Consider the following 274,247-nt stretch of genomic DNA (forward strand, 5'->3'; position numbering starts at 1 on the left):
TGGTTGGATCGTGTCCACGGTCAACAGCACTCCAAGGAAGGAAACAAAAAGGGTCTATTGTCTCCTGCTTGGGGCTCACAAGGAAAGCTTTTATTTAATTTATAAATGTAAAAATATAAAAATACACACAAATATATACATATACACCCAAACTGTGTATATATCCTCATGTATGTAATTCTGGCAACTTAAAAAATAAAGCACGATTATTATTATTATTTAAAAAGAAATTAAAACAAGAGAAATTTCCTCCTCCCGTTTTCCCCTGGGGAGGAAAAACTTGAGAATGCAAAGGGAAATTGCGACGAAGTGGGGTTTGGAGGAAGTTCATGGGGGGGAATCCAGTGGATCACAAGGCCCCCCCCCCCAAAAAAGAAGGAAAAGGGGTGCATGGATACAGAATGGGCTGCAAGTGGCAGATTCCTTTGGAAAACATTTGTTGCCAAACTTGCAACAAATTCTGATTGCTGATAATTAGCAGTAAGAAAAGCTCAAGATGCTTTTTTTTTTGGGGGGGGGGGGAGATAAATACGCTAAAGAGGAAACCCCCTCCAAAAAAAGAGAATTATCCACATGGGATGAGATTTGCAAGAAATTATATGAGGCAACATTCCTGGCTGCAAACAGCCCCCCCCCCCCAAAAAAAATGGGCCTTCGTTTTTAACACACACAACCCTCCCCCGATGCAAATAGGGTTCTGCGCTTCCTCCAAATTCTATATATGCAGCAGCCTTTTATTAACCCCCCCAAAATAAATGCTCACGTCCCGCCCCCCCAAAACCCTTTAAATGCTTTATTTTTAAACTACCCCCCCTGCAAAAAAAGCAAGAGAGTTGTGCAAAATGCAAGGGGCGGTTTGCAGCGATTGCAATTAAAATATATTTTTTAAAAGTCTCCCCCACCCCTAATTATTTTGCATGTTGGAAATCCCACCCCCCAACCCCCAGAAAAAAATTAAAAATAAAATTGCAATGCTGTTCTGGGTTGGGAGAGGGTGTGCAATTGGGCTGAGCTGTGGGGAGGGGTGCAATGCAATGCAATATGTCCCCCCCACCCCCCAAAAAATAAAGCACCCCTTGGGGGGTCCGGCCTGCACCCACCTCTCGCCCGCGGAGCGATCCGTTCCTGTCCAGCGCCGCTGCAGCCAGCGGAAAGCCCCGGGAGAGGCGGAAATGGCCGAGCGGCGGCGGAAAGGCCCGAGCAGCGCCGAGCGGAGCCGAAGGGGCTCGGAGACCAAAGAGGGCGGGCGGTTTTGTGGGCGAGGCGACACGGCAGGGTTCTTTTCGGCCTGGAGTAGAATAAGAATCTAAGAATAAGAATAAGAATATAAGAATAAGAATAAGAATAAGTATAAGAATAAGAATCTAAGAATAAGAATAAGAATCTAAGAATAAGAATCTAAGAATAAGAATCTAAGAATAAGAATAAGTATAAGAATAAGATCTTATTGGATCTTCTTATTCTTAGATTCTTATTCTCTTATTCTTATTCTTATTCTTATGTTGTTGTTGTTGTTGTTGAGTCGTTTAGTCGTGTCCGCCTCTTGGTGACCCCCTGGACCAGAGCACGCCAGGCCCTCCTGTCTTCCACTGCCTCCCGCAGTTTGGTCAAACTCTTGCTGGTAGCTGCGAGAACACTGTCCCACCATCTCGTCCTCTGTCGTCCCCTTCTCCTTGCGCCCTCCATCTTTCCCAACATCAGGGTCTTTTCCAGGGAGTCTTCTCTTCTCCTGAGGTGGCCAAAGTCTTGGAGCCTCAGCTTCAGGATCTGTCCTTCCAGTGAGCACTCAGGGCTGATTTCCTTCCGAATGGAGAGGTTGGATCTTCTTGCAGTCCATGGGACTCTCAAGAGTCTCCTCCAGCACCAGAATTCAAAAGCATCCGTTCTTTGGCGATCAGCCTTCTTGATGGTCCAGCTCTCACTTCCATACATCACTACTGGGAAAACCATGGCTTGAACTATACGGACCTTTGTTGGCAAGGTGATGTCTCTGCTTTTTAAGATGCTGCCTAGGTTTGTCATCGCTTTTCTCCCAAGAAGCAGGCGTCTTTTAATTTCGTGGCTGCTGTCACCATCTGCAGTGATCATGGAGCCCAAGAAAGTCAAATCTCTCACTGCCTCCATTTCTTCCCCTTCTATTTGCCAGGAAGTGATGGGCCCAGCGGCCATGATCTTCGTTTTTTTGATGTTGAGCTTCAGACCATATTTTGCGCTCTCCTCTTTCACAGTGTTGACATACAACCGGAATTCATGCTGCTTTGCTTTAGTTCTTTTCCTCTACGGGCTTCTCTCTGCACGAAGAAGCCCGAACGCCGGGCGGAAGTGACGCGCCCAGGGGTTCCGGAAAGAGCCGAGAGCGCCCGAGACGGGTACGAAGAAGCCGCCGCGAGCCCTCTGGGTACGGAAAGAGCCGAGCGCTGCCGACGAGCTACGGAACTTGCCGAGGCCTCAAAGCGAGCCCGTCCGGAAAAGGCCGAGCGCTTGCCGTGACGTCATCGAATGTTCACGCCTCCAGGAAAAGTTTTGGGGTTAATTTGAAGCCATTTGCTAATAAATATGAAACAATGAAACATCTTTGTGTCCTTATTTAATTTCTATCTAATATAAAATTAGATATAAAGTGAAAAATATTGATACTTTATATGTAGAAAACAAGGCATATACTGTATATGTGGATGAAATGTTATGTATATGTTTTATATGCACAATATTTCTATACAATTTGTTTTGATTTTTATATATATATGATAAATAAATAAAAAGGAATTCCTCTCTATAAGAAAAAATAGGTGTAAAAATAAATTAATTCCTATATGCAGATATGAATTAACAAATAAATAGGGGCGTGAATGTATTTGGAACTCGATCAATTATTATTATTATTAATATATAAATATATATTAGGTGAAAATTTTCACGTCTGATCATTTTCTTTTACTTCTTTCTTTTTTTCTTTGTTCTTTTTTTCTTTTTTCTGAAATCTGTCATTTCATTCCTTTATTGTGAATAGCATTATATAGAGGTATAAATAACTGTAAATATGAAAAGAGACATAATATTCTCTATTTTTCCCCCCTTGGTTATATGTATTTTCTTTTTCTTTTGTATTTTCTTTTGTTGTAAATATGTATGTTTTCTAATTTGTACTTAATAAAAATATTCTAAAAAACCAATTATTATTATTAATATTCTGTACTTCCTATTTTGAAATCGCCGATATTTTGGGTTGTGTTTTTTTTGTTAATTCTATTGCTTTGAACGCCTATTTTATATTTGCCATTTTCTGCAAGGTTGCTTTCGATGCCGTTATGAAGGCTTGCAAACTTTGGGAATATAACCCCCTTAGAATGTAAAGAATGTAAAGAAATAAAACGAAAATTAAGCAAATTGCCTCTTAATTGCATTTTTCCCAAACTCCAAAGCCAAAATATCATTTCGCATCATTTCTCCAAAATCTTATCCTTAGCGCTTTGGGTGCGAATCACCCTCCTCGTTCTCCCACCCTCAAAAATGCATTTTTTGGGGGGTTGTTTTTCAACCCAAACCCCCATTTCACATCCTTCCCCCCCAATCCACCTCGGAATAAAAAAGACAGCCATTTCTTCTTGCTCCATTCATAACTTACTTTATTTTCCTTCCCAAAAACGGGCTTCCAGAGACCGTTTTCCCTACAGCAAACCGAGGAGGGGGTTCCCCAACCCCACCCCCAAATTTCCAAATCCGAACTTATCCCGAGAAACCCTGTGCAAGAGCTGAGCAGCCCCAAACTTTCTGCTGCCACCACCATAAAAAAATTGGGTTAAATTCAGGGGAGCCCATTTCGCAGATGGGAAAGTTGAGGACACCATAAGTAATCAGGGCAAAGTTTAATGGGGAAGCAGTTTGGGGAACCCGGATATATATCTATACCATGGGGGGGCTTTTGGGGAAGGAGTCTGGGGTCCCTGCTCAGCGGAAAAGGGGGCAGCACCCCTCAAACGCAGATCGGGAAAGCGAGCCAAGCTGCATCTATTCTGTCCGGAATTGGCCTTGCTTCCAGAAATCTCCCTGCATGTCTGAATCCCTGCAAGATCCAGGGTTTTCCTGCTTTCAGGCCCCAAATTAAATTGCTTATTTGCAGGAAGCAAATACGGCCAAAGAGGACTAGGAACTTGACATTTTGGGATTAAACGTGGCAGAGAAGGTCGCCCAAAAGACCCCTGCCTGCCTGCCTGCCAGGGTAGAGCTCAATGGGTTCCCTCTCCTCCATGAGGTCTAGGAACTTTATTAGTAACAGAGGGGCTGCGGCGCGGGGGGGGGATATCAGTGCTTCCTGCAGAAGGTCCCAGGTTCAATTCTTAGCACTGGCATCTCCAGCTGGGAGATTGGCTGAGCGAATCCTGCACAGCTGCTGCCGGCCGGGGTTGGGAATATTAGGGTAATGCCAGCATGGCTTAACAATCAGGAAAATGGGTCCAACATCAGGAAATGACCCTGTTTCAGGCTGCTGTCCGTCGCGACGGGGACAGCGGACCCCTTCTTCCTTGGGCAATGCTCCCGGGGTCCCCCCTTCTATCTGAACCCCCAGGGCTGGGAACTGACCCACAGATCTCCTCCCCATAGGCTCCCGACCTGATTCGGGGGATTCCTTGCGGACTCTCCCCTTTCTCCCCCAAAGTCTGCCACCCGCTCCCATGCCCGGGGGGGCTGAAAAACTCGTCTTCTCCGTCGGCTCTAGGTGTGGGGACCGGGTGCGAATCCTAGACCCCAATGGGTCACAATGCAGGAATCGCAGCAGCGTTCTGGCGCCAGGGTCCACGCAACAAGGGTGGGGGTCCCCTGGCATCGGGGCAGGGTCTGGGGCCCGGACCGGAGGTGGCGGGGCAGGGGGACGCCACTCCTGCGTTGGCGCGGGTTGGGCTGGATGACCCCCAGGGGTCCCAAAGCTGGGATTCTGTAACTGAAGGGCTGGCAATCTCAAGGATATCTGGAAAGCCCCACATATTCCCCTACTCTGGGGAGAGAATGTCTCTTTTGAAATAGAGGAATGTGCCCATTTTTTGTGCCCCTTCTTCATTCGGGGCGGTGCCCCCCTGATGTTTCGGGCGCCAACCCCTCCCTCTGGCCCCAGATATTGGGCCTACCCTCTAGGAAGAGGTGTTTCCCCAATCCCAAAGAGAATTATCCCCCCAAAAAATATCGCCCCCAAACCCCCGTTAAAATAGGCATGCCCAGATGCCCACCACAACTGGCTCGCCGCTGCCCCCGTGCCCAACTGCCCCCCAAAACACCCCGGGGGAGATCCCAGAGTTTGAGGAGCCCCCCTTCGCAATCTGGTTTGAGGGACCCCCAAAAGACCCCCCCCAAGCAGGATTCCTGGGTGCCCTCCTGTGGGGCAAGCAGCGGGCACCCTTCAGGGCAGGGAAATGGGCACCTCCTTCCCTGCCCCCCGGAAGTTCACTGGTCTTCCGCGACGCCCCTCTGCCCAGGCGCAGAGTCCTCTTCCTGGTCCACGGCGGGCAGCCAGGCTCCGGTGGGCCTCTCGGGGGTGCCCAGTGCCCCCCACAACCGCCTCCTGGGGGGACTGGGCGCCCCGCCGCTTGTCCTGCGCCCGGGGGGCGAGACGCTGGCGAACTCCACCGCCGTGGTGCCGTCTTCCTGCTCGATGTAGACGCGGGCTTCCAGCCGGGCCGGGTAGGACCCCTGGCACTCCCACTCGGGGTCCGCCTGCACCGCGATGTGGGGCACCGGCGGGCGCCAGGGGGCACCCTCCACGTCGGGCTCATCAAAGCTGACCTCCTGCACCGCCTCCTGCTTCTTAAACGAGTCCCGGCGCTCTGACAGGTTCAGATGGCGCATAACCACCACTTCGGAGTCGGTGCCAGGGCGGGCAAGGGAGCGCCGGGCGCCGGGATCTCCAGCGCCCGCCTCGCCCGCCGTCGCTGCCGCCTTCTGCCTGCCCGCCGGCTTCTTCTCGGGGATTTTCTCGGCCGACTGGACCCTCTGGAGCAGGGGCGAGCGGGCGCCGTCGTGGGCACGGGTGCCAGCGGACGGCGAGAGTGCCTTGCCCGCCTTGGAGGGCGGCAGGGGCGAGGGGGACCTCTGCGGGGAGGGCGGGGCGGCGCAGGCCAAGGGCGAGGGGGGGATGCTGCTGGTGGACTTGCGGCGCCCGACTTTGTAGCGCCCGGCGGTGCCCAGTTTGGGCGCCAGGCCGTGGAGGGAGCTGGGGCGGATGTGGCCAGCCGGGGAGGGGGGCGTGCTGGGCGAGGGGGAGGTGGTCTGCGGGGAGGCGGGATCTGGCGAGAGAGAGAGAGAGAGAGAGAGAGAGAAAGGGTGAGCAGGATTTAATCCATGGGGCCATAATATAAAATATAATATAATATAATATATGGGTCATAATATAGATAGGAATAGGGATATGAAATTTACAGAGGAAATTCCGGCCGGAAGCTAGGAACGAGGGTAGACTGTCTGTGCAGCTGGAGGTTCCATTATTATTATTATTATTATTATTATTATTATTATTAGAATTTGTGCAATATTCAAAAGCACCATATCTATCTATCTATCTATCTATCTATCTATCTATCTATTCAAAATAAAAACCACTGGAGGTTCTATTATTATTATTATTATTATTATTAGAATTAGAATTTATGCAATATTCAAAAGCACTATATCTATCTATCTATCTATCTATCTATACATACACCTGTCTATCTATCTATCTATCTATCTATCTATCTAATCAAAATAAAAACCACTGGAGGTTCCATTATTATTATTATTATTAAGCGAATTTATACACTGCTCAAAACCACAATATATATATATAAAATCAAAATAAAAGCTACATATGAAAATGATATAGGAATGATATAATCCCTCATACATTGGGCCATCGATTTGGGTCATAATATAGACACGGAAGCATAGGAAATTTACAGAGAAAATTCCGGCCGAAAGCTAGGGACCCAGGTAGACTGCCTGTGCAGCTGGAGGCTCCATTATTATTATTATTATTATTATTATTATTATTATTATTAGAATTTGTGCAATATTCAAAAGCACTCTATCTATCTATCTATCTATCTAATCAAAATAAAAACCACTGAAGGTTCTATTATTATTATTATTATTATTATTATTATTAGAATTTGTGCAATATTCAAAAGCACTCTATCTATCTATCTATCTATCTAATCAAAATAAAAACCACTGAAGGTTCTATTATTATTATTATTATTATTATTATTATTAGAATTTGTGCAATATTCAAAAGCACTCTATCTATCTATCTATCTAATCAAAATAAAAACCACTGAAGGTTCTATTATCATTATTATTATTATTATTATTATTAGAATTTGTGCAATATTCAAAAGCACTATATCTATCTATCTATCTATCTATCTATACATACATACATACATACATACATACATACGTCTGTCTGTCTATCTATCTATCTATCTATCTATCTATCTAATCAAAATAAAAACCACTGGAGGTTCCATTATTATTATTAAGTGAATTTATGCACTGTTCAAAACCACAATATATATATATATATATAAAAATCAAAATAAAAACCACATATGAAAATGATATATGAAAATGATATCTCAATGGTATGAGCCCGTAAAAGAGGAAAAGAGCTCAAATTTCCTGCTTCCGACTGGGGAAACAGAACAGAGCCATGGTGCTTTCGGGAATCCTCTTGTTGCAGCTCCCCTGTGGCGGTGAGTTCCACCGGCTAACCAGCTGCCAGATTCCCTCCTCGGTCTGCCCCGAACCTCCCAGAGCGGAGCTGTGGGGCGGGTGGGAGGGAGAGGGACCCCTCACCTGGCGGGGCGTCCGGGGCGGGGCTGCGGCAGGGGGTGGGGGGTCCCGGGGAGAGGCTGTGGGTGGGCGACCCGGGCAGGCTGTCCCCGGACGAGAGGGAGTGGTGGAGCCCCGAGGAGAAGCTGCGGCTGGTGTGCAGGGCGGAGGTCTGCTTGGAGATCTTCTTGAAGAGCGATTTCCGCCTGCGGGGAAAGAAGGAGGGAGGTGAGAGGCAAGAAGACTGGAAGAAATTGAAAGACTATTTACGGAAATATTGCAAAATTAATGAATGTTAGAAGGATGTTGGATTGAAGTTAAGGGGTTTCTAGCTGTACAGGCTAAAAGAATATGGAAAAATTGGTTTTTAATATGTAAAAATTGAATGTTCTAAGATATCAAGATTAAGGATTAGGATTAAAAAGGTTAAAAGAATGGAAAAATTGGTTTTTAATATGTAAAAATTTAATGTTATAATATATCAAGATTAAGGATTAGGATTAAAAAGGAGGGAAAGGAATTGCTGGACTAACAAACTGAATTGGAATACAAAAGTGGGAGGTATGAGGAGGTCCGGGAAACAAGTAAACGTAAAAGAAGTGATGAAAAGATGGAATTGTTTTTAGCTGTTTTTTCTTTTTTCTACTTTGTTCTTTCCTTTTTTATTGTTAATCTTTTTATCAATGCAATTTTTCTTCTTTTGAAACTTTAATAAATATTATTTTAAAAAAAAGAGAGAGAGGCAGCGCGGCGCAATGGGCGCAGCAGGGGAGCCGGGTTCAAGTCTGGGCGCGGGAGGCGGGTTCGAATGTCGCCCACCTGTCCTGGCTCTCCCTCCGGCGGCTCTTCTTCCTCCTCCTGGCCATCCGGGTCCTGGAGCTGTTTTTCCGCGCCGGGCCCACCTTGATGCTCGTGTTTTCCAGCGCCGTGGTGCGCAGCGCCACCTTGTTCCCGCTCTGCAGGGATGGAGAGAGAGAGAGGGGTGGGTGCCAACGGGTGCCAACGGGTGCCAAGGTGACCCTCTGCCAGGATCCTGTCCCCCAATTCCGCAGCCTTCCCAGCCGCGTTCGAAGGTAGACTGCGCCTGTCCATGGAGGCTCCGCCAAGAAGCCGTAAGTACGCGTCCCGTCAGCCCAGAGAGGAACGGATAGCGAGAATATTATGAAAATGATATACAGGTGGTACATGACCCCAGTCAAGCTTGCAAAAATCTATCATTTGCCCGATAATAAATGTTGGAAATGTAAAGAAACTGAAGGTACATTCTTTCACCTTTGGTGGACATGCCCAAAAATTAAGGCTTTCTGGGAGATGATTTATAATGAATTAAAAAAGGTATTTAAATATACCTTCTTGAAGAAACCAGAGGCCTTTCTCCTGGGCATAGTCGGCCAATTGGTGCCAAAGAAGGACAGAATTTTCTTTACAACAGCAGCAAGAATACTTATTGCAAAGTTTTGGAAGACACAAGAACTTCCCACTCTGGAAGAATGGCAGATGAAGGTGATGGACTATATGGAATTGGCGGAAATGACTGGCAGAATCCGAGACCAGGAAGAAGAGTCGGTGGAAGAAGATTGGAAGAAATTTAAAGACTATTTACAGAAATATTGCAAAATTAATGAATGTTAGAGTGATGGCAGAATGAAGTTAAGTGGTTTTAGCAGCAATGTTATAAAGGTGTATGTAAAAATGGATTATTAACAGGTCAGAACTCAAAGTTATAATATATTAAGTTAAAGGATTAAGATAAAAACAAAGAGGGAAAGAAATTGCTGAATTAACCAATTGAACCAGAATACAAAAAAGGGAGATGAGAGGAGGTCAGGAAAGCAAGGAAATGAAATGTAAGATACGGAAGGATAAATTTGTTTCTAAGTGTTTTTTCTATATTTTTTTTCTATACTTTGCATTTTGTATGTTTTTTCTCTTTTTCCCCCCCTATATTTTTCATTGTCTTTTATGTAATTTTTTGTTTTCGAAATCTCAATAAATATCATTTAAAAAAAAAGAAAAAAGGAACTGATAGCGAAATTGACGGGGAAAACCAGAATTTTTAAATAAAGAACGGGGGAAACTTAACATTTAGCAGGATCTGAATAATAAGAACTAGGGAGATATTTAAAAATTGCTGCGACTTCAAAGATGCAGCGGAAAAGGACTCAGGAGTGAAAGGATGTCCAGAGATTTGGGTGATTTTTTGTCTATTCATTTTTTTACATTTTAAATTAAAATTTCAATTTCAATTTAAAAAAAACTTTTTAATTTTTTTAAAAAAAAATTACATTTTTAAAATTTGAATTTATTTTGATTTTTTCGATTTAAAATTTTTGATTCGGTACTGTAGAAACAAATAAAAATATTAAACAAGAGATGAGTCTCGCTGCAGCATCCGGATCAGGACCACCGAGTCCCACCTCCAGATGCCCCCTAAGCAGGATCTTTGGGACGCTTAATCCGAAATTCCTGCACTGCAGCGGGTTGAGCTGGATGACCTTTGGGGGTCCCACCCGATTCGTAAGATTCTGCCGATCCTCCTTTCTCTGTCTCCTTTCTCTGCCTGCGACTCTTCTGACGCCCTCAGGGCTCCGCCTGCGCTGTTTCCCCCCAGGACCCGCCTTCCTCGCGACCCACCGGAGAGATGCTGCCGGCCCGTGTAGGCAGTATGCGGCCCCCTACCTTCAACAGAAGTTCGACCACGTCCATGTGGACCAGACCCAGGACCGACTCTCCGTTGACGTGCGTGATGAGGTCTCCGGCCCGCAGGCCTGCCTCCTGCGCGGGGCTGCTGTCCTCAACACTCTGCAACCCAAAGCAGGCAATGTTTATAGCCGGGTGGGATCCCCCAGTGGTCATCCATCCCAACCCCGCTCTCGCTTCCTTCGTCCGGAACCCGCTTCCGTCTCCTAAGCTCCCAAACCTCTGTTTCTTTGAAATCTCATTTCTTAAATTCTTTTTGGGTGTTGGAAAGATGGGATAAAACCACATTTTCCTCCTGGGAAAGGAGCCTGCATCTCCTGATTCCTTTTTCTGAATCTCGGGTAGCCAATGCTGCCAGCCAGTGTTGGCAGTAGGGGGGTCAGGTGGAGCGAATCAAAGGCAAACCTTGAGGACTGGGAGCTTGGTTTGTTTTAAAGGCAATTAAAGGATTCTCTCCCCCCTCCATCAACCCCCCCAGGTAGGTCTGGGAAAGAAAGACCCGGAGGCTGAAATCTTGGCGAGTTGCTGCTGCCGGCCCGTGTAGGCAGTATGGGGCCAAACAGACCAGCCTGGCAACTTGTGTTGCTTTGCTCCTGTTTCAATCCGCTTGGAGGGAGGAGGACCCAAACTCAGGGGCTGGTGGAGGAAGCAGTTCTTGCATTGATGCTGCCAGCCAGTGCATGCAAAACCAGTTGGGCCAATGGCCTGACTCTGTACGAAGAAGGTTCCTATTTAAAACAAGCCTTTAAAAAAATCCTAAATCTGGGTGCCTTTATCTTTAATGGAAGGGCTGCCAGCCAGTGCATGCAAAACCAGTTGGGCCAATGGCCTGACTCTGTAGGAAGTAGCTGCCTATTACAAACAAGCCATAAAAAAGTCCTAAATCTGGGTGCCTTTATCTTTCACGGAAGAGCTGCCAGCCAGTGCAGGCAACACTAGCAGGTTCCTATTTCAAACAAGCCTTTAAAAAAATCCTAAATCTGGGTGCCTTTATCTTTAATGGAAGGGCTGCCAGCCAGTGCAGGCAACACTAGCAGGTTCCTATTTCAAACAAGCCTTTAAAAAGTCCTAAATCTGGGTGCCTTTATCTTTAATGGAAGGGCTGCCAGCCAGTGCAGGCAACACTAGCAGGTTCCTATTTCAAACAAGCCTTTAAAAAGTCCTAAATCTGGTGCCTTTATCTTTAATGGAAGGGCTGCCAGCCAGTGCAGGCAACACTAGCAGGTTCCTATTTCAAATAAGCCTTTAAAAAGTCCTAAATCTGGGTGCCTTTATCTTTAATAACGGAAGGGCTGCCAGCCAGTGCAGGCAACACTAGCAGGTTCCTATTTCAAACAAGCCTTTAAAAAAATCCTAAATCTGGGTGCCTTTATCTTTAATGGAAGGGCTGCCAGCCAGTGCAGGCAACACTAGCAGGTTCCTATTTAAAACTAGCCTTTAAAAAGTCCTAAATCCGGGTGCCTTTATCTTTAACGGAAGGGCTGCCAGCCAGTGCAGGCAACACTAGCAGGTTCCTATTTCAAACAAGCCTTTAAAAAGTCCTAAATCTGGGTGCCTTTATCTTTAATAACGGAAGGGTTGCCAGCCAGTGCAGGCAACACTAGCTGGGCCAATGGCCTGACTCGGTAGGAAGCAGCTGCCTTATTAGCCTTTAAAAAAATCCTAAATCTGAATGCCTTTCTTTTTAATGGAAAATTCTCTTGAGGACTAGCGCCTTGAATTTCTTTTCAAACCCCGTTTTCCTCACCCAGACCATGTGATGCACGGCGTAGACGTCGCTGTCGCCCATGTAGACCCGGATGGCGCGCAGGGTGAAGCCGTACTTCTTGCCCGAGCTGTGGATGACGATGGGGGGGCGCAGGCCCGAGCCCCCCAGCAGTGGGTCGCGGCTGGGGGACGAGTCCCGGGAGGAGGGGTTGGAGGAGAGGGAGCGGGGAGAGATGGGGCTGACCAGGGCGGCGCCCCCAAAGTCGTCTGGCAGGAAAAGAGGAGAGTTAGTTAGGGGGCGCCCCGCTTTTTTTGGGGGGGGTTAAGGGCTGGGAAATGGCTTGGGGGAATTAAGAGCCCCATAAGTAAGGAGCCCCCTAAGCAGGACCAGAGAGCAGTATAGAAATCCAGGAAAGAATCGTAATAATGAATAGCCGTCGCTCGAACTCGCTCCCAGGTAGACTGGGCCTGTCTGTGGAGGCTCAATCCAGGACTTCTAAGAAGCGCCTGGCCCCAAAGCAGGCTATGGGGTGCCCCATAGGCAAGGAAAACCCCAAGCGGGACCTGAGAGCAGCAGCTATTGCTTGATCTCGCTCCCAGGTAGACTGGGCCTGTCTGTGGAGGCTCAGTCTAGGACCCCTAAGAAGCTAAGACGGGCCTGATTATTGGGGTCCACCTAGGTCCCCAAAGCGGGCTATGGGGTGCCCCATAGGCAAGAAAAACCCCCAAGCAGGACCCGAGAGCAGTATAGAAATCCAGGAAATAATTGTAATAATAAATAGCCGTCGCTCGAACTCGCTCCCAGGTAGAATGGACCTGTCTGTGGAGGCTCAATCCAGGACTTCTAAGAAGCGTCTGGCCCCAAAGCAGGCTATGGGGTGCCCCATAGGCAAGGAAAACCCCAAGCAGGACCTGAGAGCAGTATAGAAATTCAGGAAATAATATAAATAGCTGTCACCCGAACTCACTCCCAGGTAGACTGGGCCTGTCTGTGGAGGCTCAGTCTAGGATCCCAAAGAATCTAAGAAGCGCCTGGCCCCAAAGCAGGCTATAGGGTGCCCCATAGGCAAGAAAAAAACCCCAAGCAGGACCCGAGAGCAGTATAGAAATCCAGGAAATAATCGTAATAATGAATAGCGGTTGCTCGAACTCGCTCCCCGGTAGACTGAGGCTGTCTGTGGAGGCTCAGTCTAGGACTCCTAAGAAACTAAGAAGCGCCTTGCCCCCAAAGCAGGCTATGGGGTGCCCCATAGGCAAGAAAAAAACCCCAAGCAGGACCCGAGAGCAGTATAGAAATCCAGGAAATAATCGTAATAATGAATAGCCGTCGCTCGAACTCGCTCCCAGGTAGACTGGGCCTCTCTGTGGAGGCTCAGTCTAGGACTTCTAAGAAGCGCCTGGCCCCAAAGCAGGCTATAGGGTGCCCCATAGGCAAGGGAAAACCCCAAGCGGGACCTGAGAGCCGCAGCCATTGCCTGATCTCGCTCCCCAGTAGACTGGGCCTGTCCCTGGAGGCTCAGTCTAGGACCCCTAAGAAGCTAAGAGGGGCCTGATTATTGGGGTCCATCTAGGTCCCCAAAGCGGGCTATGGGGTGCCCCATAGGCAAGAAAAAACCCCAAGCAGGACCTGAGAGCAGTATAGAAATCCAGGAAATAATCGTAATAATGAATAGCCGTCGCTCGAACTCGCTCCCAGGTAGAATGGACCTGTCTGTGGAGGCTCATTCTAGGACTTCTAAGAAGCACCTGGCCCCAAAGCAGGCTATGGGGTGCCCCATAGTCAAGAAACCCCCCCGTAAGCAGGACCTGAGAGCAGCAGCCGTCGCCCAATCTCGCTCCCAGGTAGACTGGGCCTGTCTGCGGAGGCTCAGTCTAGGACTCCTAAGAAACTAAGAAGCGCCTTGCCCCCAAAGCAGGCTATGGGGTGCCCCATAGGCAAGGGAAACCCCAAGCGGGACCTGAGAGCAGTATAGAAATTCAGGAAATAATATAAATAGCTGTCACCCGAACTCGCTCCCAGGTAGACTGGGCCTGTCTGTGGAGGCTCAATCCAGGACTTATAAGAAGCGCCTGGCCCCAAAGCAGGCTATGGGGTGCCCCATAGGCAAGGCAAACCCCAAGCGGGACCTGAGAGCAGCAGCCGTCGCCCAATCTCGCTCCCAGGTAGACTGGGCCTGTCTGTGGAGGCTCAGTCTAGGACCCCTAAGAAGCTAAGAGGGGCCTGATTATTGGGGTCCATCTAGGTCCCCAAAGCGGGCTATGGGGTGCCCCATAGGCAAGAAAAACCCCCCAAGCAGGACCCAAGAGCAGCAGCCGTCACCCGATCTCGCTCCCAGGTAGACTGGACCTGTCCCTGGAGGCTCCACCGAGGACCCCTAAGAAACGAAGGAGGGCCAAAGAGGGGCCCCCATCTATCTTCCTCCCCGCCTGCCCCATAGGCCAGAAGCCCCCCATGCAAAACCCAGCTCTCAGATAGACTGGCTCCGTCGAGGGAGGCTCTGCCTGGCCATTGCGAAATTAATAATAATAATAATAATAATAATAATAATAATAATAATGGGGTCAGGGTCCGGCCCCCCACCGACCTGCCCCGATGATGAGCGAGAGGGCGGAGACGGAGGCCGACTTGGGCACCCTGCTGCCCCCCGAGGGGGTCCTCTGCTTCCCAGGCGTTTCCTTGTGGCTGCCCCCCCGGCGCCCCCCGGCCTCGCCATCCAGTGGCAGGGAGTTCTTGGTGCCCGTGCTGTTGCTCCGCAGGCGGATCCGGCTCAGGCTGGACAGGTCAGCTGCAAGGAGAGAATTTATTTTGGGGGGTGGCGGAAGGAATCCCGTTTGACCCCCCAAGGAAGAGAAAAACACCCCATTGCAGAAACCCACGGCGGCCGCCTTCTTCCTCTACCCTCCCATTGACCTTTCCTCTGCTGTGGCGATGGAGAGACTGGAAGCTCCTTGGGGCAGAGACCCTTTTTTTAAATCCTATTTTCGGAAAATATGGAACGTATTTTCCGTACAACAGAGAAACGCGTCTTTTAAGGAACTGTGTGATTTCTTGGGTCGCTGTTTCGTGAATATTGATAATATCGCCTGATCGATAAATAATAAATTATTATTATTATTATTATTATTATTATTATTATTATTATTATTGATTACGGAGGCCGTAATCATTTTGCGCAACCCATAATATGACGTTCGTGGCAAATGCGTTTCCTGGTTGAATTGTTTTTCAACGGTTTGGTTTGGCTTCCCCAAAGTGGCTGTTTCCCCAAAGCCAGATGGACGAAGTAATAATTAACAATTAACAATTAATTAACAATTAACAATTAATTAACAATTAACAATTAATCACATTTTATAGGCTGCAGTTGCTTTGCTGGAGATTTGGCAATGACTGCAGAACGCCCCGGGTTACGTTTTGCAAACCACCTTGCATGTATTAATATAGAAAAGCAGAATACAAATTAAAAATGAAATTAAATTGAATGAATGGTGCCTGGAGACCGGCTGCTGCCGGTCCGTGTTGACAGCAAGGAGCTCGACTGGTCAAGGAAACAAGTCGCTTCCCTGTGTCCCTGTTGCATTTAGCTTTTCATTTTTCAAAAACCATGAGGACTACAACCTTAGCTGCTTTTTAACAGCCCAGCGCCAGAGCTGTTATTAAAAGACTCATGTCCTTTTGGTGCATATTCCGTCAACTGCGTGGCGAACAGCAATATAGAAAAGGCAGGATGCAAATTGAAAATGAAATTAAATTAAATTAAAATTAAATGTAAAATTAAATTAAATTAAAATTAAATGTAAAATTAAATTAAGTTATATTTAAATTCAATGTAAAATGAAATGAAATTAAATTTAAATTCAATGTAAAATGAAATGAAATTAAATTTAAATTAAATGTGAAATTAAATTAATTTAAATTCAATGTAAAATGAAATTAAATTTAATTTAAATTCAATGTAAAATGAAATTAAATTTAAATTCAATGTAAAATGAAATTAAATTTAAATTAAATGTGAAATTAAATTTAAATTAAATGTAAAATTAAATTAAATTAAATTAAATTAAATTAAATGTAAAATTAAATTAAATTAAATTAAATTAAATTAAATGTAAAATTAAATTAAATTAAATTTAAATTCAATGTGAAATTAAATTAAATTAAATGTGCCTGGAGAGCTGCGGCTGCCGGTCCGTGTTGGCAGCAAGGAGCTCGACCGATCAAGGATTAATTCAGCCCCCCCTTTTATTTCATTTCCAAGCCATGAGGACTACAACCTTGGCTGCTTTTTAGCCAGCCCAGCGCCAGGTTGTTTTCACCCACCTACCTGCCAGCCCAGAGGCTTTCGCGGGGGTCTTGGCGCCGGCCGGCCCCTCGGGGTCGCCCCCCACCACGAAGACGGGGCGCTCCCTCTTGGGGGGCGCCCGGCAGGGGCTCTCGTCCTCGGAGGAGAAGGCGAACCTGGGCATGGCCTCCAGGCTGCAGGTGGCGCTCAGGGCGGGGGGGCCCCCGCGGGCACCGCACTCCTGGCGGAAGGAGAGGGCCGTCGACCCGCAGGAGGTCCAGGCGCGGAGTCTGGGGGAGAGGAGGGAGAAGGGGGTCAATTCGGGGCGGACGAGGCGCCAACCCTGCAGGGGAGGGAGAAGCCCCCCCCAGATGCCAACCTCGGAGTCCGGGGCGTTGCCTTTAGGTGGCACCCGTCTGTCTTGAGGGACAATGGAGTATTCTCCCAAGGGTGACCATATTTCGAAAATTTGGGCATGGAAGTTGCAAATGACACAAAAACCCGGGCACCAAAGTTGCAAATAATACGAAAACCTGGGCACCAAAGTTGCAAATGACACAAAAACCCGGCCATGGAAGTTGCAAATAATATGAAAGCCTGGGCACCAAAGTTGCAAATGACACAAAAACCCGGGCATGGAAGTTGCAAATAATATGAAAGCCTGGGCACCAAAGTTGCAAATGACACAAAAACCCGGGCACCAAAGTTGCAAATGACACAAAAACCCGGGCACGGAAGTTGCAAATGACACAAAAACCTGGGCATGGAAGTTGCAAATGACACAAAAACCCGGGCATGGAAGTTGCAAATGACACAAAAACCCGGGCACGGAAGTTGCAAATGACACAAAAACCCGGGCATGGAAGTTGCAAATGACACAAAAACCTGGGCACCAAAGTTGCAAATAATACGAAAACCTGGGCACCAAAGTTGCAAATGACACAAAAACCCGGGCATGGAAGTTGCAAATGACACAAAAACCTGGGCACCAAAGTTGCAAATAATACGAAAACCTGGGCACCAAAGTTGCAAATGAAACAAAAACCCGGGCACCAAAGCTGCAAATAAGTTTCGGAGCTGCTTTTAAGGAACGAATGGCAACCCAATTTTAGCTGCGCCAAAGTGCCCTCTCTCTCCGGGGCGCCCCCAGCCCTGTGCCCGCCCGTGCCTCCCGGTGCCCACCTGGTCTCGGGGCCTGGCAGCCGGCCCTTCTCCTCGTCCCAGCGCTCCCCGCGGTCGTCCTTCTCGGTGCGGCTTTGCTCCGGAGACGGCGAGGCGCCCAGGGAGGCCGAGGCGTGGGCCAGCTGTTCGGAGCTGCTGTAGACCTGCGAGGGGCAGAGAAGGAAATGGGCATCTGCATGGGCACCTTGGGAAATAAAAAACCCCACAGCACCCTCTGGCACTCTCAGGGAGACTGCCTTGGTCCATGGGGGCTCGAGAGGGAAGCCCCCCAAGTGGGGTGCTGAGCCAAAGTCTCCTCCTGCTCTGGGTTTTTAAAAAATATATAATTTTTATTACATTTATTTTATTTTATTTTATTTTATTTTATTTTATTTTATTTTATTATTTTATTTTATTTTATTTTATTTTATTTTATTACATTTATTTTATTTTATTGCATTTATTTTATTTTATTTTATTACATTTATTTTATTTTATTACATTTATTTTATTTTATTACATTTATTTTATTACATTTTCCATACTTAAGCCAGTGTCAGAAAGAGAGAGAGACCCCCGACTTTTCGTCGAGACCCCGATTCGAATCGCGCACGGTTTCAAGAGACGGAACGGTGCTTTTCCTTTCTATATTTCTTATTAGATTTTGTGCTTTCCATTTTAGAATATGCATTTTAACCCCCTTAAACTATCAAGGACTTCCGTTCGTCTCTTTCCGTGCTTCGTTTCGCGGCTCAAAAATCCCGGCGTATTTTACAAAATCTATTCCCTTCCTACATCTGCCGAAGATCATTTGCACTGCTGAATTGATCTTAATGCTGCCAGCGCTCTCAAGGATACACAATTATTTCCCATATATTCAATATATTCCAATTTTCTCTAAATATTCTATATTTTAAGTCTGCAAGCTGCGCGTATTCTCCCCAGTTAAATTGCCATTTTTCGCTCCTTTTTGCATTTGGGGGCAAAGAAACCCGGGCTGCGTACGTAAATTCTCCCATTCTTGTTTGCAACCCTTTCCAAGGTAGACTTGCTCTGCCTCTGGAGGCTCGACCAAGAAACCATAAGCAAGATGATGGATTTTTTGGAACTAGCCGACCTAACCAGAAGGAGGAGGAGTATCAGGAAGAGTGGAATAAATTTAATGATTATCTAGTTAAATTTGTCAAGTTAAATTAACTGAAAACAGCTTGCAGATACTTAATGGGCTTAGGATTTTATTGATGTTAAGTGATGAATTAATAGGTTTAATTCCATTTAAGGATGTTCATGTTTAAGTTAAATTGCATAAAAATTGGGATTTGGAGAACCGTTCAAAGGGCATGCAATGAAATTCAACCAAGGGGAAGCGAGGAAGTCACTGAACAAAGTTAATAAGTGTAATTTTCAATATGGCTATGATCTATGTTGGTTTGTCTTGTGTGTTTGTTTATAACATTGTGAAAACCAATAATTTTTTTTGGGGGGGGGGGGGAAGAAACCTTAACCAAGGCGAAATTTCAGACCTTGCTGAACCGGTGGGAGCAGGAGGAGAACTGCCGGATCTCCAGGGACGACTCCTCATCGTTCGTCTCCTCGTCTTCGGACCCCAGGTGGCGATAGCGCTCCGAGCGGGCTGGGGGGGGGGAGCAGGAAATGACGTCAGGGGTGGGGGGGCGGAGAGAAGAGGCCGGGGGTCCCGTCCCCCCCGGGGGAAAACCCTGCAAAACCAACACCCAGCCAGAGGCATATGGAGAAGCGTCAAATTGTGGATCGGAAAGGGACCCCCGGGTCATCCAAACCAACCCGGAATCTCTCCCCCCCCCCGATAATTTTTATTAATTTTCCAAATTGAATGCCCTTTCTGAAAATCAGGTTTGCGACGCAGCTTGAGCCTCAAAGCACACACACGCCCGCTTTCCTGCCTTCTTGGGGGTGCCCTGCTCCGCCCGCTAGGCCTTACTGTCGAAGTAGCTGGTGTCGTCCTCGGCTTCCAGCTGGGGGATGAACTCGGCCTTCTGACGCAGGAGCCCGTTCCAGTCCAGGGTGCGGAAAAAGGGGTTCTGCTTCACCTCGTGCGCCCCTCCTGGCGGGGGGGACAGGGAAGAAGGGGGCCACCAATGAGAAGCACCCAAGGGAGAGGGAACTTTTTATCATATGTGGTGGCAATGTAAAAAGGTGAAATGCTTCTGGGAGATGATATATCATGAGATGGAAAAAATGTCCATGAAAAAAATGAGATGGAAAAAATATACATTTGTAGCATGGGAAGCCCCAACAAAACATTTATAATTTGGCAAAATATTTGGACTTTATGATCTGTATTGGTATAATTTGGAATAATGAATGTGATGGGATTGGATTGTTAAAATGGAAAACGTAATAAAAACTATTATTAAAAAGAAAGAAAGAAATATACATTTGTAAAGAAACCAGAAGCGTTTCTACTGGGCATTGTGGGGCGTGATATAAATAGAAAGGGATGAAAGCTCTTTTTATATGCAATAACAGCAGCAAGAATATTATTGGCCCAAAAATGGAAGCAAGAAGAATTGAAGAATGGAGGATGAAATTAATGGACTATGCAGAACTGGAGAACTAACAGGAAAGATTCGAAACCGGCAGGACCAGAAATTCACGGAAGACTGGCGTAAATTTACGGATTATTTGAAAAGTATTTGTGAAGATCAGACGACGTTTGTAGGTTTGCAAGAAGTTTTGTGAGGAGTAGTATTGGAATTATTGCAAAAATGGATAAAGGGGAGGAGGATTAGTTAAGAGATTTAAAAGTAATATAAATTTAAGAAATGCGTAAGAAGTGGTTAAAACGATGGATCATCCGAGTCTAAAAAGATTGTATAAGTGATAAAGTTGTGCAGTACATTTTATAATTTGTATGTTAAAATCAATAAAAATTATTTTAAAAGCCCCCTCTTCCATTGCTTTTCCTGCCACTGGGCTAAGGTAGATTGCGCCTGGCCATGGAGGTTCTCTTTTTGGGAAGTGGAAAAGCCCTGCAGTGATTGGATCGAGTAAATCTAGTCCCGCCTCCTCTCCTTCCGGTGCCCAACCAGGCGCCTGCAAGCCGGACAGCAGCGACGCTCAGCGGTTGGAATTATTCACAGGCATTTCCTGCCTCCAGTGGAAGTGAGTTCCACAGGTTAACCAGGAGCTAATCAAAGGAGGAGGCCTTTTTTCGCCTGCCCCAAATCTCCCACCCTCCGCCCCCTCCATTTCCCCAGCTCTGTAAGTAAATTTACGCCCCTCTCCCCATCTATGGAGAGACGGCGTGGCCTAATGGTTACAGCGCTGCCCCAGGACCCGGGTTCCAGTCCTCGCTGGGGGGCAGAAAGCTTGCTGGGCGACCTTGTGCTCTGGTAATCTCTATCCCCACTCGCAGGGTTGGCGTCAGGGTGAATTGCATGCTGCCTCAAGCTCCCGGGGTCTAAAAAGGCGATAAATTATATTTTTAAAGTAAAATAAAACCCTTTACCTGTGCCCAGTCGTTCCAAAGGGCAGTGCTTCAAGAGGTGGGTGATGAGGTCCTGGGCATCGGGAGGGAGAGCCTCGTCCCCCTCCGGCCAAATAATTTCGTCTGGAACGAAGAAAGCGGAAGAAAAACTGCGTATGAGCATTTATTGCACCACCCCAAAACAAAACAGGGTTGGGCTCAGAGAATCAGCGAGTCGGTCGGGACCCCCAGGGGTCATCCATCCCAACCCAATCGCAGCTGAAACCCTCTTCTCCTCTGAACCATACACTCCTGAAAGCCGTGGGGCTTCGAATCCTTTTTTACTGGGTTGCCCCAGTAAAACTAAGAATGGAGGATGTTTGTTGCACATTTGCAGAAGCGATGTGCCCAGGTTAATGACGTTAGCAGGGTTTTAATTGTAATTTTGTTGTGAACGGATAACTGGGATTTAAAGCGGTTAAAACTGAACAATAGACAGGCCTTTGCCTGACTTGATCTCTACATTCTATACCCTTTTCAAAAACGCTGGTTTTGGGAGGGTTTTTAATTTTTATTGGGTTTTTGTTTTTGTTTCGCTTTTACGGATACCTTCGGGTATAGGGTGGTATAGAAATTAATCAAACAAACAAATAGAATAAATTAATAAATATTAAAAATAGATAGATAGATAGATAGGAAGGGCTTAGAGCGCTTCGGTTTCCAAACTTTTTCCAAAGAGGGCCAGATCCGATGAAGAGAAGTTGTTGATCTTTTTTAGGATTGAAGTTGTCAAGGTTTTTTTGAGGATTTCACCCCTGAAAATAAACTGTCACTGTTTCTGTATTGTCTGGGAAATCAGTAAAATGTCAATTTTTTATAAAATTCCCTCGATGGCAGATCCTTGCTTACCAGGGATTTTCTCGGGTCGCGATTCGGGGGGGGGGGGGTTAGAGATGGATGACCCTTGCAAGAATATTATTGGCACAAAAATGGAAGCAAGAAGAATTACCGACGAAAGAAGAATTGCGGATGAAATTAATGGACTACGCAGAATTAGATAAATAAACAGGAAGGATTCGAAACCTGCGGGACCAGAGATTCTCAGAAGATTGGAGTAAATATATGAACTATTTGAAAAGCAATTGTAATGGACAGATGACGCCAGTAGAACTGCAAGAAGTTCTGTAAGGACTATTTGAAATATTGCAAGGAAGATGATGAAGAGAATGATTAGTTAATGATAATTAAGAGTCATAGAGAAATTAAGAAAGGCAGAATAAGGGATAAAGAACGGAAAATCATCAGGGGTGGTTGACGGGAGGCTAAAATATTGTATAAGATAAGAAGTTATGTTAAACGATTGTAAATGATGTACCCTATATGTTAAATGATTGTAAATGATGTATATGTTAAACGATTGTAAATGGTTCAAAATTGGGAAAGGAGTACGACAAGGCTGTATATTGTCTCCTTGCTTATTCAACTTATATGCAGAATTCATCATGCGAAAGGCTGGACTGGATGAATCCCAAGCCGGAATTAAGATTGCGGGAAGAAATATCAACAACCTCAGATATGCAGATGACACAACCTTGATGGCAGAAAGTGAGGAGGAATTAAAGAACCTTTTAATGAGGGTGAAAGAGGAGAGCGCAAAATATGGTCTGAAGCTCAACATCAAAAAAACGAAGATCATGGCCACTGGGCCCATCACTTCCTGGCAAATAGAAGGGGAAGAAATGGAGGCAGTGGGAGATTTTACTTTCTTGGGCTCCATGATCACTGCAGATGGTGACAGCAGCCACGAAATTAAAAGACGCCTGCTCCTTGGGAGAAAGGCGATGGCAAACCTAGACAGCATCTTCAAAAGCAGAGACATCACCTTGCCGGCAAAGGTCCGTATAGTTCAAGCTCTGGTTTTCCCAGTAGTGATGTATGGAAGTGAGAGCTGGACCATCAAGAAGGCTGATCGACAAAGAATGGATGCTTTTGAATTCTGGTGCTGGAGGAGACTCTGGAGAGTCCCATGGACTGCAAGAAGATCAAACCTCTCCATTCTTGAGGAAATCAGCCCTGAGTGCTCACTGGAAGGACAGATCCTGAAGCTGAGGCTCCAAGACTTTGGCCACCTCATGAGAAGACAAGACTCCCTGGAAAAGACCCTGATGCTGGGAAAGATGGAGGGCACAAGGAGAAGGGGAGGACAGAGGACGAGATGGTGGGACAGTGTTCTCGAAGTGACCAGCATGAGTTTGACCAAACTGCGGGAGGCAGTGGAAGACAGAAGTGCCTGGCCTGCTCTGGTCCAGGGGGTCACAAAGAGGCGGATGCGACTACACAACTAAACAACAACAACAACAAGAGTCATAGAGAAATTAAGAACTGCAGAATAAGGGATAAAGAATGGAAAATCATCAGAGGTGGTTGACGGAAGTCTAAAATATTGTATAAGAGAAGAAGTGATGTTAAACGATTGTTGGAAATGATATGTAAAAAAACCCAATAAATATATATATATATATAAAAGAGAGAGATGGATGAGCTTTGGGGGTCCCTCCCTTCTAGGATCCTGCGGAAATTCAGATGACGCAAAGCTTCCTCTCTCTCCCAGAGCTTCACACGGCAGTTTTCAGAAGCTTGGGGGGCGATGAAAAGGGGGCAGGGAACAGACCCCATAATTGAGCTTCTCCCCCCCTTGGCGGCGTCACACGCCGGGGGTCAGAAGGGGAGCTTTTGTCTCTCCCTGAAAGGACCTTTTGTTCGGGTGGCACAGAAGAGGCAGCGCTCTGGCCGGCAGCTGCGGCGGCGGTTGACCCCGATTCCACCAGAGATGGGGGGCTCCGCTCTGCGTTCGGTTGCAGAAAAGCTCAGAGCCCATCCTAAACTCCCTCCGAAAATTAAAAATATACCTCTAGGTGAATGCAGATAGACTGTCACTGGAGCTGGAGGAGAAAAACTTCACAGAAACTGATGCCGAAATGGCAAAGTTAATTGAAAGGCTTAAGAGACAAATAGAGGTTTTTAAAAAGAGTTTATGTTGCATTTACGGAACCAATGAAAAGAAACGGACTTCACTTTTATTGTGAAATTAATGTTGTCTTGTCTTTTCCTCTTTTGATTTTTTTCCCTTCGTATCTTTGTTATTTCTTTATTTTTTTCCTCTTTTTTGCTCCTTTATAAATGTTCTATTCTCTGCATCATTTTCTTTTTCTTCGTGTGTAAAGAGATAACATACAACAATAGATATGTACGTTTTTAATCGATAAAGAACAATATAAAAAGAAAGAAAAAAAGAAATGGACTCGCCAGTAGGTTTTGAGTAAACCCTCACAATTAACGAAATTAACTTAGAGAAGCTATAAAGATGAGGTTAAAATGACAAGAATAGAATTTAACGTCTGATTTAAGAACGTAGTTTTAAAGTCTAGTTTTACAAGCAGGGCACATTTATATGTAAAAAACCCCCGGAAAGGGAAGTTGAAGGAAGTCACCGGAATGGGGGAAATTCATTTCCTTATTATTTGTCATGATGTGATTGTAATAAAAATGGAACAGATAATATTTTTTTTTTTTTTAAACCCTTATGCTGTTCTCACAGTGGCCAACGAGATGCCCTTTAAGGAGGACTCAAACGCAAGACCCGTGCCTGGCAGGGGGGTTGGACTGGATGACCCTCGGGGTCCCAACGATATTTCAAACGGCTCACTTGGTAGAGGCTCTTGGGGGTTGGCGGAGGACCAGAGGGATATGCCCAGCTTCTGAATAGGCGGAGCGTGAGACTCGAACTCTGGGCCGCGGCTTCGAGTTCCCTTTGGGGCTGGATGACCTTTGGGGAACCCCTTCCCGAATTCTCCCCTTTGGGGCCGAAAAGATGGGGTTGGGCTGGATGACCTTTGGGGGCCCCTTCCTGAATTCTCCCCTTTGGGGCCAAAAAGACGTCTGCCTCGCCGGAGGGGGGTGGGCTGGATGGCCTTTGGGGGGCCCCTTCCCGAATTCTCCCCTTTTGGGCCAAAAAGATGGGGTTGGGCTGGATGACCTTTGGAGGGACCCTTCCCGAATTCTCCCCTTTTGGGCCAAAAAGACGCCTGCCTTGCAGGAGGGGGTGGGCTGGATGATCTTTGGAGGGACCCTTCCCGAATTCTCCGCCCTGGGGGGGGGGAGAAGCACCTACCGCTGATCACCTGCCCGAAGAGCTCTTCCGGGGTGTCTCCGAAAAAGGGGACGCAGCCCACCAGGAACTCGTAGAGGACGATGCCCATGGCCCACCAGTCGACCGGCTTCCCATAGCCCTGGTTCAGGATAACCTCTGGGGCGATGTACTCGGGGGTCCCGCACACCTGGAAGGGGGAGATTCGGGGGGGCGGTCAGGGTGCCCCCCATGGGGAGGGGACCCCTATCCTGCCGACAAGGGAAGGGGGCGCATCTCCCCTTGTGGGGCAGACGCGACTCTCCGTCTCCCCCCAGAGACCCAGCCCCCCAAATGTGGGTCCCGGCGCCCCCCACAAGCCCTCCCCGGAGACCCTACACCTCCTGGCAAATGCCCCCCAAATGTGAGTCCCGGTGCCCCGTCCAAGCCCTCCCCGGAGACCCTACTCCTCCTGGCAAATGCCCCCCAAATGTGAGTCCCGGTGCCCCGTCCAAGCCCTCCCCGGAGACCCTACTCCTCCTGGCAAATGCCCCCCAAATGTGGGTCCCGGTGCCCCCCCAAGCCCTCCCCGGAGACCCTACTCCTCCTGGCAAATGCCCCCCAAATGTGGGTCCCGGTGCCCCCCCAAGCCCTCCCCGGAGACCCTACTCCTCCCTGCAAACGACCCCCCAAATGTGGGTCCCGGTGCCCCCCCAAGCCCTCCCCGGAGACCCTACTCCTCCCGGCAAACGACCCCCCAAATGTGGGTCCCGGCGCCCCGCCAAGCCCTCACCTGCTTGTCGACAAATTCCCGGGTGTCCTTTTCGATGTGTCCCTCGTACAAGTTGGTGGCCATGTTCATCAACCCGATTTTGGAGAGTCCGAAATCCGTCAGCTTGATGTGCCCCATGGAGGTGATGAGGAGGCTATGGGGTGAGGTGGGGGGGCAGAGGGGGGAGACAGGTCTTGGTTAGGGGGGGGGAGAGGGACCCCGGGAAAAGGGGACCCTGGAAGGGCTGGGAAATAAAATCCCAAAACACCATTCCCATCATCCCTGACCCCTGGTCCTCTTAGCTAGGGCTGATGGGAGTTGTAGTCCCCAAATAGACAGACCCACACGCAGAGGGGCGACGGAAACCCTCCTGGCAGCCGGCCCTTACTTGTCCGGCTTGAGGTCGCGGTGGACGATGCCGTAGTTGTGCAGATACTCCAAGGCCAGGACCGTCTCGGCAAAATACATCCTGGCCATGTCCACCGGAAGGGGACCCATGTTCTTCAAGAGAGTGGCGCAGTCCCCACCTAAGGGAGACAGAGGGGCGGTGAGAGACCCCCGGTCCAGGAACGGGGGGCAGATCCCTCCCCAATCCTGCCAGTCCCGTCCCGGGTGCTTGAACACTCGCCGGCGATCCCAGGATCTCAAGAGTTGGAAGGGAACCCGCGAGGTCATCCAGCCCAACCCGCCGCAATGCAGGAATCTCAAACATTTTTGGGGAGGCCCTGCCCCTTGCTTCCTTTAAGCGCACCCCCCTGCGCTATAAAAAGTCGGAATAGTGGTTTGCACTAAGAAAATAAAACCCGAAGCACATCTGATTCAAAACCCAAGTCAAAGCCGTTCAATTAATTCAACCTAATTGATGAACTTAATGCAACGATACCCAGTTTTTAAGTCATCGACACACACACCCCTCCTGGTAATCTCGCCCCCAAATACAGCCCGCTCTGACCGGCAGAGCCTCTCTACGTCCCGGGCAAAAAAACACAATAATGAAATTTTTAAAAAATTAAATCGCCCTGTTCCCTGTCTTATTTTAAACCCGTTCGTGGCTGGATTGGAACCCGGGACCTTGGCACGTGCAAAGCAAGGGTCTTGCAACTGAGCGATGGTGGTTCCTTCTGGGAGAAGGAAAACTGTGAGCCTAAACCAGGTGTCCCCAGACTCGGCCCTCCAGATGTTTTGGGACTACAACTCCCATCATGCCTAGCTAATAGGACTGGTAGTCAGGGATGATGGGAATTGTAGTCCCAAAACATCTGGAGGGCCCAGTCTGGCTACCACTGCTCTAGATCAGGCATAGCTAAACTCGGCCCTCCAGCTGTTTCAGGACTACAACTCCCATCAGCCCTAGCTAACAGGACTGGCGGTCAGGGATGATGGGAGTTGTAGTCCCAAAACAGCTGGAGGGCCGAGTTTCACCACCACTGCTCTAGTTCAGGCACAGGTGAACTCAGCCCTCCAGATGTTTTGGGACTACAACTCCCATCATGCCTAGCTAATAGGACTGGCAGTCAGGGATGATAGGAATTGTAGTCCCAAAACATCTGGAGGGCCGAGTCTGGCCACCACTGCTCTAGATCAGGCAGAGCTAAACTCGGCCCCCCAGCTGTTTTGGGACTACAACTCCCATCAGCCCTAGCTAACAGGACTGGCGGTCAGGGATGATGGGAGTTGTAGTCCCAAAACAGCTGGAGGGCTGAGTTTCACCACCACTGCTCTAGTTCAGGCACAGGTGAACTCAGCCCTCCAGATGTTTTGGGACTACAACTCCCATCATGCCTAGCTAATAGGACCGGCAGTCAGGGATGATAGGAATTGTAGTCCCAAAACATCTGGAGGGCCGAGTCTGGCCACCACTGCTCTAGATCAGGCACAGCTAAACTCGGCCCTCCAGCTGTTTTGGGACTACAACTCCCATCAGCCCTAGCTAACAGGACTGGCGGTCAGGGATGATGGGAGTTGTAGTCCCAAAACAGCTGGAGGGCCGAGTTTCACCACCACTGCTCTAGTTCAGGCACAGGTGAACTCAGCCCTCCAGATGTTTTGGGACTACAACTCCCATCATGCCTAGCTAATAGGACCGGCAGTCAGGGATGATAGGAATTGTAGTCCCAAAACATCTGGAGGGCCGAGTCTGGCCACCACTGCTCTAGATCAGGCATAGCTAAACTCGGCCCTCCAGCTGTTTTGGGACTACAACTCCCATCAGCCCTAGCTAACAGGACTGGCGGTCAGGGATGATAGGAATTGTAGTCCCAAAGCATCTGGAGGGCCGAGTTTGGGGGTGCCTGGCCTAAACCTTGCAGAATAACCTAAGGCGGTTGGATTGCACCCGGTATTGGGCTCATCCCTGAAAGGGAGGGTGAAACGGATTATAGAGATGAGGTGGAGCGGCTGACAGAGTGGTGCAGAGCTAACAACTTGCTCCTAAATACAAGGAAGACAAAGGAGCTTGTGGTGGACTTCAGGAGACAGAAGAGCAACGTCCAGCCACTTTTGCTTGATGGGGTCTGTGTGGAGAGGGTAACAACGTTCAGATTTTTGGGCATTGAACTACAAGAGGATCTGTCCTGGAGTGTCAACACAAGGGGGCTTGTGAAGAAGGCGCAGCAGAGACTGTACTTTTTGAGAATACTAAGGAAAAACCATCTTCCGCAGAAACTGCTGCTTGCCTTCTATCACTGTGCCATTGAGAGCGTGCTCACTTATGGCTTATGTGTGTGGTACGGAAGCTGTACTACCCGGGACAGGATGGGGTTGTGCGGGGTTGTTAAGGCAGCAGAGAGCAGTGTTGGCTGCCCACTCTCCACCTTAGAGCAGATTTATGCCACAAGGTGCCATAGGAAGGCACTGGACATAGTAAAAGACCCATCGCATCCTGGTCACTGTCTCTTCGAGCTCTTGCCGTCGGGACGGAGATACAGGACGCTGAAGACAAGAACGAGCCGTCTTAAGAACAGCTTCTTCTCCAGAGCGATCTCGGCCCTGAATGGGAAGCCCGGACTTTGAAAGTCATCTAATCTGCAAAAAGCCCAGAATTAAGTTTAAGATATTAACCGATGCAAAACAAAGAGGGGGCTTTGCCCTGCCAGACTTAAAGTTGTATTATGAAGCCGCAGCGTTCTGCTGGCTAAAAGACTGGCTACTTCTTGAAGACACTGATGTGTTAGATTTGGAAGGGTTCAACAATACCTTTGGATGGCATGCATATTTATGGTATGACAAGGTTAAAGCAAATAAGGCCTTTAAGAACCATATTGTCAGAAAATCATTGTTTAATGTCTGGACAAAATATAAAGACTTGCTGGAAAATAAAACACCAAGGTGGCTTTCACCTTTGGAAGCCAAGGCCCGAAAAAGACCCAATATGGAGGCTAAATGGCCAAAATATTGGGAAATACTAGAAAAGGATGGAGACAATTGGAAATTGCAGAGTCTGGAGAAAATGAAAGACAAAGTGCGAGATTGGTTACATTACGCTCAGATTAAAGAAGTTTTTAAAAATGATAAGAAACTAGGGTTCCAGGTGGAGAAATCGAAATTAGAAACAGAATTGTTAGAACCAAAGATTAAGGTACTTTCAAGGATGTATAACTTGCTGTTGAAATGGAATACACAAGACGAAACGGTTAAATCGGCTATGATAAGGTGGGCACAGGACATTGGGCATAATATCATGTTTGAGGACTGGGAGAGGTTGTGGAGTAATGGATTGAAATTTACTGCATGTAACGCCCTGAAAGAAAATGTAATGAAAATGATTTATAGATGGTATATGACCCCAGTCAAACTTGCTAAAATTTACCACCTGTCTGATAATAAGTGTTGGAAATGCAAAGAGTGTGAGGGAACGTTCTTCCACCTCTGGTGGACTTGCCCTAAAGTGAAGGCGTTCTGGGAAATGATTTATAATGAACTGAAAAAGGTATTTAAATATACCTTCACTAAGAAACCAGAGGCTTTCCTTTTGGGTATTGTCGGCCAAGGGGTGGCAAAGAAGGACCAGACATTTTTTATGTATGCAACAACAGCAGCAAGGATACTTCTCGCAAAACATTGGAAAACTCAAGATCTACCCACACTGGAAGAATGGCAGATACAACTGATAGACTACATGGAACTGGCTGAAATGACCGGCAGAATCCGCGACCTGGGAGAAGAGAGGATTGAGGAGGACTGGAAGAAATTTAAGAACTATTCACAAAAGTATTGCAATTTGAGTGAATGTTAAATAAGATGCTAGATCAAAATAACTGAGCACCACTAAACTTAGAAGTTTTTAAGAAAATAAGTAAGACTGTGAAATTTAGCTTCTTCTGAGAATTATAAGATTAGGAAATATAGAAGGGATATAAGAATTTAAATAAGATGATAAATTGCTGACAAAATGTTTCAACGATGAAAATGGGAGCGGGAGATGTGAGGAAGTCCAAAGAAAATGTGAAAATATGTTAAGATCAATGTTACATTGTTTATCATGTTTATTTTTATTGTAAAATTTAATAAATTGCTTTAAAAAAAAAAAAAAAAATGAAAGTCATCTAATCTCCCTTGCTGTATTATACTGTATTGATTAATTAGTGTTTTTATGGAGCAGTCAAGTAATTTCGTTGTCCCCGAAGGGGACAATGACAATAAATATATTATTATTATTATTATTATTATTATTATTATTATTCTGGCGGCCAAGCGGGTGCCGGACGTACAATGCCACATTTTTCCGGGCCGGCGCCTGGCGCTACGACTCCCTCACCTTCGACATATTCCATGACCATGCAGAGGTGGCGCCGCGTCTCGAAGGAGCAGAACATGCTGACCACAAAGGGGTTTTCGGCGAAAGTCAAGATATCTCGCTCCACGAAGACCTGCTGGATCTGATTTCGGAGGACCAGGTTTTGCTTGTTGATCTTCTTGATGGCAAAGCGCTGGCGGGTCTCCTTGTGGCGCACGAGGTAGACGGCCCTAGTGGGCGGAGCAGAGGCAGAGAGAGAGAGAGATAGAAGGAGGAGGAACGGCCGACGAAATTGAGGGAAGGGGGTTTAAGGGCGTGGATTCACTGAAACGGTGCTTTTTTTCTTAAAAAAGGAAAAACATTTAGGGGTGCTCTCATTTTGACTCCAGGAAACCACCGTTTTATCGATCAAATCCGGGGAAATAAATACAGTAAGTGGACAAAAGGAAAAAGATTCACATCAGGCGAGCAAAAAACAAATTGTATAAATTTAATTTATATAAGATTATTAGTACACGATGGTTTTCATCTTGGTCTATTGTGTATCTTATTTCTGAATTTCAATAAGGTATTTAAACTGGACAGGGGGGTTGTTTAGGAGAGGCAAAACAGTGGTGGGAAGCGTTTGGCCTTCGGCAAAAACAACCCTGCAAAGTAGGCCAGGCGGGGAGAAAAAGGGACTAGATCCGAAGGTGAGTGGGGAATTTGAGCCGTTCCACGACAAGCATGCAAGGCAGAGCGAGTGGCCAGAGCCGAGATTCGAACCCGGACCACGGCTCTCGCTGCCGCTCCCCTACCCAGATGACCCAGAAAAATGCCTCCAGCAATATCCCATTAGAGACACCCGGTTGCGAAACGGAAAACATTAAAGGGAAATAAAAAAACCCCTCACCCGTAGGCTCCATTGCTGATCAGCTTGATGGTTTCGAAATCGCTCTCGCACGGGTTCCTGCGAGGAACGGAGGAAGGAGGGCGGCTCTGAGAGGAAGGAGAAGAGGAAGGCAAGGCATTAGGATTCATTTGACGGCCTTTATACATTTAAAAATATGTGTGTGTGCATATATACAGTGGGGGCTGTGTGACGACAGCCTTACCTTTCCATGTATATAGTAGGGAGATACGTATATCTCTCCTATATAAAGGGAAACGTAAGGCTGTCGTCACGCAGCCCCCATTGTAGTGACGCATCGCCATTGTCTGAGTTTTCCGACAAATACACAGCCCTTTTTCTTTTAAACAAATATTCTTGTGTGTACAATAAAAATATATTTATTTTGTTCTTTTTATTCTATTTATTTTATTCTTTCAGCCCTAAACCCACAAGTCTCAGTTCACAAAATAACATTCATATAGCTCTTATTTGCTACACCCAAGCCTGGAACCGGGTCAAGACCGCCCACCCACCTCCAAACCCGTTTGAGACAGGCTCTTCATCTCAAGGTCTTGGGTTCGAGTTCTACCTTGGGCAAAAGATTGTGGGGGGGTTGGAATGGATGACCCTCGGGGTCCCTCCCGATATTGTAGAATTCTACGGTTCTACGATATCAGTGGGGGGAGAGGGCTAGTCTCACCTCAGAGAAGTCGCCCGGGTGCTCTGATCCCGCCAGGGAGCCGCAGTCTACCTGATCCAGCTGAACAATTTCTGGAGGGGAAGAGAGAAAGAAACAGGAATCAACCCTCTGTCCCCTCCCTCAAATAAATTCCAGGGAAGCTGCGAAGCGGACAGTTTCTCGGGCAGGGCACGGGATCCTCGATCGCAGGGTGGCGGGTTCGAGTTCCACCTCGGGCCTTGCCAGGGAGTTGGACTGGATGACCCCAGGCACCCCTTACGAAGGAGGAGAGAAATGAGAAGAAAAAGAGGAGCGAAAAACTGCTCCAGCTAAGGAGAAGACACTAAGGCAAACAAGAGGGAAAGGAAGCAGCTGATCGGTAAGCGATCGGGAGGGAGATAAGGGAGGCTAGAGATAAAGGAGGCTGCCTGGGAGCGGGGAGGTAAAAGTCCCTGGATCCTCAGGATTTTTGCATCGGGTCACCCCAAATTCACCATCAGATCCCACAGCATGTCCATGGATACAGCCTGCACCAAAATAACCACGCACCCACTGTTGCCTGGGGCCGCAATGGTGCAAAAACGTAGTTACAAGGCACAGATCCACATGGATCCTCAGGATTTTTGCATTAAAGGTAAAGGTAAAGGGACCCCTGACCATTAGGTCCAGTCGTGGCCGACTCTGGGGTTGCGGCGCTCATCTCGCTTTATTGGCCGAGGGAGCCGGCATACAGCTTCCGGGTCATGTGGCCAGCAGGACTAAGCCGCTTCTGGCAAGCAGAGCAGCGCACGGAAATGCCGTTTACCTTCCCGCCAGAGCGGTACCTATTCATCTACTTGCACTGGTGTGCTTTTGAACTGCTAGGTGGGCAGGAGCAGGGACAGAGCAACGGGAGCTCACCCCGTCATTGCGGGGATTCGAACCGCCGACCTTCTGATCGGCAAGCCCTAGGCTCTGTGGTTTAACCCACAGCGCCAGCCGCGTCCCACCCCAAACTCACACATCTGTGGCCACAGCATGAACCACAAAAATCCTACATCCACTGTTTCGTTCAGAATATATTTTTTTTCTTGTTTCCCTCCTCTAAAAACTTGGTGAGTCTTATGGTCAAGTGCGGAAAATACAGCACATCTTTTGCCATGTGTCAATGGCTTGAGATATCTATTTGGTCCATCAATGACCATATAGCAGGCATGGCCAAACTCGGCCCTCCAGATGTTTTGGGACTACAACTCCCATCATCCCTAGCTAGTGGTCAGGGATGATGGGAGATGTAGTCCCAAAACATCTGGAGGGCCGAGTTTGCCCTGATATAGCATGTATTCAACACAAAAAACAGCGGCAATTTGTTGTGGACAAAGGACAGCTGGAGATAGAAAGGGCCCCGTTCCCTTCAGGAGCTGAGGGCCGCATCAAACCGAAATCCGGCCCTGGATAGTTCCCACCTCACCCCCCGCCTTCCACCTGAAAATCGGGGTCCCCGTCCGCCCCAAATCCTCACCCTCCAGAGGGTCTTTGGCCAAGCCCAGCTGGCTGATGATATATCGTGGAATATCGGTCTTGATCCCCTGGCCGACTTTGGCGTGTCCTTCGGCGGCTTCCAAGAGGTGGTAGAACTCTTCCGGGTCAAATTCCTGCCACAAAAGGAGGAGAGGGAAGAAGGGAAGGAGGAAGGGAGAGAAAGATCATCAGGGGGTTTGGGCTGGGGGTCCATCAGTATGCGGATGACACCCAGCTCTACCTCTCTTTTAAAACAACATAGAATAATATTAAATATCAGCATTTCAGAATTAAACAGAAATCCGCTCAACAGTTACAATAAGTAATTTCTAAACTCCAATCCATAAAACAACAGCAAACCACAGTGCACAAGATAATACAAGACAAAATCCGACGCGTTTTCCCCTTTGACCGCCCCCATCTGTGCAAAATGCGCGCCACACGCAAGGGAGAAGCGAGGAGGAGGGAGGAGGGGAAAAAGCGCGCGCCCTTCGATTAACGGCCGGCCGGCTGCGGGTTCGAGCGACTCTCCTTACCAGGCACTCCAGCAGCCGAGCCGGACGGGAGATGATGATCAGGAATTTCCGGACCAGCTGTTCCACAAAGCGCAGCTCTTCGCTCTCGGAGCGCTCCTGGGCCTGGAGGAGGAGGACCAGAGGGAGAACAGGGCCTCAGCAGCCGCCATTTTTAAAATCACGTTTACAAAAAATAAATACAAAACGGTTGCGTCTATTTTGGCCTCTCGCCGCTTTTAATTTTCCCGAGTCGTTTTCCCAATAAACCTTGCCAAACTCTCGCTTTGTCCTGCTTCCTGATGAGTTATTCGTTTCATTCATTTATGCTGTTTCTACCCAAACTTTCCCCTCCAATGACTGGATTATTATTATTATTATTATTAATAATAATAATAATAAATTTGCAGACCGCCCTCTGTCAGTAGATTTAGGGGCGGCTTGCAGCGTGGAAACCCAAGATATCGGAAGTCCCTTCCAACTCTTCTAGGTTTGTTTTAATAATAATAATAATAATAAATTTGTATTTATACCCCGCCCTTCCCGGTTCAAAAACCAGGCTCAGGGTGGCTAATGACAAATTTGAAACACTTAATTATAAAAGCAGTATAAAAACATGAATAACAATAAAATTCCAAAATCAAATTAGGGGAAATAAGCATTAGAATTTTGAATTAACTTTGTAATGAATGATCTTAGAATTCTGTACTATTTTATTGTTGTTAGCCGCCCTGAGACCAGCTTCGGCTGGGGAGGGCGGGATATAAATAATAATAATAATAATAATAATAATAATAATAATAATAATTAGAGAGGTTTGGGGAGGGGGTTCCCTCCGCTAGCGATTCCTGCCCTTCCAGCAGGTTGGGATGGATGACCGCTGAGGGTCCCACTCACGTCTCGGAGCATCTTCTCCAGCTTCTCCTGCAGCTCGGCGAAGTAGCGGGAGGTGACGAGGGCCCCCCGCGACTTGGAGAGGCAGTCGCGCGCCAACTCGATGATCTGGTGGTGGATGAAGCCCAAGACGCCGTCGGCCAGCGGCAAAGTGTTGCTGGGCGATAAGTTGGCAATCATCTCCGCCAGACGCTCCTCCATCTGCGCCGTGGCCTGGGGTGGGGCGGGGGGACAGGACAAGGTGGGTGGGACACCCTCCGAAACAGAGGGGGCCAGGAAGAGAGACCTACCCCACTTTTCCCGGCCGAGACCCGAGTTCGAATCGCGCCGGATTGCGGGACGGCGCTTTTACTGACCTTCGGAAACCTCTCCTTGTAGACGTGGTTCATCATCACAATCTCGTTGTCGAACGTCCCGCTCGCCCGGCCGGGGCTGCGGAGGACGGGGGGAGAAAGGGGGGGTGAAAAATTGACAAAAGAAACCCCCCAACCGCACCACAAATCTCGGCCGCAAACCCTCCAGCCTTCTCTTTCGCAAAATTCTTTTTTATTCCTTTTTCCAGATGAATTCAATACAATTTATCGCAGTCGGGTTTCCCGCCCCCTCGCGTAGAACGGAACATCATGAATAAAACCATCGTAATAAAATCATTAATGACACAAAACTAATAAGAAAACACGGATTATTTGAAAAGGATTTGCGATGACCAGACGACGTTTGTAGGTATGCAAGAAGCTCTGTGAGGAATAATATTAGAAATATTGCAAAAATGAAGAAGGAGACGGGATATGTTAAAAACATAAAGGCAATATTAAGTTAGGAAATGCGTAAGAAGTGAATGAGACGGAGGATTATCAGAGGTGCTGATGGAAGTCCAATGAGAATGTATTTGTGATAAATTGTGTGGTATGTTTTATAATTTTATATTTTTATATATATATATATATATATATATATATATATATACACACACACTAATAAGAAAACATGCAGATCAAATTGATTCCCATCGTTTTCACAGCTGGCGCTTTCGCTACGGAACGGCTTCGTGAGAAGCAGCTGGTAGACGGGAACAAAGGAAGGAAGAAGACACGGCACGAAAGGAAAAGGGACGCGGTTGGAGGAGGAAAAGCAGCCGCCGCTCGTTTTTAGCTACAGATCCGGGATAATTTCAGGAAGAGAACAGCAATGATGATGATCATGATAGTAATAAAAGATGATAAAAGATGATAAAGTTACAAAGGGCGCAGACTCTTGCATGGCCTCTGAACTTGCGTCTCCTCCCCTATAGCCCTTCGCCGCTCACTCCATTCCTATACACACACACACAATTTATTGATTTTATAATAACTTCCCCCCAAATCCAATAATCACATTCAAAAATTTAAAGCATAAGTCTTGATTGACTTCCCTCCCCTCCCCTCCCCTTCCTGGTTCCATTATTTTACACTTAATTAACGCATGTCCTTAATCTCTTATATTCTCAACCTCGGCCCTCCAGATCTTTTGAGACTACAATTCCCATCCTCTCTGACCGCTGGTCCTGCTAGCTAGGGATCATGGGAGTTGTAGGCCAAAAGAAGGTCGAGGAAGCCTGTTCTGAACAGCCAACGTTGCAAACCTTACACCGCTCACTCCATTCCAGCCGCCCCCTAAAAATCGGAGCCGGCGGTTCGGAAGCGTCTCCTACCTGAGGCTCCGGGATCGGGGCCGGAAGTAGGGCGAGCGTCGCCCGTCTTCGGCCGCCACGCTCTCGGTGCTGCGGAAATGTTTGGAGAGGAAATGGAGTTCGTCGGGCGTGGGCTGGTAAGGGAGTTGGTGGAGGCGCTCCTGAGAGGAGGAGGAGGAGGACTAGAGAGAGAGAGAGATAAAGAGAAGGCCAGGCGTCAGGAGGAGGAGGAGGAGGCGGGCGATGAGATCAGGAGCACCCTTGGGTGCTCAGCCACCCAGCACCCACACGGAAAATCTGAATCGCCGTCCTCGGGACGGAGGAGCGAGCGGAAAGACTGAGAACGGGGAGGGCAGAGGAAAAAACAGAAGCCGGGATGCGACAGGAGTTACACAAAACAAACGAAATACAGTGAAAATCCCTGAAACGAGAAGTAATGGACTAGAAATATGATCTTATCGAAATAAGATCATCAGCAGTAACATCTAGACCATGAGAGTTTCAGACCCGTTCTTGAGTTCGTTTAAAATCTATTTTCTGTTCCTTCCTTTGAATTTGTGCCATTTAGGTTTTTAAAACCTTTTTGTAAAGGCAATAGTACTAGAGTTTTCTCAATTCTTTATTCCTGCGTTTGGCTTTCTTTAAGTTGGGCTGTGTCTAAAACTTGCCATTTAGGTTTTCAAACCATTTTGGGTAAACTTAGTATCAGAAACTGTACCTTTGAGTTACGATTTTTCTATTTCCTTCTGAGGAAACTGAATAGTGAAACGAGGTTTGTAGCCGGCATCCCGTTAAGGCTTTGTACAATTCTAGACTTTTCTAATTTCCCCCCTTAAACCTTTTTTTTTATTATTATTCAGTTATTTCTATAAGATAATATTTCTAGTCAATTACTTCTCGTTTCAGGGATTTTCACGGTATTTCATTTGATTTGTGTAATTTCTCGGTTCCGCGGCTGTCTTTTTTCTACAGGATGCGATAGGGGAGTCGTCTTTCCTCCTGCTCTATGGAGGAGGGTCAGGACTCGAACTCGTGGCTTTGAGTCGCAGGAGAGGAGACTGTGGCTCAACGGCAGGGAAAGCTTTCTGGCGGATGGAGGTTTCCAAGCTGAGGTTGGGTGGCTGGCCGTGGTGGATGCACTAGCTGAGATTCCTGCATTGCAGGGGGTCAGAATGGATGGCCGCTGGGGGTCCCCGTCCAAGCCTACAATTCTATGCAGGACGTAGGGAGAGCCCTGTAGCGGGCGGATCGGGCCCTCACAGGGGCCACCCGGTGTGGCCCCCCCCAAACAGGACCCTCTCTTTCTACCTGGCCAACGGATCCTCTAACCAGGCCACGCCCCTTCCCTAGGCCACGCCCCCTCTGCCCAGGCCACTCCCCCTCACTGGCCCCGATCCACACCCTCCTCGCACTCTGCTCATGCCCCATTGCTCGCCTGGATGGAGGAGGGAGACAGCAGGCTGGCTGTGAAACGAGCCTGCCAATATTTGCACGCCCGTTTTTTGAGGTTTTTCGCCCCCGGCCCTCAAGAGCTTTGCTAAAGTGCTAAATGCGGCCCCCGAAGTGAAATAACATTCCTGGCAGTAGCGAGAAAAGACTCCCACTTTTTGACATTTCTTTTATTTCCTATTCTGTCCTCAGGGGTGTTTTATTGATTTAATACGCTGTAAACCGCTTTGAGGTTTTTTCTTAAAAATATAAAGCGGTATAGAAATTAGAAAAACAAATAAATAAACAGGGGTGCCTTCCAGTTCCGCCGTTTTAGGTCTCGGCTGCGTGTCTAACCCCACCCAAAAAGCAAATTGGCGCATAGATCCCGGCAGCGCTGTGGGCTGACACCTGCGGAACTCCCCGCTGCAGGAGGAAAAGACCCACTTACTGAGACGGTGGAGCTGGGGGTGTTGGTGCCATAGCCGGAGGAGGGCAAGGAGGCCAGAGACCACCTTCGGCCGTCAGCCCTGGAAAGGGGAAAAGGAGGGCAGTCGAGCGAGTGGTTTCAGTAAAGCTTTTTCATGCAACGAGAAGAGAAACCGATCCGAATAAAAGCAAAGAGGGGGGAAAACAAAACTGGAAAACGAAAAAAGCAGAAGAAGCAAACAGAGAAAAATAAAGGACTTTTCTGCCTTTCTGTTACATAAAAGAAAGGATTCCAAACATTCACTCAATAATAATGATAATTTTATTATTTGCACCCCACCCATCGGACTGGGTTTCCCCAGCCACTCCAACCTGATCCTAACTGATATACTTGGTTAGAAAATCCCGAAATAGATCACTTCGTTTTCCCTTCTACGCAAAAAGCGCAAGAGGGGTTCCCTCGTTTTCAGTTTTTCTCTAATCCAGAGTATCCTCTCCAATAACTCCAGCCGCCGTTCCTCCATGATTAAATGATAGGAACTCCTTCCACCTTGGAGGCGCGGGATCTATAAAGTTCATTTCCGGAGTGGCTGGTGACAAATAAAGGGTGAATAAAGTGGTTTTGGAAACGCCAATCACCTGTCGGTCCGAGGAGCATGGCTGGGCCAGGAATTGGTGGCACGTCATCCGGAAAAAGAGAAAATTGGGGAGAGGAAGACAGAGAGAGAGAGAGAGAGAGAGAGAGAGAGAGAGAGAGAGGGGCGGCCGAGAGGCAAAAGGTGAGACTTCAAAACGGAAGCAAGGTACCTTTCTTCCAAGACCCTCCCTTCCCAAATTCGGGATACGCCTTTGCATTTAGCAGAAGGGATTTGCCGAGTTGCAAGGGACCCCCAAAGGCCATCCATCCCAACCCGGTGAAAGAACCGATGAAGGCAGTGCCCGGAAAGTTTGGAATCTCCCCAAGTTTGGAATCTCCCAAGCCGTGAAAAGAGTGCCAGAAAGGGGAAAGGGGAAGAGAGAGAGCAAAGCTGCTGTTTGGGGAAGGATGGTTCAGTGGTTAGAGCAGCCGAAAGACCCCCAGGCTCAGGCTCCGGATGGGACTGGGGAAAGGCCCCCCCCCTCCAGTTTCGCCAGCCGGGTTTCTCCCTCCCCAAACCCAGTTGTTCTGCAGCCTGCCGCCCTGCAGACTCGCTTCGGCCAACGCCACCCCTGGCGGGCGGGACTCCTACCTGCGGGCAAAGGGGAAGCTGGCCGATGTGCCGGAGGAGAAGTTTCGGGGGCTGTCGAGGGGGCTGCTGCTGCTGGCTGCAGAGAGGGGGGAAAAAACAAACCGTCCTTAGCTGCGCTTGCTCGGGGTTGGGATAGTTGACCACAGGGGTGCCCTTCCAGCTCTAAAACTCCTCATAAGGTGGTAGAGGCTCCTGGGTGTTTTATACAGAGGCCTGCTCTCAGGAATCTATTTTTCTGCCATTTTTAAATTTATACTTTTCGGATTTATACACAAAACAGGGACGTCCTATTCCACACCCTTAAACATTTCTCCGGCGAAAACAGAGACATCCTTTTCTCTCTCTCCAGTTTTCTTTGGAAGAGATGCATTGTGCTTTTTTTGTTCTGTTTTTTCTTGTTTAAAACTTTTGCTGTGTGTTGATTTTCAATCAAGAAAGGTTAATTTTTAAAAAAATGCTGTGAGAAGCATAACGCAATGAAACTCGGTGCTCCTGCGACAGGGATAATGTTGCTGATGGATAGGATAAATAAACAGAATATTTTTTGGGGGGACAAGGAGGAGCCCTCGGGTGCCCCCGCTTTCTGCACCCAGCTTACCTGTCGTCACCGAAAGCGGGGAGAGGGGGCGGGAGAGGGTGGGCGATGGGGTCCCCACCACCAAACTTTTCCGGTTGCTCCGTCGGCAGCTGGAAGCAAAGACAGACACGCGAGGGTTAATTGCAAGGGTTATTTTAGGGGGGAGACCCCACCCCCAGAGAGGCAGCTGTCAGCACCCTTCACATATATAATAATAATAATAATAATAATAATAATAATAATGATGGAACCTCCAGCTGCACAGGCATTCTACCCAGGTTCCTAGCTTTCGGCCGGAATTTGTAAATTTCAAACCCCTATTCCACTGCCCGTAAGTCGCAGGGTGGTTCTCAGCAAAGTTCCAATATAAAATCACAAGATACATTTTAATAATTATTCAAAAGGGTGTTTTATTAGGAGCTGTCAAGGGATCCAAACACATCTGTGTCCAAGCCACATAAAATAATTAAAGCAAATGGCAGTTAATTAAATGTGCGAACTGCCCTATGCCTGTAAGTCCCGGGGTCTTTCACACCCGAGAACATCTGTGTCCGAGATAATGAAAATAATCAAAACAACTGGCAGTGATAATGTCTGCAAACTCGTGGAAAAATACACTCCCCCGACTAAAGACCCTGCCTGAAAATATAAAAATCAAAATTAACACCTAATGTTGAAAAGCAATTGGTGACGGCAGCTTTCAACAGTCCAACAGTGGCGCCTGGAGCTACGATTGAGATTGGAATCAAGGTCTCCCTGCTGAGAATTACATTGCCTGTAAATAATTCTGTGGGTTTTTTTTTTTAATATACAGTGGTACATTGGTTCTCAAATGCCTTGGTTCCCAAATGCCTTAGCTCCCAAACGCCTTGGTTCTCAAACGCCGAAAACTTGGAAGTGAGTGTTCCGGTTTTCAAACGTTTTTCTGGAAGCCTGACGCAGCTGTCGGCTATCGTTTCCGGGGCGCCTGCGCCAATCAGAAGCCGCGCCTTGGTTTCCAGACATTTCGGAAGTCAAATGGACTAAAAAGGTAAAGGACCCCTGACCATTAGGTCCAGTCGTGGATGACTCTGGGGTTGCAGCGCTCATCTCGCTTTATTGGCCGAGGGAGCCGGCGTTTGTCTGCGGACAGTTTGTCCGGGTCACTAAGCCGCTTCTGGCGAACCAGAGCAGCGCATGGAAGCGCCGTTTACCTTCCCGCCGGAGTGGTACCTATTTATCTACTTGCACTTTTGACATGCTTTTGAACTGCTAGGTTGGCAGGAGCAGGGACCGAGCAACGGGAGCTCACTCCGTCATTGCGGGGATTTGAACCGCCAACCTTCTGATCGGCAAGTCCTAGGCTCTGTGGTTTAGGCCACAGCTAGACTAAAGGTAAAGGGACCCCTGGCCATTAGGTCCAGTCGTGGCCGACTCTGGGGTTGCGGCGCTCATCTCGCTTTACTGGCCGAGGGAGCTGGCGTACAGCTTCCAGGTCATGTGGCCAGCAGGACTAAGCCGCTTCTGGCGAACCAGAGCAGCGCATGGAAGCGCCGTTTACCTTCCCGCCGGAGTGGTACCTATTTATCTACTTGCACTTTTGACATGCTTTCGAACTGCTAGGTTGGCAGGAGCAGGGACCGAGCAACGGGAGCTCACTCTGTCATCGCGGGGATTCGAACCGCCGACCTTCTGATCGGCTAGTCCTAGGCTCTGCGGTTTAACCCACAGCTAGACTAGAACAGAACAAACGGACTAGAACCCCAACACCTTAACTTTCTGCAAGATGCCCGTCTCTGGCACGATGCCCGGTTACATCACAGGGTGCTGAGGGCACCCCAGGGCAAGCAGAGCCGGCCGTTGTCCGGTTATGTAACTGCCGGTGGGGAGAAGGGAAGGGGGAAGTCGGGCGCACAGGAAACCGACGGGACGCAGAGGCTCCCTGCGGGTTCCAGCCCTTGGCAGAATTGACACCCAAGCCCCATTTTGCACCCAAAGCAGTCGCTCCCCTTCCCCTTTTAATTTTAACAGCAAAGAATTGGAAAGGCGATAACATCCCCACCAAAACGGAATGGCAGGCGAAAATGACAGGATATTTACAACTCGCAAGGATGACAGGGAGAAGATGAGTGACGTTCATTACGAAAAGTCAATAAAGAATGGGCAGTATTAAAGGAATATATTAAAAACGACTGCGATAGTATCCATCTCCTGGCAGACCTAGAATGAATCTTGAAAGACAGAGAAAGTATACAATAATATCTTCTTCGTAATAAACGGGAAAGGAAGACGACGACAATGAATTGTGTACAGATCAGCAAAATGTAAAACGACACAATGAGGAGAACGGGAAGTTGGTGTTTGTGGTGTAACTATGTTGAATAATAATAATAATAATAATAATAATTTATTATTTATACCCAGCCCATCTGGCTGGGTTTCCAGTTTGTTGAAGTGTGTGTAGTGTGTATCGTATGCTAAATGTTATATGTAAACTGAAGTTAATTGATGTACAATAAAGGTTATTTTAATTTATATAAACTCTAACCCGATATTTGCCATTAATTTGATTCTGAATTGATTCTAGAATGTGTTTTAATTACTTGACAGTGTGATTTTGTGTATGCTGTGCTATTTTTACCTATTGTTAGCCGCCCTGAGCCCGGCTTTGGCCGGGGAGGGCGGGATACAAATAAAAATGTATTCTTATTATAAAGAGAATCATGCGCTCTAACCACTGAGCCACGCAGCCCCTTCCCGACATTTGGAGGAAGGCGAAAAGAGGGAAGATCAAATCGGCTCCGTTGCACAGAGCACAGCAGCTGCCAGGGCCTTTTTTCGTCAGCCGCGCAAACAGGAAACGGAGGCTCTTCCTCTGCGGATCTTGGCCTCTCACACACACAAGCGGATCCCAGTTGCTTCGGGGGCAAAAGCAGCAGCAGCCGCTGCCAAATGCATAGGCCGGCCCCGGCGCTTCTGCTTCCGAGGGTTGCCAACGTACCGAGCCCATGTTTCCAAAGTGCGGTTTTGCTGCCTCCCACCCCACGCCCTGCTGCTCAATCGCGTTCATCGGCCGAGGAAATTAAGGGTGTTGGTTCTGCGCCTCCTCGTTCTTAATCTGCACAACGGCCCTGCCAGGTAGGCTAGGCTGAGAAGAGGCAGCGGCTGGTTTTCGAGGGCCGTGTGGGGATTCGAACTCGGTTCTTTCCCAGTTCAAAAAAGCATCACTGCCTCCGAGCTTGGAGAGCTAGCAGCCCCCGAGAGCAGCCCCCTCCTCGCTCCCAACCGCGGGATTTGCCGATTAATCGATCGCCAATTTATTCCCTTTCAGTTCCATTTACGGACCGCCTCAATTTCACAACAGAGGAATAAAAAAACAGGCTCCGCTTGTTCAAAAGGAGAATGGTGATTTCCAAAACAAAGACTTCCGTATAGAACGAAAACCAACCTCACATCTCAAAGCCAACGTTGAGCTGTGCCTTTAAAGAAAAAGAATACCGGGAATTGCAGTTTATCCCTCGCGCCGCTACAATTCCCAGCACCCTGAAACTAAAGTTCCCAGGGCTTTCTTTTTGGGGGAAGACTAGTGCTTTAAAAGTATGCTGTGTATGGAGACTTAGCCAAAAAAAGAGGAGGGGAGTTTGGCAGTTTAAATTTCTCACAGAGGGGAGTGTAAAAGAAAAGGAATTAAGGGGCAGAGGCCCGGCTGCAAAGAGAGAGGCACAGCCACCTCTTCCGCTTGTGGCGCGGAGACGCTTCGCTTGCGAAAGGATCCGCCGCCGATTCAAAACCAAAAAGGAAGTTCCCAGTCGCTGCAAAACAGAGCCAGACAAGGCTTCAGCGGCTCAGCCCCAAAAGCCTTTGGTTTAACTTATTTTAAAATAATACGACCCGGATCCTAGAACCTTTGACCCAGGTGTAAGTCCCAACAGAACGCCATTGGGCTTACTTTGGAGGGGAGATGTTTGGGCCGGAGGATGAACTCAGAGGTGGAAGCAGCAGCCCCAAAGCCCCAAGGGGGACAGCAGCAAATTTTTAGGACGCAGCGAGTTTTCTATATGGCAGAGATGGGAAGAGAACAGTTCAAAGGGTTGGTGCTGACCTTGAAAGCCCTAAACGGCCCAGTAGACCTGAAGGAGCGTCTCCACCCCGGACACCGGGGTCCCTCTCCCGAGGGTCTTCTGGCGATTCCCTCCCTGCGAGAAGTGTGGTTGCAGGGAACCAGGCAGAGGGCCTTCTCAGTGGTGGCACCCGCCCTGTGGAACGCCCTCCCTTCAGATGTAAAGGAGATAAAGAACTATATGACTTTTAGGAGACATCTGAAGGCAGCCCTCTTTAGGTAAGCTTTTTAATGACTGATGTTATACCGCGTTTTTAATATTCTGTTGGGAACCGCCCAGAGTGGCTGGGGATACCCAGCCAGATGGGCGGAGTGTAAATAATAAACTTATTACTACTATTACTATTATTATTATTTCACCTTGATGAAGGTGGGAGTATCTTGAAAGCATTAGAGACTCAGATAAATGGCTCCTTAAACCAGGGTTCCGGTTGCCAAAGTGGAACGCCTCCTTGCCATTTGTGGGCCGGATTTGTGGGTCGCTATTTTTCAATACGGTTCCTGAAATCCATTCCGACGGCGTGGATAAAATAGAAGGGATGGAATTCTACAGGACGGGGAGGTATTAGTGTGCGAAAATGGTCCAGATCCAAGGACCCCCAAAATGGCAGAGATGTCAGGTCACCCGGGAATCTTTACTCGGTCGCAAGGGGCCGACAGCCAGGTGCAAAATGCGCCTGGCGAAATTCGAACACTGATCCACGTCCAAAAGGGATGGTAGCTCCATGGGGCAAGTGTGCCCCCTTTATTTTCCCTCCCCACAAAGCAAAGGTAAGGAGAGTCCCGCAGTAGCTGGATCAGGGCATCTGGCCCCCACTCCTGTCCTCACAGTGTCCGCTAAGATGCCCCAAAACGGAAGCCTGAAACCCGGACCTTAGCGCATCATCGTTCAGAGGCATTTCCAGCAACAACACAGCCACTGGCCAGTAGCCACAGATCCTCCCTGGATTTGTATAATCTCCTTTTTAGAGTCATCCAAGTTGATGCCCATCGCTAAATCTCGCCCCATAGTGGAGCTGCGCACGGTGCGAATAGCCTCCTTTTTCCTCTTCTTTTCGAAATGGTTTTTACTGGTTTTACAAAACAAACCGCACACATTTAACACAATTAAATTTCATAACAGAACAAGGATTCTTCCGAATCTTCAGATTTCCCTCCTCCCCTCTGTGGGTCCTTTAAATATCGTAATCAACTGCATATTATAGCTCATTTGAATAGTCCTCTCCAATATATCCGAAGTCTTTGCAACATCGCAAGAGTTATTCAAAGCCTGGCCAGGGAGTTCAGGCGTTTACAGCGCTCTCTCGGATACAATCTATATTTGCCTCCTTTTTCTGTCGCAAAAGGAAAGCCCTGCAGCAGCTGGATCCGGCCAAAAGGGCCTCATCCAGACCTGTCCTCACAGCACAGCAGACTAGCTCCTAGGGGCCGAAGTCCCTTCGCCTCTCCTCTGATAAATTATTTGAGGGGGCCACACTCATACCCAAAGTTGATGGGCATTGCCATTTGCGTGGCGATCGTGCGCCACATCTTGCGGTCAGTTATGTGGGGCGGGTCTTACCTGCCCCCCCAAAAATATTCCTGTTCGTGCCCTTGCCTCACTGTGACCGATCAAACGCCCAAAAGTCAGAGCCAAGTGCAGTTCTGCATCTACTGCCTCGACAGTGAATGGAGAACACATTTATTTACAAGACCATTGTGGCCCGGGGAAAACATTAGCAGGGTTTTAACCACCCTTGCAAAGTAACAAAAGCTATGGACAATTCAGACCGATGGAAAAATCTGGATATGAACTGACATATGTAGTTTTAAACATTGTTATTAAGAGTTGTGGGGGGGAAGTCTTGAGATTCTGAGGATTTTATGGGTTTTTAATTGATTTTGTTATATGCTTATACGTTTTAAAATCAAATAAAAACATATACTGCATACACACACACACACACACAGTGGTACTTCAGGTTAAGTACTTAATTTGTTCCAGAGGTCCATTCTTAACCTGAAACTGTTCTTAACCTGAAGCACCACTTTAGCTAATGGGGCCTCCTGCTGCTGCCGCGCCCTGGAGCCCGATTTCTGTTCTCATTCTGAAGCAAAGCTCTTAACTTGAAGCACTATTTCTGGGTTAGCGGAGTCTGCAACCTGAAGCGTATGTAACCTGAAGTAACACTGTATATGAGAATGCAGTCAACGCGGCCACTGAAAACCACTGAACTGATCCAATAACTTTTTAAAGCTGCGGGTCAGAACCTAGGAGGAGCCCCCTGTGGCAGCAGGATCAGGCCCAAAGGCGCGCTTGCCTGGCCCAAAATCCTGTCCTCACCGTGGCCACCCAAAGGGAAACCACCAAGAGAGCAAAAAAAAGCCTCGCGTCTCCACCGTCCTAGGGTAGACTGCCCTTGCTCAGAGAGGCGCCACTGAGGGATCCTAAGCAACCGAGAAGAGCTTGGCTGCTGGATCAGGACCCAAGGGGGGGGTCCCATCCAGTCAGGTTCCATGTCCTCAGAGTGGCCAACCACTTCAACCAGCGAAAAGCAGCGACTGGACCTCATTCCTGCTTCCAGCAGCAAAGGGGCCATCCTTGAAAGTCGTCTCTTTTCCCACCACATTCCTGGAATTCTGCCCCCCCTCCACATCCTTGGAGCTTGAGTCAGGAACCAGCCTTGCATCTCACCCGAGAAAAATCGCCCCCCCCCCGCACCAATGATCCAGGGTTCATTTTAGGACACAAATTGGGAGTTTGGGGAAAGAATTTCCCCCTTAAACTTCACATTGCCTTTTTTTGGTGGGGTGAGAAGGAAGTTGGAGCACCAAAGGAGATCGGTGACCTCGGATGCTCCAGGTCCAAACCAGCCCCCCCCCCCGCAATCTGGCCCAGGGGATTATGTCCTAATCTGTACAAGCGCACACAGATTAACGGGGGAGGGGGGAGGCGGGAGAGGAAGGAGGGGAAACAGCCAACCTGTTTCTCAACGAGAGAGAGAAAACACAAAGGAGATGAAGACCTTCGGGTGGATAATATACTAATAAAAAAAAGTCACAGCCCAGAAATTAGAGTACAAGATGATATTTCGGGGGGGGGGGGGCTTCCTGCACAAAAGCCCCCGCCACACACACACACAGGCCAGAGAGGAGAGGCGCCTCTGGGTATGTGATTGTTAAACCTTTTTGCAAGCTTGGCGCGCCTGGGAACGTCCCCAAAAAAGCACCCGTGCGGGTGGGGGGGCTGCTTGTGCAATGCACACCACCCCCGGGGATGATGAGAACAAACTCTCCGCAAGCAACACCTCCCCCCCCCATCCCTCCGGCGAGGCGCTTCTCCCCCTCCCTCCCTCTCCAAAAAGCAGCTCCGCTCGGTGCGTAATTGCGCCCGGAAGCGTTCCGTTGGCTCCTCGGCTGCGCGCCTCCGCCTTGGTTACCTCTTGGAGCGCTGGCTGAGGGCGCCCAGCGGGGCCCCCCAAGTGCCGGGGTCCGACATCGCCGGCCACCGACGGGTCCTTCTCCTCCTCCTCCTCCTCCCGCGGGGCGCCGTCACCGCCTTCCGAGGGCCGCCGGCCTCCGAGCCCAGGGCGCTCCGCAGCGCCCCCTCCCGAGATTTGCGCAGCAGAGAGAGACACACACACCAACCCCCGCTCGCCCCCGAATTCCTTTCCCACGTGCGCCGGGGAATCGGTTGGAAACGGTTCAGAAATGGGCCGCCGAAACGATCCCGGGGGTGCGGCGAGTCCGGGAAAACGCGCAACGTTTGGGGTTGTTGTTTTTTCCAGTTTAGAGAGGCGGCGAGGAAGAGGCGACGTGAGAGAGGTTTGGAAAAGGATGGCACGACGTGGAGAGAAAAAGGTTTTCTTCCTCCCTCTCTGCTAGCGCATCCCTGAAGCGCAAGGTTGGAAGAATCAGGACAGAGATCAGAGAAAAGGCTCTTTCGTGTATGCGCATAGTGAAAGCATGCAACGCGCTTCGGCCAACCCGCATGGCTTTCAAAGATTTCACAAACTCGTGGAGAAGGCCTGGCTGTCAATGGCTGCCGGCTATGATGGCTCTTCCTTGTCCTCTATGTTTGCAGGCAGCAGTGCCTCTGTACCCCAGTGGCTGGAACCCTCCCTGAGAGAAGTGAGGTTACAGGGAAGCAGACAGAGGGCCTTCTCGGTGGTGGCGCCCTCCCACCAGATGTCAAGGAAATACACAACTACAGTGGTAAACCTCGGTGTACAAATTTAATCTGTTTGGAAAGTCCGTTCTTAAACTGAAATCATTCTTAAACCGAGGTGCTCTTTCCCTAACGAGGCCTCCCGCTGCCGGTGCCCTTCCACCGTTCGAATTCCGTTCATAGACTGAGGTAAAGTTTGCAAACCGGGACACTACTTGCGGAGTTCGTAAACCGAATAGTTCGTAAACAGGGCTGTTTTAAACCAAGGTACCGCTGTATCTGGCTTTTAGAAGACATTTGAAGGCAACCCTGTGGAGGGAAGGTTTTAATGTTTGATGTCTTGCTGTGTTTTAATTTGTTGGAAGCTGCCTAGAGTGGCTGGGGAAACCCAGTCAGATTGGAAGGTCGGCGGTTCGAATCCCTGTGACGGTGGGGTGAGCTCCCTTTGCTCGGTCCCAGCTCCTGTCAACCTAGTAATTCAAAAGCACGTCAAAGTGCAAGTAGATAAATAGGTACCGCTGCAGCCGTATCTCTTATAAGGGGGTTAGTTTAACCTCTGGGTTTGCCAAAGCAAAACTGAATTACTGTGTCGTGAAAGGATGCGTGTCTAAAGAAGCGAGTTGGCGACATGAAAAGTTTGGAACGCTCTGCAGGCCCAAGACTATAGAACCCAAGATGCCAGCATCGTTGCGATAGGAAAACCCAAAGCCAAGTAAAATCACTACAGAGCCCACGGTGCAGTTTTGCAGCGATGGGAGAGCTGTGGCCTTAAAAAGCAAAGCGGGTTACTACACAACCCATGAGCCAGTGCTACTGTGATGAGAAAAACATGGGAGAGAGAGAAAGAAAGAAAGGGAAGGAGGGAAGGAAGGAAGGAAGGAAGGGGAAGGAAGGAAGGAAGGAAGGAAGGAAGGAAGGAAGGAAGGGAAGGAAGGAAGGAAGGAAGGAAGGAAGGAAAGAAGGAAGGAAGGAAGGAAAGAAAGAAAGAAAGAAAGAAAGGGAAGGAAAGAAAGGAAGGAAGGAAAGAAAGAGAAGGAAGGAAGGAAGGAAGGAAGGAAGGGAAGAAAGGAAGGGGAAGGAAGGAAGGAAGGAAGGAAGGAAGGAGAAGGAAGGAAGGAAGAAAGGGAAGGTAGGAAGGAAGGAAGGAGAAGGAAGGAAAGAAAGAAAGAAAGAAAGAAAGGGAAGGAAGGAAGGAAGGAAGGAAGGAAGGAAGGAAGGAGAAGGAAGAAAGGGAAGGGAAGGGAAGGGAGGAAGGAAGGAAGGAAGGAAGGGAAGGAAGGAAGGAAAGGAGGGAAGGCAGGAGTCTTAAAGCCTTGGAGTTGCAGGGGAAAAGACTCCTGTGAGTTTGAACCCAGGTCTCTCTGACACACATCCATGCAACAATGCCTTCTCTCTCTCCCTGTCTTCTCTCTCTCTCTCTGTGTGCAACACATGACAACTGTGGGGGGAAGCAGCCGCCAGGCAAGCCGGGTGGCGGAGGGCCAAGGCGACTGCCGACTCCGCCGCCAAGCCAGCAGCGGTTGAAGGCTGTCTCTCCATGGCAACGGTTGTCCAGCTGACCTGCGGGGGGGGGGGATGGCAGAGAGCCGGGCTGCGCATGCAGGCGCATATATATCCCTCCCTCCCTCGTGCGCAGGAAGTCCTGCGGCGCATGCCAGCCCCCCTCCCTGCCCCTGCCGCGCGGCGCATAAAGGTTGCAGATGTGAAACTCTCTTTCCAAAACCGCCATCGCTGTTTGTTCAAAGAGCTGGTGCTCTTTGCAGCAGGAAGTTGGGACTTTGGAGACATTGGCAGGTTGGGGAGGGAACCCCAGTGGTCATCCATCCCAACCCCCTTTGCAATTCAGGAATCTCAGCTAAAGCATCCAGGAGAGATGGCTATCCAAGCTCTGCTTAAAAACCTCCGAGGAAGGAGAGGCCAACATTTTTCAGACAAACAGCTCTTGCAGAAAGTTCTTCCTAATGTCGAGTTGATGCAAAAACTAGGGGGATGTGTTGGTGTCTGTCTCACACTTCCTTTGCCCCAAGCTCAAGCTTCTGTCCCTCATGAGGCCCAGAGAAGAGGAAAAAACGAAGGCCAGAGAAGAGGAAAAAGGACTCCCGCAATTCGGCCGGCCGTGAGGGTTAGGCAGGGGAAAGGATTGATTCCTGAAATCGTTTCATTACCAAAGAGCAGCATTGACTGAGTTCTGGGAGGGGAAAGGACGCCTCTGGCCGGCTGGCCGCTTTGATTTTGCAAAGGCAGGGCCAGTTCTGGAGCTGGGTGCGAATCCAGACCACCCGCTGAGCAGAGGAGGAAGTCTCGAAGCTCTCCAGAGCTACCAGTACGTTTCCCAGCACAATTCAAAAGGTTGGTGCTGACCGTGAAAGCCCTAAACGGCCCAGTAGACCTGAAGGAGAGTCTCCACCCCGGACACCGGGGTCCATCTCCCGAGGGCCTTCTGGCGGTTCCCTCCCTGCGAGAAGTGAGGTTGCAGGGAACCAGGCAGAGGGCCTTCTCGGTGGTGGCACCCGCCTGTGGAACGCCCTCCCTTCAAATGTCAAGGAGATAAACAACTATCTGACTTTTAGAAGACATCTGAAGGCAGCCCTGTTTAGGGAAGCTTTTAATGTTTGGTGCATTGCTGTATTTTAATATTGTGTCTGAACTGAACAGAAGCTGAGCCAGACCACGGAGCGGAGTATTCTTCCTACACTGGCTGGCAGCGGCTGTCTAGGTTTCAGGTGGGGGCCAAGCAAGGACTGAACCTGAGGCCCTTCGACATGCCAAGCAACTGCCCTAGCCCACCGAGCCATGGACACGCAAATATTCAAATAAAACACGCAAATATTCAAATAAAAACAAGCAAATACGTTTCCTTTTGCCCGCCCAGGGCTGCCAGCTGTTACAGCGCCTCTTCCCTCTTCGCTGCGCCCATCAAAACACAAGCGCTTATGTTCCCTCTCTCTTTCTCAGACAGGGAGAAATTGCCAGGCGCTCGCGTTATTCATTAATCCGCCCTGCGAGGCCATCGGAGGAGGTAGCGGCCTTGGCCAAGGAGTCGGAGAGGGACGGGGAGATTGCCTGCCCCACGGCGACCGCTCCTCCCTCGGCCTGGGGAACCTTTGGACCGCCGGGTGCTGCTGAGCTACAACTCCCGCCAGCGCCGGATTTACGTATAAGCTCAACAAGCTCTAGCTTAGGGCCCCGCTCTCTTGGGGGCCCCCCAAAAAATTAAAGGGGGAAAAACCTGTATGTACATAAATATAAGATAATAAACAAATAAAATAAAACCTACATCCAGCAACCATGTTTTGCGTTGTGTAGGCTCCTCTGGTGTAAGTCATGGGCCCTGCCTGCTCCCTAAAATATCACAGGTTTGCTCCTTTCTATATATAGGGTGCCGACATTCTGCATGGACTGGTTGCAGGGCAACATGTGCAAATAGCTTAAGATACCTAAAAGGTAAAGGGACCCCTGACCGTTAGGTCCAGTCGTGGTCGACTCTGGGGTTGCGGCGCTCATCTCGCTTTATTGGCCGAGGGAGCCGGCGTACAGCTTCCGGGTCATGTGGCCAGCAGGACTAAGCCGCTTCTGGCGAACCAGAGCAGCGCACGGAAACGCCGGTTACCTTCCCACCGGAGCGGTACCTATTTATCTACTTGCACTTTGACGTGCTTTCGAACTGCTAGGTTGGCAGGAGCAGGGACCGAGCAACGGGAGCTCACCCCGTCATTGCGGGGATTCGAACCGCCGACCTTCTGATCGGCAAGCCCTAGGCTCTGGGGTTTAACCCACAGCGCCACCCGCGTCCCTCTTGAGATACCTATTAGGTCCATCAATGACCATATAGCACAGGCATCCCCAAACTCGGCTCTCCTGTTTTGGGACTAGAACTCCTATCATCCCTAGTTAACAGAACCAGTGGTCAGGGATGATGGGAACTGTAGTCCGAAAACATCTGGAGGGCCGAGTTTGGCCATGCCTGATATAGCATCTATTCAACACAAAAAACAGCAGCAATTTGTTGTGGACAAAGGACAGCTGGACATAGAAAGGGCCCCGTTCCCTTCAGGAGCTGAGGGCCACATCAAACCTCAATCCGGCCCTGACTCCCGCTGGCCACAGCAAGAAGGTCCAGCGGCGCTAGCTTACGAGAACACCGCAAGAGCCTGCTGGATCGGGTCCAAGGGGGGGGACATCTTAGCCCACCCTCCCAGTCCTTGCAGAGGCTAAGCAGCTAAGGCCGCTGCAAGCAAGGCCAGGGGAGGAACTGCCTATTTTTTTTGCCAGCAGGTAGACTGGTCCTGTCCATGGAGGCTCTGTTTTTAGGAATCAGAATCGCCGCAGAAGACGATACATTTTGCCTGCCCCCTTTCCGTTTCCTCCGCACAAACAACCCTGCGTTTGTGGTGTGAGAGAGGGTGCAGGGGATTGGACCGTGGTTCTAACCACTACACCACGCTGCCTTTTTTTGTTTTTTGTCAAGAGCGACGGAGCAATCGGGAAAGTGCTTCCTCGGCACCCGGCCTCGCAACACGGGCATGAGCTGCGCACCCCATAATAGCACATCATATTCCTTCCCCCCTCCCACTGCACGGATAAGACACGTCTCCCCATAGTTAGGGTCTCTTACCTCCAGGGGTGCAGCGCCAGGGGGCTGAGTGGACTCAGGGGGCTGCGAAGGGTCGGACTCTGGCTCCCGGGGGAGAGGCTGCAGAAGGAAGAGAGCCAAGGAGAACGAGGCCGCGGTGTGAATAGGGGGCAGAGGTGCAACCCCACCCCGCCAGGAGATGAGTTGGGGGGCAATGACAGGGACCCAGTCCGTTGCCACACCCCCCCCCATCTAGAGAAGACAGCTCCTTACACGTCCAGGGATATCCCATCTCAGAGCTACGATTCCCAAAGCAGGGAACTGTAGCGCTGCCTTGGCACCGTGCCGTTGAAGCCCTAAGCTACCACTGGTTGGGGGGCAATGGGGTATTAGGTGGAGAGGGCGGAGGGAGAAAGCTCCTCGCAGGTGACAAGATTTTGGAAAGCCCGCCTGGTTTGTAAGATCTGGGCAGACAGGGGCGGGGAGCACTCTGCCCATGCCCAGAGGGCCTCTTATATCTCAGGCTTGGGGGCTGAGGCACGGTTACATTTATACCCTGCTTTTTGGAGCTCAAAAGTGGAGAGGCTGGTTCTTCTCGCACACCAACCCTGAGAGGTAGGTCAGGCTCAGTGATTTTCAGGGGGGAGCGGACTCGAACCCCAGACTGCCAGGCCCCGGGCGCTCTCACCCCTACCCCAAACGCCTTTTCTTTCCCCGTGGCAGGCGGAGGTGCTGCTCTCCCAGCCCCGCCAGCCACGCATCTGCTGCGGGCGTGTTTTTTAATGGGAATAAAATTGCATCAGGGGAAAGCGGAGCCGCGAAGCTCCACCCAGGTAGCTTAGTGGCGCCGCCCGGGCAACCCTCTCGCGAGTCGGGGGTGGGGTGGGGGGGACGGACGGGGACCCGCCTGGCAGGTTTGCGGAGGGCGCCACAGCCCCGGGGTGGGCTCCATGAGCTCTGCGGGACCCTTCCCGGAGGCGGAGGCGCGCTTTGGTTTGGGAGAAGCCACGGAGAGCGCTTTTTTTGTTATCTCTCTTTGGGGAATCACCGCCGCCCCCTCCCTCCGCAGCCGGTTCCCTGGCAACCAAGCCGTGCGTCATTGGAGACCCCGGGATGGAAGGAGGGGAGAGGGGAGGGAGGAGAGGGATCCCCCGAAGGCAGAAAGAGGGGCCGCGAGAGAGAAAAAGACCCCCAACCCCAGCCCTGCCCAGCTTTCGGTGCCAAAGCGAGCGCTCCGCCGTGCGCCCCTCTCCAGGCGCCCCCAGGTCGCTGCCTGCCGGCGCTGGAACCTCTCCCCCCGTTTCCCCACCCTCTTCCCAAGCGGGGGCGCCCAGGAGCCCCCCCCAAACTCACTCCACCAAGGTCAGCGAAGGGATCTTCAGCTTGGCACGGCGCGCCTGCATGGCGACGGCGGTGGCAACGCGGTGCCCCGACGGCGCGTCCGCCGCGCTCTGCCTGGCGCGGCTTCCCCCGGCGCTCGCTCGCTCGCCCGCCCACCCGGCCCTCCTCCCCCCCCCCACCTCGGAGGGAGGGAGGGAGAAGAGGGACTGGGAGGGACGGAAAAGCCCTGGGGTGGGGGTGGTTGGAGCGCGCGCCGCCGTCCCCTAGGAATTAAAAAAGCGCAAGCAACGAGGCGCCAGGTCGCCAGGTTTCTGGAGAAAGGCGCGCGTCCCCGCGGGGGGACCTGACCTCTCCAATGGAAAAGGCTCGGGGCGCCGCCGCTCTCAAGAGGGGCGGGGACATAGGTGCCAAAGCCCGGGGGCTCTGGGTGCCCGAGCACCCACCAAATCCCCCACCAAGGGGCCGCGCACCCACAAAATTCAGTGCCAGCGCCATGCACGGTCGCGGCGGGGCCGTGGGCGGAGACAAGAGACGTGTACAGTACAGAGGTTCGTCTGGCTCTGGAGTGCGCACACGGGTTGGCAGCAGCGGAGGCTCTCCTGGGTTCCCCAGCGCGCCAACGCCGCGGGGAATGCACAAGCGAGGAAACCACCAGAACCAATCTCAAAAGCGATTCTGACACGGAAACAGGTTGGGAGAAACTACCGCCTAAAAAGGCGCCGCCGCAGGGAGCTGAACTCTGGAACTCCCTGCCACATGAGAGGGCAAAGGGGCACCGATTCGCAGGCTCTCGAAGGCGAGGCGCCGTCATGCCTCTCGAGTACCCATTGGCTGGGAAAGGCTCTTAGGACATTCTGGAGGGTCCCCGAACTTTTCTCTGTGGGCCACACTTTCGGAACAGGATTTTTTTTTTTTTATTTCATAGGAAAACAAAATGAAAACAGCTGCCGTCAGGGCTTGGTTTGGAACACAGAACACAGCTGCTTTATAATATGACCGTGGGGCATCGGGAAAATGTATAACAATCATAGAATTGCAGAGCCGAAAGGGCCCACCAGAGTCATCTAGTCCAGCCCCCTGCAGTGCTCTTGAAAAGAGGCCTAGATACTGTTTCTGGTTGTATATCCCATTGATTGATTGATTGATTGATCGTTTGTAGGGCTGCGCAGTGTCTGGTTTGTGATGTATCACCAGCCAAACTGCGATATATCGATATATCATTATGTCTGAATAAGGATGGAGTAGGTTTTCGACATCGCACTGTATCACCAGCTAAATATCACGATGTCTGGTATAAGGATGGAGCTATTGGGGCTTCACAGTCTCCCCCACATTGAGATTTTTCCCAGAAAACGCAGACACACATATCGTGATTTGCAAATATATCACCAGGTCAAAAAGTAATGAAACTGATATCATGATATGAACTTCAAACCATATCGTGGGGTATAATAAATTATTATTATTATTATTATTATTGGAATACTCTGGCACCAGGAAACCCCTAAAGCGAGCCAGGCTGGCCAGCTTGTGGGGCCTCCAGAGGCATCTATCTGGGTGCCCGCCGTCGGAGACAGAAGCCTGAGCGACGCGACACAGAACCCGAAACGCGGGGCAGAGGCCCCCACTCACGTTTTCCCACGGCGAGGCAGGCTCAGCTCCTTCTGCGGAAAAGGAAAGGGAAAAGACAGTCAGGATGAGGCCGCCAAGACTTTGCAGCCGCCCCTTCGGCCTCGCGCAGACCCCACGAACACCAGCGATGGGAGAGGCATGCCGTCTTATGCGGGGCTGTGGCTCAGTGGTTAGAGAATTCGCTCGGCAAGTTCAACTTCATCTTTGGAACTGCCAGCCAGTGCAGGCAACACTGGCTTGGAGGCAGCTCCTTGTTTGAATTAGCCTAAGCATGAGGACCAGCGCCTTGAGTTTCTTTCTTTCTCCAAATCGGTTTCCCAAATTTTACCGACTCAGCCAGATTCAGACAGATTTAATACAATTTTCTTTCCAAAAACCGGTTTCCCGCACTCTGCTCTCAATGCCTCTAAGGTTTTTTATTATTATTGGTTTTACAAATATGAAGCACAAATAAACACAAATTAGTATCTGAAGAAGTGTGCATGCACATGAAAGCTAATACCCAGAACAAACTTAGTTGGTCTCTAAGGTGCTACTGGGAGATGCGGGTAGCGCTGTGGGTTAAACCCCAGAGCCTAGGGCTTACCGATCAGAAGGTCGGTGGTTCGAATCCCCGCAATGACGGGGTGAGCTCCCGTTGTTCGGTCCCTGCTCCTGCCAACCTAGCAGTTCGAAAGCACGTCAAAGTGCAAGTAGATAAATAGGTACCGCTCTGGCGGGAAGGTAAACGGCGTTTCCGTGCGCTGCTCTGGTTCGCCAGAAGCGGCTTAGTCCTGCTGGCCACATGACCCGGAAGCTGTACGCCGGCTCCCTCGGCCAGTAAAGCAAGATGAGCGCAGCAACCCCAGAGTCAGCCATGACTGGACCTAATGGTCAGGGGTCCCTTTACCTTTAAGGTGCTACTGGACAATTTTTTCATGCAGAATGTGAATTTATGGGGAAGTCTCCCTGCTTGCAAACCGGCAAGGCGGTGGGAGAGAGCCTTGCTGCCAACCAGTGCAGACACTGCTGTGCTGAGCATCTCTCTCTCTTGCCCCACCCAGGACCAAAGGCCCTGCCTTCTGCCCCCCCAGCCGCCGCCTCCTGAGCACGTGCAGAGCGACTGCCCCAGGGCACAGAGGGCAGGGCGTACTTTCCCTGCAACGCTGCCAGCAGGTGTGGGGCGAAGGTCGTCGAATCGATGATAAGAGCAGGAGGAGTGTTTTCACTCCCAAAGCAGCGTGGATAAAAATCAATGATTTTAAATATATATATATATATATATATATATATATATATATATATCCAAAAATGCAGAGTATTATTGTTTACTTAAATCGGATTTTTAAAAAAATTAAACCGGATTCTTTTCTTGCTGGTATAATCTTCATATTTACAAGCAGACAAAGGTTTCGTTTTTGGAACAATACATTTTCAGAGCAGTTTTTACAGTTATATAAAAAAAGGACTGATTTGGTTATACCGTTAGAAATACATGGAAAGATAATTGTGAAATTATGGTGAGGTTTAATAAGTTAACTGTTTCTGTTGGGGCAACTTTTCTGCTGTACTTGATTGGAAGGAGAAAAATAATCATTTCCTTAATAACAATTTAAACAATTCAGTTAACTAAAACAATAACATTATAGCATATGTATCCATGTTTGCTAACTGATGTGGTTAAACGATTTTCTAAAAAAAATTTTTAGACTGAGTTTTAGCACACATGAAAAACTTAAAGCAAATTTCCTGATGAATAGCCTTTGGACTATAATGTAACTTAAACAGAAAATCTTTAGAAAGGTGTTTCCTCCAAAAGCGTTTTATTTTAAAAATCTGATTTAAATTTTAAAAAATCCATTAATATATTTTTTTTATCCACCCAATTCTATTACGTATTCTCTGTTTAAGAACTGCGACGCTCGGAGCTTCTCTTATGGCAAGATTACAGGATCGGGACCACTGAAAGGCTTGTGTTGCCTCTGTGATATTGACGGACTCTCTAATTTTGCTCCTACAAAACTGATTTATTTTATCATTTGCATCTCCCTCATAGATTCTCTGTTGAAGAACAGTGAAACGATGCAGGTTATATATATTTTGTTAGCCCTGCGTTATTGCTTGAAGTGCGACAGACGAAACCCCGTCCTCTTCCTCCCTCCCCAAAGGAAGGAGCAAAATTGTCTGAAATGTCAGGAGCAATTTCCTCGCTTTGCCAGGTTGGGGTTCGGACAGCTGAGCAGGCTCTGTTCGGCAGCCGGGGGGGGGGGCTGCCAGGGACGATCAGGGTCAAAGGATGTCCTCGGCTTCACCCCCAATTCCAGACCCACAAGGCACCTTTGGGTGCTGGCGGTGGGGGGGGGGCTCTCAAGGAATCGGGGACAAGGGGGCAACTTCGCCGCCGCCCCCTCCCCAAATACCCAGACAGCTCACCGAACCGTAGAAGCAGCGCCGGATTTACGTATAAGCCAAACAAGCTCTAGCTTAGGGCCCCACTCTCTTGGGGGTCCCCAAAAAATTGAAAGGGGGAAAATAGCTAGAAGAACATTTCCAAAATATTTTCTTTCTTCCTTCCTTCCTTTCTTTCTTTCTTTCTTTTTATGCCAGTGCCGGATTTACGTATAAGCTAAAAAAGCGATAGCTTAGGGCCCCACTCTCTTGGTGGCCTCCCAAAAAATTGAAAGGGGAAAAATAGCTAGAAGTACATTTCCAAAATATTTTCTTTCTTTCTTTTCTTTTCTTTCTTTCTTTCTTTTTATGCCAGTGCCAGATTTACGTATAAGCTAAAAAAGCGATAGCTTAGGGCCCCACTCTCTTGGGGGCCTAAAAAAAAATTAAAGGAAAAAACACACTGGATGTACCTTTCCAAAATATTATATGTCTATCTATCTATCTATTTATGCCAGTGCCAGATTTACGTATAAGCTAAACAGGCTATAGTTTAGGGCCCCACTCTCTTGCGGCCCCCCCAAAAAAAATTAAAGGGGAAAAATAACTGGAAGTAAATTTCCAAAATATTATCTATCTATCTATCTATCTATCTATCTATCTATCTACAGTATCTATCTACAGTATCTATCATCTATCTATCTATCTATCTATCTATCTATCTATGCCAGTGCCAGATTTACGGTACGTATAAGCTAAACAGGCTATAGCTTAGGCTCCAGGGGTCAGCAGACTTTTTCAGCAGGGGGCCGGTCCCCTGTCCCTCAGACCTTGTGGGGGGCCGGGCTATATTTTGAAATAAATAAATGAATGGATGGATGCCTATGTCCCACAAATAACCCAGAGATGCATTTTAAATAAAAGGACACATTCTACTCATGTCAAAACACGCTGATTCGCGGACTGTCCGTGGGCCGGATTGAGAAGGCGATTGGGCCAGATCCGCCCCCCGGGCCTTACGTTTGCCTGCCCATTGGCTAGATGACCCTTGGGTTCCCTTCCAAGCCTGACAATTCTAGGACTTCGTAGAGTTGGAAAGGGTCCTCTGAGGGTCATCCAGCCCAACCCTCCGCCGTGCAGGAATCTCAACGCCACCCAGTCGGAAACCATGCAGCGCCCTGCTTAGCTAGTCCTAGTCGGAATCTCCTTTATTGTCACTTAAGGCCACGGGTTCTGTGATTAGTATAATTTTATTTTTTAAATCAGGGCCAGGGACAATATGGAGAGGACTTTTGCCCAAGGCGGTTCAGTCGCTTGCAAGGTTGTCTGTGTAGCAGACACACACACACACACACACACACACAGCCAAGGGGGTCAACACACCAGATGGGGAGGGCAATTGGCACAGCCTGTTTCCTCCGCCGTAGCTCACCAGTGGCCTCTGGTGGCCGGTTTGAGGAAAAGGCCCAGCAGGCTTCTCCCTAACGCCAATTCTCCCACCTTTCCGGACTTGAGATGATATAAAATGGCTTGGGGAAAATGTTTCAAAAATCACATTTGTTACAAAGCCAGGTTTTTTTAAGGAATTGGAGGTGCAGAGATACCGAAGGAACCGAAAAGACTGTTTTCGCTACAGCAGCTGCAAAGATGCTGGAAAGATGATAAGATAACCTGCGAGGGGAGACGAAATTATTGGACTATGCAAGAGATGGCAAGGTTAACGGGGAAAATAAGAAATTGGGAGGATCAAAAGCTCAACAGAGGATGGGACAAATAAGGGTCAGATTGAGGTTCAAAGCGGCCCTCAGCTCCTGAAGGTAACGGGGCCCTTTCTATGTCCAGCTGTCCTTCGTCAACAACAAATTGTGGCTGTTTTTTTGTGTTGAATATATGCTAGATGGTCACTGATGGACCTAATAGGTATTTCAAGCCATTTACACATCACAAAATATGTAATGGTTGAACTGAAATACAATTAAGAAGAGGTATGTTAATAGTGAAATAATGGAGATGCTCTAACTTAAAATGATTTTTTTATTCGCAACAAACTGAATAATGCAAACACACTGGCGTTTGGCAAGAACAAAAGTTCCTTTAGAAGCACAATAGACAAAGACCCCTCATCTAGTCTGTAGAAGCTTGCTATAACAAGAAATAATCAGAGGTGTAAATATGTGATGCAAACTACTAATAATGATAAATAGCAGAATGTCGGCACCCTATATATAGAAAGGAGCAAAGCAGGGATATTTGAGGGAGCAGGCGGGGGGCATGACTTATATCCGAGGAGCCTACACAACACAAAACACGGTTGCTGTGTGTAGGTTTTATTTCATTTGATTCTTATCTTATATTTTGGAAATGTACATCCAGTTGTTTTTTCCCTTTAATTTTTTGGGAGCCCCCAAGAGAATGGGGCACTAAGCTAGAGATTGTTGAGCTTATACGTATATCCAGCACTGGCATAAATAGATAGAGAGATAGATAGATAGATGGCTGGATAGATGATAGATAGAGATAGATGAATAGATAGATAGATAGATAGATAGACAGAAAGATAGACAGATAGACAGACAGATAGACAGATAGACAGACAGACAGAAGGATGATAGATAATATTTTGGAAATGGGTACATTCAGTTGTTTTTTTCCTTTAATTTTTTTTGGGGGCCCTAAACTAGAGCTTGTTTAGCTTAAACGTAAATTCAGCATTGGGACAAATAGAGATTTTATTTGAAAGAACACTTGAACTCTTTGACAGGCTTCAAACAGCTCCTGCCACAATACATAAGACTTTGAATTTAACGGAGGACTGGAGACTAGATGCACTTATCATATGGAGTTGGAAAACTTTCTTAATGACTCCACAGAGGGGAGGAGGGAAGTCTCGAGATTCAGAAGAATCGAGTGCAAAATTTTAATATTTGCAGGAATATTATTCCTTGTGAAATCAAATAGAATTTTTTTTAAAAAGGAGCGCTGCCTCTGGATCAGGAAAAAGGGGTCCCCATCTAGTCCGGTGTGCCGTCCTCGCAATAGAACCTAGAGATCAAGGTAACTGCCATTGCTTCTGGAGGCGCCATATGGACATAAGGAAGTCCTGGGCGCTGGATCAGGTCCCTAGCCCAGCCTCCTGTCCTCACCAGACACCCCAAATGGAAAGAAGCCCCCCTTTCCAAGCAGGAGGCGAGAGCAGAGCCCCTTTCCACTTTCTAAGGTAGACTGGCTCCACCATGGAGGCTCCACTGAGGAATACTTAAAACCCCAAAAGCAGCTGGATCGGGTCAAAGGGCGGCCTATTTAAGTCTTGCCCGATAACGCCAAAGTTGTGGGTTCGATCCCCGTATGAGACAGCTGCATATTCCTGCCTTGCAGCGGGTTGGGCTGGATGACCCCTAGGGATCCCTTGTGACTCTATGGCTCTACAATTCCTGGCCAGCCAGACACCCCTTTTGGAAGGTCCGCAGGCAGGAACCGGGTGCGAAAGGCCTCTCTCTTTCTGGGGCTTCTCAGGACCGCATGTATGCGGTTGCAATTCAAATTCTCTGAGCCCAGCTGCAAATCCGGTTTACTATCAAAACGTATAGGAGTGTGCATGGAAAAATAAAAATATTTCTACGTCCACAGGGGTGAGCTGCAAGCCTCTGTCTGGAGAGGCTTATTCTGAGCCAGATATTTCCCCTGCCTAGTGATTTTGTCTCTCTCTTTCTGCAAAAATGCACCCTTCGTTCCTAAGCGCGAAATTATTATATATAAGCATGAACACACAGAGAGATGCTCCCTCAAGGCGGCTTTTTCCTCCGCAATGCACATCACCCAGTTGCACAAAAACACACACACACACCAATTGCACACACACACACACACAATCCCCTCTCCACCCTCCTGCCCAAGCGAGCATCCCCGACAATCCGCTCAAGCCCCACCACGCCAGCACTGCCGACCCAGGCCGGCAGCAGCAGCAGCAGCGGCAAGAACGGCCGCTCTCCAAGGTCTCAGGTCAGAAGCTGCCGCTTCTCAGCGCTGCCCTGGGCGGCTGGGTCGTTCTGCACGCCCAGCAGCTGCTCTGCCAGGGAGCAACGCCCCTTCCCCACGAAAAACACGCGCACACGCCCCAAGCAGGATCCTCAGCAGGGAAGCGCCTTTTGCATGCCACGCAGCAGGTAGGTGGGCTCAGACGCGCCCCCCCCCCAGGTGGCTGCGGAGCTGAGGAGGGTCTTGGATCTTTCCTTTCGCCCCAGAAAAAGAGGTGGGGGGCTCCAGACCCTCCCCAGTTTCTTCTGCGCGCCCCGCCTTAGCATCCCGACTCACCTGGAGCCCTCGGCGTCGGAGGATGTTCGGCTCGTCCATTGCGCTCCTCGCTGTTGCGCGTCAAGGAGGGTGCAAAGAGGTTCCCGGCACTTGGAGGGGAGGGGAGAGGTTGGGGGGGGGAGAAGGAGGCGGAGGGTCCTCTTGGCTGGCATTGGTTGCCCGGGAATCAGCTGATCCCTCCTTGCAGAAAGGGGGGGGGCAGAGAGAGAGAGAGAGAGAGAGAGATTTCCCCAGATTCTGCAATAGCTCCAAGGGAGGGAAATGACAAGCGCTCTATTTTCACGCAGACACGGGGTTTTTTTTTGCATGCACGCAAATGCCCGGACACGCCTTTTGCGCGCATTCACACGGGCACCTTGCAGAAAGGGCGGAGGGCAGAGAGAGAGATTCCCAGATTCTGCAATAGGGGGTGAAACGACATGCGCTCTTTTTCCACGCAGACACGGGTTTTTGTTTTTGTTTTTTGCATGCACGCAAATGCCCGGACACGCATTCACACGCATTCACAACCAGAACCGAAACAGGCACGTGCAAAAAGGAGAGGCTGAGGACTCGATCCTTCTCCCGCGATTTGGCCGGCCTCTTAGGATGCGCCGTGGGAACCAAACTCCTAGGGGCAGAGGTCCCTTCGCCACCCCATAATAATAATAATAATAATAAGGGAGCCCCCCCCCAAGTTGATGGACACTGACATTCAAATAGTGCTCTGTGTCATGTGATTATGTGAGGCGGGACTTTTCTGCCCATCCACGCACCCCACCCACCCAATATTTCACAGATTTGGAAGGGGGGGACCCTGAGGGCATCCAGTCGGAGCCCCTGCAAATGCAGGGATCTTTTGCCCAACGTGGGACTCGAACCCACCACTCTGTGAGTCCAATTAAAGAAGAATGACACGGCTACAGGAGGAGGAAGGAACGGGCGTATGTTTGTAACAAGAGCGGGGAAAATCGGATTTTTTTTTTTAAAAAAAAGAAATTGTATTTCATTTGGGCTGATCGAGTCTTTTGACGGACTGGCTGACATTTGGGCTGAATTTTAATACCAATAAAAAACAAAGACAGTATTGAGTCCCTGCAAAAGGCTCCTATTTAAATTTGTTTTTAATTATTATTATTTTAAAAATAAAAAGCTTAAAGGAAGCAGCTTCCCGGAGCCGCAGGTGAGGGCTGAGGGCAAGGTGGGGGAGGGACGACTAAAGGGGGACAGGTTGCCCCCCCAGAAGGAGAAGAATGTGGCCCCCACCCCATAAATAGTAAATTAAGGTCCCAAGCGAGACTCAAAGCAGGGGGCCTGGTCAAGGAAGGGCTCCTTCATTCAGGGAGGGGGGCAAAGGGCCCCCCCCCCAGGCTTGAGGGGTGACATCAGGCCTGGTGAGAGGAGAAAAAGGCCTCTTTGATCCTGCTGGGTGGGGGCCGGGGACAGGACAAACAGACCCCCTTCTTGCCCTGCAGAGAGGAACAAAGAGCCCCAGTGATGCTTGAGGCCCCCCCTTCGCCGGGTGGGTGGGTGAGTCACCCGGGAGAGACATTGCCAGGCAGCACCCGATGGCCGGGGGGGGGGGGACAGTCCCCGGAAAGAAGGAAGGAAGGAAGGGGACAGGGTGTCCCAGCAGAGAGCCCCCCCCGCCTTCCAGCACTGGACTCCAACAAGGGGGGAGGAAGGCGGTGGGGGTCCCGGGAAGGGATGGGTGCTGCCAAGTGGGCGAGGGGACCTACCGGACTGGCTTTTGCTTGTTTCTTCTTCTTCCTCTTCTTCTTCTTCCTCTTCTTCTTCTTCCTCTTCTTCCTCTTCTTCTTCTTCTTCTTCTTCTTCTTCTTCCTCTTCTTCCTCCTCCTCTTCTTCAATCCCTCGTACCCGAGTAAGATTGTCTTCCATAAACACCGTCTTAACAGTGAGTCCATAAGTGACTGTGGAGGCCAATTCTGGACCCACACATCCTTCCACAGTAGGGACATTGTTTTCCGGGTGGTTTATACTCCATTTTTAAAGATTTGCCTTGAGAGAGTCTTTGAACCTCTTTTGTTGACCACCAGCATTACGCTTTCCATTTTTAAGTTTGGAATAGAGTCGTTGCTTTGGAAGACGATCATTAGGCATCCTCACAACATGACCAGTCCAATGAAGTTGATGTTGAAGAATCATCGCTTCAACACTGGTGATCTTTGCTTCTTCCAGTACATTGATATTAGCTCACCTGCCTTCCCAAGTGATATGTAAAATTTTCAGAGACACCGTTGATGGAATCTTCCAAGGAGATGAAGATGGCGTTTGTAAGTGGTCCATGTTTCACAAACGTACAGTAAGGTTGGTTTAAAGCAGAGGTGCCCAAACCTTTTTCAAAGATTTGATGAAGTGAACATGCATGAGGGCCGACCAAAGTTGTTGAACTTTCTTTAGGATTTTACCCCAGGACGTATACATAGACTGCCACGGGGGCCGGATTAAATCAGCCAGTGGGCCGGATTAGGCCTCCAAAACAGACTTTGGACATGCCTGCTTTAAAGCATGGGTAGGCAAACTAAGGCCTGGGGGCCGGATCCGGCCCAATCGCCTTCTCAATCCGGCCCGCACACAGTCTGGGAATCAGCGTGTTTTTCCATGAGTAGAATGTGTCCTTTTATTTAAAATGCATCTCTGGGTTATTTGTGGGGCATAGGAATTCGTTCATTTTTTTTTTCTTTCAAAATACAGTCCTGCCCCCCACATGGTCTGAGGGACAGTGGACCGGCCCCCTGCTGAAAAAATTTGCTGACCCCTGGTTTAAAGACTCTCTCAAGGCAAATCTTTAAAAATGTAGTATAAACACCGACAACTGGGAAACAGTGGCCTGCGAGCGCTCCAGTTGGAGAACAGCCTTGACCAAAGGTGTCGTGGGCTTTGGAGACACTCGAACTCAGGACGCAAGGGAGAAGCGTGCTAAGAGGAAGGCGCGCTTGGCAAACCCTCACCAGGATCAACTCCCGCCCGGAAACCAATGTCTCCACTGTGGAAGGATGTGTGGATCCAGAATTGGCCTCCACAGTCATTTACGGACTCCTTGTTAAGACCGTGTTTATGGAAGACAATCTTACTCAGCTATGAAGGATTGCCAAAGAAGAAGAAATTCAATAAATAATGATGGTGGTGGTGGTGGGCGATTCGAACCCTGCTCTCCCAGATCATCGCCCGGTGCTCTAACCACTGCACGGCACTGTCTCAGGGAGACAAGAGGAGCCGCCCGGAAGAAGCTGAGGCCTGGATGCGATGCAGATAACATTTCGAAGAGGGATGTGGTTTTCGCTCGGCGAGAGCTGGGGCGTCCGGCTCGGAGGAAGTCTCTCTCTTGCTTCGTACGAGAAGGTAGGAGTTGAGTCGGTTCCTTTCCTGCGTTCTGTTTTCGACTTTCTCGAGAGGAGAGGCGCGCCGGGGGAGAACAGCCACCAGGTACCCTTCTTTCCCCCCTCCAAAGGGACACGATCTCTTTGCTTTTGTGGAAATACGCTGCCTTTTCCCTTTTTAAAAAATAAATGCTTGGTATAAGTGGCTGTAAGCCCTAGTGGCTCATTCAAGCCTCAAGCTTCAGGTGCAGTCTATCCACACCTGGGCTGGAGGATCTTCTGTTATTAGTATAATTTTATTTTTAAAATCAGGGTCAGGGGGAATACGGCCCAGGTATCTGACGCACAAACTTGTATCTCTCCACCCACTATAAAAAGGCTTCTGGTTTTTTCACGAAAGTATTTTTAAACATTTTCTTTAGCTCATTATATACCATTTCCCAGAATGCCTTGACCTCTTTGCAAGTTCACCGCAGGTGGTAGAATAAACCTTCCCTTTCTTTACGTTTCTAACACTCCCTGCTTCTTGTCTTGTACATTTTGGCCAATTTAGCTGGTGCTAAATACTGTAAAATTTTAATCTGGAAAACCAAACGAATAAATTGATATGTACCGTATTTTCCCGTGTATAGCACACACACACCTGGTGTATAAGACCACCAGGGGACTCAAAATTAAGGAAACGGGGAGGAAATCCCCCAAAGTTGTTGAGCTGTTCTTGAGTAGGATTGCCCCCTGAAATCGCTCACCCGCCACACCGACAACGCCACTCGCACGTGTCACAAAAGCCTGCTATCCTCACCCCCAATTTTTGACATGATAGTTGAATACAAACACCTTATACACAGAAAAACACGGTGTATAGATATTTTAAAGCCAGGTTCCCCCTCTCCCCTTGAGCTCTAAAATTATCTGTGCCGCCTCCTCGATTGAAAACCACACCGCAGAGCTTTCTTTCATTTTTGGTTTTTATTTTCCCTTGCCCCACTTGCGGGTTTCCCAGAAGCACCCTTGCGGGAAGAGCTAATTTCTGTGCCGCCTCAGGCGCCACTTTTGCGCAATCCGGGTGCCAGGGGGGAAAGAGAGAGAGGTGAGATCTGGAAAGGAAAGCGAAACAGAGGAGGGGGGCTCAAAAAAGCAGGGCAAAGCCTCTCCATCCCTAAAGTGACTTTGGATTTCCCTTGCAGGAGCGGCTGCCGATCAGAGCCCTGCATCCGTGTCGGGCACCCTGGAGAGATGTCACACCCAAGGGCCCTTTGGAGAGGAAGCGGCCCCCCTAGGCACCTGTGGCTGGTGGCCGTGGCCCTGTGGTTCGCCGTGGCGCGGGGGTCAGGCGGTAAGTTATCATCCCTGCCCAGGAAGAAATGATAAGCTGCTTCCTGCCGCAGTTTCTAAATCAGCAACATGCAGAGAGGAGATTGGGATCGACCGGTAAATCTCTGGCTGATTTGCCAGAGAGACGGAAATCAGGGTTGCATCGAAGGCGACCGCGAGATTTCATCTCTCTGGACCTCTGGAAACGTTGGAGGGGATGGAATAGGACGTCCCTATTTTCAGGGGAGAAATGTTGGAGAGGATGGAATAGGACGTCCCTTTTTTCAGGGGAGAAACGTTGGAGGGGATGGAATAGGACGTCCCTTTTTTCAGGGGAGAAACGTTGGAGAGGATGGAATAGGACGTCCCTATTTTCAGGGGAGAAACGTTGGAGGGGATGGAATAGGACGTCCCTATTTTCAGGGGAGAAACGTTGGAGGGGATGGAATAGGACGTCCCTATTTTCAGGGGAGAAACGTTGGAGGGGATGGAATAGGACGTCCCTATTTTCAGGGGAGAAACGTTGGAGGGGATGGAAAAGGACGTCCCTATTTTCACAGGAGAAACGTTGGAGGGGATGGAATAGGACGTCCCTATTTTCAGGGGAGAAACGTTGGAGGGGATGGAATAGGACGTCCCTCTTTTCAGGGGAGAAACGCTGGAAGGGATGGAATAGGACGTCCCTATTTTCAGGGGAGAAACGTTGGAGGGGATGGAATAGGACGTCCCTATTTTCAGGGGAGAAACGTTGGAGGGGATGGAATAGGACGTCCCTATTTTCAGGGGAGAAACGTTGGAGGGGATGGAAAAGGACGTCCCTATTTTCACAGGAGAAACGTTGGAGGGGATGGAATAGGACGTCCCTATTTTCAGGGGAGAAACGTTGGAGGGGATGGAATAGGACGTCCCTCTTTTCAGGGGAGAAACGCTGGAAGGGATGGAATAGGACGTCCCTATTTTCAGGGGAGAAACGTTGGAGGGGATGGAAAAGGACGTCCCTATTTTCACAGGAGAAACGTTGGAGGGGATGGAATAGGACGTCCCTATTTTCAGGGGAGAAACGTTGGAGGGGATGGAATAGGACGTCCCTCTTTTCAGGGGAGAAACGCTGGAAGGGATGGAATAGGACGTCCCTATTTTCAGGGGAGAAACGTTGGAGGGGATGGAATAGGACGTCCCTATTTTCAGGGGAGAAACGTTGGAGGGGATGGAATAGGACGTCCCTATTTTCAGGGGAGAAACGTTGGAGGGGATGGAATAGGACGTCCCTATTTTCAGGGGAGAAACGTTGGAGGGGATGGAATAGGACGTCCCTATTTTCAGGGGAGAAACGTTGGAGGGGATGGAATAGGACGTCCCTATTTTCAGGGGAGAAACGTTGGAGGGGATACTAAGGGAAGCTAGACCATGTTGGAAGACCGGGTCAGGTCCAGGGCAAAAGGCAAATTCCTGGGAATGCCCTCTGTCCGTTTCAGCACACTGTAAAACTGTGGAACTCCCTGCCACAGTAAGCAGCGATGAACACTAGGTTGGATGGCCTTGAAAGAAGATTAGGCAAATTCGCAGAGGGCTATCGATGGCTCCTAGCCAAGACAGCTCTGCCTCTTCCACCACGGTCAGAGGCAGCGATTCTTCTGAATTCTGCTTGCTGGAAACCACATGGGTTCGAATCCTGATTGCCGGCTTCCCATTGAGGCGTCTGGCTGGCCTGATTCATCTACAGGCCTCTTCCTGTGTTCTTACAGCTACAGTTTTGGAGAAATTTGTGGGTTTTTAGTTGTTGTTTTTTTAAAAAAACCTGAATAAAATGACTTTCTCCGTGCTGGTATTTCACAAGCACTGGTGAAACTTGAAAGCCTCGTTATCGCCTCATCTGCTTGCCTGGCATATGGAGGCTCTGCCAATTGCCCCAGTGCTCTGGCAGAGGGGATTCCTTACTAGGGTTATAACTTTTTTTCACTCCTGTTCCCGGAGCTTAGTTAGATGAACTTTTACCTAAAAACAAACAAATGATCTGCCGCGTTCAAGTTTTCGGAGAAAAGGTCAGCCCGAAATCAACAAATCGATTTCCCTCTAGGGAACTGTATAATGTATTCTTGTCATATGCCTGGCATGTACAGGAGAAATGACGCTTGCGAATTTTCTAATACTTGCGCCACGATTTGTACATTGTCCATCACTTCTTATCATCGCTTAGGATAAAATCAGAGTTGCAGTTTGACTTGCACCATAAAGTTCCCACATCCTCTGAACTGCGTCTTTTTCTGTATTTCGGTTCTTCTAATCTAGAACGTTCTCGGCCATTTTAGGAAGCTTTGGACAGCTGGAAAAGTTCCATAAAGTTTTTAAAAGTGTGAATACTTATGAGCAGTAAAGTGAATCCAACTTTTCCTTTTGGGGTGACCTTTTCTTGTTGTTGCTGCAGATAAGAAATAGTTAGGATACAGGAAATTGTGTTTCTTTTTTTGGGGGGGGGGAAGTCAAGAAGTTATAACCCTGTGTCTGAAACTTGGGTTAATTTGGTTATTCATTAGGAAGCTGGAAACTTGGGGGAAATGGCATTATTGAGATAAATGTGTGTGTGTGTGTGTGTATAGGGGTCATGCAAACTCAACAACTTACAAAGCAGGCTGCACGGTCGAGAATCGAAGGGAAATATGGCCTTTGAAGGAAAAGGCTACCCTTAGTCATTAATTTCGTTACCATAATTATATTTATGAATCACTTCCCATAAAAACATCTCAAATTACTCATTTTGCCCGTAGACACGCCCACGATTCCGCTCGTAAAAATCTGCTAACACCAATCCCATTCTTGCAACCCATTCTGCTTTTTATTTCCCGAGCAAGAATTTAAATGCAAGAATTTAACTGGGCAGATAAACCATAAAAAAACCCAAATATAAATTGCTTTCCATCTGCTTCTTCCGGTGGCCATTATCTGGACAGGGAGAGCCTAAGTTCTGGAATTTATGCTCTGGAAACCTCCAAGTTAGACTACTGCAACACATTATTTGTGGGGCTGCCCTGGGAGACGGTTTGGAAAATTCTTCTTTCTTTCCCCCTCACTTTTAATGCTTTATTGATTAGAATATGGCCAATCAACAGTATAATAATAATAATAATAATAATAATTTATTATTTGTACCCCACCCATCTGGCTGGGTTTCCCCAGCCACTCTGGGCGGCTTCCATAGAAACCAAAAATACACTAAAATATCACACATTAAAAACTTCCCTGAACAGGGCTGCCTTAAGATGTCTTCTGAATGTCAGATAGTTGTTTATTGCCTTGACATCTGATGGGAGGGCGTTCCACAGGGCAGGTGCCACTACCGAGAAGGCCCTCTGCCTGGTTCCCTGCAGCTTTGCTTCTCGCAATGAGGGAACCACCAGAAGGCCCTCGGAGCTGGACCTCAGCGTCCGGGCAGAACGATGGGGGTGGAGAAGCTCCTTCAGGTATACTGGGTCGAGGCCGTTTAGGGCTTTAAAGATCAACACCAGCACTTTGAATTGTGCTCGGAAACGTATAACAGTATAACAAAACAATAATGCATGTCACAAAAAGAAAAAATTTCCAACACAATAAATTCCATTTTGCACCTCGGCTGCGCACATTTTTGCAAGTAAATAGGTCAGGAGAACAACAGAGAGTCGAGGAAGTGGTGCTTTCCCCCCTGAACTCAGCACAAAGGAAATTGCGCACAGAAACAGGGAGGCGGCAGGTTCTGCGCCGCACAAACTCTCTCGTGAACCACACAGGATTATCTCAGAGGGGGAAGAGATTTATATCCTATGCCTTTTTAAAATGTGGTTTTTGTGGGGCGGGGGCAATTGGGTTGTTGTCTTTAGTTTCATTAGGTATTTTGTGGTTTCTATATCTTGATTTTATTCTGTGAACCGCCCTGAGACCCCCAGGTATAGGGGGCGGTATATAAATTCGAGGAAGAAGAGGAAGAATATTCGACTTGCTGAATCGCAAACCCTCCCAATATCCCGATTTCCCAGTTCTGGATTTACAGAAGCCGTCCCAGTTTCTGATGTGATCCTGCAATTTCCCACTTTTCCTTAGGACGTCCCTATTTTCACAAGAGAAACGTTGGAGGGGATGGAATAGGACGTCCCTATTTTCAGGGGAGAAACGTTGGAGGGGATGGAATAGGACGTCCCTATTTTCAGGGGAGAAATGTTGGATGGGATGGAATAGGATGTCCCTATTTTCAGGGGAGAAACGTTGGAGGGGATGGAATAGGACGTCCCTATTTTCAGGGGAGAAACGTCGGAGGGGACGGAATAGGACGTCCCTCTTTTCAGGGGAGAAACGTTGGAGGGGGTGGAATAGGACGTCCCTCTTTTCAGGGGAGAAATGTTGGAGGGGATGGAATAGGACGTCCCTATTTTCAAGGGAGAAACGTTGGAGGGGATGGAATAGGACGTCCCTCTTTTCAGGGGAGAAACGTTGGAGGGGATGGAATAGGACGTCCCTATTTTCAGGGGAGAAACGTGGATCTCTTTTGCGCTGCCCAGGTGACGAGGGAGCCCCCCGAAATCTGAACTGCTTCAAGGCCTGCTGCTGCAGGAAACAAACGTGTCGCCCCAACTGCAGCTGGGAGGCCGGGGGCCGGATGGGAGCCAGCCACACCCTCCATCTTTGGTGAGCAAAGGGGGCAAAAGGGGCAAGAAATCCAGGGGGAATTCAGACAGCGGAGCGTTGGAGCACCTTATTGGAAGGGGGGAAATAATCATTTCCTTAATAACAATTGCAACAATTTATTTAACTAATACAATAAGGTTATAACATATGTATCCATGTTTGTTAACTGATGTGGTTAAACAATATTTTTTTAAAAACTGAGTTTTAGCACACATGAAAAACTTAAAACAAATCCTTATTTTCTGATGAATAGCCTTTGGACTATAATGTAATTTAAATAGAAAATCTTTAGAAAGATTTTCCCTTCGAAAGCATTTTATTTTAAAAATCGATTTGAATTTTAAAAATCAGATTTAAAATGTAAAAATCCAATTTAAATTTAACAAACATTATTTTTAAAAAAATTATTGATTTTTATCCGCCCTGATTAGGAATTATAGCTTCACCGGTTGGATTTCTGCCTTTCTCAGGCTGCCGACACGCACTCTTTTCCCTTTCCTGTTTGCTGGCTGGTCAAAGATCCACCCTCTTTCCCCGCAGGTACCCTGACCACCCACCTGGCGAAAGGCACGACGCTTTCGAGACCGGGAACGCCACCTCCCTGTTTTTGGAGCGGGTCCGCGTCTACATGGAGGTGAAGGTCACCGTCTGGGTGGAGAGCCGGGTTGGCGAAGGCGTTCCTCCTCTGCGGTCGAACAACCTCACCCTGGTGATCAACCAAGCCGGTAGGCTGGAAACAGCAAGCAGGGTGGGATAGATGACTTTGGGGGTCCCTTCCCAATCGATATCCCTATGTTTCTATGAGCTGGGGATATACAGCATGCAAAAGAGGAGATGTGAGCATAGCTGTCAAGCATCCCTTATTTGGCGGGACAGTCCCTTATCCCAGCGCCGTGTCCCGCTGCTGTCCCTTATTGATGATGTCCCTTAAATTTCCCGGGTTTCAAAGGAAGCAGCTCCTCTCCCTCCCTCTCTGCCGGCCAGGGAGGAGGGAGGCTCCAACTGGGTTGCTTGGCTGCGTTGCTCACCCAATAAGGAGTCTAAGAACGACTGGGGGGTGGAGCTTGCATGCCTTGTGCCGATCAAATGGGCCGCGTTGCCTGGGGACTCGCCTTTGCTCAGCGCTTCCCAGCGGAGAGGTGACGGTGGTTTTCCTTGCTGCGTCCCCTTTGCCGGGTTGCTGTGCTGTGGGAACCACCGCTTGAGGCTTCGTTTGGCTGCTGGCTGGGCTTTCTGACTTTGGGTCGGAGGGGCTCAGAAGTTGAACGTACCTGTGCCCGGAAAATCCCTTATTTTGGCTGCTGGTCCCTTATTTTCGAGGCTGCTGGTCCCTTATTTTCAAATCTGTAAGTTGACAGCTCTGGATATGAGCGCCAAATATCTCACGGGAGAGGGAGAGGGCTTGTTTTCTGCAGCTACTCCGGAAGGCAGGACTCGAATCCGTGACTTCGACCGCCGGAATTTGGATGGGCGACCACGGGTTGAGATTTTGGCATGGCAGAGGGTTGGACTAGATGACTTTAGGGGTCTCTTCCAACAATTCTGTGATTCTAGGAGCTTTTCCTCCCAGCCTCCCCCCTCTCATTGCAGTCAGGCTCGAAGCACCCACAGAAATCAACTTTTCAAGGTCAAGAGGCCACATGACCCTAATGTGGTCTGAAGTTGACAACTGCTGCGCTTCCTCCCGGGAGAACCAGGTCAGGATGCGGACAGCAGCGCACGCCAACTGGACCGCGGTAAGTTGGCCGTCGAGACCAGAAGCCAAGGAGAGGGTGTCTTTAAATTTGGGTTCCGGGATAGAATAATAATAATATTATAATTATTTATACCCCGCCCATTTGGCTGGGTTTCCCCAGCCACTCTGGGTGGCTCACAACAGAACCTTAAAAACATCAGTCATTAAAAACTTCCCTAAACAGGGCTGTCTTCCGATGTCTTCTAAAAGTCGGATAGTTGTTTATTTCCTTGACATCTGGTGGGAGGGCGCCACCACCGAGAAGGCCCTCTGCCTGGTTCCCTGTAACTTGGCTTCTTGCAATGAGGGAACTGCCAGAAGGTCCTCGCGAGAGGGACCCCGGTGTCCGGGGTGGAGACGCTCCTTAAGGGATACTGGGCCGTTTAGGGCTTTCAAGGTCAGCACCAACATTTTGAATTGTGCCCAGAAATGTCCTGGGAGCCAATGTAGGTCTTTCAGGACTGGGTCCAGTTACAGATGGGTAGCCGTGTTGGTCTGCCATAGTCGAAATAAAAAAATTCCTTCCTGTAGCACCTTAAAGACCAACTAAGTTAGTTCTTGGTATAAGCTTTCGTGTGCATGCACACTTCTTCAGATACACTGAAACAGAAGCTTATACCAAGAACTAACTTAGTTGGTCTTTAAGGTGCTACAGGAAGGAATTTTTTTATTTCAGGACTGGGGTTATATAATCTCCACTCCCAGTCCCCAGTCTGGCTGCCACATTCTGGATAAGTTGCAGTTTCTGGGTCACCTTCAAAGGCAGCCCCATGGAGAGCGCACGGCAGTAGTCCAAGCGGGAGATAACCACAGCATGCACCACTCTGGCCAGACAGTCTGCAGGCAGGGAGGGTCTCATCCTGCGTACCAGATGGAGCTTCCCTGGACACAGAACTGACCTGCGCCTCCATGGACAGCTGGGAGTCCAAAATGACTCCCAGGCTGCACACCTGGTCCTTCAGGGGCACAGTTGCCCCATTCAGGACCAGGGAGTCCCCCACACCTGCCCACCTCCTGTCCCACAAAACAATATTGCCCAAGGTAAGGATGCAAGGGCCTCTCTCAGTCAGCAGAGCAGGAGGCTCCCAGTGCCAGATTTACGTATAAGCTAAACAAGCTCTAGTTTAGGGCCCCACTCTCTTGGGGGCCCCAAAAATTAAATGGAAAAAAACCTGGATGTACATATAAAATATAAGATAAAAAAACAAATGAAATAAAACCTACATCCAGCAACAGTGTTTCGTGTTGTGTCGGCTCCAAGGATGTAAGTCATGGGCCTCGCCTGCTCCCTAAAATATCCCTGGTTTGCTCCTTTCTATATACAGGGTGCCAACATTCTGCATGGACTGGTTGCAGGGCAACATGCGCAAATGGCTTGAGATACCTATTCGCTCCATCAATGACCATCTAGTACAGGCATCCCCAAATTCAGCCCTCCAGATGTTTTGGGACTACAACTCCCATCATCCCTAGCTAACAGGACCAGTGGTCAGGGATGATGGGAACTGTAGTCCCAAAACATCTGGAGGGCCGAGTTTGTGTAGGCCTGATATAACATATATTCAACACAAAAAACAGCGACAATTTGTTGTGGACAAAGGACAGCTGGACATAGAAAGGGCCCCGTTACCTTCAGGAGCTGAGGGCCTCACCAAACTTAAATCTGGCCCTGCTCTCTGGTCGTGGGTTTGTGCCCCTCGTTGGGTGAAAGATTCCTGCCCCGCAGCGGGTTGGGCTGGATGACCTGGGGGTGCCCCTCCTCGCCCAACAATTCTGCGATTCCACGACCGGCGGCGGAGCTCTGAGGAATCCGGAATTGGCAGCCTCGCTTATGCCGCCCCCAAACAGCTGCTTGAAATCTCCCTGTTATGTAAAGGGCACAGGACGCAAAGGGTGACGCAACCCCCCCGGCCAGCTGTTCTGCAGCTGTTGCAAAATAAACAGGGTGTGTGTGTGTGAGAGAGAGAGAAATAAATAACCCGGATTTGCAAGCGTCCGATGGCAGCCGGGGCTTCCGCAGAGCCAGGATTACGGCGTCAAATCTAACGGGATCAGGGGGTTCCTAGCGGGAATTTAAACGCAGACGCCCACATAAGTCTTACGTAAGCTTCCGGCATATGATGCAGATAATAGAATCGTAGAGTCGGGGACCCCGGGGGGTCATCCAGCCCAACCCGCTGCCATGCAGGAAACTCAGATCTGGGGGTGCCCCAGTCTTGGTGCGTATTTAGGGTGGCGCTCGTCCTGTCCTGCGACTCAGGAGTCACAGCTCAGGGGTAGAAGCTGCAGAGCCCTGAAACTAAGGAATTGGTGATGCTGGCATAATAATAATAATAATTTTTTATTTATACCCCACCCTTCCCAGTTTAAAAACTGGGCTCAGGGCAGCTAACAGCAAATATACAACACTGATTAAAATGCAGCATAAAACAGCATATAATACAGCCTAAATGCAGCATCAATGTCAATAAAATTCTAAAATTCAGGGGTCATTTGGGGGAGGGATCCCAGTCAGTAGACATCAAATAATCACTGGCCAAGTTGGTCCTGCTAGGGCCAGCAAGGAGACCAGGGAAGAGTTAAATGTGGGGTCCCAGAAGGGTTTCTTCATAGAAAAGGAAAGGGAAAAAGGAATAGAGGGTCAGGCTAATTCAAACTGGAGGCCAGGCGGAATAGCTCTGTCTTACAGGCCCACCAGGTCGGAGCCACCACTGAAAAAGCCCTGGCCCTGGGGGAGGATAATCTGGCTTCTTTAGGGACCTTTAAACTATTATTATTATTCATGGGCCTTAGCCCTTCCTATAATTTTGAAGGAAAAGGTCACCAATCCGGTTTAAATTCTTTCCTTGCCAGCCATTTCTTAGGAAACAGCAAGGAATGTCCATTCCTTGGTTGTGAGAGGAGCCTCACACTGTCTACTCAGAAGTCATCGTTTGGATGGGGGGCTTTTGTCTGTTTCCGCAGTCGCACAGTCAGTCCATCAGTAGCTGAACTGGGTTCCTCACAGTCCCAAAAACAAGTAAACCGAAAAAGCCTCCAAAACGCAAAATAAATAGCAATAACAAAAGCACCAAATTTATCCGATCTGGAAGTCCGTCTGACTTCTGAAATGTTCGGAAACCGAGGCACGGCTTCTGATTGGTGCAAGCGCCCCAGAAATAATAGCTGACAGCCACAGCGGACGTTTGGCTTCTAAAAAACGTTCGAAAACCGGAACACTCACTTCCGGGTTTGGGGCATTTGGGAACCAAACTGTACTCAATTTATTCTACTCCTGCAAATGTTTTAATTTGCAGCCATGATCGTATATCAAAGCAAACATCCACCGTCCTTTTCTAACTGTCTATCCCTAAGTCCCAAAGCAGAGGAAGAGTTCTGGTTTTGGTGGAAAATGCGTCAACTTGAAATTCAGGAGAAACTTCCTGATGGGGAGAATAGGATGTCCGTATTTTCTTCGGAGAAATATTGGAGGGGGTGGACTGGGGGGGCAGCGGAGACCCCACTTTTCCTGAGCCTCGTCTTGTCTCGATTTTAGGGGAACTGCAAAACTCAGGAACAGCAGAAAGCCAAGGAGACCATCGCAGGTAAGATGTCGCTGGCAGGCAATTTGGACTCGAGGATGTTTCTTCGTTTTATGTTTCTTTGTTTTTCTACGAAATTGTTTTTATTGCTTTTGCAAATGCAAAGTTACAAATAAACACCAACACAAAGTAGTAAAAACAAATTTTACCAAATCAGCCACAGATTCACACATATGCAACACGGTTTTTCCCAAAACTGGTTCCCCGCACTCTGCTCTCAACGCGTCCAAGGTTTTTTTTAATTGGTTTTACAATTACAAAGTACAAATAAACACAAACTAGTGAAAACATATCTGTCTAAAGAGATTCTGCGAATCTTGAGATTTCCCCCTTTCCCCTCTGTGTGGTCCCATTTTAAATATCTACAATAGCATCTTCATCCGTATCAAACCATATTGTCCATAATAATTTTTACACTACAAGTGAGTCAAAATCCTGCCAATGTTTCCATCTGCTTACATTGGTCTCCTAGATAAATTATAATTTTTCCCCTTCTTTTGTAAAGTTTTTATCCTCTCGGTTTCTGATTTTTCTGGTCAGTTTTGCCATTTCGGCATTTGATCTCTGGGATCGAATAAACAGCAAGGTGGTTTCCGTTTGCGGTTTGACTCCTATCTCCGCCGCTTCCTCCAGTCAGGTGCCCCGTGGAAGGGAACGCTCCGTACGAAGTGCAGGTCCGATATCGGATCTCCGGCCCCTACAGCGACTGGAGCGACTGGAGCCGGTCTGTCTTTGTTCCGTCTGGTGAGTTTGCTGCTTCACCCAGCTGTTATAAGGGGAAAAACTGCTCCTTTTCCCTTATGGGGTATCCAAGAGTCCCTATAGAGTCCATAAGTGAGTTGCCTATCAGTAGGAGGAAACCAAAGACAACACAAAAGGAAAGAGGGATGAGAAGGGAAGAGGAAACCAAGCGAGCTCAGACTCCAAAACTTTTCAACTTGTAGATTCTGCAGTCTCCAGATGTAATATGCAATGTGAGAAACGTGAGGCTGGACTAGGCGGATCTTTGCAATGAGCTATTTAGGAAATAGAGGACATATTTGCATGTTCTTGTTATAAGGGAAAAAAACTGCTCCTTTTCCCTTATGGGGTATCCAAGAGCCCCCAATGCAGGGGTCAGCAAACTTTTTGAGCAGGGTGCCAGTCTACTGTCCCTGAGACCTTGTGGGGGGGCAGACTATATTTTTTTGGGGGGGGAACGAATCCCTATGCCCCACAAATAACCCAGAGACGCATTTTCAATAAAAGCACACATTCTACTCATGTAAAAGCATGCTGATTCCCGGACCATCCGCAGGCTGCATTGAGAAGGGGATTGGGCTGGATCCGGCCCCTGGGCCTTAGTCTGCCTACCCATGCCCTATAGAGTCCTTGAATCAAAAATCATTTTAAGTTAGAGCTCCGTAATTATTTCGCTGTTAGTATACTTCTTAATTGTATTTCACTGTTAAGAGACTTCTCTTCTTCAACAATGACTTTGATAAAATGCATATTTCGTGATGTGCAAATGGCTTGAGATATCTGTTAGGTCCATCAATGACCATCTAACATCTATTCAACACACAAAAAAACCAGCGGCCATTTGTTGTGGACAAAGGACAGCTGGACATAGAAAGGGCCCTGTTACCTTCAGGAGCCGAGGGCCACATCAAACCGAAATCTGGCCCTGGGTAGCAGGGAGCCCAGAAGCACATGGCGATGCCAATGAAATGTGTTTTGCCCCTTCCAGAACTCCTCAAGAGCCCAGAACTCAGTTGCAGCGCAGAGCCTCTTGGGGAAAACGGTCGGAGGAAGGTGACCCTGAAATGGGAGGTAGGTAAAGGGGGCTGGCCACTTCTGATCGCTGGTTCCCTGACCTCTTCCTCTTTTCCGGGCTAAACATCCCCAGCTCCTTCAACCGTTCCTCATCAGGCTCGGTTTCTAGACCCTTGACCATCTCAGTCTCCCTCCTCTGCCCACCTTCCAGCTTCTCAGCATCCTTCTTAAATTGTGGTACCCAGAACTGAACACAGGATTCCAGGTGGGGTCTGGCGGTTGGAGGATGGATGGCGGCTAATAGATGGAGGTTGAATCCTGACAAGACAGAAGTCCTGTTTTTTGAGGGGGGGACAGGGGGGGACTCCCTGGTCCTGAATGGGGGCAACTGTGCTCTTTGAGTTCAGTCAGTCAACCGGCTACAAATCCGTCGTTCAACTCACATTTTGCCAGCTTCCCTGCAAGAATTTCGTGGGGGATTTTCAAGATATTCTATACCCACAGGGTTCCCCTGATCTGCCAAGCTTGTAACTCCATCAGAAAAGAGACTGCTGAGATTGTCTACACGGACTGGCAGCAAAAGCCAATCTCATGACAGCAGCAAGGATGAAAAAAATCAAATATCCTTTATTAGGCATAGCAAGCCACACATGATCAAACAGACATGGTGCAAAATACGAGCTCAGCATAGCGAGGTTTGTCCCAGTCAGATCTTTAACTCCAGAGGAAATCAATTTGCATAAACAATACAACACTACCACATCACCGATCAATTAATAACCACGAAATCTCTTTATAATGGCCCAGTCTTTCTACATGGACAGCACTCAAAAATCCAGCCACTGTTAAAATAATTTGATCATTCCTATCCGAAAGCAGCCACTGAACCGTTGGTAGCGTAGAATTCAGCCTATTGAGTTGTAAGGCCTCTAATAATTGTCTTCTGGCATAAATGCCAAAATCGCAAGAAAAGAAAATGCTCTCCAAAGTATCAGGTTCCTGTTTACTACGTTTGCAGAGACGCTCTGGTTCTGGGAGAGCGAAATATCTTCCTCTCACTATCAGCGAGGGAAACATATTAAATCCGGCTAACATAAACAGGTCCGTATAGTTAAAGCCATGGTTTTCCCAGTAGTGATGTATGGAAGCGAGAGCTGGACCATCAAGAAGGCTGATTGCCGAAGAATGGATGCTTTTGAATTCTGGTGCTGGAGGAGACTCTTGAGAGTCCCATGGACTGCAAGAAGATCAGACCTCTCCATTCTGAAGGAAATCAGCCCTGAGTGCTCACTGGAAGGACAGATCCTGAAGCTGAGGCTCCAAGACTTTGGCCACCTCATGAGAAGAGAAGACTCCTTGGAAAAGACCCTGATGTTGGGAAAGAAGGAGGGCACAAGGAGAAGGGGACGACAGAGATGGTTGGACAGTGTTCTCGAAGCTACCAGCATGAGTCTGACCAAACTGCGGGAGGCAGTGGAAGACAGGAGGGCCTGGCGTGCTCTGGTCCAGGGGGTCACAAAGAGGCGGAAACGACTAAACAACTCAACAACAACAACATAAACAGCCTCAGCAAGGATGGAAACCTGCCTGTTTTTCATCCTGCATTTCTGGCCCGCCCCGCAGGGATGTTGTGGCAAAGGGAATGCCTTGAGTTGCAAAAATATCTGGCCCATAACCCTGACTTTCCTTTGTTGCAGAAGCCCAGCCGCGAACAAGGGGAGGTGAAATACAACTTGATGTTTGCCCTGCTTCCCTGCCTCTGCCTGTACGAATCGGTGAACATATCTGAGGCGATAAACGTGACTTCCTTCCAAACCTTTCTGTCGGGGGCCGAGTACAACATCTCCCTGCAAGCCGACAATGGGGCCAGCCAGTCCCCGGCCTCCTTTTGCAGGCTCCCGGCGGAGCAAGACGCAGGTTTGTCCCTGAAAACCAGAGGGCTACTGTCTGCCGCACGCGAGGAGAAAGGAACAGGGAGGGATGAGGAAGAAAGCAAACCCAGCTGCCCGTTCTTAAACCCCAAGGCGGGGCATGGGGTATCCCTAGAGGTGCCAATCGCTCTTTGAAAAGCTGGTGCCATTAGTTCAAGTCCATCAGTTTAGAAAAAATGTGCAATTAATTAATCGCCCCTTATCAACACCATTGTCTTGCTTTTATTATTATCGATTTTTATTGGTAAGAATAATAATAATTTATTATTTATACCCCGCCCATTTGGCTGGGCTTCCCCAGCCACTCTGGGCGGCTTCCAACCAAAGATTAAAATACAGTGATACATCAAAGATTAAAAGCTTCCTTAAACAGGGCTGCCTTCAGATGTCTTCTAAAAGTTTCTAGTAGGTTTTTAACAAGTTTACTTTACATGCAATATATCGTTCACTTATATTTTTTCTTTTTGGATTTCCCACCTCTCTCGCGCTGATTTTTTTTTGTCCTTTTCCTTAATTGCTGTGTGTTCCTTGTTCCGTAACTCCATCCTAACATCATTTCTGTTTTTCCTGCGCTGCTCGTATCTCAGCTCGTCATTATCTTCATTGCAAACAACAGTTCTGAATAGTGTTTTTTTTAAAATAGGGTAGGGGGGCTGGAGGTGGGTTTATGGAGCGGGCAGCGACCCCGGAAAAATTGGGAAGTTCTGATCCAGTCTCCTGTTTTGTGCGGGTCGTTGTTGTCGCTTAACGATTCGTAATATAATTCTTATCCGGAATAAAACCATTTCCCCCAGGGAACCCTTGCGTTCCCCTTTAAGGCAACGCCTGCTAAAATGAAGGGATCCCTGCAAGAACTTGCGCGGCGATTGAATCAGACAGCTGTCAATCTTCGCTTCACGGCGGATGGAATTGCAGAGGCAAAAGCTTCGCTCGGCAAAACGGGGATTGCGGGTGATTGGCAGCCGACTCCGCCCGTGTTCCCAAATGCCAGGGTTGCGGGAGGTCAGGATCTGACCCGTGGCCACCCACCGCCGGCATCCCTGACCATTGGCACGACTTAGGGGCATTCTGGCCAGCCGCAGTGAGAGCCAGTTCTTACAGAGCCTCCAGCTGAGGAGCAGTCTACCGCGATTCCTAGGTTTCTATCGGTTATTTGGCCCCTGTGAGAGAGCAGGTTGCTGGTCTGACCCAGCTGCCGGCCTCTTCTTAATTTCTTACATCTTTACTGTTTTGCTTTCCTATTCCGGGAACCAGACCCAGAGGGGAGAATCGCCTCCCGTCGCCTGGTTCCTCTGCCCGTTTCTGACCCCGTCTCAAGGCTCCATCCTCTCCCCCATCCCTTTTAAATCAGAACCAGTGAAGGTCCGGTGTGAGTGTCTGGAGGCAATTGAAGAATGGGTGGCAATTAAATGGACTGAGGTTGAATCCTGACAAGACAGAAGTACTGCTTATGGGGAACAGGGGGTGGGGGACTCCCTGGTCCTGAATGGGGTCACTGTGCCCCTGAAGGAGCAGGTGCGCAGCCTGGGGGTCATTCTGGACTCACAGCTGTCCATGGAGGCGCAGGTCAGTTCTGTATCCAGGGCAGCTCCATCTGGTACGCAGGATGAGACCCTCCCTGCCTGCAGACTGTGTGGCCAGAGTGGTGCATGCTCTGATTATCTCCCGCTTGGACTACTGCCATGCGCTCTCCGTGGGGCTTCCTTTGAAGGTGACCCAGAAACTACAACTAATCCAGAATGTGGCAGCCAGACTGGGGACTGGGAGTGGAGACCATATAACACCAGTCCTGAAAGGACCTACATTGGCTCCCAGGACGTTTCTGAGCACAATTCAAAGTGTTGGTGCTGACCTTTAAAGCCCGAAACAGCCCAGTATCCCTGAAGGAGTGTCTCCACCCCAGACACCGGTGTCCCTCACCCGAGGGCCTTCTGGCGGTCCCCTGCCTGCGAGAAGCGAGGTTACAGGGAACCAGGCAGAGGGCCTTCTTGGTGGTGGCGCCCTCCCATTAGATGTCAAGGAAATAAACAACTATCTGACTTTTAGAAGACATCTGAAGGCAGCCCTGTTTAGAGAAGCTTTTAATGTTTGATGTTTTATCGTGTTTTTAAGGTTCTGTTGGGAGACGCCCAGAGTGGCTGGGGAAACCCATCCAGATATACGGGGTATTATTATTATTATTATTATTATTATTATTCTGACCCCAGTAGGTCCCACCTTCCAGGAGGTCATCCAGTCCGGCAAGAACTTCTCAGTGACGTGGGGGTCAAAGCACGAGGTCATCTGCTTCGAAAAGGACCCGGGAAGGTCCTGCGAGGACGACGACATCCAAGAGGTCAACGAGACCAGCTGGTCAGGCAGGTTCTTTTCCATGGGCCTCTGATTTATGTTTATTTTTTAAAAATAAGAATAGATAAACCACCACACAAACTCTCAAAACCACAAATGGGTTTCATCCGATGTAAAAATCGATCTGAATGATGCTACAGGGGGAGTTGGATGGATGAGCAAAGAAGGGGAGAGAGGCTAGGTACGCCTTCCTTTTTCTTTAATGGAGTTCCTGCTCCATGCTTAGCAGACTAGTTGTTTAGCTGAATCAATATCCTTTTTCAATATCCTTTTTCAAAACCCTCTCAGCTGTTTATATAAAATATAAAAGCAAATGTTGAAGTGGTCGCTGAAAAGGCAGGAGTTTAGAACAAGCAGAAATCTGAACTACTACTTCTTTTTATTTTTTAAAGAATATATACATGCAACAAAAAACAATTCAGAATGCAAATATTGAGATTACTCTGAACCTTCCGACTTCACCCCATCCTTTCCAAGTGTCCTAAATGATAATTTACAACTGCATATCAATACTTTATCCAAATTTTTATCCTTCTAAATTATCCGTTACTTTACAAGTATGGTTAAAACCCTGCTAACGTTTCAACCTGCGGTCTCGTAAATAAATTAATAAACTTTTCCCGTTCCCTCTTAAAATTCTCGTCTTCTTGATTTCTGAGCTTCCCGGTTAATTTTGACACGGAAAGCTGAGCTTTTGAGCAAAGAGCAGCCCTTCATAGCCACGCTCAGATTAAAACGCATGTCCGTTTTGCAGGTCTGGACAGGTGTGTCTAAATGAAAATAAAAAAGGGGTTCAAGCCTAAAATAGGACAGTATAAAAGTCCAGCCAGCCCCGGTTTTTCTTTTACAAAGCTGTTTTGCAAAGAGCCGGAATAAATGTGTTTCATAAGATGAGCCGACTCAGTCAGAAGATGTCAGCGTCAGGGAGAAATTGAGGGGAACTGACTCCCGGGAAACTCTGCAAAGGGAGTGCAGTGACCCTGCTGAGTCTGCTAAATGGAGTATTATGGGTTGCTGCTCATAGCTAGACCGGGCAGCTGTGGGGATTAACAGAGTGCCAGCCTTGGGCTCTGATTCTGCAGGACTGACTCCCCTAAAATGGGAGCATTTAGGGATATTATTATTATTATTACCGTGGTACCTTGGTTCTCAAACTTAATCCATTCCAAAACCAAAGCGTTCCAAAAGCAAGGCGCACTGCTTTCCCATCGCAAGTCATGCAAAACGGATTAATCCCTTCCAGACTTTTAAAAACAGCCATTGAACGTGAATTTTACTATCCAGCGAGACCATCGATCCACAAAATGAAAGCAACAACCAATGCACTGTAGTATAAAATATATAAGGCAGTATTGTAGACGATTAAATTAAAATGAATGTTTTTTTCTTAGCTTCACTGATTATCCATTTCCGCAGTCACACAAGGTTTTAGGCCCTTCAGATATTCTCCGAATCCCTGACTGTGCCCTCCTTTTTCAGGGGTTCTGGAGTCCGACGTCTGCACCCGCCTGGCGGTCCATGGATGGGACCCGGACAAAGATGCCTGGTCAACACTGGGCCTCGTGCGCCTCTTCCACAGAAGCGGTGCGTCTATCTGCTTTGCATCAAGCTGTCACGGTCCAGTCTACGGGCGATCAAAGTCTGCATTTATAGGCAATTTGTTCCTTCCCCTCACCCTCCAAAATGCTTTAAGGGACCCCTGACCCTTAGGTCCTGTCGTGGCCGACTCTGGGGTTGCGGCGCTCATCTCGCTTTACTGGCCGAGGGAGCCGGCGTCCAGCTTCCGGGTTGTGTGGCCAGCAGGACTAAGCTGCTTCTGGCGAACCAGAGCAGCGCACGGAAACACCATTTACCTTCCCGCCGGAGCGGGACCTATTTATCTACTTGCACTTTGACGTGCTTTCGAACTGCTAGGTGGGCAGGAGCAGGGACCGAGCAACGGGAGCTCACCCCGTCACGGGGATTCGAACCGCCGACCTTCTGATCGGCAAGTCCTAGGCTCTGTGGTTTAACCCACACCACCAACCGCATCCCTGACCAAAATGTTTTACTGATGTTAAAAAGATACGACAGACCAATGTATATACAATCAAAACAGAAATACAAAAAGAAAATCACGTTATCCGTTCCCAGTGACTTCCCGCCACGCCAGCCTGTATTTACTGCTTGTTTTATTTGGCGTATTCTCTTTGCAATCCCCATTAATATCCCCTCTTTTAATTACCCATTGTATCACAGCAGTCATGCGAGTCCTGCCCGCTGACTTTATTTCGGTACAATAACCTTTTCAACATTTTTTTATACATATCCCATTTTCTAAGAAACGTTCATTCGGTATTACCTCCCAACTTGCCTTTCCGCCAGCTCTGTGAACTCCAACAATTTGTTCCTGTGTCGGCGAGTTTGTAGAAGTCTTTGACGCAATCGTAGAAGGGGAGCCCCATAGATATTTCCCCAATTCATCAGAATCGGTCTTTTGGCCGTGGTCGGGGCGTGGAGAGCCCACGGGGAATTATTGTATTTTATTATTTTGTTAAAGCAATGACAAACCTAGACAACATCTTAAAAAGCAGAGACATCACCTTACCAACAAAGGTCTATATAGTAAAAGCTATGGTTTTCCCAGTAGTAATGTATGGAAGTGAGAGCTGGACCATAAAGAAGGCTGATCGCCGAAGAATGGATGCTTTTGAATTCTGGTGCCGGAGGAGACTCTTGAGAGTCCCATGGACTGCAAGAAGATCAAACCTCTCCATTCTGAAGGAAATCAGCCCTGAGTGCTCACTGGAAGGACAGATCCTGAAGCTGAGGCTCCAAGACTTTGGCCACCCCATGAGAAGAGAAGACTCCCTGGAAAAGACCCTGACGTTGGGAAAGATGGAGGGCACAAGGAGAAGGGGACGACAGAGGACGAGATGGTGGGACAATGTTCTCGAGGCTACCAGAATTAGTTTGACCCAAGTGTGGAAGACAAGAGTGCCTGGCATACTCTGGTCCAGGGGGTCAAGAAGAGGCGGACACGACTAAACGACTAAACAACAACAACAACAACAAATATTTTGTTGGAAGCTGCCTAGAGTGGCTGGGGAAACCCAGCCAGATGGGCGGGGTATAAATAATAAATTATTAGTATTAGTATTAGTATTAGTATTAGTATTGTCCTTTTGTAAGAGGTTCCATGTACTGGGATCCTGCCCTCTTTATCCCACCCTCCCCTGAGTCCCTCTTCCCTCTTTCCCTCTCTTTTAGAGCCTTCCGAAGATCCCTTGCGCCTGGATGTGGCCATGCCAACGCCCACCTCCGCCGACATCCGCTGGCACCCCCCTGCCCTCCTTGCTAGCTGCCCCGGCGCGTTCCAGAAATACGTCCTCTGCTGGCATGACGAGCGAGGCGAGGAGATAGCCAGTGAGTTTGGTCGCGGCGGGAGACCCGGGTGTGAAACGCGTCCGGTGCGCATGGAGTGCTGCCGAGCCGCGAGATGGGGGGTCCCCAAAGCGGGTGGCAAAGGGGGCAGGTTAAGAGGCAAAGGGGTGCCATCTGTCATGGGTACTTCGATTCCTGCATTGCAGCGGGTTGGGCTGGATGACCCCATGGGGTCCCTTCCGACTCTCCAGCGTGTAAACCGGACTTTGGATCAAGTTCACCTGTTTGGTCGCACCGATTACACCGTATCGTTTTAACTGGGGTTGTTTTTGTTGTTGTTGTTAAGTAATTTTTATTACTTCCCAATTACAAATATCCAATATGCGCCATATTATATTAGCCAATTCAAATACATAGCCAATTCTAAATTTTGTGCTCTGCTACCCTTTAATGCAGCCTCCAGACTGTTGCAAAAAACCAAATACATTCTCAATAGAATCACTTATATCGCAGCTACAATAATTAACTTCAATTCGCATTGAGACGTATAAACATTTGTAAATTCGCAAGTGAAGTTCTCCTATCTTCTTCCTGGGTGAGGCTTTGATTTCCGTCAATTGCTCCTTTAATTCTTTATCAAATACAGTGGTCCCTTGGTTCTCAAACGCCTTGGGACTCGAACAACTTGGAACCCAAACACTACAGAACCGGAAGTACGGTAAGTGTTCCAGTTTGAGACCTATTTTCGGAAGCCGAACGTGCTCCGTTTTGAGTGTTACGCTGAGGTCTGTTTTTGCTATTTATTTTGCATTTTTTGTTTTTGCGGCTCCTTTTTCCAACCGATATTAGCATTTTTTGTATATTATAACCTTCGGTTTTGGTTGAATCTTTTCGGTTTATTGTACTGTTGACTTCCTATTCCCACTTAAACCATTATTTTCATTTTCTCCCCGTAGCTTACGAGGTCAGCACCTCCGAGACTCGCTTCACCATCTCAGACCTGCAGCCCAACACCACTTACCGGGTCGGAGTCGAGGTTTTGACCGCCGGGAGCGACGGCCGCTGCCAAAACCTCGTCGCCTTTCGAACCCGCCCCGCAGGTACGGCGCGTCTCTGCAACCCCCCTGTGAAATGTCTCCTCTTTGGGTGCTGGCGGTAGAAGTTCCTCTTCTTCTTCCTCTTCTTCCTCCTTCTCCTTCCTGTTCTTCCTCCCCTAACTCTAATCTCAAGGCCAAGGGTTCAAGCAACAGAGGGTTGGGCTAGATGACCGCATGGGGTCCCTTCCTAGGATTTTGTGTTTTTAAATAATTCTTTCTCTGCCAGATTCCAAGAAGACCACTCTGACGCTCAGCCTCCTCCTTCTGGGTCTCGTCGGAGGGGTCCTAGTTGCCGCCAGCGCCGTCCACATTTGCAAAAAGAGGTGGGGGTGTAGGAATAGCTCGAAAAATACATGGGGGGGGGGCTTTGCTGGCAAGATAGACGCTGCATGCATTTTCCCCCAGTTTCCAAATCTCCCCAAATCAGGGGTGCTTAAAAGCTGCGCCGCGATTTCAAAAAATTGTATTTTAGTTCCGTTAATGAAATCTGGCTTTGCTTGGTAATCTGTAGTGCTTTTTTGCTTAAAAAAAATAATGTTAAGGGGTCCTCTCACTTTGAAAAATCACCGTTTTATAGTTCAAATCGGGGGGGGAAATACATACAGCAAATGGACAAAAAGGCAAAGATTCGCAAAATGTTTAGGGGTATGCGGACCCACCAGGAAAAAAGGCACTGGTAAGATCTGAGCGAAATCACTCCAAAATCAGGAAAAACAACGTTGCGGTAATGTTAATATTTGCCGTTCTTATTATTCAGCCTTTGCAGAAATCAAAATCCTGGGGTTTTCCCCTACAGCGGTTTTTGTGCTTCTTCGCCAGGCAAGAGACATACCAAACCCCCAAAATAAAAGCAGATTTGACACCTCACACCCCTAAAAGCATATTTCTAAGACGCCTCGCTGAAGGAATTTGCCAAAAAATAATAATCTCACCCCCTAAAACGACACCCCCTGGCGCTGCTGTTCCTAAGCCCTGGGGGTGGCACCACCTCTGCATATAGGCAAACCTGCCTGTTTCGACTTTGCTGTTAACCTGTGGAACGCCCTGCCACAAGGGGCCGCCAACCTTGGATGGCTTCGAAAGAGGACCGGGCCAATTCATGGAGGAGGGAAAGGCTAGGGTTGCTATTATAGCCAGGAGGGCTGTGTGTTCTCCTCCTCCTCCGTCGGAGGCAGTAAACGCTTCCGGATCCTAGTCGCCGGAAAAGGGAGAGCGTCGCTCCGGTGTTCGAATCCTGCATGCCGGTTTCCCGAAAACACTTTCCCCCAAAAACGGGTCCCCTTTGGTTATTCTTACGTCCTGATGGAGCCTCCAGCTCCAGGCAAAGTCTATCTGGACGCAGAGCTCCGCTTTCCTGCAATAGGCAAAATCTCTTTCCTCCTTCTTCCCTCTCCTGCCACAGGGTGAAGGAAGTTCTGTGCCCGCCCTTGCCAGACCCGGCTGACACGGAAGCCGTCAAGATCCTCGCCGGATCCTCGCCGGGGCAGGTGAGTCTCTGTGAAATGGGCGCAATCGGTCGTCGCTCCGGGTTCAAACTGCATCTCTGGAATGGGCAGGAGAGCTCTTGATGGCTGGGGCTCTCTCTCTCTGCCCTCTGGGGTGAGACACCCGCCTGGGTCAGGAGAGCTTTTTTGGCTCCAGAGAGGGGACACGGGTGCGAGAAACAGCTGTGGGCAGTGGCAGAGGGGTACAATCGCCCTGAGTATCATGCCTAGCAGGGGTGACAAAATCCCCCCAGGCGGATCGGCGTGGTGGCGCTTGCAACCCTCATTGGGTGAATTTTCACGATTGGCACGATCGTCGTCGTGAAAATCCGTCCGCTGGTTGGGCAAATCCGCCCGGCGATCAGCTTGGCACCCACCCACCGGCAGGTGGTTTTTGCACCCCCTTGGCGGGCGACGCTTGCATCCCTGGCGCACAGTTTTATGAGGCTGGCGCGATCGCCGTCGTGAAAATCTGCCCGCCGATTGCACAATTTGCACGAACGCCGGCTGGATTTGCACATATATTTTTCGCGGCCGAAAAAGAAAATCTCAGTAACTCTGGTCAACATTCCCGAAAATTGCAATGTGTGTGGGGGTGTGTGACAAAAAAGAATTCGCACCCGGTACCCCTGAGCTTGCTACGCCTCTGGGCACGGGTGCAATTTACGGCCGGCTCACCCCGAACCCCACACTTCTTCTTCTCCCCAGCTGCACCCACGGCGAAGCTTCGTTCAGCCCCTGGAGTCCAGCAGCCCCACGGAACCCCTCATTCTCGAACACAGGTCTCTGTCCAAAGAGGACCCGGCCGTTGGCACCGCGGCGGACTTTCCGGCCCTCGCCAACCCCGCCGAAGAGACCCTCTTGCCCAAGGAGGACCAGCCGGGCTCGGGGGACCTCCTGCCCTCCGAGTACAAGAGCCAGGGCTTCCTGAGCCCCATGGAGGATGAGCGGCAAGGCAGGGGGGCTGGACGTCTGCAATGAGGCGGGCGCCGCCGGCCGCTCGCTGGCACCCCCGAAATGGGGCGGTCAACGGCACCAGCGGCTCTCTGGGGCAAGATGGCATTAGGGGGCAGAGGGAAGGGGCTGTTCTTCCTCGGTTCTCATGCCCCCATGTCCAGGGGGGCAGGAAACGAGGGAAGCGCTTTGGGGAAGGTTTGCGCCCAGCAGGAAAGGAAGAGGCCGAGGCAAAGTGGTCGGAATCGAGGATTTTGAGTCAGTAATAAATGTTGGAAATGTAAAGAAAAAGAGGGAACATTTTATCACATGTGGTGGGAATGTAAAAAAGGTGAAATACTTCTGGGAGACGATATAGAATGAGATGAAAAAAATGTTGAAATATACATTTATAACGAAACCAGAAGCATTTTTACTGGGCATTTTTGGGAGCGATATAAATAGAAAGGAATGTAAGCTCTTTTTATATGCAATAACAGCAGCAAGAATATTACTGGCCCAAAAATGGAAGCAAGAAGAATTACTGACGATTGAAGAATGGAGGATGAAGTTAATGGACTATGCAGAACTGGATAAACTAACAGGAAAGATTCAAAACCAGCGGGACCAGAAATTCACGGAAGACTGGAGTAAATTTACGGACTATTTGAAAAGTATTTGTGAAGAGCAGACGACGTTTGTAGGTTTGCAAGAAGTTTTGTGAGGAGTATTATTGGAAGTATTGCAAAAATGGACAAGGGGGAGGATGATTTGTTAAGAGATGTAAAGGCAATATAAAGTTAAGAAGTGGTTAAAACGGTGGATCATCAGAGGTGCTGATGGAAGTCCAAAAAGATTGTATAAGTGATAAGTTTTGTGGTACATTTTATAAAATTTATATGTTAAAATCAATAAAAATTATTTTTTTAAAAAGAGAAGGAATCGAGGATTTTGACCCGGTTTTGCTGTCGCGAGAAAATGCCCTCCGGTCAGTTGCCAGAGGCAGCAGTGGCATAGCAGTTAGAGCGCCGCGTCCTGGGTTCGAATCCTCGCTCGGGCACGGATCTCGGCCCTTTATACAGAACCGTGAGGACTGGGACCTTGTGTTCTTTTTCAGGGCAGCAAGGGGTGCGTCGAATCAGTGCGGTGGAGCGGTTAGCGCGTCAGACTAGGGCCCGGGTTCAAATCTTGCAGTGTGAGCTCAGGGACCGGTCGCCGTCTCTCTCGCCTTAACTTCGCAGGGTTGTTTTTTGGGGGGTCGAAGGAGGAAGGCGGAGAGAACCCTGCCGGCCAACTTTTGGAGAAAAAGGCCGAATTGAGACGCGATAGTTTTTTACGGAATATATCTACCCTTTTCCTAGCTCTGTGGCCCCTCTGCCCCTATTCTACCTCTGAGACCCCTCTATATTTTCCTAGCTCTGTGGTCTCATAGGCCTCAGAGCTATGAAAAGTGTAGAGGGACCACAGAGGTAGAATAGGGGCAGAGGAGCCACAGAGCTATGAAAAGGTAGAGGGGTCTCAGAGGTAGGAAAGGGGTAGAGGGACCACAGAGATAGGTAGTTCTGTTCTTATAATTCTCAAAATAATTTCCCTAACTTGTATGCGACTACAGCAGCAAGAATGTTACTGGCCCCAAAATGGAAAGAGACAGAAGTCCCAGCAAAGGAAGAATGGATACAAAAACTTATGGAATACCCAGTAATGGCGAAACTTACCAGAGGAGTAAGAAATTAAGTTAACAAACTTTTTATAAAAGAATGGAAATGGTTTATTGAATATTTACAGATAAATTGTAAACAGATAAGAACATTGGCAGGATTCTTGTAATAACCTGCAGTTTCATAAGAGTATATATTTAAGGTAGATGAGTAAATGAGCAAATTACGTTAATTTGGAAATGCAGAAGATATTAAAAATAAATTTAAGGAACAGCAGAAAGAGGGGAAAGGAAGTCAACCCAGTGAGGGTTTGCCAAGCGCGCCTTCCTTTTAGCACGTTTCTCCCTTGAGTCCTGAATTCGAGTGTCTACGAAGCCCATGACACCTTTGGGAAAGGCTGTTCTCCAACTGGAGCGCTCGCAGGCCAGCGTTTCCCAGTTGTCGGTGTTTATACTCCATTTTTGAAGACTTGCTTTGAGAGGGTCTTTGAACCTCTTTTGTTGACCACCAGCATTACGCTTTCCATTTTTAAGTTCGGAATAGAGGAGTTGCTTTGGAAGACGATAATCAGGCATCCATACAACATGACCAGTTCAACGAAGTTGATGTTGAAGAATCATCGCTTCGACACTGGAGATCTTTGCTGCTTCCAGTACATTGATATTAGTTCACCTGTCTTCCCAAGTGATGTGTAAAATTTTTCGGAGACACCGTTGATGGAATCTTTTGAGGAGCTGGAGATGGCGTTTGTAAGTGGTCCATGTTTCACAAACGTACAGTAAGGTTGGAAGTACAATGGCTTTGAAAGCAAGTATTTGGGTTTACTGGGCCCAGAAATGAACCAGCGGCCAGCGCAATGGGGCCAGAGTTGGTCTCCTGTGATAATATAGCCCTGCCCCTTACCCAATCCTGCAAATCTGCGAAAGCTTGTTGTTGAGGTGGCTGTGCCCGGCATGGGTTGCGTGGTCCCCCTGGCGCCCCAGCTGCCCACTGGGGACGTCCTCATCCTCCTCTCCGCCGGTCCTCCGAGACGTCACTCTGCACGCAGCTCTGATGCCGCCCAGCGGGTCGTAGCGAGAGCTGGTGGACGGCGGGCGGAGGAACCTCTCCCGGATGAGGTAGCCGAGTCTTGTCGCCGCCACGAAGCCGTCCGGCGTTGGCACGATCCTGGTCACCCTCGCGTGCACAAGCTGGACGGCCAACAGGGCCCCTGGTGGCGCAAGAAACATACTGTGAAATGCCCCCCATGCATAGGAAGTCTGCCTCGTCCCAAGTTAGCTCAGTATTGCCTACTTAGGGTTTCTCGAACTCGGGTCCCTGGCCGTTTCCAGACCGCAATTCCCATCACCCCCCAATTCCCATTCATTTATTCTGTGAACCGCCTTGAGACCCCTGCGTATAGGGCAGTATATACCGTATTTTTCGCTCTATAAGACGCACCAGACCACAGGACGCACCTAGTTTTCGGAGGAGGAAAACAAGAAAAAAAATATTCTGAATCTCAGAAGCCAGAACAGCAAGAGGGATCGCTGCGCAGTGAAAGCAGCAATCCCTCTCGCTGTTCTGGCTTCTGGGATAGCTGCGCAGCCTGCATTCGCTCCATAGGACGCACACATATTTCTCCTTATTTTTTAGGAGGGAAAAAGTCAGTCTTATACAGCATAAAATACGGTAAATTCAATTAGTAATAATAATAATAATAATAATAATAATAATAATAATACAGTCATACCTCAGATTAGAGAGGTTGCGTGTTTTCGCACTGAAACCTGGAAGTACTGGAATGGGTTACTTCCAGGTTTCGGCGCTCATGCATGCGCAGAAACACTAAATAGCGCTTTGTGCATGTGCAGAAGCGCAAAATCGCACAGATGCGGCACTGCGAGTTGCGGACGCGCATCCCGCACGGATCACGTTCGCAACCTGAGCGTCCACTGTATCCCCAACCACTGGTCCTGCTGGCTATTGCAGTCCAAAGAGCTGGAGACTCAACGAGGGGAAGCCACCACTGCAAGCAGTTCAAAGATGGCCGGGGGGCTCGCTCACCACACGAGACGTCCCACACCGTCACACACTGATCGAGGGAGGCAGTGAAGAGCAGCCGGTCATCCGTCGAGAAGCAGGCACAGAGCATGCCTTGCACGAAGGAATCTTCCTGGGAACGAGGAACAGACATGGCAAAGGCGTTTTGAGAGAGAGTAGAATGTGTGCTTTTATTTCAAATGCATCTCCGGGTTATTTGTGGGGCATAGGAATTTTCTCTCTCCAAAATAAAAATGTAGTCCGGCCCCCCACAAGGTCTGAGGGACAGCGGACCGGCCCCCTGCTGAAAAAGGTTGCTGACCCCTGATTAGGCGATGGCCGTTCTTGGGAAGTGAGAGCTGGACCATCAAGAAGGCTGATCGCCAAAGAATGGATGCTTTTGAATTCTGGTGCTGGAGGAGACTCTTGAGAGTCACATGGACTGCAAGAAGATCAAACCTCTCCATTCTGAAGGAAATCAGCCCTGAGTGCTCACTGGAAGGACAGATCCTGAAGCTGAGGCTCCAAGACTTTGGCCACCTCAGGAGAAGAGAAGACTCCCTGGAAAAGACCCTGATGTTGGGAAAGATGGGGGGCAGAAGGAGAAGGGGACGACGGAGGACGAGATGGTGGGACAGTGTTCTTGAAGCTGCCAGCATGAGTTTGACCAAACTGCGGGAGGCAGTGGAAGACAGGAGGGCCTGGCGTGCTCTGGTCCAGGGGGTCACGAAGAGGCGGACACAACTAAACGACTAAACAACATTCTTGGGACTGCGCAGGGCAGGATCCGGAGGGGAGACACACCTTTTGGAAAGACATCCGATGCTCCCAGCGGCACCGATCCACATCCCAGAGGCACTGCAGAGAGTCGGCCGCCCCGCTGAGCGCCCAGACCTCCCCGTGGCTGGTCTGCAAGCAGGTGACGCCGCTGCTTCCATGGGCTTCCAGGGCGAACACCTGGCCCCGGGGGCAGTGGTAGAGGAACAGCTGCCCGGTGGTCATGCCGTAGAGCACCCGGTAGCCGCCCAGCAGGGCCACGCAGGAGATGTCGGCGCCTGGGATCTGGGTGTAGAAGGAGAAGGCCAGCCGGTCGATTAGGGGCCCCGGGTGTCCCCGGCCCACGTCCAAGACCTGCACCAGATCCTCGCAAGCCACGGCCACTTGCTCCTCGCTCCGGGCCAAGGCCAGGGCGCAGACGGGCTTCCGGTTCTCTGCCGGAGGGATGCACCCGACGTCCTGCGGCAAGTCCAAGGGGAAGACCAGCACCGTCCCGGACGCCAGCCCCACAAAGGCCAGGTTTCTCTGGGGGGCCACTTCCAGGCACCGCACGGCGGCTGAGGTGTCCAGCGTCTCGCGCTCCTCTCCTGCGGGGGCACAGGTGGGTTTTGTAATTTAAAAAATATTTTACAGTCATACCTCGGGTTACAGACGCTTCAGGTTGCGTTTCTTTGAGGTTAAAGGTAAAGGTAAAGGGACCCCTGACCATTAGGTCCAGTCGCGGACGACTCTGGGGTTGCGGCGCTCATCTCGTTTTACTGGCCAAGGGAGCCGGCGTACAGCTTCTGGGTCATGTGGCCAGCAGGACTAAGCCGCTTCTGGCGAACCAGAGCAGCGCACAGAAACACCGTTTACCTTCCTGCCGGAGCGGTACCTATTTATCTACTTGCACTTTGATGTGCTTTCGAACTGCTAGGTGGGCAGGAGCAGGGACCGAGCAACGGGAGCTCACCCCGTTGTGGGGATTTGAACCGCTGACCTTCTGATCGGCAAGTCCTAGGCTCTGTGGTTTAACCCACAGCACCACCCGCGTCCCTCTGTGTAACTTGCTTCTGTGTATATACAATAAAGTCCTTCCAGTCTTCTTTACATTCATCATCATCTCTTTCCCTTAATTTCAAAGTCAATTCTGCCATTTCAGCATACAGTATACCGGAATGCTGGAAATACCGTGTCAAAAAAGACATTGATGAAAATCATATATGAAATAAATAAATAAACTCACCTTCTTCCACGTCCCAAAGGACCAGCTCACAGCTCTCGAGGGACCAGGGGAAGCAGATGTATTTTCCGCCGCTGGAGAGCCCCACGCACTTCGTGCCGGCCATGCAAGGCGGCAAGGGTTTGCACCCGGGGTCGTCGCCAGGGTCCCAGACCCGGAGGTAAGGTGTGTGGGGAGAGGCGGACACCAGCAGGGAGCCGCAGAGGGTCAGGTGGGTGGCGGGTGGTCCTTGGTCCCCCCAGACATCCCTCAGCCAGCCCTCCTGGCCCAGACGCCACGCCTGGGGAGAAGAGCGCTACAGTCAAACCTCGGTTCTCAAACGGCTCCGTTTTGGAACGTTTCGGCTCCCGGAAACCCGGAAGCAAATTCTCCTGAGATTAAGAGTCTCTGGTTTGTTGCGTTCTGAGGCCAAAGGAAAGGATCGGACCCTGATTAAAATAAGACACGAGGCTTTGACCAGCAAGGCTCTCAAAGAAAGTGCGTCCACCACACCCTTCACCAGGCCATTTTATTAGCAAAAGAATCTTTTACACAGTGCTCATAAGAACCAATCAGATTTCCTCTGAGCATTCAAACAAACCTCAAGTGGGGACAAAGTTAAACTATAAACACTAGTTAGGCATACATACTCTGGAGTAAATGAATGAAAACTACAAAGGAGGAATACAGCAACCCCGGAGGTCATAAACAATCAGTACACATGATGGCCAGGAGGACAGTGACCATTATCGCCTTAATGTGAAACCTGTTTCCTGGCCCGAAGATTAACATCCTAAGATTAACAATTAGAAAAGCTACAGCAAAGAAACTGCCCATAGTCTTTAGATGACCCAGGGACGCCTGCCTGTCTGTCGAAGTGTGTACGTGACTTGTGAAGAGAGAGAGAAATGGGCAGTAGAGGCAAAAGGGCATGAATGTAGAATCTTATGGGATTTAATCAGAAATTATCGTCAATATATCAAACCCAGTCAACACAATGCGTTCATCGTGGACACAATGGCCTGATGTATATTATAATTCCTCATGGTAATCCCATCTGATCCCTACACTGGTTTACTAAAGATGAAGAAGTTAAATCAGTAATGATACACTGGGCAGGAGATTTTGGCTATAGTATACAATTTTCATCATGGGAAAAGTTATGGAGAGAGGACTTGAAGTTTACAACCTGCTGTTCGTTGAAAGAAAATTATATGACAATGATATGTTGCTAGTCTTTGACACCTAGTAAAATTGCGAAGTTGTACAGTGGTACCTCGGGTTAAGTACTTAATTCGTTCCAGAGGTCTGTTCTTAACCTGAAACTGTTCTTAACCTGAGGTACCACTTTAGCTAATGGGGCCTCTTGCTGCTGCCGCACCGCCGGAGCATGATTTCTGTTCTCATCCTGAAGCAAAGTTCTTAACCCGAGGTACTATTTCTGGGATAGCGGAGTCTGTAACCTGAAGCATCTGTAACCCGAGGTACCACTGTATAGAAGCCGTTCAAATGTGTGCTGGAAATGTAAAAGGAAAGAGGGTATGTTTTATCATATGATACAGTGCTACCTCGGTTTTCGACCATCTCCGTTGACGAACGTTTCAGTTTTCGAACGCCGTAAACCCGGAAGTAAACGCTTCCATTATTGAATGTGCCTCGGAAGTCAAACGCCTTCCGCTGAATGTATATGTTATTGTTCTCAATTTCTCTATTAAATTTGCAGACCGCCCTTTGCACCTCGGTTTCCAAATGTTTTGGAACTTGGATTTCGTAGGGCTTACTTTGTGGGTTCGCGATTGCCACATTGCCCCCGCCCCGGGCTAGAAGGCTGGTCCTTCTGCCTCTTAAAATCATAGAATCGTAGAGTTGGAAAGGGTCCCCCAGCGGTCATCTAGTCCAACCCCCTGCAATGCAGGAATCTTGGCTAAAGCATCCCTGACACATGGCCATTTAACCTCTGCTTAAAAACCTCCAGAGAAGGGGCGCCTTACCCAGATGCACTCGCTCCGAGAGCTCGTGAACACGGTGGTGTTGTCGGCAGCGATGGCAGCCGCACAGACTTCCTCATTGTGCAGCAAATCAGAGTTCAGGACTTGGTGGAAGCCTGTCGGGTCGGGCCGGAAGATTCGCACTCGGCGCCCAAATCCTGGAAGGCAAGGCAGAGCTTGGTTTGAACGAGGGTTTGGCCTTCGCTGCGAAGCAAAGCTCTGGTCAGGGGGGAAGCACCAGAAGGGACAAGAGTGCTTCTGAGCACGTGCAAAAAGCTCCTCGCAGGCAGGTGGTCCCTAACATTACCCAGTCCCTGCTCTTGCTCTGTGAGCGACCAACAGGAATAAGGTCCCAGCACTCAGTTATTTCCGCATTAATTTCCACTTTTTCTTTTCCCCTCCCTTTTTAAAATAAATCTTTATTGGTTTAAAATACAAACATACAACGAAGGTAAGTATAACAAAGTTAAATACAAAAGGAAAAGATCATCATGACGTAAAATCAAGAAACAAATTGAAAAGGCAAAAAAGAAAAGGGGGAAAAAAGAAAAAAACCCCAAAATTTTATACAACATCATGTCCATCAAATAAAATTTTATTTGATGGACAATTTGCACTTTTTCATGGAGAGTCGCCGTGAAAATTCGTCACTACTTTAACACGAATTTCCCCTCATTCGTCTTTCATTTTGCCTCATTTTTGCAAGGTCGTTCCCCCTCCCTGCAGAATGCCTTTTGGCGTGTTATCTGCATTTTTACGCACACTCCACCTCAGTCCGTGCCTTTGCACGTGAGGGGCGCACCGCAATGCAAGATTCGGAAAAAGGCGAATCTTGCAGTCCGTTTCTTCGGGAAAGCAAGGATTGGGAAGTGTCGCGTGAATTTGAAGGGGCACCAAACATTGGGGTCCTGCCCCTATATCCCTAAAAACGTTCCGTTGCCTGTGGAGGCAGGATCTCAAGGAAACAAACCTGCGGCGAGAAGAGACTCGTCTTCCGAAAGCGCCACGAAGCAGATCTTTTCTGGGAGCTTCTCCAGGAGGCTATTTCCCTCCGAGGAGACCTATAGGGAAGAAGGCGGCCTCAGAGCGGCAGGCTTGGAGTCCCCCCAGCCCCCTAACATGCATTCACTGGCCGCTGCTGCCAGCCAGTGCAGACGAAGACCCTTGATCAGGATGGGCCAGTTGCCCTGACTCCGCAGGAGACCTCTTTAAACCAGCTCTACTTTATTCTTGCTTTCGTTTTACGGATCAATGGCCTCGTTGGATAGCAAAATTCACGTTAAATGGCTGTCTTAGGCATAGCTGTCAACGTTTCCCTTTTTTTTTAAGGGAAGTTCCCTTATTCCAAATAGGATTCCTCGCAAGAAAAGGGCAAAGTTGACAGCTATGGACTCTTAGGGATTGTTTTTAAAAGTCTGGAACGGGTTAATCCCTTTTGCAACCTAGAACAATTTCAGACCACAATCCAGTTGTATTAATATGAAGGGGGAAAGGGGAAAGAGAGTCTAGGAGATGGAGGATGAATGTAGCGTTACTTAATGGTGAAGAAATACTGCAAGGAGCTAAAGAATTAGCGAAAGAATATTTTGATCTAAATTGCAGCCAAGATGTGGATATCAAAGTCGTTTGGGATGCTAGCAAGGCTGTGGCCAGAGGTTACTTGATACAACAGAACTCAATTAGAAGGAAAAAGAGAGAAAGAGGGAAAAAATTAGACTTATTAGAGGAAATTGAGAAGAAAAACAACAACAATTGTATCGGGGGGAAATTGGGATATTAAAACAAGAAATGAAGCTATTGCAATTGAAATATGCCCATATTATAGAAAAAGAGATAGAAGGGAATATTCATTCCTTTCTATGGGAAAGCGCTGTCTTGGTTTTGGAATGCTTCGGTTTTGGAACGGAATTTCCGGAACGGATTCAGTTTGAGAACCAAGGTACCACTGTAGTTTTCGACATTGATGAGGATCAGTACATACCAGATTAAAAGGAATACGGCTATTTTTATGGACACTCATCAATATTTACATGGATGTATCCCTATATACAGGGGACGCAGGGGGGGCGCTGTGGGTAAAACCTCAGTGCCTAGGGCTTGCCGATCGCATGGTCGGCGGTTCGAATCCCCGCGGCGGGGTGAGCTCCCGTTGTTCGGTCCCAGCTCCTGCCAACCTAGCAGTTCGAAAGCACCCCTAAGTGCAAGTAGATAAATAGGGACCGCTTTATAGCGGGAAGGTAAACGGCGTTTCCGTGTGCTGCGCTGGTGCCGGTTCGCCAGAGCAGCTTCGTCACGCTGGCCACGTGACCCGGAAGTGTCTCCGGACAGCGCTGGCCCCCAGCCTCTTAAGTGAGATGGGCGCACAACCCTAGAGTCGGACACGACTGGCCTGTACGGGCAGAGGTACCTTTACCTTTACCTATCCCTATATACCAGATTAAAACAAATCTGTCTGCTTTTATTGATTGTTATCAAAAGATAAATGTTCATACGCTTGAGGAACCAAGGTGCCACTATATATGAACTGGAATCCCTTTTTAAATCAATTGAGATTCCCTGCACATCCTCCTTTCTGAGCTCAGCGCCACTGGGAGGGCGGGAAATAGGGACATTCTGGGTTTGAGAACCAGGGTGCCACTGTAATCAGAATTTTATTCTTTGTAGTTTTATTCTTTGCCCCCAAATCTGGCTGCGTTGCCCTGGCCCCTCCGCGTACAACCCCTGCCCCAGAGCAGGCACCATCAGGAGGGAGCCCCCGCTGAACCCGGACACCATCCTGCCCATTTTCCGGAGCAAAGCGCCGCAGGTGGGGGCTGCATCCTCTCGCAGCCCCCCCAGCTGCTGCTTGGAGAGGAACTGCCCACTGAGACTGTCCCACAGGCGGACGCAGCCCCCCGACACCGTCGCCACCACCAGCCGAGGAACGAAGACGGCAGCGCACAGCCAGCCGCCCGGGGGCTCGGCCAGGATCCGGAAAGCGGGGGCCGCTGTGTCCAGGTGCCAGGCCTCCACCTGCGGGAAAGAGAGAGGGTCTGTTGAGACTCTCTTGGTGGGCAAAACACAGGGCATTTCCCATTGTGCAACATGGTGGAATTGCAGAATAAACTGTCGCAGGAAACCCCCCCCCCCATCATTCAGTTTGTACAAATTTCACACACACTCACAGACTACATACGCTACGCTTCTGTTATAAATTCATAGAAAATCAACCATACATCAGATCTGCACCGTTCCACTTTTATTTTACTCCATGAAGGAAGGACTACAAAATGGAGAAGGTTTGATACAGGGCAGCCACAATCCCTTCTGCATACCAACACATCCACAGGAGCCCTGCCCAGTTGCTAGGCCAACCCTGATGGTCCCAGACAGAAGACCATCAAGGTCACAAAGGACTTGCATATGGGAGTGGATTCAGCACGGACTGGAACAAAGGACAATGATCAGCTCTTCCCTCTGGGGGCAGGAAACTGCAAACTCCCCTCTGTCACCTGGAAAGTACTCATGGGGAGGAAGAAAGGGGGAACCAGCCAGGTGACAGGGCACTCAGGTTACCTCCACAACTCCTCCCTCAGCCCCTCCTTTCTGTGATGTATGCATGATGTTTCTGGGGGTGGGCTTGACCTACAGGGTGGCAATTTCAAAAGTCTTTATAAGACCTGGCACACCATTTTTTCTGGGTCCCTCCTCTCTCCTGCAAGTGAGGGGAGCACCCTGTTGCAACAGTTCAATAAAGACCAAGCCTACAGGCTGCTGTTTTGCTCCAAGTTATCCTGGTTGGTGTCTTTGTTTTTGTCCAAGGGAGCCCTCAGATTTTTCTGTTAACAATCCGGACTCTCCAAGTGCCCCTGTTTTCTAGGGACAGTTCAGGATTAACAGTAGCCGTCCCGTTATAATGCCAGTCTACACACCTCTGAGCCAGATACCCAGTACACAATTTGGTGTTTGTCGTCCACGCTGAGTTGGCACCACTCCTGATCCCCTGCAGGGACAGCGGGCACAACGGCTTCCTCCCTGCCAGACTCCAGGCTCCAGAGTCGCAGGGTTTGATCCTGGGCGACCGACACGGCGCGGGTACCCCTGGTGAAGACCCTCAGGCCCCTCACTTCGGCTGCAAGGAATCGGGGGGAGATTATTATTAATTTTATAAAAGTCAGAGAGTTGTTTATTTCCTTGACATCCGATGGGAGAGGGTGCCACCACCGAGAAGGCCCTCTGCCTGGTTTGCTGTAATTTCGCTTCTCGCAGGGAGGGAACCGCCAGAAGGCAATCGGAGCTGGACCTCAGTGCACCCTGATTAAAATTCGCCGTTAATCGCAGCTGCCTGGCACTGCCTGCCCTTTGTCCCCCTTGCAAGCAAGAGGTGGCCTGGCAAAAACACCCTTCCCTTCTGATTCTCACCCGAGTGGCCAAGTAGGACGTGGTGCACCGAGAAATCTTCTGTGTCCCACACGATGATGGAGCCGTCCGAGGAGCCAGCCAACAGCATCCTGTGGTCGGGGCTGGCTTCCAGAACGGAGGTGCCTGCAAATTGTGGGGGCAGGTCAGAGGGGCAGCTCTGGCGTGGGTCACCTAGCCCACCAGGCTGTGGGTCCAGCGGTCTGGGCTGGCGGAGAAAAGGAAGGACTTGGGGGGGTTAACCTGTGGAACTCTCTGCCACAGGAGGTAGGGGTGGGCAGTGAAATTCATGGAGGAGAGCAGGAAGCTGGGCTTAGACCATGTCTTCCCAAACTCAGGTCTCCGGCTATTTTCAAACTACAGTTCCCATTATCCCTGACCTCTGATCCTGCTAGCTAGGGAGGGTGGGAGTTGTAGTCCCAAAACAGACCCAATTTTGGGGAGCTTTGGTTTCGGATGACTCAGCCGCCGCTGCCCGCCAGGGCTCTCCTGATATCGTGGGGGTCACCCGTGCGAATGCCGACACCCACCTTTGGGGAATCCTGGCAGCGTCTTCCGCAGAGGCCCGTCCGGTGGGTCAAGGAAGCCGGTGAGAGGGACGAGGGACGGATGGGGCCGCGATTCAAGCCAGCTCTTGCACTGCTGGCAAAGACCCGCGATCAGGCCGCCTGGGTACGAGGGCACCAGCGACTCCAACCGCGCCAGCATCTCTGTGTAGACCACGTTTGGTTCTGGAGGGGCGAGGAGACAGGGGAGGGTCTCACACACAGTGTTTATTTCGTTATTGCATTTGCACCCTGTTAACGGAGAAATCTGAGGGCTCCCTTGGACGAAAAAACAAGGACACCAGCCAGGAATCCCAGAGCAAAAGAGCAGCCAGTCGGCTTGGTCTTGATTGAAGACAGTCACGACAGGACTCCCACCTGCCACCAGGTGGAACAAGATGGAAGCCCAGAACAAAAGAGAACCCAAACTTTTATTAGCTGCTAATCCCCATGTTACAGCCCCCAAACTATATCACGGTTACATCATGAAAGGGGAGGTCTGGTGGCCAGAATCTGAGCATCCTGGACCCTGCCCCATGGTTCCCCTTGCCCTCCACCAAACACCCATCAAGTGTAACAAAAAATATATTTACATTTCCCTGTTTCCCAGCCAAGTTCATCACACCCTTTTGTCCTCATCTGGGTTTGTTATTTCTGGAATGGCTACCTGTCTGGCACTCAGGTATCAGGAGGCCAGGAATTATCACTCAGGCAGAGGGGCTGCTGAGTAGCTGAGCTCACAGGTCTATAGGAATTTCTGAAGTTTTCCCAGTGAGCCAGTACAGAGGTACATTTACCAGTGAATTCTGACATTTGGTATCGTGCAGCAAAGGCCCTTTGAATAGATAGGAAGAAAGTGTGATGAAGTGTTTTGTGGGGACAAATCACAAAAAGTGATGGTGCTGGTTTTGGTAGTGGGCTGCATGTGCGTGATATCTGCTGGAGGGGCAACCACCCCAAGCTATACCATAAATTCCTGCAACAACACACACAGCATTTATTTCGTTATTGCATTTGCACCCAACCCGCCTCTTCTTCTGAGCAGCTCAACTCAGGCTCCCTGGTTCTCGCCCTCCCCGTTTTATCTGTGCAACAACAGCCCTGCAGAGTAGGCTTAGCCAAAAGGAAGGGATTTGTCTTCGAAGGTCAGGAAAGTGGAGATTGTTTAAGAGCAACAGACCCACCTAAACGGCCCTCAGCATCGTCCACACTGGGATCCAGGAGCAGGAGCAGGCAGTCCCGTACCAAACGCAGCTCCGGGCAGAAGATGTGAGTCAGGCACAGGGCAAAGTCCGTGGCCAGGATCCGCACTCCAGAGGAAGCCACCCTGCAGGAGATCCAGGCCATGTTCCCTGTCGGAGGGAGAGGGAAAGCACGTTTACGCCAACGTTTCTCCCCTGAAAATAGGGACGTCCTATTCCATCCCCTCCGCCGTTTCTCCCGTGGAAAAGAGGGGCAACGAAGGCGCAGGAGCTTTTCCTGCTCACCCAGTATGTCTCGGCGCAGCTCCTCCATCCGTCCCCCGTGGAGCAAGTGGAACGGCTGTTCGCTCAGCTTCCTCCGGTTGGGAAGACGGCTGGAGAACCACAATGGCTGCGGCGTCACCTGGGTGCGAGGGAACGAAGACGGGGCTTTTTTAAAGAATAAAAAATAAGGAAATTATGAAACGAAATGAAAAATGAAGAATAAAAAAGAATGAAATGAAATGAAAAAATAAAGAATAAAAAAGAATGAAATGAAAAAATAAAGAATAAAAAAGAATGAATTGAAATGAAAAAATAAATTAAAAAGAATGACATGAAATGGAAAAATAAAGAATAAAAAATAATGAATTGAAACGAAAAAATAAATTAAAAAGAATGAAATGAAATGAAAAAATAAAGAATAAAAAAGAATGAAATGAAATGAAAAAATAAAGAATAAATATAATGAAATGAAATGAAAAATAAGAAATAAAAATAATGAAATTAAAAAATAAATAATAAAAAAGAATGAAATGACATGAACCCCCCCTCGTCTGGCCAGCAAGGGAAAGCCCCCCCCCGACGTCCCACGCCCGGTGTCTCCCCCTGCCAGCCCTCCTGGCGCTTTCGGGGTCCCCAGAGCTTCACCTTCCTGTCAACGCTCACAGGCTTGGCGGAGGAGGGCAGCACGACGGGCTTCTTGGCCCCCCAACTCCAGGTCCCCCGGAAGAAATCGGCCAGAAGCAGGTGGCGCCGGACACGGTCCTCCGGCTGAGACAGGTAGCGCTCCTCCACCGCCGCCAAAAACTCCCTGGGCAGAGGAAGGAGCGATGGTCAGGACAAGCTTCGGATGGGCAGTGGGGTTTCGGGCTCTGGGGGCGTCCCGAGCCCCACCTCAAGATGCAATTCGGGGGGCGAAGCTGGCACCTCCTGAGCACTGCCCCCCAACCCCCTAAAAGTAAAATGAAGGGGCTAGTCCTCATGGACTGGTTTAAAGAAGGACGTAGGAATTTGACCTAAACCCCAGCCAGACCATTTGTCTGTCTAGCTATCACTTAACAACGGTTCTCTCTCTCTTGCCAATTAAGTTTCTTTTTATATATACTGTACTTTTCCGGGTATAAAACTAGGTTTTCTTATTTCAAAATTCAAAATTGTGGGTCATCTTATAGACGGATCCAATCTCCCCCCATTTTCTCAAATTGGAGTCTGCCAAAATAGCGGGCGTCTTATTTACGGGGGCGTGTTATACACGGGAAAATACAGTATAAATTTGTTTTTTCCAGGTCAAAATTTTACAGTCGCACATGCAACCTACAACATAAGAACAAGATTCCAAAGAATCTCCTGGACTTCCCCCTCCCCTTTGTGGGTCGCTGTTGTCAATCATTTCCTCCCGCATCTTCTATGATAATCCAAAATCTTCTACCTCTCCGCTGTGTCCAAAATTCGCCATTAAACTACTTCCGCATACCTGGAGGTGCCCAGCGTGTCACCTGGAACGTTCTGCATGTCAAGCAGGTGTTCTGCTGCGTTCATGGCAGAAGCAGGAGCCTCTTTCCGGACCCCTTGGCAGCCCCGAAAAGGAGGGGAGGAAGAGGGGTGGCCCCTGACCTGTGGAGGAAGCCCATCAGCATGAAGCCGTCCGACCACTTCTCCTCCAGCTCCGGGTTCAAATCCCGGCGCAGGCGGGACCACAGCAAGGGCGGCAGGCGGAGGACCCCTTTGCCCGGTGGAGGGTGCGACCGGTACACCTCGGAAAGGACCTCGTTGTCCAGGGACAGGACATCCTTCATCTCTGCTTCAGAGAGGCCGTTCCTGCGCAAAAACACACACAAAAAAGGTAGGAAATCAGGCAGAGGAACTCCCTGACACAAGCTTTGCCTACCTCCCAGGGCTGTTGTTTCTTGTTTAATCTATATAAGACCTGGAAGGAAGGAAATCAGGCAGAGGAACTCCCTGACACCAGCTTCACCTACCTTCCAGGGTTGCTGTTTGTTTTATAATATACCGTATTTTTTGCTCTATAAGACTCACTTTTCCCCTCCTAAAAAGTAAGGGGAAATGTGTGTGCGTCTTATGGAGCGAATGCAGGCTGCACAGCTATCCCAGAAGCCAGAACAGCAAGAGGGATTGCTGCTTTCACTGCGCAGAGATCCCTCTTGCTGTTCTGGCTTCTGAGATTCAGAATATTTTTTTTCTTGTTTTCCTCTTCCAAAAACTAGGTGCGTCTTGTGGTCTGGTGCGTCTTATAGAGCGAAAAATACGGTATATAAAAGTCTTGGTTTGGTTAAGAAAGCGGAAAGAGATGAAGTTTTGTACGTTCCCCTATAAACCTTAATTAAATTTACACTAATAAGATAAGCACACATACGCAGGTTCTCACCGGGCGCAAGCGAGGTAGCCAAGGGCGTTCGCCACCAACACGGATCCGTGCGCTTCCTCCATGCGCCCGCAGAGGCGGTGCGCGGCCTCTGTGGCCGTGAGCGGGACCGCCAGGGCCGAAAGCGGGGCGTACGATGCCCACCGACGGGCCTCGGCAAGGGCGAGGGACAGTGGCAGTGCCTGCCCGCCGTTGGAGAAACTTTGCCGGAAAAGTGCCTGCTGTTCTGGCTGGAGGGTACGCCCTGCAGATGCCAAGCTCTCGGCCAGAGCCTTGCCAGCCTCCTCGGCGGAGAGAGGGGCCACCACGAAGGGGTCCCCGCCGAAAGCACTACCGCTGCCACCCTCGTCCCGGGCAGAGATGACCAGCTGCACCCCAGGAGGGCAGACCGCCGGCAGCCAGGCGGTGCCCAGATTCTCCATTGCATCGAGGATCAAGACCAGAGGCTGAGAGGCCTGGCGGGAAGCCGAGAGGAGCGTGTGATGGAAGCGCAGAAGAGGGTCACCGGTGCCCGGCAGGTACAGCCCCAGCGCCAGGCAAACCTGCTGGCAGAGGCTGGCAAGGAGGGCGTCGCGCCCGCAGCTGTCCTGCGATGCCCCCAGCAGCCGGAAAACCACCACCGCCTTGGGTCCCAGGGCCTGGCAAGCCGCCCCTCGCAGGTGGCACAGAAGGACGGTCTTGCCGCAGCCGGGCGGCCCGTGGACCACGAGGGGAGGGTGGCACCGTGGCAGGCTGTCCCTCAGGCACTGGCAGAGGGAGTCCACCAACTCTGGTCGCCAGCACGGGGTGTGGCAACGCTCCCGGGCCAGGGTGGCATGGTGGCCGAGTTCCTGCAGCAGCCGCCCACCGCCGGGGTGCCCTTCCCGTGCCCGCAGGCCCCGGAGCGCTTGGTAGTTGGCAACGGCCACAAACTGGTCACACAGCTCCTTGAGGTGTTTGGGTTGCGGCTTCTGGCGAAGGGTGCCGGGGGCCGCAGCTCGGGGCACCCGGTGGACCCTGAGCAAACCGGGGCAGGCGCTGGCGACGGTGCCCTTCAGCTCCTCCAGCATCTGGCGGGCATTTTCGTCCTCTTCCTCGCCCTCTTCCTCGCCCTCCTCATCCGGGGAGGTCTCGGTTTCTCGGAGGAAGACCACCGCGGCCCCTTCGTCCTCCGGCCCCGAGCCCAAGAGGCGTGCCTCAATTTCCCTGTGCGTATCTGGAGAAAAGAGGGCGAGTCTGTGAGGAGGAGTGGCAGAAGGCATCCTCACAGAACTCTATTTTTAAAAAAATAATATTTATTAAGATTTAAAAGGTTACAAAAAGAAAAAATAGAAGACAGCATATTAAGCAAAAACAAAACATCACATCACAATAAGGAAAGAAAAAGAAAAAGAAAAGACTAGAAAAATAACCGTTTTTTAACCATTTTTATTTTTCTAGTCTATCCTCACAGAACTCTAGCCCAATGGTTGCCATTAATTTGATTTTAGAATGAATTTAAATTAATCGATTTGGATTTTAGGTAAACTGGGTTACTTTTATTGTGGTTAGCCGCTCTGAGCCTGGCTTCAGCTGGGGAGGGCGGGATATAAATAAAATTTTATTATTTATTATTATTATACCCGACAAGTGTCCCGGTTTCCCCGGGACAGTCCTGGAATCACAAAAGCCCCATCAGCCCAAACAGAATGGGGAAAATAAGGAGAATATACCCTGAAAAGCAGGGCCCTCAAATTGATAATTGGAGTTGTTTTGATTAACTCTTGCAAAATATATTCTGGTGCTTAAATTGAAAACAGAAAGGAAAAGGGGCAATTGCGGATTAAGGAGGAGACAGCTTGCTAAAAAGGAAAAGAGAACCGTGTTGAGGATGAAGGAAGTCGATTGGAAGAGAAGAAGCAAAATACGGTATATATATATTGTTGATTATTTGTTCTGCATAAGTTTCCGTACGTAGCTATGTTTTATTTGTATTTCTTCTTGCGCTTTCTTTTTGGTTGTGTGTTAGTAGTTCTATGTATAGTTTTATGAGTGTGTGCGCTGCGAAACTCAAAATAAAATTAAAAACGGGTGGAATTACAAAAATATTATTGTTGTTATTATTAATTATTATTATTATTATTATTAAAAAGAGGTGCCAGAACTCACTCGTTCTCTCTACCAGAACTGAGTTCCGGCTGAAAAAGAGTCCCTTATATAATCTATAATTATGACTATTCTTAAATATATTAGTAATCGTGACAATAAAACGATGCATCAAATTAGAGGAGGGGAATTTCCTTGCGGAAACGGGCCAGCCACAGACACACACCTGATTTGTGGTAGCGCAGTCGCTGACACTGGCCAATCAGCCCCTTCCTCTCCGCCTCCCGGGCCGCTCTGCGCAGGGACAGGACCAAAGTCTGCTCCTCGCCGTGGGGCAGGGGACGTTGGAGGGCATACACCGGAGGGGCAGCGTTCTCGTCCTTCAGGTACCGCCGGGTCAGCATCTGCAACGCCTGCGGCTCCTCCTGCTGCAACTGGGCCGCCAGGGCCTCGAATTCCTCCTCCCCGATGGTCGCGGGGGCCGGGCAGGGGCCGTAGCGGCTCCCGAGGAGAGCCTGGGGGGCGAGAGAGGGGCAAAGAGGGGTCCATCTAAGTCCAGCCTCCTGCTCTCACGAGCCCCCAAGCCGGAGGCAAGAGCAACGACCAATTTTTGGCTCTCTACCTCTCTAAGGTAGACTGCTCCTGCCCATGGAGGCTCCATTGAGGAATCCTAGGAAACTCAGAAGAGTCAAAGAGGGGTCCATCTAAGTCTAGCCTCCTGTCCTTATGGGCCACCAAGCCAGAGGCAAGAGCGACGGCCTGTTTTTGGCTCTCCGGCCTTTCTCTAAGGTAGACTGCTCCTGCCCAGGGAGGCTCCACTGAGAAACCCTAGGAAACTCAGAAGAGCCCTGTGGCAACAGCAGCTGGATCAGGCCCAAGAGGAGCCCATCTAAGTCCAGGTTCTTCCTCCCATTCTTGCTCTCCCTCTTTTTTTAAGGTAGACTGCTCCTATCCAAGGAGGCTCCGTGGAGGAATCCTAGGAAATTCAGAAGAGCCCTGCAGCAGCCAAAGAGGGGATTCATCTAAGTCACAGCGGCCGACCAGATGTCCATTATGGGAACGCCAAGTGGGATTCGAACCCAGAGCCCTCTCTCCAGCGACCGGCATTCAAAAGCATCGCTGCCTCCGACCGCAGGGGGGCAGAGATTCTTGCGAGAACCCCTTCCCCAGCCCCATAGAAGCCTCCCTTGACCCCCGGGGAGCCCCCCTTAAGGAGGAGACGCCGGCACTCACCACGAAACTGGGTCCCACCGAGAGCTCCTGGCAGCGCCGAATCTCGTCCAGAAAGAGGGGCTCTTGACCAGCGCCTGTGACGTCACGGACGCCCCATCTCAAATCAATGACCTGGACCGGATTCGGCGGAGGGGGGGAGTTAGCAAGTTTGGAGGCAGGGGAAGGAATCCTGCGCCGTCGCGCCACCCGCTTGGTGGGTCTTGAAAGACCCCTCCCGGGAAAACTATAGTTCCCAGGATTCTCTCTTTTTTAAATAATTTTTATTGAGATTTAAGATCACCCACCACCACCAATTAAACATCAAATCTTATTACATATATCCTACTAAATCAAGATTTAGAATTGGAATTAAAAAGGAGGGTAAGAAATTGCTGGGTTTGCAAACTGAATTGGAATACAAAAGAGGGAGGTATGAGGAAGTCCAGGAAACAAGTACGGTAAATTCAAAAGAGGTTATGAAAGGACGGAACTATTTTTAACTGTTTTCTCTCTTTTTTTCTTTTTTTCTTCTCCTTTTTTACTTTTTTCTATTCTGTACTTTGTATTTTGTATTTTTCTCTGTTTTTGTTAAAATTTGTGTGTTTATTAATGTGATTTTATTCTTTCTGAAACTTTAATAAATATTAATTAAAAAAAAAAATACTTTATGCTCCGTAGAGCTGTTGACTTCCGTCCTTCCCTTCCACCAGTTTTCCTATTCCGTTCTATAATTCACAGTTTCTTTGATTAGATATTACAACATGACGTAAGATTTACTTCAATCCTGCCAAAGTTTTCAAATTTGTACAGATCTCACTTATATAAACCATAAATTGACTCCATTCTTTTTGGTGCTTTGTCTCCGCCTGAACTCTAGCTGCTGTTGCTGCATATAAATATAATCTTTGATCCACCTTCTTAATATCTTCTCCCACCAAACCTCGCAAGAATTCTTCCGGCTTTTGGGGGAAGAAAGTTCCCAGGATTCTCAATGTGCTTCAAAAGTGCGTCAGAAGGATGGATATCTTTTTCCCCCGGTCCTGTGTTCGAAATACCCCTTCTGCTCCAAGAGGCGCGTTCAGCTGGCTCTGAGCTGAGATAGGGGTGGGGGTTTTTTTGAGGGGGGGTCCTTACCTCAAACATCAAGCCGTGTTTCTGGCAAAAGGCCTGGACTTCGGGGTACGCCGACTCCATCAGAGCCTCTCTTTCTGCCTCCATGTCTGTAACCGAAGAATCGGAGAAGGGGGGCTTTTGAGCTGCTAGGTTTCTGCTTGCGAGGGGCCCCAAATTTATTTATTTCACTCGAAGGCAGCCCACGTGCTTCTCCCCACAACGAGGCAGGTCGAGCCAAGAGGGGCAGCCCCACAACAGGTCACACCCCCAAGGAGAATTTCACGCCGGCTGAGAGGCAGGATTCGAACCCTGCTCTCTCTCCTTTTTAAAAAATCATTTCTATAAATGTATTTATTTGGTTTTCCCAGTTGAAGTTTTACAACCAGATCTCCAACATACCTAATAAAAACAATTCGAAAGAATCTCCTGGACGGTTCCCCCCCCCCCCTTTTTGGGTCCTATTGTCATTGCTTTTTCCCCCCCTTAAAAAAATGTTTAGAGATACTCTCATTTCGACTCAAGAAAACCACCATTTTCTAGTTCGAATCGGGGGAAATAAATACAGCAAATGGACAAAAGTACAAATGATTCACAAAATGTTTAGGGGTATGCGTACCCCTGCGCGACTCCCCCCCCCCCCCCGGGAAAAAAGGACTGCCTATCGTTAACCATTTCCTCCATTTTTAAAAAATAATAATCCAAACCCTTTTACATCCCCATTAGACCCAAAAATTCACTATCTCGACCCTCTCTCTTTTTGCCAAGCCCTGACCGACAGACACTCTAGCCACTGCGCTGCGCTGCCCTCTGAGGCACCTCCAATCTGTTTATTGTTTCGTTTTTGTTATTTGCAATATACATATTACATACGTACAAAATAAAATATGATTGCGCAAACAATAAAGAAACAAAAGAATTGTGCATTGCCTTCAACACATACCTTACAGTGAATTATGAAATGCAAAAATACGGGAAAACACAAAATTATAAATAGGGAAAAGAAAGGAAGAACAAGAATAAAAAGGGGGGAAAAGGAAGGAAGGAAGGAAATTAAAATTTGGTTGGCTCCGATTTGACCCCCCTGCTCAAATTCTCATCTCTCTGATGATCGTGCCAAATGTCAGGGATGCTTTGGGCGAGATCTCAGCATGGCGAGTTTGGGGTTGGGCTAGATGACCGCTGGGTTCCCTTCCATCTCTGATCTTATGAGGCCCAGCCCAGCCCAGCCCTGCACCCCATGCCCAGGCCTCTTCCTGCCTGCCTGCCCCCCACCCTCTGCGGCACATCGGGGGGCACCTGAAGGCGTTGAGCTCACAAAGACCCGGACGAGGTTGCAGGGCCGGCTGCCCCCCTTTCCCCAGAGGGGGAGGCCCCGCTCCGGCGGCGAGAGGCTCATCCTGCCCGGCTGCCGAGTCGCTCTGCCTGCCCCGATGCCAAGGAAGGTGCCCAGTCCGCCCGGGGGAGGCAGGTCGCCATGGCAACGCAGAGGCAGGTGGGGAAGAGTCCCTCCCCGGGGCATCGTCAGGTGAGGCACACCTGAGGCATCCTCTGGGAGGAGAGATGGAGAAGGCCTGCGGCGGCGGTGGCAGCAGGATCAGGCCCAAGGGGGCTGGGCAGACTGCCCCCCCCCAAGAATAAGAAGCCCCCTCCTACAGGACCTAGTGCTGGATTTATTTATAAGCTAATCAAGCTCTAACTTAGGGTCCCACTCTCTTGGGGGGACCCAAAAATGTAAGGGGGAAAAAACTAGATGTATGTTTCCAAATTATTATCTATCTATTTATCTATCATCTATCCATCTATCTATGCCAGTGCCAGATTTATGTATAAGCTAAACAAGCTCTAGCTTAGGGCCCCAAAAAATTTAAAGGGAAAAAAAAACTTAATTATTTCACTGTTAATATACTTCTTAATTTTATTTCACTATTAATATACTTCTTAGTTGTTTTTCAGTTCAACAATGACTTTGATAAAATACATATTTTGTGATGTGCAAATGGCTTGAGATACCTATGCGGTCTATAACTTACCATATAGTATATATTCAAAACAGACAGAAAAACGGCGACAATTTGTTGTTGGCAAAGGACAGCTGGACATAGAAAAGGGCCCCCATGACCTTTAGGAGCTGAGGGGCGCATCAAACTGAAATCCGGCCCTGGCAGGAAGGGGTCCGAGGGTCAAGAAGCAAGGAGTCACAAAGTCAGGGGTCCGAGGGTTGAGAAGCAGGGAGTCACGAAGTCAGGGGTCCGAGGGTTGAGAAGCAGGGAGTCACGAAGTCAGGGGTCTGAGGGTTGAGAAGCAGGGAGTCACGAAGTCAGGGGTCTGAGGGTTGAGAAGCAGGGAGTCACGAAGTCAGGGGTCTGAGGGTTGAGAAGCAGGGAGTCACGAAGTCAGGGGTCTGAGGGTCAAGAAGCAGGGAGTCACGAAGTCAGGGGTCTGAGGGTTGAGAAGCAGGGAGTCACGAAGTCAGGGGTCTGAGGGTTGAGAAGCAGGGAGTCACGAAGTCAGGGGTCTGAGGGTTGAGAAGCAGGGAGTCACGAAGTCAGGGGTCTGAGGGTTGAGAAGCAGGGAGTCACGAAGTCAGGGGTCCGAGGGTCGAGAAGCAGGGAGTCACGAAGTCAGGGGTCCGAGGGTCAAGAAGCAGGGAGTCACGAAGTCAGGGGTCTGAGGGTCAAGAAGCAGGGAGTCACGAAGTCAGGGGTCCGAGGGTTGAGAAGCAGGGAGTCACGAAGTCAGGGGTCCGAGGGTCAAGAAGCAGGGAGTCACGAAGTCAGGGGTCCGAGGGTCGGGAAGCAGGGAGTCACGAAGTCAGGGGTCCGAGGGTTGAGAAGCAGGGAGTCACGAAGTCAGGGGTCCGAGGGTCGGGAAGCAAGGAGTCACGAAGTCAGGGGTCCGAGGATCAAGAAGCAAGGAGTCACGAAGTCAGGGGTCTGAGGGTCAGGAAGGAAGGAGTCACGAAGTCAGGGGTCCGAGGGTCGGGAAGCAGGGAGTCACGAAGTCAGGGGTCTGAGGGTTGAGAAGCAGGGAGTCACGAAGTCAGGGGTCCGAGGGTTGAGAAGCAGGGAGTCACGAAGTCAGGGGTCCGAGGGTCGGGAAGCAAGGAGTCACGAAGTCAGGGGTCCGAGGGTTGAGAAGCAGGGAGTCACGAAGTCAGGGGTCTGAGGGTTGAGAAGCAGGGAGTCACGAAGTCAGGGGTCTGAGGGTCAAGAAGCAGGGAGTCACGAAGTCAGGGGTCTGAGGGTTGAGAAGCAGGGAGTCACGAAGTCAGGGGTCTGAGGGTCGAGAAGCAAGGAGTCACGAAGTCAGGGGTCTGAGGGTTGAGAAGCAGGGAGTCACGAAGTCAGGGGTCTGAGGGTTGAGAAGCAAGGAGTCACGAAGTCAGGGGTCTGAGGGTCGAGAAGCAAGGAGTCACGAAGTCAGGGGTCTGAGGGTCGAGAAGCAAGGAGTCACGAAGTCAGGGGTCTGAGGGTCAAGAAGCAGGGAGTCACGAAGTCAGGGGTCTGAGGGTCAAGAAGCAGGGAGTCACGAAGTCAGGGGTCTGAGGGTTGAGAAGCAGGGAGTCACGAAGTCAGGGGTCTGAGGGTCAAGAAGCAGGGAGTCACGAAGTCAGGGGTCCGAGGGTCGAGAAGCAGGGAGTCACAAAGTCAGGGGTCCGAGGGTCAGGAAGCAGGGAGTCACGAAGTCAGGGGTCCGAGGGTCAAGAAGCAGGGAGTCACAAAGTCAGGGGTCCGAGGGTCAGGAAGCAAGGAGTCACGAAGTCAGGGGTCTGAGGGTCGAGAAGCAAGGAGTCACGAAGTCAGGGGTCTGAGGGTTGAGAAGCAGGGAGTCACGAAGTCAGGGGTCTGAGGGTTGAGAAGCAGGGAGTCACGAAGTCAGGGGTCTGAGGGTTGAGAAGCAGGGAGTCACGAAGTCAGGGGTCTCAGGGTCGAGAAGCAAGGAGTCACGAAGTCAGGGGTCCGAGGGTCGAGAAGCAAGGAGTCACGAAGTCAGGGGTCTGAGGGTTGAGAAGCAGGGAGTCACGAAGTCAGGGGTCCGAGGGTCAAGAAGCAGGGAGTCACGAAGTCAGGGGTCCGAGGGTCAAGAAGCAGGGAGTCACAAAGTCAGGGGTCCGAGGGTCAGGAAGCAAGGAGTCACGAAGTCAGGGGTCTGAGGGTTGAGAAGCAGGGAGTCACGAAGTCAGGGGTCTGAGGGTCGAGAAGCAAGGAGTCACGAAGTCAGGGGTCTGAGGGTTGAGAAGCAGGGAGTCACGAAGTCAGGGGTCTGAGGGTCGAGAAGCAGGGAGTCACGAAGTCAGGGGTCTGAGGGTTGAGAAGCAGGGAGTCACGAAGTCAGGGGTCTGAGGGTCGAGAAGCAAGGAGTCACGAAGTCAGGGGTCTGAGGGTTGAGAAGCAGGGAGTCACGAAGTCAGGGGTCTGAGGGTCGAGAAGCAGGGAGTCACGAAGTCAGGGGTCTGAGGGTTGAGAAGCAGGGAGTCACGAAGTCAGGGGTCCGAGGGTCAAGAAGCAGGGAGTCACGAAGTCAGGGGTCCGAGGGTCAAGAAGCAGGGAGTCACGAAGTCAGGGGTCTGAGGGTCAAGAAGCAGGGAGTCACGAAGTCAGGGGTCCGAGGGTCGAGAAGCAAGGAGTCACAAAGTCAGGGGTCTGAGGGTTGAGAAGCAGGGAGTCACGAAGTCAGGGGTCCGAGGGTCAAGAAGCAGGGAGTCACAAAGTCAGGGGTCCGAGGGTCAGGAAGCAAGGAGTCAGAAAGTCAGGGGTCCAAGGGTCGAGGAGCAAGGAGTCACGAAGTCAGGGGTCCGAGGGTCAGGAAGCAAGGAGTCAGAAAGTCAGGGGTCCAAGGGTCGGGAAGCAAGGAGTCACGAAGTCAGGGGTCCGAGGGTCGAGGAGCAAGGAGTCACAAAGTCAGGGGTCCAAGGGTCAAGAAGCAAGGAGTCACGAAGTCAGGGGTCTGAGGGTCGAGAAGCAAGGAGTCACGAAGTCAGGGGTCTGAGGGTCAAGAAGCAGGGAGTCACGAAGTCAGGGGTCCGAGGGTCGAGAAGCAAGGAGTCACAAAGTCAGGGGTCTGAGGGTTGAGAAGCAGGGAGTCACGAAGTCAGGGGTCCGAGGGTCAAGAAGCAGGGAGTCACGAAGTCAGGGGTCCGAGGGTCAAGAAGCAGGGAGTCACAAAGTCAGGGGTCCGAGGGTCAGGAAGCAAGGAGTCACGAAGTCAGGGGTCTGAGGGTTGAGAAGCAGGGAGTCACGAAGTCAGGGGTCTGAGGGTCGAGAAGCAAGGAGTCACGAAGTCAGGGGTCTGAGGGTTGAGAAGCAGGGAGTCACGAAGTCAGGGGTCTGAGGGTCGAGAAGCAGGGAGTCACGAAGTCAGGGGTCCGAGGGTCAAGAAGCAGGGAGTCACGAAGTCAGGGGTCTGAGGGTTGAGAAGCAGGGAGTCACGAAGTCAGGGGTCTGAGGGTCGAGAAGCAAGGAGTCACGAAGTCAGGGGTCTGAGGGTTGAGAAGCAGGGAGTCACGAAGTCAGGGGTCTGAGGGTTGAGAAGCAGGGAGTCACGAAGTCAGGGGTCCGAGGGTCAAGAAGCAGGGAGTCACGAAGTCAGGGTCTGAGGGTTGAGAAGCAGGGAGTCACGAAGTCAGGGGTCCGAGGGTCAGGAAGCAAGGAGTCACGAAGTCAGGGGTCTGAGGGTTGAGAAGCAGGGAGTCACGAAGTCAGGGGTCTGAGGGTCGAGAAGCAAGGAGTCACGAAGTCAGGGGTCTGAGGGTTGAGAAGCAGGGAGTCACGAAGTCAGGGGTCTGAGGGTTGAGAAGCAGGGAGTCACGAAGTCAGGGGTCCGAGGGTCGAGAAGCAGGGAGTCACGAAGTCAGGGGTCCGAGGGTCAAGAAGCAGGGAGTCACGAAGTCAGGGGTCTGAGGGTCAAGAAGCAGGGAGTCACGAAGTCAGGGGTCTGAGGGTTGAGAAGCAGGGAGTCACGAAGTCAGGGGTCCGAGGGTCAAGAAGCAGGGAGTCACGAAGTCAGGGGTCCGAGGGTCAAGAAGCAGGGAGTCACAAAGTCAGGGGTCCGAGGGTCAGGAAGCAAGGAGTCACGAAGTCAGGGGTCCGAGGGTCGAGAAGCAAGGAGTCACGAAGTCAGGGGTCTGAGGGTTGAGAAGCAGGGAGTCACGAAGTCAGGGGTCTGAGGGTTGAGAAGCAGGGAGTCACGAAGTCAGGGGTCCGAGGGTCGAGAAGCAGGGAGTCACGAAGTCAGGGGTCCGAGGGTCAAGAAGCAGGGAGTCACGAAGTCAGGGGTCTGAGGGTCAAGAAGCAGGGAGTCACGAAGTCAGGGGTCTGAGGGTTGAGAAGCAGGGAGTCACGAAGTCAGGGGTCCGAGGGTCGAGAAGCAAGGAGTCCACAAAGTCAGGGGTCTGAGGGTTGAGAAGCAGGGAGTCACGAAGTCAGGGGTACGAGGGTCAAGAAGCAGGGAGTCACGAAGTCAGGGGTCCGAGGGTCAAGAAGCAGGGAGTCACAAAGTCAGGGGTCCGAGGGTCAGGAAGCAAGGAGTCACGAAGTCAGGGGTCCGAGGGTCGAGAAGCAAGGAGTCACGAAGTCAGGGGTCTGAGGGTCGAGAAGCAAGGAGTCACGAAGTCAGGGGTCCGAGGGTCGAGGAGCAAGGAGTCACGAAGTCAGGGGTCCAAGGGTCGAGGAGCAAGGAGTCACGAAGTCAGGGGTCCGAGGGTCAGGAAGCAAGGAGTCAGAAAGTCAGGGGTCCAAGGGTCGAGGAGCAAGGAGTCACGAATCCGAGGGTTGAGAAGCAAGGAGTCACGAAGTCAGGGGTCCGAGGGTCCAGAAGCAAGGAGTCACGAATCCGAGGGTTGAGAAGCAAGGAGTCACGAAGTCAGGGGTCCAAGGGTCGAGAAGCAAGGAGTCACGAAGTCAGGGGTCTGAGGGTTGAGAAGCAGGGAGTCACGAAGTCAGGGGTCCGAGGGTCAGGAAGCAAGGAGTCAGAAAGTCAGGGGTCCAAGGGTCGGGAAGCAAGGAGTCACGAATCCGAGGGTTGAGAAGCAAGGAGTCACGAAGTCAGGGGTCCAAGGGTCGAGAAGCAAGGAGTCACGAAGTCAGGGGTCCGAGGGTCGAGGAGCAAGGAGTCACAAAGTCAGGGGTCCAAGGGTCAAGAAGCAAGGAGTCACGAAGTCAGGGGTCTGAGGGTCGAGAAGCAAGGAGTCACGAAGTCAGGGGTCCGAGGGTCGAGAAGCAAGGAGTCACGAAGTCAGGGGTCTGAGGGTCCAGAAGCAAGAAGCCAAACGCAGCAATGCAGGGAACATGTTGCTGTGGCAAAGAGCCGAAGGGAAATGCTGACCTTATATCCCTTCCCGGCTCTTGCCACCAGGTGCAGTGAGTTACCAAGCGGCCTCACCTGTGTGGCTGCGCCTTGCCTCTCCAGAACAAACTTAGGAAGGCCCCAATCCTGCGAAGCCCTACTGGTCACAGGGCCTGGCTCCTGCACACACTCCGGACACCCCGACTCTACAATTATTTGGCGATATCAGTTCGTGCAAAGCCTGCAGGGCGGTTAAAAGTGGCGCCAGGCCTGCCCCCCTTTTCCAATGCCCTGTTTTTGCTGCCCAAAAAAAGGGGTCCGCATTTTGGGGAGGGAGAAGCGGCAAAACAGTCTTGGGAGATTTTCACGTTGCTGGACAGCTTTTGCTCCTCCTCCTCCTGACGCTCTTCCGTTTCTCAATCATGAAGTCGATCTGGTAGATGAGCAGAACGGCGAGAGAGAAGACGACCGCCTGGAACGAGGAAAGGAGGACAGGAATGCTTGTGACTGCATTTAAGGACCTCAGGAGAGCCTTGCAGTGGCCGTCGCAGGTGGATCAGGCCCGTATAAGTCCAGCCCCCTGTCCTTGCAAAGGGAAGAAGCCCACAAGCGGGACCTGGGGGGAACAGCACCCCCCTCCTGCTCTTGTTCTCCACCGTTCTAAGGTAGACTGGCTCTACGCGTGGAGGCTCCACTTCGGAATCGTAAAAGGAGCCACATGGCGGCCACAGGATCAGACCAAAGGGGGCCCATATCAGCCCAGCCAACCGGTTGCCCACAAGGGGAAGCCCCCAAGCAGGATTTATGGGCTTATCCTTGCAGAAGCCATGCTGGTTCTTGTTCCAGCAGGACTTGTCCTTCTCTAGACGTGGTCATTTTGCCTTCAGCAACCTGGATAGGCCTGGAGTTTCCTGGATCCCTCTCCCCCCTTTTTTAACTGCCTTTGCGCCAGCCTCCTTCTTGCCTTTGAAATACAGACTCATCCTTGCAGAAGCCATGCTGGTTCTTGCGCCAGCAGGGCTTCTCCTTCTCTAGACTTCTGCCTTCAACAACCTGGATAGGCCTGTAGTTTCCTGGATCCCCCCTTTTTTAAACTGCCTTTGCGCCAGCCTCCTTCTTGCCTTTGAAATACAGACTTATCCTTGCAGAAGCCATGCTGGTTCTTGTTCCAGCAAGGCTTGTTCTTCTCTAGACTTGGCCATTCTGCCTTCAACAACCTGCAGAGGCCTGTAATTTCCTGGATCCCCCCTTTTTTAAATTGCCTCTTTCTTCTCCTTGAATGCTTTTGCTGGAAGGGAGGCGCTTAGGCCTGCAGCCCTGATTTTGGGAGGAGGGACAAGATTGGAGCCCCCCCAGCGGCCCCCTTGCTCACCTCCAGGACCAGCAGCCCAAAGGCCAGCCCGGCCACCAAGAAGAGGTTGCTGCGCCCCCAGCGGACCGTCTTCTCCAGACACCCCTCGGTGTGCACCAAAAATTCGGCCTTCCATGGCTTCAGCTTCTGCATCCCGTAGCCGCACATCGTGTTCAGAACGGCCTGTGAGGAGCGGGCGAGAGAATGGGGTGGCCCGTTAGGAAGGCCCCTTTGCAACAGCCCAAAGACGCCGCCTTCCGTTTGCCCTCCGGGATACTGTTGGCGGTTGGAGGTAGGCTGCCTTGGGACAAGGAGGCTCTACTCCCAATAAGACGATCTGGGGAACCCCAGAGCAGCCGAACCAAAGGGGTCCCGTCTCGTCCAGCAGCGGGCATGAAAGCCGACGGCCTCCAACTCTTTGCCGGTGTTCGGGGCAGGTTGCCCCCAAAGCTATGCCTTGGATATCCTTGCGGGCTTCCTAGAAGAAGCGTCTGGCTGGCCAATGTGGGGACAGGTTGCTGGACCAGGTGGGCTCCGGCTGCAGCAGATGTGCATGTAGGGAGTGCCTAGCTACATACAGGGGCAAGGCCTCCCCAAGCCTGCTGGGAGTAAGGGCTCCTGAAGCCAATTGAGAGCGAGGGCTTCCCAACTGTCCTAAAGAAACTAAACGTGGGGAAAATGGGGCACCTATAGAGATTTGCTATCTTTTGAAAAGGATGGTATGGTATTTTTTTCAAAAGATAGCAAATCTCTATAGGTGCCCCATTTTTTCCACGTTTAGTTTCTTTTGAAAAGGATGGTATGGTATTCAGATAATGGAGGCATACAATTTGGATAAGAAAATTGGCTTTCAGGTGGAAAAATCAAAATTAGAAACAGAACTGTTAGAACCCAAAACTAAGAATTTGTCAAGAATGTATAACTTGCTGCTGAAATGGAACACTCAGGATGAAACGGTGAAATCTGCTATGATTAAATGGGCACAAGATGTTGGACATAACATCATGTTCGCTGACTGGGAACAGTTATGGACCACAGGTATGAAGTTTACAGCATGTAATGCCTTAAGAGAGAATATTATGAAAATGATATACAGGTGGTACATAACCCCAGTTAAGCTTGCAAAAATTGCCTGATAATAAATGTTGGAAATGTAAAGAAACTGAAGGTACATTTTTTCACCTTTGGTGGACGTGTCCAAAGATTAAGGCTTTCTGGGAGATGATATATAATGAATTTAAAAAGGTATTTAAATATACCTTCTTGAAGAAACCAGAGGCCTTTCTCCTGGGCATAGTCGGCCAATCGGTGTTAAAAAAGGATAGAACTTTCTTTATGTATGCAACAACAGCAGCAAGAATACTCATCGCAAAGTATTGGAAGACACAAGAGCTTCCCACACTGGAGGAATGGCAGATGAAGGTGATGGACTATATGGAATTGGCAGAAATGACTGGCAGAATCCGTGACCAGGGAGAAGAGTCGGTGGAAGAAGATTGGAAGAAATTCAAAGATTATTTACAGAAATATTGCAAAATTAATGAATGTTAGAGTGATGTTGGATTGAAATTAAGTGGCTTCTAGCTGTACAGGCTTTAAAGTTATAAATATATCAAGATTAAGGATTAGGATTAAAAAGGTTAAAAGAATGGAAAATTGGTTTTTAATAGGTAAAAATTTAATGTTATATTATATTAAGATTAAGGATTGGGATTTAAAAGGAGGGAAAGGAATTGCTGGACTAACAAACTGAATTGGAATACAAAAGAGGGAGGTATGAGGAGGTCCGGGAAACAAGTAAATGTAAAAGTAGTGATGAAAAGAGGGAATTGTTTTTAACTGTTTTTTCTTTTTTCTTTTTGTATTTTGTATTTTGCATTGTGTATTCTTCTTTTTATTCTTGAATTTTTCTTTTTTGCTGATGTGATTCTTTCTTTGTGAAACTTTAATAAATATCATTTAAAAAAGAAAAAAGAAAAAAGGATGGTATGGTATTAAGTTTCTAAAAAATCAGCAAGGTTTCCTCCAAGCCAGCTGGGAGTAAGGACTCCCAAAGCCAATTATGAGTGAGGGCTTCCCAACTGTCCAAAAGAAATTAAATATGGAAAAAATGGGGCACCTATAGAGATTTGTTATCTTTTGAAAAGGATGGTCTTAAGTTAAAAAAAATCAGCAAGGCCTCCCCAAGCCCGCTGGGAGTAAGGGCTCCCGAAGCCAGTTATGAGTGAGGGCTTCCAATGCCAGTTAAGAGTAAGGGCTTCTAGTTAGGATTCTACCAGTCAGTGTCCGGTTCGGGTTGAGCATGGCCTGTCGGGCTGCCTCCTCACCTCTTTGCCTCGCACGCAGCAAGAGAACGGGACGGCGCAGCGCTCCAGGCTGGGGTTCGAATCCCGGCAGTCGAAGTAAACGTTCTGGGACCAGTCTTTGTAGGAGTGGACGCCGCAGCACTCGAACTGGGGGGAGAAAGAAACAGGAGCGAAGGGCGTTGAAGAACGGGAGGCTTTCCCCCTGGATTATTTAAAGGGTATAAGGAACGCTTGAGCGGGATTTGAACTCGGAGCAACAGGAGGACTCTCTTGTTCGGACGCTGGACGGCGAAGGGACCGGCCCAGTCCACCAGGGGGCAAAACAGCCGCCCTGCCCCGGGGCACCGGCAACCCACGCTATGTCCCTGCGGGAAAGGGAAACATAGGCGTCCCTCAACCTTTTACCTTCTTTTGGATGTAGTCGATGAGGTTCTGCAGGTCCAGGTTGTCGCGGTAACGGGCGATGGCTCGTCCCATCAGCAGCGTGGCTTTCTCCATCACCTGGGACACGGTGGAGGGAGGGAGGGGAGGGAGAGAGAGAGTACAGGAGCCGTGAGAAATCTCCCCTGCGCCCGTCAAGAGTGCATCTCCAGCCGGCAGCGAAAAGTTTGGAAAATACGGCAGATTTAATAAGCTTCCCCCCTTTGCAGCAAACCGAACGGACTTCCAGAACTGATTAAGTTACGGTTAAGAGTTTTGATCGCAGCAAAATGGAAGAGTAATGAAATCCCCTCTATACAAGATTGGATCCAAAAGCTGACAGAATATGCCGGATTAGATGGTTTATCTGAAAAAATAAAGAATAAATCAAAACAGGAATTTGTTTCTAAATGGGAGGTATTCAAAGAATATCTGAAAAATAAATATAGTAGTTTAAATTCTGTTGCAGCATTCGAGGAACTTCAGTGCTAGTTGCTAGGTAGATAGAAGAAATTGGATTTGTTGAGAATAAGTTTAATTATGAAAAAAATGTGTATTGGCAATACGTAATATGAATTTGAAATATGGAAGAGACGGGAAGTTGGGTCTTTAGTGTTAAGACCAATAGATGTTTTATTGTTTGCCAAGAAAATTATGTGTCTATGGTTATTTTTGTAATTTTTGTGTGTGTGTTTTTTTCTTGTTGTATGTATAAATAAATAAATAAATAAATAAATAATAAAAAAAAGGTTACAGTGGTACCTCGGATTACAGATGCTTCAGGTTATACACGCTTCAGGTTACAGACTCCGCTAACCCAGAAATATTACCTCGGGTTAAGAACTTTGCTTCAGGATGAGAACAGAAATCGCGTAGCGGCAGCAGGAGGCCCCATTAGCTAAAGTGATGCTTCAGATTAAGAACAGTTTCGGGTTAAGAGCGGACCTCCGGAACAAATTAAGTTCTTAACCCGAGGTACCACTGTACCGGATTTTTTCCAATGAATCTGGGGACACTTTTCAACTCCATTGGATTTTGTAGGGGGGCTGATTTGTAAAGTCAGGGACTGTCCCTGGGAAACGGGGACATCTGGTAAGCTTAATTTGAGAACCAAGGTACCACTGCACTGGTGAAATCAAATAAAAATCATTTTAAAAGAGAAAAAGAGTGAATCTGTATGCCCGAAAAGCCGCTCTAATTCTCACGGGGATTGGACCTGGGAGAGCTTTGGGGTACAAAGCGGGCGCCCCAACCACTGAGCTGTGCCCCCCCCTCGCCCCAAATGCCAAGCTACGCAGGTGCCGTTTTTGTTTTGTTCATTTTCCACCTCTCCATTTTGATTCTCTGGCCCCATATCCGCACAAACTCCTTATCCCAAAATACAGACGTGCTTTTACACTTGCAAGACTGGATGTTTTGCCGTCTGCGGTACTTGAGGGTCGATTCCAAAAGATCCTGCCTGAGAAACGTCTTTGCCCCTGTAGCACCGAAACAGCGGCACATGTCCTCCCGGCTTGCGCTCTCTACAAAGACCTGAGGAACGGGATCATCACTCCCCTCGTACTCACCATCCCAGGGCCCTCAGCCTCTGCCACAATCTCCTTCTATCAGATCACAATGAGCAGATAACAGCAAAGGTTGCTAGGATCATAGCAGGGACAATCAAGACCTACATTGGCTCCCAGGACGTTTCCAAGCACAATTCAAAGTGTTGGTGTTGACCTTGAAAGCCCTAAATGGCCCAGTAGACCTGAAGGAGCATCTCCACCCCGGACACCTGGGTCCATCTCCCGAGGGCCTTCTGGCGGTTGCCTCCCTGCGAGAAGCGATGTTACAGGGAACCAGGCAGAGGGCCTTCTCGGTAGTGGCGCCTTCCCTGTGGAACGCCCTCCCACCAGATGTCAAAGAGAACAACAACTACCAGACTTTTAGAAGACATCTGAAGGCAGCCCTGTTTAGGGAAGCTTTTAATGTTTGATGTATTACAGTATTTTAATATTTGTTTTGGAAGCCGCCCAGAGTGGCTGGGGAAGCCCAGCCAGATGGGCAGGGTATAAATAATAAATTATTATTATTATTATTATTATTATTATTATTATCAGAATCAGGGCCAATAACTTACGGCTGATTCAGGACTTTAAACTGTGATCTTATACAAATTTCCTTATCTGCGTATACTGTAATGTTTTACTGTTGCTGTGGCCACTGGCTAATGCGAATAAAGTTCTATATCTATCTATCATCTATCTATCATCTATCTATCATCTATCTATCTATTATCTATCTATCTATCTATCTATCTATCTATCTATCTATCTATCATCTATATCTATCTATCTATCTATCTATCTATCTATCTATCTATATCTATCACCTATCTATCATCTATCTATCTATCATCTATCTATCATCTATCAATCTATCTATCATCTATCATCTATCATCTATCATCTATCATCTATCATCTATCATCTATCATCTATCATCTATCATCTATCTATCTATCTATCTATCTATCTATCTATCATCTATCTATCTATCTATCTATCTATCTATCTATCTATATTTATCATCTATCTATCATCTATCTATATCTATCTATCTATCTATATCTATCATCTATCTATCTATCTATCTATCTATCTATCTAATCATCTATCTATCATCTATCTATCATCTATCTATCTATCATCTATCTATCATCTATCTATCTATCCATCTATCTATCTATCATCTATCATCTATCTATCTATCATCTATCTATCTATCTATCTATCTATCTATCTATCTATCATCTATCTATCTATCTATCTATCTATCTATCATCTATCTATCATCTATCGTCTTGTTTTGCTTACCATGCCAGAGAAGAGGAACCCCAGAACGGCAGCCACCACCTGAAGGACGAAGATGACCAGCAAGAGCCAGGCAAACTGGGGAGAGGTGAGCAGAGAATCAGGACCGTGGAGTTGCAACAGGACACCCGAGGGTCATCTAGTCCAACCCCTCTGAAACTTAGGAATCTCAGCAAAAGCATCCCGGACAGGTGGACATCCATCCAACCAACCTCTGCTTAAAAACCTCTACCGCTTCCCGAGCAAGGAGACGCTGCTGGAACATCTAGCTAAGATATGCCTAGGGCAGCTGTTCCAGCAGCAATATCGTAAAAGCCAATTTTTGCCAGGTCACAAATATAAGCTGCACTTTTCATGGTCGGAATTTGGGGGGGGGGGGGTTACGGAGAAATCTGAGGGCTCCCTTGGACCAAAAACAAGGACACCAGCCAGGAATACCAGAGCAAAAGAGCAGCCAGTTGGCTTGGTCTTTATTGAAGACCCTCGAGACAGGACTCCCACCTGCCACCAGGTGGAACAAGATGGAAGCCCCAACAAAAGAGAACCCAAACTTTTATTAGCTGATAATCCCCATGTTAAAGGTAAAGGGACCCCTGACCATTAGGTCCAGTCGCGGACGACTCTGGGGTTGCGGCGCTCATCTCGCTTCATTGGCCGAGGGAGCCGGCGTACAGCTTCCGGGTCATGTGGCCAGCAGGACTAAGCCGCTTCTGGCAAACCAGAGCAGCGCACGGAAACGCCGTTTACCTTCCTGCCAGAGCGGTACCTGTTTATCTACTTGCACTTTGACGTGCTTTCGAACTGCTAGGTTGGCAGGAGCAGGGACTGAGCAACGGGAGCTCACCCCGTCGCGCCGACCTTCCAATCGGCAAGTCCTAGGCTCTGTGGTTTAACCCACAGCGCCACCCACGTCCCAATCCCCATGTTACACCCCCCCAAACTACATCACTCATACATCACGGTTACATCGTGGAAGGGGAGGTCTGGTGGCAGTAATCTGAGCATCCTGGACCCTGCCCCATGGTTCCCCTTGTTTGCATTGGGCAAGACATCTGGAGATTCTGCCATGCAGGCTTTGAAGATGAGATTTATTCCGTGCCAAGCAGGAGCCCTGCCGCTGAGTTATGCCCACTCCCAAACGGGCACCCTGTGTCCCTGGCATTGGGTGGCTGGGCAACCCCTAAAATGCCCATGGGCACCCTCAAATCAAAAGACTGAGCAGGAGGCTTTGCCCATTGTTGAGGGGGTAATGGAGGGAGTGGCAGGGGTCCCTTTGCCGTACGTACCATCTTCAGAAGCAGGGTGACGTCACGCAAGGCCCCCAGGCAGCCGACGAAGGTGACGCTGAACACCAGGACGCCCACCGCCAGCAGGACGACGGAGGGGTCTGCCAGCAGGGAGTCCACAGCGCCTGGAGGGAGGCAGAGAGGAGAGGAGAGGGTGCCTACCCACCCAAGGGTGCCCACCCACCCACCTGCCAGGTGAGAGACCAGCCCAGAGGAAATGCCCACAGCCTTTCCCCACCTGTGGGTCCCCAGATGTTCTTGAACTACAACTCCCATCACCCCTAGCTAGCAAGGCCAGAGCTCAGGGATGATGGGAGTTGTGGTCTGACAACATTGGGGGACCCGCAGGTTGAGAACCGCTGAAAGAATCAGGCACAAAGGGAGAGTCAAGGCTCAGAGTCTCTCGGAGCCAAAGCACGGGGATTTCGAACTCGCTGCTCTGAACCACGGCTTTGAAATATTGGGCTCTGCTTTGGTTTTCTAGGCGCCAGACAGCAGTATTCCTCTTTTCACCCCGGCCTTTGGCTAATAATTCAACAATCTATGGTCTTTTAAACTGGAGAATGGATACTGTTTTCATTTTTTTATTGTATCTTTGCGTTTGGGAAGGTAAACCTCCCTCTGATCCTCAGATGAAGGGTGGAATAGAAATTTGATTGATTGATTGATTGATTGATTGATTGTAATAATAATAAGCTCATGGGGCTACAGCCTGGTGTGGATAACGCCAAGGTTGCAGATTCAGTTCCTGTAAGGGACAGTTATATGTTCATGCATTGCAGAAGGTCAGACCAGATCAGTGTTCTCCAAACTTGGGTTTCCAGCTTTTTCGAGGACTACAATTCCCATCACCCCTGCTAGCTAGGGATGATGGGAGTTGTAGTCCAAAAACAGCTGTAGCCCAAAAACCACTGTAAGCAATCGAGGAAAGGCACTCCACACACGCTCAGGAGCTATGCAATATTCATCTCACATGCAGTTTTTTCCCTTTAGGGGCCAGCAGGGCTGCCTAGGCTTTACCTCTAAACTGCCCTCCCCAATCTAGTGTTCCTAGACCCCCGAACCCGCCTTCGAGTGAAGCCCATTGCCCCACTGAAGATGGAACACAAAGGGAATATTGCGGAGTTTTAAAAATCTGGTGCAATTTAAAAAAACCGGGGGAGAATAATTGGAGACGAACAATCTGGTTTCTTACGGGGCAGACAGATCCAAAATAATACAAGGATGGTCATAGATGCTATAGAATGTTTAGAATTGAGACCAGGCAAAAAGGCAGCCCTAATGTTGGCAGACGTCAAGAAGGCGTTTGACAATGTATCCTGGAGATTGACTTTTCTGTGGGCCACGAAACCCCAGTGCCAAGCAGGGTGCCCCCTCCACTCACCCCCTTCCTTGGAAAGCCTGGCGTAGATCCCGACGGCTACCATCAGCCCACCGGCCACCTGGAGAGGGCAGAAGAACAAGCCGTTCATCGCATCCTGTTTTTGCAAAAAGGGTGCCGCACACTTATGCCCTGTGGCTTACTGTGGGCAGGGCAGGTCGGGACTGTGCCAGGGGAGAGGAGCCGGCCCCGAACTCCCCGTGGGCCCAAGGGAGGCCTTGGCAAAGGCAGCCCAACCTCTGAGAGTTGGAGAAAGCAGCCTCTGGGTGAACTCCTAAGCCCTCGGAGGCCCGCTGCCAACACAGGAGCCGGCGCCAGGCGTGCCAAGGCTCTCGACTCACCCAGAAGAGGTAGCAGGAGGCAAACAAGGTGTACTTGATGACTTGGTTGGTGCGCATGGTTCATGCCCGGCCCTCTGAGCCGGGGGCCACCCTCGGGCAAGGCCTGGTGGCATGCGGGGCAGCGGTGGGCAGAGATCTCCAGCCCCCCGGCTGGGTTTGCATGCCAGGGGAGGAAGCGGGCGGGCGTGGAATGCATAGAGCAGGAAGGGAGAGGCGAGACAGTGCGCTGCCTGCAAAGGGCATGTCAGAGGCAAGTGCCAACTCGATCCCTTGCCTAGCGCAAAACAGCAAAGACCTGGTGAAGAGAGCACAGCAGAGGTTATATTTTCTGAGAATCCTCCGGGAAAACAATCTCTCAAAGGACCTCTTGATGGCATTTTACCATTGCACAGCGGAGAGTGTATTAACTTACGGTCTGTGTGTGTGGTTTGGGAGCTGCACGGTCAGGGGAAAAACAACGCTGTCCAGGGTTGTAAAGACTGCAGAGAGAATAATTGGGTGCACTCTTCCCACCTTGGATCAAATCTATGCTTCCAGGCGCCATAAGAAAGCGGCAGCGATAGCACAGGATAGTGCGCACCCCGGAATTGATCTCTTTCAGCTTCTGCCTTCAGGAAGAAGGTCCAGGGTTATAAAGACTAGGACTAGCCGCCTGAGAAACAGTTTCTATCCAAATGCAATTTTGGTTTTAAAGGCAGTGTAAGGTAGTCTCTGGAATGTGGGTGGCACTGTGGGTTAAACCACAGAGCCTAGGACTTGCCGATCAGAAGGTCGGTGGTTCAAATCCCCGCAATGACAGGGTGAGCTCCCGTTGCTCGGTCCCTGCTCCTGCCAACCTAGCAGTTCAAAAGCATGTCAAAATGCAAGTAGATAAATAGGTACCACTCCGGTGGGAAGGTAAACGGTGTTTCCGTGCGCTGCTCTGGTTCACCAGAAGCGGCTTGGTCCTGCTGGCCACATGACCCGGAAGCTGTACGCCGGCTCCCTTGGCCAGTAAAGCGAGATGAGTGCCGCAACCCCAGAGTTGGCCACAACTGGACCTAATGGTCAGGGGTCCCTTTACCTTTTAAGGTAGTCTCTATGGGAGTATATTGTATTTAAAAATGGGTTATCAGAGTTTTTAGGGGGTTAACTAGGTTGGGGTAGCTGGGATAGCAGGCTTGTTGGGTTTTGAATGTCTGATGTAGATTTTTCAATTTCTTTGTTCTGTATGGGACAATGACATTAAAGATTCTTGTATCGTATGGCATTCAAAGGCCCTGGGCATCTCCAAGAGAGGAGGGCGGAGACTCCATCCGACCCTCAAAAGCCTCTCTGCACACCAACATAAAACATACAGCAACTGGGAAGTCGGGAAGCCTTTGCGAGTCTGGATTTGTGCAGGGATTCAGCCGGTCGAAGGCGTTCCCAGGATCGGGGCCGCCGCCATCACAGGCCGGCAGCTTCATGGAGAGCTGAGGGCCGGGAGGGGACCAAAGTTGGGCAAGTGGCCCCCAAGCAGAGGTAGCACCCCATAAGTGGTGTTATTATTTATCGTTTGTAAGATTTAATAATAATAATAACATTTTCTTTATATCCCGCCCTCCCCAGCCAACGCCGGGCTCAGATTTGTCTCGAAGTGCACTGGAAATGCGATCGACTCAACCGAAAACCCACCCACTTCAGACGTAACGGCGGAGGAACATTTGATGCCCGTCAGAAGATGCCCCACTGGGGGGGGTGTCTTGCCCCCTCCCCAAATTGCAAACAGCAGAGCCCCCCAAACAGGAAAGAAACACACAACACACCAGACGGAGAATCGGAGAATCGCTTCTCAAAGGCCCTTTATTCCCAGGTCGGCTGTGTGCCCCACGCCTCAAATCTTGCACGGTGCCCACCGGGCATTTATCGGGAAAAAGGCACTTTCTTGTGGGGAGACCGGGGGTGCCTCCTTTTCACGCCATGGTGGGGGCCGAGGAAGGGGTCGGGGTCTCCGCCCCCCAGGTCTTCCGTTTGGGGCGAGGGCAGCCAGTTCTCTCGCCAGTTCTGAACCCACACCACCCAAGCCCAGGAAAACCCGGCTGGCGTCTTCCTGGGACCCAGCTGGCCCTCAGCCCGGCTCTCTTAAGCCCAAGGATGCAGGAAGGAGAGAAAAAGCACTCTGCGTGCGCTCAGAGGACCCTCTGCGAAGCACATGCCAGGCCCGGGGTTTTCCGCAGAAGTTCACCGGCGGGTTAGAGCGTGGTGCTGGTAACGCCAAGGTTGTGGGTTCAAGCCCCGCACGGGACAGCGGCGTATTCCTACGTTGCAGCGGCTTGGACTAGATGACCGTCGGGGTCCCTTGCCACTCTGCAACTCTATGAAATCTGCTCCGCTGAGCACCCAGCGGGTGAGGCTGCCGAAGAGCACAGGGCCTTCTCAGTGGTGGCGCCCGCCCTGCATCCCATCAGATGTCAAGGAAATAAACAACTGTCTGACTTTTAGAAGACGTCTGAAGGGAAGTTTTATAATGTCTGGTGTTTTATTCTGTTTTTCAACTGTTGGGAGTGGCTGGGGAAACCCAGCTGGATGGGCACGGTAAAAATACATTATTATTATTATTTATTATTTATACCCCACCCGTCTGGCTGGGCTTCCCCAGCCACTCTGGGCGGCTTCCAACAAAACATTGAAATACCGTAATGCATCAAACATTAAAAGCTTCCCTAAACTTTTATTTTATTTGGGGAATAACCATTCCCTAATAATAATAATAATAATAATAATAATAATAATTCCTACTGGCGGCAAGGAGGGGCAACTGAGAGAGGTGGAAAGGGCAGCTCTGAAATTCCCCGAGCAGCAAAAAATGGGTCAATAAATAGATAATTTAGGTGGGGTTCGGGGCTCGGGGCCCCAGGGCTCTGCACGCTCCCCACTGCTGCAATTGCAGCTGGCTCTGGGGAGGGCACACACACACAAACACACAAACACACACGGGCACAGCAATGGCACAAGAGTAGAACGGTGGAAGCGCTTTGCCCAGCGATTCTCGCAGGAACCAGTCAGGAGGGGGCTGGAGACGAGTCACTGCCCCGTGTAATAATGGTGGGGGTCCGGCTGGATTCCAGGGCCCCCCAAGTGCAGCCGAATCCCAGGCCGCTCTCTGTGCCAGGACAGCGGCTCTTCCATGGGGTCAAGAAGGGGGAAGCGCGAGGGTGGGCTGGCCGTTGCAAAAAGGGGTCCTTGTTTTTTCGCGAGGTGGGGGTCCTGGAGCAGCTTCTGGGTCCTGAGGAGCCCCCTCCCCAAAATGGGCGAGAAAAGGTCACACCGGGAGTCAGCCGTGGGGTTGGACAGGGTCCCCCGCCCCCCAGTCTTCTTCCTCCTGGGGGGTCTCATTCAGCCTTCTTGGCCTTCCTCTTCCTCGTCCCCTCGTTCAGCTCCTCCCGCGACTTGGCCGGCAGCTGGGGGGGCTGCGGAGGGGGCATTTCGTGGCCCCCTCCGCCGTGGTGGTGGTGGTGGTCGTCGTGGTGGCCGGAGGGGACGGAGCCGAAAAGGATGGGGCAGGCGACCCCTTCGAAGGGGGCAAAGGGAGAGCCGTGGGAGTGGGTCGCCGTCATGAAGACCTGGGGGGGGGGGAGTCGCCGTTAGCGGTTCCACACCATTCGCATCCCCTCCAACGTTTCTCCCCTGAAAATAGGGACGTCCCATTCCATCCCCTCCAACGTTTCTCCCCTGAAAATAGGGACGTCCTATTCCATCCCCTCCAACGTTTCTCACGTGAAAATAGGGACGTCCCATTCCGTCCCCTCCAACGTTTCTCCCCTGAAAATAGGGACGTCCCATTCCATCCCCTCCAACGTTTCTCCCCTGAAAATAGGGACGTCCCATTCCATCCCCGCCAACGTTTCTCCCCTGAAAATAGGGATGTCCCATTCCATCCCCTCCAACGTTTCTCACGTGAAAATAGGGACGTCCTATTCCATCCCCTCCAACGTTTCTCCCCTGAAAATAGGGACGTCCTATTCCATCCCCGCCAACGTTTCTCCCCTGAAAATAGGGACATCCTATTCCATCCCCTCCAACGTTTCTCCCCTGAAAATAGGGACGTCCTATTCCATCCCCTCCAACGTTTCTCCCCTGAAAAGAGGGACGTCCTATTCCATCCCCTCCAACATTTCTCCCCTGAAAATAGGGGCGTCCTATTCCATCCCCTCCAACGTTTCTCCCCTGAAAAGAGGGACGTCCTATTCCATCCCCTCCAACGTTTCTCCCCTGAAAATATTGATGTCCTAAGGAAAAGCAGGATGTTCTGGGATCAATTTAGAAACCGGGGCGGCTTCTGTAGATGTGGGGCTGTCCCTGGAAAATAGGGGCCCTTGGAGGATCTCCCCTCCCTTCTCTGGGGGTCCAGGGGACAATGCAACCCACACTCTTCACCCCCCAAGCTCAGCTGTAGGTGGGGGTCTAACGGTCCCTTTATCCCTGCAAGGTCTGTTTTTTACCAAGATGGCGAAACAAATAACGTCTGTATTACCTCCAAGATTCGCCAAATACAGCCCCGCTTTTGCTAAACCCGGGTGCCAACCTTTCTATCCAGTGGAAAGATTTAATTCTTTTCCTCTTGGCCCCCCTGCCCTGCCCCACGGCCGGAGGCTCACCTTGCAGACGATCATGAAGAGGGTGAAGAAAAATATCAGGGTGGCTTTGGAGACAGGAAGCCAGTGAGCTTGTTGTAGTGTGAAAAGCACCGCCCCGTACAAGCTGGCTTTGGAAGGGCTGCAAAGGCAACAGAAATTGAATTCATTTTATTTTTTTAATACAGTTTCAAAAGCCTTTCCCCCCCCACCCCGCCGAGGGCCGCATTGCTTTCCAGGGGCCGCACAGTGGTGGTGGGCAGGGCCAGAGGCAAAGGAGGGCGGTGCTACAAAGACTTTGGAACTCCCCGCCTCTTGATGGTCTCCCTCCCTGTGCTTTGTTTTGTACAAAAGTGCCTGCATCGAGGTCTTTGCTCTGTCCCTGCCATCCCAGGCAGGCAGCAGAGAGCTTTACTCACAAGGTCATGTGCAAGAGCTCATTTGTTTCCGGTTTCCAGATGCCTCGCAGGAGTTGCTCAAAGTTGGACATGAGAGCGACTCCAGATCCTGAGGAAGGAAGGAAGGAAGGAAGGAAGGAAGTAAAAAAGGAGGGAGAGAGGGAGGGAGGAAAGAAGGAAGACAGAAAAGATGGGGTGAGAGAGAGAAGGAAGGAAGGAAGGAAGGAAGGAAGGAAGGAAGGAAGGAAGGAAGGGAGGAAAGATGGGGTGAGAGAGAGAGAGGAGGAAGGAAGGAAGGAAGGAAGGAAGGAAGGAAGGAAGGAAGGAAAGAAAGAAAGAAAGAAAGAAAGAAAGAAAGAAAGAAAGATGGAAGGGAGGAAAGAAAGAAAAAAGGAAGGGAGGAAGGAAAGAAGGGAGAGAGAGACACTTATTGTTTCATTAAAAGTTTTGAAGCTAGAGGGTGGATAACTCTCTGCCAGGGATGCTTTCCTTGTGCTCCTCAGGAGTCCCTCCCAACTCTGCAATTTACTTGTCCAAAGTCCCAAGCCCACCTTTCGGCGGTTTCGCGGAGGGAAAGTGGACTCTCTGCAGGCCGGACATCCGGCAAGGCTGCCTCTCCCCACCCCTCATAAGGGAGCTGTTTGCAGAGGGGAACCGGACTCCAGAGTTTCCGACCCTGCCTGGAGACACCGTAGGTGGCACCTATAGCATTCTGCATGCCAAGCCGGTGTTCCAGCCGTGAAGCTACAACCTGCCCCTAAGATCAAAGTTTCCAGACCTCATGATCTGATTTAAGAAGGAATTCGCGCAGGGCGGGGCAGTGGCGTCCCACCTTTGACGAACCCGACGATGACCATGATGAGCCAGCCGTTGTGGTACTGGTGGTGAGCGTGGTGGACTCCGGCCGCGATCTTGCGGACCCTGACCACCTCCTTCATCGCCACGAAGACCAGCTTGACCGGCAGGAAGCTGACGCACTTGTAGAAGATGTTCAGAGGGCAGTAGAAAGTCAAGTACCTGGGAGAAGGAAGAGCGGGAGGTGAAGCCGGCGGGACTCCCTGCCACAAGGCGAGGGGGTGAGGTCAAAGGAGGTCAGGCCAAAGCCCCTGGACCAGTTTCTACACCTGAGCCTCCTTCGACCGTTCCTCATCAGGCTTGGTTTCCGCACTCTTTATCATCTAAGTCGCCCTCCTCTGCCCACCTTCCAGCTTGTCCACATCCTCCTTCAACTGTGCTGCCCAGAACCTCCCAGCAAGGCAGGACAGAATGGGCATAGCTGTCAAGTTACAGATTTGAAAATAAGGGACCAGCAGCCTCGGAAATAAGGGATCAGCAGCCAAAATAAGGGATTTTCAGAGCACAGGTATGTTCAACTTCTGAGCCCCTCTGAGCCAAAGGCAGAAAGCCCAGCCAGCAGCCAAACGAAGCCTCAAGCGGTGGTTCCCACAGCGCAGCAACCCGGCAAAGGGGATGCAGCAAGGAAAACCACCGTCACCTCTCTGCTGGGAAGCGCTGAGCAAAGGCGAGTCCCCAGGCAAGGCGGCCGATTTGATCGGCACAAGGCATGCAAGTTCCACCCCCCCAGTCGTTCTTAGACTCCTTATTGGGTGAGCAACGCAGCCGAGCAACACAGCTGGAGCCTCCCTCCTCCCTGGCCGGCAGGGAGGGAGAGAGAGGAGCTGCTTCCTTTGAAACCCGGGAAATTGAAGGGACATCATCAATAAGGGACAGCAGCGGGACACGGCGCTGGGATAAGGGACTTTCCCGCCAAATAAGGGACAGTTGACAGCTATGCAGAATGGGGCACAAAATTGTTAGGGGTGCCAAATTTCAATTTTCAGTGCCGCTTCAAGAAAGCTGCGCGCTTCTGTCTGCAGAAAGCGGCTTGCGAACCAGGAAGTGACCTCTCTCCCGACAATGGAGCCACTCTTTATTTTCTTATCTCTCTGGCCATGATGTCCCGGACACAGGCAACCCCACGCTATGCCACTGCCCCCTCCACACCCTTTGTGCTCATGCAAGAGGGATTGTCTGCTTGGGGATACAGAACCGCAGGACTGTGCAGCTGGAAGGGACCCCGGGGGGTCATCTAGCCCAACCCCCCGCAATGAGGGGGAGGGGAGGCAGAGACGTGGCCTCACCAGACGGCCGTGGCCAGGAGGACGCTGGCGTTGTTGCTGAAGTAGTCGACGGGGGCTTCTCCCAGGAGCAGGTCGGCCAAGATGTAGCTGCCAAAACAGTAGAGCATGGCGCAGACCCAGGAAGCGAAGGGACTCTGGCGGGACAGTTCCACGGCACCTGCGGCGGGGGGGGGGGAGAGAAGCACGGCCCTTTAAACACCTTCCCTTCTCTGGGCATCTTCCGCAGCTAGGAGCTATCAACCCCGAGGAGTAGTGGCGAGAGACGTTTATTTTCCTCCTCCTCTCCTAACGCTAGGAGCCTTGGGCATCGGATGAAGCTGAGCGTCGGACGATCGGGGACAGAGTTCACCTGGGGAACTCCTTGCCACAGGAGGCGGCTACGGCCCTCCAGACTTGGGTGGCTATACCACCAAGAATAAATAAGGTTGAATTCTGGACGTAAAGGATTACAGTGGCGCCTGGGTTTCTGAACGTCTCCATTGACGGACGTTTCGGTTTTCGAACGCCGTAAATACTTCGGTTTTTGAACGCGCCTCGGAAGTCGGACATGCCACGTGGCTTCTGCTGGGTGCAATCGATCTGTGCCTTTGCAACTAATTTTTTTGTTGGCTATCTGCGCCTCGGTTTTGGAACGTTTCAGAACACCGGGACGCATTACGTTCGAGAACCGAGGTACTGCCGTATCATAAAAGATGTGGGAGGAAAGGATTAATAATAGGACCCACAATGGGGAGGATAGAAGCCTGGGAGATTCCTTGGAATCTTGTTTTTATGATCTATATGTGATAGATTTCTGTAAAATTTTAATTTGAAAAACTAAATAGATTGTGTGTGTGTTTGTGTGTGTGTGTGTGTGTGTGTGTATCTATCTATCTATCCATCCTCTATCTATCTATCTATCTATCTATCTAATCTATCATCTATCCCTTATCACATGCATAGGCAAACTCCGGCCCTCCAGATGTTTGGGACTACAATTCCCATCATCCCCTGACCGCTGGTCCTGTTAGCTAGGGATGATGGGAATTGTAGTCCCAAACATCTGGAGGGCTGGAGTTCGCCTATGCCTGCCTTATCACCTCTCTGTTCTGCGCAACACCTCTCGGCTCTGTCTCTAGTTTGAGGCAAAAAAGAGATTTTTTGGTTACTCCTGTGGGCCATTTATTGTGGGTTCGAATCCATGAACCATGGCAGCACTTTGCACCCCTGAGCAGCTGCAAGGGAAGGAAGAGGCCCCCTCTCTCTGTGAACCGGATACCCCATCCGCTGTCTAAAAATAAAGCAGGCAGGGGCCTGTGCCTCTGCTCTCCTCCACAGACACCAGACCCCAAAAGCCGGAACTATCCTCTTCCCGCTTTGCAGAGACGATCCCAGGTCCCCCATTTTACAGGGTGGGGAGGCAAATGCAGGCCTAGATGAGGAGGAGGAGGAGGAGGAGGAGGAGGAGGTTTGAACTCAGATACTGTTATGAGAAAAAGGGACGCGGGTGGCGCTGTGGGTTAAACCACAGAGCATCAGAAGGTCGGTGGTTCGAATCCCTGCAATGACGGGGTGAGCTCCTGTTGCTCGGTCCCTGCTCCTGCCAACCTAGCAGTTTGAAAGCACGTCAAAGTGCAAGTAGATAAATAGGTACCGCTCTGGCGGGAAGGTGAACGGCGTTTCCGTGCGCTGCTCTGGTTCGCCAGAAGCGGCTTAGTCCTTCTGGCCACATGACCCGGAAGCTGTACGCTGGCTCCCTCGGCCAATAAAGCGAGATGAGCGCCGCAACCCCAGAGTCGTCCACAACTGGACCTAATGGTCAGGGGTCCCTTTACCTTTACCTTTCCTGTTATGAGAATTCTAAGGTCTAATATATAAAATAAATGGTCATAAACGTACAAGGCAAACACATACATATGTATATCAACCATGTGTCTGAAATAGTACAGGAGAGCAATCCTGAGGCCATTTGGACTCTCCCAAATTGACCTCAAATATTTATCTGCAAGAAGGAAGGAAATGGGGAAAGCTTTCCAATGGTCTTTGGACTGTAAGGGCTCACACCTCCCTTTGCAAATACAGTCTGGCAAGTATCTGTTTAGCTGAGCACACTCTCAATATGCGTAAGAGATTCAGGAACTGAGTATTGAATGGCCAGGCTACCCAGAAAAGGCAATTGATAAGGCATGATTGATCAGGTCTCCTGGCAGACAGGAGAGAAGCAACACACTCCCATTTCTGCTGGGGACCACCTCTTTCTGTGATGTATGCGTGATGTTTTGGGGGTGGTCTTGAGCTACAGGGGAGGCATTTTCAAAAGTCTATAAAGGGGCTTGTGCACCATTGTTCTGGGTTCCTCCTCCCTCCTACGTGTGGGGAGTGAAGACCCTGTTGCAACAGTTCAATAATGACCAGGCTTACTAGCCGCTTTGCTTCTCAATATTCTCTGCTTGGCCTCTGTTATTTTCTCCTACCGATAGAGAACCTACTTAAGGACTCTACATGGGCTCTTGGATACCCCATAAGGGAAAGAGAGCAGTATTTTTCTTCTAGCAGTATACGTTTGCTCGAGCAGAGTGGGCCGCATTCTGCCCCAAACCCAGGACCCTCCTGCCTCTCCAAAAACCCCCTGTTCGTTTGAGGCCGCAAGAAGCAAGCCGTCCACGGTTTCTGGGGGGAAATGCTCCGCTGGTGAGGGTAGTACCCTAGAGAATCCCATCCTTACTGCCCCCCCCGCCAGCCTTGCTGAGTCCTCAGCGCCCAAGCTAAGCAGCTGCAGAGCCTGCTTCTAATTTGGGAAAGGAATGAGGACCCAGGGAAGGGAAGCAGGCGAGAAACTGGATATCCCACAACGGCCAAGAGGCAAGGGCTTATTTTGCCGCTGACATCGGCGGCCCTCGCAAAGCCGTCCCTGACCAGAACCGATTCTGTGCTGTTATAAGGGGGGACGGAACTGCTCCTTTCCCCTGATTATTGCTGTCACTTTATGGATCAATGGTCTCGTTAAGGAGTAAAATCCATGGTAAATTGCTGTTTTAGGGGTTGCTTTTAAAAGTCTGGAACAGATTACCGTATTTTTCGCTCTATAAGACGCACCAGACCACAAGACGCACCTAGTTTTTGGAGGAGGAAAACAAGAAAAAAAATATTCTGAATCTCAGAAGCCAGAACAACAAAAGGGATCGCTGCGCAGCGAAAGCAGCAATCCCTCTTGCTGTTCTGGCTTCTGGGATAGCTGCGCAGCCTGCATTCGCTCCATAAGACGCACACACATTTCCCCTTACTTTTTAGGAGGGAAAAAGTGAGTCTTATGGAGCAAAAAATACGGTAATTCGTTTTGTATTCCTTTCTATGGGAAAGAAGCGCGCCTTGGTTTTGGAACGCTTTGGTTTTGGAACAGAATTTCCAGAAGGGATAAAGTCTGAGAACCAAGGGACCACAGTGGTACCTCAGGTTACAGACGCTTCAGGTTACAGACTCCGCTAACCCAGAAATAGTACCTCGGGTTAAGAACTTTGCTTCAGGATGAGAACAGAAATCGTGCTCTGGCGGCGCGGCAGCAGTGGGAGGCCCCATTAGCTAAAGTGGTGCTTCAGGTTAAGAACAGTTTCAGGTTAAGAACGGACCTCCGGAACGAATTAAGTACTTAACCCGAGGTACCACTGTATTCCCTTGTGAGCTGAGGATGTTGGGAGTATCTCTGAAACAAACAGGCCTCCTTCCTGATCCTGACCCCATGGCCTGAGTCTCACTCTGTTGCCCAGGCTGGTCCGAAGTGGGTCGTGTTTCCTCCGCGAGAGGAGCTGGGTGTTAGCTGGGGATCGCCTCTCCCGCTCCGTCCCTGGGGCATGCCTACACACTGCTGCCGACTCACACCCAGGCCCCCTCTGGACACCTGGCCTGCCCTTTCAAGGAGAAAACGCCCCAACTGCCTCCATCCATCACACCCGAGGTCTCAGCCGGGAGGGTCTCAGGTTTCCCCAGGCCAAGGTTGTCTCTGGCTCCTTGGCGCTGCTGACTGCGTTTCTGTGGGACATTCCCACCCCACACGTCTTTATTTAGAAAGTGCCGTGCTTGGGGAGGATAAACCCAGCACACCATCGCCACCCTAAATACACACAAACAACCCCAATACAGCAGCCCCTCCCCCATGACTGAAATACAGGCTAGACCCTTGGGGTCCCGTTGTATGGGTCTTTCCCCCCCCCAACTTGGGAACACATACAGGAATCAGCACAAAGCCAGAGGGAGGTGGGCGATTCAGTCTCCAAAAAAAATCCATGGCAGGGCAGTAGGTACTTACTCCAGATAAATTACCCTGGGGTAACAGCGCTTGGGTGGGGGGGGGCGAGTCTCCCTCCCCTCTTTTCCCCCCAGCCCCTGGGATTTATGTTAGCGGGTGCGGACCCTCAGTTAGTTAAGTATTTATATCGATTATTTATTTATTTATTGGGGAGCTGTCCCCGCCACCGCTACACCCATGCCCCCCTCCTCTTCCTTAAGCCCCCTTAATCCAGCGCAGCTCTGGAGGTTTGGGGGGGGGGAAGGCTTGGCAGCAGGGTAACTTTAAAGCCGCTGTGGGGCGCGGGGATTTGGCACGGGGAAAGATGGTTACAGATCCTTAATAAATCCTTATTAAATCACGCACCCCCCCCGAAAGAAAAAAAAGGATGAATGGGGATGTTCTGAGCCTATGGTCGGTGCGGGGGTGGCGGCGGCACGGGGAGGGTGGCCTAACCCCGTGGGAGGAAAGGGGGTCGCGGAAGGGGGCGCGCAATGGAGGAAGCGGTCTCCTTGCCTTTCTCATATTTGAGGTAGAGGATGGAGACGACGAAGTAGCCCAGGTCGAAGACCGGGAAGACGGGCAGGCGAGCGAAGGCGGCGGCCAGGTCGCCCACGTCCAGGGCCCCCACCAGGTCCATGGCGGCGGCGGCGGCGGCAGGTGCAAGCGGGGGAAGCAGGCGCGGAGAGGCCGGGAGCGCACGGGAGCGCACGGAGCGCACGGAAGAGGAGGAGGAGGAGGGGGGGGACGCAGCGCCGGGGGGAGGGGAGGGGGAGGGGAGGGGAGGGGACGCCCCCGCCCCTCCCCCGCAGCGCCGCCCCCGCATGGCGGACCTCCCTCCCTCGGTGGGGCGGGGGTGGCACATAGGAAGCTGCCACCTTGGACAGTGCCAAAGCGCTTGGCGTCTATCCAGGAGAGCAGGTGTCTATCCAGCCAGCAGGTGAATCGGAGGATGCTCCCGAATTTTGTGGGGGGGGGGGATGAACTTAGGGGCTTCTGTCCTGGGAGCCCCCCCCCCCCCTTGACAGCCCAGAAACCAGAGCCACCACTCTCGGAAAGAAAGGAAGACAAAGGAAAGGCCGAAAAAGGGGGGGTCGCTAAGTTCTCCAAAGTGCGAAGCCACAAATGCGCCCCCCCCCTCCACGGGAATAAGTGGCTTTGATTTTGATTCTAAATTTATGCTTTTCAAGTTTGCGCATTTCACCAGTTCGCTCATTTTGTACATTTCAATGATTTCGCATTCATTTTGATGTTTCAAAACCTGACTTCCTTCTTCCCCCGCTTTCTGCGGCTCCTGAAATTTAATTTTCATATATTTTGCATGTCCTGAGTAGCCTAATTTGCTCATTTGTTCATCTTCTTTAAATATATTACATATTAGGGGATACGTGGCTTTGGTGGAGGCTGGAGGCGACCAGAGGCGGCGCTCTCGCTCGCCTAATAATAATAATAATAATAATAATAATGTATTATTTCTAGGGGTAGGAGCCCCAGGAGAGGGGAAGAAGGGGGCGCCTGGGAAGTTGGGGGGGACCTCCCCCAGAACTCAGCGTGAAGGGCGGCTAAAACACAAATCTTAACACTAGACGAACATAATAATAATAATAATAATAATAATAATAATAATAATAATAATTAGCTGATAGGGAGAAGGGACGAGCAATGGCTTTGCTGCCACAGGAAGAGAGAGAACTCTTTCGGATCGGGTCCTCCTTGGGGTATTTGGCTACCCAGGGGATGCTGGACAGGATGGGTCCATTTAGGCCTGATCCTGTTGGCTCATCTGATGCTTGGACTTGAAGAAGGGGAGGCGGTGCTGGGGCTCCGTGAGCCGCTGCGTCTGAGCGCCCCGCTTCTGGGTTTCCTGGAAGAAGCGTGTCGTTGGCCACCGTGAGAAACAGTTTCCCCGCTTTGGCCTGACTCAAGTGCACGGCTCTTCGGTTCGCATTCTGCAGGGAGAGTGGGACTCCAGATCTTCACTTTGCTTAATTAATCCGGATTAACTTTACCCCACCTCGGATGGCTATTCCACAACTCCGCTTTCGACCCCTGTCGCCGGTCTCGCCAGCCAGGATCCGAATGAAAGGGAGCTCGGGGGTTTTGAACGTGGGCAGAGGCTCCTTCCCGCATACCGGATGAACTCCGGCTAGGAACCATAGAATTGCAGAGTTGGAAGGGACCCCAAGAGTCGTCTAGTCTGACCCCGCCTCGCAATACAGGCAGGTGCTTAGAAAGTTGATGCGGATCTTAATCTGTTTAAAGTACTGTGATTTTTTAAAAACGGATTTTACTGTTCTGCTTTTTTGTAAACCGGTTGCAGGTTTTTTAAAAAAAATTTTAACTATTGTATCCAGCGTGAATTTTATAAAATAAGTAAATTGTGAAAAAATTATGAAGTAAGTAAATTGTGAAAAAATTATGAAGTAAGTAAATTGTGAAAAATTTTATGAAATAAGTAAATTGTGAAAAATTGGAGCCCGTTAGTCATCTCACGGCTACCCGACCCTGGTTTGAGCTTTTCTCGTTCGTAGATTCATCTAACCCCCCAGCCATTCAAAAACCCCGCCGTGCACTGGCCACCACCTGGTAGCAGGGAGTTCCACAGGTTAACAGAAATGGACCCAGACACCCAGTGCGATGGGGCTTTTTGCTCTGAGCCAGCTGCCCTTCTCCCCAGATGCCCTTCCCGTCCCCCAGTTCCCCCTAAAACAAACTCCCTTCCTGATTCCCACGTTTGCTGTTTATCATCAGCGAAATCTGAGATTCAGAAAGGGCATGTGGCTTCACAAGCTGCTACTGAGCGTGCGCAGGTTGCGGGCTGGGATCCGGCGGGTGGGCGGGGCCTGCGGAGGGGTGTGTCTGACGCGTCATCGGGGCTCCTTCCCGGAACGGGCGAGCGCCACCTGGCGGCCGAGGCGGGGAAATTTAAAAACAAGGGAGGGGGGATGCCGCTTGCTGATTGGCTGCGGCGCTGATTTACGTCACTAAGCCTGGGGGGAGCCCTTTTACTTCCGGGAGGAGACTGGGAGCAGCAGGATGCTGGGCGATTTGTTGCTCTTCGGGTAAGTGGGGGGGGGAAAGATGCAGGGTTGCTAAGCAACGCCTGTCCCCAAAGGAGGGGGCAGGGCAGGAGAGGATGAGCCCCCCCTTGCAATGGGGGGGGGGTTAAATAGGGCGCCCCTGCAGCAGGAGCTGCACCTGACGGATTCCTGCCTGTCGCGCAGGTAGGAGGCTGATGGTAGCGGCAGGGGAGGCCAGGAGGAGAGGCGATCTTCTTTGGCTTCATTCCCTCCCGACATCTGGCCCTCCAGATGTTGCTGCGCTCTTGGCCTCCCCCCCCCCCCCCGCAGCCAGCAGGACCAGTGGTTAGGGATGGTGTGGCGATGGGGGGTGCTAATAATAATAATAACAACAACAACAAATTTTTATTTATATCCCGCCGTCCCCAGCCGAAGCCGGGCTCAGGGCGGCTAACAACAATCAAATAAGACAACATTTTAAAATCATTTCTTTAAAAAATTACTTCAGATCAAATTGATGGCAACCATTGGGTAGCGTTCTGTGAAGATTGCCAGAGGAGGGAGTCAGGCTGTGCTCTGGCCAAAGGCCTGGCGGAACAGCTCTGTCTTGCAGGCCCTGCGGAAAGATGTCAAGTCCCGCAGGGCCCGAATCTCTTGGGACAGAGCGTTCCACCAGATCGGAGCCACAGCCGAAAAAGCCCTGGCTCTGGTTGAGGCCAGCCTAACCTCTCTGTGGCCTGGACCTCCAAGATGTTTTTGTTTGCAGATCATAAGTTCCTCTGTGGGACATACCAGGAGAGGCAGTCCCGTAGGTACGAGGGTCCTAGGCCCTATAATAATTTATTTATACCCCGCCCATCTGGCTGGGTTTCCCCAGCCACTCTGGGCGGCTTCCCACAGAATATTAAAATACAATAACCTACTAAACATTAAAAGCTTCCCTAAACAGGGCTGCCTTCAGATGTCTTCTAAAAGTCTGGTAGTTGTTCTTCTCTTTGACATCTGGTGGGAGGGCGTTCCACAGGGCGGGCGCCACCACCGAGAAGGCCATCTGCCTGGTTCCCTGTAACCTCGCTTCTCGCAGGGAGGGAACCACCAAAAGGCCCTCGGAGCTGGACCTCAGTGTCCGGGCTAGACGATGGGGGTGGAGACGCTCCTTCAGGTATACAGGATCAAAGCCGTTGAGAAAAACCCCATCCCTTGAAAGCTGCTCAGTTTCTCTTTTTCCTTCTCTCTCTCCCCCCCCCCCCATGCAGGACACTGTTGGTCAACGCAGGAGCAGTGTTAAACTTCAGGCTGTAAGTGCTCAGAGGTGGGGGGAGCAGCTGGGCTGGGGAGGGAGGTGGGGTTCAGCTTGGGAGGAGGACCACAGTTCTGGCTTGGAAGAAGGGGTTCAGGATTTGGGTGCTCAGGAGAAACCACCTTCCAGCCACTTGTTCTCGCAGAAAGCGCCGCGTTCAAGTCTCCAGCTGCTGGGGGCGCGCTCCATTGTCTTCCGAGACGGACGGATGTTGGGACGTAGGTGTTCCGTTAAGCCAGAACTCATCGGTGGAGCTCTCGTCTTCTGTTCATTTGTCCAGATCCCTTTCAAAACGCTTCCATTTCATACCAGTTGTGAGATGCTTTGGCTTGCTGTAAATCCTCCTCTCTCTTGCCTCTTAGGAAGAAGAGAGAGAGCCAGGCCTTTGGTGAAGAAGTGAGGGAACCCACAACAGGTAAGACCCTCCAGGCAGGTGTGGGGTTGTAGCTGAGGCCTCCATACTGCGCCCACCTTGCCGTGCATTGTGACCCTCTAAAACCCCCACTGAGGTTGTGTGATTTCATAGCTTTGGGATACCCCCATGCCAACCATGGGGAAGGGCTTTGGGTGACAGGCAATGGGTGCCTTGGACACTGAAGCCTCCAGCCTGAAGCCCCGGACAGCTGCTGCCAGTCAGTGTAGGCTGTTCTGAGATCGGTGGCTAATGATCCAACAGCTGCTTCTGCAAGAGAGTCCTTGCATGGGATAGCTTTGCCCTCCGTTGAGCCAACAGGAAACCCGACGCGAAACCACACCGCTGCCTGGTATTCCAGACCGCTTGGTTCCACATTGGTTCTGCAATTGCTTTATCTAATTCCTCAAGGACGGCTGCAAGTTCCGGACACTCAAGGATCCCGATTAATTCTTACGCTAGAGCCTGAACGTTGACCATTAGCAGTGCCTGACCTCTCCCTTGAGCCTGGTTCCATGGAGATGGTTCTTAATAACAATCTTGCAAGAATGAATCCATATTCAAAAAAACAACAAATCTTCCCAGCTTCCAGGGGCTTCCCATTTTTCAAACACAATTTCCTCCTGCATTAACTGTGCCTCGTGGCATTTCAAAAAAGTGCCTAGAATTGAACTCCAAAGTCAGAAAAATGTTCTAGTGCTACTTATAAATTGCATCTTGTTTGATAAACCGGAGAGTCACCCTGCATAATTTTCTCTTGTAACTTCCCCTTTCAGGATTCATATGATTGAATTACTTCTAAGGATTCCCACCAATGTATTACATCTATTGTCCACTTTTTTTTTATAAAAAGAATGAATTGCAAAGTGCCTTGCTCATCACTTTGGTACTTAAAATATAACAACTGCAAGCAGCCTCAAAGCTGGGGCTCAGGGTTTCTTCAAAACTTGAAAACCAGTGCAGTTTTTAAAGGTTTGGTCTCCCATCTTGATTTGAAATGGCGTCCCATTGTACCCCAACGCCGGCAATAATATGCTCCTTGATCTTTGCAACCGTTGCGCAAAATCTGGTTATGAGCAAGCAGAGAGACAAACAGCTTTCCAAATACTTGTTAGTAGATTAATTAGTTCCCGTTATTGTGCACAATTGTCGTTGTGCATGAAAGGAGTATCGCTTGAGAGGACTGGGGCAGCAATAGGGACACCTGCCATTTTATATTATTTTATTTTATTTCCACCTAGGTGATAATATCAGGGAGTTTCTGCTGAGCCTGAGATACTTCCGGATTTTCATCGCCCTGTGGAATATCTTCATGATGTTCTGTATGATTGTGTAAGTCAGTGGGGGGGAAAGGGTGTCATCTTCCCGGTTGCACGGTTGGTTTGGGGGCATTTTACGTTCATATTTATTACTTGCAGCCTCGTACCCGGCGCTGCTCAGGAACCGAAGGGCTATGGGGAAGCTGGATTTGAGCCAGTAAGAGGTCCAGATTTCACCTCGGCCATTGGCACACCATGGCTCTTTTGCAATATTGGGGACAATAACCTTGGGCCTGTTTATAACCAAAATAATCCGTTGTCCATTTTCTCCCTGCTTTTGTCTTCTAGGTTATTTGGATCTTAAACCATCTTTGGTGGACTTTGCTGCTGGCTATAACAACCTGGGGAGTGACTTTCAGCTGGAAGTAATGTCTTGTCCATGAAGTTAAAAAAAAAAAGAGCCATGTTTTTAAGCACTGCACGTGTCTTGGTGTCTTATTTCTTCGAAAAAGAGAAATCTCATGAAATTGTGGCTTCTTTTTGTGTCCAAGCATATATAAAGACGATTTATTTCGCCTGTGGTGGGGGTTATTTAGTCCAGTTGTTAAACTGGTTTATTTGAACCATGGTCAGGCCTGAAATGTGCGAAACCTGCCCAGCAGCTTAGCCGTGGTAATTTTGCGGCCAAGAAACCCCAATCTGAAGCCATGGTTTGTTGTCGGCTTTACAAAAAGCTTGGTTTGGTTTTAACCACGGTTTGGTGTGATGGGATTCCTCGGCCGTGATCTGTTCGGCTAGGGTAGCTGGACACTCAAACCGAACTCTGGAGAAGCCAAGCCATGGTTTCCCTGTCTCTGGAATGACCCGTGGCTTGTTCAGCAAACCATGGTTCTGTCTTCTTCTTCTTCGATCCCTCGTAGCCGAGTGAGATTGTCTTCCATAAACATGGTTTTAACAATGAGTCCACAAGTGGCTATGGAGGCCAATTCTGGATCCCCATGTCCTTCCACAGTGGGGACATTGGTTTCCGGGTGGGAGTTGATCCCCGTGAGCATTTGCCAAGCATGCCTTCCTCTCAGCACGTTTCTCCCTTGCGTCCTGAGTTCGAGTGTCTCCAAAGCCCATGACACCTTTGGGAAAGGCTGTTCTCCAACTGGAGCGCTCGCAGGCCAGTGTTTCCCAGTTGTTGGTGTTTATACTATATTTTTTAAGATTTTCCTTGAGAGAGTCTTTGAACCTCTCTTGTTGACCACAAACATTACGCTTTCCATTTTTAAGTTCGGAATAGAGGAGTTGCTTTGGAAGACGATCATCAGGCATCCGCACAACATGACCAGTCCAACAAAGTTGATGTTGAGGAATCATCGCTTCGACACTGGAGATCTTTGCTTCTTCCAGTACACTGGCATTAGTTCGCCTGTCTTCCCAAGTGGTGTGTAAAATATTTCGGAGACACCGTTGATGGACTCTTTTGAGGAGTTGGAGAGGAGTTGTTCAGCAAACCTTGGTTCTGTATTTTGAAAAGGTTCCTTGCGGCAAGGGGAGTTCGCTTGTCCAAGACTCTTACAGAAAGGAGGCAGCCATTACAGGTTCAAGGGAGCTGTCCGGAGCAAACATTCCCCCATTCCACTTCCCTTAACGGCGGAGGAATAGGAAGGCTCTCCTGTTAACGGTGCACCAGAAGCGATGGTTCGGCCATGATGGAAAATCCGCAGCTGCCCCACCCGGATTATTCCTTTGCCAAGTGACAACCATAACCTGCGTCATTTTTAAAAGCAAACACACCTTTGCAAATCACATAATTTAATGATCCCAGTGATTTTGGGGGATTCACAGAAGGGTTTTCCCCCTTTTTATTTTCAGTTCTGCTTGACTGCTAAAACTGAAGCGTCTACTGTCACATACATTTTTATTTTTTATTTTGAAAAAGAAGCCAGGCCTGTCTTGGTTTACCTCAGCGGCAAGGCCAGCGGTGGGGGGCGTACTTTAGACATGCCCAGGAACACCACGGCCCCTTCTGAATGCTTTTCTTACCTATTACTGATCAATGGGGCACATGTATTTTAGCTTCGGTTCTGCTGGATCAAAAAGTTAAAAATGCACCTGCAACATAATGGATTCATAGCTCTGAGGGAACACCCTGAGAGGAATCGTGGACAGGGGGCCAAATTTTTCAAAAACGTTGTGGTTTGGCTGGGCCAACAATTAGGTGGTGTGTTGGAAGTCTAGATTTCTGTACCGTACAGTATTCCCCACCCAAATGGATTTTTGAATTCTGAATTTATTGAAAATAATATTAATATATCGAATATATATTAAAATTCTTATAACATATATAAAGGGACCCCTGACTGTTCGGTCCAGTCATGACTGACTCTGGGGTTGCGGTGCTCATCCCACATCTCGCGGGGATTCGAACCGCCAACCTTCTGATCAGCAAGCCGAAGAAGCTCGGCGGTTTAACCCACAGCGCCACCCACGTCCCATATAACATATATAATGTATTAAGATGAACTGCAGTTCTCACTCAGGTCCACCAGGATGGAGAACTGTCGCTCACTGATTGGTCAGTTCGTTGGAAGTCACTTAGTATTACAGTATATAAAGAAGCCAGCTAGGCTGCAGTCAGTCTGACTCCAGGAACAGTTCTAGCTGCTGCAATAAAGAGCTGTGAATCTCAAAGAGCTGAGATCTTTGTCCGTCTTTCCTACTATTTAACACACACAGACACACACATATATATATTACAAACTATTGAATATATTTCATAATTTTTAAACAGGCAAATCTGAAGGACGGGACGAACTATTGAATACATATTTCTTTTAGACATATATTTTATATTGCGTTTAAACTGACGTAAATCTGAGGGACGGGCTATTGAACATATATATATAAAACTGATATCTTTCATGTTTAAACAGGTAAATCTGAGGGACGGGACAAACGAATACATATTGCTTTTATACATATATCTTTCACGTTTAAAATTATGTAAATCTGAGGGACGGGCTATATACATCATAGTTTTATATATATATATATATATATAATGGATTAATGGAGAGGGGTTCCTGTAACTATATATATACATAAAACTATGATATATCACATTTAAACAGGTAAATCTGAGGGATGGGACGAACTATTGAATACATATTGCTTTTATACATGTATTTTATATTTTTCACGTTTAAACTGAGGTAAATCTGAGGGATGGGTTTTGAATACATATTACAACAGTAATATACACACACACACACATATATATATACATATATAATATATACACATATAGAATATATATATGTGTGTGTGTGTGTATATATATATATATATATATTACAAAAACTATGTTGCATCTTTCATGTTTAAACAGGTAAATCTGAGGGATGGGATGAACTATTGAATACATATTGCTTTTCTGCATATATTTTATATCGTTCACGATTAAACTGACATAAATCTGAGGAACGGGCTACTGAATACATATTTCAATAGTAATATACACACACACACATATATACATATATAAGATATACATATATATATACACACACATATATATGTATATGTATGTGTGTGCATATATATATATATATACACGTATATATCTTTCACGTTTAAACTGAGGTAAATCTGAGGGATGGGTTTTGAATACATATTACAACAGTAATATACACACACACACATATATATATACATATATAATATATACACATATAGTATATATAGATATATGTGTGTGTGTGTGTGTGTATATATATATATATAAAAAACTATGTTGCATCTTTCACGTTTAAACTGAGGTAAATCTGAGGGATGGGATGAACTATTGAATACATATTGCTTTTCTGCATATATTTTATATCGTTCATGTTTAAACTGACAAATCTGAGGGACGGGCTATTGAATACATATTTCAATAGTGATATATACACACACATATATATATATACCTATATAAGATATACATATATATATACACACATATATATGTATATGTATGTGTGTGCATATATATATATATATATATACGTAGATATCTTTCACGTTTACACTGAGGTAAATCTGAGGGACGGGCCCCTTCGCGCCAAACGCCTCCCTCTCTTTTTTCCCGCCCTTTCTCCCCCTTTCCCGCCGCACTGCGCATGCGTGCCCGGCCTGCCAGAGAGAGAACCGCGCCGCCGCCCCCCCGCCCCGCCCCGCAGCTTGCGCCCCGACGTCACAGACGCGACGTTCCTCCTCCTCCTCCTCCCGCCCCCCGCCCCCCTCCCCCGTGCGTGCGTCGGCCTGCGCGCGGCGTCACGGCGGCGTCGGGCGTGTCCCAGGGTGCACCGCGCGCGGCTGCTGGCTCTTGCCCACAGTTGAGCAGCTCGGCCTCCTCCGCCGCCGCCGCCGCCGCCGCCGCCTGGACGGAGGAGCCCCGAGGAGGACGGGCGGCCCGGCCCGAGGAGAAGGGGGGGGCGACGCCGAGGAGGGGGGGAGCAGCCCGGGCCAGGCCCACCCCCGGCGGAGGGAGGCGCCCCCCGAGGAACATGCGGCTCCGGCTGCCCCGCGGCGCGGCCGGCGAGTGAGCTGAGGAGGAGGCGGCCCAGCGGCGGGGCGGGAGGAGGAGGAGGAGGAGGAGGAGGAGGAAGGCCGGCGAGCCCAGCGGGAGGAAGAGGAGGCCCGGCAGGAAGCGGGGGGAGGAGGGCGGGGGGGCTCCTCCTCCTCCCGCCGCCGCCAGCGCAGGGCTCCGGGTCGCCGCCTCGACGGGGCGGCAATGACAGCGGCTCCGGGACCCTCCCCGCAGCAGATCAGGGACCGGCTGCTGCAGGCCGTCGACCCCAACAGCAACGTGAGTAGTCCGGGGAGGGAGAGGGAAGGGTTAATGGGAGGGAGAGGGTTAATGGAGGGAAGCTTTTAAGGTTTAATAGGTTACTGGGTTTTAGTGTTTGGCTGGGAAGCCGCCCAGAGGGGCTGGGTGGGGGGGCCCAGGCAGTTGGGCAGGGTATAAATAATAAATTATTATTATTATTATTAATGGGAGGGAGAGACAGGGGAAGGTTAATGGGAGAGACTGGGGAGAGAAGGGTTAATGTGTTTGTGGGGGGGGTGTAGCGTTTTTGCACGTGGGGATGCGAAGGGGGGGAGAAGAAGTTTGTCACATATATACACACACACACACACACACACACACGTATGTATGTATATATATATATACACCAGCCCATGATAATTGCTGCTGCCATCCCGGGGAGGGTCTCTCACCTGGTTTCCTTCCTGGTTTCTGGGCTTGGGCTTTTAAAGGAAGAGTTGTTCAAAACAAAAAACCCACCCCACTCATACAGTGATAAGCATGCCCTCCAAATCTGGGGTCTCCAACTAATGATGATGATGATGATGATGTCCTTCAAACCTGGGGTCTCCCAGCTAATAATAAAGATGATAATCGGGTTCTCCCAGCCTGGGGTCTCCAACTAATAATATTGATCTTAATGTCCTCTAAATCTGGGGTCTCCAACTAATAATAGTGATGCTGATAGCGTCCTCCAAATCTGGGGTCTCCCAACTGGTGTTTTGTGCCCCTGGTCACGGCCTGCTGCAAGGTGGGTTGCCGTGCGGGTCTGTGGGGAAAGTGTTGAGAAGTGGGTACCCAGTTGCACGGTTTGGTTAAAAGCAGGCCCTGGGTGCAGAAAGGTGGAAGGCCCCTGCTGTAAGCGGGCAAGTTGCAAGAGAGGGAAGGGCTGGGGGTGGGTGGGGAAGGGCTCGTTGGTACGGTGGATCACTTGCTTTGCATGCAGAAGGTCTCTGGCGAAGGCCGGGGAATTATTTCCTGGTCAGCTGCTCGGCTGCCGGTCAGTCTAGAGACCGTGCTGAGCTATAGGGGCCCAATGGCCTGACTCAGGGGGAGGTGAAGGACTGCAGCTCAGTCGTAGAATGATCTCCAGGTAGGACCCGTGAGCCCAAGGCTCTGCAGTCATCATAGGCAACGTGGAGTTGGCTGGAGCAATGGCGTGACACAGTGTGAGGCAGCAGCTTCCAGCTGAAATGAGAGCCACGAGGTCAGGAATCTTGCTTTGATTTTTAAGGAAAGGGCCAGTGCTCAGTGGCAGGGTATCTCGCGGAAGACCGCCAATCTCAACCACCGGCGTCTCCAGGTGCAGGTTTGGGAGACCCCTGGGTTGACACCCTGGAGAGCTGCTGCCAGTCTGTGCAGGGAGTGCCAGGCTGGGTGGACAACCTGGGCTGCATCAGTGCAAGGCGTTGCTCTGGGGCGTTGGGCTCTCCAACGGGTTTCCTGCCGCCTCTGCCAGCTCCTCCTCCCTGGGCTTCTCACCTGCTAACATAATGTCCTCTTTTCTTTCTTCCCATCTCATCCTGCAAAAGTAAAAATCTCCCTTCTGCTGCAGAAATGCCAAGTCCGGTTTGTTGGCCCTTGGGCCTCCTTTTCCCTCTCCACCCACCCGGGTCTGCAAAGAAGGGGAGTCAGGACCTCGTGTATCCTCTGGGCTTGACCTTCCTCTTGCAGTTGCCCCCCCCCCAGCCCATTCCCCTGTTTTATTAGGCCAGCAGGTGCCTCCCCCCAGCTCCTTGCCTGTGGGTCCTTTCCCGTGCTCCCGCTTCGGGCCCCAGCACATGCCAGTCTGACGCTCTTTCCATGTTACTTGGCCCCGGCGGCTTAGATCCTAGCTGTAGACTGCGGCACCTCCTTGCCATGTAATGCTGACCCCCTTTCCCACACGTTCCCCCCCCCACCTGTCCGTGGTGGCACTTGTTCTGTGCCCTGGTTTATCGTGTTCACTTTGTGGAGTCTTGCTATCAGGGAGCACTACTTTGGGCTTGTATAGGAGGCCCTGTTTTCTGTAGGGTCGGGTAGATATGTCTCCTAATATATAAAGTGGGGGGGGGGGAGGCGTTGCGCTCGGCTGCTGGTCTTCACATCACCCCTCTGCTTGCGCCTTGACGGCTGCTGATCATTTGGAATGGGCACCACACACTGGCTGCACTTGGCGCAGAGGGGCTTAACCCGGCCACTCCCTCGGGCTTGTGTCTTTCTGAACGACTGCACCTCTTGCGCGTTCCCCCCCTCGCCCTGCAAACTTCCCCCTTCACGCTTTCTGTGCCTGCTGCCTGCGCTTTAACTCCCCCAATTCTCCTCAGATCTTTTGGGATGAAATCGTGCAAGATGCCCAGGGATGCTGTCTGTCTTTCTCTCTCTTTCTATTGCGCCTTCTGACTGGCAGTGGTCCTCCAGGGTTTTGGCCTCAGGGGGGGGGTAGTGTCTTTGCACCATCCCAGCGCTGGGATTGTTCCTTCAGGGAGTTGGGACTTAACCTAAGCCCTTCTGCATGCAAGGCGCATTTTGGTGTGTTTTTGTGTGGTGACGCCTAAAAGAGCCCTGATCGAAAGGGGGAAAGTTTTTCTCCAGGTGAACCTTCCTGGGGTGGCACCTTGGAAGAGAAGGCCATTCCTCTTCGGTGACCTTTAAGGAGGCTAAGGGCCGCAGAGGCCAGTTTTCATACCCGGTCGGGCTATGGCAGGAAGAGATGTTGACTTTTAGGGACTGGCAGAGTGTCTTCAGGGCTGATTTCTGCCGTTCTCGCTGTGACTTTATGATGTGTGGGGTGTCACTGGGAGCCTCTTAAGGACACCGACCCCGGCCAGTGAACGCCACTGGTGATTGAGGCACAAGTCCGGAAGCAAGGGGTGGTTGTCATTCGGCTTCTGACTCGTTGGGTGGCTGGACTTGCCTCTCAGCAGCGGAGGGAGTTGGGGCAGCCTTCAAAGTCAGCCAGATCCATTCATTTCAGCGGGTCTATGCTGAGCTCTCCTAGCGTCACACAGCGCATGGTGCATGGTGTTTGGCGCACGCTCCCGCCCAAAGCCTCACGTTTAACTGTCCTCTTTCTCTTCCAGATTCGTAACATGGTGGCAGTACTGGAAGTGATCTCCAGCCTGGAGAGGTACCCCATCACCAAAGAGGCGCTCGAGGTGGGTCGGCATTCACCTCCTGATGGAAATAGCAAAAGCTGTGCTCATTCTTATTTCTTAAAATTTGTTCTCCACTGAGGGTAAAAGCAAAAAAGAAACCGCCGAAGCAGTGTACAAAAGATAAAAGGGTGAAAACCAGAACAAAATCCGCAACCGTGCTTTAAAACGCGTAAAAGTTAAAGCGCTGAAATAGATTTAAATCATCTCAGCTTTCTAAGCATCTGAGCGGGTTTGCCTAAACAGGACCATGTTTAGCAAGCGCTGAAAAGAGTATGGCGAAGGCGCCTGCTTGACTTCAGTAGGGTGGGGTGATGTGGTATGCCTCTGAAAAACTGGGTTCTTTTGGATGCGGAACAGTCACCTGCAGCCGTGCCAATTCCGCCTGTCAAAGCGTTTGAGTTGGGACCACCTGTTGGGTAAGGTGATCTCACAGCTAAACTGGTCCCAAATTGTTAAAGGGCTCTAAATGCTAATAGCAGCGCCTTGAACTTGGCCCAGTTGCAAACGGGCAACCAGAGCAGATGTCTGAGCACAGGAGTTATACGCTGACAAGGCCTCGCTCACGTTCAGCAATCGTGCTGCAGTATCCTGCACCAACTGCAGCTTCTGGGTCAAGTGCAAGGGAAAACCCCTCAGAGAGCACATCGCAGTAACCCAGCCTTGAAGTAGCTTAGGGAAGTGACCTTGGGGTAAGCACAAGGTTTATGGTCTGCAGGAGCTCCCGCCTGGCCTTGCTAGCAAACCTCAAAATTGTAGTTGCCATGACCTTTGCTGGTTTGGCTTCCATCTGAAGGGTCGGCTGGTGCAAGACCTGCTTTCTCCCACCCACCCACCCCTCAAAAAACCACTGCTTTGACCATTTTGCAGCTTTAAGCAAGTATGATGGGTCGCCATATCCCGTGACAGTGGACTTGTATGGGCTGCGCCTTCTCCGCTGCCCTGGTCTTCCTCACAAAGCTCCTGGGTTTCCAAGCATTCCTTTCACAGCTCTGCAATTCTGTGGCATCCCCTTCCCCAGAACTGTGGGAGGTGAACAGCTGACTCAGCCTTGTGGACTGGGATGGGGCTCCCTGTGAGGGTTGGCCGCTTGTCTGAACATGTTTCAGCCCACCTGCCTCCTCCAAACGGGGGAATTCCGTGGAAGCGTCCCCAGCGCTCCCTGTGCCAGCGTCGGCCGGAGATACGGAGACTGATTTTCACAGCCGCCTCGCGTTGCCGCGATCCTTAGCCGCTCTGGTCGTTTCTGCAAATGCCAGACGGCTTGCGATTCTCTTCCCAAGCCTCGCAGGCTTGCGATTGTCTCAGTCTTGAGAGGCCTGTTCTGTGCAGGTAGCTGAGGAGACATGCAAACTGGCAGGAGGCTTTTCTGGAGACCTTACCCGCTGCCCTGATTTGGTGGGTTTGATTCAGTTGGCTGAAATATTTAGCAGGACAAAGCTGAGAGTTTCTCTTGTTCGTTTTATGAGCTGACGTCCCCACACTGCCCAAATGAAGTGAAATGTTTGTTTCAGCAAAAAGACACTTGGTGTGTTGATATTGCAGTCAAACTGAAAACTTTGTTTCTATTATTATTATTATTATTATTTAGTACAGTCGTACCTTGGTTTGTGAACTTGGAAGTGAGTGTTCCGTTTTGCGAACGTTCTTTGGAACCCAGACGTCAGACGCAGCTTCCGATTGGCTGCAGGAGCTTCCTCTTGCAGCCAATCGGAAGCTGCGCTTTGGTTTCCAAACGTTTTGGAAGCCGAGCAAACTTCCGGAACAGTTTCCGTTCGACTTCCAAGGTACGACTGTATTAACGTTGTGTTTTAAGACAACACGGCGGCAGGTCTTTCCTTTACACTGCGTAGATTTTGAAAAGTGGAAGCGCTGAAAGCTTTTAATTCTAGCATGGCTATATAAATAATCTGTGGGAAGACGTGGCAGCAGATTGGATCCTGACTTATAATTGGTTCCAGTTGTCCATTTCTTCTTGTGTCGCATCCATTCATTGGGTTATAGAGTAATTTTCTCAAGTGAGGTGCTCCTTAGAATTGTGGTGGGGGAGGAATCCACAGGGAAAATAAGACAGCAGCTAATTTCTGTGCATATCAACACACTTGTGCAACCATTGATCCTTCTTGGTAGTGCGCCTCCCCGCTCATAGAGCAGCGGTTTTCAACCAGGGTGCTGTGGCACCCTGGGGTGCCTCGATTTATGGTCAGGGGTGCCATGGGCAACACTGGCCTCTGTCCCTCTTTCCCTCACTCCTCGGATGCCCTCTTTGCCTTGAGGAGAGGAGGCAGAGGGCACGCTCCCCAAGGGAGGGTGTTTGGAAAAGGGTGAGGCTGCCAGCTCTGCAGGCAAGGGGTGACATAACTGGGCTACTGAGCCCCACAAGGGTGCCGCAAAAAGAATGTAGTTGCTCAAGGAGCCATGGACTCAAAAAGGTTGAAAACCTCTGTCATAGGGTGCTGTGTGTCCCTTGTGTGTCACAGGTACCCACCCACTCAGACCCCAAATTCCTCTTATTGGAGAGAGACCTTCCTGGACCAGGAGAAGCTGCCTCCTGCTGCTTTTGACAGGTTCACGGGAGCCTTTGCCCGCCTGGCACCTCCCTTGTGTTTTGAACTACGACTCCCATCAGCCCCAGTTCCATTTGGCCACACCAGCTGGGGACGATGGGACCTGTAGTCCGAAAAATTGGGGTGCTGAAGGTGGGGTGATGCGGTATGCAGATATCTTGCAAAGTAACATTCCCTCCCCACTTTTCTCTCTTGTTCCTTTCCCCCCCAAAAACTCCACAGGAGACGAGGCTGGGGAAACTCATCAACGACGTGAGGAAGAAAACCGAGAATGTGGAACTGGCCAAGCGGGCTAAGAAGCTGCTGCGGAACTGGCAGAAGCTGATCGAGCCGGGGGCGCCCAGCGAGGGGGCCGCCCGGGGGCCACCCAACCCGCCGGGGTCGGCCAATGGCGGCGGGGCCCACAACTGCCGGGTGGAGACTCCTCCAGCGGGGGTCGGGCCGAAGCCCGCGCAAGATGCGAAGGTCCGGAACGACGTCCAGAAGCTGCACTCCCCGAAGCAGTTGGCGGAGAAGCCAGCGGCCCGGAAGAGGCGGGGGGAGCCGCGCGATGGCCTGGCGGGGGCGCCTCTGCTGCCTCTGCCGAAGGCCTCCAAGGCCTGCTTCGAAGTGTTACAGAACTCCTCGCCGCCCCCGACAAACGGGATCGGGGGCAGCAGCCCAGACAGCTTCCCCAGCCCGCCGGACGCCGGCCTGCCCGCCGAGCTGGTCGAGGGCGACAAGCTCAGCAAGATCCCCATCAACGCTGTGCGCCCCCACACCAGCTCCCCGGGTCTTTTCAAGCCCTCTGCTTCGTCGCTGTTGAAGGTGGCGCTGCTGGTCCAGCAGGAGAAGGAGGAGGCGTCTGCAGCCGGCCAGCCCAAGAGCCCCCGCTGCTCCTCGTTCAGCCCCAGGCACGTCCGGGCGGAAACATTTTCCCGACAGCACACCACCTACTCCCCTAAGGGCTCACCGCCTGCCCCTTCCCCAACGAGGCCGCCACCCGCCCCGGACACTCCCGCCGGGGCTCCCTTGTCACCCCCTGCCCTCGTGCAGCCGGCGCTGGAGAAGCGGCTGGAGGCCCATTCCCAGGCGGGGCTGGAGACGCCCCTGCACGGCATCCAGGAGGTGCCGGCAGGCCGGCTGACGGCGGGGCCCCCTCTGAGCAGCGGAGCGGGCCCCCTCCTGGCAGAGCCCTTGCTGGCGGGCTTCTCGCCGGACGCGTGCCGGGCGGACAGCGACGGCGCCGCCTCGGGGTCGGACAGCAAGAAGAAGAAGAAGTACCGGCCCAAGGACTACGTGGTCAACTTGGACGGGCAGGCGCTGGAAGGGGGGGTCAAGCCGGTGCGGTTAAAAAAGGAGCGGCGGCTGACCTTTGACCCCATGACGGGCGAGATCAAGCCCCTGGCGCAGAGGGACTCCTTGCCGGTGCCGGCAGCCCACCCACCCGCTCTCCCCGAGCAACAGCACAGGACAGGCGCAGGGGAGGCCGCCGAGCCCAAGCCCTCCTTGCAAAGCCCCTTTGAGCAGACCAACTGGAAGGAGCTGTCACGGAACGAGATTATCCAGTCCTATTTGAACCGGCAGAGCAGCTTGCTCTCCTCTTCCGGGGTACAGACTCCGGGCGCTCACTACTTCATGTCCGAGTACCTGAAGCAGGAGGAGAGCACCCGCCGGGACGCCCGCAAGACCCACGTCCTGGCGCCCCACAGCAAGCCCACGGACTTGCCCGGGGTGACCCGGGAGGTGACCCGGGGCGACCTCGACAGGATTTGCGGCCACCACTGGCCGGGCGTGAATGGTTGCTACGACACACAGGGTAACTGGTATGATTGGACGCAGGGAATATCCCTCGACCCGCACGGGGACGACGGGCGCCTCAACGTCCTGCCTTACGTCTGCCTGGACTGAGCGCCGGGGTGCTTCTGACGCAAGGGGCAGTTCGGTGCGAGCAGGCGGGTGCGGCGGCTACGGCTGCCCACCCCTCCGCCCCCTGTTGTGCTGAAAAAAAAGGCTCATCCAGCGAGAGAAAGAGAGAGGGAGGGAGGGAGGGAGGGTGAGAGAGAGAGAGCTGGACCCCGGCAGTTCCTTCTTCCCTAGGTTTCTTTCTAATTATTCTTTTTTTTTTTTTGTGAAGTGCTGCTACCTGTCTACTAACAAAATTGCAAAGCGGGAGGAGGCGCAGAACAGAGGTTTGATTTAAACGGCGGCAACGGAAAGAGTTCCAAACTCTTTAGCCAGCCAGCTCTGAAAAAAACACAAAAAGAAAAAAAAGTGTTAGGGTTTTTATTTTATTTTCGTTTCGAAAGGTGAAGATTCTTTCCAGTGATTGGCGGGTGCCGAAATCCGAGGGCAGGCAGGAGGCGGGGAGAGGAATGGCGGGAAGCAGGAGGTTTTAACCAAGAGTAGCCGTAGCCTATTTATTTTTGTCCCAATTTTGTTTTTGTTTGTTTTCTTTCTTGGAAAGGGAGTAAGGATAATAGTAACAGCAGTGAGATGGTTTGAGATGAAACTGTGCAAAAATCCTGTGGTCAGTAGTTCTTCCTGGCGTCGCATCTGTCTCCAGAAAAAGGTGTGTGGCTTGCGGTGAGGGGTGCCAGTCTGCCAGGGTAGGCAGGAGGTAGTGCCCACCTTCAGGTTAGCATTCCACAAATATCCCTTCCTTCCTTCCTTCCTTCCTTCCTTCCTTCCTTCCTTCCTTCCTCCTTTCTTGGTGGGTTCTAATCAGATTTTTGGCTTCAGCCTAAGAAATGCTGGACCCACTACCCTTCGCCAGCCTGAGTGTGTCTTCCCGGAATTCTTTCTGCACATTTTTTAGGGAGAGGCAAGGGAGGGGAAAGAGCCCTCTCTCCTCCGTTGCCCCCCCCCATGTTAAAAAAGAAAGGCAAAATCCGAACCGTACAGAGGTCCTGTGAAAGGAGGGGGAGAGAGAGAGAGAGAGAGATTGGCGAAGCCTGTTCTGCAATGCTGGAAAATACACTTGTTACCATTCCTTTTTAGATAATTTGTTTGCCTTATGGAGATCCATCACAAAAATTAAAAAAAAAAAAAAGATGGGGAGAAGAAGAAAAAGAAGAAGCGCGACTTGCAGAAGCGAAACAGAGCCTTAGTGAATGTACAGTAACTATCCTAGACTTCTGCGTTCCTGGGACGCAGAAGGGAGCAACTTTGCTATTGGTCCTTTAAGTGGACACGTTGTGATATACATGTGGAAATAAAACAAAAATTTGCACAAAAGCACGGGCTGTCGTTTTTGAAAAAAGGGAAGTTCCCGGAAAGTTGGCCGACTTGAGTAAGGCAGCTTCCTGTAGTTGGAGGACTTGAGTCTCCAGCTGATTCTGGACTACAGTTCCCATCATCCCTGACCGCCAGTCCTGGGAGTTGTAGTATTCCCACAACCCAGGTGTAGCGTGTGCCTGCTGCTTCCATCAGCCCTGTCTGCTGGGAGTTGTAGCCTAAAGTGCCTGGCGAGGGCAGTACAGAGAACCCCAGGAGGTGTGCGTTTCTCACCCTGACGCTCCTGGGCCTACAGTGCGGTGTCAGGGGGCTACAGCTCCCACCCTCTCTTACTGGCTGGGGGTGCTGGGAATTGTAGTCCAATAACCTCCAGAGAGGGGGACCATGTCAAGTACCTACAATCTATAGAACTGGGATGGGTCGAAGGCTGTGACCCTTTTGATGTCGGTCCAGGAACATAATCCCTGACCGCTGGCCCTTCCGGCTGGAAGAGATGGGAGTCCCAAAGGTAACATCCAGAAGGTCACTTGCTTCGCCTACCCGCTTCCCTTGCTATTTGTCTGCTTTTAGAAATACAGTGGTGCCTTGGAAGTCGGACTGAATCTGTTCTGGAAGTCCATTCGACTTCCGAAAACGTTTGGGAAGCAAGGCGCGGCTTCCGATTGCCTGCAGGAAGCCAGAAGCCATGTCGGACGTTCCAAAGAACGTTCAAAAACCGGAACAATCACTTCCGGTTTTCGATCATCCGGGAGCCGAAACATTTGACTCCCAAGGTGTTTGAAAACCAAGGTACGACACTATCTCCTTTGAGCAAGTTAGTGAAGACGGGATGTGTGCAAATTTGTTTTTGGACTTCAGTGCCAAAGGAACCAATTTTTTTTTTTTATTAAAAATTTTCTTTTAATCAAAAGGGGTTTGCAATTAACACGGCCCCTGGTTTCCAAGTAAGTGATTTGTTTATTTTTAATGCAAGCGCACCTCACCACCTCCAAGTTTTGTTTGGGGGGGGGGACATGCTTTGCTTGGGACCAGTTTTTGTGCACAAATCCAGCAACTGAAGCTTCACCCCCCCCCCTCATTTTTACCTCCCCAGCAGATTAAGTTTTCCTCTGTCGAACTTCTGCATATTCTCAGCTGTTAAAACCACTGCACCCCAGAGCAAGGAAAGAAAAGAGAGGAGAGCCCCCGCCCCTCTTTTTCACCACTGGGGGGGCCTTTACCCTGCATTGTGGTGGTACCCAGTTCAGGTAGCAGAATCAAGAAGTGCCAGTGGGTATATTTTTGCCCCTTGTGGTCTCTGGCTAATTTTAATTGAACACTGCGTGCTTTGAATCCATTTTTTTGGGGGGGGGGGTCTTTGCACTGCAATGAAGAAGGTGCATGCTCCAAAAAACAGCTGGAGACCCAAGTTTGGGAAACACAGTGGACGGTCCCAGGGCTTACGTCGTGAACTAGACTGAGACCTGCGGATATAGTACTGTATACACATAATATAATAAGGAGAATAATGCTTGTCTAAGGAGACGGGACTAATAAAGATAAATGTAAGTTGTATATATCAAAATATTGAAAATGCCGAAATAATAATAATAATAATACTTTCCCAGGGAAATGGGGCTAATACAGATAAATGTAAGTCGTATATCTTTGGCGATCATTCGTAGCTGAGGGAGATTGTCTCCACCCCCGTCATCCACCCCAGATACAGAGATCCAGCGCCGAGGGCCTTCTGGCGGTTCCCTCCCTGTGAGAAGCGAGGTTACAGGGAACCAGGCAGAGGGCCTTCTTGGTGGTGGCACCCTCTCCCATCAGATGTCAAGGAAATAAACAACTATCTGACTTTTAGAAGGAATCTGAAGGCAGCCCTGTTTAGGGACATTTTTAATGTTTGGTGCTTTGTCGTGTTTTTAATATTTGTCGTGTTTTTAATATTCTGTTGGGAGCCGCCCAGAGTGGCTGGGGAAACCCAGCCAGATGGGCGGGGTATAAATAATAGGTACATAGGACCCTTGTACCTACGGGCCCGCCTCTCCTGGTATACCCCGTGGAGGACCTTAAGGACCACAAATGAAAACATCTTGGAGGTCATGGGCCTCGAGGAGGTTAGACTGGCCTCGACCAGAGCCAGGGCCTTTTCTGCCTTGGCCCCAGTCAGGTGGAACGCTCTGTCCCAAGAGACCAGGGCCCTGCAGGACTTGACATCTTTTTGCAGGGCCTGCAAGATAGAGCTGTTCCGCCTGGCCTTTGGTTCGGACTCAGTCTGACCCTTATGTTTCCCTCTCCTTCTGGTTTTGATCTAAGGGCTACTTTTAAAATGAGGCTGCCTTTTAATCTGTATTTTAAATTTTTTTTTTTTTTCTTTTCCTATTATGTTTTTACTTGTAGTTTTACTGGTGTTAGCTGCCCTGAGCCGGGCTCTGGCCGGGGAGGGCGGGGTATAAATAAAATTTATTATTATTATTATTATTATTATTATTAAAATGTTGAAAATGCATAAACAAATAATACTGATAATAATAATAATAATAAATAAATTTATTATTTATTTTTATGATACTGATAAGAATCCTCGCCCAGGGAGACAGGACTAATGAAGATTAAATGTAGGTTATATATATCTCAGAATATTGAAAATGCATAAAATCATAAGAGCAGGAAGAGGAAGTAATGGCTCTCAGGCGGCGGCAGGCCCCGCCCCCTCTTTCCCAGGCCCCGCCCCTTTGTGGGCGCGGCCTTTGACGCCACGACGCCCCTCCTCGGTCCCCGCCCCCTCGTGGGCGCGGCCCTCCGCCTCTTCCGGCCGCTTGTCCCCGCTCGGCTCCCGTAGCCACGTCCGCTTCCGTCGCCGGGCGGAAGTGACGCGTCGGAGCGCGCCGGGGAGCGAGCGGCGGCCGCGAGGGGCCGGATCCGGCTGGGGATGGCGTCGTCTTCGTCGCCGCTGCTGCTGCCTCCTCCGCCGGCCCTGCTGCCCCCTTCCTCGCCGGCCCTCCCTCCCGGCGCGCCCCCGACGCCCCGAGGGGGAGGCGCGCCCCCGCCGCCGCCGCCGCCGCCGGGGGTCTTCCGCGTGCCCGCGCTGTGCCTGGCCTGGTACGCGCTGAGCGCGGGCGGCAACGTGGTGAACAAGGTGCTGCTGGGCGCCTTCCCGCGGCCCGTCACCGTCTCGCTCTGCCACGTGCTGGGCCTGGTGGCGCTGCTGCCCCCCCTGCTGCGCGCCTGGCGCGTCCCCGCCGCCAGCCCCGCCCAGCTGCCCCCCCGCGCCTACCCCAGGCTCATCCTCCCGCTCGCCTTCGGGAAGTACCTGGCCTCCGTCTCCGCCCACGTCTCCCTCTGGAGGGTGCCCGTCTCCTACGCCCACACCGGTACGGGGGCTCCGGGGCATGGGCAGAGGGCCTGGGGACGGAGGGAGGGAGGGAGGGAGAAGCTGGTCCTAGCATGGCAGAATTGGCAGGGCACCCCCACGGTCATCTAGTCCAGCCCTACAGAGGGGGCAGGTCCTCTGCTCCTGGGAATGTGCAGAGTGCCTGGAAAGAAAGAAGTTGATGCTAGAATTGCAGAATAGGGAGGGCACCCCCACAAACATCTAGTCCAGCCCTACAAAGGGGGCAGGCCTTCCGCGCCATGCTGCTCCTGCAAATGTGCAGAGTGCCTGGAAAGAAAGAAAGAATTTGATCCTAGAATTGCAGAATTGGGAGGGCACCCCTACGATAATCTAGAGCAGCCCTCTAAAGGGGGCATGTCCTCTTCTCCTGGGAATGTGCAGAGTGCCTGGAAAGAAAGAAGTTGATGCTAGATTTGCAGAATTAGGAGGGCACCCCCAAGCCAAGATGTTGGACAGCCACCTGTCGTGGATTTTTCAGCTGAAATTCCTGTGAGGATACCCAGAGCTTACAGGGTTAACAGCTCAGGAAATGACGTCCTGTCACTGGGGGTGTATCGCAGGGGGTTGGACTAGATTACCCTTGAGGGTCCCTTCCCGTGCCTGCAGGAAGCGGACTATCTGCCCCTATATCTCCCAGAGGCTTTCAGCGCCACCAGCCCGTGATGGGGCCTTCTTGGTGCCAGCCCCCTCCTTGCTAGCATTAGGAGTAACTGAAAAGCGGCTGGAAGAAACGGAAATATATTGCTTCCAACCGCATTGAAATAATTGGTTTTGAGGGTGTTTTGTGTTTAACTTCTTTTTTGGGGGAAAGAAAAAGCATTGTCCTGTTAGCCACAGTGATAAATAGTGGGTCATTTGTCAAGCTCTTGAGTATTTTATTTATTAAACCTATTGGACAGGACCACATTATGCCCATTCATCTCACTGTGTTTGCTCTGCGTAAATGTCTCTTTTTTTTTTTTTTTGTCTAAGATGGGATACAACCCAAGTAAGGGGCTGAAATATTGGGTGGCTTCCCTTCTTCGGTTTTGGGGTCCCTTGTGAGAGTGAAGACTCACACTGTGTGGTCGTTCTCCCTCATGTTTCCCAGGGGCTTCTGTCCTCCTCTGCATGCAGAAGTCCCGGGTTCAACCCTAGCCCCCACCTCCAGCTGGGGCTGGCAGAGATTCCTGCCTGAGAACCTGCACAGCCATGGCTGCCAGTTGGTGTAGACAGTCCTGAGCTTGTTGGACCTACAGCTCCCTGCGTTCCTCCTCGCCAGTCTCCTCTTCTAGCTTCTCTTCTGCCTCTCTAACCTCCTTCTCCTTTCAGTCAAAGCGACGATGCCTATCTGGGTGGTGCTGCTGTCGAGAATCATCATGAAGGAGAAGCAGACAACCAAGGTAAGAGGGAGGAGGAACAGTGGGCGAGACGCCGCCCTTCTTTCTGGAGACAAACTCCCTGGCCCTGAATGGGGTCACTGTGCCCCTGAAGGACCAGGTGCGCAGCCTGGGGGTCATTTCAGACTCACAGCTGTCCATGGAGGCGCAGGTCAAGTCTGCCTCCAGGGCGGTTGTCTAACTCACCAAAGTGGTTCATATTCTGGTTATCTCCCACTTGGGACTGCTGCAATGCGCTCTATGGGAGGGTTTCCCTTTGAAGGTGACTCGGAAACTATCAACTAATCTAGAAGGCACCTCCCAGATTGGTGACTGGGTGTAGCTGCTGGGACCATATTACTCCAGTCCTGAAAAATTGACATTGGCTCCCAGTACGTTTCTGAGCACAATTCAAAGTGTTGGTGGTGACCTTTAAAGCCCTAAATGGCCCAGTATCCCTGAAGGAGCGTCTCCACCCCGGACACCGGGGTCCTCCTCCCGAGGGTCTTCTGGCGGTTCCCTCCCTGCGAGAAGTGAGGTTACAGGGAAGCAGGCGGAGGGCCTTCTCGGTGGTGGCGCCCGCCCTGTGGAATTCCCTCCCATCGGATGTCAAGGAGAGAAAGAACTACCTGACTTTTAGAAGACATCTGAAGGCAGCCCTGTATCAGGAAGTTTTAAATGTTTGATGTTTCATCGTCTTTTTAATATTCTGTTGGGAGCCGCCCAGAGTGGCTGGGGAAACCGAGTCAGGTGGGCAGGGTACAACAAACAAGTTATTATTATTATCTTTGGGATGGTGATTTTAAGGCGCTTCTTTCCCACCTGAAGTGCTTTCCCCCTCCTTCCTCCCCCCAGGTGTACTTATCCCTCATCCCCATCATCGGGGGCGTCCTGCTGGCCACGGTCACGGAGCTGTCCTTCGACACGTGGGGGCTCATCAGTGCCCTGGCTGCCACCCTCTGCTTCTCCCTCCAGAACATTTTCTCCAAAAAGGTACCGTCCACGTTGCCTCTCGCGTTCTGCTCGGCAGGGACAGCTGCGCCACCGGCCTCAGGGACAGAATCTGGAATGGCTGCCTTGGGAATCTTTTGCCAGCCCAAAACCAGCCCCTGCCCATTCCAGCTAAATCGCACTGGCGCTTGCGGTGCAGAAGAACCAGTGGTGTCCTGGTGGTAGTGGTGGTTTGTGGAAGATAATAGGCATCGTATCCTAGAGTCTAGAGCGTTACCATCCTTGCACCCCTCCATTTTTGAGCCTGTAAGATCCGAGATGCCCCTAATACAGAGGAACCTCAGTTTTTGAGCGTCTCGGGAGCAGAACGATTTGGAACCTGGGCGCCGATAACCCAGACGTAGTTACTTCCGTTTTCGAACTGCTTCCGAGGCTTGTTTTTTTCTCCGTTGAAATTGCCGCCTGCCCGTTGTGCCTTGGTTGTCTAACGTTTATGGGAAATCGAACGATCTTCCGGAACGGATTGCGTTGGACACCTGACTCTGTTATTCCTAACAGAAATGCCCCTGGTCCTTTTGGGAGAAATGATCTCTTAGAACACGTTCGTTACAAGCCATCTCTCACAACCGCCCCATACTCCTTTTCCCAGTGAAAGCGAACGAGGCAGCGCTTTGTGTGGGGCACAGAGACCGGCCTCTTTTTCCCTGTGGGTGCTGAGCAGGAGGGGGAAGCAAGTCGAAAGTGCCCGTCCCTGATCTCTTTTTCCATCCTTGCAGGTGCTGAGGGACTCCCGGATCCACCACCTGCGCTTGCTGAACATTCTGGGCTGCCACGCGGTCTTCTTCATGATCCCCACCTGGGTTCTGGTCGATCTCTCTGCCTTCCTGGTTGAGAACGACTTGGTGAGTTCCTGGGGCAGGGAGCCCCCTTCCCTTCCTCTCTGTGGGGCTCCCTTTGAAGGTGACCCGGAAACTACAACCAGTCCAGAATGCGGCAGCTAGACTGGGGACTGGGAGTGGAGACCATATAACACCAGTCCTGAAAGACCCACATTGACTCCCACGACATTTCCAAGCACAATTCAAAGGGTTGGTGCTGACCTTGAAAGCCCTAAATGGCCTCAAAGGCCCAGTAGACCTGAAGGAGCGTCTGTAGCATGGACACCAGGGTCCATCTCCCGAGGGCCTTCTGGTGGTTCCCTCCCTGCGAAAAGTGAGGGTGCAGGGAACCAGGCAGAGGGCCTTCTCGGTAGTGGCGCCCGCCTATCAGATGTCAAGGAAATAAACAACTATCTGACTTTTTGGAGACATTTGAAGGCAGCCCTGTTGAGGGAAGTTTTTGATGCCTGATGTTCTATTGTGCTTTTAATATTCTGTTGGAAGCCGCCCAGAGTGGCTGGGGAAGCCCAGCCAGATAGGCAGGGTATAAGTACAGTAGTACCTCGTTTTGCGACCGGGATCCATTCCGGAGCCCCAGTCACTGGCAAACCCCAGGACGCTGGACAAAGTGTTGCGCATGCGTGAGCGGCGAACCCGGAAGTAACCAGTTCCGGTACTTCTGGGTTTGCCACGGACGTCCGACGGAATGGGCGCTCGACGGGGCGGAGGTGCCACTGTAATAAATTATTACTATTATTTTTTATTATTTCTACCGGAGTCTCGACAGCCCCCGGGAGTGACCGCGGGGCTGGTGGGGAAACTCCCCGCTGTCCCTTGAACCCTGCCTCCCTTGCAGAGCTCAATGGCCCATTGGCCGTGGACCCTGCTCCTGCTCACCATCAGCGGCTTCTGCAACTTCGCCCAGAACGTCATCGCCTTCAGCATCCTCAACCTCATCAGCCCCCTGAGCTACTCGGTCGCCAACGCCACCAAGAGGATCACGGTCATCAGCGTCTCTCTCCTCATGCTCAGAAACCCCGTGACCTCCACCAACGTCCTGGGGATGATGACTGCCATCCTGGGAGTCTTCTTGTACAACAAGGTAGGTGCCTCTCTTTTTTTGGTGGGGAAGGCAGCACTCCCTGCTCGCGATTCCCCAGTATACTGTCTCTGACAGTGGAGGGAGGGAGAGGGTTGCCTTCGTAGCCAATTGCCATCTGTTACCTTCGCTGTCCTTCGCGTTTACATATTAATATAGAGGGTTGGGCTGGATGACCTTTGGGGGAGACATCCCGGTTCTCCGAAAGGGAGCCTGATGTGAAGCGCTTTTCTCCCCGCAGACCAAATACGACGCCAACCAGGAGAGGAAGAAGCAGCTGCTGCCCATCACGACGGGAGACCTCCCCGGCGGCCTGGAGCGCCACAGAAGCCCCCAGGAGAAGAGCCAGAACGGACTTTCCTCCTTCCTGCACCACCACGACGGGGACTTCCAGTACGGCAACCGGGGAGGGGGAGGCGGAGGCGTCCTGGCTGACCACTTCCAGTACAGCCGGCAGAACTACCCCGCGATGTACAGCTCCAGCCGCTACGACATCTAGCGAGAGGCTCCGTCCCGGCCGGCAGAACCCGGGACTCTCCGAGGACGGAGAAGGGTCCTCAAGCACTTGGGACTGTATGTTTGTGGGCCGGGACTCCCCGTGAGCAGGAGGAGAGGAGGACCGTGTGTGCACTTGGAACAGAGGAGGAGGGCAGCTGCATGCTGATCAACTTTCTGCCCAGGGACACGGGTGCGGATCACGGCTGAGCCCCCCAAGCCCAGCCTGGGCCTCTGCGGTTGCCCCTGAACCCACTGGGGGCAGCAGAAAGATGGCCAGTATTCTATTTTTCCTTTTCCCCCGTACGGATTTTTGTTTTGTTTTCATTTGGGTTGCACTCTAACTTTTTTATTGTTTCGGTTGCTTTGTCTGGCAGCCGCGCCGGCCTTTGCCAACCTGGTGCCCTCGGGGCGCTCCGGACACCCGTCGGCACCCGCAGAGCTCCCTGTGAGGCTCCGGGTCGGCTGAGGCCGAGCTCTGCTGCTGTTTTCAAAGTGCAATTTGCAAGAAGCGTCTTTCTCTCCTCCCTGCGGAGGAGCAGGCCGCTTCTTGTATCCCGCAGCCGTTGCGAGGTTTTGTGTGTGTGTGTGTGTAGTCGAGTTTGTAGCCGCCTTCTGCTCCGGCTTCTGACCGTCGCAAAGAGATACTGAGAGAGAGCGGCCATCTGTTTTAAAATAATAATCATGTTACGCCGAGCGACGTGTGAGAAATTTAGAGATACGCTTCTTAAACGTTCCCTCTCCCTGTTCATGCCCCGATCCTGTTTTTTAAATCATGAGGTCTAGGAACCCTTTGATGACGTCCCCGCCTGCAGCAAAACTGCGCATTTAGGAAAGGGCTCTTTTTGGGGGTTGCAAAACTAGATTTCAGCCTTTAAAAATGAATGGATTTGCCGGGCCTATTAAGTTTAGTGTGTCTGCGAAGTAGCACTGGGCAACAGGGAAGATTTGGAGCCAATTTGCTTTCTTCCTCTCCGGCCTTCCAAAGGGGGTCCACAGCGGGTGGGGCCATTAAGACTTCCAACCCGGAAACCCCTTTTAAAATAAATCCGTGCGCACGGTTTCGTCCCATTCGCACCTTCACTGTCCGACACAGCCTTCTCCTGCATCCTGGAGCTGTTTCTGCCATCGGGGCTTTGTCTGAAATGAGTAGGTCTCTTCGTCTGAGTTTTGTAATCATGTTTCTGCCTTGGCCAAAGGGAAAGGGGGGGGGGAAGCTTTGGAGACCCCGAGACAGGAGGTCTCAAGAGGCCAGCCCTCTTCTTCGGCCTTGGATACAAGCAGGGGAACAGTTTCACGCCTGCCTTCTCTGTTTTGCTTTCTAATACGTACACACCCAGTGAGAGTCTCATTTTAGAAAGCAGCTTGGAGAGGAGAGGGAGCAAGCCGTAGGTGGGGAGCAGCTGCTCTTCGAGGCAGCGGGGGGTCCCGATGTGGGCAAATTTTGTGCCTTTCCCCACAGATAACAGTCTCTCGCTTCATCTGGTGGCTTTCTTCCCCTCTCTCAGCGATGACGAGATCCCTTCTTGGGAGAGCAGGACACCAGACACGGCACCAAGCTTTTCCCATTCAGAGCTCGCCTCTCCCCAAGGCGAGCAACTCTTCAGGAATGGCTTGCCTGCCCCAGTTGCCCCCCAAAGTCTCCGCTAGCCCCAGATCCAGCTGTCAAAGCCCCCATCATTGCCCCGTCCGAAATGGCGGGGTTTTCCCAGCCCTGCGGCCATTCCGGTTCTTTTGCCGCCCCTCGGCCTGTTTGCCAGGGAGCTGCGTGTTTGCGTGTTGAGTGTGTTATATCTATAAGGGGAGGGAAGGCGGAGCGCTTGAGTCCTTGTGTGTATATATATATATATTCCGCCCGGATGTTGCCATTTTATTTGGTTTGGAGCGTGTCGTGAAACCTCTGCCCCTTCTCCGAAGAAGCAAAACCACCGCCTGGGAGGAAGGGGTTTTGTTCAGAGAAGAATCTGCTTTTCAAAATCTCCGCGTCGACGGAGCATCGTATTTTTATTTTTTTGCAAAATTAACCGAAGTTTGACCCCCCTCTCTTACTTCCGTTCCCTGCCGACCTGGCTGCGAAATGCAAACAAGCGATGGGCGAGGGGTAATGGGGTGTGTGGAGGCTCTCAGGTCCAGGACTGGGGGGCGGGTGGGATTCCCTCTTGTCTAAAATCAGCATCTTCAGGAGGGAAATGGCAGAGCAGTTTATTAGTTGCCTCTGCCCCCAAAACGAATACTCCAATCCGTCTCCTGACTCTCCAGAGGCAACCTGGTGCCTTGCAGCTGTTTTCCGAACAGACTACAACTCTCCTCATCCGTAGCTAGCAGGACCAGTGGTCAGGGACGATGGGGACAGCTGGGGACCGACCCAAGTTTGAGAAACTCCAGACCGGAGCCTCGATCATTTGTAAATTATGTGGGCGATTTCCGAAGGGAAGTTTCTTAATTGATAGGTGCAGGTGTACATGTTTTTAGCAACAGCGTTCCCTCCTAGCCCTTAAGTACGAGGAACTTCTTACAAGTTTGTTTCTTCTGATGTACAGGAACCGTGGTTTGTCTTTTTCTTTTTTTAAGCCCCTGCAAACTTAAAAAAGAAAAGAAAGAAAAGTTAATGGTTTTCTTTTTTAAGCCTGCAAACTTTAAAAAAAAAAAAGTTAAAATGGAAAAAAGGGTGTGTTGTAATTATGCTTTTAAAATATCAAAAATGTAAATAAACCAGAATTCTGCAAGAATCGAAACTTTCCTGTATGGAGTCTTCTTGGCTACGCCTATGGTCCAAACACTTGCATGGGAGACCAGGGCCGAATTTAGGTTTGATGAGGTCCTAAGCTACTGAAGGTAACGGGGCCCGTTCTATGTCCGGCTGTCCTTTGTCAACAACAAATTGTTGCTCTTTTTTGTGTTGAATATATGCTATATCGTAATATATGGCCCTAACAGGTATCAAAACCCATTTGCACATAACAAAATAGGAGACTACACAACATGAAACACTGTTGCTGTATGTAGGTTTTAATTTATTTGTTTTTTATATTTTGGAAATGTACATCCAGGGTTTTTTCCCCCTTTAAAAAAATTTTTGGGCCCCAAGAGAGTGGAGACCTCAGCTATACCTTGTTTAAAAAGGTAAAGGGACCCCTGACCATCAGGTCCAGTCGTGACCGACTCTGGGGTTGTGGCGCTCATCTCGCTTTACTGGCCGAGGGAGCCGGGAGCTTCCGGGTCATGTTGCCAGCAGGACTGAGCCGCTTCTGGCGAACCAGAGCAGCGCACGGAAATGCCGTTTACCTTCCCGCCGGAATAGTACCTATTGATCTACTTGCACTTTGTGCTTTCGAACTGCTAGGTGGGCAGGAGCAGGGACCGAGTAACGGGAGCTCACCCCGTCATTGCGGGGATTCGAACCGCCGACCTTCTGATCGGCAAGTCCTAGGCTCTACTGTTTAACCCACAGCGCCACCCGCGTCCCCCTTGTTTAGCTTATACGTAAATCCAACACTGGCATAGATAGATAGATAGATAGATAATGTTTTGGAAATCCAGGTTGTTTTTTTCTCCTTTATAATTTTTTTGCGTGCCCCCAAGAGAGTGGGGCCCTAAGCTAGAGCTTCTTTGGCTTATACATAAATCTGGCATAGAAAGAAAGAAAATTATATTTTGGAAATGTCCATCCAGGTTGTTTTTTTCCCCTTTAATTTTTTGGGGGGCTTGCTTAACTTATTCTGTCACAAGAGACTAGGGCCCTGCGGGACTTGACATCTTTCCGCAGGGCCTGCAAGACAGAGCTGTTCCACAGGCCTTTGGTCAGGGCACAGCCTGACTCCCTCCTTTGGCAATCATTACAGAACTTAAGCTTAAAGGTTGCCATCAATTGGATTTTAATTAATTTTTATAATGAAATGTTTTTAGAATGTTGCACTATTTTGTTGTTGTTAGCCGCCCTGAGCCTGGCTTCGGCTGGGGAGGGTGGGATATAAATAAAAAAAATTATTATTATTATTATATGTAAATCCGACACTGGCATAGATAGATAGATAGATAGATAGATAGATAGATGAAAGAAAGAAAGTATCATAGAATCATAGAGTTGGAAGAGACCACAAGGGCCATCGAGTCCAACCCCCTGCCAAGCAGGAAACACCATCAGAGCACTCCTGACATATGGTTGTCAAGCCTCTGCTTAAAGACCTCCAAAGAAGGAGACTCCACCACACTCCTTGGCAGCAAATTCCACTGTCAAACAGCTCTTACTGTCAGGAAGTTCTTCCTAATGTTTAGGTGGAATCTTCTTTCTTGTAGTTTGGATCCATTGCTCCGTGTCCGCTTCTCTGGAGCAGCAGAAAACAACCTTTCTCCCTCCTCTATGTGACCTCCTTTTATATATTTGAACATGGCTATCATATCACCCCTTAACCTCCTCTTCTCCAGGCTAAACATGCCCAGCTCCCTTAGCCGTTCCTCATAAGGCATCGTTTCCAGGCCTTTGACCATTTTGGTTGCCCTCCTCTGGACACGTTCCAGTTTGTCAGTGTCCTTCTTGAACTTATCTATATAAGTATAGATAATTATATTTTGGAAATGTCCATCCAGCTTGTTTTCCCCCCCTTTAATTTATTTATTTTGGGGGTGGGGCTTGCTTATCTAATTCCTAACCCCGCCAGGGCATCCCTGCCTCTATATAACCTCCGCCGCGCTCTCCTCGCAGCCTTATGAATGAGGCGCCGCTTCCTTATGAATGGAGCTGCGCGCGCAACTTCCCCTCTCCCCTCCCTCCCTCCCTCCCTCGGAATGGAACGCGGCGGGTGGGCGGGGCTCCAGTCAGTCTCCACGGCAACCGCGCTTGGCGGCCGCCGTCGCGAAGCGCCGCCCCCTTTTCCAGCAGCCGCCGCCGCGCTTGACGGCCGCCCGGGGCCTTGCGAGCCATTCGGAGGCGCTGCTCGAGTAGTCGCCGCCGCCGCCGCCATGGAGATGCCGCCGCCTCCGCTGCCGCCTCCGCCCGAAGGTGAGTGTGTGTCCCCCCCTTGGGGGGGGGTTGGGGGGGTCACGTGAGGGGGAGGGGTGGGGGGTCTCCCTCTCAGGCACTCTGCGTATGCTCAGAGGTCCGGTTGGGGCAGGAGCACGAGGAGCCCCCCCCCATTTCCCGACCCCCCCCTCGCCTCTTCCTGTGAGAGACCCCCAGGGGGGGAATAAAGGGGGGGTCCCCTCCTTAAGCCACGCCCCCTACTCAGAGTAGACCCCCCCCAAATAACTGAACCCCCGAGGACAAACCCCCCCCTTGCATGTCAATAGGTCTACTCTGAGTAGGGGGGACTGATCGTGGTTGGGACCCGCAGGAACAGAGAGGGGTGGAAAGAAATAACGAAATTATAAAATCCGTTAAATTAAATGTTCTGGTTTTTTCCCCCAAAATTTTTTTTGTTGGTTTTCACAATATTATTAACAAACATAAATCATCGCCTTATTGAAAATTACACTTATTAACTTTGTTAAGTGACTTCCTCACATCCCCTTAGTTGAATTTCATTGCCTGTGCTTTGAACGGTTTTCCAAATCCCAATTTTTATGAAATTCAACTTAAACATTAAGATCCTTAAATCGTCACCTTATAGAATTAAACATATTAATTCATCGCTCAACATAAACAAAATCCTAAGCCTATTAAGTATCTGCAAGCTGTTTCCGGTTAATTTAACTTAACAAATTTAACTAAATAGTAGTTAAATTTATTCCATTCTTCCTGATCTTCCTCCTCCTTCTGGTTGTGGACTCTTCCGGTTAGGTCGGCTAGCTCCGAAAAATCCATCATCTTCATCTGCCATTAAATGTTCTGAGTGTTGTAGATGGAACTGAGAGGGAGGGACGAAATAATAAAAATAGAAGAAGTTAAGGGGATGAGATCGAGTGCCTGCTCTGAGTAGGAGGCTGACCGTGGGGGGGGGGGGAGGAAAAACGAATTGAATTAAATATTAAATCAAATCAAATTAATAAAATAGACAATACAGGAAAAAGAAAAGGAATCTTGCGCTTGGATGGGTGGGGGGCAAGCGGAAGTAGCCTTTGGCAGGGGCCTGCAGGTGCATTGGAGTCACACCAAGGGAGGGGTTCTGGGATTGAGAATCAAAGGGCAGCCCCATATCTACCTACCTATTTGTTGATAGCCCCTATCTATCTATCTGTCTGTCTGTCTGTCTGTCTGTCTTTCTATCTATTGATCGCCCCATATCTGTCTGTCTGTCTATCTATTTATCTATCTATCGATAGCCCCATATCTATCTATCTATCTATATCTATCTATCTATCTATCTATCTATCTATCTCATCTATCTCTCTATCATCTATTTATTTATTTATCTATCTATCTATCGATAGCCCCATATCTATCTATCTAAATCTATCTATCGATAGCCCCATATCTATCTATCTAAATCTATCTATCGATAGCCCCATATCTATCTATCTATCTATCTATCTATCTATCTATCTATCTATATTTATCTATCTATCTCATCTATCTCTCTATCATCAATCTATCTATCTATCTATTGATAGCCCCATATCTATCTATATCTATCTATCTATCTATCTATCTATCTATCTATCTATCTATCTCATCTATCTCTCTATCAATCTATCTATCTATTGATAGCCCTATATCTCTATCTATCTATCTATCTATCTATCTATATCTCTCTCTCTATCTATCTATCTATCTATTGATAGCCCCATATCTATCTATCTACAGTGGTACCTTGGTTTACGAACTTACTCAGTTCTGGAATTCCGTTCTTAAACCAAAACCGTTTTTCCACCAAGGTGTGTTTTCCCATAGCAGCGGAGGACTCAATTTACACTCAGGAAGCAGAACATGTTCTGCTTCCAAGGCAAAGCCCCCAAACCAAAACTCCTGCTTCTGGGTTTGCAGTGTTCTTAATCCAAGTTGTTCATAAACTAAGCTGTTCTTAAACCAAGGCGCCACTGTAGGTAGATATGGGGCTATGAGTAACACTTTGGAAGGTGTTACCGTGCGGCTCCTGAGGATTTTGTGCTAGTTTGCTCCCTGTGACCCAGCAAAGAGCTGAAAGTCAGGACCTTTTCTTTGACACAAGCCTTGACTGGTCCTCCAATTTCCTTCCCACCCCCTGCCAACCCCAGACCAGGAGCTCCGCAATGTCATCGACAAGCTGGCTCAGTTTGTGGCGCGGAACGGCCCCGAGTTCGAGAAGATGACCATGGAGAAGCAGAAGGAGAACCCCAAGTTCTCTTTCCTCTTTGGGGGCGACTTCTACGGCTACTACAAGTACAAGCTGGCCCTGGAACAGCAGCAGCGTGAGTTTGGGGGGCCAGGGTGGTGGTGGGGCCGCTAGCGGGAGACTTTTTAGTAGCCACAACCCTGTAGAACATTTCAATATATCGGTATGGCACGTATCAGTTTTCAAAGGGTGCCAGGCACTCGCCCTGGCATCTGGCACTGGGTAGAGAGAGGGGCTTCATGGAATCCTTGGTTCTCTCCCGACCTTTTTTGGGGAAAGAATTCCCTTCCCTTTGAAACCCCCCCTTGCAAATTCTGGCCGGCCCTCCTTTTGGCTTGGGACCGGCCAACCTTTGCCGAATCAAATGTGAGTTTTGCTGCAGGGGCTCACGACCCGGCTCATCGCATGTCAGTGGAGTTGTTTTGCCATCTTTTTTTCCAATAAAAAGGGTTGGGGCTGACCTTGAAAGCCCTAAATGGCCTCAAAGGCCCAGTAGACCTAAAGGAGCGTCTCGACCCCTATCGTTCAGCCCGGACGCCTGGGTCCATATCCCAAGGGCCTTCTGGTGGTTCCCTCCCTGCGAGAAGGGAGATTGCAGGGAAGCAGGCAGAGGGCCTTCTCGGTGGTGGCGCCCTCCCATCAGATGTCAAGGAAATAAACAACTATCTGACTTTTAGAAGGCATCTGAAGGCAGCCCTGTTTAGGGAAGTTTTTAAATCGCATTATTATTATTATTATTATTATTATTATTATTATTTCTGTTGGGAGCTCCCAGAGTGGGCAGGGTATAAATAAATTATTATTATTATTATTATTATTATTATTATTATTATTATTATTGGAAGGGGCACCCGCAGCCCACGCAACACCCCTGAGTTGGCGCAGGGTTTGGAACTGTTGACCCGAGTGAGTGGCGTCCCTCCTTGATGGGCTCCTATCTCCCTCCCCTCCCTTTCAGTGCTGTGCAAGCAGAGCCAAGATCTGGAGCCCGCCCCACAGATCCAGCCGCTGCCCCAGCCCGCCCTGACCGAGACAGCTGCCCCCATCGCCACACCGCAGGGCACCCCCTCCATGGAGGAGTTGATCCAGCAGAGCCTATGGAACCTCCAGCAACAGGAGCAGCACCTGCTGGCTCTGAGACAGGTGAGGGCAAGCAAGCAAGGGCTCTTGGCTCAATATATATACGTATTGTTCTTCTTCTGTTTTGTTTTCTACATGGGTACTATTTCTCGTTTCTTTTTCTTTTTTTGCGCTTTACGCTGCGCACTTGCATTTTTGTACTTTTTCTTTTTTTAAATTTCTATTTGGTTTGTTTTAAAAAATTATAAACTTAGATAAAAGGCAGTTCAAAGTCAACTTCCCCCCATCCGCTCCAGCGGTCCCAATGTCAGTACAGTGGTACCTCGGGTTACATACGCTTCAAGTTACATATGCTTCAGGTTACAGACTCCGCTAACCCAGAAATAGTACCTCAGGTTAAGAACTTTGCTTCAGGATGAGAACAGAAATCGCGTGGCGGCGGCAGGAGGCCCCCATTAGCTAAAGTGGTGCGTCAGGTTAAGAACAGTTTCAGGTTAAGAATGGACCTCTGGAACGAATTGAGTACTTAACCCGAGGTACCACTGTATTTACAACTGCATCCCAGTCCGTTAAGGGGTGCAGTAGCCCTCAAGGGGCCAGGGCCTCGTTCGGAGGTGGGTGTGGGTGGGGGACGCTCTCTCGCCACCCGGCTCTGCCTTCAAGACCCTTGTCGCTCCCCCCACCCCCAGGAGCAAATCACTTCCGCCATCGCGCTGGCCGTGGAACAGCAGATGCAGAAGGTCCTGGAGGAGACCCAGTTGGACATGAACGAGTTCGACAACTTGCTCCAGCCCATCATCGACACCTGCACCAAAGACGCCATCTCGGTAGGCGGGGCTCGGGGGTGGGTGGGGTTGCATCCTGATGTCGCAGGGGGGCTGCCCCCAAAAGGCGTCGAAGTCCACATGTCGTAGCACTCTGCCCCAGAGGATGCGCTCTTGGGTCCAGCTGTGGATTCTCCCTAAAGACCAGTGCCGGATTTACGTATAAGCTAAGCAAGCTCTAGCTTAGGGCCCCACTCTCTTGCGGGCCCCCCAAAAATGTAAAGGAAATGAAAACCTGGATGTACATTTCCAAAATATTATCTATCATCTATCTATCTATTTATCTATCTATCTATTTATCTGTCTGTCTATCATCTCTCTATCTCTCATGTATCAGTCCTCTCACTCTCTCTTTCTTTCTTTCTTTCTCTCTCTCTCTTTCTCTCTCTCTCTCTCGCTCATATCTATCTATCTATCTATCTATCTATCTATCTATGCCAGTGCCGGATTTATGTATAAGCTAAACAGGCTCTAGCTTAAGGTCCCACTCTGTTGGGTCCCCCCAAAAACCTAAAGGAAAAAAACAACTGGATATACATTTCCAAAATATCATCTATCATCTATCTATCATCTCTCTCGCTCTCTCATCTATCTATGCCAGTGCCGGATTTACGTATCAGCTAAGCAAGCTCCAGCTTAGGGCCACACTCTTGGGGGCCCCCCAAAAAATTAAAGGGAAAATAAAATAAGGGAATATAAAATGAAAAACCTAACCTCACCCCAGAGGCATTGCTGCTCCAGGGAATCTCCCTTCTTGACTTTGTGGGGCACTTTTCTCCCCTTGGCTGCCACTGACTGTTCCCTTTTGTTATCCTCAGGCCGGCAAGAACTGGATGTTCAGCAATGCCAAGTCCCCGCAGCACTGCGAGCTGATGGCCGGGCACCTGCGCAACCGCATCACCGCCGAGGGGGCGCATTTTGAGTTGCGCCTCCACTTGATCTACCTGATCAACGACGTCCTCCACCACTGGTGAGATCCTGCCTCTACTGGGTCTGCTGGGCCGTTTAGGGCTTTCAAGGTCAACACCAACCCTTTGAGTTGTGCTTGGAAATGTCCTGGGAGCCAATGTGGGTCTTTCAGGACCGGTGTTATATGGTCTCCACTCCCAGTCCCCGGTTTAGCTGCTGCATTCTGGATTAGTTGTAGTTTCCTGGTCACCTTCAAAGGCAGCCCCACAGAGAGCGCATGGCAGTAGTCCAAGCGGGAGATAACCAGAGATATCTGCAGGCAAGGTGGAGCCAGTCTGTTTCCTTCTGCTCCGGAGGGCAGGACCCCCAAGCCCCCAGAGGGCAACAAACTGAACCTCAGGCCAGACTTTCTGAAGCTCCCCCTCTTCTCTCTTCCTTCCCAGCCAGCGGAAGCAACAGCGGGACCTCCTGGCCGCCTTGCAGAAAGTGGTGGTCCCCATCTACTGCACCAGCTTCCTGGCCGTGGAGGAGGACAAACAGCAGAAGATTGCCCGGGTGAGCCGCCCTGGCGTGGCCTCGGGGGTGCCCAGGGCCCTGCCTGGAGCCCCAGAGCCCAATAACAGCCCCTCTCTCCCTCTTGGTTTCCCACAGCTCCTTCAGCTGTGGGAGAAGAACGGCTACTTCGACGAGGCCATCATCCAGCAGCTCCAGAGCCCGGCCCTCGGACTGGGCCAGTACCAGGTGAGGGAGGGGAGCAGGAGGAGCTCGAGGGGGGGGGGCAATAAGAGCAAACGGCCCGGTCTTCCCCCAAAGTGGCTCCCTTCTTCAGGAAGAGATTTTGGAGAATAATAATAATTTATTATTTCTGCCCCACCCATCTGGCTGGGTTTCCCCAGCCACTCTGGGCAACTTCCAACAAAATATTAAAAATGCAATTAATTCACCAAATATTGAAAGCTTCCCTAAACAGGGCTGCCTTCAGCTGTCTTCTAAAAGTCAGATACGGTGGTACCTCTGGATACGAACGGGATCTGCTTGGCTTTCAATTTGAACTTAGCCTGATCTTTTTATTCCCCTTCCTTCCCTCCCCTTCCCCTTTTTATGAAGATTCCCCGCTCTGGGATCTCACAGCTAATTCTCCCCTGGTCTCCTCGCTGGCCCAAACAGGACTAACTTAGCCAGCTAGCCCTGGTGATCATCGAATGTTTATTGGATGGATTTCCCCCCTAAATTATTCTGAATTTATTGTTATTCACATTTCATACTGTATTTTATGCTGTTTTTTGTTGCATCAATTGTTTTAAATTTGTTGTTAGCCGCCCTGAGCCCGGTTTTCTGAACCGTGGGGTGTATTTTATAGTATAGTATAGTGTATTTTGAAATGGGGTTTCAGTGTTTTTAGGGGTTTTTGAATGTTTTATGTAGTTTTTCAGTTTCATTGTTCTGTATGGGACAATGACAATAAAGATATCATATATCGTATAAATAAACATTTATTATCGTTTATTATTATTCTCTGTCCTTCCCCCCTCCTCTCTCTCTGCAAATGCCACCCCCTTCGGCGTGGTCCCGGCAGGCCACCCTGATCATGGAGTTTGGCAGCGTGGTCCAGCCGGTCCAAGTGGCCTTCCAACAACAGATACAGACCCTCAAAACACAACACGAGGAGTTTGTCAGCAGCCTCAGCCAGCAGCAGCAGCAACAGCAGCAGCAACAACAGCAGCAGCAGCCGCCGCAACTGCAGATCCCACCTCCGGAAAGCGAAGTGAAGGCCACCCCCGCCCCCCCTCCGCCGGCCGCCCCCATCACCCCCACAGGTAATGTTGGGGTCCCCGTTCGTGGTGGGGGTATACCCTGCCCTCTTTCCGAGCCACAACCCCCCCCCCCAGGAGCTTGGCTCTCACGTCCGCCTTTGTTTCAGACGAAGGGAAGCCGCAGCTGCCGGACTCCGCCGAATACGAGGCCACGGGGGCTGGGGCCGCCGACCCGGCCACGCCTGGACCCCGGGGGCCCGGCCCCCACGACCACATCCCCCCCAACAAGCCGCCCTGGTTCGAGCAGCCGCACCCGGTCACCCCCTGGGCGCAGCAGCAGGTACTTTGGGCGGGCAGCGGGAGGGGAGGGCTTGGGTGGGGACCTTGGTAATAATGATAATAATTTTACTATTTATACCCCGCCCATCTGACTGGGTTTCCCCAGCCACTCTGGGTGGCTCCCAATAGAAGATTAAAAACACATTAAAACATCAAGCATTGAAAACTTCCCTAAACAGGGCCGCCTTCAGATGTCTTCTAAAAGTCAGGTAGTTGTTAATTTCCTTGACATCTGCTGGGAGGGTGTTCCACAGGGTGGGCGCCACCACAGAGAAGGCCCTCTGCCTGGTTCCCTGTAGCCGCACTTCTCGCAGGGAGGGGACCACCAGAAGGCTCTCAGGAGAGGGACCCTGGTGTCCAGAGTGGAGATGCTCCTTCAGGGATACAGGGCCGTTTAGGGCTTTCAAGGTCAGCACCAACCCTTTGAATTGTGCTTGGAAACATCCTGGGAGCCAATGTGGGTCTTTCAGGACTGGTGTTATATGGTCTCCACTCCCAGTCCCCAGTCTAGCTGCCACATTCTGGATTAGTTGCAGTTTCTGGGTCACCTTCAAAGGCAGCCCCACGGAGAGCGCATGGCAGTAGTCCAAGCGGGAGATAACCAGAGCATGCACCACTCTGGCCAGACAGTCCGCGCCCAGGGAGGGTCTTATTCCTCCCGCCCGCTAACCAAGGCCTTTTGTCTCCTGCAGCCTCCTGAGCAGCCCCCCTTCCCCCACCACCAGGGCCCCCCGCACTGCCCCCCCTGGAACAGCAACCACGAGGGGATGTGGAGCGAGCAGCGGGAGCCCGGCTGGAGCAACCAGCGCGATGCCCCTTGGAACAGCCAGCCGGAACCCGCCTGGAACAGCCAGTTTGAGGCCCCCTGGAACAACCAGCACGAGCAGCCGCCCTGGGGAGGGGGCCAGAGGGAGCCGCCCTTCCGCATGCAGAGGCCCCCCCACTTCCGGGGGCCCTTCCCGCCCCACCAGCAGCACCCCCAGTTCAACCAGCCGCCCCACCCACACAACTTCAACCGCTTCCCCCCGCGATTCATGCAGGACGACTTCCCGCCGCGCCACCCCTTCGAGCGGCCCCCCTATCCGCACCGCTTCGACTACCCCCAAGGCGACTTCCCCCAGGGTGAGTGGGGGGGGGCAGAAGGCTGGCTGGCAGGGGCTAGGGCGGGGGGTCCGGGAGCAAGGGGGTCATTTGCTAGGGCTGGGCGATAATCTGGTTTCCGCGCTGATGATATATCAGCCGCTAAACCTCACGATACAGTGGTACCTTGGTTTTCGAACATAATCCGTTCCGGAAGACCATTGGAGTTCCGAAATGTTTGAAAACAGAAGCGTTTACTTCCGGGAAACCCAGTTTAGAAGCTGCGCTTCGGCACGTTCGACTTCCAAAAAGCATTCCAAAACTGAAGCGTTTACGGCGTTTGAGTTCCGAAACGTTCGTCAACAGAGATGTTCGGATATGGAGGTACTGCCGTATACCAATATATCGCAGTGTTTGAAATGAGGATGGAGCTATAGATGACATGATTCGCGATGTATTTCCAGGCCAAAAATTGTGAAATGACATGTCACACGGTATGAACCTCAAAGCAGTTTTGAGCGATAATATTGATATGTCGCCCAGCCCTGGTCCTTGCGCAGTTGAAAGAAACTTTGCTCAGGGGAGGTTAATTCCCGTGGGATCCTTTGATCCGAAACCTCCACTGCCTTATGGGTTATCTTCGGGAGGAGAAAAGGCTAAAATAGGCTTCCTCAACCTCGGCCCTCCAGATGTTTTGAGACTACAATTCCCATCATCCCTGACCACTGGTCCTGCTAGCTAGGGATCATGGGAGTTGTAGGCCGAAAACATGTGGAGGCCGAGGTTGAGGAAGCCTGGGCTAAGGCATGGGTAGGCAAACTAAGGTGGGCTGGATCCGGCCCAATAGCCTTCTAAATCCGGCCCACGGAAGGTCTGGGAAGCAGCGTGTTTTTACATAAGTAGAATGTGTCATTTTATTGAAAATGCATCTCTGGGTGATTTGTGGGGCATAGGAATTCATTCATTTTTTCCTCCAAAACATAGTCCGGCCCCCCACAAGGTCTGAGGGACTGGACCGGCCCCCTCCTGGAAAAGTTTGCTGACCCCTGGGCTAAGGGGTAAAACCTCCACAAATTGAGAGCGGAGTCCCTAAGGCGGTTGGATGGTGCCGTGTCCGCCTCCTTCTGCCAAGCTGGTGCCAAATGCCTTCCTTTGGACCCCCGCCAGCGAGGCAGAGGGGGGGTGCCTTGTCGTCTGGGCAGCCCAGGACCCCCCGAGACACTGACCAGGCTTGCACCCCAAGAAGGTAGCTTCAACCCATTGCTCCCGTGCTCGGATCCTGCAGCTACTCGGGCCGTTCTGAAGCTTCTTCCTTCCTTCCTTTTCAGAGATCGGGCCCCCGCACCACCACCCGGGCCACCGCATGCCTCACCCAGGGATCAGCGAGCACCCTCCCTGGGGGGGCCCGCAGCACCCTGACTTCGGGCCCCCGCCCCACGGGTTCAACGGGCAGCCGCCCCACATGCGCAGGCAGGGCCCCCCCCACGTCAACCACGACGACCCCAGCCTCGTGCCCAACGTCCCCTACTTCGACCTCCCCGCCGGACTGATGGCCCCCTTGGTCAAAGTAAGTGACCTGGGGGGGAGCCGCCCCCACCCCACCTCCAGAAGGGCAGGAGGAGGCCTCTCCCGACCCCCGTGGCCTCTCCTTCCTGGTCCCAGGGGTGCAGGGAATTATTTTCCAGCTGGACTGTGTGCCATGACGGCTCCTTTCCCCTCCTCTCCCAGCTGGAGGATCATGACTACAAGCCTCTGGACCCCAAAGATATCCGCCTGCCGCCCCCCATGCCCCCCAGCGAGAGGCTCCTGGCAGCCGTGGAGGCTTTCTACAGCCCCCCTTCGCACGACCGGCCAAGGAACAGGTGAGAGGCGAGGCCTAGAAAGGGCTCCTTTGGCTGGCTTGTTTTTTCAAAAAATGCCCCCGGGTTTGATTGGGCCAGAGACAGCGAAAATGATGATGAAATTGTTCATGTGTGCAACGGCGGAGGCAAGGATTTTTATATATGAGCAGAAGTGGAAGGAAGCAGCAATCGCCGCAAAAGAAGAAAGGAATAACAAATTGATGGATTGTGCTGAAACTGGAAAATTAACCTCTAGAGTTAAGAGACTGAAGATGACTTTCTGACTTTTGGAAGACATCTGCAAGCAGCCCTGTTTAGGGAAGCTTTTAATCTTTGATGTATTACTGTATTTTAACATTTGGTTGGGAGCCGCCCAGAGTGGCTGGGGAAACGCAGCCAGATGGGCGGGGTATAAATAATGATTGTTTTGTTTTTTGTTTTGTTTTATTCTTCAGTATAAGACGGAAGAATGATAATATTTATTTTCAGTTTTACATTTTATACTGTGTGCAATGTTAGAAACAAATTGGCAGTTTGGGGAGTGGAGACATAACATCTTATCGAGTGATATGGGATGAGAAAAATAAGAATGGGAACCTGTGGTGATGATGGGTTGTCGTTTTTATTATGTCTTTTGTGGTTTTAATATCTTGATTTTATTCTGCAATCCGCCCTGAGACCCTCCAAGTATAGGGCGGTATATAAAGTCAGTAATACATTACGTGAGAACCTAATGATTTATTTTTTTAATGCTCCCCCCTTCTTTTTCCTACAGCGAGGGCTGGGAGCAGAACGGTCTGTACGAGTTCTTCCGGGCGAAGATGAGGGCCCGGCGGCGCAAGGGGCAGGAGAAGAGGAACAGGTGGGCAAAGGGCTCCGGGGAGCGTGCAGAGTGCCGCCGGCAGGGGGAGGCGAAGGGGGAGTGAGGAGGTGCAGAGGGACCCCCTCCCTGTATCCAAACCGAGTACAGCCCTCACCTGGAGGGAAGGAGAGTCTGCCCTCTGGACTAGAGGGGGCCTCCTGGCTCGGCTGCTGTCTGGGGGCCGCAGGGCCAGCCGAGGTTCCCGGGCGCTTTGGCTGCAGGAGTCCAGGGCTGTGGCGCCACTCAGACGCCCCTTTTCTCCCCTGCCCAGCGGCCCCTCGCCATCCCGCAGCAGCCGGTCCAAGAGCCGTGGGCGCTCCTCTTCGCGCTCCAACTCGAGGTCGTCCAAGTCCTCCGGCTCCTACTCCCGATCCCGGTCAAGATCCTGCTCCCGGTCGCGGTCCTACTCCCGCTCCCAGTCCAGGTGAGGAAGAGCAGGGCAGGAGGGCCTGGGTCTCGCTTGCTGGCGCGGGGGCTGGTTGGCAAGACTCGGGGGGGGGGGCTGGCCGGCCGGCCGGCTTCTTCTTCAGCCCACTTGCCTTTGAAGCTTTTTGGGGAAGGAACTGGTCGTTTTTCACGACGTGCAGCTAGCCGGCGGAACTCGCCGCCACAAGATGCCGCAGCAGCCGAGAATGAATGAATCTTTATTTGCGTCAGCCGTAGCAATAAAACAATACGATATACATAGAATAGTAATAAAAAGTCAGTTATATAAAATACATTTTTGGGTTTTGAATCAGTAGTCAAATAGTGGATCTTACTCCGATTGCCCCAGTGAAAAACCTTGCCACCTTTGCTGTCACCTGCTCATCTTGATCTGCCAAGAGAAAGGTCACTGGGGTAGTGGCTTGGCGACCCGGAATGGACGATAAAAGAGAGGTGATAATCCCATTCCTCAACTCTTTACGAAGAGGGCAAGCCAGAAGGGCATACGCCACCAATTCCGGACGGCCATTTCCACAGGGACGTTTTTCATGTGGGATCTTTTGGAATCGTCCCTCAAGTTCAGCCAAGGGCAAGACATTCAATCTTGCGAGAGTAATAGCGTGTCTGTATTATGGAATTTCTCTGTTATGGAGATGGGGTGCCAGAGAGTCGAAATAGGAAGGTGGGAAATAGCCAGGCCATGGGCAAAATTTCCATATTGTGGCCAAGTTGTTCTGACGCTTGATTATCATTTAGGCGCTGACAAATTAGGCTGTTTGCTTTACTAACACTCAAAGTGAGTAGCTGTCGTGGGGATAAACCACAAGAGTGAAGTTTCCGAGAGACAATTTTAGGGCAGTCTCTTCCCGAGAGAGAGAGAGGGGCTGACTTTCCTTCTTCCCCGTCCGTCTTCCCAGGAGCAGAAGCGGCTCTCAGTCCTCTCAGAGCCGCTCTCGGTCCAGGTCCCGGTCGAAATCCTACTCCCCCGGAAGGCGGCACCGGTCCCGATCCCGCAGCCAGACGCCTCCGTAAGATTTGACTCGGCGAAGGGGCTTGGGAGGGGAAGGGTTGGGGGTCGAGGGATCAACAAGATAATCCTCACGTCTCCTCGGTTTCTCCTGCCCCGTCTGCAGCTCCTCGGCCGGATTGGGATCCAGCTCGGGGCCCCCCATCCCCGAATCGAGACTCGGAGAGGAGAACAAGGGGCACCAGATGCTGGTGAAGATGGGTAAGGCAGCCTGGTGCCCGTTGGCTCTGTCCGTCAGGGGTGGGGTCAGTCTAGGGGGCCTGTTCCACTCCTCCGGTGGTTAGACGGTGTCCGGCTAGGAGGACTTGGGTTCAAATTCCCACTCGGACAGGAATTGGGTGGCTCCAAGGCTGGTCGTTGACTCCCTGCCCTGATGCCTACCTTGCAGGCTCGCTGTGAGGGTCATATGGGGAAAGGGAGAACTGTGTAGGCCACCCCTGGGAGGAAAGGGCAGGGGGAGATACGAAGGTCCTAGTAACGTGGAATTAAAAGCCTTCCAGAGGAATCGCCTTCTCTCTCTGGGGCAGCTCAGTCGGTAAGAGCACGGAGTTCTTAATCTCCGAGTTGGGGGTTCGAGCCCCACGTTGAGGGAAACATTCCAGGGGTTGGACTGGATGACCCTCGGGGTCCCTTCCGACAATTCTGTGGGTCTGCCTGCCAACCTAGAGCGTTTGACGACTGGGCAGAGAGCTGCAACCCGCCAGCCACAGCTGGGGCAAGTCGCTGCTGTGGCGCCTGAGTCCAGCTTTCAGGTTTGGGGGCACCTGATTGGCCGCTGCCGGGTCAGGACCCTTTGGGTCCGATTCTGCTGCTGCTGCTGGGCTCCTCTGCCATTGGGTCAGAGGTTTCCGGAGAGAGGTGCTTTGACGCCACCTCCCTCCCTCCTCCTGCCAACCGCCTGCTTTTCCCTTCCCCCAGGGTGGAGCGGCTCCGGGGGGCTGGGGGCCAAGGAGCAGGGGATCCAGGACCCCATTAAAGGCGGCGACATCCGAGACAAGTGGGACCAGTACAAGGGCGTGGGGGTGGCCCTGGACGACCCCTACGAGAACTACCGGAGGAACAAGAGCTACTCCTTCATTGCCCGCATGAAGGCCAGGGACGAAAGTAAGTGGGCAAGCTGCCGGGTCTGACCCCCGGCTGCGGGGAGGAGGAAGCCCCTCGTTCCATTTCCAGTTCGCTTTCAATCTATAGGACGGCGTTACTGCACCCTTGCCGGTGGGCTGCCAGCAACCACCTGGCGAGGACGGCGAGACCCCATCTCCCCGAGACGCTACGGCAGAAGGGCTTCCACGAGCCGCAGGGCAAACGTGTGGGGAGCCAGCAGGCTGCTCGGCCCCAGGGCTTTAGCCAAACCCTTCCCTTTGGCACGGGGAAAGCTAGAAAGGGGGGAGGGTCTCTTGAGGTTGCCAGGCCAGTGCGAAGGAGGGCAGGAACTGGGGCAACCCTCATTCATGTGGGTGTCTTCATGGGGACACCTAAGGGTACCCGCCTCCCTGCTGGCTGCAGGAAGGGCCCGCTTCCTCTGTCATTTCATTAAGTGTGGCATGCAACCCCCCATCCTGCTAGCCCAGGACTGTGGGCTTCTGCTGCCCCCGGGATCCCGCCTGACCCTTCTTTTTTCCTTCCCAAAGCTTAACGCCGCTCAGACCCGAGGGAGCCCAGCCAGTCGTCCATCAGCGCCCGAGCCCCGGCCTGGCCACGTGAATTGAGGCTCTCTACTGTACCTCTTGACCGCCACCCCCCTGCCCCAGATGACCCCCCTCCTGCTCATCGGGCTGCAGAGGGCTAACCTGCTCCCAAGAGTGTCTTTGCGAGAAGAGAAATTATTTGGGCCTTTTCTATTTTTGTACATAACTTTCGGGCAAGATTGAAAAGGAGCTGAGTAGGCCGACTCTTCCGTAGTGTCACCCCCACGCTCCTTGCCCAACCCGCCTGTTTCAAAACACGAAGCCGCCCTCCTTTCCTGCCCAAACGCCCCAAGAGGGGGGTGCCCGGAGACCACCGGCGCCCCGAGGGGAGACACAGCCCCCTCCCTGTACAGTAGACCCCTTTCGCAACCGCCCGCGCCCAGCATGATGTAGCGACTGTTGAAGATCGACTTCTGTACCTGTGAGACTTCTCGGCTGCCTCTCGGGTTGCTCCGAGTCAGCTACCCGCCTCGTTCTTACTGTTGCCTTCCAATAAAGAAAGTTTTTCCCCCTCCCTCTATACAGATTGTGCAATTTATTTTGGTGGGGAGGCCCGTCTCCGCATTCTCATCCACGTACAAGTGGTTTCATCCCAGGCACAGCTGAATTTTGCACGCTCAAAACACAGCCGGGTGTCCTTTCTTCTCCCTCCCCAATTCGATCTCTGCTGAGCTTTCTATTCAGGGCTCTGGTTGAAGCTGTATGGTCCTGGGGGGGGGGCTGTGCAGGAGTCGGTGGGGCAGTGGCCTCTCCCCCCTCTCCCGTGATTTGGATGGCCTCTGCTTTTCTTGCTCCGAAAGAGCCCAGCTCTTCATTCCGGTAAAAGTGCTGGCCGTTCCTGAGCAGATTCTTTCTCGTTCCAGAGGGCCAGTTCTGACGTCCCTCCCATGGGACGCTTTTCAAAAGGCAGCTTGCCCTCGGCACTCCAGTTCTTCTCGCAAAGCTTGCTCCACCGTCAGAGGCGGGGGCTTGTGGCGCTCGATGTACTGTAAAGGGACAAAGCAGGTTCAGACCCACAGGGATTTCAAATGCAGGTTAAGATACAATTTAAAATGCAGCCTCATTTTAAAGGAGCTGATAAGATCATAAGACTGTAAGGGGAGGGGAAACATAAGAGTCAGACTGAGTCCAAACCAAAGGCCAGGCGGAACTGCTCTGTCTTGCAGGTCCTGCGGAAAGATGTCAAGTCCCGCAGGGCCCTAGTCTCTTGGGACAGAGCGTTCCACCAAGTCGGGGCCAGTACGGAAAAGGCCCTGGCCCTAGTTGAGACCAATCTAACCACCTTGCGACCTGGGACCTCCAAAGTGTTGTCATTTGTGGACCTTTGTGCTCCACGGGGCACACCAGGAGAGGCGGGCCCGTAGGTACATTTTGGACTGCATCTCCCACCCTCCCCCAGCCAGCACAGCCACTGCGGTCCCAAACGCCTGCCGGGTGCCAGGCTGGCTGCAGCTGCCCTAAGGAGGGCCTGTGAGCGAGCGTTACCTCCTTGGCTTCTTCCAGGGTGTGGTAGTGGAAGCTCCTCTCTTCCTCCAGAGACGCCACCCAGGAGGCGTGGAGCTGGCGGGTGGCGTCTGCAAACTGCCGGATGAGCAGCACGTTCTGCTTCAGCAGCTCGTTCAGGGCGAAGACGGCCGGGCTGTAGGTGGTCAGCGCTGCGGGTGGGAGAACGGGAGGTGGGTGTGGGCAGGAAGAGAGGCCTGGCAGGGCCAAAGGCTCCCAGGTCCCCAGACTTAGCTCTAGGGCAGCCTTTGCTCAGGCCCCATAGGGAAGGGACCTCTCTTCTGGACCCCCAGCGCTTTCAAGGGGGACAGAGGCAACGCCGTCGACCGGCAGCAATGGCTGCCTGGGGTTTTGGAGCTAGAGGTCTCTGCCACCTGTTCCTGCGCCCTTCGGCATTCCACACAACTGAATAAAGGCTGGGTTCAGCTGGCGCTTGATTCAAGGATCGAGGGAAGGGAGGGGTACCTTCCAGTGTCTCCAAGCTCACGACGTGGCTAGCGATGGGCGGGGTCTCCAGAAGGCTCTCGGCTCCCATCGTTGGGCCCAGAGCTGCAGGAGCGTCGCCTGGAGGAGGGAAAGGACGAGACGCTCGTGGGAGACCGGCAGGGGCACCTGAGGCACCTGGGCTTTGCACGGATCTCGCCCAGCCTCGGCCGGGAGCGGCTTACCTTGCAGCCAGCAATAGGCCAGAGAGGAGCGGCCTGTCTGGATGGCAGCATCCTTCATGAGGACCCTCGCTGGCAGGCAGGTGGTCCTGGCGCCCCCTGGAGGGCAGGTGAGGGAGGACGAGGCAGGATGCTCAGAAGGCGCCCAGGCACCCGAGGGGTCCCTGGAGGAGGGTCGCTCCCCAGATGCTGCCGAGGACTCAAAGTCCTCCAAATACTCTGCGCTGGTGGGATTCTCTTCCTCTTCCTCCTCCTCCTCGGGATGGGAGCTCCCAGCAGAAGTGCTGTTTAGCTGCTCGGAAATCTCAGTGTCTCCTGGATCATCGTCTTCCTCCGTCTCCTCCTCCTCCTCCTCCAGGGAAGCAGCTTCTCTCCTGGGGGGGCTCTGGCTGACGGCAGCAAAGAGGGAGGCTCCCAGCTCCTCCTTTGACTCCGTAGGCATCGCAGGCGCCTAGAAAGGACGTTTTTCTGTGAGTATAATGTGAGACGCGGAGGCGACGAGGGTCTCTGAAGCACAGCACCCCCCCACACACACCGCCAACCTTGGAATGGCAAACTCCATGCTAGCAACTCGAGTCACAGCCCATCCCTCACCCCCAGGCAGGCTGCTCTACGCTCATCTCCAAGCTAGTCTCTTGCAGCTCCAGCAAATGAGTTTTCCCTGAAAAGGAAGAGGAGCTCAGTTCCATCAGGGCTGACTTCTGCTCCCTCAGGCAAGTTTTTTTGGGGGGTGCCTCTATTTGCCTTTGCATAGGAGGAAAATGAGCACGTCTGGCTCTTTTAGTTTTTTCTGAAAGGTTACGTTGTCTTTACATTTTTCTAAGTTGCATTTTTCCCCCCGTAATTTGGATGTTGATTTTTTGAGCCCCCTCGTGGTGGACCTCTTTTGGCCAGAAGCTGGCAGAGGAAAAAAAACCCTGGCAATAATAATAATAATAATAATAATAATAATAATAATAATAATTGTTATTAAGACTCTTGGTTGTGGTTTCCTTGCAATGCTCATGCCACCAGAAAGAAACAGACGTGGCAAATGTTTGGCTCCTGCTGAGGATGGGGCGAAATAACAGCAATATTAATAATAATTTATGACTTATACTTGGCCCATCTGGCTGGGCCTCCCTAGCCACCCTGGGCGGCTCCCAACAGAATTAAAAGCACAATAAAAAATCAGACGTTGAAAACTTCCCTAAACTTACTGCTCCTGACACTTCGGTCTGGCTGGCTGCAGCAGGGGCCAAGTCGTCCAGGCTCAACACGTTCACTCTGAAATCTGCAGCAGGGAATGAGATGGACATTCAGCAGCGGGGGATGGGGGGGGAGTCTCTCTCCACCTCCCAGGGTCCAGGAGCTGCCCCCCTTTTTCCTGCAATTCCCCACAGGAAGTGTATGACCTCAGAGGCTGCTCTTCTCACCACAGCAGCCTCCACAGTCGTTTGTTAGCCAAGGAGTGCCCAGGCCAGGGCAAGGACCCGGGTCACCTCATTCTCACCCTCGACCAGCCCCCCTCGAGTGGATTCTGCCCTCCACTTGCTTCCTGCTCCCTTTCAACTTGGCTCTCCCTTTGCCAGAGACACGCATTCCTCTGCTGGCGCATCTCTCGCACAGGCGACTCACCACTGCTGCTGCTGGAGTCGTCGTCGCTGGGCCCGCCGCCCGCCGCTAAGAAGAGCTCGTCGAGGGACCGCACCAGGCTTCGCTCGGAGAGAGACGCCTCCCTCAGGGGCACAGAGCTGGCGTCGGGGGAAGAGGAGCCTGCGGGGGTCGAGGAACGAAATGCTCCCCTGCTCAGCTGTGCCGGGGGGGGCTTGCCGGGTGGGGAAGGACTCCTGGGCGTGGGCCTCTTCAGGAAAGTTTTGCCGGGCAAAGGAGACCTCGGGCGGGAAGAAGGTGGGGACCGGATCCATTTCTTAAGAAAGCATGCGGGAGGGAAAGGGTCAGGTCACTGCGGCTCTGAGCATCCCCAAACGATCACGACCACCACCACTCCTCCTGCAGCCGAATGGAACCTGCCACAGATGCTGTGCTTTGCAGAGGCCAAGTTGGCCTCTGGTCTTCTTGCCGCCCGCCCCAATCTGAGCAGGATCTGCTCTTCTCATCTGAGTTAGGATCTGGAGAAGCCAGCAGCTGAGGGGCCACTGCCTCACGGGCCAGAGCAGAGGGCCAAGCGGCAAGTTGCTGAGCGTCCCCCACCCTGCCTTTTCCACACTTTTTCAGACAGAAGCGCTGTTGGGGAAATGTTGGGGTTCAAAGCCCAACACGCTGTGGGCTCAGCCTGGACGGCCAATAAAACCCAGACTGCCATTGTCAGTAAAACACGCCCTTCTTTTCCCCAGCAGCGCTGTGAAGCCTAGGCATGGCCCCCGAATTACCTTCCTGCCCAGCAGGTCCTCCTGCTCCCCTGATTCCTTGGAAAGGGCCCGCCTGCGTCCCTCAGTGCCACCCTGGCTGCTGCCTCGGATGGGGACCGCGGTCTCCTTCAGCCCCATGGCTTTTCCCAGGCTCCCTCGTCCTCCCAGCCTCGGCTCAGGGCTGCGGCTGAAGTCGCTCAGGGAAATCTCCTCGTCCGTCGTGGGCGCTTGGCCGACGTCCCCGGCCTTCCGGCTGCGGATCTTGCTCTCAATCTGCGCCAGCTTCCTGAGGACGGCGCTTGACCTCTCCCCTCTGGAGGCAGCGGCAAACCCCGTCCTTGTGGCAGGACTGGGCCTTGCCTGCTGGGTGTCTAGGACCACCTCCTGCGGTTTCTGCTTGACAAACCGGCGGCGGGGTCCAGTCTGCGGTGGTGTTGGGGTCTCTGCCAAGCTGGCCCCCTCCAGCTCCCTCCTTCCCAGGTCGGAGAGGTCGCTCACGTCACTGGCCATGTGGATGGCAGACAGACCAGGGCTTTTGCTGGGCTCCAAGGCCGCCAATCTGTTCCTGGGAGCCCCGTCCAGCTCCTCCTGCAGGGAGAAGGATGGAGGGTTAAGAGGTGTCATATTAGGAAGACGGTTGGGGGGACGACAGGAGAGCCAAGGTGGCATAGTGGTTAGTGTCAAACTAGGACCTGGGAGAAGAGGGTTTCAAATTCCCACTTGGCCATGATGCTCAACAGAGACGCAGGTGGTGCTGCGGGTTAAACCACAGAGCCTAGGACTTCCCGATCAGAAGGTCGGCAGTTCGAATCCCCGCAATGACGGGGTGAGCTCCCGTTGCTCGGTCCCTGCTCCTGCCCACCTAGCAGTTCAAAAGCACGTCAAAAGTGCAAGTAGATAAATAGGTACCGCTCCGGCGGGAAGGTAAACGGCATTTCCGTGCGCTGCTCTGGTTCGCCAGAAGCGGCTTAGTCATGCTGGCCACACGACCCGGAAGCTGTACGCCAGCTCCCTCGACCAGTAAAGCGAGATGAGTGCAGCAACCCCAGAGTCGGTCACGACTGGACCTAATGGTCAGAGGTCCCTTTACCTTTACTTATAATGCTCAACGGGTGAACTTTGGGGCCAGACACCGGCTCTCAGCTTAATCAAGCTCTTTTTTCCTCCTTAGGCTGGGTTATAAATGCAATAAATAAAAAGTGAGTAACAGGGTTCACCTGGGTAGGGTTGCTACCTGTCCTGTATAATACAAGACTGTCCCATATTTCATCCTGTTTTGATATAGTTTGGTCCTGTATTTCAGGTCCTCTCTCTCTCTGCCAAGTTAGGGAGCCTCTCTAAATGCATGTGTTTGAATGGGTGTATGAAACATCATGTAGTTAAGCTCTAGGTAGCCCAGCACAGACAGATTTACAAATTCATGTGCGTATGTGTACATGTGTTACAAATTCTAGAGGGGCCATCCTACTGGGCTGCAAGAGATTGGAATGGATTGCTCTGAAGTCGCTTCAACACCAGATGGAAATAAAAATAAAAATCGCCCCACCCTGTCCTGAATTTTGCCAGAACAAAGGTGGCAACCCTACCTGGGTGTGTCTTTATCATCACTACTGATTTCAACTCCTTTCTCTGAGGCTTCCTGAAGCGACTTGCAATAAGAAACAGAATTACGCATATAGAGATTTTGAAATAATTACGTATGCAATTCTGCGTTTTAACTACAGCCGCGCTTTCAAAGCCAAGCAGCGCATCTCCTCCAGGCTCCATGGGAGAGGACAGTCTCCTGCAGGTCCCTAAAAGCTGCATTTGCAAAAAACAAGGTTTATGATTTAAAATGTTTATGTTTTTATATATGTTGGAAGCTGCTCAAGAGTGGGTAGAGGAACCCAGTCACATGGGCGGGCTACAAATATTATATTTTATTGTATATTATATATTATTGTTGCCATTACTATATACTATTATATATTATATATTATGTATTATTGTTGTCATTATTATTATTTTATTATATATTATTAGACATATATTATTATTATTCCTGCTCTCCATGCGTGGCTTTTAATTCCACGTTACTAGGACCTTCGTATCTCCCCTCCTTTCATCCCTTACAAATAATAGCAATTGTATATCATATTATTATTGTTACTATTATTATTATTATACATATATATTATTATTATTATTATTGCTGCTCTCCGTGCGGGGCGCAGAGTAGCGACGCCTAACAGGATAAGCGCTCTTCACATGCTCAGAGACACCCTCCACCCTCGGAAACCCCTTGGGGTGACGCGCGTGACGTCACGCAGCCGGCCCCTCTGACGTCACAGCAGAAGAGACGTAAGACGTCACGGCGGCGGCACCTTCATTTTTCAAAACCAAACCCTTTACCCTCCCAGTGAGGCGCCTCCCCGTCAGCTGGGCCTGAGCCCGGGCGAGCGCCGCGCTCCTGCCCTCCGCCCGCCGCACCGCCATGGCCGCCGCCGCCGCCGCCGGAAGGCCCTTTCCCCGTCGCCTAGCAACCGCCCCGACGTGGCAATATCCTCCACCCGGATTGGTCCGGAGTCGCCGCTGGGAGCCTCTCTCTCATTGGCGAGAGGCGGCAGCCAATCCGTGAGCTCGAGGGCGTCGGCGCGTGAGGCGGCGAGAGGGGGGGGGAGAGGGAAAGCACCAATCGGAGCGCAGCGCGAGTGGGACGCGGACCAATGGGGCGCGAGGCGGGAAAACAGGCAGCCAATAGGGAGCGTCCGTCGGCCGGCCGGCGGCGACGGCGGCTTCTCCCCTCAGTGGCCGTTGCGCCTCCGCCTCGCCATGGGCCGCCTCGCCCGGCTGCTGCTGGCTGCCCTGGCCGTGGCGCTGGCCCGGCCCGCCCGAGGCACCGTCTACTTCCGGGAGCAGTTCCTGGACGGAGGTGGAGGAGGCAGAGACGGGGCCTCCCCCTTGACACGTGTCTGGGGCTCCATTCACACGTGCACTCGCGAGTCCAGCATCTTCCGGCCTTTTCCCCAGGCTCTGCTTGGAGGGAGGAGGAAGCCTGGCGCAGCGGGGGCGGTGTTCTTCCCCTTGACACGCATCTGGCGGCCCGTTCACACGTGCACTCGAGAGCTCAGCCCCTTCCGGCCTCCCCCCCCTTAACACTCGTCTGGGGGCCCGTTCACACGTGCACTTGCGAGTCCAGCATCTTCCGGCCTTTTTCCCAGGCTCTGCTTGGAAGAAGGAGGAAGCCTGGCGCGGCGAGGGCGGTGTTCTCCCCCTTGACTCTCGTCTGGAGCCCCGTTCACATGTGCACTCTGGAGTTCAGCTCCTTCTGTCCTTTCCCCCAGGATCAGGGAGGAGGAAGCCTGGTGCCAGGCGCTGCTCAAAAACGAAAGGGGCCTTAAAACAACCCATTTGGAGATTAGAAAAGATGGAAAGGGCAATAAAACTGTGTTTCTTTAAAATCTACCAAAATTAGAAAACAACAGCGACACCATTTATTTAATTTAATTAACTTTAATTATAACCCACTCCTTTCCTCCAAGGGAGCCAAGGTTGGCCGGCCCAGTTCTTGTACACCCCCATTTTATCCTCACGACACCCCTTTGTGGTAGGCTGAGAGTCCCCCTGGCTCCCTGTAACTTGACCCCTCATAATTAATTATTATCATTATTTATTACTTACACCCTGCCCATCTGGCTGGGTTTCCCCAGCCACTCTGGGCAGCTCCCAGCATAACATTATTATTAATAATAACACCAGTGTGTTGTGCAATCAATACACAAATACAGACGTACAGGTACACAGTTTGAGTGCATTGCATGAGCACCCGGGTGTGTTTCGCTTGTTGGCTTCCTGACGTGTGTCGCTGAACAATTCGCCTTTCGGTGGGGTGGGGCTTGCGTTTTCCCAAGGGTTTTAAGGCTTTGCTTGCGTTTCCACCTGCCGTGACGAGTCTCCCCTTCTCTCTGTCAACAGCAAAATGGAAAGAGAGGTGGGTTCTCTCCCAGCACAAATCTAACTATGGGAAGTTCCGGCTGACGGCCGGGAGCTTTTACGGAGATCGCGAAACGGACAAAGGTTTGGGAACGTCCTCCAAGGACGCATTAGCAACACGACATCAGCTTTGACTTATTCCTGCTGTTAAGCTTTTTAAAGCCGAGGGCCACATTAGCTTCTAAGCCATTTTCCAGGGGCCTCATACCTGTGTGGGGTTGGACCAGCGGCAAACGTGGGGTGGGGCAGTTACTGTTAGTTTTATTGTTTTTAATTTGGTTTGTTTCTACATACACCAGGCATAGGCGAACTCGGCCCTCCGGATGTTTTTTGGGACTACAACTCCCATGATCCATAGCTAACAGGACCCATGGTCAGGGATGATGGGAATTGTAGTCCCAAAACATATGCTGAAACATTTCTCTTTATTCTGCGCACAAATTTGTTTCAAGAATGCGGCTTCAAATCTTAGATAACTGACGATAAGCGTGTTCTCCATTTTCATTATAGTCCCCACAAAATCAGAGCTGTGCTCATTGGGAAGAGGGAATAAAGTACAGTGGAATCTCGGTTTTCAAACGTAATCCGTTCTGGAAGTCCGTTCGACTTCTGAAACTTTCAAAAACCGAGGATCAAAGGGCGGGCTTCAAAATCAATTGGGGGGGGGAATGAAAAACACGCCTTCAAAATCCGTTTGACTTCCGAGGCGCGTTTGAAAACTGAAGCATTCACTTCTGGGTTTCCGGCGTTTGGCTTCCAAAACGTTCAGCAGCTGAAACGTTGGGAAACCGAGGTTTGATTGTACTGGTAAGGCTTCACATTTATCGCCTGTGGGTTTGAGACGTTGCCTCGTGCATTGCAGGTCTGCAGACGACGGAAAACGTCAGGTTTTATGCCATTTCGTCGCGGTTCAAGCCCTTCAGCAACAGGGGAAAGCCCTTGGTCATTCAGTACACGGTCAAGCACGAGCAGAAGATGGACTGCGGTGGCGGATATGTGAAAATCTTCCCCTCCGACCTGGACCAGAAGAATATGAGCGGGGAATCCTTGTATTATGTCATGTTCGGTGAGATGGCTGGGGTGTTCTAAAAAAACCGAACCAGATAAAAATGGCACCGGGTGTCAATTTGATCTCAAGTCTGTCCCGAATTTCTGCCCCCCCCATACCATATTTTTCGCTCTATAAGGCGCACCAGACCATAAGACGCACCTAGTTTTTGGAGGAGGAAAACAAGGAAAAAAATATTCTGAATCTCAGAAGCCAGAACAACAAGAGGGATCGCTGCACAGTGAAAGCAGTGATCCCTCTTGCTGTTCTGGCTTCTGGGATAGCTGTGCAGCCTGCATTCGCTCCATAAGACGCACACACATTTCCCCTTACTTTTTTAGGAGGGGGAAAGTGAGTCTTATACAGCAAAAAATACGGTATATTCAAAACCTCTCGAGAGCCCTTTCACATTCTGTGGTTTCATTAGGGATACCCCCCTCTCCCCACTTTTGCAAAGCTCCTGTAACCTGCTGCGTTTGGGCGTAGGTGCTAGGAACGGCTAGAAAACTGTTCCTTAAAATACCCAGCATCTTATCCGATGTGTTTTGGGAGTGGAGCCAGTTTCTGAAAGCTTAAAGTAGCGCACGAGAGGCAAAACCCAACTCTTTCTCTTTTAAGGGCCTGACATCTGCGGCTCCGACATAAAGAAGGTCCATGTCATTTTAAACCACAAGAACAAACTCTATCCCATTAAGAGGCAGATCCGCTGCAAAGTAAGTGCAGGAAGCGTTTTTGAGTTCCGTTTTGAAATATCCTTCTTGGCAGTCAGCTGGGGTGCGGCTTGTGGAGAACGGGGGCATGTCCTTGGGAGGGTGATAGGGAGCCCTGAGAGGAAAGTGGCGTTGTGGCTACCTTTCGCTGCCCCTCACTTATCCCTGCCTTTTACCTGAAGAACAGCCTTTCCTATGGCAGGGAAAAGGGCAGCTTCTCATATGTTTGCAGCTCTGCAAACTGTTTTGAGCTTCCAGAACTAGCCAGGACCCCCAAAATCCTTACCCACACATATGATAGTCTCCTGAGAAATACTTACTGTATCTGCGTGTACATACCTCCAGTAAAGTCTTCTGGGGAACTGAGATCATATTGGGGAAAACTTGACCAACTACTCAAAAGTATAGACTCTCTGTCACCCAACCCTTGCCTTGTCTTGGGAGGTGACTTCAGTGCCCGGATCAGCCTTGTTTCCCCACAAAATACTATATTATCTGGACTAAACTTGGAGGACGAACGTGAAATCAGAGGACAGCAATGGACACCACCTCTAACCGCGCTGGGAAATATCTTTGTGAACTTATAATTAAGCATAACCTTTTGTTATGCAATGGGCACTGTCAAGGGGAACAAGAGGGTTACTTATTTTTTACATATGAGCACACATGACCCTTGTTGGGTCCAGAGAGTTCATTAACAATAACAATAATAATTTATTATTTATACCCTGCCCACCTGGCTGGGTTTCCCCAGCCACTCTGGGCGGCTCCCAGCCAAATATTAAAAACACAATACAGCATTAAACATTAAAACCTTCCCTAAATAGGGCTGCCTTCAAATGTCAAACAGCGACAATTTGTTGTTGACAAAGGACAGCTGGACATAGAAAGGGCCCCATTACCTTCAGGAGCTGAGGGCCTACACAGCTGGAATGCGACGTCAACGGTGATAGAAAACCATGTTTCTCTTTCCCCTGTGGTTTGGGTTCAGGTGGACGGATTCACTCACCTGTACACGCTGGTTCTAAGACCCGACCTCACTTACGAAGTGAAAATCGATAACAAGAGGGTAGCGTCCGGCGACGTGGAAGACGACTGGGATTTCTTGCCCCCGCGGAAGATAAACGACCCGACGGTGAGGAAGCCGGAGGACTGGGATGACGTTGCCGAAATCGACGACCCACAGGACACCAAGCCGGAGGTGATTATTACTGCCTTGCTCTGGTGTGGGTGAGCCGTGCCCTAGAGCTGCTGGTTATAAGGCCTCAGAAGCAGGAAGCCCAGAGAGCCCACCCCAGGCAGAGCAGGTGTGTCTTTCCAGTCTCTGATCCCCCTTTGGGCTGAAGGTGGAGGCAGACGAGGAGCTGGGCCTCTCAATCCTCCCCTTTGTCATCTGCTAGCATTTCAGTCACCTTAATGAACAGCTGAGTCGCATCCCTTGTGGCTTTCCCTGAGACCTGGGCAGTGTTTGCTAATTTTGCTTATTTTCTCTCCCCTGCTCCACTCTCTTTCTCCCTCTGCAAAAGGACTGGGACGTCCCCGAGTACATTGTAGACAACAGCGCAGAGAAACCCAAGGACTGGGATGCCGTGGCGCAAGGCCCCTGGGAGCCCCCCCAGCTCAAGAATCCACTTTACCGGGTAGGGCAGCTCCTTTTCCAGTCACTGGGGGGCCCTTGGAGATGGAAGCTGGGTGGCTCTTTGCAGTTGTCTAGCTGTTGGTTTAGCTTTTAAACTCGCTTTCTGCATAACTGCCTTTCGTTTCTAAATCGCAATTGTTTCCGCTGCTCCGCAAGTCGTTTTGAGAGACCTCATAAGTGAAATTAAATTGCGAAAAGAAATGGCTAGCTTGGTCCACGAGCGCTGAGGCCCTCTAATCATAATAATGATGATAATTAATAATTAATAATAATTTATTTATTTATACCCCACCCATCTGGCTGGGTTTCCCCAGCCACTCTGGGCGGCTTTCAACAGAGCATTAAGAACAGAATAAAACTTCAAACATTAAAAGCTTCTCTAAACAGGGCTGCCTTCAGATGCCTTCTAAAAGTCCGATAGTTGTTTATTTCCTTGACATCTGACGGGAGGGCATTCCACAGGGCGGGCGCCACCACCGAGAAGGCCCTCTGCCTGGTTCCCCATAACTTCACTTCTCTCAGGGAGGGAACCGCCAGAAGGCCCTCGGGAGCTGGACCCTGGTGTCCGGGCTGGACGATGGGGTTCTCTAACACCCTGTGGCTTCTTCCAGGGGGAATGGCAGCCCCGGAAGATCCCCAACCCCAGGTTCAAAGGCATCTGGCCTCACCCGCAAATCGCTAATCCGGAGTACCTGCCGGACACCACCATTTCCATCTACGAGAACATCAGTGTCATCGGCTTGGACCTGTGGCAGGTCAGTGGGGTTTCCCGTTTTCTGTTCCCCACAAAGGCCAGTGAGGGGAGACTAGCGTCCAGCTTCTTCACATCTCCTCTCCCTCCTTTGCCCCAGAGGTCATCTGCAGTGGGCTCTGCAGCCCGGAAGGGCTGGAGAGCCAGTATGAGGGCAGGGCAGGCTGCCAGGGCAACCCCACAATCGAACGTGGTTTTTTGTTCTGGTGGCCTTTCGAAACGGGGCATGAACGTCCCAAATAAATGGGAATCTTTGGCTGAGAGCAAGGTGTGCAGCGTCTAACAAGGCACACTCTCGCAGGTGCGATCGGGAACCATTTTTGACAACTTCTTGATCACGGATGACGAAGGATACGCGGAAGAATTTGGGGACGAGACCTGGGGAGAAACAAAGGTATCAGAGGTCCTGCCTGACCCAGCAGGGCCCAGGGGAAAGGGGAGCAGCTTCCTCTCCTGGGTTTATTTACATCTATCTCTGGGCATCACTCGCTCTCTGAGACGGGTCGCTGGCCCTGGTGTGGCCAGCAGTTGCCCCAGCCTCTCTGGTCCCTGACTGGGGGCTTCTCTGCCTCCTGAAATGAGGCTCTTTCCAGCTCAGTGGAGACTAGAGGGCCGTGTTTGGAGGGCTTGGGCCGGCCGGTTCCCCCAGGTGCCCAATTCCCTCCAGGTGAGGTGGGCAGCGGAGAGGATTCTCCCTCGGACTTGTTTGCTGGGCGGAAAACTCTGCGGGTTTTGATCCGCAATCCCCTTCCAGGAGCCCGAGGAGAAAATGAGTAAGCAACAGATCGAGGAGGAGAAGCAGCGGGAGCGAAGGGAAGCCGAGGAGGAGGCCAAAAAGAAGAAGAAGAAAAAGAAGGAGAAGAAGAAGAAGAAGGAGAAAAAGAAGAAGAGGGAAACCGTCCCAGAGACAAGGATTGTGGCACAGAAGGAGGAGCTCTGAATCTCCTTCTCAGACCTGGACTGGGAAATTTGGGGCTGGGGGACGAAGGGGCAAGGAAGGGTTGTATTTATTTTTACGCTGTTCAAATGTTCCTGGAAAAGCGAAGAGAGGGGTGCACAGAGAGAGAGAAGGGGGGGGGCCTTTTCAGTGAACTTAGCTCTGGAAAAGTTCAATAAACAGGCAAAGTTCCTCTGCCCCGTTCAAATGTTCTTTGCTTTCCTGGGCGAAAAGGGTGTGTATTTGTGGAGGGAGGACACACTAACCAAAACCAGGGAGCTGCTCCCTCCTGTCTCTCCTCTAGCGGCCCCCTCCTCTCTCCCCACCCCACCCCACCTGCCATGTGGCCCAAAGAAATCAGGGTTTTTTGGGGGGGCAATCTCACTCCTGCCATCACGTGTCGTGGGAAAGGGCATCCTTTATCTTTACCTCATCCTGGGCTGATGGCCCAAAACACTTGGGGGGGGGGCCCTGCTCAGCAGAGGCTGCCTCACAGCTTGCTTGTAGAATTGCAGAACCCTAGATTTGGAAGTGGGACCCCGAGGGTCATCCAGCCCAACCCCCTGAAAAGGCAGGAATCTTTTTGCCCAACATGGGGCTCGAAGCCACGACATGGGCTTAGCCAGAGGTTTTTTTGGTAGACAGGCTTTGCAAGGGGGGGGGGCAGAACCTCAGATTTGTATTGATTCTGATTGATAAGGGAGACAAGCTGCCCTTGGCCAGGCCCATGACCGACGGCCCTGAGATTGAGAGTCTCGTGCTCTACTGACTGAGCTGTGCCACACCCTCCCAGTGTCCCTATTTTCCAATCCTGGATTTAGAGAAGCCGTCCTGGTTTCTGATTTGAACCTGGAATGTGCTGCTTTTCCTTGGGACGTCCCTATTTTCAGGGGAGAAACGTCGGAGGGGATGAAATAGGAAGGTCGGTGGTTCGAATCCCCGCAATGACGGGGTGAGCTCCCATTGCTCAGTCCCTGCTCCTGCCATCCTTAGCAGTTCGAAAGCATGTCAAAGTGCAAGTAGATAAATAGGTACCGCTCCGGCGGGAAGGTAAACGGCGTTTCCGTGCACTGCTCTGGTTCGCCAGAAGCGGCTTAGTTATGCTGGCCACATGACCTGTGGACAAACACCGGCTCCCTCGACCTGAAAGCGAGATGAGCGCCGCAACCCCAGAGTCGGCCACGACTGGACCTAATGGTCAGGGGTCCCTTTACCTATTTTTAGGGGAGAAACGTCGGAGGGGATGGAATAGGACATCCCTATTTTCAGGGGAGAAACGTTGGAGGGGATGGAATAGGACGTCCCTCTTTTCAGGGGAGAAACGTCGGAGGGGATGGAATAGGACGCCCCTATTTTCAGGAGAGAAACGTTGGAGGGGATGGAATGGGACGTCCCTATTTTCAGGGGAGAAACGTCGGAGGGGATGGAATAGGACGTCCCTATTTTCAGGAGAGAAACATTGGAGGGGATGGAATAGGACGCCCCTATTTTCAGGGGAGAAACGTCGGAGGGGATGGAATAGGATGTCCCTATTTTCTGGGGAGAAACGTTGGAGGGGATGGAATAGGATGTCCCTATTTTCAGGAGAGAAACGTTGGAGGGGATGGAATAAGACGTCCCTCTTTTCAGGGGAGAAACGTGGGAGGGGATGGAATAGGATGTCCCTATTTTCAGGGGAGAAATGTTGGAGGGGATGGAATAGGACGTCCCTATTTTCAGGGGAGAAACGTGGGAGGGGATGGAATAGGACGTCCCTCTTTTCAGGGGAGAAACGTGGGAGGGGATGGAATAGGACGTCCCTATTTTCAGGGGAGAAACGTGGGAGGGGATGCCATCCCCTACCTCTGAGCATGTGCAAAGAGTGCTGCCTCGCGCGGCCGCGGCGTCGCCCCTTCCCATCCCGGCCGGCAGGTGTCGCTGCTCCGCCTCTCCCGTGACTCCGCCCCTTGGTGGCCCCGCCCCCCGGCCTCGGAGGAGGAGGAGGAGGAGGAGGAAGATGGCGGCGCTGGGCCCCCTCGGCGGAGGAGCGCAGGTAGCCGGCGGGAAGGGGGTGTCCCCTCGGGGGCCAGGAGGGGCCCTAGTGGGGGGGCCAGGGCAGGGAGACCCCTCCTCCCCGGAGGGGCGGGGGCAGCAGCTGGGGGCGCCCCCACCCACCCCAAATTGCAGGGGGGGGGACTGAGCCAGGCAGGGAGACCCTCACCCCACCCCCCCAACCTGGATGATCGCCTCATCCCCCCCCCCCATGATATGCATTGGAGGGTTTCCTGGGAGGGAGGAGGGGCGCCCCCTCCCCCACCTCTCCCTCCCCCCCCATAGGCCCCCCTCCCACATCCTAAGTGCCTGGGGAGCGAGGGGGGGGCTTCAAACCATTCCCCCTTCCTCCTTCCTCCCCCCACCAGAAGGGCTGAGCCCCTCCTGACCCCCCAATAGGCCCCCCTCCCACATCCCCAGGGCCTGGGGAGGGGGGCTTCAAACCTTCCCCCCTTCTTCCCCTCTCACCAGAGGGGTCTGAGCCCCCCCACCCTCTCTCCCCCACCCCTCCCAATGGACCCCCCCCCGCATCCCAAGTGCCTGGGGAGGGAGGGAGAGGGGGCTTTAGACCTTCCCCCCCTCCCCTCTGACTGCCCCTCCCTCTCTCTCACCCCCCCCACTACTAGGCCTGGGGAAGGGGCTCAGGCAGCACCCCCCCCCTCTTCCCGTGTCTTGGGGTGGGGGGGTCTGGAAGGTCCAGCAGGCAGCTCCAAAGCCGCCCCCCAACCCCATCTTGCACCCCCCCCACCCTCAGGGGTGACTCAGGCCAGCCTCCCTTGCAGGGCTGTCCTGGGGGGGGGGCCAAGACCCTCCCGGCTTTTGGGGGGGGAGTCACCCTCAGCCAGCCCAAGTCTCGGCCGCCCGGATTTGCCTGCCCGTCCATCTGGCGACATGGGGTGGGGGTCGTCCGCCAGATGGGCTCCATCTGCCGCAGGGGGGTGGGGTGGGGGTATTGGCAGGGTCTCCCCCAGCTGAAGACCCCCCCCCCAAGAAGCTCCTGGGCCTGGAACCAGCTGTTTGTGTGTGTAAGAGAGAAGGATGGAGGCAGGACCCCCCCCTCAGGCCTTTCTTAGGAAGACGCTGAACACCTCCCCCCAAAATAATAATAATTGCACCCACAAAAAATAATAATTGGACCCCCTCTTGAGAAATAAGGGCTGGAGAAGAGTCAGACCTTTGGCTGGGGTCAGACCTCAAGCCATGCACCTGGCCCTGTGCCCCCCCAGCCAATAATAATAATAATAATAATAATAATAATAGTACCCCACTCATCTGACTGATTTGCGCTACAGCAGTTGAACTAGCCAGAAGCAGGAGAGGGTGGGGCAGGCGCACACCCCAAAGACCCCCCCTCCTGAATCCTGGGAATTGTAGTTCAGCGAGGGGAGAACTATAGTTCCCGGTATTCTCTGAGGGTGGGGTATTTTAAAAGCTAAGAGTGCTGTGTTGTTGGGGGTCGGACTTAATGGCCATGGGGGGGGTCCCGGTTCCACCGCACGTCCCCACGCGATGCCAGGCCCGCTGGCGCAGGGAACCACAGTGCCTCTGAGCGGGTGCAGAGGCCCACCTCTCCCCGGGCGACAGTGGGGCTTGAGTCTCCCGGACCCCCGTGGGGAAGGGGGTCCTATTCCCCAGGTACCCGCAGGGGCACGAGGGTCGAAGGGGGCTCCGAGAAGGCGCCAAGGAGCCCTCGGGGGACTCAGTGCCGCCCGCACAGGCCGGTAGCAACTCTCAGGAGCATTTTTGCCTGGAGATGCTGTTGAGGACGGAGCCAGTAGCCTTCTACAGGCCAAGCAGGTGTCCTTTCCTTAAAAATAAACCAGGATTCCAGTCCTCAAGATTCAGCAGAAGCCCCCTTATTTCCCAGCGCTACCTGGCGACGCTGTCGCAGGATTGAACCCGGAGCCTTCTGCAGGCCAAGCAGGCGCCCTGCCCCCATGCTGCCTGCCCCGCCTGTCGGATGTGTTGTGTCACCAGCAGGGCGGGGTGTTGCACAATCTCTCGTGTCACAGCTCCCCAAAGGGCCGGGTGCGAGTGCCGGGTTCACGAAGGCCAGAGGAGCTTCCTCAGCCTCTCTCCGCTGAGCCCAGAACCTGCTTGCTGGTCTCAGGGTTGTGGGTTCGAGTTCTGCATCAGGTCCCTGCGTCGAAGTGGGTAGGACTAGATGACTCGTGGGGTCCCTCGTGGCGCGGTGGTCCTGTGACTCCCCTGTTACGTGACTCGAAGGGATCTGTCTCTCCTACAATCTGTAGGGGGGAACTGGCGCGGATCGCTGTTGGCCGAGCGTCGGAATGGGCGCAGGGATCTCCCTCGAGGGATTTTGGACCCGAGTGCGAAAGCACCCACCCAACCTCCCCCGTAGCTTCTAGGGAAGTCCTTAATTTTCAGTGTTTTTGTATGCTTCTACATTTGTCGGAAGCCGCCCCGAATTGCTGTGCTGCCCAGCCAGATGGGCAGGGTACAATTATTATTATTATTATTATTATTATTATGATTCCAGCGTTCTGGAGTGTGGCAGGTCTGTTTGGCTAGAGAGCAAAGCTTTGGGCATGTTCAGGGAGTAGAGAGAAACGGGCGACTTTCCTCCGACAATGTCATGTGTTTCCTTCGCCCAGGCTACTGGTTTGGGCCACTTTTGAACGAACCGGCAGAACCTGCATATTGCATGCTTTTCTTTCCGGTATTTTGCTGTTCCAAATGCTCGCTGGAAGCTGATCTGGGCCGCTGCGGCGACCCGGGGGCCTGACTCTGCAGAAGGCAACCTCCCTGCTCGCCTCCTGGCGGGCGCTGCAGCCGGGAGGGAGCTCTCTTGCCTCCCTGGGGTGGGGGCACCTGCGGTCCAGACCCGCCGGGCGCCGAGAGCCGCTCTCCAGGCCTCTCCCTCCTTGGACGCCGACCCAAATCTCGAGAGCTCCGTCTGCCGGGGGCTGATTTGTATTCCTGCCGAGCGGCCGGCCTGCTGTCGACGGAGAGAAAAGGCCTTCTTGCGGTTGGCAAGGGAAAAGCCTGGGTGCCCAGATGGTTCTCAGGAGCGCATGGCGTTAAGACGAGGGATGTGGGGATGATGCGGGGAAGGGGTGGGGCGAGGCAAGGGGGGCACGGCGCTCTGCGTGCGTGTGGGGAAGGGGGGTTCGTGCCTGCCCCCCTCGTGCTGGCAAAGTCCTGGCACCGCTGAGCGAAAGGTGGGCAAGGCAGGAGATGCCCAACTTGTGGGCCCACAAAAGCACAGCCTTCGGTCCTTTCCGCAACGAGGCGTTTGCCCCTCTTTCCCATTTTAAGCTGCACACCTGGTCCTTCGGGGGGCACAATTGGGGTGAGGGAGGCTGCCGGGCAGGCGGCGTTTACCCCGAGGGAGTTGCGTGCCCTCGAATGCTCTCCCCGCCACAAGATTGCAAAGGATCCGGTTGCGCAATTTGGCTGCGGGGAGAGGCAGCCCAGGCTGTGGAAGGAAGTTCCTGGCTGCGTCGGTGGAGCTTGCCCAACTTCTCCAGCCAGCCTTCTGCTGTTTCATAAAACCGTACAGTCGGAAGGGGGCCCTCCGAAGGTCATCCAGCCCAACCCGCCGGCGAGGCGGGAATCTCGGCCACAGCACCCGACAGCTGGTCTTCAGAAGCATTTATGCTTTTTCTTTGAAATATAAAGCGGCATAGAAATGAAATAATACTAAGAATCGGTGCCGGATTTTATGTATAATAAGCTAAGCAAGCTCTAGTTTAGGGCCCCACTCTCTTGGGGGCCCCCAAAAAATTAAAGGGGGAAAAAACCCTGGATGTACATTTCCAAAATATAAGATAAAAAGCAAATAAAATAAAACCTACATGCAGCAACAGTGTTTTGTGTTGTGTCGGCTCCAAGGATGTAAGTCATGGGCCCCGCCTGCTCCCTAAAATATCCCTGGTTTGCTCCTTTCTATATATAGGGTGCCAACATTCTGCATGGACTGGTTGCAGGGCAACATGCGCAAATGGCTTGAGATACCTCTGAGGTCCATCAATGACCATATAGTACAGGCATCCCCAAACTCGGCCCTCCAGATGTTTTGGGACTACAACTCCCATCATCCCTAGCTAACAGGACCGGTGGTCAGGGATGATGGGAATTGTAGTCCCAAAACATCTGGAGGGCCAACTTTGGCCAAGCCTGCCATATAAGCATATATTAAACACACAAAAACCAGCGGCAATTTGTTGTGGACAAAGGACAGCTGGAGATAGAAAGGGCCCTGTTACCTTCAGGAGCCGAGGGCCGCATTACACTGAAATCCGGCCCTGCTAAGAATGATAAACCTCACTGGGGTGGGGGGAGAAGGAAGAATGGCTCCTGGTCTTTCCGTTGTGGCGATCGCAACCCAGATTTCAGAGTTAGACCCCAAGGATCGCCTCGTCCCCCCCTTGCAACGCAGGTGTATGCAACCTGTTTCACCATGTTTTTAATATTGTGAGCCAACCAGAGCGGCTGCGGCAACCCAGTCTGCTGGGCAGCGTGCAAATAATAATAATTACCATTATTATTATTGTTATTATTGCCGTGCTCTATTAGCAGTTAGCTTATCTATCCATTAGATACACCCTTTTGCTTCCGAAGTAGTCATACCTCGGGTTACAGACGCTTCAGGTTGCGTTTTTTCGGGTTACGGACCGCCGAAACCCAGAAATATTGGAACGGGTTACTTCCGGGTTTCAGCGGTCGCACATGCGCAGAAGCACTCAATCTCGCACTGCTCATGTGCAGAAGCGCCGAATCGCAACCTGCACATGCGCAGATGCACCACTGCAGGTTGCGAACGTGGATCACGTTCGCAACCCGAGCGCCCACTGTACTCTGAGCTCCTTCCTTGCTTGGAATTTGGACGTTTCCAACATGAAATCCTTTTGCTTCCCGGGGTCTCTTATTTTGGGGTGGCTGCTTTTTGGGGGGGGGGGAGCTTCTGTTCTCCCTTCCCTTTGGAAGCCAAGCTTTGCCAGGAACTGGGGGCCGACCCGCCTTGGTTCCGCAGGCGGATGTTGTTCCGAAATGGAGCGTGCAGCGTTTGGGTAGGGCAGGACTGACCTTCGGCGTCGTGGAGGGCAGGGAGCGGCTATTTTTCCCCCTGCCTGTCCTTGAGGCCGAGGAACCAGGGAACAGGCTCCTTCTGTTGACAATAGTCCAGGGAGGGCGGCAGAAAGACGAGCGGGGAGCTCAGCGTTCTTTGCTCTGAGGACCTGGGATTGCACGTCCGTAAAAACAGGAAAATCGCAGCCAGGCACAATAATGAAAATCAATAAATGCATTGCAGAGGCCACGTCCGAAAGAGGGGGGCAGGGAGAACAAGCCTAATCATTTCGCCATTTGCACCCCGCCCGTCTGGGCTGGGATGCCGGAATCCCTGCTTTCCGCCTACAGTGGCAGGGAGTTCCCCAGGCACACCCGTCCCTAGGAAGGGTGGGCAGGACCTCGGAAGCGTGGGGGCGAGTTTCCTGCCCCCGGTCCGGAGAGATCCGACGGGCTCGCCTTTGCTCCAGAAAGTTGTGTGCCGGATGGAGCCGTTGGGGGTTTTAATTCCGAATTATATAGTGGGGTTGAAAACATCCTTTCTCTGCTTCGGGGCTTGCCTGCCCTTTGTGGCCCCAATCCCCCTTCCCACAAACCCATCCCTCCGCTTTCAGACGAGCTTGGAGGGAGGGTCCTTTCTTGGGGGTCTCAATAGGGACTGGGTCCGCTGAAAGGGGGGCTCTCTGTATCTGAATACGTGCTTCACCTTGTTTCTCTCCCCACGTCCCTTTTCCCCTCTCCTGTCTAGCTCTCCGCCGGGACCCCCCTCTACGAGACGTATTACAAGCAGGCAAGTGCCGGGGGCTCCTTTCGCCCCCTTCCCCTGGAAACCCCCGGGGAGGAGGCAAGAATTGGGGTCAGGATAGCCAGCATGGGCTGGCAGCAGCAGCAGCGGCTCCCCCGGGTCTCAGGCAGGCAGCCTCTCCCGGCCCTGCCTGGGGATACCGCCAGGGAGATTCGAACCATGGGCTTTCGGCTAAAAATAATGACCCCAGCCTCCCCGACTTTCCGGATTTTCCTCCCCCCCCCCGGTTGGGTGGGGAGAAGCTCGCTCAAGTAGGCAGGGCTGGTGCACCTTGGGGCCCCCAATTGGGCCCCGTCAGAAAGACCCGGATGTCGAGCGGAGGAGCTCAAATGCCACCCCGACAGCCCCCCAAAACCTGGGGGGTTGCAGTTGGCTTGCAGAGGGCGCTGTCCCTATTTAGGAATGTTTTAAATGATGTTTTATCGTGTCTTTTAATATTCTGTTGGGAGCCAGCCAGATGGGCGGGGTATAAATAAATCTATTATTATTATTATTATTATTATTTATTCTATCTCAGCTCAGGTGTGGCTGTTTGCTTTCCACAGGTGGACCCAGCCTGCACGGGCCGGATCGGGGCCGGCGAAGCCGCCCTCTTCCTCAAGAAGTCGGGTCTGGCCGACGTCATTCTGGGGAAGGTAAGTTGAGCTCGGCCCGGGATTTCGGGGAGAAGGAGTTTGGGGGTGCAGCGCTCCGGCCTTCTCCTTCCCCCTTTTAGTCGCAGGGGCTGCAAAGCCATTCCCCGCTCCGGAAAATGTTGCAGGAACAATCGGCCCGCGAGCCCATTTCACAGAAGTGTACAATTGCTGGAAGGGACCCCTCGGGTCATCCAGGCCAGCCCGGGGATCGAACCGGCAGTTTTAGCGTTTTCGCCAAGTCTCTGGAATTCAAGGCTCCAGCGGCACATCTGAGAAAAGCAAAAGTGCCGGATCAGAGTGCTGTCCGTGTAGAAAGACGGAGCCATTATAAAGAGAATTAGTGGGGATTTTCGGTAGTGCCGTATTGTATTATTTATGCAAATGGATTGTCTCTGGAGTCAAAGATCTGACTGGGACAAACCTTCTTACGTTGAGCTCGTATTTTGCACAATTTGTACATGGTGTCTGTTTGATAATGTGCCTAATAAAGGATCTTGATTGAATAGCGCTGGATCGGGGTGTGGTTTTTATTTTCCTTCTCTTTGGTATGTGTGTTTTTTTAGATCTGGGATCTGGCCGATCCGGAGGGCAAAGGCTTCCTGGACAAACAGGTACGTGGCGATGCCCAGCCGAGGAGTTTAAAGATTCCTACAGCTGTTTAGGCTTGGAAGAGGCACCCCAGACTCATCTAGCCAGTTCGCCTGCAATGCAGGGACCCAGATACGTAGGCTATAATGCCGTTGTTTTCGTTAAATAAATAATTTATTTAGTTAAATAAAATCAGATTGTATTTATTTATTTAAATTAGATTGAATTGTGCTGTTGTTTTTAGTTTAATTCGGATTTTTTTAAAAAAATAAAATGCTTTTGGAGGAAATGCCTTTCTAAAGATTTTCTGTTTAAGTTACATTACAGTCCAAAGGCTATTCATCAGGAAATGACGATTTGTTTTAAGTTTTTCATGTGTGCTAAAACTCAGTCTAAGGTTGTTTTTTTATAAGAAAAAAACGTTTAACCACATCAGTTTACAAACATGGACACATATGCTGCAATGTTACTGTTTTAGATGAATAGCTTAAATAGTTGTGAAGGAACTGATCGTTTTTCTCTTTCCGATAAAGCACAGCAGAAATGTTTTCCTAGTGTAAACAGTTAACCTCGCAGTAATTTCGTAATTATCTGTCTTACGTATTCCTAATAGCAGAACCAAATCAGTAGTTTTTGATATAAGTGCGAAAAACTACACTGGAAATTTATTGCTCCAAAAACGAAACCTTCATCTGCTTGTAAACGCTAAGATGGTACCAGCAAGGCTGAATCTTTCTGTAAAAAAAAAAAGCGATTTAAATAATGAATCGTGATTTGATTTAAAGCGATTTGAGTCGTGATTTGATTTAAATCAAACCCACCCTGTCTGGAATTATTAATTTCGAGATACAAGGGACCCCGTTGTCTGTTGCATTTGACCCAGGGCTTTTTCGTGGCGCTGCGGCTGGTGGCCTGTGCGCAGAACGGGCACGACGTCGCCCTCACCAACCTCACCCTGGCGCTGCCTCCGCCAAAATTCGTAAGTGCGCCGTACGTTTTACCTGTTTGCTTTCTGAGACCTTCCTCCGGGGTGGGACGGGACGGCAATCCCTTTCCTCTGAATATTCTCCAAATATTGGGTGCTGGGCCGGGCAGGAATGGCAACCCCTTTCTGTTGTTTTTCTTTTAAAATGATATTTATTGGAGTTTCACATGAAAAAATCATCTTAATTAAAAAAAAAAAGAAATTTAAAAATAGAAAGAAAAAACACCATACAAAGTACAAAATACAAAATAGAAAAAGAAAAAAGAAAAAACAGTTAAAAACAATTCCATCTTTTCATCACAACTTTTACATTTACTTATTTCCCGGACCTCCTCATACCTCCCTCTTTTGTATTCCAATTCAATTTGTTTGTCCAGCAATTCCTTTCCCTCCTTTTTAATCCCATCCTTAATCTTAATATAATATAACATTAAATTTTAATCTATTAAAAACCAATTTTCCATTTCTTTTGACTTTTTTAGTCCTCATCCTTAATCTTAATCTATATATAACTTTAAAGCCTGTACAGCTAGAAGCCACTTAATTTCAATCCAACATCACTCTAACATTCTTTAATTTTGCAGTATTTCTGTAAATAGTCTTTAAATTTCTTCCAATCTTCTTCCACCGACTCTTCTCCCTGGTCACGGATTCTACCAGTCATTTCCGCCAATTCCATATAGTCCAGGCAACCCCTTTCTGCTGGAGCTCTGGCTTCCGAATATTCAGATTTGGGGTGCCGGAACGGGCTGGCGGAGACGTTTTGGGGAGGGGGTCTTGACGGCGCGCCGTTTCTCCTTCGTTCCAGCCCGACAGCACCAGCCCCCTGCTGATCTCCTCCTCCTCGGACGCTCACTGGGCCGTCAGGGTGAGTCTCCCCTTGGGGCATGGGGAGGGAAACGAAGGCCTGGGGGCCGGATCCGGCCCAATCCCCTTCTCAATGCAGCCCGCAAGCGGTCCGGGAATCAGTGTGTTTTTACACGAGTAGAATGTGTGCTTTTATTTAAAACTCGATCTCTGGGTTATTTGTGGGGCATAAGAATTTGTTCATTTTTCCCCAAAATATAGTCTGGCCCCCCACAAGGTCTGAGGGACAGGGGACCGGCCCCCTGCTGGAAAAGTTTGCTGACCCCTGCATTGGGGGGTGTCTCCCCCTTGGGCGAAAGGGGGTCCTCTTCCTCCTCCTCCTCCTCCTCCTTCCGCAGTGGGGCCGCCTTTTCCCAGAGCTCCCTTTATACTTCCAGATGGAGGAAAAGGCCAAGTTTGACGGCATCTTTGAGAGCCTCCTGCCCGTCAACGGCTTGCTGTCGGGGGACAAAGTGAAGCCGGTCCTCATGAACTCCAAGCTGCCTCTCGATATCCTGGGAAGGGTGAGCAGACCTCTCTTCCTCTCTTTCTTTTTTCTTTCTCTCTCTCTCTTCTTCCTTCCTTCCTTCCTTCCATTCTTTCTTTCTTTCTTTCTTTCTTTCTTTCTTTCTTTCTTTCTTTCTCTTTCTTTTCTTCTTTCTCTCTCTCTCTCTCTCTCTCTCTCTTTCTTTCTCTCTTTTTCCCTCTCTCTCTTTTCTTTCTCTCTCTTTTCTTTCTTTCTTTCACCCTCTTTCTCCCTCCCTCCCTTTCTCTTTCTTTCTTTCTCTTTCTTTCTCTCTCTCTCTCTCTCTCTCTCTTTCTTTCTCTCTTTTTTCTTTCTCTCTCTTTTCTTTCTTTCTCTTTCTCTTTCTTTCTCTTTCACCCTCTTTCTCCCTCCCTCCCTCCCTTTCTCTTTCTTTCTCTCTTTCTTTTTTTCTTTCTCTCCCTCCCTCCCTCCCTCCCTCCCTCCCTCCCTCCCTTTCTCTTTCTTTCTCTCTTTCTTTTTTTCTTTCTCTCTCTCTCTCTCTCTCTCTCTCTATCTATCTCATATCCTCCCCAGTTTTTAATTTCCTGCTCCGAACGGCGGAATTTGCCCCATCAACGGAGCATAATTAGATTACAGTGGTACCTCAGTTTATGAACGTAATCCGTTCCGGAAGTCCGTTCTTAAACCGAAACTGTTCTTAAACCGAGGCGCCCTTTCCCTAATGAGGCCTCCTGCCACCGGTGCCCTTCCACTGTTCAGCTTCCGTTCGTAGACTGAGGCAATGTTTGCAAGCCGGGACGCTACGTCCGGTTTTGCGGAGTTCGAAAACCGAATAGTTCGTTAACAGGCTGTTCGTAAACCGAGGTACCACTGTACTGTGACGCGTTCTACGTAGAGCTGCCTCTGAAGACGGTTCGGAGACTTCAGCCGCTGCAGAATTCAGCTAGACTGGACCTAATGGTCAGGGGTCCCAATAATTCACCTTGGAAGGTGAATTCTTGGAACTATTGCAAAAATGGATAAAGGGGAGGATGGTTAGTTAAGATAATTAAAGGCAGTATGAATTTAAGAAATGTATAAGAAGTGGTTAAAACGTTGGATCATCAGAGGTGCTGATGGAAGTCCAAAAAAAGATTGTATAAGTGGTGAAGTTTTGTGGTATGTATTATAATTTATATGTTAAAATTAATAAAAATTATTATTAAAAAAAAACAATGGCCAGGGGTCCCTTTACCTTTATACCCTCAGGTCTCAGGGCACTTATCAAAAAGACATGAACAAAACGAAAGGGAAGTTTAGGGAAGTTTTTAATGTTTAAAGCTGTATTGTGTTTTTAATATTCGGCTGGGAGCCGCCCAGAGTGGCTGGGGAAACCGAGCCAGGTGGGCAGGGTATAAATAATAAGTTATTATTATTATTATTTAAAAATCAACAATATGGGGTAGTTTATTGGGGGCGTCCTGACGTCTTTCTGCCCTTTCTCTCTCTCCCCTTCCCTCTGCCTCCTAACGGCTGCGAAGGTCTGGGATCTCAGCGACATCGACAAGGACGGCCACCTCGACCGAGACGAGTTTGCCGTGGTACGTTTATCCAGCGCTTGGTTGCCCGGTCCGTGCTCTCTCCGATGGAACCTCCAGCTGCAGGCGCAGTCTATATCGATTGCCGGTTCTCATTTGCCCAAAGTGGAGGGGAAGGTGCCACACTTTCCCAGGGGGCCCCCCCATTTTGGCACAGCCTCTCTGCCCTCCATCCTCCCCTTGTCCCCCCCCCCCCCCGCAGACATCTTTTCCCTCTCTGGGCCCTTTCAGGATTTAACCTCCTTCCTCCGGGCCTGTAAGACAGAGCTATTCTGCCTGGCCTTTAATTTGAATTCAGCCTGATCTTTTATTTCCCTTCTCTTCCCACCCCTTTTATGAAGATCACCCGCTCTGAGACCTCACAGCTAATTCTCCCCTGACCTCCTCGCTGGCCCAAGTAGGACCAATTCAGCCAGCTAGCCCTGGGGATTATCTAATTGATTTTTGAATTTTATTGTTATTCGTGTTTTTATACCTTATTTTATGCTGCTTTTCTAATTAAGTGTTTTAAATTTGTTGTTGTTGTTGTTGTTGTTGTTGTTGTTGTTGTTGTTTTCCCCCCAAATTTTTTTATTAGTTTTCCAAATTTATAACAAACAAATAGAAAAAAAGAAAAGCAAAAAGCAAACATTTATCCTGATTGTAGTAGTTCCACTGTTGTTAACATTGTCAGGTGACTTCCTCAAATCCCCCTGGCTGAGTTTCCATATAAATCATTATAACAGTTTTCCAAAACTATTTCCACATAAAATTTACTTGGTCAATTAACATCTTTCTTTCTTTTCGCTTTTAACTTTAACATAGTATTATACACATCACATTTTCAAATCCTAGGCCTATTTGGTACTCGCAAGTAATTCTGTTTATATTATCTTAACATATTTAGCTAAATAGGCTTTGAATTTCTTCCACTCCTCTTGGTCCTCCCTCTGGTCATGGACTCTTCTGGCCAGGTTGGGTAGCTCCCAAAAATCCATCATCTTCGTCTGCCTAAAGTGTTTTAAATTTGTTGTTAGCCGCCTTGAGCCCGGTTTTTGAACCGGGAAGGGCGGGGTATAAATAAAAATATATTATTATTATTTCAGGCGATGCACTTGGTCTACCGCGCGCTGGAGAAGGAGCCCGTTCCGCCTGCCTTGCCCCCGCCCCTGGTGCCCCCCTCCAAGCGGAAGAAGGCGCCCTCTCTCCCCGGGGCCGTGCCCGTCCTGCCGGCCAGCCCCCCGCCCAAAGACAGCCTGCGCTCCACCCCTTCGCACGGCAGCGTCACCAGCCTCAACAGCACCGGCAGCCTCTCGCCCAAGCACAGCCTCAAGCAGGCGCAGCAGGTAGGAGTCAGGGCCTCCCCGCACCCCAGGGGGGGCGGATCCGGTCCTTGAAGCTGGAGGGGGGCAGCCGCTCGCGTGATGCGAACTTTGGCGTGGTTGGACTGCGGAACTCACTTCCACTTGAAGCAGCGGCGGCAGCTTCCCCGCTGAATTATTTCGTGAGATTTGTGCGCTGCTAGATTGCAAAAAGTGCCCCACTCCGGAATAAGAGATCAAGAAGAAGATAGGTTTTAAGAAGATTGGGAAACCTTTATTGAATATGGCGGTACCATGGTTCTCAAACTGAATCCGTTCCAAAACCAAAGCGTTCCAAAACCAAGGCTCTCTTCTTTCCCCTAGAAAGTCATGCAAGACGGATTAATCCGTTCGACACTTTTAACAACGACCCCTAAAACAGCCATTGAACGTGGATTTTACTCTCTAAATAAGACAGCATTGTATTTAATAAAAATGAAAAATTATTTTTTCTTACCTGCACTGATGACAGTCATTGTTTGGATGGGGGGCTTTTATCCATGTCCGCAGTCACACAATCAACCAATCAATCAGTAGCTGAACTGACCCAGCCGCTGCGTCAGGGTTCTGTCGATTCCGCGGCAAAGCCTCCACAGGCAGGGCCAGTCTACCTTAGAATGGCGGACAACCAGAGCCCATTTCTCTCTGGTTTGGGGGAGGGTATCTTGTTGGCTCTCGGGAAGCCAGACCCGGATGAGCCGCCCCCCCCCCGCAAGCAGTTTTTTAGGGTGCCCGGGGGTGCCATGCCAAAGTCTGGTTTTCTCATTCCAGCCGCCTGCGTCCTGGGTGGTCCCTCTGACCGACAAGCTCCGCTACGACGAGATCTTCCTCAAGACGGACCTCGACTTGGACGGCTTCGTCAGCGGCCTGGAGGTCAAGGACATCTTCATGCATTCGGGGCTGTCTCAGAACATCCTGGCGCACATCTGGTAATAATAATTAATAATAATAATAATTTATTTACTCCTAGCCTATCTGGCTGGGTTTTCCCAGCCACTCTGGGCGGCTCCCAACAGAATATTTAAAAAGCCACAAAACACCACACATTAAAAGCTTCCCCAAAGAGGGCTGCCTTCAGATGTCTTCTAAAAGTCAGATAGTTGTTTATCTCCTTGACATCTGACGGGAAGGCGTTCCACAGGGTGGGCGCCACCACCGAGAAGGCCCTCTGCTTGCTTCCCTGTAACCTTGCTTCTCGCAGGGAGGGAACTGCCAGAAGGCCCTTGGGAGAGGGACCCTGGTGTCCAGGGTGGACACGCTCCTTCAGGGATACTGGGCCTTTGAGGCCGTTTCGGGCTTTTAAGGTCAGCACCAACTCTTTGAATTGTGCCCGGAAATGTCCTGGGAGCCAATGCAGGTCTTTCAGGACCAGTGTTATGTGGTCCCAGCGGCCGCTCCCAGTCCCCAGTCTAGCTGCCGCATTCTGGATTAGTTGCAGTTTCTGGGTCACCTTCAAAGGCAGCCCCACGGAGAGCGCATGGCAGTAGTCCAAGCGGGAGATAACCAGAGCATGCACCACTCTGGCCAGACAGTCTGCGGGCAGGGAGGGTCTCATCCTGTGTTCCAGATGGAGCTGGGAGACAGCTGCCCTGGACACATTCCTATTCACCCCCCCCTTTTTTTTTGAGACCCATGAGGACTAGTATCTTAGCAGCAGGCTAAGGGTAGTTGCGCACATAATAAAACAGAAAGTCTGAAGCCATACTGATCTGTGTTGATGGAGGCAGCTTCCTACGAGTCTCCATGGTGGGGAGGAAAAAGGTGTGGGATAAATATAATAATAAAGGATGATTGACGGCTCCTCGCTTCCAGGGCTTTGGCGGACACGAGGCAGATGGGGAAATTGAACAAGGACCAGTTTGCCCTGGCTATGCACCTCATCCAGCAGAAAGTGAGCAAGGGCATCGACCCTCCGCAGGTCCTGCTGCCGGACATGATCCCCCCGTCGGAGAGGACCGCACCTGCCCAGGTGAGCTCCTCCAGGATGGCCGCTCCCCAGATAAACAAAACCACAGTCCCCTCCCGCATTCCTGGCCCTAGCAGGTCTCCAACAGAGCAGGTCGGGGCTCCCTTCTTAACCCCCTTCTCTCCGTCCCGACGCCCCCCCCATCCCGCCCCCCGAGAAGCCTTCTTGCCCGGTCCTCCCCACCCCGGCACTGACTCTTTCCCCCCTCCGCTGCCCCCCCTTGCTGTCCTCTCCAGACCGTCCCCGGCTACTTGGCTTCCGTGGGGACCGAGGTCTCGACGCTGGCGGAAATGCGTCGTGTGAGTAGGACCGCGGGGATCCCCGGAACGTGGCGCTCCCACCCCCTCTCCCATTTTCCTTTTTTGCCTGCTCCGAGAAGCACGAAGGACCCTCTGGATGTGGGGCAGGGGAACGCCTCTGAATCTCTCCTGATCTATCTATCAATCATGTCTGTCTGTCTGTCATCTTATCTCTGTCATCTGTCTATATCTATATATCCATCTATCATCTATCTACCATATCTAATTGTCTATCATCTATCTATCGTCTATCTCTTTTTGTCATATATCTATCCATCTATCTATCATATCTATCTGTCTATCTATCTATCTATCTATCATCTATCTATCATGTCTTTCTGCCTGTCATCTATCTATCTATCTCTATTCTCTGTCTAGCTCTATCTATCATCTAACTATAGTATATCTATCCATCTATCTATCATATTTATCTGTCTATCTATCTATCATCTATCTATCTATCTATCTATCTATCTATCTATCTATCTATCTATCTATCATATCTGTCTGTCTGTCATCTATCATCCATCTATCATCTGTCTGTCTGCTTTCTCTCTCTTTCTCTGCTTCTTCTAAATGCATGTTCTTCTTGCTCTCTTATTCTCTACCCGGCTTCCTCAAACTCGGCCCTCGAGATGTTTTTGGCCTACGACTCCCATGATCCCTCGCTAGCAGGACCAGCGGTCAGGGATGATGGGAACTGTAGTCTCAAAACATCTGGAGGGCCGAGGTTCTATACGTTAATTCTGCAAGCTGCGCATATTCCTCCGGCTTAAGCTAGGCTTCCTCAGCCTCGACCCTCCAGATGTTTTGGACTACAGTTCCCATCATCCCTGACCACTGGTCCTGCTAGCTAAGGATCATGGGAGTTGTAGGCCAAAAACATCTGGAGGGCTGAGGTTGAGGAAGCCTGGCTTAAGTCGCCCTTATGCTTTTTAATTTCTGCGTCGACACTGTGTTTGCACCCCGGACGATTTGCATGCTCCTCGCCCCCCCTTCCCTGGCTGTATTTTCTAGGGGGGGTCTGTGCACTCCCCAATTTTCCCGGCCAGGGTGTAGCCTGACTTGTTTGGGCTCCTTAACAGGACAGCTCCAGTTCCGTCGGCTCCGGGGGCGAATTCACCGGCATGAAGGAACTGGACGACATCGGCCAGGAGATCGCCCAGTTGCAGAGGTGGGTGGCGTTTGGGGCGCTGGGGGGTCCTGGGAGGGGTTCAGCCGGCATGAGAACCCCCCAAAAAGCGCTGCTGACCAGGGTGGATTTAATTTAAGTCCAACCCCCCAAATCAGAGAATTTGACTCACATGACCTTTCTCCTTTTTTTTGCAGAGAGAAGTATTCCCTCGAGCAAGAGATCCGAGAGAGGGAAGGAGCGATTCGGCAGAAGACCAACGAAGTACAGGTAAATGGTTTTCCCCCCACCCAGCGATATTGCGCTCTCAGAGTAGGCCTGTTGGGGGACCCCGAGGGTCATCCAGCCCAACCCGCTGCAACGCGGGAAAATCCTTTGCCCAACGTGGAACTCGAACCCAAGACCCCGAGATCAAAGAGTTTCAGGCTCTACATTTCGAGCTTATCCCAGCCGTCAAACCCCAAGAGAGTGGGGCCCTAAGCTATAGCCTGTTTAGCTTATACGTAAATCTGGCACTGGCACGGGTAGATAGATAGATAGATAGATGGCTGGATAGATGACAGATAGATAGATAGATAGATAGATAGATAGATAGATAGATAGCTGGATAGATAGATAGATAGATATAGATAGATAGATAGATACGTAGCTGGATAGATGATAGATAAATCACTATCATCAATCTTTATTACGGTCCAGAAACCCAACAAATCATTACAAAGCAATACACAATTCATACAGCCTACCTCCAGGTTAAACAAGCATTTTGTTCAGAATATAGGGATCATTTGTTCTTGCAACCACCAATAAGATAAATAGTTATAGATAGCTAGATAGATGGATAATATTTTGGAAATGTACATGCAGTGGTTTTTTTCCCTTTAAATTTTCTGCAGGTTCCCAAGAGAGTGGAGCCCTAAACTATAGCCTGTTTAGCTTATACGTAAATCTGGCACTGGCATAGATAGATAGATAGATAGATAGATGGCTGGATAGATGATAGAGAGAGAGAGAGAGAGAGAGAGAGAGAGAGATGGATAGATGATAGATAGATAAATAGATGGATGGATGGATGGATAGATAGATAGATAGATAGATAGAAAGAAAGAATGCTGGACATATGACTGATAGATAGATAGATAGGTAGGTAGGTAGGTAGGTAGCTGGATAGATAGATAATATTTTGGAAATGTACATCCAGTGGTTTTTTCCCTTTAAATTTTCTGCAGGTTTCCAAGAGAGTGGAGCCCTAAACTATAGCCTGTTTAGCTTATACGTAAATCTGGCACTGGCACTGGCATAGATAGATAGATAGATAGATAGCTGGATAGATGATAGAGAGAGAGAGAGAGAGAGATGGATAGATGATAGATAAATAGATGGATAGATAGATAGCTGGATAGATAGATTAGATAGATAGATAGATAGATAGAATGCTGGATATATGATAGATAGATAGATAGATAGATAGATAGATAGATAGATAGATAGCTGGATAGATAGATAATATTTTGGAAATGTACATCCAGTGGTTTTTTCCCTTTAAATTATTTTTGGGCCCCCCAGAGAGTGGGGCCCTAAGCTAGAGCCTGTTTAGCTTCTACGTAAATCCAGCACTACCCGCCCCCCTAAGCCGCCTTCTCCTTCCTCCTCCCGCCTCCGCAGGAGCTCCAGAATGACCTGGACCGGGAGACCAGCAGCCTGCAGGAGTTGGAGGCGCAGAAGCAGGAGGCTCAGGGCCGGCTCGACGAGATGGAGCAGCAGAAGGCCAAGCTCAAGGACATGCTGAGCGACGTCCGGCAGAAGTGCCAGGAGGAGACCCACGTGGTGAGTGGAAAACAACACGTGGGAAACCGGCGGAACTCCCTGCCACAGGATTCCCCCCCATTTCCCTTCTGTTTCTAAGAGTTGGTTTCCGCCCCCCCCCCTCATGGTTTTGTTTTCCCAACTCCGTTTCTGTTTTATTTATTGAAGTTGTATAATCCGTCTTGTTTATGATTTATCACTTCAGTCAGTAAAGCAGATAAATTATAAACAGATCAATTATAAATTCAATCAACAAAGTAGATAAACAGATAAATTATAAATTCAATCAACAAAGTAGATAAACTATAAACAGATAAATTATAAATTCAATCAACAAAGTAGATAAACTATAAACAGATAAATTATAAATTCAATCAATAAAATTGATAAATTATGAACAGATTATTTATTTATTCATACAAACATACCGTGCTCTGTAGGGAGATTTTACCGGTCAGGGTGTGTGTACATTTGCCTTGCAAAACGGCTGCCTATCCGTAATTTTGGGGAGAGCCTTGCATCATCTGTGAAAGCGTATGCTCTTTCCCAACCCCATAATGTTTATTAAATTTTCTGTTTTACGTTTTGGAATGTTCATTCGCACAACCTTAAAACGCCAACGGCTTCCCCTCTTCTCTTGTTCGTTTTGCAAAATGCAAATCCCTGTGTATTTTATGCAAGCTTAATAATAATAATAATAATAATGATAATAATTTATTTATTCATTCATACCCCACCCATCTGGCTGGGTTTCCCCAGCCACTCTGGGCGGCTTCCAACAAGAGATTAAAAATACCTTAAAACATCAGTCATTAAAATCTCCCCTAAACAGGGCTTCCTTCAGATGTCTTCTAAAAGTCAGAGAGTTGCTTCTTTCCTTGACATCTGACGGGAGGGCGGGTGCCACCACCGAGAAGGCCCTGTAACGCGTGTAAATTCTCCGCCCTCCTCCTCCTCTCGCGAACCGGGTCGCCCCCCCCCTCAAGACTGCCTTTGCCCTTCCAGATCTCGTCACTGAAGATGCAGATCCAGTCTCAGGAGTCGGACCTGAGATCCCAGGAGGACGACATCAGCCGGGCGAAATCCGAGCTCAGCCGGCTGCAGCAGGAGGAGTCTCAGCTGGAGCAGAGCATTCAGGCCGGAAAAGTCCAGCTGGAAACCATCATCAAGTCTCTGAAGTCCACTCAGGAGGAAATCAACCAGGTGGGGACCCCAAACCGGGGCGGCCTTCGGGGGACACCCCCTTTCCCCCCCAGGGCCAAGACCTCGCTCCCAAATTTCCACAGGTGTTTCCTCGAACGGCGGCCATGCCTGGGACCGGGGGCAGAGACACGGGTCTCTGTGCACATGGGTCTTTCCTGTGTTGTATATTTAAAAAAAACTGCCCCTTTTCCCTTATGGGGTATCCAAGAGCCCCTCTAAGAGTCCATAAATGGGTATGGGGTATTCCGGAGCCCATATAAAGTCCTTAAGTGGCTTCCCTATCGGTAGGAGGAAACAACAGAGGCCAAGCAGACAGCACGAAAGGAAAGAGGAATGGGGAGGGAAGAGGAAACCGAGCGAGCTCAGGCTCCGACTCTTCAATTTGTAGTTTCTGCAATATCCAGATGTAATATCTGGTTATGCAATGTGAGAAACGTGAGGCTGGACCAGGCAGGTCTTCCCTAGGAGTTATTTAGGAAATAGAGGATATCTTTGCATGCTCTTGTCATAAGAAAAAAACTTCTCCTTTTCCCTTATGGGGTATCTGAGCGCGTCTAGAGTCCTTAAGTGGCTTCCCTATCGGTAGGAGGAAATAGCAGAGGCCAAGCAGACGACACAAAAGGGAATTCAAACCGCTTTATATGTTGCACACCTATGCTTACAGACCACCCTATTTTTCCGTGCATAAGACTATATCCCCCCCCCATTTTTTTCAAGTTTATTATTGATTTTTATCCGCCCTGTCCCCCCGCAGGCGAGGAGCAAGCTGTCCCGCTTGCAAGAGAGCCAGCAGGAAGCCCACCGGGGGATCGACCAGTACAACGAAGCCCTGAACGGGGTGCTTGCCGGCAGCATGAACAACCTGGCGGATCTGAACGAGGGGAACCCCCAGAAGGAGCGGGGCGGCAGGTTCGGGACCCTGGTGAGGCGCCGGGCCAATTCCTCGCGGGAGCAGGCTTTGCTCAAGAACGACAATAATTTTATTATTCGTATCTCAACCGCCCAGCCACTCTGGGCAGCTTCCAGCACATATTAAAAGCTTAACACCAAGCACTGAAAACTTCCCTATACAAGACTGCCTTCGAATGTCTTCTTAAAAGCCAGATATTTTTATTTCCTTGGCATCTGACGGGAGGGCGTTCCACAGAGAAGGCCCTCTCTGCCTGGCTCCCTGTAGCTTCACTTCCCGCCCCGAGGAAGCCACCAGAAGGCCCTCGGGAGACGGACCCCAGCGTCCGGGCTGGACGATGGGGTTGGAGGCGCTGTGTGGGGCTTTCAAGATTGGCACCGACGCTTTGAATTGCGCTCAGAAACGTACACTGGGAGCCAAGGTCGGCCTTTCGAGGGGAGTTTTTAATGTTTGGTGTTTTATCGTGTTTTTAATATTCTGTTGGGAGCCGCCCGGAGCAGCTGGGGAAACCCAGCTAGGTGGGCAGGGTATAGATAATAAATTACTATTTATATAAATTATTATTTTATGGCTGAAGCAGGGAGGGCGTCCCTGGAACCGAGAATATTATAGTCATCACCATTATTATTACCGTATTTTTCGCTCTATAACACGCACCAGACCATAACACGCACGTAGTTTTTAGAGGAGGAAAACAAGAAAAAAAATATTCTAAACGAAATAGTGGATATATGATTTTTGTGGTTCATGCTGTGGCCACAGACATGTGATCTGACAGTGAGTTTGGAGTAGCCCAATGCAAAAATCCTGAGGATCCATGTGGATCCATGCTTTGTAACCACGGAGGAGGGAAGGAAGGGGAACCATGGATCCTCTGCTCACGACTGCAGCAGATCCCCCCGCCATCCGCAGGCATTCCCTCCATAACACGCAGGAAAAAAGTGAGTGTTACGGTGCAAAAAATACGGTAAGTCTTCTCTCCGGCCCTTCACCACGACTTCCGTAGCGATTTAGAAACGCAAAGCCAGTTAAGCAAATTAGCTGCCGTTGCTGCCTTGCAGGGGTTGGACTAGAGGACCTCAAGAGGGCCCTCCCGGCTATGCACATCTACAATTCCATGATTCTTTGGGGGTTTCTCAGCAGAGGGATCCTTTAGCTGTGGGTCCCATCCAGCTCTGATGACTCAGACGTGAACCTGGCGGGGTCTTTGGGGGTCTGTTTTGTGTCTGATTCCCTTCTCTCTCCCCTCTGACACCCCCCGGCAGGACGACCCGTTCAAGAGCAAGGCCCTCCTGTTCAGCGGCCACACGCAGGAGCTTCCCGCGGACCCTTTCCAGGCGGAAGACCCCTTTAGGACGGACCCCTTCAAGGGCGCGGACCCCTTCAGAGGCAGTGAGTGGCGACGGGGGGCAGCGGGCCCTGAACCGTCTCCCGCCGCGAGCCTGGCCAGGTTCCTCCTCTTAACCGCGCCCCCCTCTCTCTTCCTCCCTCACCCAGGTGACCCCTTTCAGAACGACCCCTTTGCGGAACAAGTCCCCGTGGTTGCGGCGGCGGTGGCAGCAGGTGAGATAATAACCAGAATAATTTATCATTTCTACCCCACCCATCTGGCTGGGTCTCCCCAGCCACTCAGGGCGGCTTCCAACAAAAGATTAAAAAGACATTAAAACATCAGTCATTATAAACTTCCCTAAACAGGGCTGCCTTCAGATGTCTTCTAAAAGTCAGAGAGTTGTTTATTTCCTTGACATCTGGCAGGAGGGCGCCACCACCGAGAAGGCCCCCTGCCTGGTTCCTTGTAACCTCACTGAGTGAGGCAGAGAGGCAGTGACAGGCCCAAAGTCACACCCGGTGAGCTTCAGGGCCAAGCGGAGATTTGAAGTAGATAAATAGGTACCTCTCCGGCGGGAAGGTAAACGGCGTTTCCGTGCGCTCTGGTTTCCGCCATGCGCCAGAAGCGGTTTAGTCCTGCTGGCCACACGACCCGGAAAGCTGTCTGTGGACAAACGCCGGCTCCCTCGGCCCGAAAGCGAGATGAGCGGTGCAACCCCAGAGTCGCCTTGGGCTGGACTGAACCGTCCAGGGGTCCTTGTAATTTAACCCCCTTAGCGGAATCGATGCTGATACGTGTGCCGGTCTTCGAATCGCTGCTCCGGCGTCGCCTTTGCTTCCCCTGCTTGCGCACGAACCCCAAATTTAGTCTTTCACCCCGGAATCCCAAAAGGCCTCTGCAGCGGTGTGGGGACGGGTGTCAGTCTCTCGCCTCCCGGAGAGGCCATCTGCCTCCCTCCCTTCCTCTTCACTCTCCGGTGAACGATTCGCTCTCTCCCCGCAGATCCCTTCGGCGGAGATCCGTTTAAGGAAAGCGATCCCTTCCGCGCCGCAGCGGCGCCCGACGATTTCTTCAAAAAGCCCGAGAAGAGCGATCCGTTCACGGCCGACCCCTTCTCCAAAAACCCCACGCTGCCCTCCAAGGTGAGGACGTTTCCAGGAGGAGGGGGGGGGCTTTTCCCTTGACGGCTTTGTTTCGTTCGGGGGGGGTGTCCCTCGGTTCCATTCGGGGCCGCAGGATCCTAAGCCCAGCTGCTTGGGGGGCCCTGCCGTGAATCCCTCGTTCTCCTGCCCCTTTAGGCGAACTTATTTGAAAACAGTGACCCCTTCCAGTCTCCGAGTGTCGTCGCCACCGCTCTGAAAGGGCCAGGTAAGCCCACGGTGGGGGGGGGGGTTTGCCCCACGGCTTTGGGTGTCCGTCCACCCCCCTGTCCCCGCCCTCCAAAAATTTAAACTCTGGTCCGATGCTTCGGTTAAGCTGCCCGGCGTTTATTTCTTGCAGAAGAAACACCGGTGGGGTGTGAATTCTGGAAGGGGGGAGCCCTGTGCAGGAGGGTGGTTGGGGGGGGGACGGCTTGCAGGTTACTGGGGGGGGGAGAACAAGGGCTGCCTACCTGAGGGTCCCAACAGGGACTCCTCCAGCCTGCGTTTTTAGAACCGGCAAAGTCTAGGAATGGGAATCCTGGCCGGGGCCACTGACCGCCCCCCCCCTTTTGATTTCAGATCCTTTTGGGACACTAGATCCCTTCGGGAGCAGCAGTTTCAACAGCGGCGGGGGCGGCAGCGAAGGCTTCGCCGATTTCAGCCGGATGTCGAAGGTAAACCCTCCTCCCTCGCCAGATTTGTGGCAGCCACTTAGCCCCCCCTGACTTACAAATCCCCAAATTCCCTCCTCTTGAGTTCCCTCCGCAGGGGCAGAATCCCACCCCCCAGGCAAATCTTGCCCAGCCTGTGACCCGCTTCCTCTCGGGTCCTGTAACCCTGGGGTTTTTTAGGGGGTGGGGTGAAAATAAAACACTACAAAACTACTCGCAAAAGAAAAAGAAGGTGAGCAATGCCTATGCGTTTCCCCACCTATCGCTGGTTCTTTAAATACAGTCGTACCTCGGAAGTCGAGCGGAAAGCCCGTCTGACTTGCGAAAACGTTCGGGAACTGAGGCGCGGCTTCCGATTGGCCGCGGCGAGCTCCTGCGGCCAATCGGAAGCTGCGTCGGACGTTCGGGTTCTGAAAAACGTTCACTTCCGGGTTTGCGGCATTTGGGAGCCGAAATGTCCAAGTACCAAGGTGTTTGACAACCAAGGTGCAATTGTACTGGAAACTTGATTTATTTGGGGGGTTTTTTAAGCTGGGGGGTAGGGTTTATTGGGATGGGGGGGCGCAGCTTTGGCGCCCTCCTCACTGCAGCTCCAGCCTTGCATGCTTAGGTGGCGAAGGCTCCCTTGATCTTTGCCGCTTCCCCAGTTCCATCTAGGAATTATCAGCGCCCTCTCCTCTCCCTCGGCCCAGTCCTGCCTCGCAGACGATGTTGTGTGTGTGTGAGAGAGAGGAGAGGAGCATCTATCCCAGGGGTCAGCAAACTTTTTCAGCAGGGGGACTGTCCCTCAGACCTTGTGGGGGGTCGGACTATATTTTAAAAATAAAAATAAAAACGAACGAATTCCTTAGCCCCACAAGAGATGCATTTTAAATAAAAGGACACATTCTACTCATGTAAAAACACGCTGATTCCCGGACCGTCCAGGGGACGGACTGAGAAGGCAATTGGGCCGGATCCAGCCCCCAGACCTTAGTTTGCCTGCCCATGATCTAGCAGAAGAGAATCTCTGAAACGCTTTTCTGCCACAGGGTGGCGTGAGAGAACCTTCCCCGCAGCCCCGTTCCATTTAAATTAAGAACATTAAACCCCTGCTTTTCATTCAGAAATCCAGCCAAAAATAAACACACAGTGGTACCTTGGTTCTCAGACTTAATCCGTTCCGGAAGTCCGTTCCAAAACCAAAGCGTTCCAAAACCAAGGCGCGCTTTCCCATAGAAAGTCATGCGAAACGGATCAGTCCGTTCCAGACCATCAGTAGCTGAACTGGGTTCCACGCAGTCACAAAAACAAGTGAACCAAAAAAGCCTCAAAATACAAAACCACAAAATAAATAGCAAAAACAAAAGCGCCAGACTTACTCCCTTCTGGGAGTCCGTTTGACTTCTGAAATGTTCGGAGACCAAGACGTGGCTTCTGATTGGCGCAGGGCCCCCGGAAACAATAGCCGACAGCCGCGTCGGACGTTCAGCTTCCGAGGAATGTTCGGAAACCGGAACATTAATTTTCGGGTTTTGGCGATTGTAGTTTGCGAAAGGATGAGGCGATAAAAACCAAGGAATGTTTCGCAGCAGCGCTTTAGAAACGTACAAAATTCAAAACAATGAGACGGATTGAAATTGCGCCAACTTTTTTAACGACGTTAGAGGGGGTTTTAGCGACAGGTGACAATTTGATAGTAGAAAAGAGCGGAGGTGGGAAGTCAGTACAGGAAACGGCTTAGCTATTTGATTTGTGGGGGGGAAATGGAAATTCGGTAAAAATTATATTGGGGTGGGGTGGGGGAAACCATACAAAAGTTGAAATATTAAAGTAGATTAAAATTGCGCCAACTTTCTTAATGTCCCGGGGAGCTTGTCTGAACGAGAATGCCTTTAAGCGGGCGCCGGAAAGAGTCGGTGCCCCACTTGGTATCATGAGGCGGGCAGTTCCAAAGGGCTCATGCTGGCGCAGTCCTTTAAAAAGCGGGTTGCAAAAAAAATTGGAAATCCAGTAAACAATTCACCGAATTTAAACCCGTTTCAGCGGGTCTACTACTCGCGAGCCGGTGCCGAGTTTGGGGGCGGCCCATGGAAGCGGATGTCTGCCGGGTCTCCTCTGGTTGCAACCGGCCTGTGTCGGAGTCAACCTGCCCCCCCCCCAATGTCAGGCAATTGACGGGCGGGGGGGCGGTTAGCCGAGGACCCGAAACCCCATCCGGTTTGCAGACCCCCGTTTCCTCGTGGTTTTGTTCCGTTTGGGTTGGGGACGGACCTGCCTCAGTTTCCCAGCTGTCGCAAAGCTTGGCTCCTCCCGGTTCCTTGCTCTCTTGCTTGCAAGCCAGCGCCTCTCCGGGTCTGCCTCTGCGCCCCCCCGTCACCCCAGAGCCCCCCACTTCCTCCTTTCCTGCCCCTCCCTCTCTCTGCAAGCCCCCTTTCCGCTTCTGCCTCTCTCTGTCTCTCTCTTTGCAGCCGCCGGCTTCCGACCCGTTCTCGGCCTCCTCTTTCGGGGGCTTCCCGGACGACCCCTTTAAGGGCAAGCTAGACACCCCCGCCCTCCCTCCGAAGAAAGGCTTGCCTCCCAGGCCCAAACCGCCCAGTGGTGAGTCTTCTCTGCGGTCCTCCTCCTCCCCACCCCCACTTCGCGCCGGGGAAGGGGTGGCCGGCCGTCACGGAAGGCGGGGTGGGGGCTGCCTTCGTCTTGGACTTTCCATGGTGGGGGGTTGGCCTCTCTCCCTCCCTCTCTCTTTCTCTCTCAGACATGCACTTGCCCCCCCCCATTGCACTCTTCCCCCCCCCCTTGCTTTTTACTAGAATGCTTGCCGGTCCGCAGCCAAACTCTGGGGCAGTGTGTTGGGGTTTTTTTGGGGGGGGGGAGGGGAATATCGGGCCAGGGTGGGTTTGATTTAAATCAAATCAGTTTAAATCACAGTTTAAATCAAATCGGTTTATATCACGGTTTAAATCAAATCGGTTTATATCAAATCGGTTTAAATCACAGTTTAAATCAAATCGGTTTAAATCACAGTTTAAATCAAATCGGTTTAAATCACAGTTTAAATCAAATCGGTTTAAATCACTCTTTAAATCAAATCTGTTTAAATCACTGTTTAAATCAAATTGGTTCAAATCACGGTTTAAATCAAATCGGTTTATATCATGGTTTAAATTAAATCAGTTAAATCACGGTTTAAGTCAAATTGGTTTAAATCACAGTTTAAATCAAATTGGTTTAAATCATGGTTTAAATCACTAGTCAGCAGGACTTCATTCGAATCATTTTTCTACAGAAAGGCTCATTCTTGCTGGTGTAATCTTAATATTTACAAGCAGATGAAGGTTAATACATTTTTACAGCTATATCCAAAATAACCGATTTGGTTGTACTGTTAGAAAAACAGGGACAGGTAAACATGAATCTAGATTCGGGTAGGTAGCCGTGTTGGTCTGACGCAGTCGAAATAAATAAGTAAATAAATTTTGAAAATTGTCCAGCAGCTCCTTAGAGACCAACTAAGTTTGTTCTGGGTATAAGCTTTGGGTGTCCGGGGTGGAGACGCTCCTTCAGGTCTACTGGGCCTCTGAGGCCATTTAGGGCTTTCAAGATCAGCACGAAGACTTTGAATTGTGTTTGGGAGGCCCCCAAGGGAACCCCACCCCCCGGCAGTATCTGAGCATCATAACAGGTCTTCCCCACACCTGCGGTTCCTGGTTCTCAGGACCATCACGGCTTCCCTGGCCAGTAGCCATCGATGGCTTTCTCCTCTGTGAATTTGCCGGGTCCCCGTTTAAAATTTGCGGTCGCTAGGGTTATAACTTCATACTTTTCCCCCAAAACAACTTTCCTGCATCCTAATGTGACAAACCTTTGCTCAGAAAAACAAAATAATTCTTCTCCGTTCTAGGGAGGGGAAAAGTCACGACTCCTCTAAGTATTAGCGCTTTTTTAAAAAGCTTTGTGGAGCTTTTACAGCTTTTACAGCTGTCTGGGGACTTCCTAAAACGGTCCAAGAACGTCCTAGAAGAATCCAAAATATTGGTCTATAGAAAAGAACACGCAATGCAAGAGATTTACTAATAATATTAATATTATGTTTTTAGATATGCTGTAAGCCGCCCAGAGCGGCTGGGGAAAGCCAGCCAGATGGGCGGGGTATAAATGATAAAAGTATTATTTTTATTTTATTTTGTAATTTATTGATTGATTGATTCTGCTTGCGGCAGAAACAAAGGCAAGCTGCAACCTCGCTTTATTCTAAGGGACGTGCAATTGACAAAACACCAGACAAGTCTTAGAAAACCTGCAAGCTCAAATGTTTTTCCTGTGTCGTGCAATACTCACTCTGCATACGACATTATACAGTTCCATAGACAAAAATCGATTGATTTCGGGGTGACCTCTCCTCCCCCAGCAGGTTTGGGAAATGGCAGTTCACGTCTTTGCTTTTGGACACAAGTTCATCTGGCTAAGCTATAGGAACGGGAAGTGTGAAAAAATACCGTATTTTTGCTCTATAAGACTCACTTTTCCCCTCCTAAAAAGTAAGGGGAAATGTGTGTGCGTCTTATGGAGGCTGCACAGCTATCCCAGAAGCCAGAACAGCAAGAGGGATTGCTGCTTTCGCTGCGCAGCGATCCCTCTTGCTGTTCTGGCTTCTGAGAGGCAGAATATTTTTTTTCTTGTTTTCCTCCTCCAAAAACTAGGTGCGTCTTGTGGTCTGGTGCGTCTTATAGAGCGAAAAATGCGGTGGCTTTAACTAATGTCCAGACCCTGTGGGGCATTGAAATGCACGAATCCTGTTTCCCCTGTTGGAGGCAGGAAACCCCAGCTGCTGAGAATGGCAAGAGGGGGGCAGTTGGTGTTAAACCTGGGGGGCACCTGGCTGGCCATGGGGAGGAGTGTGGCCCCAGGGGCCTGATCCAATTGCTCCTGCAGCCCTGGCGAGGAAGCTGCACCGGGGCTGGACCCTTCCCCGGCCGAGCCCAGAGAGTTCAAAAGCGGTTATTAGGAGTTGCCTCCTCCTCCACCACCTCCGTTCTTTCGTTCCTGTCTTCCCTCCCTTTCATCTGCTTTTTTGCACCGGCTGCTGATAAGAGATCTCCGTCCTTGCCGCTAACTAGCTTCTAGGTAAAAGCTGTTGAGCCTCAAAAAGAGAAAAACAGATTTTATTTCCCCCCCCCTCCTCTCTCTCTCTCTCTTTCTCTCTGGTGTGTGTGTATTATTCTGGTTCTTTAAAAGGGCAGGAAGTCTCTGTGTGGGTGTCAGTGATTGCGAAGCCTCCCTGGGGCTGCTGCCACCACCATCGTGGGACCATCTGCAGCCGCCCCACCCTGAGCCACTTCCTCTCTCTGCGGTCGGCGCTCACCAGCAATATCGGGGCCCCGGCCTGCGCCGTCAACCAGGCACAGCCGCCGCTGCCTTGGGGGGGGGTGGCGGCCGCCTCTTGTGGCCCGAACGGGGCAGGGGCTGCCCGTTCTGCAAAGCACCCCCTGCCCCCAAAAAGGAGACCGTCGGAGTTGGGGGAAAGGGAACGAGAAAAGCACGCGGCGTTCGGGGCTGCTTAGTTTCGGGAAGAGAGGAGACGGGATAGAGATTTGTAGAATTACGCACAGCCTTCACTCCTGGCGCTAGAATTCCCGCAGAGCTGGGTCTTGAGGGGTTCAGGGCGGATTGTGTTTTTCTTTGAGGATTTGTGTGTGTGAGAGAGAGCGATACGAAGCAAACGAGCGAGGGAAGACGCATACGTTTTCAATCCGTAAGAGTCCTTTTCACAGTTTGCATTTGGTACGAGACACCCTTGTAAACAAGGTGTAGGGTTGGACTGTGGGACTCCCTGCCACAGGAGACAGGGGTGGCTGGCAACTTGAGTTAGACTGATTCGAGGAGGAGGCTCCCGGCTAGAATGGCTTGGCCCCCACAGTCGAAACGCCGGTCGCCGGAAACCTCAGGACGGGAGAGGGCTGCGGTTCAAGACCCCGGGGCCAGGGTGTAGCGCACAGCGTTTGTGCATGGGATCGGGGCCTTAGGGCAGCCCTGAATGTACTCTGTGGCTCAGTCCCCCTTCCTCCAGTGGGCCAGAGAGTCTGGCCGGAGGCGCTTTGACTGCTGCTGAACTGCGATCGCGGCAAACAGATTTGCTCCCGGCTGGCGGGTCGCTTGGCCCAGGCATCTTGGAATGGGGGTCTCAAAAGGTGCTGCCATTTGCGGGACACTTTGACGGGTAGTTCCGTAAGCTGCTTCTTTGCGGGGTCTTTCGCTCGGCCGGTTTTCCAAAGCCGGCCTCCGGGGTTCGCGGGTTTGCTTTGTTGTGGTCAGCGTTCGAAACCCGCCAGCCGCGTTTTGCACCCATCGCCCACCGAGTAAAGATGCCTGGGTGTCGGGACAGCGCCTGACGTCCCTGCCATCTGGGGGGGGTCCCTGGATCTGGACCCTTTCCACACCCTTAAGACCCCACCCTGTAGCATTCCGTGATACTTTATCCGCACAACCGGAATGGATTTTGGGGACCCAAAAATGCTTTTCCCGGCGTTGCAGCGAATTGTCTCTTGTCTTCGCTTTCCCCTTCTCACCGTTGGGGAGAATATTCCTACGTTATGAATAGTCTGTGTCGCCATTCAGAAAAAGGTAGGAATAAGGCAATATCCAGGCAGACTGTCCCCGGATAAAGTGACTTTTCTTCTTTCAAGTTCTCAAAGCTCAGTTGAAGGTTGCCCTCTGAACTAGCCAGATATTTAACTGAGAATCCATCCCGGTCCATCCTTTGGAAAATAAGATTTCGGAGCCGTCTTGCCCCCCCAAAATGGCAACTGGATGTTCCATTTTGGCATTTGCAACCCTGGTTTAAGGCTCTAACGCTGTAATCTGCGGCAGAACCCACGGAGTTCACCCTTGTTCTGTGCCGGTCAGGCTGAGTCCAGTTTTGGGTGTGCCCCATTTAAAGCAGGGTGGGCCAGGATGGCGGGTGGGGAGCTGGAGGCCAGGCCTGCGTACACCCCTTTCATTTAAAGTACACCCTTTCCGGGGGGGGGGGAATAGAATCCTGGAAACTGTAGTTTGGTAAGGGTACTGGGAATTGTAGCTTTGCAAGGGGCGAACTACAGTTCTCCTCTGAGGAGGGGGTGAAAGAGGGAGGGGTGATATAATTTGGAGCAGGGAAGGCTAAAGGGCCCGGGGAGCGACGAAGGTGGTCTGCCAAGGATTCTGCCATTGTAAGATCAGCACAGATTGGAGGGTTGGGCTGGATGGCCTCTGGGGTCCCTTGTGCATGGACAAGCAGCTTCCAGAACCCCCCCTTTTTTTTTGGTCTGCCGTTGGAGGCTTGAAGCCGGCCGACGTCCATTTTCACCACAGCGCAAGGATGTTCCGTGCGACACGACGCTTGGTGAATGAATGAATGAATGAATTAATCTTTATTTGCGTCGGCCACCGGCCATAGCAATAAAACAACAACGCGATATACAAAGAACAGAAATAAAAAGTCAATTATGTAAAATACATTTTAGGGCTTTGAATCAATGGTCAAGGAGTGGGTCTTATTCCGATTGCCCCCGGCTAAAAACCTTGCCACCTTTGCCGTCACCTGCTCATTTTGATGGGCGGAGAGGAAGGACCCTGGGGCAGTGGCTGGGCGACCCGGAATGGACAATAAAAGGGGGTGATAATCTCATTCCTCAAGTCTTTATCAAGAAGGCAAGCCAGAAGGGCGTGCGCCACCGATTCGGGACTGCCATCTCCGCAGGGATGTTTTCCGTGTGGCATCTGTTGGCATCGTCCCTCAAGTCCAGTCGAGGGCAAGACATTCAATCTCTCGCGAGGCTAAAAGCTCGGTGGCTTTCCACCAAAGGTCCAAGCAAGCGGTGTGCCTTGTGTTCGAGTTTCCGCCAGTCGTGAGGAGGCCGTGCGGCCGAAATCGAGGCCCGGGGGCGATGCGCTCACAGTCTGTTTTCTCGCGTGGGGTGTGTGTGTGCAGCAGCGGCTGCTGATCTCGAGGCTTTTTCGCCCGCGAGGCATTGCTGAAAAGGCACCCTTTTGCAAAGTTGGCATATCGTCTGTTTCTCGGTGGTTAACACCTCTTCTGAGGAGGACCGGGTACCTGGTTCCCACACCCGCCGGCGAAGCTGGTTCTCAGGGGCTGAAATATTAAAAGAGGAGGCAGAAGAAGTTTGCTTGGGGCAGGGGAAAAACAGAGAACTGTTGTCGTTTTTGGCGCCCGAGCTTCGCCGTGTAGCTGTGCCAGCCTTCGATTTCCCTTGCGCCCTCCATGCCTGTTTTTTTATTTTTTAAATCCACGTTTTTCTGGGAGAATAACGCCTTTGGGGTGGGGGTGAACCTTGTCTGCAGTCCATTTGACAAACTCCGTTCCCCCCCCCCCGCTGCCAGGAACCGCAAGTGGGGCAGAGTTGTCCCGCTCCTGCTTGTTAGGGGGCTGGCTTTCCTTTGGGGGGCGTCCGGCGGGGGGCACACACGAGGCTGGACTAAACGGCCCCCCTTTTGGCCCAATATCCGGCAGAGCCCTTCTTTTTCACGACTCCCAAGCAGAACCTCCATGGACAGAGCCAGTCTATCTTAGAACAAGCAGGTTTTCCTCTGGGCAAATAGGGTTTGGCCGCTGCCCGGGGACAGGACTTAAGAGCGGACCTCCTTGGGCCTGATCCGGCACTGCTGCAGGGCTCCCCCTTTGGGGTGGCATCACGGCTGTGCTGGAGAAACCTTGCTCAGGCTGGGTTTCCTCTCCACCCCAAACCGGTGCCGCGCTGCGGATCGGGCCGGGGGCTCCCAGTCGCTTAAAACCTGCCCCCCAAAACCATCCAGCTACGTTTCACGACCAGTGCATTTTTTTCCTTTAAAAAATGTTATGGGGTACTCTCATTTTGACTCAAGAAAATCGCCGTTTTTAACATTCAAATTGGGACAAATAAATACAGCAAAAGGACAAAGATTCGCAAAACGTTTAGGGGTATGTGCTCCCCTGTGCCCCCCCGAAAAAAGCACTGTTTGTGGGTCCCCTTATGGCCCCCACGGAGATCTCTGGGGGCCGAGGCTGGGGGAAGCGAAGCACCCCTATAGTATATTGTATTTTAAAATGGGGTTTCAGAGTTTTTAGGGGGTTTTGAATGTTTTATGTAGATTTTCAGTTTCATTGTTCTGTAGGGGACAATGACAACAAAGATATAAAGAGAAAAGGACCTGGAATATTTTCCCGTGGAGCTTGAATTCGGTTTATTCTGGGTGGTTTTATCCGACGTTTCGACGTGCTTGCAAACCGCTTTTGAGATCTGTTCTTTGCGGTATAGAAACGGAAATAATAATAATAATAATAATAATAATAATAATATTGTCCCATCATAGGGAGAGGACAGCTTCTAGACATTGCATTGTGCCCAGGTTTAAAGCGATGAGATTATATATCTGGGTTTCTAGCACCGTCCAGGACTCTTCCCTGCTCTGAATTAATCGGCTATTTTTGGGGGGTACAGGGGCCGCCATCGCCGCGGGTGTTTCGCCGGGGGCAGAGGGGGAGCCCCTTTTCCCGCAGCTGAAAGAGGGTGAAGGAAAAACTGCCCGATGGAGGAAAGGGAACCAGAGCGGCTGCTTTTTTGTGCGAAACCTCTCCCAGTTCCTCTCTGCCATCCTGGCGCCAGTCTCTCTTCGAGAAAGGGAAGTGGGGAAGAAATCGTCGCCTGGCCAAGTTCCAGGCTTGCGGCTGCGGGGTGGCAAAGAGAGAACCAGGGACGGCTGCGGCCAGGACCCCTCCCTCCAAGGGGGTTGGGCTGGATGACCTTTAGAGGGCCCTTCGAACTCTTCGATTCTAGGGTGCCACCCTCGTGCCCGAGCCCGCAAGCCGCTAGTCCTCAACCGCTGCCGAAACCCTCACGCGGGTCCTCTGGGCTTTTCGGGGGAGCGAGAGGCAGCGAGAATCCCATCTCCCCCTCCCCAGAAAAAACCCCAAAGCTGTCAAACGCCGAAATACGCCTATCGCTGGCTGGAGAGCTGACCCACCCCCTTTAAAAAACCATTTTCTTTTTGCAGGGCGGGTGTGTCCGAGGCATGTGCTTGGGGGGTCTGGGGGGACTTGGCGCCAAACTCCCCAGCCCAATTTGGGGAGACGGGGGGGACGACGGGACGCATTTGAGCAGGCAGGGTGCCTCAATTTCAGGATTTTTTGAACGGGAAAAGAGGGGGGCATTGTTGCGGATTTGGCTGTGCGAAGCAGAATTCTAGGCAAAAGCTGGGAGGGGGGAGTCCTGAGCTGCCAATTTAGGGTTAGGTGGGCTTCCCTAGACACCCCCCCCTCCAACCACTGCCCCCCCTGCCCCTTATGGTAAGTAACCTCTCCCTTTCTTCCTCTCGTTTCTCCCTTCTTCCCAACCCCTCCCTCTCCTTTTCTTCCTCGGTTCCCCCCCCCATTTTTTTTCTTTTCTCTCTTTCTTTCTCTCGTTCCCTCTCTCTCTCTCTCTCGACCTTTTCCAGGTAAATCTCCTCCTGTCATCCATGTCGGCTCTTCCGATTTTGACAAGCCCCCCGACCTGTTTCGGCCGTTCGGGGCTGACATCAGCGACCCCTTTCACAGTAGAAAGGGGTTTGGGGACCTTTTTAGGGGGAGAGACGGAATTTCTCCCCCCTCGGCAGGCAAAGCTCCCAAGGACCCTTCCTCCACGGGATTTGCTGACTTCACCTCTGTAAGTTGACGCTCCTTCGATCTGGATGGAAAAAGGAAAAAAAAACCTGGGCGGGGGGCTTTTTGGGGTCATTTCCCCCTCCTCATCCTCTTCCTCCTCCCCCCCTCCTCCTTCCCCTTCCCTCTCCCCCCTCTGGCAATTTCTATCTCTTAGTTCCCCCCAAATCCCTCTCTTCTCCCATAGAACCATAGAACTTTAGTTAGACGGGACCCCCAAAACTCATCTAGACCAACCCGCTTCCTCCATAGTTCTGCATTAGTCCCTCTGTACGTCCCCGGGGTTTTGATTCGCTGGAAACCACCCAGAATGGCTGGGGCAACCTAGTCAGATGGGTGGCACATCACATTATTATTATTATTATTATTAATTATTGCAGTGGTACCTTGGTTCTCAAACACCTTGGTTCCCAAACGCTGAAATCCCGGAAGGCAATGTTCCGGTTTTTGAATGTTTTTCGGAAGCCGGACATCCGGCGTGGCTGTCGGCTGTTGTTTCCGGGGCACCTGCGCCAATCAGAAGCCGCGCCTCGGTTTCCGAACATTTCGGAAGTCAAACGGACTTCTGGAATGGATTAAGTTTGGCGCTTTGGTTTTCGCTCTTTATTTTGCGATTTTGTTTTTGAGGCTTTTTCGGTTCATTTGTTTTTGTGACTGTGTGGAACCCAGTTCAGCTACTGATTGATTGATTGATTGATTGATTGTGTGACTGCGGAAATGGATAAAAGACCCCCATCCAAACAATGAACTCTCATCAGTGCAGGTAATTTTAAATTTTGTCATCTACAATAATGTCTTGTTTATTTTATAGCACAGCACATTGATTGCTGCTTTCATTTTATGGACCAATGGTCTCGTTAGATAGTAAAATTCACGTTAAATGGCTGTTTTAGGGGTTGTTTTTAAAAGTCTGGAACAGATTAATCCGTTTTGCATGACTTTCTATGGGAAAGCAGGAGCGCCTTGGTTTTGGAACGCTTTGGTTTTGGAACGGATTAAGTTTGAGAGCCAAGGGACCACTGTATTAAGCTTTGAGTCTGATGCTGTTGGGAACATTGGTCGTGGAGAGCGCTCTCCCTTTCTCTCCAGACCTGACTTGGGGATTTTTTTGGGGGGGGGGAATCCCTTTCCTGGAAATGTTTGGGGCGTAGGAAAACCGCCTTATAGTGTTGCTCCGTAAGCTAAGACTCTAGTCCTCAAGGTTTTGCAATAAAGGGCTGGTTTCAGTAGGGACTGAAATGTGTGAATCTCCTTCCTTGCAGCGAGAGACGCCTGGCTAACGTCTTAATTATTTCGTTCAGCTTATTAGTGTTGGAGGAGTCTGTATGTTTGTGTTAGCAAAAGGAACTCAAAGCCACATTGTGGATCTTTATTCTAACAGCAGGTTTGGCGTTGAGCGTTTGACACAGAGAAAGAGAGAGAGGCTTCAGCTGATAAACAGGAAAACCTGCGCTGGTTTTATTTTTAATTCTTTTTTCTTCTTCTTTTTTAATTTCCGAGGCACCTTCAAACTTTCTCACCTTCCTTGGTTGAGTTTTGGGGGTTTTTTGCTGAGCCATCCCATCCATTTCCCCCGCGAAAAACCAGACTTTGCAAAAGGAGGAGGAGGCCGGTGAAATCGCCGCTGCAGTTTTCAGTTTATTACGGTCGCGGGCCGGCATTTTTAAAATAGCTAAGATGCAATGGTGAAAGCAAGATGCAATAATTTATTTTGCTTTATTTTTAAAAAACCAAGCCAGAATAAGATCAGAGAGACAAGAGTCGCTGAGCAGGAGGTTAAAACAATTAAAAGAATCGCAAGGTTTCATAAGCGGAATAGCCTTGTTGTGCTGCTATAAGGCTTGGTGTCCTTTAGGGAAGTTTTAAATGTTTTATTGCCTTATGATTATGATTATTATTCTGTTGGGAGCCGCCCAGAGTGGCTGGGGAAACCCAGCCAGATGGACAGGGTATTAATAAATTATTATTATTATTATTATTATTATTATTATTATTAAGACTACGATTTCCCTGGCAAAAATAGCGTCTGGGCAGAATTTTGCAAAATGGGTTAAAATGTCCGTTGACAATGGCAAGTTGCTTTTTTTGTCAAATTTTCTATTTTATTTTATTTTTTAAGTCAAAAACTTTCTTAGGAGATTTTGCAGAGAAAGCTCAACGATATTTTTTCTCCGGACTGTCCCCGTTTGAAACAGGGCAAACCGTCCCCTTATGTCCTTGATTTTTGTGTGGGTCCTACCCTCTTTTATCGGGGGAACTGCTGGCCGCCTTCCCTCCAGGAACGGGGAAAGGGTTTGCAGCCAGTGGCGGGCAGTTCCCCTGGCTCTTAGCTCTGTGTATGTGTGTGAGAGAGACAGAGAGACCATATGTGGTGCAATTAGGAGTCAATAGTCTGACTCCCATGCCCTTCGTGGCTTTTTGGGGAGGAGGGTTGAAGGAAAACATGGGGTCTCCCTGCGGTGTGATCTGCCCTCAATGTTCTGGTCAGAGCACTGAGCTCTGAGAGTCGGACTGGGACACCAGTGGGTCATCTAGACCAACCCCCTGCAAGGCAGGATTTAAACAGGGCAAAGAGCGCCCAGTCAAACTGAAGGGGGGCCAGTCCAGTCTTCACAGGGGTCCCCCAGATGCAGCCTCCGTGGGGAACCCCAAAAGCCGGGAGGGAGGCCTTCCCCGATAGAACCGGGTGCTGCTTTTTTCGGAGGGTGGGGAGGAAGGAAGGGAAAGCGGGAGCGCCCCCCCTCCATTCCTTACCATGATCCGGGAGGCAGGAAGTAGGGTGGCCCCTAGGGAGAGATTTGGAAAAGGGCCCTCCAGCGGTCATCCATCCCAACCCCGCGGCTAAAGACCCTCCCATGATCCGGGAGGCAGGAAGTACGGTGGCCCCTAGGGAGAGATTTGGATAGGGGGCCCTCCAGTGGTCATCCATCCCAACCCTCTCCTTCTCTCCCCAGCTTGGCAATGAGGAGCAGCAACTCGCCTGGGCGAAGCGAGAGAGCGAGAAGGCGGAGGAGGAGCGCCTGGCGCGGCTGAGGCGGCAGGAGCAGGAGGACCTTGAGCTGGCCATCGCCCTCAGCAAAGCGGACATGCCCGCCTCCTAGGGGGCTCCGGGGGGGGGCCTCCCTCTCCCCCCCTTCCGCCACTCCCTAGACCACCATCTCCGATCCGCCGACCCCGGTCTCCGTTCTTTCGACACGACGAAGCGAACCGCCTCTCCATGGCGCCGCATCCGGCACGGGGAAGCCCCTCTCTGCGGGAAAAGGACGCAGGACTCGCACGGGGATGCCGTCTCCTTGCACAGACGGACAGGTGGGGGGCTGCCCCCCAAGAAGCTGCTCCCCCACCCCCTGGTGAACTCAGCCGGCCGTTCCCCCCCCCCCATTCCTTTTATTTTTTGCCCTCCCCCGCCGGAAAAGACCTGCTTCCTTGCCCTGGACCTCTCGCTCTTCGAAACCTCCCGTGGTGGGGCTTGAATCTTGCTCAGCTGTGCCAGCCTTGGGGGGGGGGCATAGGGTGGAGGGGGGGAAGAAAGGGGTCCCACCCAGGCCTTCCCCCCACGGCGGGGCGCCAGGAAGACGGCTCTCTCTGCCTTTATTTCCCTTTCTTTGCAGCACTGTCAATGTGGATTTCTTTGCACCCCTTTTTCTCTCCCCCCACAAAACCCCCCAGGCGCCCCGATTCCTAACGCTCTCTTTGATCGCCCAGGAAAAACCCCACTGCTAACGGCCCCCGCCCCCCCCCAGCAGCCTCGAACGTTCGGTTAACCAGCGCCGATTCATACCGAAACCGGGGGAACTTAAAATACGTTGCAGCCTCGAAGGGCAGGTCGGTGTGTTTATATCTCTCTCTCTTTCTCTGTATTTTTGCCTGAAAAACATCCTGGAAAGTCTCAAGAAAAGCCAAGCGGCGTCTTCTGAGCCGTGGGGCAAGAGGGGGGGGGTCTCTGTTCCAGAGCTGGGGGGACAACGCGGGTGAGAGCAGGGGGGCAAATGTGTAGCTGCAGGGTGGGTTCCTTTTGGGCACGTGGGTCGGGGTCTGAGTGGCGTGTTGGGGGGTCTTGTGCACCCCCCCCCGAAACAGCTCCTCCTCCTGCAATAGGGGCATCCCCCCCCAAGGGGTTCCCTCTCCCCCAGGCCAGGAATACCTCCAGCTTCCCAGCCTCTGTGCAGAGATGGGACCCCCTAAATTCTGCCCCCTTGCCCTCCTCCTTCCAGAAGGCCGGCCCTCCTTCCATCTTCTCCAGGGGCCTCTTGACCCCGGTGCCTTTGCCCTGGGGGGGCTGAGGGCTCCCCACCGCCCTTCCCCACTCATCGCGGGTGGGGTGGGGGCTTCTCTCGCCCTCCCACCCCCTCTCCAAGGCGCCCGTTCCCCCTATGGCTGCGGGATCCGAGACCGGCTCCGTCCTTCCCTCCCAGCTCCGGTGGAGAATCGGGGCCACCCTTTTGGCCACCGCTGCGGGGAGACCCCCCCCCCCACGGGGTCTGCCCCACGGGCGGGAGGGTCCCATTGGCCCATAGAAGCACCCAGAGACACCAGCCCCCTTTCCGTGGGGAGGGGTTCGGCCAGCCAAACAGACGGGACAAATTCGGGTGCCGAGGCTTCCAGAGAGAGTTGGGTCCTCAGCCGGTTCTTCTTTGGAGGAGGAGGAGAACCCAAAGGAGAACCCCCTGTCCCTCCCCCCCACACACACCCCAGGGATGACCAGATCCGCGCCTTCCTTTGGGGTCCCCATCCGCCTCCACCTTGCGGGCTGAGAAGCTGGGAAAATGTGCCGCCGCAGCCTCCAGATCTATTACAATTTTTTTGTATTTTTAATTTTCACCGGCCCCCCCCCCCGTGTATATTGTCCCCATCTGCCATCTCCTCAGCAGCCCCCACCCCTCCGGGACGCGACCCACCCCCTTGTGATATAGAGAAATGTAGATATATATAGGAGATTTTATATATGTATATATCTGGGGGTGAACGTGACGAAGGACCTTGTCTCTGAGCGCTGCCCGCTGCAAAAGCGTGATCCCGCCGGCCTCGTGTGTCGCTCTTGTGTGTGTGTGTGTGTTTGTGTGTGTGTATATATATATATATTTTTAGTCCCTAAGATCTGGAAATGAAAGAGCGATTCTTGTGGTTAGAATCTCAAACTTCTGCCAAACAAGAAAGAAAGAGATAAAAACAGTCTGTTTCTCTCTCGCGCTCTCGCTGCAAATTCTTGCTTCTCAAATATAGGGGGCACGGGTAAATGCAATTCAGTTCTTGAGTGTGGCGTTTTGGGGTTGCAAGAAAGACGTGTGCAGGCACACCCCCCCCCCCAAAAAAACCACAACACCCCCTCTTAATCCTGCACCCATTTCTCTGTGTGTTTGTGTGCGAACAAGAGAGAGAGTTTTCTTCAGTTTCCTTTCCTGTTGGCAGAATCAGCCACGGTTTTCGGTTGACCCGGGGGGGGGAGCGTGGGGCTCCCTAGCAGCACCCCAAAACTACTCCTAGCCCCACGGGGAGAGGGATGGGCAAGGCTGCCCTTGTGGGGAGGGGCGGCCAAACCCAGACAGGCCACCCTCAGTCTTGGGAGGGGGGGCGCGTGGCGCAAAAGAGCAAGGGGAAAATGTGCCAGAATGTGCATTTAGAGTGGGAGGCATTTAGAGCTATCCTGCACCCCTCTTTACAGCCCATGGGGAATCCTGGGAACTGCAGTTCGCTGGGTGGCACTTTGCGAGGGTGGGTGGGCACTTCCTTCGATTCGGGTCCCCCACCTAGGAGCGTTCTTCGGTCATGGGGGGGCCTCCAAACCGCCCCCCTCAGCTCCCGATCCGGTTGTCGCAGGGTCTTGGTATTAAAGAGACCCCCCCTTTCCCAGTTTCTCCTCTTGTGTTTCCCTATTAGTGTTTTCCACACTCTCACACCCCCCCCAAAAAAAAGCACTCATCTTGTGGCTCTTAATATCCGCGCCGTCCCTGTCCCCCCCACTTCGTTTCTTGTGGGACGCAAACCGGCTGCTGTCTCTCTTCTCCTCTGCCTGCCCCCCTCCGCTAGGAACTCTTCTCATCTGCTTCCAAGTCCTCCTTAGAGTAGACCCATTGGCTCAAGTGGTCTCTTGTTTGCAGAGTTTCCTTTTTAAACAAAGTTGGGGGACAATGACTGTCTACATTTTTTGGTGGAGGAGAAATCATTCTCTTTCATTTCCTCTCCTCCCTTCGTTGCTTCTCTCTTTAGAAATGTTTTCTTTTTTGGGGGGGGTGAGCAGCTGTGCCCCCTCCCGGACCTCAGGCACCAGAAAATTTGTGCATCAAATTGAGTTTAGGCATCTCTCCAAGGGGGCAGAGGGATTTGGAACAGTGGGGAGGGAGAGAGGGAGGGTTTTTTTTGGGGGGGGGGAGATGTGTGTGTGTCTTTTGCTGCTGCTGCAAGGGGAACCAAGAAGCCCCCCCCCCACCCGACACATCCTTTGGACCTCGGCCACGCTGCCCCCCCCATTTCCCCCCACCAGGAGATTGGCTGATGATGTATTATATATCCAGACATGTACATGACTGTATCTATGCTCTTGGAATTACCCTATAGCAAAGGGGGTGGGGAGTGGGGTGGGGGGCAGCGGGGAAGAGAGAAGGTTTGCCGGGAGGGAGGGGGGAATGTTTGAATTTTAACCCATGCTCTGTGTTTTATTGTTTAATATAAGAGAAATGTTATTGTTTAATATAATAAATGAAAAAGTTACTTATTTTGGAGCATCCGAGACTCTGGGATGGCTCTCTCTCTCTCTCTCTCTCTCTCTCTCTCTCTCTCTCTTTCCCTTCTTTTTTTGGGTGGTGGGGGGTTCGGGAGCTGAGTGGGTTGGACCTGCTCATATTTCTGCCCCCCTATGTTTGGGGTCTTCCTCCCGGCGGTTCCGGGGTCCTTTGTGGCCACAAGCAGTCTCCCCTCTCCTGTCTCTCCTCCTCCTCTGTTACGGGAAGGAGGACATGGAAGTGGCACCCCCCACCTGTTCCTCCTCTGGGAGTGACCTGGACCCCTTGACCTCTGCCCCACCGGTTTTCCTGGCTCTTTCCAGTTGCCCACAAGTGGGGCTGGCTTCAGAGGAGCTCCCTGTTCCCCATCTCCAGCTACACTGGAGGAAAGAGGCTGGTGGGAACTTCGCAGGAAGCACTGGGGGGGCTGGCTGCCACCCCCCACCCCACTTAACTCCAGCCCCCTTGGGCTTTGTACGCCAGCGGCCCACCTCATTTTCCAGACACCTTCGTGGTGAGGTTTGGGCTGCTGTGAGGGCAGGGAGGAAGCCATCAGGGAAACCCCTGGGGTTGTAAACAGCTGAGTTATGTTGGCGCTTATAGAATCGCCAAATGTCATAGTTGATAAGGGACCCCCAGGGGTCATCCATTCCAACCCCCTGCAATGCAGGAATGTTGTGCGGATGCCTGACGGTCGCCTTCCAAAGCAACTCCTCTATTCCGAACTTAAAAATGGAAAGTGTAATGCTGGTGGTCGACAAAAGAAGTTCAAAGACTCTCTCAAGGAAAAGCTTTAAAAATGTAGTATAAACACCGACAACTGGGAAACACTGGCCTGCGAGTGCTCCAGTTGGAGAACAGCCTTGACCAAAGGTGTCATGGGCTTTGGAGACACTCGAACTCAGGACGCAAGGGAGAAACGGGCTAAGAGGAAGGCACGCTTGGCAAACCCTCACCGTGATCAACTCCTGCCCAGAAACCTCTGTCCCCACTGTGGAAGGACGTGTGGATCCAGAATTGGCCTCCACAAACACAGACTCACGTGTTTATGGAAGACAATCTTACTCGGCTATGAGGGATAGAAGAAGAAAAGAAGAAGAAGAATGCAGGAATCTCAAGAAGAAGAATGCAGGAATCTCAGCTAAAGCAGTTGGTTGGAGCATGGTGCTGAGGAACCAGCCAACGTTGCAGGTTCGATCCCTGCATGGGGGCAGCTGCAGGGGGTTGGACTAGATGATGCTGTGGGGTCCCTTCCAACTCTGCAATTCTGTCCCTGAGAGGTGACCTCTGCTTAAAAGCCAAAAACCTCCAAGGAACGGAGACCACTTTCGGAGGGAGTTCGATGCACCTCGCAGGAGGTCGAGGGCGCGCCTTGAAGCCAGTGGCATTTGAAGAAGGCGGGGAGGGCAAATGATTGTGTGCGTTTGTGTGTCCCCAAGTTTCCTGGTCCCTGAGCCGCCCCCTTCCACCCCCCAGCTTGCCCCTTTGGGGTTTGGGCTCTCCGCTTGCCGGTCAACCTGTGCGCTGCGGTCGGAACGGGAGCCGGAAAGGGCTGAAGCCATTGCAACAACAATCGGAGCCCATCGTCGTCGCCGCGCTTCCTGCGCCCGCGGTCGGAGCTGCAGCGAGGTTGTGCAACCTCGGCTTTCTGCAGAATCTGGAGCCGCGGGGCTGCTTCCTCCAAGGCTCTCCTCTTCTTCCTCCTCCTCCTCCTGCTGGCCAACTTTGCAGGGCTGCCCTCCTGCCCCCTTTCCAGAAATGACAGCGTTTCGCTTTCTTCGTTGCTTATTTCGGCAACGGCCTTTAAATAGCTCCCCAGTCATTTTCTGCAAAGCGGTCTCTCATTGCGGGGAGAGCTAATTCGGGCAAACCTTTTTTTGGTGAACAACAACCGACACCCCCCCCCCGCCGCTCCATGCAAATAGCGAGAGCCTGTTTTTTCCTTTCTCCGCGCTGCCCGGTTAACCCGTGAACGGCTCGCCTTCCTGGGCTCACCAGGGGAGAATTTGTGGGGCGGTGCTGGCTGTGCGCAATGCGCTTCCAGAAGGGACCCTTTTGCGGAGCTGGAAGAGGTCTAGAAATGTCGAGAGTCCGGAGCGACTCCCAGAGTGGGGTTGCGGGGGGGGGGGGAGAGAGAGATTTGGAAGAACAGCGTGCGTAAAGGCGCGAGTTTAGAAGTTTTTATTCCTCTTGAGAATACTTAGAAACGCCGCCGGCTATCCAAAGGCAGGCGCAATGATGGGATGCCCTGTGGCATTTACTGGCCCAAACTGAAAAAGGGAATCGGATAAATTCAAGGCTGTCAGTGGCTGCGATCCTCTTCGGGCAACGCGCAGCCTGCGATGCTCTGCGCACTTGCAAGAGGTGCCCGTTCCAGTTTGCAGCAGGATCAATTTTATTCCACCTCCCACAACCTGGGAGGTTTTAAACTATAGCTCCTTTCCTAAACCCAAGCCTGCGCTTGCTGTTAGTAGTCGAAATAATTCGGAGACAACCTGTGTGCGTGTGCGCGCACGCACAGCGAAGGGATCTGAATTCTCTCCAAAGTGCCGCAGTTTTGCTGACTCTCTCAATAAGCTATATTGGGTAAGCGGCTTTGTGAGCACCTCCGAGGGCACAATCCTGCGCCTTTTGCACACACCCATTTCCCCTCTCCTCCTCCCCCACCCCTGAGAAACAGCAACCAACTGCGACCTCGCTCTGCTTCTGCGCGGCTTGCTTTGCGGGAGGAGACGTTGGTTTCTTGCAAAAAGGGTTTGGTGGCGGTGGTTGTTGTTTTTGCAAAAAATCTCTGCAGCCCCGCCGCGTCACCCCTTTTTTGTCTTTTGTTTTTAATGGCGCTGTGGAAATTGCCAGCCCAGCAATCACAAAGTGTTCAGATACAGACCCCTGGAAGGGAAATGGCGGGGGTTAATTTGCAGAGATGCGATGAAGAGGGGCAGAAAACGACCCTCTGGAGCGTGGAAGAAGATGCGCGCCTCTCACGCAGTTTGTACGCACCGCAAGCGGGTGGCGGGCGCGTTTAAGGATCTAGTTAGAAAAGAAACTACCTTTCTCTGTTCCAGTGTCTCCATCCGCCCACCCCCAGCTTTTGGGGAGCAGCAGGAGCAGTCCTGCATTCCCCCCCCCCTCCTTCCAAAAAGGACTCTGCAATTACTGACATGCCGTGTTTACGCTTCACATTAAAATACCCACGCGCGCGCAAAACCAGCTTGCCCACAGAGCCCGGCCGCGGGCACAGCTGCCGCAGCATCTGGAAGAGATTTCAGGGCGCTCCCGAAATAGCTGTCGAGTAAACTAAAAATGAGACTCAGATTATAGCCTTGGGTTGCTTTTGAACTGGAGAGCCGTTTCTGGTGCAAAGCATTCGCCCTACTGCGGTCCGTGCCCGGGTCTATTTCTTGCGCTCTGGGGGCGGGGGGGGGGGCAGGCGTCGGATTTTGGGGGAGCTGGGAGGGGAGGTAGGTTATGGGCACCTATAGGTCCAAGGAGTAACAACAGCAACAACCATCTTTTTGCACCCGGGGCTTGCACCTGCCTCTCCTCATCCCCTCCAGGCCAAAGGATTCCTAGACGAAAGAATCAGGCTTATTTTAGAAAAAAAAATCTTTAATATATATATTTTATAAAAGTTTTCATTTTTTCCCCCCCAAAAAGCGGACACGGGCAAGAAACGTGCCCATTTCGTCTTTCGCTTGTATCCTCCCAACACTTGTGTATAAAACTATGTACATTATTTATGTATATATTCTTTTCTTTTCTTTTAAAAAAAGGTCGTTTCTTCACAAGACCTCAAGCCTTGTTAAGGAGCTCTAGTGTAGGTTAAGGCAGCTGGGAGCGTTTTGCGCGAGGCGTCTCCTGCCTCCGCGCGATCCTTCCGCGCGATCCTCAAGCCAAGCCTTCCGTTCCAGCTGATCTTCTGGGCGGTCGCAGATCGACTATTTACACCCGGACAGCCCTTTCGTCTGAAGAGCCCTATAAATTAAGTCCCATATTCTCCCTCCCGGGGTTGGGGGCAGAGAGCAGCCCGTCAGGTTTCCGCGCAGCCTCCTGGAGAGAGGCGCTGGCCGCAGCCCCCCCGTCTCCTGCTCGCTCCTACAGGGGCCAGCGCAAGCCTTTCCCTCCCCGCTCATCCCAGGCGCAGGCGGACGTAGTACCAGCTACAGGATCCCGACTAAGTCCTGGAGAGTCCCCCCCTCTCTCTCTACATGTGCCTCTTCATGTGCAGCGCCAGGTGGTCGGAGCGAGAGAAGGCGCGGTCGCAGAGGTGGCACTGGAAAGGCCGGTGCCCGGTGTGTTTGCGGTAGTGGCGCGTCAGCTCGTCTGAACGCGCAAACTTCCAGCCGCAGCCGTCCCAGTTGCAATGGTAGGGCTTCTCGCCTGTGGAGGGAAGGAAGCGGGGTAAGTGTCGATTGGAGGAATACCCGGGATAGAAATGCAACCAAAGAGCTCAAAGAGGCGACGTGCATGGTTCCCCCTCTTCCTGCAGCGCAGCGGGTTGGGCTGGATGGCCTTTGAGGGTCCCTCGCAACTACGATTCTAGCATTTGATCCCCACGACAACCCTGTGAGGCAGGTTATGTAGAGAGGCAGTAGCCCAAGGTCACCCAGTGAGCTTCGAAGCTGAGTGGGGGGTGGGGAGGATTTGAACCCAGCGTTCCCCAAACTTGGGTGTTTTTTTTTCCGGACTACAATTCCCACCATCCCTGACCGCTAACTACAGATGATGGGAGTTGTAGTCCGGGGGAAAAAAGAGATCCAAGTTGGGAAAACGCGGCTCTAACACAGCTGGGCTTGGAGACGCCCTTTGCGCGCGAATAATAATAGCAATAATAATAATGTTTATACGCCGCCCATCTGGCACCTTGTTCCCCCTAAGACACAGCCTGCCTCTGTCAATTGGCAGCGCCTCTCAGCTGCGCCCCCAAGCCCAGAGCCCCCCAGCGCTCAGCCCCACCTTAAGCGTTGCCAAGCTCTCATGAGCCACTGTGCGCAATTTCACGCCGGGATGTTGCTGCACTCCCAGCCAGCATGACCAATGGTCACAGACCTAGAGGACCAGCACCGGCAAGGGCACCGATGTCCCCCCCCCACACACACACACACAAACACCCCAATGCCACAAGGCGAGGTGGGTCGGCCAGCCAATCTGGAGAGCCCACAGCTCTCGGGTTGGAGAGTTTTAGTGGTGGCATCGACGGTGGTTTAGCAACAGCCAACGCCCGCCTGCCAGATTTTCAGAGAACTGGGGCCAGGCTACAGGAAGCCTCTTTCTCTGCTGTTTTGGAAGACTTAACGGACGCAGAAAGAAAGAAAAAAAATCTGCTTTTCCCTCCATGCACCTCAGCTTCGCCTCCACCAGGGGCTCCCGAACTGCGGTGGTCCACAAACTCCACCCTGCGCCCCTCAATATTTGCACTGGCTTTTCAATTGTATTATTTATTGCTTGCTCAACTTTGCGTTTTTTTTTGTGATTCCGTGGAGTTCGCACCGGAATGCAAGAGGTTAGAAGCAAAAGCAGCAAATAACGGAACGCAATTGAAAAGTATCCAGCGCGTAGGGGCCGAAAGGTCTCCTCCCCCCACAATAAAATATTAGAGGCCCCCCCCCAAAAATATAATATATATATATTAATGGACATTGCCATTCCAATTGTGTGTAGTGCCATGTGATCGATTATGTGGGACGGGGCTTACCCGGGGAACCCCCCATTTTAAAAATTCAAATTGGCACCCTGATCCAGCGCATACAGGTTGCTGCAGCAGAGGGGGTGGGAATCGCGTGTTAAATTTGTTTTAATTTGTTTCACTGATTTGTAAAAAAGAAAACCAATAAAGATTTTTTTTGGGGGGGGGAGTTGCTAGGTGGCCTGTCCAGACCCTCAGGTGGAGGCGAGGGGGTTGGACTCTCTGGTCCAGACCTCTCTGGTGGGGTCCTTAGCGCCACCTGGCGCGCGCAAAGCCTGCGCTTACCTGTGTGAGTGCGCAGGTGAGCCTTCAGGTGGGAGCTTTTGGTGTAAGTCTTTCCGCAGCCGGCGTAGGTGCAGGTGTGGGTAGCAGTCCGTTTGCGCGGCCAGGAGCGGCGTCCGCGCTTGGGCTTGGCTTCCAGCAGCTCCAGCGGCGACGAGGGAGGCGTGAGGAGCCCCCTCGGGGCAGAGGCCGGGCAAGGCAAGCTGTCGTCGAAGAAGGCGAAGGCGGGCGGCGCGCTCTGTTGCTGCTGCGATGGGTGCTGGCGGTAGTGGAGAGGGTGAGCGAAGGGCGCCGGGTAGGGGGGCTGCGCGTGGCGCCCGAGGGGGGCTTGGCACTCGGCGGCGGCTGCCAAGAGGTCGTCGGGGCTGAGCGGAGGGGTCTCTGCCCCCGGGAGCGGCGGAGACGCAGCCAGCATGCAGGGCGTAGGGGTTGCGCCCTCTTGCTTGATCTGCGCGCAGGATTGGGGCCACGACATCTCCGGCTTGGGGCCCTCCGCGAACGCCGACGTGACGAAGAAGCGGCCCTGGATGAAACCACCGTTGGCCCCCGGGAAAGAAACATAGGGGGCAGCTTCCAGTTCGGGCAGGAGGGCAGCGGTGGCGCCGTAGGGCGGAGGGCTGCCCCGCTCTATCGGCTCGTAGCCGCCGCCGCCACTGCAGCCGTCGGGCGAAGGGCTGAGCTCGTAGAAGGGCTCCCGTCCGGCGCCGTAATCCCCGCGGGGCGCGCCGCTGTCAGGGCCGAAAGACCCTCCGTCTGCGCCGCTGCCCATGGAGAGAATCAAGTCCAGGACGTGGTTGAGGTCCTCGTCGTCCTTCGACGGCGCGCATAGCCCGTCCAGGCCCGGCCCGGGCGGGCAGCAGAGGTCTCCTCCGCAGGGCAGCTTCTCCGCTGGCAGCCCGCAGCTCCAGCGCTGCAAAAAGGGGAGAAACGGGCCCGTGAGCGAAGGGCGCGCGGAGCCCGGATCCCGCCCGCCCGCCCCGTCGGAGAAAAGCAGCCGGCGCGCCCACTCCCTTCCTGACCCCTGGAGAAGTCCCCGCAGCACCCCCAAAGTCCCTCTTTTCAGTGCCCAGCGCGGTGCCTCTGAGCATGTGCAGAGAGCCTGGAGGGCGAGCGAGCGAGGTACTTACTTGGTGGGCCGGTCTGCTGTCCCTGCAGAAGGAGGCGAAGGAGGGCAGGCTAGGCGCGGGCAGGAGCGCCATGATCTCGGAGGCTTTTGGATGTGTCTGCCCGGCGCGGCCGGCGCCTTCCTTTTAAGCCGCGCCGTCGAGCGCGCAGGCCAATGGCGGGGGCGCAGGAAGCGCGTCCCGGGAAGGCAGGCGGCGGAGGGACCCGGCGCTGCTGCCTGGAGGGGGCTGGAACTGCCGCTTGGCCCGGCCCCGGGCCGGCCTAAATTTAGCCCCGCTATAAAAGGAAGGCGGACAGCGCAGGAGAAGCAGCAGCGGTGGCGCGCAGAGAGAGAGGGGCCGAGCCTCTCCTCCTCCTCCTCCGGCTTCGGACCTTCCCTGCTCGGCTGCAGAGCCTCACAGCCCCCCCAGGCGCTCTGCACATGCTCGGGGAACCCCTCGCTTAGCCAGCTGGCTCCTTACGCGCTCTGCGCGTAAAGGCATTCGCGGGTCGTCGTGCGCGCCTGAGCCCCGGCACCTCTTTGGGCGGCTCCCCCGTCGCCAATAGTCTGGGTGGCGGGCAGCCCCCCCCCCCGTGGGTGCTCTTGAAGCGGGTGGCCCGTTTGTTCTAGATCGGTGGATGCGGAGCAACAAAGCGGACCCGCTGCTAACCCGGTTCCCCCGCTGACTGCGCGCGTTGCTGGTGCCTCTGAGCATGTTCAGGGTGCCTTTCCCGGGTGTACAGAGCCAAGAAAACAGCGTGGTGTTTTGTTTTGTTTTTAGCAGAGAGGGGTTATTATGGGATGAATGCTCCCCATGCAAGGTCATTTTTTCAACAGCCATTGGCATGCAAATCTCTCTCACACACAACCTATTTATTTATGCATTTATTTTCCTTCCATTTCGTATGAAACATCGCTCAGCAATTAAGCAACAACATAAAACCACTTCAACAAGAATGGCACGCCTTATAGAAAACGATTTCATAAATGAAAACAATTCAAAACCATCCCGATTTACTCCTTTCCAGGGGGTGGGAGCCCCCTGACCCACTAGTGCTAATTGAGTTTACAGTCCTCATCTGGAAGAACTGCTATTGGATTTTCCATGGAAAAGGTCTTCCCAGATTCCATGGGGGAAATAATATGGGCCCCAGAGGACGTGCTGAATGAGGGGGAGGGGCCCCCATCCCCACACAAACCCTGGGTACATCCCCAGATTCAGAAGGGCCTGTGGCTGGGAGGCGGCGGCTTTTAACAACAGCCCTGCAATACAGTTCACACTCTTGAGTGGTTAACAACAGCCCTGCTGTGTTGTCCAGAGGTATTAGACTTCATTCACAGGCTGGAACTGAGAGCAACAATCTAGCAAGAAGCTTGTATGATCAACAACAACAACAACAACAATTTAATTATCTGCCACCCATCTGTCTCTGTTGCCCCAGCCACACTGGACAGCTCCCAATGGAATATTAAAAACACGATACAAGGTCAAAGAGCATACAGGGCTGTCTTCTAAAAGCCATATACAGCAGTATCTCGGGTTACGAACAGCCCTGTTAACGAACTATTCGGTTTACCTACTCCACAAAACCAGAAGTAGTGTTCCAGTTTGCAAACTTTGCCTCAGTCTAGGGAAAGCGCACCACGGTTTAAGAACGGTTTCGGTTTAAGAACAGACTTCAGGAACGGATTAAGATCGTAAACCGAGGTACCACTGTAGTTGTTTATCTCCTTGACATCTGACAGGAGGTCGTTTCACAGGGCGGGCACCACCACCAAGAAGGCCCTCTGCCTGGTTCTCTGTAACCTCGCTTCTCTCAGGGAGGGAACCGCCAGAAGGCCCTCGGAGCTGGACCTCTGTGTCTGGGCAGAATGATGGGGGTGGAGATGCTCCTTCAGGGATACAGGACCCAGGCCATTTAGGGCTTTAAAGGTCAGCACCAACACTCTCTCTTTCACTCTGTTTCTTTATTAATGCTTTATACGTTTAGTACGTTTCCGAGCACAATTCAAAGGGTTGGTTCTGACCTTGAAAGCCCTAAATGGCCCAGTATCCCTGAAGGAGCGTCTCCGCCCCGGACACCGGGGTCCTCCTCCCGAGGGCCTTCTGGCGGTTCCCTCCCTGCGAGAAGTGAGGTTACAGCGAACCAGGCAGAGGGCCTTCTTGGTGGTGGCGCCCGCCCTGTGGAACACCCTCCCATCAGCTGTCAAGAAAATAAACAACCGTCTGACTTTTAGAAGACATCTGAAGGCTGTTTAGGGAATTTTTTAATGTTTGATGTTTTATCATGTTTTTAATGTCTTATTGGGAGCTGCCCAGAGTGGCTGGGGAGGCCCGGACAGGTGAGCGGGGTGTAAGTAATAAGTTGTTGTTGTTAATGTGTTTCAAAAAAACATCCTCTCTCACTGCTTCCCAGTAACATGAGCTTAAAACACACAAACACAGAGAGAGAGAGCGAGAGAGAGAGAGAGAGCACGTTTTCTTATATTTCGACTTTGCTCTGGCCTGTTTAAATAGCGCGGTAAAGGTAAAGGTAAAGGTAAAGGTAAAGGTAAAGGTACTCTATAGGCCGGGAGCCAGCGCTGTCCGCAGACACTTCCGGGTCACGTGGCCAGCGTGACAAGCTGCATCTGGAGAGCCAGCGCAGCACACGGAACGCCGTTTACCTTCCCGCTGGTAAGCGGTCCCTATTTATCTACTTGCACCCAGGGGTGCTTTCGAACTGCTAGGTTGGCAGGCGCTGGGACCGAACGATGGGAGCGCACCCCGCCGCGGGGATTCGAACCACCGACCTTTCGATCGGCAAGTCCTAGGCGCTGAGGTTTTACCCACAGCGCCACCCGCGTCAAATAGGGCCTTACCTGGACCCTATTTCCCTGGTCGCTCTGCCCCAAAGGAGTTTGCCCTGCTCTGCCCTACCGCTTCCCTTTCAGAGCAAATGTAACATGAGGTATGGCTGTATTTTATGTTTTCAAGAGAATCCATTAAGAGTGCATATTTTGTGACTTTCAGAGATCCCTAAGTTTTCTGTTTAGGTGATTTCATATATTTTGTATTATATCAAGAGTGTATATTGATATCATATCGTTGTATTTGGTCATTGTGTTGCCTTGCATGTTGCATCTCAGTGACATGAAGAATCGGCGGCGCGTTACTCAAGAGGAGAAGACCATCCTCTGACAGCCACTGACAGCTGAGCTTCCCCGCTGCAAAGCGCTTGAAAGCGGTGATGCACAGTTCAGAGGTTTTTGTCTTCCAGAGTTCAGAGAGAGGAGAAGGGCTCCCTCCTTAACCGGCAACCCCCACGTGAGTCATGCCTTTGCGATGTCGCACTTGTGCAAGGCCTCCTCTTGTCAGTCGCTGCTGTGGGTGGAAAACTCCCCTTCACCAAGGAAACCTAGCTGACGCCCCTCCTGGGCGCAAGAAGGCAAGCGCCTGTGGGTGTCTTTGCGTGACGCACCAGGCCTTCTTGGGGAAGGAGAGAATGTGCATGCTCACCTCTTCGTGGCTACGGGTAAATATTGTGATCCTCGCCATGTGCAATCTAGGGGAACCACCAGGGACTCCCGGCCTTGGTGGGGATGCGCTGTGTCCCCAGCATGACTCTAATAATAATAATAATAATAATAATAATAATAATAATACTAAATTTATTACTTATACCCTTCCCATCTGGCTGTGTTTCCCCAGCCACTCTGCACGGCTCCCAATAAAATATTAAAAACGCGACAAAACATCAAACATTAAAAACTTCCCTAAACAGGGCTGCCTTCAGATGTCTTCTAAAAGTCGGATAGTTGTTTATTTCCTTGACATCTGATCGGAGGGTGCCACCACCGAGAAGACCCTCTGCCCAGTTCCCTGTAACCTCGCTTCTCACAGGGAGGGAACCACCAGAAGGCCCTCGGAAGATGGACCCCGGTGTCCGGACTGAACAATGGGGGTGGAGACGCTCCTTCAGGTCTACAGGACCGAGGCCCTTTAGGGCTTTCAAGGTCAGCACCAACCCTTTGAATTGTGCCTGGAAACGTCCTGGGAGCCAATGTAGGTCTTTCTGGACCGGTGTTATATGGTCTCCACTCCCAGTCCCCAGTCTGGCTGCCGCATTCTGGATTAGTTGCAGTTTCCGGGTCACCCAACAGACTTGCACCCAACAGACTTGCATGCATTGCATAAGCCAACTAACATCTGTCCCACCGCTAGAATATAAAACAAGGTTCTTTCAAATCTTAGGACTTTCCTCTTCCCCTCCATGGCTTCTTCAAATACCTCTGTCAACTGCATATTTTAGTCCATCCAAATTATAGTCCTCCCTTGTTTCCAAAGTCTTTGTAACATTGCAAGAGTTATTTAAAGCCTGAATTCCCCCCCGCACTTTTAAAATAACGTACACAGTATCTTTTTGTTGTTGTGTTGTGTTTTCTACGTGGGTACTGCTTATTGTTTCCTCTTCTTCTTTTTGAGTGTCTTACTTTGTGCACTTGTAATTTTGTACCTTTTAAATTTTTCTATAACTGATATAAAAAGAACAAAACCACGAAGTTCCAGATTCAATGTAGCAATTTATAGGAGATACTTTACACACAAAAAACCCCAAAACCCCACAAAAACAAAGAAGGGCTACATTCAGACTGTGGGTGTAAAGCAGGAACCCCATCAAAGGAAAGGAAAGACGTGCCTAGCCCCCCTCATTGAAAATTTGGGGGTGCGTCGGCTCCCACGGCCCGGCAGGGATAGGGCCCCTGTTCAGGACATTTAGCTGAGCTTTTCTAAAGTCAAATTATAACTGCTTAATTTCATTCAACGGTGGCTATTGAGTCTCGTTTAACGTTTAATTTATTATTATTATTTATATCTCTGTTATGATTTCGTTGTCTAAATTATGCCCAATAAAGGCTGAATGAATGAAAGACAAAGGTTTGCTCTCTCCTGCTCAAATCCTAAATCCACTGCCTGCCCGAGAGCCTAGTATTATGGGATGGCCTAGAAAGCTCGGTTATAAAAAATGGCAGGCCGGTGTTGTTAATCGGAGGAACTAAATCCCAAAGGAAGGAGTCAGTCCTGTGGCGGCAGCATTGGTGCCAGATTTTTTGAGGGCAGCGTCTGAAATGGAGGTCCCTCTGAGCATGTGCAGAATGCTCTCCGGGGCGAGGGAGAAGGTGCCCTGAGATCTTGCCCAATTCGCCCTTGCAATGCTGGGATCTTCCGTGTGGAAAAAGCGTCCATGGTGGCTGAGTCAGGGAACCCTTTTTGCTGGCAGCACCTGCCTGGGCCGTCCTGTTCCCAACTTGAATTCGTGGAAGTGTGATTCAGAGGCTGGCTGGGGGCAGCAGGAGGAAGGAGGCCGATGACCGCATTGCATGGCCTCCGACATTCCTCCGATGAATATAGGGACGTCCCATTCCATAACGATGATTTTTACTATTTATATACCATCTGATTGCCCCGGCACACTGTGGGCAGCTTCCAACATATAGAAAAACAGAATACAACATTAAACATTTTTTAAAACTTCCCTATAGAGGATTGCCTTCGGATGGCTTGGGGGGTCGGATAACTCCATCCCCTCCAACATTTCACTGATGGAAATAGGGACGTCCTATTCCATCCCCTCCAACGTTTCTCCCCTGAAAATAGGGATGTCCTATTCCCTTTGTGGTTTTTGTGTTGAATATATGCTATATAGGGACGCGGGTGGCGCTGTGGGTTAAACCACAGAGCCTAGGGCTTGCCAATCAGAAGGTCGGCGGCTCGAATCCCCGCGACGGGGTGAGCTCCTGTTGCTCGGTCCCTGCTCCTACCAACCTAGCAGTTCGAAAGCACGTCAAAGTGCAAGTAGATAAATAGGTACTGCTCCGGCGGGAAGGTAAACGGCGTTTCCATGCGCTGCTCTGGTTCGCCAGAAGCGGCTTAGTCCTGCTGGCCACATGACCCGGAAGCTGTACACCAGCTCCCTTGGCCAGTAAAGCGAGATGAGCGCCACAACCCCAGAGTCGGTCACGACTGAACCTAATGGTCAGGGGTCCCTTTACCTTTACCTTTATATGCTATATAGTCATTGATGGACCTAACAGATATCAAAAGCCATTTGCACATAACAAAATACGTATTTTTATCAAAGTCATTGTTGAACTGAAATACAATTAAGAAATATATTAATAGTGAAATACAATTCAGAAGAAGTGTATAAATAGTGAAAGAATGATTAAGCTCTAACTTACAATGTTTTTTGATTCATAAACTTAATAATGCCAACACATTGACATTGGGCAAGGACAAAAGTTCCTTCGGAAGCATAATTTACAAAGACTCATAATCTAGTCTCTATAAACTTGATATAACATGAATTAATAACAGGTGCAAATATATGATGCAAACTACTAATAATGATAAATAGCAGAATGTAGGCACCCTGTATAAGGGATGCGGGTGGCGCTGTGGGTTAAACCACAGAGCCTAGAGCTTGCTGATCAGAAGGTCCGCAGTTCGAATCCCCATGACGGGGTGAGCTCCCGTTGCTCGGTCCCTGCTCCTGCCAACCCAGCAGTTTGAAAGCACATCAAAGTGCAAGTAGATAAATAGGTACTGCTCCGGCGGGAAGGTAAACGGCGTTTCCGTGCGCTGCTCTGGTTCGCCAGAAGCGGCTTAGTCCTGCTGGCCACATGACCCGGAAGCTGTACGCCGGCTCCCTCGGCCAGTAAAGCGAGATGAGCGCCGCAACCCCAGAGTCTGCCACGACTGGACCTAATGGTCAGGGGTCCCTTTACCTTTACCTTTAGGCACCCTGTATATAGAAAGGAGCACGGCAGTGATATTTTCGGGTGCAGGCTAGCAGACGGGGCCCATGACTTACACCATAGGAGCCTACACAACTCAAAACACTGTTGCTGGATGAAGGTTTTATTCTATTTGTTTTTTATCTTATATTTTGGAAATGTACATCCAGTTGCTGTTTTTTTTCCTTTACATTTTTTTGGAGCCCCCAAGAGAGCGGGGCCCTGCGCTATAGCTTGTTTAGCTTATACGTAAATCTGGCACTGGTCCCCGGGACGCCTCTCTCCCAATGGACAGGAGGCGGCGAAAGTGGGTGATGGATTGTGGGGTGTGTGTATGTCTTCAGGGCCAGAGGGAGCATTTTGCTGCCCTTTCCCCGGAGGGGAAACTGAGGCAGGCCGGCCTCGGCTGCCAAAAGGCCCCCTTGCCAGGAGTGCGCAGCGGCCCGGAGGCTGTTGCTGCAGCGGCAAGGACCGGCTGCGAGAGAGAGGGGATCCTCAGCAGCCTTTATATACCCAAGTTATTTTTAACCGCCTGCCTCCCCTTTGCTGATGATGCCTTCGTTTCCTCTCCCAGGCGTTCGTTCAGGAAGCCCTGCTTGGCTCCTCTTCCTGCGAACACGCGGCTCAAAGCACAACAACTGGGGGGGCCGGTGGAAAGAAACCTGGCACCCTCCTCCAGCCCCAAACAGAAATCCTTTGAAAGCTCTGGAGGGCGGCCAGGGAGCCAGGCAAGGCAGGCCGCAGAGCTCAGGCGAGAGGCTGGACCACAGCAAAGGCTTGCAGGATCCCCGACCGACAGGCTGTTGCTTGGGGAAAAAGGCCCTATTGAAGGCGAGGGGAAAGGGGGCAGCTGGCTGGCTCCCCCCGCCTCCTGGCCTCGGGTTCCTTTCCATGCTCGCGAGGGCCAGGCACATACCTTTCAGCCTTTCTCCAGTGAAAATAGGGGCGTCCCATTCCATAATAATAATAATAATAATAATAATAATAATAATAATAATGTGATTGATGCCCTGCCCCATCTGACTTGGGTTTTCCGGCTTCCAACATATATAAAAATGTAAGAAAACAGCAACTGTTTAAGAAATAAAATGACTTCCCTATACAGGGCTGCCTTCGGATGAATTTTTAAGGTTGGATAGTTCATTGGCTCAGGGGTCGGGTAAGTTCGGACTCTGCAACATTTCTCTGATGAAAATAGGGATGTCCTATTCAATAATAACGGGACGTGGGTGGCGCTGTGGGTAAAACCACAGAGCCTAGGGCTTGCCGATCGCGTGGTCAGCGGTTCGAATCCCCGTGGTGGGGTGAGCTCCCGTCTTTCGGTCCCAGCTCCTGCCCACCTAGCAGTTCGAAAGCACCCTTAAGTGCAAGTAGATAAATCGGTACCGCTTTATAGCGGGAAGGTAAACGGCGTTTCCGTGTGCTGCGCTGGTGCTGGCTCGCCAGAGCAGCTTCGTCATGCTGGCCACATGACCCGGAAGTGTCTCTGGACAGCGCCGGCCTCTTAAGTGAGATGGGCGCACAACCCTAGAGTCGGACACGACTGGCCCGTACGGGCAGGGGTACCTATTCAATAATAATAATAATAATAATAATAATAAGTAACAAACAACTTCCGTATACATAATAAACATAATAAAACTAGACAGGGCTGCTTTCAGAAATCTTCTAAAGGTTGTATAGTTACTTATATCCTTGGCTTGGGGGTCACATAACTCCAGACCCTCCAACGTTTCTGCCGTGAAAATAGGGACGTCCTATTCTATCCCCTCCAACGTTTCTCCCATGAAAATAAGGTAAAGGGACCCCTGACTATTAGGTCCAGTCGTGGCCGACTCTGGGGTTGCAGCGCTCATCTTGAACCAGAGCAGCGCACAGAAACGCTGTTTACCTTCCCACCGGAGTGGTACCTATTTATCTACTTACACTTTGACGTGCTTTCAAACTGCTAGGTTGGCAGGAGCAGGGACTGAGCAACGGGAGCTCACCCCGTCATTGCGGGGATTCGAACCACCGACCTTCTGATCGGCAAGCCCTAGGCTCTGTGGTTTAGACCACAGTGCCACCCACGTCCCTCTCCCCTGAAAATAGGGCCATCCTATTCCATCCCCTCCAACGTTTCTCCCCTGAAAATAGGGCCGTCCTAAGGAAAAGTGGGATGTTCCAGGATCAAATCAGAAAACGGGATGGCTTGGACTAGACAACCCTTTTGATCCCTTCCAACTTTATGATTCTAGGATTTTATTGCTCTTGCTGTTCAGCCAAGAGCTCTCTGCAGAGAAGGCCGGCCTGCGTTGTGGACAAACTACGGCAGAGTCCGAGATGGCGGCGGAAACGATTCCTTCTCTCTTTCCACCCTCGAGGTCCAGCGGACATCAAAGCCTTTGGATGGGGAAAGGGGCCAAGTCAAATCAAGGCATCGTCAGCCCGGAGCTTGCACAAACAGAGCCGGTTCCCCACATGCCGCCGTTTCATGCTGAACATGCGCCCAACCTCCTCTGGCCAAAACTAAGTGCTTGCAGGTGTTTTTGCAAGAAGGCCGAGGTTCTTCTGGGCTTCCACAATGACAGACTCCAGCTACAAACCGCAAAAACCGGGGAAGAGAGGATGGAGGGGGCCACATTCCAAGGGCCTGGACAGAAATAGTTTGTCCTTTTATTTGGAGAGAGAATTACAGAGGGACTTGTGGGGCAGGCGGCTCTATTTCTGAACATGGGCAGGGGCAATGCCAGCTGGGTCAATGGCTGGCTTCCCAAAGGGTCTCTCATCTTCTGCAACCAAAACACACCAGGAGGAGGGCCAGAGCAGGGGGAAGAGACATTTTTTGGCTGTGCCGGGAGAGGGAGGGGCGTCCCAGACTTTAATGGGCATAATATTTTGCTTTGCTGTGTGCAGTGATTATTTTAACATTGCGGAGCAAAGGCTGCTTTTGCTTTCCTTGGCAGGGGAACTTTACGAGTGGAATCTGGCAGGCTGGGCTCTTGTTGTGATCCGAACGCGAGGCAGAGGCACGCAGAGGGCCGGGAACTGGCTCCCAGCAGCCCCTGCCATGCTTAGGTCAGCGCTTCTGACTCGGGCGGGCAGCAGCAGACCCTCCAACGTTTCCCCTGTGAAAATAGGGACGTCCTATTCCATCCCCTGGGACGCAGGTGGCGCTGTGGGTTAAACCACAGAGCCTAGGACTTGCCGATCAGAAGGTCGGCAGTTCGAATCCCCGCAATGACGGGGTGAGCTCCCGTTGCTCGGTCCCTGCTCCTGCCAACTTAGCAGTTCGAAAGCACGTCAAAGTGCAAGTAGATAAATAGGTACCGCTCCGGCGGGAAGGTAAACGGCGTTTCCGTGCGCTGCTCTGGTTTGCCAGAAGTGGCTTAGTCCTGCTGGCCACATGACTCAGAAGCTGTACGCCGGCTCCCTCGGCCAATAAAGCGAAATGAGTGCCGCAACCCCAGAGTTGGCCACGACTGGACCTAATGGTCAGGGGTCCCTTTACTACCTTTACCTTATTCCATCCCCTCCAATGTTTCTCCCCTGAAAATAGGGACGTCCTATTCCATCCCCTCCAACATTTCTCCTGTGAAAACAGGGGTGCCCTAAGGAAAAGCGGGACATTCTGGGATCAAATCAGAAACCGGGACAGCTTCTGCAAATCTCTGGAAAACAGGGGCACTCAGAGGGTCTGGGCTTTATGGCCCCAGCAATGCCACTGAGAGACTAAAGGTTTTCCCTCCCCAAAACGGAAGCAAAGCCCCTCTCGGTTTTTCTTACTCCCCTCTCCTCAACCGCGGCAGCTGGTATGTGGGCCCACCGCCCTGCATATTTTGGAAAACGAAAGAGCGCCGAGCTGGGAGCAGATTTGGGGCGTTCCTGTTGATTTGTGCAGCGGGTGGAATCTCTTGTATATTTTGCAAGTTTCCCTGGCGCAGCCGAGAAGCCGTTCTAGAAAACCTGGTGGAAAAGAGCCGAAAGAACAAGCGTCTTTTAATGTGAGTAGTTTCAGGAGCCAATTGGCACAGCCAAGGCCTGATTGCGCACCAGCTAAAGTTATTGTTCGCTGGGTTTCTACATTTTCAGTTTTCCACTGAAACCTCCCACAGGCAAAGGGGGGAAAGGGAGAGGAATGAGTGCAAGGAACGCTTGCGACGCTCTCCTTGTTGGAGAATCCCAAAAATTAATCTGCCGAAAGACCAGCAACATTTGATCCTTCTCTCTCAGGTTCACCAGACTTGGAGGTGGGGAGAGGGCCTCTCCAAAGCCCAGCAAATTTTGGCTCCTCCTTCCCCAAATCTTTCCGTTCCAGTTAAGAGACAGGGCACAAGAGGAAAAGGGTTTGGGGAGGGAGGAGGAAAAACAAACACGTGCCCTAGTTACATTGTAAAGTGCCCTGTATAGGGCGGTATAGAAATTCACTTGGTTACTTGATTGATCATTGTTCTTACAGAAGAGACCCTTCTCTGAGCCACTGCAGGTCATCAGCGTCGACAGCCTGACTTGATATGTGGCGGTTTCTTATGGTTCTAGCATGCTATCGGCCCAGTATACCTGAAGGAGTGTCTCCACCCCCATCTGAGGTCCAGCTCCGAGGGCCTTCTGGCCATTCCCTCCGTGCGAGAAGCGAGGTTACAGGGAACCAGGCAGAGGGCCTTCTTGGTGGTGGCGCCCACCTTGTGGAACACCCTCCCACAAGATGCCAAGGAAATGAACAACTATTTGACTTTTAGAAGACATCTGAAGGCAGCCCTGTTTAGGGACGTTTTCAGTGTTTGATTATGTTTTTGCATGCGCTGGAAGCTGCCCAGAGTGGCTGGGGGAACCCAGCCAGATGATTGGGGTATAAATAATGAAATGACGATGTCTTTCCCTGGTGAATCATGGAAACCAAGAGGCTGGGGAAGAGATAGGGGTGCCCGAGAATCACCCCGCAGGGGTTTCAGTGACGAGATGTGCTTTGCAAGCGCCCCAGATCCAGGTCCCTTTGCAGGGAGGAAATGCAAGCTTTGCCCCCCTGCACCACAGAAAGAGCGAGAACGACAATGAGGGCACGACAAGCGGGGAGCTGGCACTGCGCGTGAGAAAGCCCTCGACGGGGCAGCCGCTGTGGTTTGCATGTTTGAAAGGGGATGCTGTGCCCTGCCTGGACTTGCTCCTGTGCCAGCGGCTTGCCTGCAGGAGGCCGCCTCGCAGGGTGGGCGCGCTGGTGCCCTTTCCAGGCCCGGGTTCAGAAACCCAGTGGCCTTGCATGCAATTTTTTACAGTTGGCTGCTGCCAGTTATGGCTCTGGCAGACCTTCGAGGTGCATATCCTCCTCTCTCTCTCTCTCTCTCTCTCTCTCTTTCTCGGTGGTTTATCTTTCTAAAGGCTTGTTATTAGCATAACAGTCGATCAGTAAACCTCAGATAGCTGTGGAGAGCCGCAGGTTTCGTAGCCAATCTCTTGAGTGGTTTTGAAACTGGATGAAACCACGTGCCAAAAAAGACACAAGCCGCTCCCCTCTTTCCAGCTTGTTTTTATGGGGTTTTTCGTTTTTTTCTGCGGCCGGAGAAAATTTCGTTCCAGAGCTGAAGGGTTTCTCTTGGGTTCAGCTGCACGTTTTGGATCCTATTTTTTAAAAAAATAAATCTTTTTTTAAAACAACAACAGCAACAATTCTTAGCGGTCCTCAACAGCTCAGCAGCTTGAACTCACCGCTAAAAGGTGCGTTCTGTCATTGTCTCCAGAGACAGATGGATGCTTTGCATGCCCTCCAACGCTTCTCCGATGAAAATAGGGACGTCCCGTTCCATAATGATAATTTTACTATTTATACCCCACCCATCTTGAATTGGGTTGCCCCAGCCATCCTGGGCAGCTTCCAACAGCTATAAAAACATAATTGAGTGGGTATATATTTTAAAATGTTTTTTTTAAAAGCATTTTCACTGTGTTTTTTTAAAATATACAGTATGTGTAGATTCGGTCCCCTTCGTCTCTCCTGGCAGCTGCGTGTCACGTGTTGCCACTTAAATCTCGTGACGACAAACCCCACAGCTTGCTAGTGCACCTAATAATAATAATTTTATTATTTATACCCCGCCCATCTGGCTAGGTTTCCCCAGCCACTCTGGACGGCTCCAAACAGAACACTAAAAACAGAATAAAGCTTCAAACATTAAAAACTTCCCTATAAACAGGGCTGCCTTCAGATGTCTTCTAAAAGTCAGAGAGTTGTTTATCTCCTTGACATCTGATGGGCAGGTGCCACCACCGAGAAGGCCCTCTGTCTGGTTCCCTGTAACCTCGCTTCTCGCAGGGAGGGGACTGCCAGAAGGCCCTCGGGAGATGGACCCAGGTGTCCGGAGTGGAGACGCTCCTTCAGGTCTACTGGGCCCTGAAAACAGACCTTCCCTTCGTCTTTTCTCTTAACCTGTTGCCAATCAGTTCTGCTGGCCTGAAAAACACAAGACCTCTTCTCCATCTCCAACTGGAAAATCTGGAAGAGCTGTCAGCCCCCTTTGATTTGTCTCAGAAGCAGAAGAACCAGGGATTTGTTTTATCCACCTCCCCAGCAATGGTTGTTGGGCAATGTGTTTGGTTTGTTTCTTAAACACGCGTGTAGTTCGTTTTTTAAAGATGCACAAAATCAACGCAACTTTTTGGGCGGTGCAGGCGCGCTTAAAACGCAACACTCTTTGTGTGTCTGTGTGTTTGTGAGCGGAGAGGCCTTGCTTAAAATGCAAAAATCCTCTGTGCGTGTGGAAATGTCTTTCTGCACCCAGCAACTGTAAAGAAAGAGCTGAACCTGGGGAGGTTGGGTGCCACCACTCGTTTACGGTAACTTGCAACGGACAAGACTCTCGGGGCCTCTTATCGATCCCATCTAGATTGCAGGGCGAGATACAGAAGCGGTGTGTTGTTTTTTTTTCTTGTTCTTTACAAAAACGAATAACAGCCCCAAACTCTCCCAGCGAAAGACACACACACACACACACACACACACACACACACACACGCCAGCAAGGTGTTTGCAGCAACAGGCACATGTTGGTGGCGGCTTCTGTTCTGAGAATCAGCAGAGAAGCTGCTCACTGTAACCGCACTGAAGAATTCTCACCCCTGATGGGAGAGACAACAACAGGGTGTGACCTTCTGTAGACCAAGGTTGTGGCTCAGTCCCCTGCCTGCTTGCAGAGGTCAAAAGCAAAGGGGGCTTTTTCAGGAAATGTGCCCAGGCCAGGTGGAAAGGTGTGGGGCAGTTTGGACTGGGGTGCAGCAACGCAGCTCAGAAAGTGGGGGGCCACGAGGGCGAGGGAAACCAGGTTGTGCCAAGGAGACCCTCCAGGAACTGTGCATGGATGTGGAAGCCCCTTCCCCAATTTCACAGCGTGCCGATAGACCCTGTAGCCTTTGCCCACACTTGTGCAAGATCAGATGCGAACGCCTTTGGGGGGGAAAGAACCACACAAAGGTTTGCACTCTGAATTTTCGCTCTTTGAAAGCCAGCGAGTTTTTGATGTGGGACTTGAATGCTTTTTGCACAGAACTCTTGGGGGGGAGATTTTGCAGCACTAGCTGAGATCCCAGTCTGCAGTTGGCCTCTCTTTTGTGTGTCCCTGCCCCGTGCAATAATAATAATAATAATAATAATAATAATAATAATAATAATAAAATCTTCACCTGCTGTCCAGCCTTGCAACTTTTCTGAGTGGAGGGACATGATTTTGCTCTGCGCTGCAAGAATGGTCTGCAGCTCTGATGGAAGGGGAGGCAAGGAAAAAATTATGACCCTAGCTAGGCGCAAGAGAGACCTCAATGTCAGCAAAGGTTTGCAGGCCTGCAGGACTGTGGGGCAAAGTGGCAAATCTGGTGGCGCAGTGTCCCATCCCCCCAGAATGCACCCTGACTGTCCTGTTTTTGCCATCTTCAGCAAGGGTGGCTGGGAGGAAGAACCGCCGCCCCAGAAGTGCCTCTTACAGTGGTTGCACAATCTGGGCCTCTCTTAATTTATTTTTAAGCTCGGAGGAAATTCGGCACAAAGGAAGCACGTTCGGCGTTGAGGGCATCAACACAGGCAGGTGATTCTTGCAGCTGATTTGCATCGCGCTGTCTTCCTTTCTGCACGGCTGCTTGATTCCAAACACTTCGCTTTTCCTTTTTGGTGTGTGGGTGTTTTCTTTCAGGAGAGGGAAGGAGGGAGGGAGGGAGAGACAAACAGAGAGAGAGAGAGAAAATTCAAGCCAAGCGCCCCCCCCCCATCTAATCCTGCATCTGAGCATCCTTGTTCTTGCAGCGGCCTTCCAGCAACTGGCAGTCAGAAGCATTTACGTTCCTGCCTTGGAGACAAGAGCAGAGCCCTTGAGGTTTGCAGCCACAAATTTGTCAAATAGTTTAAAAGACATCGAAACTGGTTGAGCGTCACTGCGAGTCCTGCAGCTTAACTATGCGCCTTGCGAAGATGACTTTCCTTTTATCCGATCTGAATTGCCCAACGTTCAGCTTGTGGATTCGTAGCGTTGGAAGGGAGCCCCAAAGGCCATCCAGTCTGACCCCCTCCCCCCAGTAACACAGGAATCTCAACCAAACTGTCTGGCCAGAGTGGGGCATGCTCTGGTTATCTCCCGCTTGGACTACTGCAACACGATCTATGTGGGGCTGCCTTTGAAGGTGACCCGGAAATTGCAACTAATCCAGAATGCGGCAGCCAGACTGGGGACTGGGAGTGGCCACTGAGACCACATAACACTGAAAGACCTACATTGGCTTCTGGGATGTTTCCAAGCATAATTCGAAGAGTTGGTGCTGACCTTGAAAGCCCTAAACGGCCCAGTATCCCTGAAGGAGCGTCTCCACCCCCATCATTCAGCCCGGACACTGCGGTCCAGCTCTGAGGGCCTTCTGGTGGTTCCCTCCCTGCGAGAAGTGAAGTGATAGGGAACCAAGCAGACGGCCTTCTCAGTAGTGGCACCCGCCCTCCCGTCAGATGTCAAGGAAATAAACAACTACTTGACCTTTAGAAGACATCTGAAGGCAGCCCTGTTTAGGGAAGTTTTTAATGTTTGATGCTTTGTCGTGTTTTTAATATTCTGTTGTGAGCCGCCCAGAGTGGCTGGGGAAACCCAGCCAGATGGCCAGGGTATAAATAATAATAATGATAATTAATAATAATAAATTCCTGCATTGCAAGGGTGTTGGGCTAATCGGCTCTCAGGGTCCCTTCCAACTTGGCCAATCTACGGTCAACCTGTCTGTCCAGAAACTAGCCATGTTTGAGGCCTCCTTGTGTGGCCCCGTTCGAGGTGAACAGAGGTTGCTTTCACCATCTCCCCAGAGAAAACCAAGCGGTGTTCGGAGCCCTTTGCAGAGGGATCTCCAAATCCATTGCTCCTTCTGCTTTTCAATTCTCTTTCTCTTTGCTGCTGTTGCTGCTTTATATACGGCTCCTAAAAATATCCCCGCCCTGATAGGCTGCCCGAATCCCGTCATGTCCTCGTCCCAGGCCAATGACAAAGGCCCACTTCCTGCCCCGAGAAAGATGTTTCCTGTTGATAGCGCAGAGGGCATCAGAGAGGGGCATGGGGGTGCTGCCACCCCCCCAACGCAGTGCAAACAATCGCGCGGCCTGTGGCACTCGCTGCCACAAATGGCTCGGCTCCCCTCGCTTTTGGCAAAGGGTTTCGGAGGAAGGGAATAACTGGAAGGTGGCGGCTTGGCATTGGGAAGAACCCCTCTCCTGCCCCCCCCCAGTGACATCACAGCTATGCTCAGGGCACAGCTGTCAACTTTTCCCTTTTCTTGCGAGGAATCCTATTCGGAATAAGGGAATTTCCCTTAAAAAAAGGGAAACGTTGACAGCTTTGGCTCAGGGTTTGAAAGGAGAGACCAGCACAATAGGCTCCTTTCTTTGGGTCCTCCTCTGTTGGTTATTATTATTATTATTAGGTTTTATAAACAAGAATAATGTTATACAAATAAGTTTTCTCATGTTGTATGCGTAGCACAGAAATAGCATAATAAATGTGGAAAAATAACTACAACATATACCTTGGTTCCCAAACGCCTTGGGACTCAAGTTGTTTAACTTGGAACCCCAATACTGCAAACCCAGAAGGAAGTGTTCTGGTTTGTGAACTTTTTTCGTAAGCTGAACGTGCTCCGTTTTGAGTGCCATGCTTCCCATTTGAGTGTTATGCTGAGGTCTGTCTGTTTTTTTGGCTATTTATTTTGCGTTTTTGTTTTTGCAGCTCTGTTTTGTTTTGTTTTTGCAACTGCGTGGAACCCAGTTCAGCTACTGATGGATTGACTGATTGTGTGACTGCAGCACATTGTTTATCGCTTTCATTTTATGGATCGATTCTCTTGTTAGATAGTAAAATTCATGTTCAATTGCTGTTTTAGGGGTTGTTTTTAAAAGTCTGGAACGGATTATTCCATTTTGCATTCCTTTCTATGGGAAAGCACACCTTGGTTTTGGAACACTTTGGTTTTGGGACTGACTTCCGGAACGGATTAAGTTTGAGAACCAAGGTACCCCTGTATGTTTCATTATTAGTGGCCAATGTGTAAGTTCTTGGTTCAAGAATGGACTTATCCTCCTCCTCGGTTGAACCCGCAGCCCGGCAGATGTTCCCTCGCTGCTGTCGTCCCCAAAACAGGGTAAGAAGGCACCACACACCCAGGGTGAAAGTGGCACGTGGCTCTTTTGCAAAAACAGCAAAATGGCAGCCCTGCGAGTTAATTCGATGGAGGTTCCGACTCGGCGGGCAAATGCCAGAACTCATGGGCCTTCGATCTGATTGGGTTGCCCCAGCCACTCTGCACAACTTATATAAAACATAATAAAACAACTTATATAAACTTATATAAAAACATAATAAAACAAGAAACAGTAAAAACTTCCTCATACAGGGCTGCCTTCAGATGTCTTCTAAAAGTTGCGTAGTTCTTGACATCTGATGGGAGGGCGTTCCACAGGGCGGGCGCCACCACCGAGAAGGCCCTCTGCCTGGTTCCCTGTAACCTCACTTCTCGCAGGGAGGGAACCGCCAGAAGGCCCTCGGGAGAGGGACCCCGGTGTCCGGGGTGGAGACGCTCCTTCAGATCTACTGGGCCATTTAGGGCTTTCAAGGTCAGCACCAACACTTTGAATTGTGCCTGGAAACGTCCCGGGAGCCAATGTAGGTCTTTCAGGACCGGTGTTATGTGGTCTTGGCGGCTGCTCTCAGTGGCCAGTCTAGCTGCCGCATTCTGGATTAGTTGCAATTTCTGGGTCACCTTCAAAGGTAGCCCCATGGAGAGCGCATGGCAGTAGTCCAAGCAGGAGAAAACCAGAGGATTTAGCCCAGGAAAACCCCCTAAATAATATATATTCCTCTCGGCTGCAGTTCGGACCTGGCTTTGGCTTGGGTTTGTTGCGTTGTGTCTGCTGCCCCCTGGTGGCCCGCTGGGGATTTGCGCCATCTTTGCGCCCATTTTTGCGCGCGGTTCTGCTTGGTCCTTGCGCATTTTCCTCGCAATGTGGTTTGATATGCAGGGAACCAGCCCGGGGCTGATCGACAGTGACAGACGTCAGGAAGACCCTCTGCCCGAGGAGATGAAACTTCCTTGATGGCTCAAGCATGAGACGTTCAATGTCACGGTCGTGGGTTCGAGTCCTGCGTAGGGCAAAAAGAGCCTTGCCTTGCTGCGGGTTGGTCTAGATGACCCATAGGGTCCCTCAGCAGTTCAACGGATGGATTTCTCCTCGCCCCCCCACGTGACCTGCCCAAAAACTAAGAAAGTTGATTCCGGTGCTGTGATTGGCTGGCCAGCTTTTCTCCCGGTGGACTTTATGAATGGCTGGAGGGAGATGCAAACAACTCGGCTCGGATTGGATAGCTGTTCTCCCGAGCCTGGACCGGTGAGTTGTGATTGGCTGGAGGATTGGCTCGCCTCTTTTGCCTGACAATTTGCTGGAAATGGGGCGCTAAGAAGGGGTGGGGTACCAGCTTGAATGAAATATTTATCCAATGAAAAGAGGGACGTCCTATTCCATCCCCTCCAACGTTTCTCCCCTGAAAAGAGGGACGTCCTATTCCATCCCCTCCAACGTTTCTCCCCTGAAAAGAGGGACGTCCTATTCCATCCCCTCCAACGTTTCTCCCCTGAAAAGAGGGACGTCCTATTCCATCCCCTAGGAAAGCAATGACAAACCTAGACAGCATCTTAAAAAGCAGAGACATCACCTTGCCAACAAAGGTCTGTATAGTTCAAGCTCTGGTTTTCCCAGTTGTGATGTATGGAAGTGAGAGCTGGACCATAAAGAAGGCTGATCGCCGAAGAATGGATGCTTTTGAATTCTGGTGCTGGAGGAGACTCTTGAGAGTCCCATGGACTGCAAGAAGATCAAACCTCTCCATTCTGAAGGAAATCAGCCCCGAGTGCTCACTGGAAGGACAGATCCTGAAGCTGAGGCTCCAAGACTTTGGCCACCTCAGAAGAAGAGAAGACTCCCTGGAAAAGACCCTGATGTTGGGAAAGATGGAGGGCGCAAGGAGAAGGGGACGACAGAGGATGAGATGGTGGGACAGTGTTCTCGAAGCTACCAGCATGAGAGTGGAAGACAGGAGGGCCTGGCGGGCTCTGGTCCAGGGGGTCACCAAGAGGCGGACATGACTAAACAACAACAATTTCATCCCCTCCAACGTTTCCCCACTGAAAATAGGGACGTCCTATTCAGTAATAATAAGGAGGAGGTAAGTAACTATGCAACCATTAGAAGACATCAGAAGGCTGCCCTGCAAAGAGAAGTTTCTTCATGTTTAATTTTATTATACACACTGTATGTGGCTGGGTCAACCTGGTTAGAGGGGTGGGGTATAAATAATAAAATTATTCACCATCATCATCATCATGGAATAGAGTGTCCCTGTTTTCAGGGGAGAAATGCTGGAGGGCATGCCCTGGGGTCTTGGGGTGAAGGGCAAGTGGTGATTAATAAGAATAAGAATATTCTTCTTCATCATCATAATTCAGAACATATCCTGTTGTACACAAACTAAAGGAAAAAACCCTTTTCTTCTTCTCTTCCCCTCTGCATTCAGACCTCCACCCTGGAATGGGAACCTGAATCTACACAGATATTTAAAAAACGCCATGAAAATGCTTTTTTAAAACAAAAACCGTTGTAAAAATATATGGAATTTGCCATTAGCTCGTCAGCGCCATCTAGTGCCCCATTTGTACAATGCACTCAAAACGCACTTAAAATGTTATATCTGTAGCCGAGTCTTAATCAAAACTGACCACATGCAAAAGTATTTTTCAGCCCAGACGGGTTTGCAACCTCGCCTCTGATTTTATTTCTGCCCGGTTACCAGCCGGACACCTGTTCTGTTTCTTCCCTGCTTTGCTTTTCCGCTACCACTGCCTCCTGACCCGCCCCAGAGCCGCCTCTCTCAATTCCCTTGATGTTTGTTCGAAAGTTCTCCATAAAAGGCCTCGGACCGTCTGCCTCGCCATTTCCTGGGAGACGGATCCTGTTTCGACTGGGCTCCGAACCAGAGCCGCTCTCCAGCTGCCTTGCCTGGTGGCAGAGAAAGAGCCCTCCTGAAGAGGGGCTTCTCCGGGGTCCAAGCATCTGGGAAATGGGCCATTTCCTTCGGGGCAGCCGCCCCAGTGCCAAGAAATTCTCAGCTTGCAACGCAAGAGCTTCCCAGAGCCTCAAACTCTTCCCCAACAAGCCGATTTGCAAGAGGCTGTTTCAAAAAGGTGAGCTCAGATTTTCTCAGGATCCCAGACGCCTCTGGGCTGCTTGCTCCCTGGCCCCAAGGAAGGAGTGCACTCTGCACATGCTCGAAGGGTGCCCTTTGCATGGCCCTCCGCTGGATCTCGGCTCGGCTTCTGCAAGCAATTTTGCAGTACCAGGACGACGTCTCCTTATTGAACGAAAGGAGGCAGCTTTTGCAGAGCCGGGCTCAGCCAGACAACCGCCAGGAAGAACGAAAAGCTTAGATCTGTTTGTGACAAGTGATGATTTACGCGGGGCCCAAAAGGGCTTGTGGCGGCCAGGACCCATTTCCACTGGGCTTTTATCTGGAGATGAAAGTATGAGGGAGAAAGCAAGCAGGACTAAGCTGGAATGCAAAAGCCGCTTCAGGGCCCTGGGAGCGCAAGAGCAGCAACCCTGTATTCTGTTTCCAGCTTTCTGCCACGTACTTTGCTTGCTGCTTCGTCTGCCGTCGCCACCATCTTCCCGATTATAAATCGTAGCATTGGAAGGGGACCCCTGAAGGACATCCATCCCAACCCCGTTGCAATGCAGGAATCTCAGCTAAAGCATCCCGGATGGATGGCTGCCCAACCCTCCAAGGAAGGAGAGTTTGCCGCCTTCCATTCCACGGTCAAACAGAAAGTTCTTCCTGATGTTGAGCCTCTCTTTTCTCGGAACTGGAAGCCGTGGGTTCGAGTCCTGCTCTCCACCAGCTGCTGCTGCTACAACCTTGGGAACTCACCGCGTTTGAGCAGAGTTTGAAGCCCACTTGTTTCGGCTGAGGCCCTGCACACTCCTTGCAAGATCTCCTTGCTCCATTCCCACCTGTAGGGTCTGGATCCTTTCCTATGGGTCGGGCCAAGTCTTGGCTCGGCTGCCCCACAGTGCCAGTCGAGGGAGCTTTGTGTCCCTGGCCCAGGCGCTCGCTTCTGCCGGAAAGTTAAAAATGGAAACAAGTGCTTTTCTTTTCTTTAAAGACGCCGAGCTCCTAATAAGGTGGCGGGAGAGGACTGGAGAGATTCCTCCCCACTTATCGTCGGCTACGTCAGCACCGCCAGGAGCTTAAAACCAGGAGCTCAAATATAGGGCCCCCCCAGTCGCCTGTTGCCTGCCTGCCCTCTGCCCTCACTGTCCGCAGAATCTCCCGCCAGCCGCAAAGATGGAGGCCATCAAGAAAAAGATGCAGATGTTGAAGCTGGACAAGGAGAACGCCATCGACCGAGCGGAGCAAGCCGAGGCGGACAAGAAGGCAGCGGAGGACAAGTGTAAACAGGTGAGGGGGCAGAAGACGGGGGGCAAGAGGCTTGAGGGGGCATGTGGGGGGAGAGGTGGGGGCAAGCTGCCCCACTGGGAGGTTTAATACATACATTCATCATCACTGCTGCTGCTAGCATCGCTTTTATTTTGATTATGCGCTCCGTAGATTGATGCGGAATGAATCTTTATTGCTAAAAAGCTACAACCAGGCACGTGCAACAGGCAGGTCGTGATCTACTGGTAGATCACTGGACTTCTGTGGTAGATCACTGGTAGATCACTGGTCCCCCCCCCTCAAGAAGCTGAACAAGTTTGGCTCCCAAAAAGCTCAATATTTTTGCCCCGGACCCCTGAAAAAGGTGGCTTTCCCTTCCCTAAGAAAAAGCTCAACCACTTCAACCTGAACCCCTGCAAAACGGGCCTTCTCTTTCTTAAGAAAAAGCAAAAATAGCTCATCAATTTTTACCTGAACCCCACAAAAGGGAGTAGATCACTGCCAGTTTTTAACTCTCTTGGAAGCTGGCCACCCCTGCTATAAGCCACCGCAATCGGTCACAACAAGTAGGATGCAAATAATTAATTTAAAACTGGAACAACAACAGCAAACATGCAAAAATGCAAAAAAATCACTCTTGTGTAAGTTAAGCACTCCACTTCTCACACAGACACCCCTTATGGTACTTGCCTTGGTGCCCAGCTCTCAACTTACTTGCAGCCGAGGCAAATTTTGCAACCTGTGCAAAATAATAAAGACAGCCAGCGAATTAGAGATTTGCTGAAGGGGAGGTCGGTTAGGGAGAGAGCCAAGGACGTAATCGAGGAATTTTTTTGTCTAGGGGGTGTATATAAATATTTATATTCTGGTTTTATCCTGTGAACTGGCCTGAGACCTTGCGGCTATAGAGAGGTATATATAGTCAACAAATAAATTATGCCCATTCTACAGACCGTGTCACTGAGGCACAAACTGCTAGGAGTCTCCAGAAGCAGCTCCTGCTGTCTTCTAGGGGGCTTACTCTCAGGTAAGGCCCTGCTGGGATGAAACGGGGCCTGTTCGCTGCTCCAAGACACAGGATCTGGTCTGCAGGAACTCTCCAAAGCTGCTTCTCCTTCTTTTTATCCTTTTTTTTGAGTCCAGACAAACATAGCAGAGGCAGCCCAGTGATCTCACTGGTTCCCCCGAATTTCCCCAAACAAGAGTGAGGTTGGTGGGAGGCTGGCTGCTTCCCTTCCTCATATTTCCCATGAAGAACAGATGAGCTCATGGCTGGATGTGATGGGCAGGATTAAGAGGCATTTATTTGCAGCTCTCCGCACCCGGGGAAAGAGCACGGACAGCTCGCTACCTGGGTTTAAGGCTGACCTTCTGGGATGAGGTGCTGGCAAACTCTGGGTCCCAGGGGTCTCCCTCTCCCTCTCTTCCCCCAGCGGCAGTTTAAGCCGCTCCAGCTGGCACCAAAGGCCCAGTCTCAGCTGTCTCTCAGCCGCAGCCCCCCAAACCCAAAGTGGGGAGCGGCCCAGTGACACACTGAGCAACCGTAACACCTGTCAAACATAGGAGAAAAAATTATCCGATGAAAATAGGGACGTCCTATTCCATCCCCTCCAACGTTTCTCCCCTGAAAAGAGGGACGTCCTATTCCATCCCCTCCAACGTTTCTCCCCTGAAAATAGGGACGTCCTATTCCATCCCCTCCAACGTTTCTCCCCTGAAAATAGGGACGTCCTATTCCATCCCCTCCAACGTTTCTCCCCTGAAAATAGGGACGTCCTAAGGAAAAGCGGGATATTCTGGAATCAGATCAGAAACCGGGGCGGCTTCTGTAAATCTGGGGCTGTCCCTGGAAAATAGGGGCACTTGGAGGGTCTGCGGAAGGAAAGGGGCCATTAAGGTGTTGGCTCAAGGCCAGGTGAGTGGGGAAGGGGACGAGTGAGCAGTGGCGTAGCGTGGGGGGTGCAGGGGGGGCCGGCCGCACCAGGCGCAACATCTGGGGGTTAGGGTTAGGGGGCGCAAATCCACGGGTTAGGGGGCGCAAATTACTTGCCTTGCCCCGGGTGCTGACAACCCACGCTACGCCACTGTGAGTGAGAAGTAGCCTCAGGCTCCCCACCCCCACCCCGAAAAGAACACACTGCGAAGGGCAGAACAGGGTGTTCGTTCCCACAGCCAGATAACTTTATCGCTGGCCGGCCACAAGATAAGGGGAGTGCTCATCAGAACCAGGGAAACTGGCACCCAGCGCTGGCCTGGAATGATATAAATAGCTGCTTTGAGAAAGCAGGATGGATTTATATGGGAAGGTGGAGAGGGAGAGAGAGAGAGAGAGAGAGAGAGAGAGAGAGAGAGAGAGAGAGAGAGATAAGGCTCCAGCATACATTTTTTGGCTGCTCGGCCTAAGGAGCAAAGGGTTGGTTTTCCATAAGTGGTTGCAAGAGGGTCACTGACCAGCCCCTCCCAAAAAAAGTGCATCACAATTTAATGTTCAAATAAAACGCTGTTCTCTGACCCAACCAATTAAATCTGCCTTGTTGTGGTTTTTCCTCTTGATGTTTCCTTCTCCCTTGTGGAAGCAAGGAGCGCAACATTAAAAAGATTCCTGGTGGATCGCGATTCTCCGCTGCAGGCCTGCTTAGATCTGAGTTGAATGCACTAGGAATTTTTTCTTGGGTTACTGTAAAGAAAAAACACCAAATGAAAAAACCCAGATTTTAAAAATCCAATTTTAATCCTGAAAAAGAGGACGTGTCTGG

General features: G+C 51.0%; 16 protein-coding genes across 35 annotated transcripts in view; 9 read left to right on the forward strand and 7 right to left on the reverse strand.

The window, feature by feature from the left end:
• The window catches only part of PIK3R2 (phosphoinositide-3-kinase regulatory subunit 2), a 20,401-nt gene extending 19,205 nt beyond the window's left edge, over nucleotides 1–1,196 (reverse strand). Inside the window, exon 1 of the mRNA XM_080988899.1 lies at nucleotides 1,101–1,196. The gene's annotated coding sequence lies outside the window, so the exon portion shown is untranslated. The remainder of the gene's footprint in view (nucleotides 1–1,100) is intronic.
• A 4,048-nt stretch (nucleotides 1,197–5,244) lies between these two features.
• Nucleotides 5,245–63,091, reverse strand: MAST3 (microtubule associated serine/threonine kinase 3). Of its 8 annotated transcripts, XM_080988729.1 has the most exons (29): nucleotides 62,991–63,091; nucleotides 56,313–56,344; nucleotides 53,382–53,459; nucleotides 40,542–40,630; nucleotides 39,944–40,019; nucleotides 39,354–39,374; nucleotides 38,737–38,815; nucleotides 36,879–37,039; nucleotides 35,545–35,620; nucleotides 35,192–35,401; nucleotides 34,319–34,420; nucleotides 33,784–33,916; nucleotides 32,304–32,374; nucleotides 31,625–31,710; nucleotides 30,754–30,962; nucleotides 26,386–26,524; nucleotides 26,019–26,151; nucleotides 25,271–25,436; nucleotides 21,142–21,243; nucleotides 19,612–19,734; nucleotides 19,175–19,284; nucleotides 17,673–17,815; nucleotides 16,533–16,780; nucleotides 14,793–14,993; nucleotides 12,248–12,474; nucleotides 10,480–10,602; nucleotides 8,620–8,756; nucleotides 7,825–8,006; nucleotides 5,245–6,275 (listed from the first exon to the last, which is right to left on the reverse strand). In XM_080988729.1, the coding sequence occupies exons 1-29, from the start codon at nucleotides 63,027–63,029 to the stop codon at nucleotides 5,437–5,439; spliced, it is 4,335 nt and encodes a 1,444-aa protein (XP_080844855.1). In that variant the 5' UTR covers nucleotides 63,030–63,091; the 3' UTR covers nucleotides 5,245–5,436. The 8 variants fall into 8 exon arrangements, with proteins under 8 accessions (XP_080844855.1, XP_080844859.1, XP_080844857.1 ...); XM_080988733.1 differs by lacking the exon at nucleotides 53,382–53,459; XM_080988731.1 differs by lacking the exon at nucleotides 39,354–39,374.
• IL12RB1 (interleukin 12 receptor subunit beta 1) lies at nucleotides 62,673–91,378 on the forward strand. 2 transcript variants are annotated; one of them, XM_080988922.1, is made up of 16 exons: nucleotides 62,673–62,842; nucleotides 66,193–66,332; nucleotides 72,151–72,277; nucleotides 72,818–73,002; nucleotides 73,868–74,013; nucleotides 77,548–77,596; nucleotides 78,227–78,337; nucleotides 79,323–79,405; nucleotides 81,046–81,265; nucleotides 83,490–83,636; nucleotides 85,108–85,212; nucleotides 86,878–87,033; nucleotides 87,948–88,091; nucleotides 88,315–88,411; nucleotides 89,491–89,575; nucleotides 90,281–91,378. In XM_080988922.1, the coding sequence occupies exons 1-16, from the start codon at nucleotides 62,829–62,831 to the stop codon at nucleotides 90,551–90,553; spliced, it is 2,082 nt and encodes a 693-aa protein (XP_080845048.1). In that variant the 5' UTR covers nucleotides 62,673–62,828; the 3' UTR covers nucleotides 90,554–91,378. The 2 variants fall into 2 exon arrangements, with proteins under 2 accessions (XP_080845048.1, XP_080845049.1); XM_080988923.1 differs by lacking the exons at nucleotides 86,878–87,033; nucleotides 87,948–88,091; nucleotides 88,315–88,411; nucleotides 89,491–89,575; nucleotides 90,281–91,378 and having other exon boundaries at nucleotides 83,487–83,640; nucleotides 85,108–85,943.
• An 888-nt stretch (nucleotides 91,379–92,266) lies between these two features.
• Nucleotides 92,267–112,970, reverse strand: NWD1 (NACHT and WD repeat domain containing 1). Its single transcript, XM_080988726.1, has 19 exons — nucleotides 112,626–112,970; nucleotides 111,351–111,436; nucleotides 110,238–110,348; nucleotides 109,231–109,519; nucleotides 106,944–108,135; nucleotides 106,172–106,375; nucleotides 105,206–105,368; nucleotides 104,582–104,699; nucleotides 104,279–104,446; nucleotides 103,080–103,280; nucleotides 102,553–102,675; nucleotides 102,063–102,262; nucleotides 100,891–101,163; nucleotides 99,122–99,212; nucleotides 98,155–98,309; nucleotides 96,188–96,464; nucleotides 94,990–95,549; nucleotides 94,210–94,318; nucleotides 92,267–93,373 (listed from the first exon to the last, which is right to left on the reverse strand). Exons 1-19 carry the CDS (start codon nucleotides 112,846–112,848, stop codon nucleotides 93,063–93,065), a joined length of 4,854 nt encoding a protein of 1,617 aa, XP_080844852.1. The 5' UTR covers nucleotides 112,849–112,970; the 3' UTR covers nucleotides 92,267–93,062.
• Nucleotides 112,971–118,622: 5,652 nt separating this feature from the next.
• LOC308467445 (tetraspanin-33-like) lies at nucleotides 118,623–128,912 on the reverse strand. 2 transcript variants are annotated; one of them, XM_080989196.1, is made up of 8 exons: nucleotides 128,554–128,912; nucleotides 128,216–128,273; nucleotides 126,832–126,956; nucleotides 125,549–125,623; nucleotides 122,676–122,771; nucleotides 122,292–122,417; nucleotides 119,986–120,147; nucleotides 118,815–119,085 (listed from the first exon to the last, which is right to left on the reverse strand). In XM_080989196.1, exons 1-8 carry the CDS (start codon nucleotides 128,608–128,610, stop codon nucleotides 118,978–118,980), a joined length of 807 nt encoding a protein of 268 aa, XP_080845322.1. In that variant the 5' UTR covers nucleotides 128,611–128,912; the 3' UTR covers nucleotides 118,815–118,977. The 2 variants fall into 2 exon arrangements, with proteins under 2 accessions (XP_080845321.1, XP_080845322.1); XM_080989195.1 differs by lacking the exons at nucleotides 128,216–128,273; nucleotides 128,554–128,912 and having other exon boundaries at nucleotides 118,623–119,085; nucleotides 126,832–127,193.
• Nucleotides 128,306–131,443, forward strand: LOC308467425 (uncharacterized protein). The gene is made up of 2 exons (XM_080989161.1): nucleotides 128,306–128,562; nucleotides 130,144–131,443. Exons 1-2 carry the CDS (start codon nucleotides 128,340–128,342, stop codon nucleotides 130,854–130,856), a joined length of 936 nt encoding a protein of 311 aa, XP_080845287.1. The 5' UTR covers nucleotides 128,306–128,339; the 3' UTR covers nucleotides 130,857–131,443.
• Nucleotides 130,360–140,676, reverse strand: TMEM38A (transmembrane protein 38A). Its single transcript, XM_080989177.1, has 6 exons — nucleotides 140,465–140,676; nucleotides 135,688–135,844; nucleotides 134,379–134,563; nucleotides 133,568–133,655; nucleotides 133,173–133,290; nucleotides 130,360–132,137 (listed from the first exon to the last, which is right to left on the reverse strand). Exons 1-6 carry the CDS (start codon nucleotides 140,586–140,588, stop codon nucleotides 131,907–131,909), a joined length of 903 nt encoding a protein of 300 aa, XP_080845303.1. The 5' UTR covers nucleotides 140,589–140,676; the 3' UTR covers nucleotides 130,360–131,906.
• Nucleotides 140,677–142,890: 2,214 nt separating this feature from the next.
• Nucleotides 142,891–146,415, forward strand: SMIM7 (small integral membrane protein 7; the record flags this gene model as incomplete). 2 transcript variants are annotated; one of them, XM_080989327.1, is made up of 5 exons in its annotated part: nucleotides 142,898–143,010; nucleotides 144,225–144,266; nucleotides 144,631–144,683; nucleotides 145,922–146,012; nucleotides 146,288–146,415. In XM_080989327.1, exons 1-5 carry the CDS (start codon nucleotides 142,985–142,987, stop codon nucleotides 146,301–146,303), a joined length of 228 nt encoding a protein of 75 aa, XP_080845453.1. In that variant the 5' UTR covers nucleotides 142,898–142,984. The 2 variants fall into 2 exon arrangements, with proteins under 2 accessions (XP_080845454.1, XP_080845453.1); XM_080989328.1 differs by lacking the exon at nucleotides 146,288–146,415 and having other exon boundaries at nucleotides 142,891–143,010; nucleotides 145,922–146,016.
• Nucleotides 146,416–150,261: 3,846 nt separating this feature from the next.
• Nucleotides 150,262–159,696, forward strand: MED26 (mediator complex subunit 26). The gene is made up of 3 exons (XM_080988661.1): nucleotides 150,262–150,779; nucleotides 153,842–153,916; nucleotides 156,703–159,696. The coding sequence occupies exons 1-3, from the start codon at nucleotides 150,705–150,707 to the stop codon at nucleotides 158,368–158,370; spliced, it is 1,818 nt and encodes a 605-aa protein (XP_080844787.1). The 5' UTR covers nucleotides 150,262–150,704; the 3' UTR covers nucleotides 158,371–159,696.
• A 2,902-nt stretch (nucleotides 159,697–162,598) lies between these two features.
• SLC35E1 (solute carrier family 35 member E1) lies at nucleotides 162,599–169,937 on the forward strand. The gene is made up of 6 exons (XM_080988690.1): nucleotides 162,599–163,055; nucleotides 164,387–164,457; nucleotides 165,289–165,426; nucleotides 166,161–166,286; nucleotides 167,119–167,364; nucleotides 167,603–169,937. The coding sequence occupies exons 1-6, from the start codon at nucleotides 162,614–162,616 to the stop codon at nucleotides 167,858–167,860; spliced, it is 1,281 nt and encodes a 426-aa protein (XP_080844816.1). The 5' UTR covers nucleotides 162,599–162,613; the 3' UTR covers nucleotides 167,861–169,937.
• Nucleotides 169,938–172,751: 2,814 nt separating this feature from the next.
• Nucleotides 172,752–187,453, forward strand: CHERP (calcium homeostasis endoplasmic reticulum protein). Of its 3 annotated transcripts, none has more exons than XM_080988814.1 (18): nucleotides 172,752–172,855; nucleotides 175,006–175,179; nucleotides 176,062–176,246; nucleotides 176,873–177,010; nucleotides 177,826–177,977; nucleotides 178,360–178,471; nucleotides 178,568–178,657; nucleotides 179,493–179,733; nucleotides 179,838–180,010; nucleotides 180,702–181,131; nucleotides 182,418–182,656; nucleotides 182,818–182,951; nucleotides 183,706–183,792; nucleotides 184,064–184,216; nucleotides 185,136–185,246; nucleotides 185,352–185,446; nucleotides 186,164–186,349; nucleotides 186,877–187,453. In XM_080988814.1, exons 1-18 carry the CDS (start codon nucleotides 172,816–172,818, stop codon nucleotides 186,879–186,881), a joined length of 2,745 nt encoding a protein of 914 aa, XP_080844940.1. In that variant the 5' UTR covers nucleotides 172,752–172,815; the 3' UTR covers nucleotides 186,882–187,453. The 3 variants fall into 3 exon arrangements, with proteins under 3 accessions (XP_080844940.1, XP_080844938.1, XP_080844939.1); XM_080988813.1 differs by having other exon boundaries at nucleotides 172,801–172,861; XM_080988812.1 differs by having other exon boundaries at nucleotides 178,360–178,657.
• Nucleotides 187,452–193,952, reverse strand: LOC308467326 (uncharacterized protein C19orf44). 3 transcript variants are annotated; one of them, XM_080988963.1, is made up of 8 exons: nucleotides 193,922–193,952; nucleotides 191,474–192,040; nucleotides 190,719–191,010; nucleotides 190,301–190,374; nucleotides 189,105–189,552; nucleotides 188,902–189,000; nucleotides 188,419–188,588; nucleotides 187,452–187,919 (listed from the first exon to the last, which is right to left on the reverse strand). In XM_080988963.1, exons 1-8 carry the CDS (start codon nucleotides 193,925–193,927, stop codon nucleotides 187,833–187,835), a joined length of 1,743 nt encoding a protein of 580 aa, XP_080845089.1. In that variant the 5' UTR covers nucleotides 193,928–193,952; the 3' UTR covers nucleotides 187,452–187,832. The 3 variants fall into 3 exon arrangements, with proteins under 3 accessions (XP_080845089.1, XP_080845088.1, XP_080845090.1); XM_080988962.1 differs by having other exon boundaries at nucleotides 193,844–193,941; XM_080988964.1 differs by having other exon boundaries at nucleotides 193,837–193,941.
• Nucleotides 193,953–194,211: 259 nt separating this feature from the next.
• Nucleotides 194,212–200,735, forward strand: CALR3 (calreticulin 3). The gene is made up of 9 exons (XM_080988684.1): nucleotides 194,212–194,363; nucleotides 195,407–195,508; nucleotides 196,287–196,490; nucleotides 197,091–197,185; nucleotides 198,174–198,383; nucleotides 198,709–198,822; nucleotides 199,433–199,576; nucleotides 199,874–199,966; nucleotides 200,327–200,735. Exons 1-9 carry the CDS (start codon nucleotides 194,264–194,266, stop codon nucleotides 200,510–200,512), a joined length of 1,248 nt encoding a protein of 415 aa, XP_080844810.1. The 5' UTR covers nucleotides 194,212–194,263; the 3' UTR covers nucleotides 200,513–200,735.
• A 1,726-nt stretch (nucleotides 200,736–202,461) lies between these two features.
• On the forward strand, nucleotides 202,462–241,253 carry EPS15L1 (epidermal growth factor receptor pathway substrate 15 like 1). 5 transcript variants are annotated; one of them, XM_080988807.1, is made up of 25 exons: nucleotides 202,462–202,541; nucleotides 208,320–208,361; nucleotides 208,922–209,011; nucleotides 209,575–209,622; nucleotides 210,483–210,578; nucleotides 211,393–211,452; nucleotides 211,829–211,954; nucleotides 213,438–213,497; nucleotides 214,580–214,819; nucleotides 215,606–215,763; nucleotides 216,647–216,803; nucleotides 217,037–217,099; nucleotides 218,185–218,273; nucleotides 218,429–218,501; nucleotides 219,897–220,058; nucleotides 221,043–221,240; nucleotides 221,995–222,162; nucleotides 223,416–223,542; nucleotides 223,648–223,713; nucleotides 224,486–224,625; nucleotides 224,782–224,851; nucleotides 225,205–225,299; nucleotides 227,747–227,876; nucleotides 235,746–235,954; nucleotides 238,905–241,253. In XM_080988807.1, the coding sequence occupies exons 1-25, from the start codon at nucleotides 202,506–202,508 to the stop codon at nucleotides 239,049–239,051; spliced, it is 2,850 nt and encodes a 949-aa protein (XP_080844933.1). In that variant the 5' UTR covers nucleotides 202,462–202,505; the 3' UTR covers nucleotides 239,052–241,253. The 5 variants fall into 5 exon arrangements, with proteins under 5 accessions (XP_080844933.1, XP_080844935.1, XP_080844934.1 ...); XM_080988809.1 differs by lacking the exon at nucleotides 227,747–227,876; XM_080988808.1 differs by lacking the exon at nucleotides 217,037–217,099.
• Nucleotides 241,254–246,257: 5,004 nt separating this feature from the next.
• KLF2 (KLF transcription factor 2) lies at nucleotides 246,258–249,910 on the reverse strand. Its single transcript, XM_080988657.1, has 3 exons — nucleotides 249,765–249,910; nucleotides 248,641–249,547; nucleotides 246,258–247,049 (listed from the first exon to the last, which is right to left on the reverse strand). The coding sequence occupies exons 1-3, from the start codon at nucleotides 249,834–249,836 to the stop codon at nucleotides 246,874–246,876; spliced, it is 1,155 nt and encodes a 384-aa protein (XP_080844783.1). The 5' UTR covers nucleotides 249,837–249,910; the 3' UTR covers nucleotides 246,258–246,873.
• Nucleotides 249,911–271,328: 21,418 nt separating this feature from the next.
• TPM4 (tropomyosin 4) overlaps nucleotides 271,329–274,247 on the forward strand; it is a 15,757-nt gene continuing 12,838 nt past the window's right edge. The window contains exon 1 of one of the 2 annotated variants that reach the window (XM_080989190.1): nucleotides 271,329–271,512. In XM_080989190.1, coding sequence (XP_080845316.1) covers nucleotides 271,399–271,512 — 114 coding nt within the window. In that variant the 5' untranslated portion in view covers nucleotides 271,329–271,398. The remainder of the gene's footprint in view (nucleotides 271,513–274,247) is intronic. The other variant, XM_080989189.1, reaches the window with a different exon arrangement.

The sequence above is a fragment of the Podarcis pityusensis genome, assembly GCF_964106645.2.
Source record: "Podarcis pityusensis genome assembly, chromosome: 18".
In the NCBI taxonomy this organism is placed as follows: domain Eukaryota; kingdom Metazoa; phylum Chordata; class Lepidosauria; order Squamata; family Lacertidae; genus Podarcis; species Podarcis pityusensis.

Excerpts from the sequence above, each read along its gene's own strand:
- IL12RB1 (XM_080988922.1), top strand. Across the intron at positions 66,333-72,150 it reads CTCTTGCTTCGTACGAGAAG|GTGACGAGGGAGCCCCCCGA; the intron begins GTAGGAGTTGAG and ends TGCGCTGCCCAG. Across the intron at positions 81,266-83,489 it reads CCCGGCGGAGCAAGACGCAG|GTCCCACCTTCCAGGAGGTC; the intron begins GTTTGTCCCTGA and ends TGACCCCAGTAG.
- MAST3 (XM_080988729.1), bottom strand. The coding sequence starts at position 63,029 with ATGGACGAGCCGAACATCCTCCGACGCCGAGGGCTCCAG. Across the intron at positions 56,345-62,990 it reads TCCGACGCCGAGGGCTCCAG|AAGGAGCTGAGCCTGCCTCG; the intron begins GTGAGTCGGGAT and ends CCTTTTCCGCAG. Across the intron at positions 14,994-16,532 it reads GAAAGCCTCTGGGCTGGCAG|CTGACCTGTCCAGCCTGAGC; the intron begins GTAGGTGGGTGA and ends CTCTCCTTGCAG.
- NWD1 (XM_080988726.1), bottom strand. The coding sequence starts at position 112,848 with ATGCCCCGGGGAGGGACTCTTCCCCACCTGCCTCTGCGTTGCCATGGC. Across the intron at positions 111,437-112,625 it reads TGTGAGCTCAACGCCTTCAG|ACATGGAGGCAGAAAGAGAG; the intron begins GTGCCCCCCGAT and ends CTTCGGTTACAG. Across the intron at positions 104,700-105,205 it reads CTGTGAGCGTTGACAGGAAG|GTGACGCCGCAGCCATTGTG; the intron begins GTGAAGCTCTGG and ends CCTCGCACCCAG.
- LOC308467445 (XM_080989195.1), bottom strand. The coding sequence starts at position 127,107 with ATGGGAGTTGTAGTTCAAGAACATCTGGGGACCCACAGGTGGGGAAAG. Across the intron at positions 122,772-125,548 it reads GGTTCCTCTTCTCTGGCATG|GTGATGGAGAAAGCCACGCT; the intron begins GTAAGCAAAACA and ends ACCGTGTCCCAG. Across the intron at positions 122,418-122,675 it reads TCGACTACATCCAAAAGAAG|TTCGAGTGCTGCGGCGTCCA; the intron begins GTAAAAGGTTGA and ends TTCTCCCCCCAG.
- LOC308467425 (XM_080989161.1), top strand. The coding sequence starts at position 128,340 with ATGCCCTGTGGCTTACTGTGGGCAGGGCAGGTCGGGACTGTGCCAGGG. Across the intron at positions 128,563-130,143 it reads TCTCGACTCACCCAGAAGAG|CCAACGCCGGGCTCAGATTT; the intron begins GTAGCAGGAGGC and ends CGCCCTCCCCAG.
- TMEM38A (XM_080989177.1), bottom strand. The coding sequence starts at position 140,588 with ATGGACCTGGTGGGGGCCCTGGACGTGGGCGACCTGGCCGCCGCCTTC. Across the intron at positions 133,291-133,567 it reads GAGCTCTTGCACATGACCTT|CCCTTCCAAAGCCAGCTTGT; the intron begins GTGAGTAAAGCT and ends TTGCCTTTGCAG. Across the intron at positions 132,138-133,172 it reads TCTTCATGATCGTCTGCAAG|GTCTTCATGACGGCGACCCA; the intron begins GTGAGCCTCCGG and ends CCCCCCCCCCAG.
- MED26 (XM_080988661.1), top strand. The coding sequence starts at position 150,705 with ATGACAGCGGCTCCGGGACCCTCCCCGCAGCAGATCAGGGACCGGCTG. Across the intron at positions 150,780-153,841 it reads CCGTCGACCCCAACAGCAAC|ATTCGTAACATGGTGGCAGT; the intron begins GTGAGTAGTCCG and ends TTTCTCTTCCAG. Across the intron at positions 153,917-156,702 it reads TCACCAAAGAGGCGCTCGAG|GAGACGAGGCTGGGGAAACT; the intron begins GTGGGTCGGCAT and ends AAAACTCCACAG.
- SLC35E1 (XM_080988690.1), top strand. The coding sequence starts at position 162,614 with ATGGCGTCGTCTTCGTCGCCGCTGCTGCTGCCTCCTCCGCCGGCCCTG. Across the intron at positions 164,458-165,288 it reads AGGAGAAGCAGACAACCAAG|GTGTACTTATCCCTCATCCC; the intron begins GTAAGAGGGAGG and ends TCCTCCCCCCAG. Across the intron at positions 165,427-166,160 it reads AGAACATTTTCTCCAAAAAG|GTGCTGAGGGACTCCCGGAT; the intron begins GTACCGTCCACG and ends CCATCCTTGCAG.
- CHERP (XM_080988812.1), top strand. The coding sequence starts at position 172,816 with ATGGAGATGCCGCCGCCTCCGCTGCCGCCTCCGCCCGAAG. Across the intron at positions 177,011-177,825 it reads GCACCAAAGACGCCATCTCG|GCCGGCAAGAACTGGATGTT; the intron begins GTAGGCGGGGCT and ends TGTTATCCTCAG. Across the intron at positions 177,978-178,359 it reads AACGACGTCCTCCACCACTG|CCAGCGGAAGCAACAGCGGG; the intron begins GTGAGATCCTGC and ends CTTCCTTCCCAG.
- LOC308467326 (XM_080988962.1), bottom strand. The coding sequence starts at position 193,927 with ATGGCGGTGCGGCGGGCGGAGGGCAGGAGCGCGGCGCTCGCCCGGGCT. Across the intron at positions 189,001-189,104 it reads GGCCTATTGCTGGCTGCAAG|GCGACGCTCCTGCAGCTCTG; the intron begins GTAAGCCGCTCC and ends TCCCTCCTCCAG. Across the intron at positions 188,589-188,901 it reads GAGCTTGGAGACACTGGAAG|CGCTGACCACCTACAGCCCG; the intron begins GTACCCCTCCCT and ends TCCCACCCGCAG.
- CALR3 (XM_080988684.1), top strand. The coding sequence starts at position 194,264 with ATGGGCCGCCTCGCCCGGCTGCTGCTGGCTGCCCTGGCCGTGGCGCTG. Across the intron at positions 199,577-199,873 it reads TCGGCTTGGACCTGTGGCAG|GTGCGATCGGGAACCATTTT; the intron begins GTCAGTGGGGTT and ends ACACTCTCGCAG. Across the intron at positions 199,967-200,326 it reads AGACCTGGGGAGAAACAAAG|GAGCCCGAGGAGAAAATGAG; the intron begins GTATCAGAGGTC and ends ATCCCCTTCCAG.
- EPS15L1 (XM_080988807.1), top strand. The coding sequence starts at position 202,506 with ATGGCGGCGCTGGGCCCCCTCGGCGGAGGAGCGCAG. Across the intron at positions 210,579-211,392 it reads CGCTGCCTCCGCCAAAATTC|CCCGACAGCACCAGCCCCCT; the intron begins GTAAGTGCGCCG and ends CCTTCGTTCCAG. Across the intron at positions 227,877-235,745 it reads CAGGCCCAAACCGCCCAGTG|GTAAATCTCCTCCTGTCATC; the intron begins GTGAGTCTTCTC and ends GACCTTTTCCAG.
- KLF2 (XM_080988657.1), bottom strand. The coding sequence starts at position 249,836 with ATGGCGCTCCTGCCCGCGCCTAGCCTGCCCTCCTTCGCCTCCTTCTGC. Across the intron at positions 249,548-249,764 it reads ACAGCAGACCGGCCCACCAA|CGCTGGAGCTGCGGGCTGCC; the intron begins GTAAGTACCTCG and ends CCCTTTTTGCAG. Across the intron at positions 247,050-248,640 it reads TCACCTGCGCACTCACACAG|GCGAGAAGCCCTACCATTGC; the intron begins GTAAGCGCAGGC and ends TTCCCTCCACAG.